Source organism: Syngnathus acus, chromosome 4, assembly GCF_901709675.1.
Source record: "Syngnathus acus chromosome 4, fSynAcu1.2, whole genome shotgun sequence".
NCBI classification, from domain to species: Eukaryota; Metazoa; Chordata; class Actinopteri; order Syngnathiformes; family Syngnathidae; genus Syngnathus; species Syngnathus acus.
Window position 1 is genome coordinate 1,199,343 of NC_051090.1, and position 275,151 is coordinate 1,474,493.

The 275,151-nt window shown below is 43.7% G+C and overlaps 23 protein-coding genes and 2 long non-coding RNA genes across 55 annotated transcripts in view; 15 read left to right on the forward strand and 10 right to left on the reverse strand.

Moving 5' to 3' along the window:
- Positions 1-9,301: 9,301 nt before the first annotated feature.
- hmcn1 (hemicentin 1) lies at positions 9,302-50,520 on the forward strand. The gene is made up of 107 exons (XM_037250373.1): positions 9,302-9,480; positions 14,739-14,809; positions 15,282-15,440; positions 15,518-15,640; positions 16,035-16,206; positions 16,340-16,446; positions 18,371-18,491; positions 18,578-18,841; positions 18,926-19,070; positions 19,146-19,267; positions 19,440-19,709; positions 20,728-20,869; positions 20,946-21,073; positions 21,181-21,294; positions 21,376-21,534; positions 22,114-22,305; positions 22,378-22,473; positions 23,478-23,605; positions 23,672-23,816; positions 24,091-24,203; positions 24,945-25,104; positions 25,434-25,599; positions 25,749-25,876; positions 25,950-26,201; positions 26,336-26,431; positions 26,492-26,686; positions 26,758-26,888; positions 27,040-27,187; positions 27,378-27,504; positions 27,577-27,731; positions 27,841-28,119; positions 28,303-28,584; positions 28,654-28,762; positions 28,821-28,990; positions 29,166-29,320; positions 29,460-29,583; positions 29,655-29,756; positions 30,209-30,385; positions 30,527-30,678; positions 30,773-30,896; positions 32,089-32,264; positions 32,387-32,483; positions 32,620-32,742; positions 32,817-32,972; positions 33,192-33,473; positions 33,547-33,714; positions 33,801-33,914; positions 33,992-34,078; positions 34,163-34,354; positions 34,415-34,588; positions 34,674-34,787; positions 34,871-35,016; positions 35,122-35,272; positions 35,445-35,633; positions 35,696-35,809; positions 35,885-36,072; positions 36,155-36,251; positions 36,332-36,493; positions 36,556-36,669; positions 36,741-36,943; positions 37,019-37,100; positions 37,188-37,319; positions 37,418-37,567; positions 37,645-37,804; positions 37,887-38,011; positions 38,086-38,269; positions 38,336-38,433; positions 38,502-38,780; positions 38,851-39,047; positions 39,166-39,247; positions 39,333-39,469; positions 39,560-39,701; positions 39,772-39,916; positions 39,995-40,122; positions 40,210-40,366; positions 40,524-40,645; positions 40,726-40,890; positions 40,989-41,096; positions 41,176-41,313; positions 41,381-41,515; positions 41,581-41,850; positions 41,921-42,111; positions 42,189-42,402; positions 42,689-42,823; positions 42,892-43,082; positions 43,187-43,268; positions 43,338-43,607; positions 43,665-43,835; positions 43,912-44,082; positions 44,144-44,314; positions 44,406-44,576; positions 44,643-44,813; positions 44,884-45,054; positions 45,117-45,263; positions 45,533-45,670; positions 45,824-45,945; positions 46,080-46,317; positions 46,437-46,499; positions 46,570-46,689; positions 46,776-46,910; positions 47,183-47,296; positions 47,389-47,514; positions 47,596-47,724; positions 48,456-48,782; positions 49,061-49,180; positions 49,279-49,405; positions 49,573-50,520. The coding sequence occupies exons 1-107, from the start codon at positions 9,366-9,368 to the stop codon at positions 49,937-49,939; spliced, it is 16,683 nt and encodes a 5,560-aa protein (XP_037106268.1). The 5' UTR covers positions 9,302-9,365; the 3' UTR covers positions 49,940-50,520.
- A 1,431-nt stretch (positions 50,521-51,951) lies between these two features.
- Positions 51,952-54,678, reverse strand: arpc5b (actin related protein 2/3 complex, subunit 5B). Its single transcript, XM_037250021.1, has 4 exons — positions 54,377-54,678; positions 53,729-53,801; positions 53,478-53,654; positions 51,952-53,132 (listed from the first exon to the last, which is right to left on the reverse strand). Exons 1-4 carry the CDS (start codon positions 54,514-54,516, stop codon positions 53,070-53,072), a joined length of 453 nt encoding a protein of 150 aa, XP_037105916.1. The 5' UTR covers positions 54,517-54,678; the 3' UTR covers positions 51,952-53,069.
- Positions 54,679-58,238: 3,560 nt separating this feature from the next.
- pla2g4ab (phospholipase A2, group IVAb (cytosolic, calcium-dependent)) lies at positions 58,239-70,599 on the reverse strand. Of its 2 annotated transcripts, XM_037249260.1 has the most exons (19): positions 70,273-70,599; positions 68,613-68,713; positions 68,334-68,415; positions 67,862-68,010; positions 67,657-67,770; positions 67,514-67,551; positions 67,235-67,379; positions 66,544-66,680; positions 66,129-66,351; positions 65,937-66,051; positions 64,880-65,017; positions 64,711-64,800; positions 62,486-62,551; positions 61,845-61,975; positions 61,648-61,759; positions 61,193-61,377; positions 60,841-61,030; positions 59,574-59,731; positions 58,239-58,662 (listed from the first exon to the last, which is right to left on the reverse strand). In XM_037249260.1, exons 2-19 carry the CDS (start codon positions 68,628-68,630, stop codon positions 58,504-58,506), a joined length of 2,250 nt encoding a protein of 749 aa, XP_037105155.1. In that variant the 5' UTR covers positions 68,631-68,713; positions 70,273-70,599; the 3' UTR covers positions 58,239-58,503. The 2 variants fall into 2 exon arrangements, with proteins under 2 accessions (XP_037105155.1, XP_037105154.1); XM_037249259.1 differs by lacking the exons at positions 68,613-68,713; positions 70,273-70,599 and having other exon boundaries at positions 68,334-68,439.
- Positions 70,600-71,057: 458 nt separating this feature from the next.
- Positions 71,058-74,698, forward strand: ptgs2b (prostaglandin-endoperoxide synthase 2b). Its single transcript, XM_037249261.1, has 10 exons — positions 71,058-71,118; positions 71,202-71,318; positions 71,398-71,541; positions 71,627-71,770; positions 72,023-72,204; positions 72,286-72,369; positions 72,446-72,692; positions 72,872-73,158; positions 73,245-73,392; positions 73,850-74,698. Exons 1-10 carry the CDS (start codon positions 71,058-71,060, stop codon positions 74,260-74,262), a joined length of 1,827 nt encoding a protein of 608 aa, XP_037105156.1. The 3' UTR covers positions 74,263-74,698.
- Positions 74,699-81,398: 6,700 nt separating this feature from the next.
- On the forward strand, positions 81,399-83,909 carry pdcb (phosducin b). The gene is made up of 4 exons (XM_037249262.1): positions 81,399-81,618; positions 82,629-82,675; positions 82,843-82,991; positions 83,069-83,909. Exons 2-4 carry the CDS (start codon positions 82,633-82,635, stop codon positions 83,582-83,584), a joined length of 708 nt encoding a protein of 235 aa, XP_037105157.1. The 5' UTR covers positions 81,399-81,618; positions 82,629-82,632; the 3' UTR covers positions 83,585-83,909.
- Positions 83,910-86,219: 2,310 nt separating this feature from the next.
- tprb (translocated promoter region b, nuclear basket protein) lies at positions 86,220-100,433 on the forward strand. 5 transcript variants are annotated; one of them, XM_037249094.1, is made up of 51 exons: positions 86,220-86,394; positions 86,697-86,801; positions 86,876-86,949; positions 87,103-87,199; positions 87,328-87,431; positions 87,575-87,739; positions 87,824-87,916; positions 88,053-88,133; positions 88,225-88,312; positions 88,399-88,539; positions 88,712-88,812; positions 88,974-89,171; positions 89,335-89,442; positions 89,535-89,761; positions 89,883-90,046; positions 90,136-90,278; positions 90,476-90,624; positions 90,775-90,937; positions 91,004-91,138; positions 91,211-91,351; positions 91,448-91,616; positions 91,717-91,874; positions 92,001-92,153; positions 92,268-92,384; positions 92,466-92,669; positions 92,759-92,946; positions 93,048-93,195; positions 93,323-93,460; positions 93,543-93,674; positions 93,875-94,005; positions 94,206-94,416; positions 94,492-94,635; positions 94,760-94,949; positions 95,127-95,341; positions 95,441-95,514; positions 95,587-95,783; positions 95,932-96,228; positions 96,333-96,502; positions 96,576-96,656; positions 96,794-96,979; positions 97,060-97,203; positions 97,801-97,894; positions 98,192-98,301; positions 98,439-98,516; positions 98,591-98,682; positions 98,953-99,050; positions 99,125-99,223; positions 99,302-99,452; positions 99,610-99,737; positions 99,821-99,907; positions 100,224-100,433. In XM_037249094.1, exons 1-51 carry the CDS (start codon positions 86,244-86,246, stop codon positions 100,271-100,273), a joined length of 7,062 nt encoding a protein of 2,353 aa, XP_037104989.1. In that variant the 5' UTR covers positions 86,220-86,243; the 3' UTR covers positions 100,274-100,433. The 5 variants fall into 5 exon arrangements, with proteins under 5 accessions (XP_037104989.1, XP_037104994.1, XP_037104990.1 ...); XM_037249099.1 differs by having other exon boundaries at positions 86,244-86,394; positions 99,326-99,452; XM_037249095.1 differs by having other exon boundaries at positions 86,244-86,394; positions 98,956-99,050.
- prg4b (proteoglycan 4b) lies at positions 100,156-105,931 on the reverse strand. 2 transcript variants are annotated; one of them, XM_037249100.1, is made up of 14 exons: positions 105,785-105,931; positions 105,542-105,658; positions 104,993-105,115; positions 104,669-104,749; positions 104,484-104,543; positions 104,024-104,083; positions 103,700-103,945; positions 102,517-103,530; positions 102,171-102,257; positions 101,808-101,944; positions 101,571-101,727; positions 101,395-101,502; positions 100,884-101,012; positions 100,156-100,575 (listed from the first exon to the last, which is right to left on the reverse strand). In XM_037249100.1, the coding sequence occupies exons 1-14, from the start codon at positions 105,849-105,851 to the stop codon at positions 100,469-100,471; spliced, it is 2,493 nt and encodes an 830-aa protein (XP_037104995.1). In that variant the 5' UTR covers positions 105,852-105,931; the 3' UTR covers positions 100,156-100,468. The 2 variants fall into 2 exon arrangements, with proteins under 2 accessions (XP_037104995.1, XP_037104996.1); XM_037249101.1 differs by lacking the exon at positions 104,669-104,749.
- A 2,792-nt stretch (positions 105,932-108,723) lies between these two features.
- On the forward strand, positions 108,724-122,542 carry fcho1 (FCH and mu domain containing endocytic adaptor 1). Its single transcript, XM_037250067.1, has 27 exons — positions 108,724-108,862; positions 111,615-111,668; positions 113,507-113,598; positions 114,726-114,800; positions 114,993-115,134; positions 115,209-115,361; positions 115,518-115,622; positions 115,920-116,018; positions 116,111-116,207; positions 116,335-116,452; positions 116,578-116,602; positions 116,826-116,886; positions 117,345-117,526; positions 117,604-117,628; positions 117,845-117,895; positions 118,011-118,062; positions 118,196-118,320; positions 118,407-119,453; positions 119,531-119,640; positions 119,773-119,974; positions 120,090-120,204; positions 120,272-120,427; positions 120,504-120,636; positions 120,823-121,019; positions 121,291-121,355; positions 121,852-122,019; positions 122,129-122,542. The coding sequence occupies exons 2-27, from the start codon at positions 111,639-111,641 to the stop codon at positions 122,155-122,157; spliced, it is 3,654 nt and encodes a 1,217-aa protein (XP_037105962.1). The 5' UTR covers positions 108,724-108,862; positions 111,615-111,638; the 3' UTR covers positions 122,158-122,542.
- A 2,823-nt stretch (positions 122,543-125,365) lies between these two features.
- On the reverse strand, positions 125,366-140,071 carry rfx2 (regulatory factor X, 2 (influences HLA class II expression)). Of its 7 annotated transcripts, none has more exons than XM_037248944.1 (18): positions 139,549-139,694; positions 133,391-133,499; positions 133,097-133,186; positions 132,252-132,334; positions 131,889-132,156; positions 130,947-131,021; positions 130,285-130,466; positions 130,055-130,174; positions 129,848-129,966; positions 129,648-129,766; positions 127,678-127,790; positions 127,284-127,435; positions 127,112-127,209; positions 126,850-126,999; positions 126,552-126,760; positions 126,266-126,419; positions 126,138-126,180; positions 125,366-126,068 (listed from the first exon to the last, which is right to left on the reverse strand). In XM_037248944.1, the coding sequence occupies exons 1-18, from the start codon at positions 139,644-139,646 to the stop codon at positions 125,953-125,955; spliced, it is 2,298 nt and encodes a 765-aa protein (XP_037104839.1). In that variant the 5' UTR covers positions 139,647-139,694; the 3' UTR covers positions 125,366-125,952. The 7 variants fall into 7 exon arrangements, with proteins under 7 accessions (XP_037104839.1, XP_037104843.1, XP_037104840.1 ...); XM_037248948.1 differs by lacking the exon at positions 139,549-139,694 and adding an exon at positions 139,857-140,071 and having other exon boundaries at positions 125,918-126,068; XM_037248945.1 differs by having other exon boundaries at positions 125,918-126,068; positions 132,252-132,301; positions 139,549-139,695.
- Positions 140,072-142,261: 2,190 nt separating this feature from the next.
- LOC119121427 lies at positions 142,262-151,326 on the reverse strand. Of its 3 annotated transcripts, none has more exons than XR_005097677.1 (3): positions 144,979-145,096; positions 143,413-143,669; positions 142,262-142,542 (listed from the first exon to the last, which is right to left on the reverse strand). It is a non-coding gene; the product is annotated as an uncharacterized LOC119121427 (long non-coding RNA). The 3 variants fall into 3 exon arrangements; XR_005097676.1 differs by having other exon boundaries at positions 142,262-142,641; XR_005097678.1 differs by lacking the exon at positions 142,262-142,542 and adding an exon at positions 151,194-151,326 and having other exon boundaries at positions 143,360-143,669; positions 144,979-145,097.
- acsbg2 (acyl-CoA synthetase bubblegum family member 2) lies at positions 142,633-152,412 on the forward strand. 5 transcript variants are annotated; one of them, XM_037248943.1, is made up of 14 exons: positions 142,633-143,048; positions 145,019-145,151; positions 145,347-145,459; positions 146,132-146,421; positions 147,230-147,318; positions 147,687-147,888; positions 147,960-148,109; positions 148,220-148,396; positions 148,496-148,677; positions 148,760-149,002; positions 149,119-149,336; positions 149,446-149,585; positions 150,026-150,269; positions 150,386-152,412. In XM_037248943.1, the coding sequence occupies exons 2-14, from the start codon at positions 145,042-145,044 to the stop codon at positions 150,502-150,504; spliced, it is 2,277 nt and encodes a 758-aa protein (XP_037104838.1). In that variant the 5' UTR covers positions 142,633-143,048; positions 145,019-145,041; the 3' UTR covers positions 150,505-152,412. The 5 variants fall into 5 exon arrangements, with proteins under 5 accessions (XP_037104838.1, XP_037104836.1, XP_037104834.1 ...); XM_037248941.1 differs by having other exon boundaries at positions 142,633-143,038; positions 145,008-145,151; XM_037248939.1 differs by lacking the exon at positions 142,633-143,048 and adding an exon at positions 143,608-143,782 and having other exon boundaries at positions 148,766-149,002.
- A 3,020-nt stretch (positions 152,413-155,432) lies between these two features.
- On the reverse strand, positions 155,433-162,724 carry mllt1a (MLLT1 super elongation complex subunit a). Of its 5 annotated transcripts, none has more exons than XM_037248957.1 (12): positions 162,594-162,724; positions 159,841-160,021; positions 159,640-159,722; positions 159,253-159,396; positions 159,042-159,167; positions 157,633-158,292; positions 157,385-157,472; positions 157,124-157,235; positions 156,915-157,014; positions 156,606-156,674; positions 156,232-156,303; positions 155,433-156,152 (listed from the first exon to the last, which is right to left on the reverse strand). In XM_037248957.1, the coding sequence occupies exons 1-12, from the start codon at positions 162,603-162,605 to the stop codon at positions 156,024-156,026; spliced, it is 1,776 nt and encodes a 591-aa protein (XP_037104852.1). In that variant the 5' UTR covers positions 162,606-162,724; the 3' UTR covers positions 155,433-156,023. The 5 variants fall into 5 exon arrangements, with proteins under 5 accessions (XP_037104852.1, XP_037104850.1, XP_037104851.1 ...); XM_037248955.1 differs by having other exon boundaries at positions 156,597-156,674; XM_037248956.1 differs by having other exon boundaries at positions 157,385-157,475.
- A 1,245-nt stretch (positions 162,725-163,969) lies between these two features.
- Positions 163,970-167,054, reverse strand: acer1 (alkaline ceramidase 1). Of its 2 annotated transcripts, none has more exons than XM_037248968.1 (7): positions 166,769-167,054; positions 166,158-166,270; positions 165,955-166,069; positions 165,597-165,735; positions 165,110-165,247; positions 164,795-164,932; positions 163,970-164,735 (listed from the first exon to the last, which is right to left on the reverse strand). In XM_037248968.1, the coding sequence occupies exons 1-7, from the start codon at positions 166,773-166,775 to the stop codon at positions 164,558-164,560; spliced, it is 828 nt and encodes a 275-aa protein (XP_037104863.1). In that variant the 5' UTR covers positions 166,776-167,054; the 3' UTR covers positions 163,970-164,557. The 2 variants fall into 2 exon arrangements, with proteins under 2 accessions (XP_037104863.1, XP_037104865.1); XM_037248970.1 differs by lacking the exon at positions 166,769-167,054 and adding an exon at positions 166,488-166,741.
- Positions 167,055-167,209: 155 nt separating this feature from the next.
- myo1f (myosin IF) lies at positions 167,210-175,515 on the reverse strand. The gene is made up of 29 exons (XM_037248937.1): positions 175,408-175,515; positions 175,187-175,294; positions 173,940-174,068; positions 173,675-173,764; positions 173,492-173,586; positions 173,341-173,428; positions 173,194-173,283; positions 172,805-172,936; positions 172,577-172,711; positions 172,110-172,242; positions 171,483-171,679; positions 171,324-171,404; positions 171,150-171,236; positions 170,756-170,842; positions 170,515-170,682; positions 170,279-170,364; positions 170,113-170,194; positions 169,922-170,028; positions 169,763-169,861; positions 169,548-169,692; positions 169,367-169,481; positions 169,117-169,286; positions 168,891-169,036; positions 168,652-168,798; positions 168,432-168,580; positions 168,311-168,373; positions 168,046-168,247; positions 167,801-167,961; positions 167,210-167,663 (listed from the first exon to the last, which is right to left on the reverse strand). Exons 2-29 carry the CDS (start codon positions 175,187-175,189, stop codon positions 167,587-167,589), a joined length of 3,264 nt encoding a protein of 1,087 aa, XP_037104832.1. The 5' UTR covers positions 175,190-175,294; positions 175,408-175,515; the 3' UTR covers positions 167,210-167,586.
- A 550-nt stretch (positions 175,516-176,065) lies between these two features.
- adamts10 (ADAM metallopeptidase with thrombospondin type 1 motif, 10) lies at positions 176,066-196,037 on the reverse strand. Its single transcript, XM_037248936.1, has 26 exons — positions 195,883-196,037; positions 191,780-192,147; positions 189,814-189,956; positions 189,538-189,750; positions 188,457-188,625; positions 188,003-188,205; positions 187,444-187,527; positions 186,073-186,218; positions 185,206-185,249; positions 184,959-185,064; positions 184,651-184,797; positions 184,251-184,392; positions 183,853-183,960; positions 183,585-183,730; positions 183,441-183,504; positions 183,268-183,370; positions 182,252-182,385; positions 181,317-181,440; positions 180,642-180,722; positions 180,334-180,497; positions 180,134-180,260; positions 179,615-179,744; positions 179,310-179,514; positions 178,840-179,016; positions 178,093-178,258; positions 176,066-177,951 (listed from the first exon to the last, which is right to left on the reverse strand). Exons 2-26 carry the CDS (start codon positions 191,880-191,882, stop codon positions 177,842-177,844), a joined length of 3,339 nt encoding a protein of 1,112 aa, XP_037104831.1. The 5' UTR covers positions 191,883-192,147; positions 195,883-196,037; the 3' UTR covers positions 176,066-177,841.
- A 563-nt stretch (positions 196,038-196,600) lies between these two features.
- LOC119121419 (tyrosine-protein kinase ZAP-70) lies at positions 196,601-202,004 on the forward strand. 2 transcript variants are annotated; one of them, XM_037248952.1, is made up of 13 exons: positions 196,601-196,719; positions 198,623-199,046; positions 199,179-199,339; positions 199,428-199,566; positions 199,640-199,718; positions 199,839-199,861; positions 199,942-199,981; positions 200,149-200,344; positions 200,416-200,622; positions 200,774-200,966; positions 201,263-201,403; positions 201,477-201,589; positions 201,657-202,004. In XM_037248952.1, exons 2-13 carry the CDS (start codon positions 198,642-198,644, stop codon positions 201,778-201,780), a joined length of 1,821 nt encoding a protein of 606 aa, XP_037104847.1. In that variant the 5' UTR covers positions 196,601-196,719; positions 198,623-198,641; the 3' UTR covers positions 201,781-202,004. The 2 variants fall into 2 exon arrangements, with proteins under 2 accessions (XP_037104847.1, XP_037104848.1); XM_037248953.1 differs by having other exon boundaries at positions 196,643-196,719; positions 198,632-199,046.
- A 419-nt stretch (positions 202,005-202,423) lies between these two features.
- On the forward strand, positions 202,424-205,386 carry mob3a (MOB kinase activator 3A). The gene is made up of 4 exons (XM_037248971.1): positions 202,424-202,650; positions 203,541-204,089; positions 204,692-204,894; positions 205,001-205,386. Exons 2-4 carry the CDS (start codon positions 203,672-203,674, stop codon positions 205,028-205,030), a joined length of 651 nt encoding a protein of 216 aa, XP_037104866.1. The 5' UTR covers positions 202,424-202,650; positions 203,541-203,671; the 3' UTR covers positions 205,031-205,386.
- Positions 205,387-210,238: 4,852 nt separating this feature from the next.
- On the forward strand, positions 210,239-219,694 carry mknk2b (MAPK interacting serine/threonine kinase 2b). The gene is made up of 14 exons (XM_037248959.1): positions 210,239-210,371; positions 210,856-211,067; positions 211,389-211,479; positions 211,611-211,712; positions 211,795-211,892; positions 213,422-213,501; positions 213,584-213,657; positions 213,768-213,872; positions 213,992-214,047; positions 214,130-214,225; positions 216,438-216,632; positions 216,759-216,923; positions 217,003-217,043; positions 217,123-219,694. Exons 2-14 carry the CDS (start codon positions 211,017-211,019, stop codon positions 217,397-217,399), a joined length of 1,431 nt encoding a protein of 476 aa, XP_037104854.1. The 5' UTR covers positions 210,239-210,371; positions 210,856-211,016; the 3' UTR covers positions 217,400-219,694.
- Positions 219,695-221,503: 1,809 nt separating this feature from the next.
- On the forward strand, positions 221,504-229,087 carry rexo1 (REX1, RNA exonuclease 1 homolog). Of its 2 annotated transcripts, none has more exons than XM_037248932.1 (16): positions 221,504-221,833; positions 222,181-223,901; positions 223,975-224,073; positions 224,305-224,515; positions 224,654-224,775; positions 224,869-225,006; positions 225,075-225,210; positions 225,279-225,404; positions 225,692-225,832; positions 225,964-226,077; positions 226,147-226,220; positions 226,299-226,409; positions 226,506-226,621; positions 226,727-226,865; positions 226,982-227,102; positions 227,292-229,087. In XM_037248932.1, exons 1-16 carry the CDS (start codon positions 221,650-221,652, stop codon positions 227,378-227,380), a joined length of 3,642 nt encoding a protein of 1,213 aa, XP_037104827.1. In that variant the 5' UTR covers positions 221,504-221,649; the 3' UTR covers positions 227,381-229,087. The 2 variants fall into 2 exon arrangements, with proteins under 2 accessions (XP_037104827.1, XP_037104828.1); XM_037248933.1 differs by having other exon boundaries at positions 224,663-224,775.
- Positions 229,088-229,197: 110 nt separating this feature from the next.
- On the forward strand, positions 229,198-233,847 carry zgc:101100 (uncharacterized protein LOC445169 homolog). The gene is made up of 4 exons (XM_037248967.1): positions 229,198-231,606; positions 232,210-232,343; positions 232,482-232,657; positions 233,098-233,847. The coding sequence occupies exons 1-4, from the start codon at positions 231,458-231,460 to the stop codon at positions 233,578-233,580; spliced, it is 942 nt and encodes a 313-aa protein (XP_037104862.1). The 5' UTR covers positions 229,198-231,457; the 3' UTR covers positions 233,581-233,847.
- A 529-nt stretch (positions 233,848-234,376) lies between these two features.
- On the forward strand, positions 234,377-252,168 carry csnk1g2b (casein kinase 1, gamma 2b). Of its 4 annotated transcripts, none has more exons than XM_037248963.1 (12): positions 234,377-234,603; positions 237,555-238,301; positions 245,000-245,069; positions 246,704-246,852; positions 247,456-247,690; positions 247,799-247,884; positions 248,545-248,629; positions 248,704-248,852; positions 249,023-249,106; positions 250,211-250,312; positions 250,981-251,087; positions 251,175-252,168. In XM_037248963.1, exons 2-12 carry the CDS (start codon positions 238,074-238,076, stop codon positions 251,227-251,229), a joined length of 1,350 nt encoding a protein of 449 aa, XP_037104858.1. In that variant the 5' UTR covers positions 234,377-234,603; positions 237,555-238,073; the 3' UTR covers positions 251,230-252,168. The 4 variants fall into 4 exon arrangements, with proteins under 4 accessions (XP_037104858.1, XP_037104859.1, XP_037104860.1 ...); XM_037248964.1 differs by having other exon boundaries at positions 248,707-248,852; XM_037248965.1 differs by lacking the exon at positions 250,211-250,312.
- Positions 252,169-252,459: 291 nt separating this feature from the next.
- Positions 252,460-262,010, forward strand: mfsd12b (major facilitator superfamily domain containing 12b). Of its 2 annotated transcripts, none has more exons than XM_037248961.1 (9): positions 252,460-254,406; positions 256,890-257,100; positions 257,749-257,869; positions 257,995-258,168; positions 258,579-258,671; positions 258,752-258,844; positions 258,940-259,113; positions 259,326-259,420; positions 261,379-262,010. In XM_037248961.1, the coding sequence occupies exons 1-9, from the start codon at positions 254,124-254,126 to the stop codon at positions 261,515-261,517; spliced, it is 1,383 nt and encodes a 460-aa protein (XP_037104856.1). In that variant the 5' UTR covers positions 252,460-254,123; the 3' UTR covers positions 261,518-262,010. The 2 variants fall into 2 exon arrangements, with proteins under 2 accessions (XP_037104856.1, XP_037104857.1); XM_037248962.1 differs by having other exon boundaries at positions 261,384-262,010.
- A 235-nt stretch (positions 262,011-262,245) lies between these two features.
- Positions 262,246-270,336, forward strand: si:ch73-61d6.3 (occludin). Of its 2 annotated transcripts, none has more exons than XM_037248646.1 (9): positions 262,246-262,502; positions 264,664-265,214; positions 265,687-265,878; positions 266,109-266,276; positions 267,640-267,803; positions 268,345-268,563; positions 268,983-269,154; positions 269,341-269,382; positions 269,484-270,336. In XM_037248646.1, exons 2-9 carry the CDS (start codon positions 264,666-264,668, stop codon positions 269,583-269,585), a joined length of 1,608 nt encoding a protein of 535 aa, XP_037104541.1. In that variant the 5' UTR covers positions 262,246-262,502; positions 264,664-264,665; the 3' UTR covers positions 269,586-270,336. The 2 variants fall into 2 exon arrangements, with proteins under 2 accessions (XP_037104541.1, XP_037104542.1); XM_037248647.1 differs by lacking the exon at positions 262,246-262,502 and adding an exon at positions 263,379-264,109.
- A 924-nt stretch (positions 270,337-271,260) lies between these two features.
- Positions 271,261-271,521, forward strand: LOC119121259. Its single transcript, XR_005097642.1, has 2 exons — positions 271,261-271,393; positions 271,491-271,521. It is a non-coding gene; the product is annotated as an uncharacterized LOC119121259 (long non-coding RNA).
- Positions 271,522-272,089: 568 nt separating this feature from the next.
- nr2f6b (nuclear receptor subfamily 2, group F, member 6b) overlaps positions 272,090-275,151 on the reverse strand; it is a 5,241-nt gene continuing 2,179 nt past the window's right edge. The window contains exons 2-5 of the mRNA XM_037248651.1: positions 275,115-275,151; positions 273,450-273,787; positions 273,137-273,383; positions 272,090-273,047 (exon numbers count right to left, since the gene is read on the reverse strand). The exon at positions 275,115-275,151 is cut by the window's right edge and continues 58 nt beyond it. Coding sequence (XP_037104546.1) covers positions 272,773-273,047; positions 273,137-273,383; positions 273,450-273,787; positions 275,115-275,151 — 897 coding nt within the window. The 3' untranslated portion in view covers positions 272,090-272,772. The remainder of the gene's footprint in view (positions 273,048-273,136; positions 273,384-273,449; positions 273,788-275,114) is intronic.

Consider the following 275,151-nt stretch of genomic DNA (forward strand, 5'->3'; position numbering starts at 1 on the left):
ATGTTTCCATGTGACCGGTTGAGTGCACGTCTGACATTGAAAATCGTAACACGTTAGAGCGCCCTCTTGTGGCGATGATAGTCTACTGCAAGAGGTGTCGCACAGTTCCAATGGAAATGTACTGCATCGATTTGCCTATAGCAAATGGAATGGAATTTTAAACGAAGGCTTCAATCAAGTGTAACGGTATCTCATTTTTCTTAAATAGCATTTTCTTTCTATAAATTGATTGCATCTACAACCGTTAATATTAATTATAGGTTATGCATTCTAGATTATTTTTATATCATTCGCCTGCAGTCAAAAAAAAAACTATATGGAAACGTTTGTCCCCTCTTTGTAATGAGTAATTAGGCAGGTTGTTAGAGAATTACTCCAATTAGGAAACTCTTTTTGGCCACCGGTTTCCGCAACGGATTATTAGCGCAGCAGGACGGATTTGGCACGAAAGGAAGTCTCCACTCTACAACCCTCGACGCATTAACCCTGAATACAATCCCATTTAGTAGGCGATCGATTGTCTTGTTGGCCCTACGGCAATATTCAGACCTAAATGATGCCGTTGCACGTTGAGATTTTTTTTTTTTTTACTATAAGGAGGCCACGCGTTTCGAAGCTTTTATGTTTTAGCCACAAATGTCCTTGTGCCTCTTCCCCCTAATCTTGATCGCGGAATGTGTAACACGCTGCTGACGCTTGGCCCTGTGCCGCGACATACATCCCGCCCGGCCCGGCCCGCCACCGGGGAGCGGTTCGGGCGCCAAATCCAGACGCAACACGACACCGTTGAAACGTGACGCGAAAATAGCGTACGATGATGGTTAGCAGTCCTTGTTAGCTTTCCGGTGGCTACAACCTGCTGAGCTGGGATGGTAACCACGAGACTCACGCGCTAGCTAACAGGGTTCGATTTAGAGGCAGACAACGGACGGCGCATGATTGCACCCTTTGTCCATGTGCGCCACCAGAAAATTCGCGATGGTGAGGAAGGACAAATGAACCTTTATTTAGTGCGCGATATTGTCGGTGATGGGGGGGCGGCCATTTCCAGCAGCAGAGAATTGAAGACAGCCATTTCCATCCGTTAAAGCGTGGCGATACATATTCAGAAATGACACGCATAAAAAAAAATCTAAATTTAACAGCAACGATGGCGTCTCAGTAGTAACATTTCTTTTGTCTTACCTGAGGTGTTTGACAGCAGACGATATTAGACATATTTAATGAGAATTAAAGAGTTGGTCGGTTGTGGTTGAAGAAAGGAGGCAAGACGGCTTCAGGAGCTGCTTGTTCGGCTGCTGGCTCGGCTCTGCTCGGCTCGGCTGGGTGTTGCTTCGTTTTGCGGTTTGCAGGGGTGACTCGTCCAGTCTTGGTCCACTCACGCTCTCTGACTGACCGACTGACTGACTGCCAGCAAGCCAGGCGCGCTCCCGACTAGTACGTAGGAGACACGCACTAAGTGACGTCACAAAGAGGCGTGTATATTCCGCACGCCCCCAGATGGTAAGTGATGCAATTTACAATGTATGACAAAGATTAGAATTACAGCCAGGTAGTCTTGCAACGCCACCAGGTGTAAACACGTCTTCTCTTGCCAAGACTGAGGTAACGTTACACGTATTGCACGTAATCAACGATATAAAATGTCAAAACAAACTTTCACTTATCAGCAGCAGAACACATTTTGCTTTAAAAGATAGTTATCATTTTTCATTACCCACTATAAATAGAAACAAATCCAATTCATGCCAGAGTGCAGTTCTATTATTTACTAATAAGCACACTTGCTTGCTTTAATCTACTGTACTGAAATGACTTTCTCTTTGTCACTTCTACTACTTGTGACTAAGCGCCACTGCAGCAACCCTGAGGCTGATGTTTGAAGGAACGCCCAAAGCTGCACACAAGTGCACAAACGTCATTGTGAAGGAACATCCTATTACCCCCACTAAACAGTCTTAGTTCATGCATCACTAATAAGATTAAAATGAATGAATCACTTTAATACAAATGAATTCTTACGCAAAGATGAGTTGGTCGAGTTGGAAACCTTCGTTTATGTGTAGTCTATGCGTGAAATAGCTACAAGAATAACTCCATGCTAGAACAAGATTGGCCAAAAGGTGCAGTGCTTCTCGATGTTGTAAATTTGAAATGGTCATAAATCCAAAGTGCGTGTCATATGCTCGCTCTTTTGTGTACATCTGAGACTGCCCTCTGCTTCGAAATGTTTTATTTTGCTATGTGGTGTTGTCGACTCTGGCAGCGCGCCTGCCTGCCTGCCCCCCTCTGCCCTCCACCGCTTCTCCAAAGATTTGTTCAGTGAGGCTGCAAAAATCTGCTCCTACAAGGAAGCTATGAATATTTCAGGTATCTGGGCCCAGCAGTAACATGTGGCTAGTACTGCTGTCCGTGTGTATACGCTTGGAAGCAAATAGAATATTGGATATGTATTAAACATTAAAGATGTTCTGAGAAGGTTCCTCTAATTAAGGTAAACAGATAGGTTGGCCTTTCAGTTGAATCTTTCTCCAATTGGAGCTTCCCCACTATTCAGCAAAGAGATGAACCACGTAAAAAAAAAAAACTGAATGTGTTCCACGTGAATGTGGTAATCAATTTTCCGATAGGCTGCGAAATTGATTAAGTTGACCTCATGATTGACTGACCTGCGCTGCCCTCCAATGTGTTTGAATAGTGAGGCCAACTCTTATTTTTGCTTGGGACAACAATACTTTTTTCCCTAGTAGTAATGAATTGTTATTTTTTTAGTTTAACATTTGAAAAAAAAGCAAATTGGACTGATATTGTTTTTCCTCTGAGGCCAGTTGTTTGCATGGCAGTCTGTAGCGCCACCATCAAATAATATTTTTTCTCATAACATATCTTATTGTAACCAGTGAATTAATCAATTCCTCTTCTCTTGCAGAGAATATTATAATGACATCATTGTCAAACATTGTGTAGGTGGTTAGCTATTTTGCAGTGTGGAAAATCATGGCGCCCACCACGACAGAACGAAAATGTGGCAATACACCCACTGCGGATGGTTTCTCCGAGGAAATGTTTATTTTCATGTCTGAGTAGTTTAACAGCAAGTAATAAGCCATTACAATCATAACCAATTTTGCTGTAGCTTCTTTTCAACTGCCTGTAAACGCCAGCATTTTCCCACCTTTTTCTCTTTCACTGTTCTATATAAATGATCATAATACAGTCTGAGTACAAATGAGTGATAAGTAAAGGCACAAAATGTATCAAATAACTATGTCCAATGTAAAAACAGAGAAGCCCCTTCATACTTGAGTACATTTGTCAGCTCTTATTTTTAAAATGGCCCTTCCTGTTTTACTGCTGCTGGAAATGAATCATTGTAGAAAAAATAAATACACAACTGCGCAGACACACTCAAACCATATTTGGTGGAAATGGAAATAAATGGTCAGCCTCGCAGAGAGCAACTAACAGTTCAAGTTTTACTTCAAGGTGCCACACTGCAAAATGTGATCAGTGCTCGCTCAAGTTAGAGAAAAGCCACATGGACATAAATGCAAACTCAAGATGTCAAATTTAGGTGCTCTGCTAATCAATTGACAGCTCGAGCCAGAAGATTTAGATCAATAGAAGTCTTTTTCAACATTCTCAATCTTTGGAAAATTTGTTTTCGACAATCAGTCTCGTCATCTCGTTCCTTGCCTTGGATGCTCTCATTTCCAAAATAGAAGTCATCCTGGCTCTCTGTAATTTTAATCAGCTATCAACTCTTATTTGTCTTTTCCTTGTTATGCAACCTGCTTGCTTGGGAATCTGTAATGTAATCCCGAGTCGTGGAAAAATGATACGATATAAATATCCATACCACAGATAAGCAAATTTCATCACTGGTGATCGTCACATGGAAATTTTGTGGGGAGGAATAACCGCAATTTGTCACTGAAGATGTTTACAGCACGCCATCTGTGGAGCTGAATTATTCATAAGAAAATCCAAATAACAATGCTGCGCTTTCTTCAATGCAGAAACAGTTGTCGATTCATCACGCATTGCTCAGGGATTTCGCTTTGAGAAAGAGAACGTACAGTTTCCGACAAAAGTATTGCAATGGCAGGGTCAATCGATTGTCCTTTGTCTTTGTCGTAGATTGACCATGCGTATAGAACAAAAGTTCAATTTAATTGTGTTTATTCTGTCATCTGTATTGGCCTGATTCTTTCATTAATCAGTTGCTATCCTTATATGCATTGTCCTTTTATGATGTCACCTTTAATATCAAAGTCAAAGTCAGCTTTATTGTCAATTTCTTCACATGCCAAGACACAAAGAAATCGAAATGACGTTCCCACCATCCCACGGTGACAAGACATAATACACAATATACATACAAGTAAACAACACAAAAAACATGTCATATAGGCCATGTTCATGCTCCACAGGCATGCACGTACGTACGTGCATGCCTGTGGGATGTAGTCGCTTGGTGCGGCAATACTCCCAAATAGAAAAAATGTTCCAGCATAAAGAGCCTCTGTTCTGCATGAGCAAGCCGACAAAACAGAAGATCAAAAATAACAAACAAAAGTGCTGTCCTGCATCATCTACCATGAACCCAAAAAGCGTGTCATTCTCATGGAGCCTGTAAATGCAGAGTTTGCAAAACGTCTAATCCTTAAACGATCAAAAGTGGGGCTCTTCTGGAGTGTGTGTGATACTTTTCCCAATATTTTTCCATGGCTGTGAAGAGTTTTGTTTTGAACAGTAATTTGTGGCCTAGTAGAATTGATTTCAATTTTGACTATATTTAAAAAAAATGATTTTGCATCCCTGCTTGAGATGCCCAAATGAAATCCTTACATTATTAAGTTAACCTTGGAATGTTATGACCTGCCAAAGAAGACAAGCTTTGTGACACTGAAAATGTGGAAGCAGTAGCCAAAGTCCACCTTCCAAGTATACGGGTCCAATCATTGTTAATAATTGTTTGACTCAAATTCCAGACGACCTTCAGAGAGCAAAAATGCTCCTGATGTTGCAACGCAGACCTCCTCAGTAGGTTATTGTATAGCAAATGTGAACAATGCAGGTCAACCCGAAGGCGCGCACACACACAAACAATTTCACTTGAAATATTTGATGTGATTAAAAGTACAACAGCCATTTATTTATTTGTGTTTCTAAGCAACAGTTCTCTGCAGTATTTAGGCTGCAGGCTGGAATGCCAATGATTGTTGGCTGGACTATGGTAGCTCAAAAACCACATGAAGTTTTTACAGCCATTTGCATTTCATTTCATGCTTACTGACAAATGATTTACTCTTCAAGACCCGTGCTACAAAGCCACACATTTAACATGACTGAAAATGAACAGGACTTTTCTGTCCTCGAGCAATGTTTGAATGCTTATCATGTGGAATATGTAAACATGATCATTTTGTTTTCATGCTATTTTTGGGACCGGGACCTTCTCTTTCCTGCAAGTAGTTTTGTTATGCCAGCAACTGCATAGATCTGGAGGCATTTACCTTCATATTTACTTTGGCGTGAGATCGTCTTCGCTCTAGTGTCGCATAAAATAGAAAAACAATCAACATAGAAAATTGTATCATTTAAAAATATAAAGTATCTCTTTTTTTTTCTCTTAAGGCCTGAATAAATGTTGTCCCATTCTACTATACTAAGTGCTATCTCTGTATAATGCCCCCCCCCCCCTCCCATTCGAACCTTTAGTGCTTTGACTAATCCTACAGTGTGCTTCATATATACTATGCTTGGTGAGGATAAGCGGTTTTGGTTAATGGATGGATGGTAACTCCGCTCTGCATTTGTCAATTCATTCCGGTTGACAGTCATGATATACTTTGCGTATGAACGATTTCCAATGTGTGGGTCGTCTTGGGATGTTCTTGCATGTTTCCAGTGCGTTGCGCATCTGCTGCTTCGTGGCTTAACATAAAAGGCTCGCTCGGAGAGACGACGAAGATTGTTGCGTAATGCATGTCCACCCACTCTCCTTCTCCCTATTCTCCATGACGTGCTAGTCTTCCACTCAAATCCCCATCATCCCAACATCTGTTCCACGAGCTTGTCATCATTTATGCCACACCACTATTGGTTGCTGTTATTACTGCTGAGTCTTTGCGTGATGCTTCACCCAATGAGCACTTCAAACTTGATTTGTACGGAAAATCTATTAAACACACACGAGATCACTTCCAGCATAGCGCCACGTGCCAGACAGAATGACATCAGATAACATCGTGTCAATTCAATTGAAGCAAAGGAGCCAACCACCGAGGATCAAATTGACAAAGAATAAACCGCAGCCGCAGATAGCATTTCATTTGCGCCGTCAACGCTCTATTCACAAAGGATATGGTGCTAATGACATAGCAGTGCAAACATGCCCACAAAGTGTGACAGATGGGGGAAGTCTGCTTTTGATTTCCCTCAGGTTGCAATAAGTCACGCTTGGCAAAATATTGAGGCTGAATTTGCTGGTAAAGAAAACAGTGGCAAAAAATGGCAGTGAGGAAGAGAATGATGAAATGATTATTATTTAATAGTAGCAATAATATATACTATTGAATAATAATAAAACTGTGAACCATGCCACCCACTTGGCAGACAGGTTGATTACTATCAACAATGACAAATGTAAATGAAGAATCAGTGGGTGGCCATTGAAAGGCTTTGTGCATGCTCTTTGTCCTCATTCCATCTGTCACCTTGACACATTTCCTGGCACACCCGCAGCACCCACCCACACCGCTTTACTGTTCTGGCAACACACCGTGTTCCGGGTTGGTACAAACAAATCGTGACCCAGCCCTTAACTTGGCGACCCCATCTTTGAGGAAGTTTTTTGTTTTCCATGGAGTTATTTCGAGTATCTTTAAGCAACACTCCCCTCACTGTGTATTTGAACAGATTGTGTCATTCTCATCTGATATTCAAAATAATCCCCCGTTAACATTGACAAGAGACTGATGGAGACATGAATAAGAGTGGCAGCCAAGGGTCAAACGGAAGAATAGCAAGGACATGCTGGTGGCGTGCATCATATGAGTTAGTTAACTGTGTTCACAACAAAAGACAAACTTTCCAGTGATGAGAGGAAATGACTCCAGGGATTAATCAAGTGGGCCAGGCTCCAAGCTCCAGGGCAGGTGTTGTGCTTGCTAACTGGTGCTGGAGGGATGGAACATGTCACACTTGTTCTCTGGCTGGCTCACAAACAGGCCGCTCTTTGTGTCACGTAGGACCAGTGAGCCTGCACGCTGTACTCATTGAGGTGAATGTTATCACCACAACCAAGAATCTTTTTTTTCATTTCGATGCATGATTGTGTCCATACTTTGACCAAACATTTTTGTAACTTTGGAAGGAACTAGGCCAGTGACCTTTGACCTCCTCAAGGTTCTTCAGGTAATATTCTCCAAAACAGTTAACCTCATCTTTTTTTTCTGAGTCAGTTTTCAGTCACGTAGATCCACACTATTTGATCAACCCACATTTCTCTGAGATTACTCATGTTTTCTTAGACGCTGGCTATCAAGCTCATCTTTCAGCATGCAAGTGAAATCTGGTGATATGTCTTGTATAAGCTCGGTGGGAACTCGATGTACCTCTGGCTCTTGTTGAGAAAGTGATGTGACTTATTTATGTTAAGAAATATCTTACGCAATCACATCCTGAAAGGCACATTTAACAAGGTGCAGTTTCACTCTGCCTTTTCCTGTCCTTCCTTATTTGTTTGCCATGCAAAATGTCTGTCTGAATGTCTGAACGTTTTGGTCAGTGAGCTTTGGATTCCCATTTGAATGTTTCCATGGACATTTCCAGCTTGCTTTCATCGAGGAAATTTATGCGACCTCTGCTGCTGTTGGCTTTCCTCCTAAAAAGCAACAAAGTAGTAAAGCAGGAGCAACACAAAAAAGACCCTAATAATACTCAGATTCATTGTAAAACTGTGTTTTGTGAATCTTTTCCCAAGGTTTTCCAGCACAAAGTTCCAAATTGGAGTTGTTTTGACTTGATGTTATTTGAGATACATACCTGTAAAATATGTTAATTGCGCCCTCCAGCGTCTATAAACAGTCATTATGGCTACAGTCATCAGTGCAGTTGTGGTGATTTTAAGACAAGGTGTGACGTCAGAATAGGCTTTAAATATTCACAAAATAAATGTTTATATCATAATTATTTGTATAATATGATTACATGCGCTAATCCTCATGCATTTCTCCACCTTTTTTGCAGGTCAAGCAAGGACAGCAATGAAGGCATATGAAGGAGTTTGGAGCTTGAGCTCATTCACTGGATTTTAAAGGATGAAGGTAAGACACCGAGGACTGATGAGTCTTTATTCTCGTGTTGGCCATATTATTTGCTGTACGAAAACAATGGTAAAAAAATGTTGGGCAAACTTTCAATATTTACATTTTTTTCACAATATTATTCCCTGTTATTTTGTTGAATCATTCTAATGATATCATTTATAAACCATATAAAAACAAACCATGAACATAAAAACGTAAGAATAAACGGTAGTGCGTATTCAAAACCGTTTTGGCTCTGGCAGTAAGCCCGCCTGTGCTTCAGTCTGCGATCACTAGATGGCGCCAGATCTGTGCTTAAAAAAAGTACCTCCTCTCTGGTATGCAGTATTTCCTTTTTTGAATGCCAAACGTTGTGACATGCAACAGCCAGTGCTCGTGTTTTATACATATGCAAAATGAATGTAGCGCAGTCGATATGAAATCGTTTTGATTGTGGTGTTGACAGTTCGCAAAGTAGACATCATGACATATCATGTGATGATCGTTCGTGTGCGTGTGCATGCGTGTTTACGAAGAGTGCATGCACGCACACAGCGATCCCCTCCACAAGCTTGATCCAAAAAAGCAGCAGCGGCGCGTCCAATCAGAGCGCTGCTGCTTGCTCTTTTCGAGCTCGTGTGCGTCTTGGAGGCTCAGCTGAGAGGTGGTCTTTAAGAGTTCAGCAAAGACCACTTTGCACGCTCACGACACAAGAGCGACTTGAAGCGAGGAAGAAGCCCGCAGGTCGCTGCGTAAAAAGAGGAGGCACGGACGCGCACCAAAGCTGCATCAATGCGCAATACTTTTATTTGGCCTATCTTTTGGGGGTCTTCTTAAACGCTCAATGTCTGCGCCCTGCTACCAAGACTGACGTTTTTTTTTTGAAGAGACGATATTTGAGCATTTGAAATGGGAACCCGATTCGGGTGGTTCTTTTTTGCGCTTTCAGTGGCGCTCTCATACGGGCAGGACACGGGCAACGAAGCCGCAGAAGAGGACATCCCGGAGGGCGCATCCACCCTCGCATTCGTGTTTGACGTGACCGGCTCCATGTACGACGACCTAGTCCAAGTAATAGAGGGGGCGTCCAAGATTCTGGAGACATCCTTGAGTAGACCAACTCGACCACTCTACAATTTTGCTTTGGTTCCCTTCCATGATCCAGGTCTGACAAATGAAGCTCATCTTCCTCTTGCATTTAAAGGCTGCTGCTTTATTCTTTGGAAAAGTGAGAAATGTAATAGTTTGCTCACGATCCGCCCAAGCCCGTCCGTGTTGCTCACACCTCCAGTCTCCAGATGAGGTTTGGTGCATGTCTACACAGATGTTCATCATTCGCACTGCGCCTGCTGTAGTGCACTGTGCTTGCTCATGAAGACAAATAATGAGAAAATGGAGCTGTCAGAAAATATAGGGCTGTATTATATATTGGATGTCTCTCAGTTAACAAATATACCCCATAAGGCTAATTATTGGACTATTAATATGTGGACATTTCAAAACATTCTGAAGGTTTTCTGCATCACAAGGGTTTATGTCTACTGTGTCGATCTGGATATTAGAAGCTGAAGTGAAAAATGTCTGACAGTGTAGTCCGCTCCATTGCTTGAAAGTGGCTTCGGATCTTCAGCCAATCGGTCACGGGCGGAGTTGTTTCTGCTCCTCAAACTGCAAATGAGTTTCAATTTGACTGCAGCAAAGTAGGTCACTCCATTTTGCCTCAGCTGCTTCAAGACAAACCAACCAAGTTCCTCTCGATTATTTTATGAAGGGAACACTGTTCTTATCAAATCTTCAATAGTCTCCTTTCAAATCCAATCGAACGGCTTCAAGACTTTAGTTGAATGCATTTAACATGAAGCCGGGAGATAGTATGTAGGATTCCTATTCCAGATGTTTGTTTTCCTCCGCTAAATTTCCGCACGGCACACATTTGATTGAAGCGCATTTTTGCAATCATTTATTTAAGCAAGCAGTTGTGTTGCCTAGAATAATAATCTTCCGGAAGAAACTATGCACAGTGTATACAAATGATGAATTCATTATTTGGTGGCCCTGGGGAAAGGCAAAAATGTCAGATCATTAGTAGATAATAAAAGGAGGGAGGCAAGTGTCGCGTATTAAGACTTAATGCTAAGCAACTGTCTGATCAGACAAAAGCTCTATTGTTGTCTGGGCGTTTGTCCGCCCGCCCGCCCGCCCGCCGCCATATGACATCTATTTCTTTCCCAAAACTTTTACGAGGATATGCGAATGTGTTCTCCAAAACCTTGAGGGAAGTGGAGGATGAGGAGCGCAGCCAAAGTAGCAGGACATTTCCCCAAATGTTCTTCCCCCAGTGTCTGTTGTTCTTCCTTGGCCGTATATTTCAATTTGACTTTCCCAAAGAATCTTTTTTATGATTAGAAAGTGTGTCTTTTGGATTGCAATGCTGACCCAGTATGATAAAAGCGGCCCTCCTGTTTGAGTTGGCTCCATTTAAATCAGAGAGAGCGTAAACATCCAACAGTGTGTTTGTTTCACTCGCCCTGTGTTGTGTGCTTTGCTGTGTGTGTGTGTGTGTGTGTGTGTGTGTCAAGCGAGTGTCAAGAGGATGCGTGGATATTTGGTTTAGCCAGGAAACCCCCCAAATCCCCTGACCTTTCCATCCTGCAGAGTGAGAAAGCAAAACGAAATCTCTTGAAAACCAACGCTAGAGTTGAGATTGGGCCATTCGGCACCTTTTCTTTGGGTGCATTCTGGAGATTGCTTCTGCTAACGTGATGACCTGCCCTGACCGGCCGGCTCTCTTTAGTTAGAGGACTGTGCAAGTTTGGAGCGATGAAATGATGGTTTAGCTGAAAGCTCAAAGGCACTCATCTCTTTGTTGCTCTTCATTGTCCACCATCCATCCATCCATCCATCCATCCATCCATCCATCCATCCATCCATCCATCCATCCATCCATCCCCTTTGTGTTGTTCATTTTAGAGCAGCCGTTTAGATTACAAGGAGCTGGACCCAGTTAATAATAATGATGCCATTAGACAGGAATGCCAAAAGATAGTCGAGGAGCTGGAGGAGAACAGAGTGTGTGTCTTTTAACCTGCTACAATAGATTTCAATTGGCTTACAGCCTTTCCCAAAGTGCCTTTTACTCCATCTAGCTTTGTAATTAGCACCAGCTCAAGGGTTATCCCCCTCTTATTTTGGAAGGGAACATACCCGAGGTTTACGGGAATGTCTATCCTACTCTGATTAAGTACGAAAAATAAGTTGTGATGAAGTCAGAGAAGTAAAGATGAAACAATTAGGCCAATTTCTTTATGTATGCTATAGACTGAAAATATTCAGGTGTACCTTTAATATATGTCAAAATGACCCGATGTCAGCAATTCTATTAGATTGCGGGCTGCAAGTTGTCACAGCTGACCGACTTGAAAAAAATGTAGAATTAAATGCCCATTGTTGTCATATTTATGAATGAAATATGTCTGTCTCTCACCAAGACTTCTTCTGCTGTGCCAGACCACTAAGCTCGGCAAAGGCAGATCTTCCAAATTGGCAAATGCGCTTGACAAAATCGACAAAAATCGAGCCCAACTTGTGTGAAACTGCAGCAAGGAAATTGAAGCGTTAACCGTAAGCGAATAGCCGAAACTGTTTTGCGACGTTTGGTTAGATGTCAGAATTCAAGTGACCTCTAACCAATGACTGCGTTAATTGATTTGTTTGAGGTATGTTGTGCCTTGGGGCCAGACGTGTTGATCTGAGCGCCGTCTAACTCTTACCATGTGTCTATTTGTCACGACTGACCACCCGAAGCGATTTTCATCACGGGGGCAACAGGAAAGGATAACACCATTTCATTCATGTCCTTTTTTTTTTTGCATCACAGTCGGGCAAAGCCAAGAGTTGCTTTAGTAAGCTCTGGTGCACAGACTGGAAATCTCTTAATAAGCATCAGTGTGTGTGGTCTACTTTGCTAATCTGCTGCATCTTGGCTTTCTTTGTCAGTTTTATAATGACGCTTTGCTTTTGAAAACAAACAAGAAACTTTGTGCCGTATAGTCAGTGCTGAATGTGCTCGTTACAAAGTGCTCAGTCAGGAGATTTGCAGACATGTTGCCACTTAGTGTAGAGCCTCACCTTAAACGAAGCAATTTGGGCAATTAAGCGAATCAAATGATTCATAAAACGCTGCTGAGGCTTAGTCACAGATGCTCATTGTGACCTTTCGGTGAGAAGCCTTAAGCCATTTGATAAGCGAGCAACACCGGCGCTTTATTCAGCTGTCACTTTTTAGCTCTTTAAACTTTGGTTGTTGTGCTGAGAAAGGAACAACACTATCACAAAGACCTGGCCGGGGTCATGAACTTTCTCAGAACCTTTTTTCTGGCTTGTTGGACATTGCTCCTCCTGGATTATGTATTTGCTGATGCGCACCTTCGATTTCCGCAAAGCTTAATACTACCAAATTCATATTCATTTTCGGAGGGAGCCAAGGGAGAAATCTAGATTTGCTTGTCTCCGAGAAGGTTCATCTGGAATTCATCAGAGCGGCATAGTTATTGCCTCATCAAACCTTTTATGGTTAGAACAGTCATTAAAGTCACGTCAGAATGATTTATCCATCCATTTTGATATTGATTAAAATTGGAAGGCTTGTTAATTGAATGCAATTTCCCCTGCGTATGCATGAGTTTGGACAAATAAAAGTTGACGGTGATAATGTGATCCAGATGTGCGGACCATAACCGGATTGTGGAGTTCAAGTGCATGCTTGAACAGCCATTAAGGTCAAGGGTCAGCTGTGGAAACACGGGTCAAAAGGGGATGAAAAATTATACTAACTTTGCTGCAGTGACGGAGCGAGGGGCGGAGCCCTAGGGGCACTGAAAAAATAATAATAATATGCCAGACCAGAAAATTTAATTTTGGGTATTTTCCAATTTTTACTGGATTTTTTTCCCCACCCATATAATAAATCTTTATCAGTATTTTCTGATTTGGTCCCCCAAGGAAAAAATCCTAGCTTGATGATTAAGGATGTGCTGTAGGTCTGGAAAATACAAGAAGGCATCAGAGCCAAGGCAAGGTGGGGTTGAAATGTTGCTTTACTCCGACATCTAGGGATTTTACTGTTTGATAGATGGCTCTGATGAATCCTAAAAGTGAAATACTAGTGGTGAACATGTGCACATTTTACACGACATGCTCGCTAATGCATGCTAAACAGTGTGCAGTTCCACATGTGTTCTCACAGTGGGACCGAGCGAGCGATGGAATGAATTACACCCTATAGCTGATGGTCACTGACAGCCACTCTTGTACGGGCACATTTTCTCCCGAGTCAGCAGAATGACAGTGCTCAGCGTGGCTTTATAGCATCTGCTCCCTTTTAAGTGCTGTAACAGCTACTTGTTGAGAACTGAACATACGAGTGTGTGGGCTCCAAAAAAAAAAAGACCCTGACTGCCGGCAATTGACAAGCAGCACTGAAAGGATTGCGTTCAATCTCAGAGGTTACTGTGTTGTTGTTTTTTTTTGTTTATTGAACTCTTTTGTGAGCATTTAGTTCCAGAAGAACAAAGACCAAATCATAATACTCCTTTCTATCTTTAAAAAAGTTTTATATTCCTGTTTTCAGTTGGCTTGGCCTGCTGTGCCATATAGCTGACTTAAAGAAGATGTCTTTTTCCCAAATGATCTTCATACTTTCTCACTTCACCAAACAATGTGCGCTGTTGATGTTGTCACACCCCACTGAATCCAATTGCCACTCCGTCTGGCTGCTTGTCGGAATGAGATCCCGAGTGGACATTCGCTCACTTTTGCCCTGCCTCATTAGATGACCATTGGAGTGTTTTTCATTTTGCACGTGATGTGCAGATGTGGGCTGCATTGGCGGCATTGCAGATGGCTGCTGTAAGAGTACCTGAAGCTTTGATGACTGACGTCAACTTGGCATGAGCAGTAAAGTGAGGCAAACGGAAGAGGTGCACATCTTTATATCTGTTTGTTGTCTGATCTATGCTGCTCAGTTTTTTCCTTTTCCGTCGCTCTTAACAATTTTACCAGCATTCTTTCACTCTGAGTTCATTCATTTCGCTTTGTTCATGCCAATTATGTGTTCTTTTTCGTTTCCTTCTGTCCTTTCCTTTTGGCTCCAGCCAGGATTGTAGTCAGGTTCCTCCTTTGCGGTATGTCGTCATGCACACATGGCTTGCGTCATGAAAATGTCATTCATTTGATTTGTTAAATATTAGCCACAAAAGTTGATGATGATGATGATGATAATCAACATCAGATCATTTAATTCTTTTTTTATCTGCAAACACAAACCACCTGTATATCGAATGAAGTCCCCGAAAGTCGTCACAAATGTTCAGATGGAGTGATTTTCATTGAGCTGTGTGATTGACTTTCCATATTTCTTTGCAGAAATCGGACCCGTAACTATCACAACAGATCCAAAGAAATTCCAGTATGAGCTGAGGGAGCTGTATGTTCAGGTGAGTTGAGCAGGCACCAACTTTAAAGACCTTTGAACTGACGTCATGCAGTTTTTGCATTTTTTAAATGTGCTCAATCGGCCGCATTGCGCAAGAAAACAAAATGTCCATGTCAAAGTCCAGAAGTAGTCTGTCTGTCTGTCCGTCTCATGCCTTGGAATCCTGCAGAGAGAGGATGTTTCTCTTTGACCTCAGCAGGCAGCCAGACACAGATATGAGCAAAGAATAACGAGCAAGAAGGGCAATCGCATGCTTTTCTAATCGACTCGCTTTGTTTCTTATCACTCGGTTACGTGACGACTGACTGCACGCTCCACAAGATTTGAGCTCTACAACAATTCTAGACCTGATTAGTCAGTTCGAATGTCTTGAGGCAGTGTTGTGCTTCACATAGGTCAAGGGTTACCCACATTTAGGTTGTTGTTTTTGCTTTATCATCCCTGCACACTTTTGCAATTGTTTTCATTGCCAGGGTGGCGGTGACTGTCCAGAGATGAGCATTGGCGCTATCAAAATTGCCCTGGAGATCTCACTGCCCGGATCCTTCATTTACGTCTTTACGGATGCCCGCTCCAAAGATTACAAGCTCACCTACGACGTCCTTCAACTCATTCAGCAGAAACAGTCCCAGGTCTGGCCGGCTGATATTCTTCACCATAAATAGTTGATGATAAGTGAGACTGATACTTTTCTGTGGTGTGGATGCAGGTGGTGTTTGTGTTGACGGGGGATTGTGATGACAGGACTCACATTGGCTACAAGGCATATGAGGAAATTGCTTCCACCAGCTCTGGACAGGTTTTTCATCTCGACAAGAAACAGGTCAATGAGGTAAGGGTGCTACTAAAAAGAAATTCAGGAGTGCATTTCTGTACTCCTCTCAACTTTGAAGTCCAAGTTTCAAATGATCTGAGTCACAAGTGAAATATTTGGATTCACAAACACCTGCCTTGGCTACAGTGATAAAAGCAGTCCGTCATGGTCGAGCTCCAGAATTTAAAAAGCAGCAGAGCTACAATGCACTTTGAGCTGTCAGGTCATAAATGATTAGAGATGTAGTTAGTGTCAATCTTTACAAATGATTTTAATGCGTTCAAAATGGCTTTTGGACTGTGATTAAAATTGGACATAATTGATGAATGGTTCTTTCGAAATTCAGCCAATGGATGATGGACAGAAAGATTGCAGATGGATATTAATCATCATTATTTTTTTTATGTGACAGGTTTTGAAATGGGTGGAAGAGGCTGTGCAGTCCTCCAAGGTCCACCTGTTGTCAACCGATCACTCCAATGGGGTCAGCAACACCTGGCGGATCCCCTTTGACCCCAGTCTCAAGGAAGTCACTGTTTCCCTCAGTGGCCCCAATCCAGACATCCAAATTATAAACCCTCAGGGTAGGATGACTGTTGTGATCTCCTCAAATAATTTACAGCAGTACTATTTAACCTGAGTACCTGAGTAAAATGAATTTGTGTGATGGCGGAAAAGCCAAATTATTGCCCCATGTTCGTCATGTTTTGCTTTCAGGAAGGATGGTGGGCAAGAGTGACGGTCTGACTGAGCTGTTGCACATTCCCAACTCTGCCAAAGTTGTCAACATCAAGGAGCCGCAGACCGGCTTGTGGGTTATCAAGGTAGAAAATCCAGTCTGGAAATGTTGAATCCCGGCGCTAAACAATTCTGCAACTTTCTGATGAGGCTACAAATCATATCTGAGAGAGGTTCTTAAATTGAATTACTGCACTAATATATCATTGTGTTCAGTGATAATGAATCCATTTGACATGCACGTTCTCTGCAAACAGTCCAGGTCGATAGAGATGGAGGCAATACGCTGAAACACGGACATTTTTTCTTTTTTTTGGTGCAGACATCGTATGGCACCACACTTGCATAATTCCCTTCCATCAAAGTAACGCCAAACGGGAGGGACGCTAAAGTGCAGTGTCAATGCCAGATGTTGGGACATGACAAGCATTTTTACCTGAATGATTTGCGGAAGAGGCCGTGTAGTCTCTGCTGTGACGCTTCATGATGTCAGTGCTCTCTTGATTTATTGGGAAACATACAAACCGAACAACTGTGGCATCACTTAAGATTCGTCCCAAATGACTCAAGTTCTCCAGTCAAACATTTTCTTCAAGTTCAATGTTTTACAAAAGGATTTGGAACACCCAGCCACGCCAATGAATTCATAAATAACGAGCTCTCGCTGTTGCTCCTAAATCTTACTGCTTTAGCGTACCGAGATTTCTTTTTTTTTTGGACAATTTATTGTGCTCAACTTTTCTGTTCCAGCACTACTGTGTCCACAGAAATGTGTAATCCACTATGAGTCCAATTTTGGAAGCACAATCACATTGATTTCTTTCATCCAAAGGCTTCTGTCATATTTGATCACTTACTGTATCTTTCTTGTATTCCCATTGATCCCCCTCCAGTAATAATAAAAAATAAGCCCACCCTGCTTTCTTGTCCAGGGTGCTGACAATGGAGCCGTTTTCCAAATTCAACTCCTCCACAGCGAGACTAAAAATAGGTCTTTCCCATATGTTTCTCAGGACATTCAAAAGAAGTGTGGAAACATACTTCATGGGGATTTCACGCTGCTGCCATGCTGCGTTTCAATCATCCTAATAGTCTGTGACAGTGGTTAAGTTGAACGTTCTGACTTGGATCCTTTTTAATCTGCTTCGAATCAAACATTTTACAGCGCAATGGAGAAAAGTGTTTCACCCAGTTGTTGCCGTGTCCTTAAGCAGCTGTCTTTCATGCGGAATGTCTCTCTGAAATCATTCATATGATGATTAGTATTATTTTGTATCTTCCAAAACTGCAGCTTGGATATTTGCCATTTTGTTCAAATGGCAGATTTCCTCATTTTTAGCAGATGTTCTCTTCGCCCAGAAGTAGAAGCATTCTTTGGAGATGGACTTTCATTATCCTGCATGTGTTGTGCTCTCTTTCATGTTGGGCAAATTCTACTGACAGATTGTGACGAACACCTCCAAGGTGTTTTCCCAAAGCTCTACTTTGGTAGTAATGACTTGGCCTCCATGTGGGCAAGACATCAAACACTGTTAGACGCTTTTGATTATAGTGCTTGCGTGTGTCTGATTAAAGTATGAATGTCAGACTGATTGGGTCATTTTCAAATTGGTGAGGTTTTATAAGATCAGATGTTTGAATGTCACACACTTCAATCATTTTGGCTTGTCTACACTTGCAGGCACCCACATAGAAGACTGCCAATCGGTTTTGTCATTATGAAGGCATCGCTAACAACTGTTAAAATGCTTAGCGTGAGGATTTGTAATGATAGGAATGTTTGGGAACTTAAGATCAGGGGATGCTTTGAGAATAATTGTCAATTTTTGTTGATTTAGGGCTATACAAATAAACTTGACTTGACTTGACTTGACTTGACTTGACTTGACTAGGTTGGAGTGCTGATGAATCTTAGTTTCGGTTATACCTTATGCACATCACGATACAGCTTTGGTTGTCAGTCAAAGGAACAACAAATAATATTTGTCCCGTCCTCTCTTTTAATTGCAGACTTCTAGTGAAGGAAGACACTCAGTTCGTATCTCCGGGCTCAGCAGCATAGACTTCCGAGCCGGGTTCTCCCGAAAGCCCACGATGGATTTCAAAAAGACGTTGAGTCGTCCAGTTCAAGGTTCATGAGAGCAAATATTTCTTTTGTCTTGCATCTATTCTTTTCAATTTTGTGCCACCATCTCACAAGTTTTGGAACTTTTGCAGGTATTCCCACCCACATCCTGCTGAACATAACTGGACTCTCTCCACCTGCTCGGCCCGATAGGCTCGAGCTCTTGGCGATAACGGGCAAAGTGATTAAAACTCTGCCTATCCGCTACTACCCTGAACGCCAGCCATACAGCCTCTGGAACATCACCGATTTTATTCCACCCGATGAAGCCTTCTTTCTGCGGGTGACAGGATATGACCGAGATGGTTTTGTTTTCCAGAGAGTCTCCAGTGTGTCCTTCTCAAGTATTATACCAGGTGGGTGATGCAGCCATGCCGGCCGGGCTGTTCATAAATTGGCATTGTCAACAACTGACTTTGCTTTCTGATGTTTCTTCTTAGATGCCCCCAAAGTGCTGATGCCAGCTATTACCCATGGTTATTATCTCCAAAAAGGGACTGTTACATGTCAAGTGGAAAGCCTAATTCCCTTCACTCTTCGCTTCAGCAGTGACGGAAGACGACTTGGGGTGGATCAGCTATTCAGGTAGTAACCGAAAAGGGCAAAAAGGAATTGGACGTTGTAGAATTGAATTGGAATTAAATTAGAATTGAATTCCAGGGAGTCCGACACAGGCTCATGGGAAATACAAGTGGTAACTTCAAAGGATGAAGGCTACTATGAGTGCATCGCTATCAACAGCGCCGGGACAGGACGAGCTCGCACCTTTCTGGATGTATCGGGTGAGCACATACTTTCATTTCTTAGTTTTATAGTCAGTCAATGAATGAATGAATGAATGAGTATATATCTGAAAGGTGCGGAGTACTACTTCAGTCCCAACATTCGTATCTATGTCGCAAGAACATCTTTTTGTTTCCTACTTGATCATATGAACTCCTGGTCCTTCTGCAGAGCCACCTCCTGCCATCACAGTTGAAGGCAATGTGACAAGTTCTCCCGGATCCCAAGCTGTCCTCACCTGCCATGTTGCCAGCACAGTCAGCTTCAACCTGACTTGGTTGAGAGAGGGTCTCCATGCCCGTCTGGACCCTCGGATACGCGTCTTGACTAACCTTTCACTTCAAGTATCTTCCGTCACGCCCCATCACTCAGGCTGGTATGAGTGCATCGCTGTAAATGAAGGAGGGATGACAGCAAAGCGGGTCAACCTCATTGTGCAAGGTAACGGGGGGGTTTTCTACATCCGTGTCTTTTTTCGGTTTTGTCAAAATGGAGACACCTGCCCTACTTCCCTCTTTGGCTCACTACAATTCACGCTGATGCTTTATTAGACACGAGAAAGATTGATGCTTCCCTTGGTGGCAGGAGTTTACATTCCTAGAGAGTTCTGCTCTTCACATTTCAAGAATCAGGAGCTGGTTGTAGCACTAATGATAGAAAAGTATCAGTGGCACCTCAGTGCTTGCCAGGAAATGTTCATGCAGCACAGCCATTAGATCCGCCAGTAGCAGATAATCCCAGACTCAGGAGGCCGAGAAAGAACAAGGAAGAGAAACAATCTGACTCTCGATCGTGTTTACTTTGTTAGACAACCGAGAAGTCAATTCCCAGGCCATATCCAATGACGGAAATTCCTCCTTCTACAGCGGATGGATGGATGGATCCATCCATCCGTCGTGACCTATTTTGTGTGTGTGCTTGATCTCCCTCCCACTCACTCTGTCAAACAGCTGTTAGCAAGCCCTGGGGGGTTGTAATTATGCCTTGGTCTTTGCTATCCTAGTCATTTGCCTGGCTTTGAAGAGGGTCACGTCTGATGACCCACAACACTAGAGTTGATGTGACAGTCGGTTCACATTAAGTTGACAAAACATACGTGAAGTGCACACAGACAGAATGTTATTGCAGTTTGTCTCGGAGAAAAAAAATGAAGTTTTTCCATCTTTGACGCACACTGCAATTGGAAGCACAGTTTCCCACGCTGACGTTTCTACAAGCAATGTTCAATGACTGAATTTGGCAGCTAGAGTGGAACACACCCTTAAAGGGATGACGCTCACGTCATGAATCAATTGGCTCATCTCTGAAGATTGCACACTTCTGACCAGGTCCGCTTGTGGGAGATTATTAGTTGACTTCCAGTTTGATTCAATTCATGAGTGCCTGAACTAGAAACAGACAAATGCTTTTTGACTAGTGTGCTTTGTTATATAAATCCAGAATGTCGTTTTTCTTTTAGAAACACCTCGTGTCTCAGTGGTGCCTCGCAACCAGACGTTTACATCAGGAGAAGAAGTGAAGATCAAATGCTCGGCCAGCGGCTACCCGCCACCTCTCCTGGCCTGGACGCACAACGGCATGTTTATCATGGCATCAAGCAGGTTTGCTTCAATCGTCTTTTGAAAAGCCCCGATATTTTATGAGCGCTCTATTAAACTATAAATATATTTGTTTCAGACACAGAATGACTGGGGATGGCACACTATCAATAAGAAACATGGAGAAGATGGATGAAGGCGTCTACGGCTGCTTGGCCAGCAACCAAGCGGGAACCGATTCCTCTGTTTCTATCCTCGCTTATATCGGTGATTAATGCACACAGAGTTTTTCTGAATAAACACATATGAGATTTTTACAATAAAAACATGAACTGTCCAGTACGTCCTTAACTGCTTTGCTTTGTCGTCCGCAGAATCTCCTGTGGTGACGGTGGCCGTGAATGAGATTCTCAGTGGTATCGGAGAAACCACCGTGATGGCATGTTCTGCATCTGGAATCCCTCGGCCGGAGATCTGGTGGTACAAAGGTAACAACAAAGAGCAAATATATTACAATCTTTTTTTTTTTTTGTAAAGTGTAAAGCTAATGAATGGCTTGCGCTGTCCAGGTGATTTCCAATTGCAGTCGACATCTTCGCTGGACATCGATGCACTGGCAGGTACAATGACCATCAAGAATACGAAGGAAGTTGATGCCGGAGACTACACTTGCGTGGCTACCAACACTGCCGGTACTTCGACGGGAAAGCTTGCTCTTGATGTGGGCGGTATGTACTGCATTGTTTCTTTTGTTCAAGTCATAAAATCACAATAATAGGAATGCAGATCTGGCAACGAGCCCACTTTATTGTTGATAAATCCAGAACGGTAAATGTCTTTCTTCAACGATCTCAGTTTTGATACCAAGCACAACTTTCAAAATAAAAGCTCCATTTATTTTGTATGATTTGGACGACTTCATGGTAACTGATGTTATCAAAGACAACATTTGGTTTGTTCTCAGACAGACAGAGGGAACGGTGTCGGGACAGCTAGCAATGTGTGACATGTCAGTGAAGCACCCAGAACTTCTGGGTGGGTGCATAAAACAAAGGTCTTTTTGTCCTGGCAGTCAACGAGACATTTGGTTAGATCAAGGACACGTAATGATTTTAATTAGCTGTGTGATTCACAGAGAAAGATAATTGACTTGGATATTTTGCACACAAATACAAAAAGAAGGGCATTATTGCATAGAAGTGACGCACGCATCAGTCGCTTTTTGATGTGTCTTCAATCTTTACTTAATGGGCGGCTGACGCGCAGATGACATTTAATGACCTCTGTCTTCTTCAACTTTATTGCAGATGCACCAAAGTTCACCCAGGAGCCATTAAACGCGGCGGCGGACATCGGTTCCGACGTGACACTGGCGTGCCAAGCCCAAGGCTATCCAGCTCCGCAAGTCACCTGGAGGAGACTGGACGCTTTGCCCCTTTTCAATAAGTACCGCGGACATAGCATCGTTACTCAAGACAAGAGAGGTCTTCATATCGCTAGTGAGTGTCATTTCCTTATTTATTGTGAACCATATTATTTTGGGTTCACATACGATTTCTTTGTCTTGTCAGACTTGTGGGTTGAGGATGAGGCCCAATATGTCTGCGAGGCATCAAACCATTTTGGCAAGATCCAAAGCCAAGCCAGCATCACTGTGACAGGACTGGGTAAGTCCGAGATTCAATATGAAACATGTTCAGACTGTAACTTTTGTTTTATGTCATTCATTGTTCCCAGAGAATGATGACTCTAACCAAAAAGAACAGCAACAAAATGAATACCACAATTGTTCATGTGTCGCTTTGACATGTGCTACTTCATTAGTGCTCCAACACATGTACCTTGTTAACAAGTGTTTCTGTTTAACTGTGTGAAAACATTCTATATGTAGGTCACAGGTCAAAAAGTACATCGTTACATTCACACGTATAAACACAAACACAGGCATAAGGAAACCTGAGCATCCCAGACATAGTCGAATCACAATCTGTGTGTGTGAGATTGTATTTACCAAGGACTCATCTTCTGTCCACACCCATTTGTATTTCTAAATTTCCCAGATGACATCATTGCTGTTAATATACAATCTCCAAATAGATCAAGCGTGTTGTAAACCATGTCATGTAAACTCTGTGTACAAAGAGTAAGCTGAAGTGAAATTGTTTTGTCAAGAGGTATGGTACAAAATTCCTCCTGACAATTGCAAATGTTTGATGTGCGACTGCAGGAACGTTTGGTTGAGGTCATTGCTCCCAAAGGAGCCTGGACTGCTCATTAAAGCCAAAAGTTCACAAACTGTGCTTTGTCCAAAAAATGCACCGTGATTTTTAAAGGTTGTGTTTGGCAAAAGTATGGAACATTTGATTAGAAAACACTTTATCTATTGCTGTGGCTAAAACGAACATCAGATTTGGTGACTAATTTATCCAGAAATCTCGGTAATTCTAGTCAGTTCACAAACTGTTTCTTGCAACGACGTATGATTACAAACAAAGGGTAGATGTGGAAAATGCACATGATGTTTATATTGCATTGTGTTTACAGCAACTAATTGATGATGGTTTTTAGAGGTGTTGGTCTCACCATGTGATGTGTGCCAAAATGCTTCACTAATGAACGGAATAAACATTTTTTATGACCAAGTGCTTGAACCTACAAATGTCATTTGCAGTACCGCCTGTCATTGCAATGAGCCCAAGTGTGATCAGTGTGATCAAGGACCAGCAGGTGACATTACCCTGCGTTCTATTGGCCGGCAATCCGCTGCCCGAGAGACAATGGCTCCATAACTACGGCTTTGTGAGTACAACATAACCTCGATAAATAGAAGTTCAACAAAAGTTGAATACAGCTGGTATTTTTCAGGTGACTTCAGATGAGTATGTGAGCGTGCGGAGGGATGGCAGTCTGCACATTGAGCGAGTTCAGCTCAACGATGCCGGCGACTACACTTGCTTGGCTGAGAGCCTCGTTGGGGCCACCAACCACACCACCACTGTCAACGTCCACGGTAGATAGACAAGATCAACGTATTTTCTATATTGCATTGTTTTGAGGCTCATTTATGTTGGCCTGTGAGTGTAGAAAAATAAAACAGGTTGCCTTTATGGCATAGCAACAAGCCGAAGAGAACAGGAAAATGCATTAGCTTGGCCAATAGTGTGTCTTGAGTGAAGGAAAGACATTCTCCAGATGCTTCTGAGATGCAAGACAACCCGGTAATGTTAAAATAGTTCATCCACCACATTTTTGCAATGACTTTCCAACTTTGTTTTGGCTTTTAGTGATTCCATCCATTCAGCATGGCCCTCAAGTTTTCAGCACTATCGAGGGGACGCCCATCGCTCTGCCCTGCCGTGCCAGTGGGATACCGACGCCTCGGATCACCTGGTCCAAGGTCTGTACAATATTTTGTTATTATGTCATATTCTGAATTTTCAAGTTAGAGTTGTGGTCTACAAAATAAGGCAAAGGAATACATCCAGTATGAATTCTAATCTGACTTTGCTGGGCTGTGTACACACTCAGTCATGATCATGGCATGACAACAGTCGCATGAAATCATTTCCAAAACATCAATCCACAAGCAGAAGCATTTTATGACACATCATTTCCCAACTGGAATCATATGTCACGCAGGCACACCTCTTAGGGAATAATACGATTTTCTTGTTATATGTGATGAGCTTTGTCTAGGTGACACTAATATGCTTTTGGATATTGTGTGTGTGTGTGTGTGTGTGTGTGTGTGTGTGTGTGTGTGTGTGTGTGTGTGTGTGTGTGTGTGTGTGTGTGTGTGTGTGTGTGTGTGTGTGTGTGTGTGTGTGTGTGTGTGTTGAATATCTCAAGCTACGGTTGAAGAATTCCAGGGGTTGTTTAGTGTCACATGCCTGGAAATCAAGTTACATTGTAAATGGACTCTGGAATTTCAATATTCCGTGCGTGTCTGTGGGAGGCCACATGTTTGTCCTCCATGTGTTTGCGCCATTAAACTACCTGTGTGAACTGGCTTGTACGCTCGGCGCCACGCTGACCTTTGCTTTTATGCGTTGGGTTAGATGCTACTGCCTAACTACTAATAACATATAATGCTTTGTGTTTTGCTGCTTCCATTCACCCTTTGCGATCTGTTTTGAAGGGTGGGGAGCCTTTTAACTTGGGTGGTCCAGCCTTCTCCTTGGACTCTGACGGCAGCTTGCTGATTGCCTCACCCTCTGGAAATGAGACGGGAGAGTTCCTCTGCACAGCTGCCAATGCTGCTGGTCACACCTCAAGAAAAGTTCAGCTTACCGTTTATGGTAATGCATATGCAAAATGAGATTTCTTACATTTTGGGAAACCCCACAATGATATGTTTTAAATAATTGTATTAAATGTCTTCTTGGAATGGCTCTTGTGAAATAAAATGTGGGATTTCTGAAGTCATTAGAACGATGCAGCTATATGTAACTATAGAATCACAGACATTTTATTTATTTATTTTCAACGCGTGTACATCTCTGGAGAGCTTTTTTACATGGACGAATGCAAAATTCCGTTTTTAAAAAAAGGGATGAAGAACCAATTGTGAGAATTAGCATTATTTGATGTCTTGACACCTTTTCCCATGTATCCTTTGCATTTCCAGTTCGCCCGAGGTCCAATGCTGCTGGTGCCAGAGGCTCCTCTGACCCAACAAGGATGTCGGTGATTGAGGGCAAGGATGCAATTTTACCCTGTGAAGTCCAGAGTGTCCCTCCACCCTCCATTAGCTGGGCCAAGGAGAGGCAGCTCATCTCTCCTTACTCCCCAAGGTCAAACACTCATTTTGGAAAATATTTCAACAGTCCCAAACCTCTGTGTCTATTGGGACAGACTAGGATAGAAAATATGAATTGTAACTGCCATTCAACCGCACTTAAGTCAACTAGCTTTTAATATTTATTCCATGTGTTTCTTCCAGGCACCATCAGCTCTCCTCAGGGTCACTGAAAATCTTCGAGACCAAATTGTCAGACAGTGGCCTCTATGTATGTCTTGCCTCCAACATTGCTGGCAACCTAACTCAAACCATAGAATTGAGTGTTCTGGGTAAGTTTGCATTCACATTCAACGACAGTACTAGCAAATAAAGCTCATTACATTGTTAACCTCTCCCCATCAGTGCCCCCGAGTATCCAGGCTGGTCCCAAGGTCATGAAAGTCCAGATGGGTCATCTTGTGGAGCTTCTGTGCATAGCCCAAGGTGTACCGAAGCCCGCCCTTTCCTGGACAAAAGATGGCCGGACTTATCCTATGTCACCTGATGGCACTCTCACTTTGGACCCAGTGGGCCTGGACGATGAAGGAACTTACACCTGTACAGCAGTCAACATGGCAGGCAGTGATGAAGCTCAAATTCAACTACTAATCCAAGGTTGCGTTCAAATATTATGAGGATATTGCTGTATTCATTATTGTTTGCTAATTCCATTTTCAAGGCCATCTCACACTCTGCTCATGTCGTACTGATTCATCTTTTTGTAAAAATGTTGCGGTGTGTATTTTCAGTTCCCCCAGTGGTTGAAATCTTGGAGCCCCCATTCAATAGTCCCTTCCAGGAGAGAGTTGCAAACCAACGAATTGCCTTCCCCTGCCCAGCCAAAGGTACATCACTCATAATTTAGTGATCATCCGCTATGCTAAATGTTTTTTTTCTTGACGCAGGCCTTCCCAAGCCAGTGATTCGATGGCTACGTAACGGCCGGGAGCTGACCGGCAATGAGCCCGGCGTGTCTATCCTGGAGGATGGCACTCTGTTGATTCTCGCATCTTTATCACCGTTGGACGACGGAGAGTATGTCTGCACCGCTGCTAATGATGTTGGCTCGACAGAGAAGAAGTACCAGCTCAAAGTCAATGGTGACAATTCATGTTCACAACACCACTCCAACTGCATCTCTCCTATTGTAATCAAATCAATTGCTTTTCAGTTCCCCCAACATTTCGAGACAGTGACGCTTCGGGAAACCTTTCTGTCGTTCAGAGCCAGCCCACCAGTTTGGTTTGTGATATAACAGGAAGCCCCACCCCAGTTATCACTTGGTACAAAGATGGAATTCTCGTAAGTAAACTCACCCTGAACAAACTCATCTGTTATATTTCAAGAGTTTGTCTTGGTTTTTACTGGAAGCAGACTTTTATGAGCATTCCATCAGTATGGTCTGAGATGATGGAAAATGTCTTTTTTTAATCATCCTAATGTTGTTCAATAGGTAGAGGCCAGTAACAGTATCCAGATTGTGGATAAGGGGAAAAGCCTAAAACTACTGAAGGCTGCCACAGCAGAAGCAGGCAGCTACACCTGCAAAGCCATCAACATTGCCGGGAGCACAGAAAAAGACTTCTTTGTCAATGTATTGGGTGAGTCCAAAGAGACAGGATAAGACATCTTGGCTTGTGCATTCCTGTGTGGAGTTTTTCTCTCTCTTCGCCTACTTCAACTTTGTGTTCTTATAAATGGTTTTCCATCCGAAGGTGTCAGTCCATTTGATTTCTTATACACGATGGGAGGAACGGCTGATTCATTAACCACATTCCCTCTGTGCCACAGTCCCGCCCAGCATTGCAGGGTCCGACTCTCCCCATGATCTGTCCGGCACTCTCAAACAAGAGATCAGATTGGAGTGCAAGGTGAAAGGCGTGCCGTTTCCCACAATCCAGTGGTACAAGGACAGAAAGTTAGTAGCCAATAATATTAGAAAGTCCTTCTTCAATCAGTCCCTTTCACTTATGCTCTGTCATGTTTCCAGGGTGGTTTTTCTTGGGGATCCAAACTTGGAGGTCCTCGACCATGGTCAAGTTTTAAGAATTCGGAGTGCCCGTCTTGGAGACCAGGCGAGGTATCAATGTAGTGTCATGAACACGGCTGGGAAACAGTCCAAGGACTTCAATCTCAAAGTGTATGGTAAAGGCAATCCCTTTTCATCAGATGGCAGGACAAAATATCGGGAATGTTACTCAACAGCAGAGGAATGAAACACTGGAAAGTCAGACGTGTGTTTGTGTGTTGCAAGTTCCCCCATCCATCCGAGGCGGTGACCAAACAACGGAAGTTAGCGCCCTGCTGGACACAGTAGTTACGCTTGAGTGCGAAGCGCGGGGAGTCCCACTCCCCGTCGTCAACTGGTACCGAAAAGGAGAGGCCGTCCTGTCGAGCCGCCAGTCGCAGTACGTGGAGCAGGGTCGTTACCTGAAGATCCCTCGGGCGCAGGCGTCAGATGCCGGCCGGTACGCCTGCAAGGTGACCAACGTGGCCGGGACTGCTGAAAAGAGCTTTGAGCTTGATGTCTACTGTAAGATATCAATATCAATTTTTATGCTGAGTTACTTCAAATGTTGACGAAGCATATTTTGAGAGTGTGTGTGAGATTTAAAGTCATTTTCTGCTTTAGTTTGGTGAGGCTGAAGTGGAAATATAATAGCAGGTCATCCGAGTTATTTTCCGTCGTGTCTCATTTTTCGTCCTCCACCCGCAGTGCCTCCTTCCATAGCAGGGGGACAGAGTGGATCTTCTGAAAGAAAGGTGGTCCTGAGTAAGCCTCTCATCTTGGAGTGTGAAGCTGGTGGCTACCCTCCCCCTTCCCTTACCTGGCTGAGAGACGGCGTTCCAGTCCAGCATGGAGACAATGTCCGAGTCCTCGACCAAGGGAGGAAAATAGAAATGCTGTCAGCTACGGTGTCGGACTCGGGACGCTACGTTTGCGTGGCAACGAGCATTGCTGGGGAGACAGAAGTCACGTACGACGTCATCGTTTTGGGTACGCGCAAATTCCAAATTCCCATTCCAAATAGCAGAGTATTTGTAACGAAATGATTCTTTGCCTTAGTGCCGCCCATAATTGATGGAGGAGATGAGATGACTGACAGCACTGTCATAATACACAACCCTCTGGAGCTGGACTGCCACGCCACCGGGACGCCGGCACCTACCATAACGTAAGATTTATTTTGACCTCAGAATAAAGAAAGTCAATTTGACCTTGGCCGTCCTCAGGTGGTATAAAGACGGGCAAGTCGTCAGACCTGGAGACGGGCTGCGACTTGCAGCCAGTGGATGGCGACTGATTATCCCCCGCGCTCAGGTCTCCGACGCGGGTCGCTTTCAATGTGTGGCCTCCAATGAAGGAGGAGACCATGAGAAGGACTTCAATGTGCTTGTGCAAGGTAAGAGTAGAAGGAACTCTTTTCAACAGTTGTGCATACGTATTGTAATGCAAAAATGTCCTCTCTAAATGCAAGCTGCGGGAAATGTTTGGGTGAATATTTCTATTTTCTGCCACTCGGCCTATTCTCCTGTTCTGCAAAATAGACAATGAGTCTACCCTCTGAACTATTCCAGTTCCGTCATCGATTCGTTCCACTGGTACCGCTGAGCGTGCGGTGGTCCTGCACAAAGCAATCAATCTGGAGTGCATCTCCAGTGGCATCCCCGCGCCCACTCTTACCTGGCTTAAAGATGGTCGACCCCTCGATGCATCACAGGAGCACTTTAAGGTTGCTTGAGTGATTATTTGAGTGCAACAAAGAGTCATTGTTTATTTCTTTATATATAGACCCACTTTAAAAATCCACTTGAGCATGAACTGAATGAGACGTGTTTGTTGTCTTTCTGTGCATGGCTTTTGCACAACAGCTGGAGTCAGCAGGCAGAGTGCTGAAGATCACAGGGGCAAGACAAGAAGATTCTGGGAAATACACCTGCCTGGCCACCAATGCTGCGGGCGAAGCTCAGAAAAGCCTACGGCTCAGTGTCCATGGTAACGAAACAAGACATCTTGTTTCATCTGATACGTTGAGCTTCTATTTAACTCTTGTGTGTGTTTGGCAGTGCCGCCCAGCATCTCAGCCTCTGGGGAAGTCATCAACCAGACCATCTTGTCAGGCTTCTCTACTGAGCTCGAGTGCAAGGCCACAGGCAGTCCGTTACCTGGTGAGACTCACAAACGTCTTCCTTCCTGTCCTCTTCTCCAGTTCAAAGGCAGACTTTCAACTGACCCGCGCTTTTCCGTGAAGGTATCAGCAGAAAATTGATCTCAGATGGCTCCCTACAGGCGACTTGATTCCCACCGCCATTCTTTCCATGCACCGTAGCGTGCAGTGTGCAGTGTGCTGATAAGCAGCCACATTCCAGCATAATTGAAGACTTTTCTTGGGATGTGTTTGTAGTTTGGATGTAATGTTGCATTCCAGATCGACCAGGGTTTGCCAAATGAGAAAGTGTAAAAATATCGGGTTTCGCGTTCGATTCGATTCGAAGTTTTGGGCTGGGACTAAACTAGAACTAAAATATTGAAATTGCAAAACAGGCATACAAGAAATTCCAAATGTCGTCAGTGCAAATGCTCACCACCTGATATTGACACAAGCTCTTTGGTGTCCTAGCGATAACATGGTACAAAGACGGCCGACCTCTGACAAGCACAGCCGGGGTGACTCTGCTGAAACGTGGCCAAGTGTTGGAGATGGAAAGAGCTCAGCTATCCGACGCAGGGCTGTACAGATGTGTAGCAGTCAACTTGGCTGGAGTTGCCGAGACATCCCACAGCTTGCAGGTGTTTGGTCAGTGTCTTTTCTTTTCTTTGCCACTTCCAACAGATGCTTTTTGGATCCTTTGTCTGTATCAGTAAGAATGTCAAGACTGCTGTTGTGGCTTTGCGCAGTAAATCCAATCAAAGCATTTTTCTCCCATTTCTTTTGTAGTGCCTCCAGTCATCTCTAGCCGAGGTGGCACAGTAACAGTCGTCGTGAACGAGGCTGGCAGACTGGAATGCGAGGCGACTGGCGTGCCCTTACCGAGTCTCACCTGGCTCAAAGATGGAAGCCCAGTGACAAGTGTATCTCATGGAATACAGGTTATTTCTGCATATCATCCTATGATAAATGTAAATGTGATCTCATTATTATCCCCGCCCCGCCTAAGACTCGCTTACTGTGGCTATCCCTCAGGTCTTGTCCAGTGGCAAGGTGCTGTCTCTGAGCAGTGCACAGGTGAGTGACATGGGCCGCTATACCTGTGTCGCTGTCAACGCTGGAGGAGAGCAACAGCGAGATTATGATCTAAGGGTTTACGGTGAGGCGATTGATTGATTCTTCAGTATGGTGCCGTTATGTTCTTTCTCCATATTCCCCTGGACCATTTGTTACTTCTGAACAGTGCCCATCAAAGTTTGGTCCATGTGGTGGCGTCTAAGAATCTTTATTCACTTTCTCATTTAGGATTTGACAATCATCTGATCTGATCTTTTTTGGTGCCATAAAATGTGCAAAGTAGTAAAAAAAAGCTTTGATGATGATAAATGTTCAAAAGCGTTGGCAAGCCGAGAGCAGCAGGCAGCGTGTTCCATTGTTCCTTTTCCAAGCTTCCATTCTTTGTTTTATTGAAAAATTCAGACTGCACTTTGTCTTCCAGCAGACGGACAGATCACACCGGTGGCGTATCACGGGGGTCTTGAAATGCACGGCCAGAACAAGCTTAGCCTTTCAATAAACATTGTCAGCTTCCTGCAGGGAGCCGAACATGATGGCTTATACAAGCCCAATCGAAACGGATGTCACTTTGGCGCCCAGTTTACAGGCAGGCAGGGAATCACAAAGTCTCTCCCATGTCTGTTTAAACAGGCACTGGATGTACGCACAATGCAAACATCCACACAGTGTGCGTTTCCTCTGAAAGATCCCGACCAAATAAAGGCAGATTTGCTGCGGTAATTGCTACCATGCTTCAGCAGCTTCCTGACTTGCTCTCTGTCTGTCATACAGAAGACAGAGGAAATTGCCTTGCAGTCATTTTATCAATCAGGACACGTTTAAACAAACAAGCAGAGGGTCTTGTGAAAAGAAGTCATGACAAGTACCAGTGCAGTTGTAGACTGACGACATATTTCAGCTGATTTAATTGAGTTTCCCCAGCACCCTAGCGAGGATATGGAGGATTATTATAGTGAAGGCGTTTAGTCAAACGGCTGCCCTGACCGAAAATACGCAAACGTTAGTTGATTGACGTTATTGCTGCTGGCTTGGCACGAGGCATAAACCAGATGCCCAAATTAGAGAATCAGGTTAGATCACGGCCTCAGATAACAAGAAATATTCGGGTAGGTCTCCACGGGCTACTTAACAGCTGTCTATACTCATCATAGAATTCAATGTGAGCTATTTTCTGTCTTCATCATCGTAGTCTTCATTTGAGCAAAATGTTGGTACTTAATCATTGAATCTCCTGTATTGGGAATTTTGTTTTTAAATATCCATATCTTCCCCAGTGGCGCCCAACATCAAGGGGGAGGAGATGAACGCCACCGTGATGCTCGGCAGTCCTTTGGAGCTGCACTGCCTGAGCGATGCCATTCCCCCACCCGCTCTGTCGTGGCGCAAAGATGGCCGCCCGCTGTTCAGGAAACCTGGTCTGGCTTTCTCAGAGGATAGGAGTTTGCTCAAGGTTCAATAAACCTCTTCATTATGAAATAAGTGACCGTTTTTAATCGACCACGACTGGATTTGTGTTCGTCATGTAATGTGCAGTGCCAGGGTTGGTATTGAGCTGATTCTTCTGATTGCTAGCTTGACAGTGCTCAAGTGCAGGACTCAGGCCGCTATACCTGTGAAGCCACCAACATTGCTGGCAAGACAGAGAAGAACTATAATGTGAATGTGTGGGGTGAGTTCTGCACTTTGTTTTGGAAATCATTTAAAAATAAAAAGTGTTTTCCACTTACTTTTTGCAGTGCAAATCATCTCCCATTCTTAGCAAAAGATTTTCCAAAGTCAATGAAATGTGTTTATCTCCACGACAGTTTCTCCAAGCATTCGAGGCTCACAAGAGGTGTCACCACTCACAGTGGTTGAAGGAAATCTCATCACACTGCTGTGCGAATCCACTGGCATACCACCTCCCAGTCTAAGCTGGAGAAAGGATGGTAAATAGAACCGCTACGTATATGCTTTTACTGTACTAAAAGTCATGTGATTCTCACCTTTTCTTGCGCACCAGGTGCGGTACTCCAGTCCGACGAGCGGCTCAGGGTTTTATCGGGAGGTCGTCAGCTGCAGATTTCCAACGCAGAAAGGGCGGACGCAGCGAACTACGTCTGTACGGCTTCCAGTGCAGCCGGCAGCGCATCCAAGGAGTACAGCCTGCAGGTTTACGGTTCGTACGCTCCGAGGCATCCATTTATCAGCTTCAGTCGAGTCCAATTCATTTGTTGTCGTCGATCTACCTCGTTCGCTGCCAGCCCGGTTAAAATCTTTGAAGTCTATGGCACTGAATGATTTGAAATAAATATTAAAAGAAAAAGTATGGAATTTTGTACTGCCGAGAAACATGTCTATTGCTCAAATCGACACCTATGTGCTCTTCTCACTTTAGTCCGCCCTTCCATCAGACACGGCGAGGGTGACACCGATGCCGTGGTTGTGACAAAAGGAGGCAACGTGACGTTACAGTGCGCGGCGGATGGCCTGCCACGGCCGACGCTCACCTGGCTGAAAGACGGACGGCCCGTCACAGGGCTGCGTAGCGCTAAGCTTCTGAATGAGGGAAGGCTGCTTCAGATTCAAGATGCTAAGATTTCAGACACGGGACGCTACACGTGCATCGCGGTTAATGCGGCAGGGCAGGCCGACAGCAAGCACGACATCAGCGTGCACGGTAGGTAGGAAGTGGTAACCCGGAGTCCAATTGCACTCTGCGTTTGAGTTGACCTTTTTCCTGCCTTTTCCAGTCCCACCAACTATCGTGGGCCAGGTTCAGTTCCCAGAAAATGTCAGCGTTGCGGTGAAGAACCCTGTGGCTCTGAGCTGCGAGGCCTCCGGCATTCCTCTTCCTGCCATCGCCTGGCTGAAGGACGGTCGACCGATCAGCGGGAGCAGTTCTGTTCGTGTGCTTTCAGGTCAGGGCAACTTCTTACATTTGATGCTGAATGTTCAAAGTAATCATTGCAAAATAATGACAAAATTAAATACGTTGATGGCCTAGGAGGGCGTAGCCTGCGTCTAATGCACGCGGCCATCGAGGATGGCGGGAGGTACACCTGCATCGCATCAAACAGCGCTGGAGAAGAAAAGAAACATTTGGACCTAAACATCCTTGGTAAATGAATAGTCCTTCTAATTGGTTACTGAAGACATTGATGACCTTTTTCTACATTTCGACCTCATCGCAAGCAGTTCCACCAAGTATCGTGGAAGAAGGAAGTGTCACGGACACCAAAGTGAAGGAAAGGCACAACGTTACGCTGACCTGTGAGGCCTCTGGTATATATATCTTTTGTCCCATCAGTCCTGGAACGTTTTTGCAACACCAAGCTTTGTAAAATACTCAAGTCTGTTTTTCTTTAGGCAACCCAATTCCAGAAATCACGTGGCTAAAGGATGGAAAACGATTACTGGCCGACACACGCCACCATGTCATGTCTCATGGGCGTTACCTCGTCATTTCCGGCGTGCAAGTGGCTGACACCGGCAGATACAGCTGCCTCGCGTCGAACAACGCAGGAGATCGCAGTCGCCATTTCAACCTCAATGTCCTGGGTACATACGCAGGACGGATTCAAAGTGTTCGTTTATTTGACTGTCTTGTATTCTCTTCAGTTTCTCCCACCATTGCCGGGTCAGGACCGGACGGTTCGGCCGAAGAGGTGACGGTAACCTTGAGTAGCCCCACCTCGCTGGTGTGCGAAGTTCAGTCGTTCCCCCCCGCACTGATCACCTGGCTCAAAGATGGCATTTCCTTTGAGTCCGGTCCTAATGCCAGAGTTCTTCCAGGTTATATTAATCTAGTCAAATATAAATTTGATGTCAGTAATGTATCATTGAAAGGGATTGATACATTTTGTTTCTCCTTCTCCAGGTGGGCGGAGCCTGCAGATTCTTAACGCAAAAGAAGAGGATGCTGGACGTTACACTTGTGTTGCCACGAATGAGGCTGGAGAGACACTCAAGCTGTTTGATGTCAAAGTATACGGTGAGTTTACGCCATGCACGTCATCCACTAAGGCTGTCCCACAACTCCTCATTCAAATACCCATAATGCTGCTTTCACCCCAGTTCCCCCGCAAATCGATAAAAACGACATCCCGGGTGATGGACTAGCGCCTAAAGAAGTCAAGATCAAGGTCAATGGAACGCTAACGTTGGAGTGCGCAGCGCAGGCCTTTCCTAGCCCAGCACTGCAGTGGTACATGGACGGAAAGGTACACACACCATCTCTTTTCCACTTTTTGGGTTTTATATCTGTCAATGAAAGGGCCTTTCCTCTCGCTGATGCTTCTTCTTCTTCTTCTTCTTCTTCTTCATAGATTCTGCGGGCAGATGAGCACGTGTCCATTGCAGCTAATGGTCGGATTGTTCAGATCCGACATGCTCAGGTGTCCCGCACTGGCCGTTACACTTGCGTAGCCACGAATGTAGCTGGAGAGGACGAGAAGGACTTTGATGTAAATATACAAGGTGAACTGGGTTGACTGATGATGATCATGTGCCTGAGACCAACAGTGAATTTGATGGGGTTGATATCATTGCTGTATTTGGTTTTTTTCATCATCATGAGCTTCTTCTTCTACGCATCTCTTTGAAAATATCTGCAGTTCATTTTTTTTTTGTTCCTCCCCTTTTTTCTCAGTTCCTCCCAGTTTCACCAGAACTGGTGATCCACTGTCCCCGTCCGATTTCGGGGTGGATGCCCGTGATGTGATTCTCAACAATCCAATCTCTCTATATTGTGAGAGCAATGCCGTACCGCCACCGACTCTCACCTGGTACAGAAATGGCCAGGCCCTGAACTCCAATGACAACATTTTGATCATGCCAGGTGAGAGAGCAGAAAGAAAGAACCAACGAGTGCATGCTCATGTGTCCGTGCTTTCCTGTCAGGAGGAAGAGTGTTACAGATCCCCAGGACTCAGGCGGAGGACTCGGGCAGGTACACATGTGTGGCTGTCAATGAAGCAGGAGAAGATTCGATTCAGTATGACCTTCGAGTATTATGTGAGTGTGATCTTGGACTCAACGTAGTATTTTGAAGCCTCCGCTTCACTGCGCTGTATTTGTGTGTTACATCAGTGCCCCCCACGCTACGAGGGGTACACAACGATTTACCTGACGAGGTGACGGTCTTAGTCAATAAAACAAGCTTGTTGGAATGCCATGTGGATGGCAACCCCGCCCCTAAGATCACCTGGTTGAAGGACAACCAGCCAATCAGCTCTGACGGACCTCGTAAGATTCTCTCCAATGGCAGAACACTTCAGGTGACTGTTACCGATCTCATTTTGAGATCACCGAGTACGATGTCATGGAATGAATGCTTACCAAGCGTGCCTTCTCTGTCAGTTGTTGGCAGCTCAAGTGTCTGACACTGGATGCTACGTGTGTGTGGCTGACAATGTGGCTGGAAGTGTTGAGAAATCCTTCAATCTTAATGTCCACGGTAAGGCATAAAAAACACCTCAAATATAGATTTGTTTCGTTTTCTTCTACAACTTTATGTCCGTATCTCTCTTCTTCTAGTTCCTCCTACTATTTTAGGCCTAAACCATGAGAATGTGACAGTGGTGGTGAACAACTTTGTGTTCCTGTCATGCGAAGCCATGGCTTTCCCCCCTCCTACCTTGACTTGGTTAAATGACAGGGGGCCACTTCAGGCCAACGCCAATGCACTCATCATGCCGGGTATGTTATAAGTCACGTGGACGGAGAACGAGTTAGGTTAGCAGCTTCATTTGTGCCCGCAGGTGGTCGTACTTTACAAATCTTGAAAGCCAAAGTATCAGACGGCGGGAAGTACACTTGTGTTGCCACGAATGCGGCAGGAGAGGCTTACAAGAACATTTACCTCACCGTGTTTGGTAAGTCCTCCCTTTATGTCAAGCGAGTGGAAGACACAAATCATCAAATTGGAGAGTTGTTTTCTCCTCAGTTCCTCCCAGTATCCGGGACAAGAACGGCGATTCTCCCGTTGTGGTGAATGTGCTTGCGGGGGAATCGGTGACTTTGGAGTGTGAATCCAATGCAGTTCCTCCTCCCATCATCACCTGGTACAAGAATGGAAGGATGGTGACAGAGTCTGTCAACTTGAGCATTCTTGCTGGAGGGCAAATGCTTCGGATCAGAGCCTCAGAAGTGAGGCATCGTTATAATAAATGAGTTTGAATCGTGATTTGTACGTTTTCCGAATTGATCTCATTTTATTTTCAGGTGTCTGATACCGGACAATATGTGTGCAAGGCAACCAACATTGCCGGTCAGATGGATAAGAACTTCCATCTGAATATTTACGGTATTCGGGTTTAGCCGATGATGCAATTCTTCCATTCATATGCCCCTAGATTTTTGAAGTCAAGATTTATTTTGCTATCAATTGCAGTTCCCCCTCACATTGACGGTCCTGCTGAGGAAAAGGTTGTCGAAACCATCAGCAATCCAGTCACCTTTTCCTGTGATGCTGCCGGGATCCCGCCTCCCAGTCTCACGTGGTTGAAGAACGGACAACCGATAGGTGAACATATGCCGGGACCTTCTTTTACCGTGGTGGATGAAATGGCATTGTTCTATTCCTTTTCGAGAATGACAATTTCATGTATGTGATTTGTTTAGAAAGCTCAGTTTCTTTGGAGATGCACATCTTCTCTGGAGGCAGCAAGCTTCAGATTGCACGGTCACAGTTGTCTGACAGTGGCACTTATACTTGCTCGGCCTCCAATGTGCAAGGCAAAGCGCAGAAAAACTACCACCTCACCATACAAGGTAACTGGAGACAAGAACATCTTCTTACCTGATTCACATTGGGTGACTGGAGCTAAAAGCAACAATACTCTCTGAAGTTCCCCCCAGTATCTCTGGATCAGAGTTACCCAGTGAGATTGGGGTCCTGCTAAATGAAAGCATACAGCTGGCATGCCATGTCCAGGGATCGCCAACTCCGACCATCCAATGGTTAAAAGATGGACAAGTTATGAACAATACAGGGAATAAGGACTTCAGGTACATGACTGCCAGCAAGAAGATGTGGATATTGCTGCTATGCTCTGCTCTGCTATACCGATGATGCTGTGGTGTTGCTTAGGATCAGTCCAGATGGCAGCATTCTCACAGTGACTGCTACCTACACCACTGACAGTGGCAAGTATACCTGCGTGGCCTCCAACAGTGCCGGAGAAGAAGACCGGATATTCAATTTGAATATATATGGTTGGTCAAATACGTACGTTTGTCATTGTATTTGTTCCCCCGGTAATAACCTGAAGTTTCTTTTACTCCCTCAGTGCCTCCTGCGATTGAGGCCAACGATGAAAAAGTCGAGGAATTGACGGCAGTCCTGGACAACTCGGTCAGCATCGAATGCGTAGCGACAGGATCTCCTCCGCCCCAGCTTAATTGGCTCAGAAACGGCCTCCCCCTTCCAGTGTCTTCACACATACGTCTTCTCTCTGCTGGCCAGCTGCTCCGGTAGGCACTCCAAAACAGTATGACAAGTCAATGATATGATTCATACATGTGGGATGTGTCAACCAGGATTACACGCACCCAAGTGTCTGATGCTGGCACCTACACCTGTGTGGCATCAAATCGAGCGGGAGTTGACAACAGACATTACAACCTACATGTGAATGGTGAGTCTGCCATGGGATGACGTTTGACAGGAATTATCATTGGGGACTTTCTTTCCCCTCTGTCTTAGTCCCCCCAGTTCTGGATGGAGCAGGGAGCACGGATGAGGTGACTGTAGTTCGAGGGAACCGGGCTTCTCTGTTGTGTTTAGCCGATGGAAGCCCAACCCCGTCTGTCAGCTGGCTCAAAGAGGGGGAACTCCTCTCGTATGACACCCAACTGAAACGAGTCAACCAAAACACAACAATTCAGTTCCTCCAGGCTCAAGTCAGTGACGCAGGACATTACACTTGTATTGTCAGCAACACCGCTGGTCAAGCAAGCCGTCATTTTCATTTGAAAGTTCTCGGTAGGTGAAATCATAGAAGGCCGTTTAACTCTTCTTGGATTTGTGGTGCTGATGTGTGGTTTGTTTTCAGAGCCTCCGCAAATCAAGGCATCTGATGGAGCAACCGAAGTTTCCGCGGTGGTTAATAATGTACTGGAGCTTCAGTGTGAGGCCTCGGGTATTCCTCCGCCCTCCTTGACGTGGCTGAAGGATGGACGTCCGATCCCACAAACAGACAGCCTGCGACTCCTTCAAGGAGGAAAAGTGCTCCGCGTCGCATCGGCACAGGTGGCAAATTCCAATAGTGATACTTTGCTTGGGTTATTCAAAACTATTCACAGCGCCGCGCAGTACATGCCACGCGTGGATTTAATAACCTAAGACGTATGTTCAAATGTGAATTCAGTTGGAGGACACTGGCAGATACAACTGCTTAGCCAACAGTCCAGCAGGAGATGATGACAAAGAATTCTTAGTGCGAGTGCATGGTGAGAGACGGAAATATATTCATTGTCATTTTATCTTCACCCTTTGAATGGGCTGTAAAATGTTTTTTTTTTTTTTTGGTTTAAGTTCCTCCTAACATTGCGGGGGAGAGCACTCCTCAGGATGTGTCCGTGCTACAGAACAGACAGGTGACTCTGGAATGCAAGTCTGATGCTGTTCCACCTCCAACTCTAAGCTGGCTTAAAGATGGTCAACCATTGCAGGTCGAGAAAATCACACAAAAGTTTTTTTCTTCCCCACGCACTGACTTCTCCTGAGGTGTGTGCCTGAATGATTTTTTTGCCATCGCGTAGGTGTCTGCACGTGTGCGCTTTCTCTCTGAGGGCCGCTACTTACAGATCAACATGGCTGAGCTGAGTGACAAGGCCCAATATACGTGTGTGGCCAGTAACATTGTTGGCAAAACCACACGCGAGTTTAACCTGACCGTCAATGGTAAATAGATGTATTCATGTCGATGCCAATTCACAATGTTAACATAACAATGTGTCTTCTTCTTCTTCAGTGGCACCGACAATCAAAGACGGCCCTCAGACCGTGTTTGTTCTTCTTGATAAGCCAGTTGTGCTTGAGTGTATTGTCAACGGTGTGCCAGCACCCCGGGTCACATGGAGAAAACATGGAGCTGTATTGGCTGGAAGTAACCCCAGGTACACACAAATGAACTCTAAAGCTGATTTTTGCATTTTCTCGCTTCCCATCAATATTTGCTCCTATTGTGTGTGCAGGCATACCTTTATGGATGATGGCTCGTTACACATCCACTCTGCGCAGGTGACCGACACCGGCCGCTATTTGTGTATGGCCACGAACCCGGCGGGGACGCAACGCAAGAGAGTAGACCTCGAAGTATATGGTGGGGGGACAGAAAGAAAACCATGCAAAGACATCAAAAAATAAAGTGTCCATCACCAAACTGTTTTGATATGCTCTCACCGTTCAGTGCCTCCCTCTATCCTTGATGGACGCACCAATGTGACGGTTACCGTCAATGTTCAAACCACCCTCGCTTGTGAGGCCAGTGGCATACCCAAGCCCTCGGTGGTCTGGATGAAAAACGGACAAGAACTCAATACTGACCAGAACCAGAATATGTACAGGTTGATTCAGGTTTTTCTACCCCTCTGTTTTATCGTCATCTTCTCGTCATTTCAAGCTGTATTTTGCTAATTCTAAGCGCTACACAAAGCCAGTAGTCAGTAATTCTCTCCAGTGTCTTTCATCTTCTGACGGAACTTTGTGATTTGTCCTTTGTAGATTGCTCAGTTCGGGTTCACTGGTAGTGATAGCACCCACAGTGGAGGACACGGCTTTGTACGAATGTTTTGTCTCCAATGAGGCGGGGGAAGATGCCAGATTCATCAATCTCACTGTCCAAGGTGACTAACATCACGACTCTCCATTTTTATTGCTCAGGGTGAATCGAAAAGTGAGCGTTTGGCTACTGTCGTCTTCCTAGTTCCTCCATCCATAGCTGATGAACCCACAGACCTCGTCGTCGCGAGACTGTCACCAGTGGTCATTGCCTGTACTGCCTCGGGCATCCCAGATCCCACAATTCATTGGAGCAAAGATGGCGTTGAGACGCTCAAGCTGGGACAAGGATACAGGATCTTGCACACGGGTCGGTGTTCTCATGCTTTTTGTTGGAACTGCCTTTATATTTCATGATGAGGTTGATCTATACATTGCAGTGATGTTGATATATTGGGCTGTGTTCAGGTCAAATTGAAATAAGCTCAGCTGAGCTCAGTCACGCAGGACGCTATTCATGCACAGCGAAGAACGCCGCAGGCTCGACTCAACGCCACGTGCTGCTCACTGTGCAGGGTAAGACTTCTTTTCAGGGAGATTTGAGCAAATCGGCCTTGCTTTGCATCCACATGTTCTTTTTTCACCATTTTCTTAGAGCTTCCCGAGATCCATTCCCACCCATCCACCCTGGAGGTGATCCTCAATAATCCCATCGTGCTGCCCTGCAGGGCCACAGGCTCACCAAGGCCGACAATCACCTGGCAGAAGGAGGGCATCAATATACACACCGCAGGTAAACACTTTGTCAGCCATTATTCTTACGTGACGGATTGTCGAAGAAAAGTCTCGTTCTCCGATAGGTGGAAGTTTCACAGTGCTACCTAACGGGAGTCTCCAGATCATCAAGGCGTCTGTGTCCAACTCTGGAACTTATATATGCGTGGCTCAAAACCCAGCGGGTACAGCCTTGGGCAAGACCAAACTCAGAGTCCAGGGTAAGTAAGACATAACTGCTTCAAAATATTGGAAATCCTATTCACTTGATCTGATCACTCCCCAGTACCTCCAGTCATCAGATCAGACAGGCAAAAGTACCTGGCTCCCGTGGACTCCTCGGTGACGCTGCATTGTCGATCGGATGGCGTCCCTCCACCTTCCGTGACGTGGCACAAAGACGGGCAGCCCGTGGGGGAATCCGTACGTCAGCGAGCGCTGGCTTCGGGCTCCTTACAAGTGGCATTCGTCCACCCGGCCGATACGGGAATTTACACTTGCACCGCCTCCAACTCGGCGGGAAGCGCAAGCCTGGAGATGAGCCTGACCGTGCAGAGTGAGTTCAACACAAACAGCACTGTTTGCTTATTGGAATCAGCTCATTCCAAAAAATGTCCCCTTTGCAGTCCCCCCCTCCATTCTTGACTTAGAAGAGGAAGTAGTTGTGGTGGAAGGTAAGCAGGCCCAGCTGGCATGTGTGGCCAAGGGCGTCCCACAACCCAGCCTGTCTTGGGAGAAGGACGGTGTTCTTTTAGGAGTGCAAACAGGAGAATACACCATTTTGCCTTCTGGGGAGCTTGTGATTGAGACCGCTCAGGTGAGGACTCCAGCTCCGTATATTGCCTGTGTACTGTCTCATGTGAAAAATGATCATCTCCCTCCGTTTGACATCAGCCTGGTGATGCAGGAAGTTACACATGTGTAGCCAGCAATGATTTGGGTCACGACAGTCGGACCGTGAGTCTGTCTGTTCATACCCAGCCGGTCTTCACCGAGTTGCTTGGTGACATCTCCCTCAACAAGGGCGAGCGCCTCCTGCTGGAATGCGGAGTCAGCGGGATCCCCCTGCCCAGGATCACATGGGCCTTCAACAACAACATCGTTCCAGGTGCAAGCAAAATGCCACCATAAAAGTATTTCTGAAAATGTCCTTATTTTATATCATTTATACAGTAGCCGTGACTATCTACTTTTTTCACCATATTTTTCTAATGTTATTGTTACTGTGATAGCCCAGTGTCCCAATACTTTTTATTTTGTTTAAGATGTAATCCACTAAAGCTAAGTTGTGTTGACTTGTGTTACGAAATAAAATAAAATAAAATACTACTGATCTTAGATGAGGTCGGGAGGATCTATTTTCTACCATTGTGTCTGATCTCTTGATGCTGTAGTTCACTATGATCACATGAGCGGCCACAGTGAGTTGGTGATCGAGAGATTGAGTAAAGAAGATGCTGGCACTTACACCTGTGTGGCAGAAAACCCAGTTGGAAGCATCAACTCTTTGGCTTTTGTAGATGTCAAAGGTAAGATGACATCCCTCATTTACTTGCAGCTTCAACCATTCATTCCCATGACATCTCTCCACATTCAGAGCCTCCCATCATTGACGGGGACCTTCACTCCAATCGTGTCGAACCTCTCGGCGCCAATGCCGTCCTGAACTGTGACGTTCGGGGAGACCCGCTTCCTACCATCCAGTGGAGCAAAAATGGAGTCAACTTACACATCGACGACCGCGTCCGTCAACTGGACAACGGTTCTCTGGCCATCTATGGCACAGTGGTAGGAAAGAACTTTAGATCGTGCGTGTCTAATACAAGGTCACATTTCCACGGATAATTGCTTCTTTTTGTCAACTTGTGGGTTTTAATGGAATTTTTCCACAGGTTGAAGATGCAGGCACCTATATTTGTGTGGCAGTAAATATTGCTGGCGTTGTGCAAAAAAGTGTCTCCCTGACCCTACAGAGTAAGTAAGCTGTGTGAAAATATCTTTCCGGGCTGAGCGTGCTGAAAAACACTTGTATTTTTTTCCCAGGTGCGCCCACCTTTACAGTAGAGCCCGTAACAACGGTGGTGGACGCCGGCACTACATTGGTGCTCAATTGCCAGGCGGAGGGTGAGCCCACCCCTGTGATAGAATGGTCTCGCCGAGGACGCCCTCTTTTAGCCAGCGACCACTTCTCCAGTCTGTCAAACGGCTCCCTCAGGGTGAACAGTGCCCAGAAGGAGGACACAGCTGAGTATGAATGCGTGGCGAGAAACTTACTTGGATCAGTACTGGTTCGGGTTGGACTGACTGTTCGAGGTAAGTCTGCGATACTCGTACACGATTACAAAAGGCTCACAATTTATTTTTCCTCAGTGCACGGAGGCTACTCGGAGTGGGCCGAATGGGGCCCTTGCAGTTCAACATGTGGAATTGGTTCCCAGAAGAGGCAGCGACAATGTAACAATCCACTTCCCGCTAACGGGGGACGCCACTGTGCAGGATCGGATACGGAGACACGCAGTTGTCACGGGAAGCCTTGTCCGGGTACGGGTACCGTTAACGGCTGGGGATGGTGGACGTGACGCGCGAGGCTTGAGGATTTGTACATTTCAATTTATAGTTGATGGTAAGTGGTCAGAGTGGTCTTCGTGGGAGGAGTGCTCTCGCACATGTGGACACGGTAACAGAACCAGGGTGCGGAGCTGCGCTAAGCCCCCGGCTCAGCATGGAGGCAGGCCGTGTGAGGGAAGGGCCCTTGAGGTCATCATGTGTAGTGTCCGACCTTGTCCAGGTAATGGCTCATGTTATTTTGCCATGATACTTCTTTTCCCATAGCATTTTGACTTGTGCAGTGGCAGGTGGCTGGGGGCCTTGGCTTCCTTGGAGCCCATGCAGTGAGACCTGTGGAAAAGGGATGCAGTCCAGAATCCGGCTGTGCAACAACCCCCCGCCCGCATTCCATGGGTCACCGTGCGATGGCACAGACACACAAACTCAAGTGTGCAAAGAGAGAGCATGTCCCGGTAAGCACGCCGTGGAATTCATTTGTACGAGTGAACTATCCTTTTTCCGGCATGTGCTGTAGCTAACTCAACAAATGATTCCGTTCACTAGTTGATGGGAAGTGGTCATCGTGGGTGAGCTGGGGAGCCTGCAGCGTCTCCTGTGGGGGTGGCACCAGACAGAGAACACGCCTCTGCGCCAGCCCTGGCCCGCAATACGGCGGCAGGCAGTGCGAAGGCAACGACGTACACCTTGACTTTTGTAATAGCGAGCCCTGTCCAAGTGAGTTCTCACCGCTTTGCTAAGTGTGACTCCCTGCGGTTAAGCGTTTTGTATTCTGTCTATTAGTCAACGGGAACTGGGCTCCGTGGAGCAGTTGGGGTCGTTGCAGCAAGACGTGCAACGGAGGGCAGATGCGGCGCCACAGGACATGTGACGACCCCAGGCCGGCCAATGGTGGCAGAGCGTGTGCAGGCGCAGACGCACAAATACAAAGATGCAACACGGGCGTATGTCCCGGTGCGTAATTTGAGTTGTGTCCTTCAAGCTGTTTGTGAGGATGTCTTGAGGGTGTTTTGCACTATTGCAGCTGATGGTAACTGGGGACTATGGCAGTCTTGGGGAGAATGCTCTGCTTCCTGCGGGGGCGGACAAAGGACACGCTTGCGTCTCTGCAACAACCCGTCACCTAGTCACGGCGGCCGCTCGTGCCCGGGAGACTCCTCCCAACTGTCCAGGTGTAACCTTGAGGCCTGTCCAGGTAAGCTATGTCCATATGCAAGTTCTTGCACCGAAAGCTGAAATCTTGTGTGTGTTTTCCAGGGGGGCCCCAGATGGCACGAGGAAGCATTATAGGGAATATCAATGATATTGACTTTGGTATCGCCATATTGAACGCCACTGCCGTCGACACCGCGTCTGGGGGCAAACTCATCAAAGCATCTATTTCCAATATACCAAGATCACTAGGTCAGTTACAAAAAAAAGAATATTTGAACGATTGGTTCTCAGTTGAGTAGCAAGTAACAAGTGAATCATCATTTTTGACACAATCTTGTCAGATCTCTGTAGAAACTTGCTATCCCTCAGTACTGTTCTAACAAAATCCAACTTTTTTTTTTCTTATTTGCCCATGACACACCTTTGGGTCCTGACCCAGAACTTGACAATCTCAACGGTTATTCCCTGGGACCTGCGCTATTAAAAACCCTCCCTGTGTCCTCTCACTTTCATTGAAGGGCCTGCAATGAGGAAGCTCATTTCCATTCTGAATCCCATCTACTGGACCACTGCTCAGGAAGTCGGCGAGGCTGTCAACGGGTACACGTTAACTGGAGCTATCTTCAGGCGAGAAACTCAGGTGGAATTTGCCACAGGTAGATGAGCTGCTGCCTACATGAACTTCACTGCTATGCAAAGAACCACAAATATTGGGTCATGTGCTTCTGTCTGGAAACTAGAATTGATCAAACAAAAATATTGCAGGGATCATAATGCTTCAACTCTCCATTGTTTCTTCTCAAACTTAGGTGAAATTCTAAGGATGACTCACATTGCCCGGGGCTTAGACGCAGATGGAGCATTGTTGCTGGACATCATCATAAATGGACAAATCCTTCAGCTGCCTTCACATGCCGAGATCAGCATCAAGGTGCACAAATGAATTTACATTCCCTTGCTTCTCATTTGTAACAATGATATTGTTTCTATCTTTCAAATGAAGTTCATAAGATGGGGTGATCACGCAAAATAAAGAGTGACTCAAGCGTGCTGTGTTCCTATCAGGACTACACCGAGGACTACATCCAAACAGGCCCGGGTCAGGTCTACGCTCTGTCCACCCGCATGTTCAGCATTGACGGGGAGAGCGTGCCCTACTCTTGGAACCACACCATCTCCTACGACGTGTCCAGGGGCAAGATGCCCTACTTGGTGCAGACGCTTCACGCCACCGCCGTCAGCGCTCAGTATCACAGCGTGGAAGAGGCGCTGGAATACACCATCCAAGCTCGTATCACCAAGGGTACAGTGCTATTTTGAGATGAAGGGACCCAGCTTTTCGTACTTTGACTTCCTACTGTAGGTTGCAGGCGCTTCTGTGTGGTTTTCTCATCTTCATGCCACTTTTCGTTTTCATTCCAGGTGATCGCAGTAACCAGTGTCCTCATGGATTTACTTTGGTTTCTGCCGGGCCCTACTGTGCAGGTTTGGTGTTCTTGCCCGTGGCTCTTTTTACGCTATAGTGATGGGCTGAAGGATGGTTTATACATTGCAGATGAGAATGAGTGTGAAGTGGGAAACCCGTGTTCTCACGCATGTCACAACGCCATGGGCACTTACTACTGCTCGTGTCCCCGAGGGCTCGCCATCTCAGCTGACGGCAAGACCTGTCAAGGTAAACACAGCTCATCCACACATACGCGGCGGCGGCGTTGAATGTCCATTGTTGTGCTAACCGAAACAAATGTTGGTCCCCGCTAGATGTTGATGAGTGTTTGCTGGGTGCGACCATGTGTCATGATGGACAGGAATGCGACAACACTATTGGATCATACCGCTGCGTTATGCGCTGCGGCCGCGGGTTCAGAAGAACGACTGCCGGCCACGGTTGCACAGGTCAAATTCAAAACATTTTGCATTTACTCCATTTTCTTGCGATAGAATAAAATAAAGTCATCTGGACCGAGATACGTTCTGAAGTAGACTATACGTTGAATTACATTTTTTGGAAGTAGACTAGACAATTACTTTAAAACATGTCTGAATCCAGAATTTGATTGTATGTAAGTAATTGACAAAGTCAAATGTATTTGTTGCCATTGTCACCTCAGCAAAATCATTCAATTGAGCTTCTTTCCAGTGACGGACGGCTGTTTTTAAATCTTCAGATATAAATGAGTGCCAGGAATCCAATCCATGCAATCAACTTTGCCTGAACACCGTCGGTAGTTATCGCTGCGCCTGCGAGCCTGGCTTCCAGCTCAGGAATCGACGCTGTGTCGGTGAGCGTGAAATGAAAACGATACTCAACATGTTTACCAATGGTTTGCACCTATTTGTATGAAAGTCATATCATTCCAAATTGTCCCTTCAGATATAAACGAGTGCAGACAGAGGGTCTGTCGATCCGACCAGCAGTGTAAAAATACCCGTGGCGGCTACAACTGCATCGACCTGTGCCCCGCCGGGATGACCAAAGGTGCCAACGGGACGTGCGTAGGTCAGTACGGTGTGCTCATTGCGCATGTCCGCCCGCCATCCATCCTAGCAGTGTTCATTGACTGGCAACACACTGTGGTAGATATCGACGAGTGCAACGATGGCACCCATCAGTGCCGATACAACCAGATCTGTGAAAACACCAGAGGGAGTTACCACTGCACGTGTCCACGCGGCTACCGATCTCAAGGAGTGGGCAGGCCTTGTCTCGGTACGTACGTACGTCATCTTTGGCTTTCAAACACTGAGCGGCTCATTTTCTCGCTCACGTTACGTTCATTTGCTAGATCTCAAAGGGATGATTATTCATCTTTTTATCGTTGCTTCTTTGTGTCTACAAGCGAACTCACCTGTTACTTGTAAACAGACACGTTTTTTGCCATCTTGTTAAAGGTGGCTGCTTGCTTACGCAACTCGAGCGCTGCCAACTGCCTCCCTTTAAAGATGCACTGCATGGTAGCGTGCCTTTTTCTTTTTGCTCCAGCATAAGAAGAAGTCAAAGAAGATAGTCAGGGGCTCCATTCTCCACGTCTCAGTGGTTAGGACTTGCACTTGAAGCGCACCAAGACCAGCACCTTTTCATTTCACATTGCTGTCACTTGTTAAATCTTTTTTCCCAGCTCTGCTTCATAACAGCACACTCCTGCCTGTAACATCATTAACACGTCTTGACTATCACAATTCAATCACACTGTGTGGCAAACTTGCTCGATCAATCTTTTTGTAAGTTGAAGGAGGAAGAAAAGGCTCGCTCAATCCATTTCATGAGGAATAGAAATGTGTTGGTGTACATAGGGGTAACTGATGTATCCCCTTCCCCCCCCCCATCCTCATCTCCCCGCACCACATTTCTTTTCTTTCTCTCCTGGTCATCTGCTTTCTTTCCTACACTTGTTCTCTCCTCTCTCTCTCTCTCTATTGTGTCCTCCCGGCGCTGGGCAGATATAAATGAATGCGAGCGGCTTCCGCAGCCCTGTGCCCACCAGTGCGTCAACACCCGGGGCAGCTTTCGCTGCACCTGCCCACCAGGGCGCTTCCTGCTGGGGGACGGCAAGTCTTGCGCCGGGCTCGAGCGCCTGCCGACTTATGAGAGTTACTCTTACGGCTTCCGAACGTCCTTTCCTGAGCGCCTCTACCACAACTTGGCTTCGCACAGCTATCACTCGTACACCGCCGCCAAAAGGGGGCGGAGCCGAAGAGGACTGCCCATAAATCAGGGCCCCAAAGCTTGTCGCGAGGGGTTTGTGTCCAAGGATGGCCGCTGCTTAGGTAACTATGGAGAGTAGGCAGGGTCACACAGAAAAAAAAACTGTTCACCTGCTTCAATGTGGACTGTAAAATGTTTGTTCTGTCGCTATTTTATGCTACTGATTATAATTCTTGATGGGAAATTCATCTACCACTCACAGTTCGACTTTAGCTTTGGTGTCAAATGCCATTGCATTATATTGAAAGGTGTTTCTAGGATTTGGCTCATGGAAGAGGCAGAATAGAGTGATGCCTTCCAATTCGCAACTTGATGATACACTGCTGGCATTGTGTGGCAGATATCAACGAGTGCGAGGTGAGGGATTCCTGCCAGCACGAGTGTATGAACACACCAGGAAGCCACAGGTGTCTTTGCCCGGCCGGTTACCACCTCATGGCCAACGGCAAGACGTGCCAAGGTGAGCGAGCGAGCAAGCGAGCGAGCGCCTGGCTTCTGGGCCACTTCAATGCAGCACATAAAAGACATTTGGATGCAAGTTGCCCGTTGTATTTCCAGATATGGACGAATGTCTTGAGCAGAACATCCAATGTGGAGCCAACCGCATGTGCTTCAACATGAGAGGAAGTTACCAATGCATTGACACACCTTGTCCACCAAACTACCAGAGAGAGCCCACCACGGGGTAAATGCAGATAAGATGAATGACATTACAGTTGTTGTGTTTCAAATTCACATTGCAAATCAGCATGCTCAATGGATTCTTAGCTCATTGTAATCATTTGATATATATTTCAAAACCAAAATTGTTCCACGCTCTTTACAGATCAATCCTCATTCTATATCTTTCAGGTTCTGTCTGAAGAACTGTCCTCCAAATGACCTGGAATGCGCTCTGAGCCCATACGCCCTGGAGTACAAGCTCCTGTCTCTTCCGTTCGGCATCGCCGCCAACCAAGACCTCATCCGATTGGTGGCCTACACGCAGGATGGAGTGATGCACCCTCGGACCAACTTCCTTGTGGTGGATGAGGACGTCACGTTACCTTTCGCTATTCGAGACGAGAACCTGAAAGGGGTGCTGTTTACTACTCGACCCTTACGAGAGCCTCGCACGTACCGCATGAAGGTGCGAGCCCTCTCTTACAGCCAAGACGGAGGCATCGAGTACCAGACCACCTTCATTGTCTACATCGCTGTCTCCGCCTTCCCTTACTGAGAGCACTTAACATGACAAAAGCTTGTATCCTCTTCATCCAACGCCACTGGGATTCATTGAGTTTACTTTTAGAGAATGAATATGAACATTATCTTGTGTGTGAGGGGCTATTGGGAACGTGGGTTTAAATAGTCCTGGACGATTGATTGCTTTTAATTTAATCATAGTTGATTCCAAAGCTGTTTAGTGGGCTTCAGGTCTGGGAGCACGTCAGGAAAGAATTAAAAATTGAGGAGCAATGACATTGAATCCCTGTTGATTCATTTATTTGGAGGTGTATCACAAGGTTTTTGTCCAAATATTCCAACTTTTAACTGACTGGGAAGTTCTTGAATCAAATGACATTGTGGAAAAGTGGCATGTATAAGATGTGACTGCATGGCACCCTCAGGTATCATCATCCATTGTAACCACGCATCATAAGAACCTCGAGTGATTCACCAATTGATGCCGAGATGTATTTTATTTTTGGGGATTTGTACAGAAGTGTTTTTGTTTTGTTACATGTATTGCTATGTACTGTCATTATTTTCTCTTTTTTTTTTTAAAATAAAAATAAAATGACATCACAGTGCAATTAAGCTTCAATGTCTTGCTGTGCTTGCATGGTCTTCCCAATCGTGTTGGCTCGTGAGTGAACGAATCGTTTAAAAGAACGAATCATTTCAGTGAACGAGAGTGAACGAATCACTTCCTAAAGTGATTCGTTCTTTTTTCAGTTCATACGACTCCAACCAGTAGGTGTCGGTAATGCGCATTGAAGCTGGTGCCATGGTGCCACCTCTTCCGGGTCATACCAAAGACTATAAATAAGGGACCCATTGCCTCCCTGCTTGGCATTTAGCATCAGGGGTTGGAATTGGGGGATTAGATCACCAAATGATCCCCGAGCGCGGCACGGCTGCTGCTCACTGCTCCCCTCTCCCCCAGGGGATGGATCAAATTCACACGGGGATGGGTTCAATGCAGAGGACAAATTTCACCACACCCAGATGTGTGTGTGATGATCAGTGGGACTTTAACTTTAACCTCGCCGTAAAACAAAACGCAGAAGAAAATGACGTCACTTCCCGTTTACGAACGAGTTGTGAATCGCATTTCCCGTTCCCCAACTGAACGCATCTGTGAGTGAACGAGTCAGGTCGAGTGAGTGATTTGCATTTCCAGTTCATCGCGTGAATGGATCAGTGAGGGAACGAATCCTGACGTTGCCGTTCGCGAACCAGGCAATTAATAATGCAATAGATGGGTGAACTGCCTTCCTTCCCTCCGTGCATCAACGGATCACTCAGTGAACGTGTTGCGTCTCCCTCCTGAGCCAGAATGTCCATTTACGATTTGCCAAGGAAAGAAAGTGGTTACTGGTGAGTGAAAGTGGTGAGTGGTTACTCACTGAAACACCACTTCTTTTATGCACGTTTTCTCCAAGCTAACGGCTAACTTTATTGCATGAAGGGATGCGCCGTTATGCAAAAAGGGGGAGATTATGCTTCTCTTTGGGTCATCTTGATTTTATAACACTTATAGTCGTTTTTAAGTGACGTGTATGCATATATACGCTTAAATATTGGTATCTAATATATGTACTGCAATTTTACAATAGATTGCTGGTGAAAATGGCGGTGCACCTAATGGAGTGTCCGAGGGACGTCACAGATCAACCAGCCAATCAGAAAGTGGGGGTGAGTGCGAGCGTGGCACTTTTCACTTTCATTTAAGCTTTGACCATGAATTGTGATTATTTGATTTATAAAAAAAGAGAACAAAAAAAAGGATCAGTGGGGGGGACCATTCGTTGAACGATTCGTTTGAACGAATCTATTGAGTGAACTGATTCTAAAGATTCAGTTCACTTAAAAGATCTGGAATGCACATCACTACTTCCCAAGCCGTGTTTTATGAATGGCAGTGTATGTATATATCTTATATTTGCCCTGCGATCAGCGTGTACCTTGCCTCTCATCCCTAGTCAGCTAGAAAATGGACTCAAAGAACACAAAAGAAAATTCAACCAGCATTCATACCATTTATTGTTTTGTTTTTTTGTCAAAAAAAGCACAAACATAAAAAAGGAATATGTCGTAAGGCAGTTTTTTTTTTTGTACATCAGTTTGGTATGTTTCCTTGACTCCTTACCCTGCAACTAGAAATACATGAAGCAGAAGACAATTGTACAGTTCTTCTGGTCATGTCAAAACAGCCTATACTGCATTAGAAAATACATCGAGCATCTGAGGATGCAGAACCAGATATCAAGATTGAACCTTTGACTCTATTTCTGAGAATGAAAATAAAGTCAAATGTTGTGAAGCTTTGGTGAAACAATGAGGAAACTTCACCCACGCGTGATCTGAAATAAGCAGGGAAATAAGAAACTGCCAAGGAAACGAGTTATGGAAAAAGGTTGCTGCTCTTACACCGTTCATTTTTTGTTCTCCATTACACAAGGGCATCCAAGTCATTCCTATAAACTCACAAGTAATCTAATTGTTTTATTTGGCAACAGATGAGCTCTACCTCGTAAGGCAGACAAAACCTTAACAGGTTTCATCTGGTTATACAAAATGTTTGGGATAATGATGAGAATGACAAATCAATGTGCATTATATTGGAACTTAGGTACAGAGCACACAAAAGATGCAAAAGGTCAGGTACAGAAAACCTGGAGGCAAGAGCAATTTTCTTTTTTTTTTTTAATTGAAGTCTGTGCATAAACACACAGACCAAATATGCATCACCTATTATTAGTCTCTCTCATTAAACAAAAATGACTGATTTTGCTCCAAAACATTTTCAATTTTTGAATGAAGTTGGGATTTGGTCATGACAAGAAAATATTCCTTATTTAAAAAAAAATAAGAATAATAATAATTCCCTAGGGTCATTAGTCCTATCTGAAGCACTTTGAGACAGAAACAGAGGATGCGTGTGTGCACTTAGTAACAAACATGACTTTGAGCACAAAGATAAATGTGCCAAATTCTTTTAGAACCCAGCAAAGATTTTGTCTAGCAATTTGATCGGACACAATCCCACCGGCGCTACTCAACTGATTTTCCTTGTATGCCATCTGTTACATTGTGTATGTGTGTGCGTGTGTGTGTGTGTCTGTCAAACACGTGCTCCACATTTAAACCGTCTTCCTGGCCGTCAGCACTCGTACAATACTGCCCACTCCTCCGGCGGCCAGCGCCTACAAATGTACACAAATGCATTTATTGACTTGGCACATTTCGACTTAGTTTTATTTTTCTTATTCTAAGGAAGTACCTGTTGTTTTGTTTGCATTACTTTGAACAAAATCAAATACTAACAATCATTTTAGAGCCTACAATACAGTATATTTATTTCATGCTGTTTCATCCCTGCAATCAATATAATGATTAGAATATAATTAGTTATAATAATAATTAAATAAATGAATATTATTCATTATAATGATTACAATAGAATTATTACAGTTCATAAAGATTGTATGAGCCTGGGACTAATAAACTACTATAATGGCCAAATTTCTGACTGGAGCAGACCAATGTACCTTTTCATGCCACTGCAAGAGGACAGCGCTGCTGTTTTCTGATGGCCTCTCAAACCCTTTGTAGATATACTTCATCAGCAGGTCCACGCCGTTCTTGTCCAGAGACTGAACTCCTTTCTCAATGTCACTGTTCTTAAAGGCGCTGAGCACCTTCAGCACCAGACCCTCCGCGCGGTCCTGGTGACAAATTGGACACGTGTGAAGATGTAAACATTGATACAGAAGCCAAAAGAGCAGAGAGCCAACCCCACCTTGACGTTCTGGTTCTTGGTGTTGATGGGGGGGTTCTTGAGGACCGCGTGTAGAGCTGCCATGTTGTCTCCTGTGCAGGGTTTGATCAAGGATGTGAAATACACTGCTTTGAGTGAAATGATCATCAACCAAAATAATGGCAAACTAAAATGCAAGATTCTTCCATCTGATTGGATGAAAGTCGGGGTAGGCGTGGCATAAAGCTTACAATAAGGAAGTTCCGCACTTTTCGACCTTATAAGGCATTCCATCCAAACATGAATGGACGTTTGCTTTGCAGCATCATCTTGCAACACGCACGGCAGTATTAGTGACACAATGAACAAATAATATTCACTCGCATGTCACGAATGACTGGCATAAACGAGAGCATTGAAGAAAAAGAAAAAAAAAAGGGAGGGTGGGGGATCTCGCTTCGAGCCATAGAGCAAGGAAAGACTTGAAAAGAGAAACCCCTGGAATGTGACTATCAGGCAAGTCTGGGCAGTGACTGGCCTCAATGCAAACGCCCGATTAGCAAGAAACAGACGCCCACGGAAACTCTAATAAGATCATTTTGGACTATTTTACGATGAGATGTTACACGAGAAATGTTCACAATATGCATGGCATGCTAGCATAGAGTGGGCTAATAAGGTAAAGGATATTGTCTGATGAGGGAGTCCACCTCCGCCTCGTCGGGACCCAGCTGGTTCTCCCCTCCGTCCTCCTCGTCCACAAATTTGTTCTCGTCGTACTCATCCACGTCCACTCGCCTGAAGCGGGCGGACATGACGTTCTTTGACATTTTGGGAATGGAAAAAAAAGTGGCAAGAAGTGGATGAAAGAGCGCAAAGGTTAAAGCTTAATTTCCGGCCTTTTCGCAGTCAAGTGACAAGCAGGAAGCCAAGCGACTGACGTCGTCTCTTTCCTTGTGTGGCTTTTGGTTCCGCGTTGTACGCTATCGCCGCCCTGAGACTAACAATGGAACTGCAAGCAGTCTGGAACGTGGCCGCTAGAGAGCAACCACACCTTACAAATGTTATAAAATTGCAATCGCAACGGTTCAAGGATTCATTCATATCTATATTTTGAAGAAGAAAAAAAAACTTGTATCATCTCATCCTTTCATTTTTATAATTGATTATTCAATTAATACTTTTTTTTTACACATTATTTAAATTCTGCTATATAATTTCTGCTGAGAATGCAATTTAATGCTGAGCTGAAATTCTTTCTCTTCATAAAATTATTTGTTTTTTGAAATATGGAATGTGAGAATTGTTTGAACTATTTTAATCGGTCAAGAAAGAAATGTGGAAAGGAAAATTAGGATAATATCTATCTATCTATCTATCTATCTATCTATCTATCTCTCTATCTCTCTATCTCTCTATCTATCTATCTATCTATCTATCTATCTATCTATCTATCTATCTATCTATCTATCTATCTATCTATCTATCAGTAGTTGAAATGGGAAAGATAGGAACCTTACTGGATGAATGTCTCATCCACTTGCATTGGAGGCTTTTGGTGGTAAAAATGTGTAAGACTGGGAAAAGCCAGAATTTGGTAAATTGTGGAAAATGACTGCTAATATGTTTGGAACGGTTTGAATTCGGGGGGGGGCTAGAAAAGCCAAAATTGCTGGAACAATAATAGTGCAAGATTTTGGGTGAGGAATAGCATACTGTATATGTGAATGTTCTTTTGTGCTCACATACATATTAAAATATATTCTGATGAAGAGTGGGAAAACCCAAACTTTGGGCTGAAAAAATGATGTCACTCACACTTTGGTTTTCGGTGTATAATGGGTACCCAAGGTGAACAGACCTAAAATTCAGTTTGCCCTTCCCCTGCGCTTGCAGCTAATCATGTACGTAACTGTGTACATACTTTCCATGGTAGGAGAAGCAATGTATATACTGTATACTTGCTGATTCATGGTGTGTAAATGTGTATTTATCTGGCTGCAGGTGGGTGGTCACTGGTGATTCCTGAAAGCTGCGCGTCACCACGGCTTTTAGGATTTTCCTGCTCTGGGTGAAAGTATTTGTCACAGGAAGTGGGGAAAACTTTCCATGTTGAACTTCAGGCCAGTGAATTTCCAAAAAAAACTCTCAAGGAGTATTTGACAGAACACAAATGAACCTTCACTCTTTTGATCACCAAGACCCTCGTCATATTAACTGGGACTCTTGTGATGTTGCTATGGCAACGGGCACTGAAGCTAAGGCTTTTTTTCCCTCACTCTTCTTGTTCAGTAAAGAATGTTTCATTTCCTTTTCTGCTCCATCTAGACTGTTGGCCTTCTGCCACGGGGCGAGTAAAATTCCATGTACAGTACTGGTACTCAAATAACTTTTAACACGCTATCTGATAGAGCAGTCACACACGCACACACACACACGCACGGTGTTGCGTGCATGGGTCATGAGTATCCTCCGTGAGGGCTTTTGGGAGTGCCCCAGCCCATCAGTGTTATGTGTGAATCAGCACATCAAAAGGTGAGGAGACGTGCGCATACATGACCTTCACGTGAAAGCCCTGAAGGAATGCAATGCACGCTACCCATCATTTCCTCTGGTGTAAAGTGCATTGCAGGGTACAAATGAGCTGACAAATGAAGAGCTAAAAAGACGCCTAGCTGTGTCCGCAAGGCATCTTTGAAAACGATCTTCCTGCAAGATGAAGGGGAGAATTCAGCTCTAAAGTATCTTAAGCACTTAATTTGTTCTCCCACATAAAGAGAATTGCAGCTTATTAAATGGAGCAATTTAATGACTTGACATGTTGGGTGGGACATTCAAGGTGTTTTCTAAATGTTTGGCGGTCACTGTTCCTGTGGTTAGTTGTTTTGTACTCCACTCTGATCCTAAAATCAGCCTCATAGTTTTGCGGATTGTTGTAGTTGTTCACCTTTCTGTACAGTATGACCTGCAGAACGTTTATCACGTGTGCTTGAAGGTAATCAAATATTTCCAATGTGATGCTTGACCACTACTGTCACGACTCGCCCCCGGTCAGTCCATTATGTGTAGGTTGTCATGGTTTCTGTCAGTGTCTGTGTGCTCGCCCCTCCCTTCCTGTGTCTACTCTCAATCGATGTACTAATCACAGTCATCTGCCGCTCATTACCTGTCTGTATTTAAGTCCTGTCTGCGTGTCGCTCCCTTTTCGGATTGTTCACGTCTCTCGTCTTGTCTGTCGTCGGCGTTCCTGTCTTTATCTTGTGGTTTTGTGCAGTTACTCTGGTCCCGAGTCGAGCTTCTTATAGTCTGTCTTTTGAGTTCTCCAAAAAAGCCTGGTCCAAGCTGCATTTGGTCGCCCAGCTCCATTCCCTCTATGACAACTACAGTGTCATCTGAAGACATGATGCTTCTTCTATTCAGCAGGTTGACTTGGAATCTCAGCAAAGATATCTCAAAGCGAAACATTATTTTTATTCGTTATATTTATTTTGTTTGATTCCTTTAAACATAGTTGTCATTCACCAACCATACCAGTAATTCTCAACACCTTACACGTTTTAAAAGAGATCTAAAAATGTGACCTATTGTTAATAAGTGATTAGCAGTCATCTCAGGTGCAGTATGTGAAAAGATCCTTTGTTTATACACTTCTGACCTTGAATTCTGAAAGGGGGGATCACCAGTCAAAATGACATTTCAGTGTAACCACTTGTCCAAAAAAAAAATAATATAAAAAATGTAACCGGAGCAAACATGAAAAGTTAAACAATTTCACAACAGCCCATTTAGTGAACCTTTAGCTAAGAACACTGAAAAATGTTTGTGGTTGTTTTGTTTTCCGGATATCTTCCAAAGCAGAGCGCTGTAACACGACCCAGGCTCAACAGCGGATCTGAACAATTTCCACTGCCCCTGCAGGTGGAGGTGGAATGTGTCAGATTCCAGGCTTCCCCCGCTGGAGGTGTAGGTGTGGCAAATTCCACTGACTATGCTTTTATGATGCCACTTGGCAACCTGGCCTCAACTCCACTTTTAGGAGTCAGGTTGAGGAAATGAGCCAAAGCTAGCCTTTATCTGACACAGTGGGCTGAAACAACACAGTCAGGCTCATAAATACACCTTCCGTTCGAATGTAGAGAAGGTGTAAAGTTTCTATGGTAACAGGCGTTGTTTAGGTACAATGGCCGCATTGATATCAGGCACTCCCCGCTCGCTCGCTCACTCGCTCCCTGTGGGTGGGTGAGTAAACAATATTGAAATGTTTGAGGGGTAGCACTCATCGTGTTTACCAATTACCATCAAACAAATGGTTACAAGCTTCACTCGGATGATTTCAGTCTTGAGGACATGTTTGGACGAGTCAAAAAAAAAAAGTGTTTTATATTGTTATGGCGTGATGAAGACGAACAAACAGGTAGAGTACACGCAAAGTTCTTACAGAGCGTTCAGAAGTCGAATTTGAGATCATGTGCCGTCGGCTCAAGTGAGCATGAATCGATGCCAGTTCAAAGGTGCAGGACGCAGAAATAAAAAGAACATAAAAACACATTGATATGTGACTTGGTTGTTTTTTAAAAAGTACAGAGACAGTAACAAGATCTTGCTGCTCATACAGTATAAAAATGGTGACATCCAGTTTCGGCGAGGGGGAAAGCAAACGTTAGCTGTTTTCCCACTACGTGCAAATGAAGCCAAGTGAAAAATGTCAGTGTGATTCCAACCAGTAAACATCACAGTTGCTTCCGAAATCCCTTTCAGCATCAATGTCATGACACGAGATACAAAGTCAAGATGATTTTCCAAAAAGAAAATGCAAGTCAATCTTGTTGGTCATTGTCCCCATTCCAGGATGTGGCATGAAGTTTCCTTTTGAGAAGCCTCTTTCTGGGGATTTCACTGAGGGAGAAGGGCAACGTGAGGTTTGAAGGATTCTCCTTCCGAGACACGATGCGATCTTTGATGGCTTCTTTAATCACCTACAGGAAGCAAGTGGAGGGATTAGTAGTACCTTCTTGATGTGCCTATCTTGGAATGTATGGAAGCTTTCTCTGACCTGATTCACAATTGAGATATAAGTAGGGCTGGCAAACTTGATTTGATTCTATTTTTGTTTGTTTTTGTTTATTTGCTTACAGTCCCGTATGTGTGCACAGTAGCCTATTTTATAACAGCTGTTTTTGTTCTTCAAGGAATCAAGTTAAATTGAGCTGAGGCACTCGAGTAGAATTCACTATTTGTTATGTGAATTGAAATATATTTGAACTGTTTGCAATGTCTTCAGACAAGCTCGAAGGTCATTTGCAGAAATTGGTCATCTTTATCGCACATCTGTCTGGTCAGCAGCCAAATAGCCATCTATGTATCTTCACTTGCTAAGCTTCTCATTTCCCAAAGCAATTTGTTTCGCTCTTTGACAAGAGGTTATCAAAATGTGTACTTTTCACAGAGGCTTCAACGTCACAATTGTGGGCGGAGCATGGGAATCGAAAACAACGAATGTTGCCTTCAATGTGGAGGGGCAGAGGGATTTGGGAGTGATCCACACGAGAGGACCATTGCGTCATCACATTTGACTCCTCACTCGGGCCGGAAGTGACTCAGTTACAGTCAGTGAAACTCAGGCTGCTCTCTCATAGTGATACAACGACTACACTTGATAAAACATGTAGTGACAGTAGAAAGTTTTAAAGTTGCACCATAATATGACCAATGTAATGATTATGGGCACAAATATTCAAAGGATTCCCAATGACCACACAGAATGAGGGCTACAATAAGAACCTGGAAGTACACAACCATTTTGTAGAAATAAATACAGAATAACGATGACGACAACAAGGAGAAGGAGGAAAAGAAGATTTGTATTTTGATTGAATGTCAAACTGACCTCCAAGTTGTTGAGGGTGTTGAACTCCATCAGATCGTGAAGTCGAGTGTAAGCCTCGTTGGAGTATTGAAAATTGAAAGTGGAGAATGGCGACTCGGGATCATCAAAGATGTCGAAGTCTGCAAACTCTTTCTCCTTCTCAGTCTCTCTTGGAACACCTGTCATCAGATGATCAAATCAGGAGTGATGAGCTCAGCAGATTTCAACGGAAGTTGTTTTTTTGTTTTGTTAAATTGAGTCGTACTGAAGCAAATAAGAAAAGAAACAAACGAAGCCTTGAAAAATCTCACGGCACACCACCAAACAAAATGGATAGCTATGTCAATTGTATATTTTCTTATATAATTGTTTTTGTTCTGTTTGTCAGTATAAGTCGCTTGCATAAAAAGATGGACATTTGTTATTGATCTATGGAGTTCAGCCTGGTCTACTCAACAATCCAGTGTTAAGAGTGCAGTGACTGGGAATTGATCCTAAACCAGCTTCCCGAAAGTCAGCAATGTAAACCTCTACTCTGACAATGCTGCTATTATAGGATGGATGCCTAGCATGCATTCATGTGTCAAATAAATTCACACATGACGCATTAGCTAGTTTTTGAGGACAAATTCTCAGACAAAACGCAATACGGAGGGAAATAAAATTGCAATTCGGAAAAGTGAAGCAACCCCTAGGAAACTCATTGAGTATTCAGTTTGGATAGCGACTGGAAGTCCTTTTATGGAATATGCCGTTGGTTAGAAAAAGAAAAAAACTTACATAACTTCCATAAACAGACAGCGGAAGTATGTGGGCCCATGGCTGACTGAACATAAAGAGCCACTGGAGACGGACGGAAATGAGGTGTTAGGATGTCTTTGTGAGAATGTATAAGGATACATGACCTGTTTACACATAGAGTAACTCTCCCACTGCTCTGACAGATTCCCTACCGGCATGCCTGCCTGCCGGTACCTGGCTCCTCATCATTCTTGCAAACAGCCGCTGTCTATGCGCACAGGCGATCCAGACGGCAAAAATGCATGTGGCTTTAAAAACACATCATTTCCATCGATAACCGACCGCAATGACCCTGAGCATACACGTTTCAATGGTGAGCAATGGGGCACAAGTGGCAAGAAACAATTAGTGGTGGTCTCGCGTAACTTCAAGGAAGCCATGCCTCATGTGCCCTTACGGTAAAATAGCATAAAGGGTGCAGTTAGAATGTTTTCCCTGTGGAAAGCTCGCTCGCCATATGTACGCTCGCTCGCTGGCTCGCTCTTACCCGGCGCTTTGAACTGCCTGAAGTTAATGTTCACCAGGACAAAGTGGATGACAGTCGGGCAGTTCTTTTCGCCTTTCTTGGGTTTGAACACGTAGCATTCCTTGAGGCCCTCGCGGTCGAAGACTTTGGGATCGATTTTCGGGAACGGAAGCTTGTTCATTCGAGCCCACTTTTCAGCCAACAGGATCTCCTGGTGTGTACATTGAATCCATTCAATCATAAATCGTGCTTATTCAAAATCAAACAACTTCTGCAACTGCTAGCATGATGTACATATTTACTGCCAAAGGCGTATCTAGCGAGCTGTATTTGTTTAATTACAAATCTGTCATGACACACAGTGGAGTCAGACCTTAAACGGGGGGCTGGAGTCACTCGGTCGTGCAGAGAAATCAAAGGAGATGATGAGGTCGACGCCACGTTGGGGCCGCAGGAGGAGAGGGTAGGGAAGGTTGTACGTCAGGCCGCTATCCACCACGTGGATCTTCTTACTTTTCACATCCAGAGGCTCGTAGATACGGTCAAACTCATCCGGGTCTGAAAAGGTACAATTAAGGCAAACAAGACTGGAATAAATGCCTCATATAGGAGTGTCACATTTGTTGGCATGGACAAACTTGAAAAACAAGCATGTCATTAAACAGCTGTTATTATGAATTTAAAAAAAGAATTGTTTTCCCTTAAATGATCGTCAATCAAATGAATAAGATAGCGAGTGGTTATTTCTAATGTGGCCTGAATGTAGAACATGCGCATTTGCGTGGTCAAAGAGAATAAAGCCAAATAAACATGGCTTGTTTGTATAACCTGTGACGGCATCCACCTCTTCCTCGGGTGTAGCTGCGGAGCGGATGAGCCCACTGACGGGAGAGAAAGGCATGCTGGTGTTCAGGTTCAGACCCAACATGAAGTTATGCACCTGTTGGAAAAAAAAAAAAGAGTGACAAGGTGAAATTTCCATTGGCATATGGGCGTAACGGTGATGATATTGTGATTTGGGTCACCTTGCCGGCGCGGCCTTCTCTGGTGTTGAACAAGGCGGAGTCGCTGAAGAGCGACGTGAACATCCGTTGAACCCAGCTGGCCTGAGCAGTGCGATGATACTCGTCATCGGCCTCCTGGTTCTCTGTGCCGCCTGACCGCCAGCGTGTTTTTCAAAGTCAAGTTAGATAGCACATCCAGAACAGAACAGAGAGCTTGAGAAGAAAACAAATCGGACTCTGGATTTTTCTGCAATCCAGAGTCATTCATGTACCAATATCTGATCAAAGTAATGTGGGAGCTTGTCAGTATTTTCAAATAAATGTGGCCATTATCAAAAAGATATGGGGAGAAATTTCATTGGCTTTTCTAAAACATTTTCATGTGCATTGATGGGGTTTGATGGAATGTACAATTTATGTAGTGAGACTATTTGGAGCAAACGCCAAATGTTCTTTCTCATTTGCTCTATTCATTCTTCACGCCACATTTGTATGGTGAGATGGCGGGGCGCACAATGTTGACCTTTGAATGTAATAATCCATGCAAATGGAAAGTTTTCCACAGATATGAAAAACACACGGTCAGGATTTCCACTTTCCTCGTAATAGATCTGAATAAGTCAACAGAGTCTGTAAAAATAGCATGGCAGATTGTAGCTCACCTTTGCGGACTTCATCCTCGTTGTCCATGCTGTCATCTCCGACGATGTGCTGTGGTTTGATCTGCTCTGTAAAAGACGACGCGAAACATTTGGAAAAGCACCACAGGCGCAGTTTGAAGGAAAGGAATTGGAGGCAAACAAACATTGTTCAAACAGAAAAGAAAGGATCATTTTAGTTTGATGAAATTGGATGTATTCTGAGTGACAAAGCTTTTCAAATTTGGCACAGAAAACCTGAATAACTACTATGGGAGAGGCCAGCTCTAATTGTCAAAGAGCGTTGATGCAAGGAAATATAGAGTTTAGTCATCGGCAATAAGGTGGGAGTCCTGCCCGTCGGTGACTGGCGCCAAGTCAGTGCTTAGATCCTTTACAAGCTGTCAAATTGTATTGTGAAAAAGAGATGTCGCAATCCTTTAGGTTCCTGGCATTTGAAAAATGTTCACAACCCTGGATTAGATCAGCCTCATATTTCTTTGGAGTGAGCATCATGTTTGCACATGCAAATCTTGACTAAATTAGGTCCTTATTGTTCCACACATCAACACTGTGCCCAAAGGATTTGGCATTTGACAATTCTTTATCACACCCAAAATAGACGAAAGCAGAAATGTAATACAAGCCATTCTTTAACAGGGCGGAGAAGTTTCCACACGTTTGGTTGGCACTATCAATGCTTTGTGCCTCTACATGCAAAGGTCATCCTAAACAAATGCATTGGACCGAAACAAATTCCCCTGGAAGTTGATACCTCGCAACTGTTGTGGGAACAACAAAGACCATCACTACACACAAACACATTCAAAGGCCCTGGAAAGGTGTGGAAATACTTACGTGAAGAAACAAGAAAATGGAAGATCAATTGAACTATGCGGTCAATCGTTCATTCGGATGATTTTGGCGAATGAAATTTTCTGGCTTTGTGGATTGAAGTGGAATGCAACATTTTTATTATTATTATTCATTGATCAAAAAGAATCACATGATGCCACGATCCACAGCAATCCAAGAAGAAATGTAAGTCTGAAAAGCTATTTCCAAGGTTTTGGGACTTGAGGAAACCATGATCAGAGCATGGGGAAAAAAACTGTCAACAGCGGTGAACCTTCCCAGAAGTGGTCAGCCATCCCAAATTAGGGAGGTGAAAAAAAGCGCCCACAACTAACCTCATTTGAGGTCTGCGGTCGGGACTCAAAGCAAAGATCAGCGAGTTCAAAGGCAAATAAAACACCACTGTGGGGAAAAAGAACTTTCCGAGAAACGATACGACGGTACCCAAAACGTTTGGAAGAAATATTCGATGGACTGCTAAGACAAAATGGGAACATTTTGCAAGCTGTGTGGCCTGGTACCTAACATAGCATTTCAAACAAAGACTTTGAAACATTGTGCCAACAGTCAAACATGGTGGCGGGCGGCAGTGTGATGTCTGCTGCTGCTGCTGACCATCTGCACACAGGCTCAACGCTCCAGCGTACATACCAGAAAGTCGACCTCTGAATGGCTGAAAAAACAACTACAGGGTCGTAGGAAGCTGGAAGCCATCCCAGATGATTTTGCGTGAAAGGCAGACTACACCCTGGATTAGTTGCCAGTCAAGACAGACAACCTTTCACACCATCACTGAGCCGGAACGGAACGCAAGATTGGATTATGGATCGATTGGATCTTCATAGATGGTCTAGAAAGCTGCAATGTTCTTTTTTTTTTTTTTATGTTCCCCTTTAATGTTATTTACTTTAATGAAAATAATTGTCACCGTTGGATTATTGTTTTACTGTACCTTTGCGCTATATTCTGACTGTCTGCTGTATGCACACTTGCTCCGTTTTGCTCCTCTTATTTATTGTGTTATTTGTTTATTTATGATTTATTCATCACTCTTATTTATGCCTTCTTGTTTTTATTTTGTGTTGTTTGCTTGTATGTATGTATGTCGTGTACTATGTCTTGTCACCGTGGGATAGTGGAAACGTAATTTCGATTTCTTTGTGTGTCTTGACATGTGGAGAGATTGACAATAAAGCTGACTTTGACTTTACTGATGAGCAGTAAACCAAATGGGTTGCTGTTTGGAAAGAAGTCAAACACCATTTTCCTGCTTTGAGACTTCTCGCATGAGCTGGAAAGTCTGGATTGCTGCTCAGCAGTTAGCCAAAGCATTCAAGTGAAACAGGAGAGGAGTAGAGAAAGACGAAAGGCCAACAGTGAGGGGAAATGCTTACCTAACTCCTCCTCCATGGTGGAGCCTCCTGGTGTGTTTTTGACCCCAAGCACTCTGTTGAAAAGAATGGAAAAGGCGCTGCCCCACACACCTGCCACAGGCCAAACATACAATTATTTGGAATTTCAGTTGTAAAGGCCATGGCATATTCTCAATCACACTTTTCTCACCCATTAGAAAGTGAAGAGGGTTTTCTTCGTATTTCTTGACAACCGTCCCCATGAAGAACTTGCTTCCGAACAAGTCAGGTGTCATGAAGGTGCCGTATTTTGCCATTCCAATTTCATAAGGGCTGAACTCCACCCAGTCTGCAAGTCAATTCCCAAGTTAACTTGGCAAAGGGGCACTTTAGACTGCGGAACTCAGCGTATGTCTGCTAGTGCTGACTCAGCTGCTACCGTGCAACGCTACTGTCTGTTCAAATGCCAAAGCACTCTCAATGACTCTTCCCCCCCAAAATAGTCTCAATGTTTGGCGGCTGTGCGTCCGCTTTGTCAACCGTGGCCGATTTGAAACGTTACAAATTGGACCCGATTGACTCGCTTTAATGTATCCAATCGTACTTTTGGTTATCATGCCTCTCGGATGATTTCGGACAAAAGCAAGCCGACACCCTTGGATTGGCTGCCAGTCCATCGCGGAGCACATACAGTACATACTTAGCCCATTAGATAGATATGTTTGTGGAATGTGGGAGGAAGCCGAAGAAGTACCGGTATCAGAAAGGTTTGGTTCTCCGGTTTCCTCTCACATTCCAAAGACACGTCATTACAATTGAAGATGTTTAACTAATGGTAAAGGATGGAGCTTGCCTCTTGCCTTCGAATTCAAATGGATGTTATAATAGTGGGTAACACTGTTTTCCAGGGAAGACTTCATGTCTGATGTTGGGCTCTTAGTTGATAGGGGCCTCGGGGCCAACAAAGAGGGTTATTCCATACGGGTTACATGAAAGTCAAGTGACATATTTGTTCAGGCTTGCATGACATACAACAAGCCTTCCAGGCATGGGATTAAAAATAGACACAGAAATGCACGCAAATGTACACTGACGCAATTGTTATAGTGATTATTGCTATGGAAAATTGCAAAGCCATCCGTTGACACCAGGGTATTTTATTGTGTCAGAAGAGTCGAGACGTAATAGACATTGCGTGCTAGTCACCTTTTAGAAAGAAAATGTCTGAAGGGTTCGATAACGGTCGATGCTCCGAAGACAATATTTACCTGCGAACATGAGCTCGGAAACATCAGGCTTAACATGCAGACAGGTGAAGAGAGGAAGAGGACTTTGGGCCTGGTTTATTTTCTCCTGAATGTCACTTAACTTGATGTCCATCCTCTAAGGAGAAGAAAAACATGGACTGATGGAGTGGAAGTTCATTGTATACTCCAGAAAAAAAATCCATCGACTCTTACCGCAGGTACGAGTGTTTCCCCGATAAGCATACCAAAGATATCGGTGAAGGTCACTGGCTGTCCAGAAGCCTTCTTGGTCCACAAGGCTTGGATGTAGTTGGTTATGTGTTGGGGCAGCAAAAGCCTCAATGGGTTACTGCTAACTCTCTTCATTAGTTCCTTGTTGATCTCTTTTGGGCCTATGTTTGGAAAGTCAGGGTGGGAGTAGAGGCTGGACATGTACCTAGAGAGAGTAGAGATGCATTTATTTGAATGCAACACATGAAAGTTGCAAAAGAGAGGGACGCTTGGACGATAAATGGCACTGAATGAGTTAACAGAATGCTCCAAGACAAGTTGATATTATTGGCAACAAATGTCAGGCTACACAAAGTGAGCTTGTTATTGAAATCTGGGCCATTTCGGGACTACCTACCAGGTGGATCCGGAAAGACCGGCAATATAAGTGGCACAATCTAGAACTCCAGACTCAAAGAGGGCCTTCGTCACACCCGAGTAGCCGACCATGGCACGAAAGCCACCTCCTGAACCCGAGACAGCAATGATGGGTACCTGTCCCGCACACAAGAGGAGCGTCATCGGTTTGCGTCAAACCATCTCATCCTTACAACTTATTTTCTCTGCCTTCATAACCTAAAGCTAATCTAAATCCCGTCAGAAATATTCCACTATTTCCTCATGATGGATTGGCCATTGCTTGGTGTGCCAGCAATGTGCTGATGTCATGAACAGATGTTTGAAAAGTCCAACATTATTCCGAGAAACCTTCTGACAAAAAAAAAGGTGTCACGTTGTGACATTGCTACAAGTGAAGACAGCAGCGGGCTATCTCATTCCTCAAGAACTTCCTGGACAGGATGAACACTTGCAGATTACAGGCGGCCGGCCTCAAGGGCATCACAGAAAATACAACTTTGTGCAAGGAACAAGAACACAATGTTTAAGACTTTTGGCATTAGCAATATTGTTAATTATTGTATATTATTCATTCATTCATTTAATTGATAGAAATTAAAAGCAAAAATACATTTTGTATATGTACGGTGTCATGTTTTTTTCCTCTTTCCAAAATTCGACATATTGATACAAATTCTCGTCTTAAACACCTCTTCCGGTGAGCTGGGAAGGAATTGAGGCTTCTCCATGTGGAGTAGCTTCTTGATGCCCAGCGTCACTCTTTCTCGTCGCCTCTGTCGGAACTGCTTCTCATTGTCACACAAGGCCAGGCTGAACCGTAGATCCAATTTGGTGCTGGAGGCACAGAGACGTGCATTTGACTCAAACTAAAGATGCTTTTGCGGTAAAAAAACATTTTGAACCTCTTTATTGATTATGAAATGGGCATGGCCTAAACCTCAAAAAAAAAAGGAAAGGAAAAACCTTACCATATCTCCAGGAACATCTCTAAGTAGACCTTGGTTGCCTATCAAAACAATAACAAGACATGTTATTCAATTCCACCAACTGCAAGTGTTGTTTAAACACGCATGTTTGAGAAGTGCAAAACCCAACATGTGTTGTGGCTCACTTTGCCAATGAGGAAGGTCTCCTTCTGTTTGTGGCCAACTTTGAGGTCGGAGATGTCAAAGGAGGCAGTCCCGAGAGTCTCGTCCACCACATAATTGGCATCCATTAATGTGACCTGAGTAAACAAGTCGAACTACATTATTATCTCGGATCACCATTAATGGCAAGAATGTTTCCAAAAAAAAAAAAAATCAAACAATTCCAACCTCAAGGACATTCTGCAGGTTGGGGTCTAGTATGAAATGAAACGTCTCGTTCCATTTTGGATTGACGTTGTTGTCTATGTGCTTGGTCTTCTTCCTGCTGTCTGGGGTTGTCGGGATGAACAACTCCACATATGGATCTGGTGTGTCCACTGCGCAAACACACACACGCACGTCAACAAATATAGATATACAGCAACCCTAAAAATGATGCTTTCGAGAATGGGGAAATAGTAAAGCAGATTGTTGTTGCATGAATGAGATGTGAAATGACAATTATTCACTCGCATTTCTGAACGGGAAAAAAAATGAATGAAAAATGGTTTGGGTTTGAAATGCTGTTCCTGCACCGAAATTGAAAAACATCATGATGCCGGGTGGTCTCTTTTTGTATTTATGACGCTTGGTCCAAAATGTATACACTGTATCTGTTGCAGAATGAGTGTTACTTAATAAAAACAGATAGCAGACTCACACAAGTCCCCAAGTTTTCCCTTCGTGACACTCTCGGCTCGAACAACTGTCACCGTGAACTTGTGGGAAAATTGTTGCTCCACCTGAAATGCAGGATTAAATGTCATATTATATAATGCCACCAGCTTAGCAAGAAGAAAATCACATAAGATGGGGAAAAGAGTTGTGAAAAAAAGCATTCAATAAAAGCTGCCAAATTCCCCAAAATGCTAAGGGAGCTTAGTCTGTCTATTTCACATATTATCACATATACAACAACAACAAAAACATGAATACCCACAATTATATTAGATGCCATGTTTTTATGTGAATGATGGAAGCCTTTATCAAGATGGAGTTCAGGAGAAGAACATCTCAGTCCTCACTTTACTCCGTTCGAGCCTGTAAATTGAAACCAATCAGTTTCATGTTTTCATGCAAACTCTTTCGACTTTTGGATCCAGTTTACAAACAACACATCAGATGTCATTTGAACATTTCAGATTTGTATGTGCGTCTGGGGAATTCAATTCAGTGTTGTCTCATCCGTTCCCATCTATTCAGCAGAGTGCCATCGGTGACGAGACTGGGAGCACGTAGGAAGATTCCGTGGTCATCCAAACCGTCACGTAGTTTGCCTCACTGATCCAAATTCTACAAGTGCCAGCTCATTCTGGCCCTTGTTCTGCAGCAGACAAAGAGCGCATGCAGGGCTCCGTGTGCGTGCGTGCGTGCGTGTGTGTCAATAAAAGCCACAGTAATCACGCAAAAGAGGCAACAAAAATGCACAGTCGGCAATTTTCAAAACCGTCGCTCCCCTGCATCACATTTATACTTGGATCTCTTCAAATATTTGCAGTAGTACTTCAAATCTTGAAAAATCAACAGCATGCGCTAGCATTTAAGATGTTTAAAGATACAATATGTAAAAATGCACTTGCCATCATAGTGGTGAACTCATGAAATCCAACAGCGCACGTGCTTTTTAAAGCACAAGCACAACTGAGAGACCACACAGCAAGTGCGAGTGCAAGCCAAATGGCTCGTTGATGTGAGGAAACACTGATACTTTTTAAATGTTCTTGTCCTGTATGTTTTCTAGTGGATGATCATCATACAGATGAGTCTATTGATTGATCATTTGGTTGATTGACAGCTACATTATTGGTTATAAGCATCATTTACAGTGTGTGTTAGTTGAAGTCGTCACAATGCCTTTCCATTTTTTTCCTCTGTAACCCAACAGTTGAGGCAGATGGCTGTCCAACACCAAATATTGCTTCACTCAAAGGTTTCTATAGGTTGGTGGAAAATGTCTTCCTTTCCCCAAAGTAGCCTACTGATACGAAATAAACAGTGGGGGTACTAAACATTATTCTAAAATAAAAATACATATAAATAAATACATAAATAAATAAAAATAAAGCAGTACAACAACCTTGTTTTTCTTTATTTGGCTCAATGCAAATAAAATTAAAGTGAAACGCAATGAATGACAGACATTTTCATACAAGTTCTGGGCATTGGCCAATTCCCTAGAGCCATCGGTACAAATTCGTGATTCATAGCTACTCCATTCACGCCTGCTACAGTCCACTCTAACAAGTTCTGTCTGATTTTTTTTTTTCCCCGGCTGGACATGTCATAAATTGTAAGATTATTTACATAATAAAACGCGGCAGTGGACATGCTTCACATGACGTTGAAGAGCTTCTTAGACCAAATAACAAGAACAACGACGTGCATACTTATCATCTTATATCATCTGATCCGGGCTAAAATAGATCACGGCAACAACAACAAAGGTTTCATATCTGGGCTGAAGTTACTAAACTTTGGTTTCCTTGTTATCCAAAATTGCGTAAACGGCAGTTACAGCCACAACATTTCTTTTTACCAGTGTGCCAGTCTCATTAATGGCAAAAAACATAAACGTATAAGAGAAAAAAAAGTATACATACCTGAAATAAGACGTTTCGAGTTCATAAATCCTGCAAAAAAGTAGTGTCATGCGCGATCACTCATTCCACGACTGTCGCGGAGGGAGGCGGCGCTTGACGCGGAGAAGCAGCGTTGACTTGAACGGGAGCGACACGTCAACTTTTCAGAAAACACAAAACATTGATCATGAAAAAGAGACGCTAGCGTCGTCGACGTGAGACAGCAAAGGTGAATTTGGGCAGAGAAAGTTAGTAGTACGTAGCTGCGCTCCAATTACGCACAATGCGTCTTGGCTTCTGCATCCACTTGGGGGCGCGATTCACGACTTCCAAAAGCAATCAATTCACTACCTCAACACGAACCGAGTGAACTTTTGACGGTTATCACCTCCAACTATGCCTTTAGGTCTTTTTCACCACATACCAAGCATTTCTTATGATTTTATTTTTTTTGTCCTGCGAAAGTTCATCATTGTACACAAATAGTGCCATCCAAAAAAGCAAAGAAAGAAACAAGAAAAACACAATATAACATCATACAACAATTGTTATTTGTCTGAATAATTCAATTACAGTGAGGGGGCGATACCATGCGTTAAGATGACTCACACCAATTGAAAATCAAACGAGTGGGTTGTAGTGACTTGGACGTCTGCGCGCGCCTGTTAGAGCGAGAGTCGCATGAGAATTTAATGACGTCACCCACGAGCGCTATAAAGGTGCTCCCGTGCGCAGGCTGGGACGGTCTAACGTTCAACTCTCAGAGAGGAACAACAGCGGGGAGGTTCTTGCAAAGTCTTTGGAGTATGAACAAATCCACTTTAACGCTTGTGTTCTTGTCTCTTGGCTGTCTTGTATGTGAAGGAGGTAAGTCACCAATCTACTTGATTGAACGCATGAGTGTGCTTCTGTTGATTTGATGGTTGACTTTCCCTCTTGGTGTTTCTCAGGTAACCTATGCTGCTCAGAGCCATGCCAGAACAGAGGTGTTTGCACAGCCCTGGGATCTGACGCTTATGAGTGCGACTGCACACGTACCGGCTATTACGGTCCAAACTGCACCACGCGTGAGTACATCAAGAGATCTAATCGACTTGGAAATAGTTTCTTTTCTGAGTGACTAATGTTTGTCTCGAATCTTTACAGCTGAATTCCTCACCCGGCTAAAGATGCTCCTGAAACCTACTCCCAACACAGTCCACTATCTTCTCACCCACTTCAAGGGCTTCTGGAACATCATCAATAACATCTCATTCCTCAGAAATGCCATCATGAAATATGTTCTGACATGTAAGTCCATTGAGGAGAGCCTTAGCCAGGAGACGGTATCGCAATAAATCCAAACTAACAGCCATTCTTTTTTTTCTTCTTCTAGCTCGCTCCCACATGATCGACAGCCCTCCAACCTACAACGCGGATTACGATTACAAAAACTGGGAAGCTTATTCCAACCTTTCCTACTATACAAGAGCCCTCCCTCCGGTTCCAAACGATTGCCCAACTCCTATGGGAGTCATTGGTGAGTGTTTTTTTTCTCTGCCTCAAAAACCAGTTTTCTTAGATTCCTGAATACTCGGCAAGGGGTGGGTGGGTGGTTGGCTGAGTCCCATTACATCAGAGGAAGTCATCTTGTAAAATGGGAATTGGGCTGTCTTCGTAGGCTTGTGGGGGATCAGGTTAAAAAAAAAAAAAAACTGGCCAAGTGAGGTTCTTTCAACAAAAAAGCATTTGAGTTGAATCTTTGAATGACCGGTTGCCATGCTTCATCCAGGTAAAAAGGCGCTCCCTGATGCGAAGCTTCTCGCCGAGACGCTACTGATGAGGAGAAACTTCATCCCTGATCCACAGGGCAGCAACCTTATGTTTGCATTCTTCGCGCAGCACTTTACACACCAGTTCTTTAAAACGGACATGAAGAGAGGCCCTGCCTTCACGCTGGCCAAAGGTCACGGGGTAAGACTACAGCTTGCTGTTATCTCATGGGATGAGTATCTTCACGTTTCAAATATTATATTTATATGAATTGTTTTCCAGGTGGACCTCAGCCACATCTATGGAGACACCCTGGACAAGCAACACAAACTGAGGCTGTTCAAGGACGGCAAACTGAAACATCAGGTACATGTGGAGCTGGTGTGTCAGGAGAATCCCTTGAGCGCACAAGTGTCTCACGTTTCATTTACTCTAACTACAGATCTTGGATGGGGAGATGTATCCTCCTACAGTAAAGGACGTGGGCGTTGAGATGCACTACCCTCCTCATGTCCCCGACTCTCACCGCTTTGCCGTGGGTCACGAGGCTTTCGGCCTGGTCCCCGGTCTCATGATGTACGCCACCATTTGGCTGCGGGAACACAACCGCGTCTGTGACGTTTTGAAGCAAGTCCACCCTTATTGGGATGACGAAAGACTCTTTCAGACCTCGCGGCTCATTCTGATAGGTAAGCTCATTCAACGGAACTTTGCAAAAGTGGAAGTTATGCAATCGGTTTTACCAATCACCCACCTCAGACTCTGTTGCATATACTGGGCTTTTTATTTGAGCCTCGACATTAGGAAACCGGATTGAGAATGTGTTCATCGTTGTCTCATTTTCCTGAATCGATTGTCCGGCCAACAGGAGAAACCATCAAGATTGTGATTGAGGACTACGTGCAGCACCTGAGCGGCTATAACTTCAAGCTCAAATTTGATCCCGAGCTGCTGTTCAGCCAGCGTTTCCAGTACCAGAACCGCATTGCGTCAGAGTTCAACACCTTGTACCACTGGCACCCGCTGATGCCCGACTCCTTCCACATCGAGGACAAAAACTATAACTACAAACAGTTTGTCTTCAACACCTCGGTAGTGACTGAGCATGGCATTGCCAACCTGGTGGAGTCCTTCACCAAGCAGATAGCTGGACGGGTAGGTTTTTTTTTGCCAACAATGACATCATTATCGACAGTGATGATACTTTATGCATAACAGCTTTTCTGTTACTATTTTTGTAGGTTGCCGGCGGTCGTAACGTCCCAGCACCGATTATGTACGTGTCCGTTAAATCCATTGAGGGCAGCAGACAAATGCGTTACCAGCCTTTGAACGCCTACAGGAAAAGATTCTCTATGGCTCCCTACAAGTCTTTTGAGGACTTGACAGGTGAGGTGTTTTTTTTTAGTACCGTTGTCTGTGACTGCTAAAGCAACAGGAAGCTTAAGCAATGTGACATTATTGCCGCATTGAAAATACTACACGCTTGCTACGTCGAAAATACGACACGCTTAGCGACAGTGTTTTATCACTTCCATGTTCATCTCAAATTGAGATAGACAGATTGAACAACAAGATGTAAACAAAAGGAAGTGGATACTTGCTCGAGCGGAACGAAAACTACGCATGAGGAAGACAGAAAGAAAACCCGCGCCTATGAGCAGATTATTTTCCTCAATTAACCTAACATGGCTATTTGACGAATGGAGGAGGAACGCTGAGTGCTAAATTTACCACTCCTTTCTATAAATACATGTATCCAGTCTAAAAATGAGACAGACAATCTTCGATGAACCAGATGGACGACTAACTAAAGACAAATATTTCCTCCTTGCGCCTCCTACAGGGGAAACAGAAATGGCAGCAGTGCTCCAAGAGATGTACGGAGATGTCGACGCCGTGGAGCTCTACCCGGGTCTACTTGTGGAAAAACCCAGAGCCAATGCCATCTTTGGGGAGACCATGGTGGAGATGGGGGCTCCTTTCTCACTCAAGGGCTTGATGGGGAACCCCATCTGCTCCCCAGAATACTGGAAGCCCAGCACCTTTGGAGGCAGTGTAGGATTTGATATTGTCAACACGGCATCTCTGCAGAGGCTCGTGTGTAATAATGTGCGGGGCCCCTGCCCAGTGGCCACATTTCACGTGCCCAACATTGAAGATACAGGCTCCATCGTCATCAACTCCAGCGCATCCCCATCACAAAGTGGTGACATGAACCCCACAGTTGTTTTGAAAGAAAGGACTAGTGAGCTCTAAATTTTTTTTTTTTTTTTTTTTTTTGTATTTGGTTGAACTAATTATTTATTTATTTATTTAAAAAAAAAAAATATTTATACTATTTATAATAGAAGAATATTTTATGTTCGCAGACTTTGTATGGAAATGTCCATACTTTTTATTTATTAAAGGAGCGTGTATAAATTTATTGTAAAATGAAAGACCTCAAGAACTGCAACCTGATACTTGAAAGCTAGTTTACAATTCCATCATAGTTTTTTTTTTTTTTTTTTTTTTTTTGACTGTGTTTTAAGACCGAGAGCTGCTTGTATGACTTTTCTTCTGTTTTACTGTTCCATAATATATGTTACGATCTGGACCACGAGGCTACTGTAGACAGTGAAATAGTGGCACTTTAATGTGGCTCACATGTGATGTAAAGTATTTCTCATCATTAAATTATATTTCTGATGTACTCATGGCTGAATGTTTGTTATTTTGAGTTACATTTCATAACAACCCAAAGTTGGGTGGGTCAATCCAATTTTTTACTTTGAGTGTGGTGTATTTAATTGAACATAAGATGCATTTGCATTTAACCCAAATTTCATCTGAATTTTTATGAGCACTTACTACGCCTTTTATTCAGGCTTTCAGGAACATTTCCGAAAAAGTCCATGTTTGGACAAACGTTTGACCGGGAAAGATGGTCCATCCTTTTTACTGGACATGATGTGAAAGGAAACGTCAGCTAAGAGGAAACGGTATGTCAGCGACAGAGGCTGGCAATATAAGGCAATTATTTTTCTTGGGTCTCACTCCAAATGAAATAAGGTTTGTTGACGTGACTGTCAGCACAGAGTCGTGAGTCAGGCCACGGCCGAGCCTCCTCCTTTCGGCACAAACAATGACAGCCGCATTTTCCCATCAATACGGACGGACAACACTTTGACTTTTTCCCGTTCACTCCGGGTTGTTACTTTGGCAAAAAAAACAAGACAATAATCAAGTCATGTGCATCAGTTGTCTTTTCAACTGCCTCGCTGGCCTCCTCCGCCTGCAGGTCTTTGTCCTCCACAGGATTCCCTTTCACAAATACTTGCTCCATCACGGCATGAAAATGACCTAATTGTGTGTGTGCACATTGTTGGCTTTCCGGACTGTCACTTTGCCCAAGAGTGTTATTATTTCATACCACGGTTGTTATGTAGCCTTCTGGTACAGGATCAGGATAAGCGGGCTGTAAATGGAAGGTTCTCAGGGAACTCGAGTGTTTTCTTTCTCTGTAACTCTGAAACCAGATTAGGCATGGCGGGAATGAGCCAAGAAAAGATGTTCGAGTACGTGAAGCCTTGCAGGTGTGGGCTTGAATGGGATTTGAGCTCATGCCAGCTGCCGTGAACACTCCAAGCTCTGGCAGTGACCCATCCACATCGCGTGACACCTCAATTCTCTCTCATTTGTAGCTCAATCATCCAGAAAGTCATTCTAAGGTTAGCGATACAATCTGGATTCTGGAAAATATCAAATGAAATTCTTGGATGATTACGACCCCACAGTAGGGAAATTCACAAAACATGACAGCATGGTGAGTAACTGGTCACTTTGATTGGACTGAGGGGACTCGAGATGACCAGTTTACCCCTTAACCAACATCTCACCACATCCTGGAACTCATTTTACTCTATAACATACACACTGGAATGACTCAATAAAACGTTGGCGTCATTTATATGTCATGTTTAAATAGTCACAGAAAGGGTTCAGAGTTCACTCTTGTTGTACCTTTTGAGCTTTTTGGGGAATATTATAGATGTACTATATAATAATATACTGTTGAAATATAGTGAAGTGTCACGTCTCGTCCCCAGCCGTTTTACAATGTGTGTGTCTGTTGTCACGGTTTCCGTCGGTGTGCTCGCCCCTCCCCTCCTGTGTGCCCATGATCATTCTCACCTGTCTCTTGTTACCTGTCGTGTATTTAAGTCCTGTCTGCCCCTCACTACCCCCGCCCGTCGGATCATTAATGTCTTTACGTCCTTTGTTTCACGTCCCTGTCGGTCAGTCCGCTTGTTCTTTTGTTAAGTCATGTCAGTTTGCCGAGTCTGTTAGTTTGTTTTCTTCAATAAACCAAGCTGGTCCAAGTTGCACTTGGTTGCCCTGCTCCATCCGTTCCATGACAAGAAGTCCCTTTTTTTTAGGTTTTGGAGGGTAGGTGCCTTTTTTATGCGGTTTGATTAAATAGTCCTTTTCCTGGAAAGCTTTGAGTTACACAGTTGTATCTATTGATCCGTCATTGTACTTACAAGTATTCACATTTTCATTTGTATTTCTGATAATCACTCAATGAGTCATTAGAAACTGTCGTATGACAGACAAGGTGACTATTTTCCCGAGAGTGCCGGTGTGTGTGGGTGTATGTTTTTCAAGTTTCTAATTGAGGTCTTTTGGCATCATTCACCCTAACTGAGCAAAGATGCCTATGATGTCATTGTTTAATCAATCACAGGAGTTTCACTTGAGTCACTTCTTGAAGTGGGCAAATGTGAGCGTGGCTGTGACTGTGGGGAGCTTTTTCACATTCAAATTATTCATTGGTGTGTCTCAGGTGTAAGGAAAACCCATATTCAGATTCTTCCATTTATTCTTACTTTACAAAGAAAAAAGTACTGAGGCATCCAACTGGAGGAAGAATTTTTTTTAAACCAAACAATTGGTCTAATTCGTTGAAAACTGCTACCAGTTGTCACATTCTCATGACATGGAGAGATACAAATTGGCAGAAAGAAAAAACAATGAAGAAACCAGTGGACGGAAGTGATGAAACAAAAACGAAACAGCTGAACAAGGAACGAGTGTTAAGATTGGTTTAGAAATGACCGAGCTGACGAGAAACAAAACCTAATGAGCAAAACATGCAGAAGACATTCAAGAAAACAAGACATGACAATAAAGTCATTGGAATCTGCCCAATTTAAGCCCGATAATTAGTCTCTCAAAGTCAGACATCCAGAGATCACCTTAACGTACAGAACGCTGACTCATCATGATAATGCTTTCAGTTGCTTTTATGGAAATACTACGGTTGGAGATGCTCCAGGTGCCTCAGTGCTACACAAATATACTACATGTGCTCGACTTAATATGTTTGACCCGATTCATAAAAATAGTTGACTGTGTTCTACTTTGTTGAAACTATGACAGGGTATCTATCACAAATGACTTGGGAATGTCAACTATTTGACTTGGTGTCTCCCTTGTTTTCCCAATGTTGGTAACGTCCGGTGACTCTCACCTTGACACACCTTGAATAGCTTTCATATCTGCTTGCTTACCTCTCCTACTATTGTTTGTCTTCATTCCATTTGTAGACAAGGCTTGGGAAAATATTTACTGCTATTGACTCATCAAAGACACAACAGACAATTGTCTGTGAAGCAACAGTTATACCTGAATCATGAAACGCAATTTCTTTTGTAACTTATGCTAAGATGACTCATCACAATATTATAAATGGGAAGAACAATAAAGACCTAAAATGACCATGGTTCACTTTTTAGGGATTGGTGCTTATATAGTTTTAGAAAATGGATGCTGCAGTCCGTACGTTTCCTTTTTTGAAAAATGTATCTCATTGAGGATCGACGGACAGACGAACGTATGAGGAAATGATGGCGACTTGGTTTCACGTGAGAACTTGAGACAGAAGAAAACTAGTCGAGTCACACAGGAACAAATTTTAGTCACTAAAAATAATGCCACTTAATTTTTCTCAGAAAATATAGGGTGTTTCATAAAGTACGCAGTTCTTAAAAATGCAATAAATCAGCCAAAATCGATGCAAAATTCAACATTTTTATTTAATTTCATTCAACATATACTTCAATTTAATAATGAAAAATGATATCGAGCATATGTCCACCTCCACTTTCTCTGCAGGCAGTCATCCGATAGTTGAAATTAACGATAACTCTTTTGCAGACGTCCCTGTCGATTTCGCCGATTACCCGTTGCATTTCCATCTTCAGTTCGGTAATCGTTTGAGGTTTGAGTCATACATATTGCAAATGGATGAAAAATTTGTCAAGGGCATTACTTCAGCAGGTATCACATCAGAAATTCCAGTGTGATGCAAAAAAAATGATGAAAGTAGTTCACAGAGTATTGATGAATACTTTTGAAAGCACATTCACAGGCCATTTTTGTTAACTCAATTCCATAAATGAGTACATTGTTAAAACAAGACAGTGGTACTGATAAGACATATTTGGCGGATGTTTTGTGCCTAATAACAACAAGGATATTGTTCATCACCGGCCGCCTTTGGCAAGTTTTACCTGGCCAAATGTTTCCATGACATGTGTGAGGTGTTGCCACAACATGTCTGGGGACAGGTTTGAAAAATATTCCGGAACAACTGTATGCTATCTGTTCTTTGATACAAACAGGATATGCGTTGGTGATGTCATCGTTACAATTTTGGAAGGCTACACTTGAGATTGTGACACTTGCCACTTCAGATCATTTTGCTTCTACGAAATTCATTCATTCACACTATAAATTTGTGTAAAACAGCTGGCCGCCAGTTGTGTTTGTCCCAAACCTTTCCAAACAAGGAGTATAAATAGTTTACTTAAGTAGAGAGCTTTATAAGCATTGGATTTTTATTAGCATATGTGGCTGTAAATCATTGTTATAATAGTAACAAACTCATTGTATCAAATCTTGTTGCCACGCTGATAAAGACAATTTGATAAATGTTTCGATGCTACTTGATGGTAATGTATTTTGATCAAATATTATTAGATACAATGTTGTCAAATTGTAGAAAGAAACGCGACATTGTTTAACTGGAAAAAATATATACAGCCTGTAAATGATTCTCCAAAGCTTATCCCTCCCTCACTTTTACAATGTCCATATATACTGTCTACTTCCTCCTTGAAAAGGGTTAAGAGGAAATGAAAGTGGCCCACCGGGAAAATGTCGATGTTGTCAAATGAACTGAGGGATTTGTTTATTTTGCGTAATTGCCTGCATTTGTTCAACTAAACCAGGGGTGTCAAACTCATTTTTTTCACGGGCCGCATTGTAGTCATAGCTTCTTTCGGAGGGCCATTATGACTGTCAACCCAAATAAATGTATGATCACCTCATATTATATACAGTAAAAGCTACAATACAAACTGACAAATAACTCGTGTTCAAATCAGAAGAGTAAAAACTGGTCAAATATTAAAAAAAAAAAGATATTAAAAGTGAAGACAATTTGCAATTCTAGTAATGACACACAAATTTGATGCACAATTTGTCTTCGCGGGCCACATAAAATGATCTGGCGGGCCGTATCTGGCCCCCGGGCCTTGAGTTTGACACCTGTGAACTAAACTGTCACTCGGTGATATCAGACATTTTCAGACATTCAATGGTGACCACAGGAAGAAGATGCACATTTCCAAAGCTGGGCTCGAACAAACTGACTGAAGGGGAAGTGAAGTATAGAGTGAACCCTTAGCAGGAAGTTCAAGGTTTGGAGTTTAGACTATTTCTACTTAAAATACTGAGCTTGATAAACACAAACAGAAAACACAAACATAGGTTTTTATGTCAGCCTGGGGCCAAACACTAAAATTGTTCTCACTCAATAAATAAATAAATATATTGAGTGCCGCAAAAAAAAAAAAAAAAAATTGATTTTCTGAGGCCCCTGAATGTGACCCCCGTCACTTTTGAACCTTCATGGCTCCTCCCAAAGACTTTAGTGCATGACTGCAGTACTCTACAATAGTTTGTTTTTGTGTTGCTGTAGCTCCTCCCAGTGGACTGTGTGGATAGAATGACAGAATTACAGAAAACAAATATAATCCAGTCCACCTATGAGGATTTAGGCCATCAACAATACTATCCAACACAAAACTACAATCATATGAAGAAAACTAAATGTTGTACTGAATTTTTATTATGGGCACTTGGAGTTTGTTGTCATTGACACTTGCGACTCATCATTGAGAATAAAAAAAAACACAATACAACCAACACTAAGACTATTAAATGGTTGAATGTCTTTCATAGAGTCCCTGAGCTCTGACGCACAAAGGTAAAGTGCTGACCTCTAGTGTCATTATATAACCGAAGAATACAGTGGAGTCATCAAGGAGGTGAGCGAGCCATTGTTTTATGAGCATTAGAGATGTTGCTAAGTGGAATTAAGAGCAAAAAAACTGTCGATGCAAATGTTTAAAAATCTATTTTTTATTGGAGCAAGGCTTATGATGTATTTTCAGGTCTTGGAACATTCCCAGCGAAATAATCTGCTGTACTCGCTTCCAATTTAAGCATCTCCAGTACTTAGTAAGAGAACGAGATGATGAAAACCCCACCTGACATGCACTGTGTGGCTGAATTGAAAAAGTCTGCTAATCCTTTAAGCCAATAACTACAGGACGCAAAAGGGCAGAAAGACGACACAGAAGTCAGACAATTGCACAAGCTCATTGAGAAAACGTTGGACGATTCATCACTCGTTTTACAAGTGGGCCAATGAAGACAAATGTCATTGTTGAACTTTTTTAATGTATATAAATCTGCTGTTTGTGGTGGACAACGACCATCCAGATCATTTTGACAATCTAATGATGTCCATCAAATGTTAAATGCTCCTCTGTCCACCTTTGCAAAGGCACAGTTTTATTCACTTTTAAATGACAGTGTCATTTAACAATATGCTTGTTGCAGTTTTGGAGCACAATATACAATGTAATCATAACAATAAGGGTTGTCTAATATGTCGTTTTCATTGCGTGAGCGAGAGCAAGGCAAAGACATTGGATACAGCTCAGAGACAACAGTGCCATTTTTGTTTTGAGAAGGCGCGTGATGAGACATCCCTAGCTGGAGGTGCTTTATGTTTTATAAGTTTGTCATCATGTGTTTATTACATGTGAATTTTGGAACGCCTCACAGACACTTCAGTGAATTACAAAGAAAACATTTGTTGAAAATTTGAAGACCTATTGTGTACGCTAGCTAGCTCTTGCATCAGTCAACTCTTGTTCATTTTGAGCGCGTGATATGTATGTCAAGAGGGGAAAACTATTAAAGAAAATATTAATGAAACTCTCTCTCTCCACCTCTCTCTCTCCCTCCCTCTCTCGCTCGCTCGCTCTCCCTGTATCTCTCTCATAGTTGGGCCTGCATCAAGTAGAGGCTTCTAATTCCTGAAGTGAAATCCTCTTAGGATCTATTTCCGTTAGGTCTATAGCGTCTTTTTTGAAATCCTCATTAGAGCTGCGCTCATTGGCTGGACAGAACTCACAACAAGCAGCGACAGACAATTCTGTGAAGTCAATCGGGCGCAGACCACTGTGAAGTTACTTCAAGATATTGTCGTGAAAGGTAAGACGCCGATTTCAAATTTGACTTGAGTGTTACTGTACGTCAATAATTATTCAACATATTGAACAATATATTTACTTTTAGACTTTTATCCTGGGGATCATGAAACTAATGTTCCTCTCTTATTCAACCACTTTAAATTGAAAATTTAGAATTGACTTATAACATTGAGAATCATACGGAGAGATTTAAATAGCCTATAAATTGTGGAAGCTTAGCTCCAAAATGTAGTCTTCAACAAACTCTGACTACAAAGAGCAAGTTATTTTGCTCCAGTGTCATGGGTTCATCTTTCCTCAAAGAACTGACTGTGTATCTGTCTCTTTGAAACACACATGCACGTCCAGAAATGAAACAACGACGCATTCATACAAGACTTGGGCACGTGTTCCAGCTAGAACTAATCAAGACAAATCTTTCCCAGTGACAAAGACCTGATATCAGCCAGCTTTAAAGATGCAGGAAGACCAAACTCATTCAAACAGTTGGCAATTTAATCCATTTGCTGTGACAGAAAAATCTAACATCCACCAATTTTATACAATGACATACTTTAAAAACGTTTGCAACATATTGTAACTAGGTTTCATATTTCACGCAGTAGCAATCTTCTTTGTAAAAACAGTATCTGTAAGAACTCACAAAGGCACCAAGAGACCCGCTACAGTCAACTAATCCTCTTAGACAGCATTAATTTAATTAAATATCCTCGGAATCACGCACAATCTAACTAACTCTAAGCAAATCTGGAGTATAGTCAAGCGCTATTCCAATTTGGTCTTGCATATAAAACATAGTGAATGAGTTCAGCATGTCAGCTTCATGTTTTTCCTTTTTTTTTTTAAATAGGTTTCTTTTTATCTCTACTAGTTATCGACAATCAATATATAAATAAATGGATAAATAAATCAATTATATTTAAAAAAAGCTATCAGTCGCTATTATTGTTTTCAGCACATGCTGTAATCTGAAAAAGTCATCATTATTAATTCCAGTTCTGCTTTACACAGAAACATGTTTGACCAGATTGACCTGGAAGAAACGGCAACCCACACGGGTGAGTAAAACAATGTTTAAAAATGATTTCTAAACATTGTGTGCTTGGTGTGGGATTCACTCAAATGTTGTGTGTGTGTCAAGTACAGTTCAAAATGAATGGGACTCATTTTCTATGGCTAGCTAATGTAAACAATAGCTGAATCCTAGTTGTGGATCTTTCAAAAGGTCCCAAGGGTGTTATCAATGACTGGAGGCGGTTCAAGTTGGAGAGCATGGAGCAGGAAAACCTGCCTCCCGCAAAACGGGAACTGCTCCGACAAATGTCATCCCCTCATCGGACAAAGGAGGACTCCAGGGCAAATCTTAACCGCAAGGTACATCCCATCTCTTTTGAAGACAAAATAGCAGAGAACATGAAATCTTGCAAAATCCCATTTGTAATTCTTTTCAGATGAGCGTGCAAGAGTACGAAATGCTCAAGGAAGAAGACGAGGGCTGTCTTAAAAAATACAGAAAGCGCTGCATGCAGGAGATGCACGACAAGCTCAGCTTTGGTCCCAAGTTTGAAGGAGTCCACGACCTGGACAGCGGGGAGGCCTTCCTGGAAGTCATCGAGAAGGAACATCACAGCACGGTGGTGGTGGTCCACATCTACAAGATCGGAATCAAAGGCTGCGAAGAGCTCAACAACTGCCTCGACTGTCTGGCCGCAGAATATCCCACCGTTAAGTTCTGCAGGATTGACGCCGTTTCCTCAGGTGCTGCTGAGAGATTCTCAGATGAGGTGTTGCCTACGCTTTTGGTCTACAAGGCAGGCGAACTGCTCGGGAACTTCTTGGCATGCATGCAGCACTTAAACGAGGAGTTCTTTGCCACAGACGTGGAGACCTTCCTCAACAGTTACGGTTTGCTGCCGGAGAAAGAGCTGCCGGTGCTGGATGATGAAGAGGAGCAGGATGTGGAGTAATTTGTAGCTGCTGAGGAACCGAAAAAAAAAGCTTGTTTGGGTGCTTGGATGTAGACTTGATAAGCACTATTTACAGATTTGGATTCAAATTAGAATAGCAGCATCACCCAAACAAAAGCCAAAAGCATTTTATGTTAACCAATAAGGTAATGTTTTGTTTTGAAATATTTGACCTTCCAAGTGCATCATGCAACATTTGAAAGTGTTTTAGCGCTTGACTGGATTGATTTATAAATTCTGAATTTATACTCAGGTCCTTCAAACTGTTTTGATAGTTAACCAAAGGGCTGTTTCTAGAAAAAAAAAAAAAAACTTACCAAAGAAATGCGGGTGTGGATCCGGGTTGTAACCACATCTGGGTGAAGAAAAAGTCACTATATTGGACAACATTTTGTGTGGACAATATTTAGTGCAAACAGAGCTGCATAATCATCATATTTTGTTAGTGATTTTAGTGCCGTATATATTGTCATTATTATCATTTCACCATCATTTGAAAGAATAAAACAACCTGAAATTTCTGTTTTGGTTTGTTTTCTCCAATCATACCCATCTCTAAATCCTAGCACATCAGGTTTTTAAGATATTTGTATCTTGTATTGTGTCATTTAATTGAAGCACTGCCATATTAGCACACCATATTCCATTTGCACATTTGCTGAAAAAGCAAATTACCAAGCCAGCTTTATCCTTTCAGCAGAAAAAAAAACCTAACCAACTGCATCAATTGATATGATTGTCTACTTTTGTGGTTTTATGCCTGAAGGTTCCGTGATATATCGCCTATTGCTTGCAAAACAGCACTCCATTGCTAATTAGTTTGCCCTCGTTTGAATTTGGCCACAGTTATAAATATTCTTCTGACGATGAACATGAGCCAGTGTTTTCACGTGACCACATCTGACACGGCTTGCATAGCCTCAAGCTGATAACACCTGATGTTTTTTACACCATTATTTATAGACCACGACTTTCTCGAGTTGTCGAAACATGTCGGCCACCAGGTCTCTGACTCCGCCCGTCTTCAAGACCGGATGTGCCTTGCAATAAAACGGATCCACCAATATCAGAAACTGAATAACTGAATAAGAATGAAATACTGTTTTGTTTGTTTGTTTGTTTTTAATTCTTGGAAACAAATATCACGGGGTGACTCATTATACCGGCCAATTAACGCCTGCCTAAATGATTGTCTCTGCGCTCACATGACTCCACCCCCAAATCTGTCTTGCTAATACGTTTCTAATTCATTATACAGATTCACTAATTATAGGATGTTTTTGCCTTTTGTGTTTGGACTTGTAAGAGCCCATCCGTCACGCTCTAGTTCAGCCACATAAACAAATTTCACCGTGATGATGTCATGTGCTATATAGCACACTCTTGGTCACTCACTCTCAGTAAATATGGACAAGGGACATCAAGGATATTACATAACTTTGATATGTGTTTACTGGCTGAATGAAAATGTAATCGCTTCATTGATGTGACTGGAACTATCCCCTGATATGTACGTTACAATAAATACGTAGCTGTTGCCTGATTTTCAAGAAAATTGCTACAGGCACATCCCTGCAAAACAACATGCAGAGCTCAAGCTGCAACACCCCCCACATTCACCTTTAGGCCGACCTCACCTGTGTTTGTCACGCCATCCAGGCTAATGTTATTCCTTCATCTTGTTCGTGCAAATTTCTGCTGTGTCTGAAATATGAAATGTGCACCTGTACGGTGCCATTAAAATCGATGGAATGCCACTGTCAGTATAAATCACTCTTTGGGTGGCAGCTTGTGTCACCACGTTTCAACGCCTTCAAATGTGTCTTCATTAAGTGTGTAGTGCTCAGCTTCAACAAAATATGTTTGGTGCATATGGTGGTAACCAGGTGTAACAGCTGAGGTGAAAATAATTCCGCTGCCTGGAGACAAACCTCTCCTTTCATTCCTCTCACGTTCACATTTTTGACTGAAAATGATGATGAAACAAATAAGTACAGTAGATGTATTTCGCTGAGAAAGCAAGCAATTTGTCTTAAATTTGAGAAATAATAATAACTGACCTGCTCACTTCACAATTTTTAGAAAATACCCCAAAGCTGGCGGCCACTCGTCACGTTGTTAAATGTAGGGATAAGTACGAATAAGAAAGTTTCTGGAATCCTTTTTTTCAATGGATGAGGTTTTACGCATTCCGTGGACACGCCCACAGAATTTGAGAGCGAAGACAAGGGCTTTACAATTTTGAAGCAGTTTTCAGTATTTGACAACTTTTATTGTTCAAATTTGGAAAGTTGTTAAAAACACTCTTCTCTGTGGGGAGTCAAATTTCTACGACATCTGTATTTTCAGTCAATTGCACCATCTTTAATGATTAAACTATGGGGCATTCAGTGATAACTTGCTAGGGAATAAAAGTACAGATTTATGCTCTGTGAGCGCCATCTGCTGGTGATACGAAATGGAATCACCAAACCCACACAGAAGGCCTTATTTAATGGCCACGTAAAAAAAAAAAATTCTGTGTGATTTAATTTCAATATTTCCACAAATGTGTCATTTACCTGTTTTGCCCTGCGTGAAATTAAAATATCTCCCACAATGCACCAGATATTTGTTGACGAGCACAAATGCCAGTTCTACGCATGCGTCACTCAGAAAAATGGCGGCACTCATGCTGCAAGACTTGGATGGTTCCGAGCTGTCGAAGTTGTCAAAAGGAACACTTAACAAACTTGAGAAGATTTTATCTGATCAGTGCTATGAAATCGACACTCTCAAAGCCCAACGGGAGCAATTCCGAGTTGACAGCGGTAAGATATGTACCGTTATTTGGCTTGCGAGTGGTGCTAAAATGTTCGGCTTCGCTCACCATGGACACCGTTCGTAAATAGTATATTACTGTAGTTTACAATTCTGCTTTAATTTCACATATAGCTCGCTCTTGCTGTTGTTTACACTGCAATTTATTTCGCCACCGTCATAGCGAATCAGTCGCTGTATTACATGCCCTTTTTAGATCAATCGGTAAGCAATGCTATGGTTAGCGTACTTATTGCGTACCTCGCAATAACGTCAACTATCACTGTGCTTGCGATTCCCTCTTCTCCCCCAGAGCAACATTCATTTGACAAGGTGAAACAGCTCGCTCAATGTCAGGAGGATTTTCTGAGACAGACACAAGAGCACAGTAACCTTAAAGAGGAGTTGGAGAAAATCGGTAACAGTGTGATCTCAATTAATCATGGCCCTTGAGCCTTCATGCTAACTATGTGATTTTGCCCTATTCTATAGAGAATGAACTCAAAAGTGCCCGTGAGAAGAACCTGCAGTATGAGAATGCTCAAGAAAAGTCATTTTCAGAACAGGTGATGTGTTTTACTTTTAAGTTGTTCATTCACTCACTGACGCTAAGCAAGTCATTCAGAGTCCCTTAATTCAGTCTCTGACATTGTAGCTATATATGTTGTGACTACACCACCAACAGTTAAATCAATCACATTTATTCTCTTACGTTATAGACGATGCTTTCAAAAGCCAAGGAAGAACTGGAGACGAAAAAGGTTGAACTTGTGGGGACACTTGTGAGAAGAGGCTTGGAGGTGGAGTATTTAAATGGTACACTTATCTTTTTTCATGGAACCTGTCCAATCTATGTCTACTACTCTTTCCTCTTGTATATTTTTGTTGCCCCCTTCCCCCAAAAAACCTAGGACAAGTGTTTATTCTGTTCATTGTCCCTCTAGGTGAGTTAAGGCGACTGAATGATAAGTTGGTGGAGGTCAATGCCACCAAGATGTCTCAGCAGCTGAGATTAGATGAACTGGACGCAGCCGAAGTCAACATTAAAGTAAGTCATAGTGTATTTGCTTCATATTTCCCCTGGTAACATGAAGCCACAAATAGATTTCACACACTTGGCAAGGGGCATCCATCACCTTCCATATATGATGTCACAAACGGTAAACTAACTACCTTTTGTTTGCCATTCAGTACAGAGAGAAGCGTCTGGAACAAGAAAAAGAGCTGCTGGCTGAACAAACATCTTGGCTGAATGCAGAGTTGAAGTCCAAGAGTGAAGAACTTTTGAGCCTATCTCGACAGAAGGGTAAAGAAATCCTGGAACTGAAATGCACTCTGGAGAATAAAATGGATGAGGCATGTTTCTTTCCTTTGTTTATATTAACTTCGAGAACGTCATAGACATGGATCTAATAACTTTATTATCTGTCTATTTTGTAGTTGAACAGAGTTCAGGAACAAGTGGCCAGTCTTAAAGCATTGAATGAAAACCACCAAAAACAGAATGAGGACTTAATCCACAAACTGAAAGAAGTATGTGCAACCCACTTGATGTTTTGAGTCCAAGCTTTTAATATGTATAAGTTGCAGGACTGGCCAAACAATGGGGCTGGAAATTGGGACTGAGAGTTAGAATAATGTGGTTGTTATTTTTTCTTTTTTATTTAAGGCCAAGGAGCAGCAGACCACTATAGAGGAAAAGTTCAGAAATGAGCTAAATGCCAACATTAAGCTCTCTAATTTATACAAGGTATGTTGTATTCCAGCAAGACATCAACTTTTAGCACTTGATTGGTACAAACGGACGCTTAGTAGATGCTAATGTGTTATTCCCGCTGCAGGGAGCAGCAGCTGATTCTGAGGCCAAAGGTGAAGAACTGGGTCGCGCTGTAAACGAGTTGCATACACTGCTACAAGAGGCAGGGGAAGGTATGAGGCTACAGCTAAAAACGGTCATATTTGCCCAAGGAGGGAGATGCTCCATTTTGCCGCTCTGTTTTCTCCTTTTGTCACAGCCAACAAAGCTCTTGAGGAGAATTTGCAAGTGGCCAACGCTGCTTCGGAAAAGACTGTTGCTGAGCTAAAGGAGAAGATCCAAGTGCTTGAAAAGGAACTGGACAACGCCAATGAGCTCCTTTCTAACTCGAAACGAAGAGGTAATTGGCTTCCGTTTTTCCCGAAGATGCAAGGTGTGTGTGTACATGTTTTTATTTTTGTCAGTAAAGCATTTTACATTTGACGACCCAATGAAAACAGACCCGTCTTTGGATTCCTTTTTCGTTTGTCATTTGTTCATTATATGTCATTTGACCTATTTTGTGTTTCTAGGTCCACTTGGCACATCTGTGCTCACTGAGGCGCAAATAACAACAGTGTCTCCGACAGCCGCTGCTGTGGCAAAGATTAAACCTGGAATGAAGCTCACAGAGGTGTGTCAAATTAAATCTCAACTCTCAAATGAGAATGATTAGCCCTCAAAGTATTCGTAAAGTATTTCGGAATTTACGTTTGAATTTGCTCTGCTCGCTGTGGGTTATTCTGACTGTTGTTACTGTTTTGTAATTGATTGGTGTTTTTTTCTTTTTTGTAGTTGTACACTGCCTATGTAGAAAGCCAGGAGCAGCTGCAGTTGGAGCGCCTGGAGAACAAGCGGGTCAACAAATATCTCGATGACATAGTGCAAGAAGTGGAAGCAAAGGCTCCCATTCTGAAACGGCAAAGGGATGAGCATGAGCGCATGCAGAAATCAGTGGCCAGTCTCTCAGCCAAGCTGGAACAGGCTGTCAAGGTAAGCAGGCAGGCAGGCAGGCAGGCAGGCGTGCGCACGTTCCAGTGCTCTAGGTGGCAATTTTTTCTGGCCGATTTTACTTGACATCCTATTGCTTCAATTGTAGAGATCATTTTGCCTTTTTCCATTTCATGTCAGTAGCTTTCAATTGTTTGCGTTTCAGGAGGTGCACCGCCTGCAAAATGAAGCTGATGAAGCCAACAAGCGTTCCTCTGTTATGGAAAGGAACAATAAAAGGTTTGAACTGCAGCTTGCAGACATGGCACAGCAGGTAAGTTCTTCTCTTTTTTAAGCTTTTTGTAGCTATATTTTAAAATGAAGAAAATTTCCATTTTTCAATATGTTTTCCAAATATCTTTTTAGGTGCGTGTCCTTCTTATTGAGCTGGAGGAGGCCAGAGGAAACCCCGTGTTAATTGAGGAGGAGTTGAGCTCTGCGGATGTCAGCAGTACCTCAGAAGTCATTAGTCAACACTTGGTGACCTTCCGCAGCGTGGAAGAGCTACAGAAGCAGAATCAGCGACTTCTGGTGGCCCTCAGGGATCTCAGTGAAGCCCAGGAGAAAGAAGAGTTCGAAGCCTCCGGCTCCAGGTTTGTTCATAGAATTTATTTTAAGACGCACCTTTGCCCGTTTCTATCCCTGAAATTACTCCTGGCTTTTTTTTTTTTACACAATGTAATATGCGTGATGTGAACAATTTGGCTATCACAGGCGCGGTGAAGTGGAGCAGAGTTTGGAGACCACTCTGACTGAGGTGGAGTCTCTGAGGGAGCAACGCAACCAGCACGTCAAGATGACAGAGTCCATCATGAGGCAAAGAGACATGTATCGAGTGCTGTTGGCTCAGGCAACGGGAGTGACCTTCCCTCAGCATGGTACTACTGACAATAGAAACATTTTTTTAGAAATTGATTCCACACAAAATAATAGTCAAATCTAATGTAAGCTGAATTTTCTCTTCAAGGTACATCACCTGAGGAACTCACCCTCACATCCACCCCACGCCGTTCACCTGCAGCCACGCCCACCACCGGGACTCCCGCTGCACTCGTCTCCATGGCAACTGATACTGCCGAAGCGCTGGAGGCCAAGGCAGCCTTGCGACAGGTATGTCAGCATTGCTTTATTCTTAATGCACACAGATAAGGGTGGCCGTTAAGAACCTTACTCTTCGGTTTGAATAAAATCCATCTAAATGTCGCACTATTTGCGTAAAAATGTGTTGATTGTTGTGCCGACCTATACCTCTGACCAAAATACTGAATTTTGGATGGATTTTAAATTGTTTATTTGTTCATATATAGTTGCAGGAGGTGTTTTCCTCCAATAAAAAGGAACAACTGGAGAGTGAGAAGGCACTGACCGGGCAGAATGACAAACTCCTGGAGCAGCTTTCAGATCTTCGCTCCCAGAATGCCAAGACGGCAACGCAGTTGGAATTTGCCTCCAAGAGGTCTGTTCGATATTCTAAAGCAGGACTATTTGTTGAATAACTACAACTAAGGATAAAATGAATGGTCTTGAATGTTTGGCATGAACCAAATGGTATCATGTTTTTCGATATTTGCATTTTTAATTCATGGCTTTCTTTCCACAATGGCAGGTATGAGATGTTGCAGGACAATGTCGAGGGCTACAGGAAAGAGATCGCTTCCCTCAGAGAGAAGGAACAGAAAATGGCCTCTGCCACACAGAAGCATGAGCAGACCATCAACACATTAAATGAGGACCTGCGAGCTGCACAGGAAAAACTTGGAATGGCAGAGGTATTTTTTGACTCAAATAAAATGCTGCTTGTGAAATCATTTAACTTTAGTCGTTGTCCTTTCTAGGGTCTCTCTGAGGGTCTGCGTAAAGAGAGAGACATGTTGAAACTAGTTGAGTCTAGGTTGAATCAAGAGAAGGATATGATCCTGAGCCAACAACAGAGTCAGAAACTTTTGTTGACCAACCTTCAGGCTATTCAGGTGAATGCCATTACCTGAAATTTCTCCCTCACTGCCATGCACGCAAAACGATCCCAGTATTGTCTTTTCTAGGCTACACTCGAGCGTTCCGATGCTGACACGCGTCAGTGGCTTAACAGCCAGCTAGAGAAGCAAGAGCGAGAGATCTCTCAGCTACAGAAGAGGTTGGAGCATGAAGTGGAACAGCGCTATTTGCTCAGCAGAAACCAAGAGGTAGCAAACCTCACATGTTGGCCACCTCACATTTTTGTTTACATCAAGTCGATGGCAGACTGCAAAATTGTGAATATTTCTCCTTCCTCTGCGAAGATCCAAGTCATGGAAGCAAAGCGGCAACTGGAAACGCAAGTGGCTTTACACCAGAAGACAAAAGAGATGCTGAATGCTGCCGAGATGGAACTCCGCTCCCTCAGGATGGAGCAAGGAGGCAGCGAACAACGTCACATCCTGGGCTCCCCCTCCACGCCGAAAACTAGAGGTTGGAATCGTGTCCGTCTGTCCCATTTTTTAGCTAAATATTCACTTGACCATCTTTGAGTACATCAAGCCATTCACTCTTATATTGGTCCTTCTCTCAGTTTCAAATCAAGAGCGGGAGGATCTTCAGGGTCGCTTGCTGCAGGCAGAAACACGGGTAGAGCAGTTGGCAGAGAGCCTTAAAGCAGCCACTTCCAGCATGGAGCAATACCGAGCCATGGCTCTGAGTCTGGAGGAATCTCTGGAAAAAGAGAAACAGGTGACGTACACTTCCGAGGAAATAAAACCATCATGTTAACCTTCTTTTATATACGTAAGGGCAGACTTTTGTCATGTATTTAAACAATTTTAAAACATGGAGATTTTCCATATTTCTACTGCGCAGGTAACGGAGCAGGCTTGTGCCTCCATTGAAACTCGTGTGAAGGAGGCTGAGGAGCAGCACCGCGTTCTTGAGGAGAAGCTTCTGGAGGCTGAGAAAGAGAAACAGAATATAGAAGAACAAAATAGGAAGGCAATGACCTCCCTGAACGAGCAGGTAGTCCATTTTCTTTTTAGACTTTTCTTAACGCTGCGTTTTTTTAATCCATCCATCCATCCATCCGGAAATGGATAAATAAAAAAATAAAAACCTTCTTCCACATCTTATTAGATGGATGGGCTTAAAAGGGATCTGATCAGCGCCCAGGCAGAACACCACATGGCACTAGAGCGTTTGTCAACTGCTGAATCCCAGCAGCTGCAGGCTTTACAAGACAGCCAAGAGCAGGTAAATAGCCACATCCCCCTCCACATAGCATAATGGGTATTTTTCTCTTATCTGAATATTGTTTTCCATCCATTTTTTTAGGCTAAACTGGCAGCCGAAGCACAAGACAAGTATGAGCAGGAGATGATGCTGCATGCTGCGGATGTGAAGGCTATGCAGGATGCCAAGGCTCAGGCCCTGCAAGCAGTTGAGCTCAGACATCAGCTCGAAGAGAGTTCTCAAAGAATCAGCGCCGAGCTCATGGAGTCCAAGATATCCTGGGCGGAGCAGGAAAAGATCCTCAAGGTTGCTTCTGAAACGGGGGGGGAAAAAATGACTGGATTATTATCTACTGTGCATGCCGGTCTGACCAGCTTTTTCTTCTGTCATCTCAGGAGGAGATGTCCAAGATAGAAAGCCGCTTTGAAGAGTTGCAGAGGCAGAACACTCTCTTGCATGAACAGATTCAGGCAATGAGTAGCAAAATGGCAGAGAATTTGCAGCGCGCTTCAAGTGAGAGTCCACTTAACATCTCTCTGACTGAGGAAGGCAAATCTCAAGAACAAGTCCTTGAGATTCTAAGGTAGCATATCAATGACGCCTATTCAAGTTTGCATCCGACTGGTCAAATTCAGATCCAAATAATAGAATTACAAAGTTGTTTTTTTTACCATTATGTGTCAGGTTTGTGCGTCGTGAAAAGGAGATTGCAGAGTCTCGTTTTGAGTTTGCTCAAGGGGAGACTTTGCGTTACCGTCTAAGGGTTGAACATCTGGAACAAGAACTAAAAGAGGTTCAGGACAGCTTGAGTGCTGCTCGTGAGAGGATGCAGGTAGGTTTGGAGGCTGGAGGAACCCACTCTCCTCTACCCTGCTCACAGACATGCACTTTGACTTAATTGGATGAAAAACATCTATACCTACGTACTACTTTTAACCAAGCCTGCTCTTCTGTATCAGGTGACAGCAAAGACCCTGGCCCAGCATGATGAGCTGATGAAAAAGACTGAAACCATGAGCATTCTGATGGAGACAAACAAGATGCTGCGAGAGGAGAAGGACAAATTGGAGAAAGAACTACAGCAGACCCAAGATAAGGTAAGTTGTGTTTTGCCTGCGAGTATGTGTATTCCCATACTTTCCAGTTTCATGAAGACGACTCATCTCTTTTGCTTTCCAGGTGCAAAAACTGGAGTCGGACGTTTTGCCACTGAAACAGGCAAACAATGAGCTGAGTGAGAAGAGCGGAATGCTACAAATGGAGCAAAAAATACTCAACGAAGAAATCAAGCGCTGGAAGGCTCGGACACAGGTTCGTTGAAAGAGCAGCCAGTGCAAGTGCAGCCTTTTCTTTTGGCAACCCATTTTGGCCTCCAGGGGGCAGCTGTGGAAGTACGGATTCCGCAGCCCTTATTTCCTGACCCAAATACTGAATTGTAATCTTTTGCTATTACACCTCAATCGTGTTACCTGTGTATTGAAAGTGCACTGCTTTATGCATTTCTTTTTTAGCATTTGGTGAGTCAACAGAAAGATTCCGATCCAGAGGAATACAAGCGTCTACATACAGAGAAGGAAGTACACCTTAAACGTATTCAGCAGCTCACTGAAGAGAACAACAGAATCAAAGCAGAGGTTATCAGGTGAGAAATTGGAATGATATTTTTTGCTTGTGAAAATAAAGTTCAGTAGTCAAGCAGTACTGTGGATGCTCCAATACTCAGTTTGGCACATGTTGATTTGCATATTCTCAGATTTTTATTTTATTTTTCCCAGGGAAAAATATTGCATATTGAATGTTAACTGCGTCCTTTCATTGTGTTCTGTGAATATTCGTCTTTAGGTCCAGCAATCTCACCACATCCCAGCAAAGCCAAATCCAAAACTTGGCTGATAATTTGAGCAAGATAACCAATGAGAGAAATTTGCTGAAAGAAGAGGTTGTTGCCAAAAGTCTTGAAATCCAGGAGAAGGTGAAGATGATTACCCAGGTCAAGAAGCTTGGACGCCGCTACAAGATTCAGTATGATGAGCTCAAGGTAGAACATGACAAGGTAAGAGCACCAAACATTGTTGATACTATCTTATAGTGTATAGCATGAATAAATATTGTACTGTACTTCTTCTAGATTACAGCTGAAGCTGCAGGCCCATCCAAAGACGAAGAGGCACGTCAAGCCTCGGTTCAGGAACTGCAGGTACTTAAAGATTCTCTTAGCCAAGATGAAACCAAGATTAAAGACTTGGAGGGACAGCTGGAGAACATGAACAAGGTGAGCCATCAAATATGTTCTTTCTTGGTCTTGAATATTGTGAAACAGTCCACGGCCATACATTTCTAGTGGCTGAAATGGTACAATTTGACGGAAAACTCTTTTTACGTTGTCCTTTGTAAAGGTGGTTGCAGAGCGTGAAATGGAGGTACACAATGCTCAGGAACAATCTTCCAGGCTTCAGACAGAGCTGGGCAGGCTAAGGCAAGAGCTGCAGGACAAAGAGGAGACACTCCAACAGCAAATAGCAGACAAAGTGGAAAAGACCAGGAAGGCGATTGTTTTTGCCAAGCAAAGAATCAACCAGCTCTTGAGTAAGAGGGCAATTCCAATTGTATATTTGTGTGCTTAAGTCAAATACTGAGAATGTTTTCAATTGGTAGGGATGAGTAATTCAAGCACAGAAAATATGTCAATCTTGTTCTTCCCATCAGTCTCAAGTTGTACTTTTGTATTTGGTTGTCTTAAATATACATTTTATTCATGTCCAGGCGCTAAAGATGAGCTGCGGAAGGAAAATGAGGAGCTAAAGCAGCGATTTGAGGAGCAGAAGCAGCAAAGTGACGAGTTAGAGGTGCGCGTAAGCGCTATCAAATCTCAGTACGAGGGACGCTTTAACCGACAAGAGAGAGAGCTGAGAGAACTGCGAGGTCAGCAAGAGAGACAAGACCAAAAAGATGAGTCTTCTGAGGCGGGTCCAAGCAAAGTGAGTCTTGGCGCCAAGTGTTTCTTTTCCAGAAAAGAAAAAAAAAAAAACGTTGTTGAGTAGAGAATGAAATCAAATTTGTTTCTGTTATGGTTCTAGCCTCAGGAGCAGCAGAGGAGCACAGAACAGCGACAGATCAGTCTTAAGTCTACGCCAGCTGCAGACAGGGGCAGGTACTTCAAAGAAACATTGATCTAGTCCAGCAGGCGGTGTGAACTAACCGTGTTGCCCGCCATTGCCCTTAGTGCCAGTGCCTCTGACCCGCCAACTGCCAACATAAAGCCAACACCTGTAGTGGCCACAGCTAGCAAGCAGGCTGTCAACCCAGGGAACAAACCCACTCCAAGGGCAAGCATCAGGCCCATGATCACCCCAGCCACGGTGCCCACTCCAACACCCACCGCTACGGTCATGCCCACAACGCAGGTCGAGACCCAGGAAGGTGAGTCTTCATCGTGCCGTGGACATGCTACATTCTAAAATATTGTTTGGAGCCACTCCAATGACATCCAGTAACCTGAAGTCTTAAAGGGATATCCATTGTGCTATTCATTTCATAAATTTGACATCATGTCTTAACTTCCTTGCAGCCATGCAGACCACAGAGGGTCCGCCGGTGGAGCATGTGACTGTGTACGGGAGCGCCAGTGGTTCTGTGCGCTCGGCGAGCCCCAACATCCAGACCACCTTGGCCAGCCCCATGCTGACTGTGCAACAAACCCAGACGCAAGCCACAGCTTTTGTCCAGCCAACGCAACAGCAAAGCGTCACCCATGCCGAGCCAGTCAATCAGGAGCCGCCGCCGCCGCCTGTGATCATTGAGGCGACGCAGAGCTCGCAGGTGGAATGGCCTTCAACATCCTCCACCTCTGCTGTCTTCGGAACTGGTGAGAAGAAATGAAATCAGTACTGTACAAATGGTTTCAAGTAAGTAGAGTAGGTTAACTCAACCAATGTTCAACCTCACTCAGATTTGTCCAAATATGTTTAGTTTCAGCCACACCAGGATCTTCTTCTTCCTCCTCTTCGTTGTCCAAAAGGCCCCGTGAAGAAGATGAAAGTAGCAGCACTGTTGTCACAGATACTGAAGCCCCTCAGGAGGACACCTCCAGGGCTCCTGTACCCAAGAAGCTGCGCATTATCCAGAGAGTGGGGCCCGAGGTGAGGAGCTTGCACAGCTTGCATAGCTTTATTTGGAAATGTATAAAAGACACTGGTGTCGTATGGGTCTCAGGAGGAAATGATGGCCGATGACAGCGCTGAAGCTGAGGGAGTGGTACCGACAGACAGTCAAGAAGGTGTAGAAGCCAGTCAGGTATGCAACACAAAAAAGTCAAGTGCACATCCATTTATTTACCAAGGCGGATGCTGTGGGTTGGTCATAACAATGCTGGCTAATGGTCACCAGTGCTTTTTATGTTGTAAACAGCGTTGGTTGTTTTGACCTTATAGACTGAAGAGCTTGCGGCTCTGGATGAAGATGATGAGAGTGCAGCCTCTCAGTCTACCACCATGCACCAAGAAGTTGCTCTTGCAACGAGTGAAACTCCTGAGCAGCAGCTCGAAGTCATCGTCATCGTAACCGATACGGAGAGTGAGGAAAACCCTGAAGAAGGGGATGAAGAGGAGGATGAGCAGGTAAAGGAAAACAAGACGACGAAATATCAGTCTGATAAAGGCGCAAGGATTTACACGAGCCTGTTGTTTATCATCTGTAGGACTACGAAGAGGGCGATGAGGAGGAAGATGACGAGGAGGTGGAGGAAGAAGAAGAGGAGGAAGAAGACGGGGGGATCGACGGAGAGGAGAGTAACGAGGAGAGCGGAGAAGGCAATGAAGCCTACGAAGGAGATGACGCAGAGGTTTGATTAGCGCAACTCTCGTGTCATGGACCCGCCGTGACATTATTGATTTGAACACGCACCCACACACTTGTCATTTCCAGTACATGTTAACCCTTCCCACGCAGGTTTCCAGCACAACAACTCAAAATTTCCACTCTAATTCCTACCGAATGTACGTTTGTGTTGACACGGGTCTTAGTTGCGCGTCCAGCGTTCACGATGAGTCAGTGTCTGCACAGCACCAATTTGTGTAATCGGCTGGAGTGAAAGTAGCCTGATCATCTGCAAACCGCTATCCATGTTGTTTTTGTGGAACTCGCTCGGTCGGGTGTTATGTAATCAAATCCTAACTGTTAACAACCTTTGCTGGAAAGAAAAAACCCTTGCCAGCTGGCTCGAAATGACTGACGTTGGCACTAAGGTACATTGGCGTCCGAACAGAAAATATTGCATGAGGTCTTCCATGCGCTCACCTTTGCACCTTTGTATTGTTTTTGCAGCCATTTTCTGTCCATCATTCTGCTTCCCTTCGTTTTGACATTGTTTGAACTTTTGTGTGCTCATGTGTTTTTCCTTTTTACAATACTTTTTTATTTTTTCTCCTCGTCTTCTCAGGGAGTTGACGTAACCGACCCAGGGACAGAGACGGAAGAGAGTTTGGGGGCGTCCGACTCCACCCAGAGGCCAGCAGATTCCCAGACGGCAAGCTGTAAGATCCAGGAAATCTTATTAATGCACACGTGTAGCTCCACCTTGGTCTCGCCCAATGTTCTCACAACCTGTCCAGTCATCGAATTAGTTATCGAATGCTTCACCATGACTTGAAGAGTTGTAATGTTGTTGTCTGTCTGAAGGAGAGGGTGGCCAAAATGGTCCTCTTGTCCCTGTTCGTAGTCCTCTCGACAGTGCTCCTACTTAAAAAGGAATATTGGTGGTCGCTCTAAACCAGAATATTGTAATATGAAAGACAATTTTGTCACTCCACTCTCATTTCCAAATGTTTTAGTTGAGGCCACCACAATGGAGGCCTTCTCTACCGAACAACCCATCACAAGCTCCGGTATACGTATGCCCCAATCGCCGAGGAGACCAACACATCCACCTCCCCCCACCCAAGTATGTAGAACGTAGATTTAATATCTTTATTAATATGGAACTCGGGTTTTTGTCTGCACAGTAGAGCAGATTTCATCCAATTTAAATAAAGACATCACATCACCTTTGATCAAAATATGCCTTTGTGATTCTATTAGATGTCCCACCAGCGCATCCCTGCTCGTCGCCAGTCGGCAGGCAGGGTCCCTCAGCTCTCTGGGGTCCCCAGCAGTGCTGTAAGTCACGTCTTATCAAAACTTGATTCATGTGCACACATAAGATGATACTCATTAGCCGCTCCTTTTTGCAGCAGCATCTCATTGACGAAGAGGACAGGATGGTACCGAGCGCGCCCACACTGGTGGTGCCGCACCGCTCGGACAGTTTTGACCAGGCTGTCCAGTAAGTCTCGCACGAGAATCATTTATTGCCGGTTAATACATCACACAATAATTCAGCAATAGCTTTGTGGTGGTGGTGTTGTTGAACAACTACATCTTGCGAGGGCACACGTGCCTTATTTGTCATGTGGGGCCGAGCAGACTGCTTTCGTTTGTCTTCTTTTGAGTTCACAATGAAGTCATCACTTTTATTATCAACAATCGTCTGCGGGTTCTATAAACTTTCGTCTTTCCGTGCTTCTGTTCCCTGAAACTCTGGTGTTTTCTTCAGCAGCTCTCCCCAAATGACTGCAAGGACCTTCCGTTTCGCCCAATCGGACGAAGTGCCGCAGACCAGCTCAGATCTCGGCCAGCTTGCAGCCCAAGGAGGTACACCCCCCTCCGCCCAGTTATGTACCCACTTTTAATCCAAAAATATTTCATGTGATTGTGACGGTCTTTAGGTCTTGGGATGTTTGACAGCCCCATGTTCCTCACATCTCACGAGGAGGAGTCTGACGGGTATAGCGTGCCCACCACACAGCTTCAAGTGACAGCCCCAGGTATCACTTAGTTCTCATTTGGACACGCGCGCAAAGAATCGGTGCATTTACACTGACTGACCTTTCTCCAACCCGTAGTCTTCTCTGACGCCGTTCCGTCAGATGCAGCAGAGCAGGCCTCTCAGTCGGTTCCCATGGTGAGCACGTCCACTCCCGGCATACTTGCACCAGGCACCGCCAGTACAAGCGAGGAACGAGACGACGTCTTCCTTGAGTCTGACCCCGATAAGTAAGTCGCTGCTGTCATCACAACTGTTATCTATCTGCGTTGGAAAGCCAGCAGCTGTGATGGTTTCAGGGGCGGCCATTGTTTTAGACGCTTGGGTCTCTGCAGGAACTTGATTGTAGTTCCAAAATGTTAAAGGTAAATATGCATTTGACACAAGTTCCAGGCCCAGTGCCGAGAGTTCGGTGGACGCTGTGGTATCTCAGGATGATTTGGTGGAACCCAGTCAGCCTTCCGACACAGCCAGCCTGCCGTCCACCAGCCAGGAGCCTTCGTCCAGCTCTGCAGGTGCATTGGGTGATCGAACATCACCGCCCGCAATTCTCAGGACATTTCACTGAAAACGCTCCTCTTTGGATGCTGCGCGACAGATACGAGCAGCGCTCCGACCAGGGCCGCGCCCAGCAGACAGCTGCAACGTTGGCCAGGGAGCCGAGGTGGGCGCGCCAAGAGAGGAGGTAACGTTTCAGCCAAATAGAATAAAATACTTCTGAGCTGGTCAAATATATTCATACTCATCAAAATGTTGAAGAATTACAATTGTGAAACGTTTCTTTCCTTGGTCTACTATATTGAGATGCCCTTGGAAATTGAGCTGCAGTGTTGCACTTGGAAGAAAAGAAGCATGCTTCCAACGTGACAAGCTTTATTTCATATGAAATATACGGTTACAGAATGATTTCTTTGCATGCGTTTGTCTGTTTTGAGTTGGAGATTTAAGGTGCAGTTTATGTCACTGTGTGTAATATTTAAAGCCGCTGTGTATTCCAACAGGTCAAGCGTTTCCTTCCCGAGGAGTCCACGGCAGACGCATTGCCAGGTGAAATCCTGACAGTCTCCTCAAGTCAGTCTTCTTGATCTCCTTCACTTGTTCTAAAGCATTCTGCTTTTGTTATCGCTTACAAACAATTCGTGTTTTGATCACCGTGTCTATGCTGAACTTTTGTGTTTTCTGAACCATATTATTAAAAGTTTTAAAGCAGTCCAACACAAAGGCTTCTTGAAGTGGTCTGTGCTCATCAGGCTGTTTTGGGACAATTGATGAAGTTGTTCCGAGCTGATGGGTTTTCTCTCGGGGAATTGACAACGGGCCGCTCACCGTCCATCCGAATATTGTACGATTTAGCTGTAAGACACAAACGCAACAGCTTGTTTTGGGTTCTTTCAAATATTTGCCAAATTCCTGTGACATAATGCAGCTGTTAAAATAAAATATAAAACTTAGAACATCACATTACTACATTCTTAGTAGTCTTTTAAGCTGTACTTGCACTGTAATGGAACTTTGACTGCGGTCACAAGTGCAATAAACTTTTTTTTTTTTTTTTTTTTAATACATCCACTGTGTCTGGCACACCCAAACATATGGTCCATTTTCTACACTCTTGATTAGTTTAAAACGTGATATTTAGGTGACGATTAGGTGTTACATACTTCTAGAGAAGACATAATATTTGTAGCCCTCTGGTTCCCTGTAACTTGGGACAGAAACAGCCGAAGTGATGGTTGTGGGGAATCCTCGCCAGGCCGTTCGGATGTTGATGGTGGGTCCCAAAAGTGAAGCTGGAAACAAATCGCCTTTGTCAAAAACAACTCGTTAACGTTTCACTCCTAAGGTTTCTCATAAATGATGCTGAGGCCCTTTCTTTCCCCTGTGTTAAATCTCAGAGGATCAGGTTGTCCTTCTCGTTCAAAGCATGACTCATTTTCCAGAGTGCTGTGTTGAAACTCAAAAGCGGTCTGCGTGAGTTCAACCAAAGTTATTGCAATAGTCACGCACCAATGTCACTATGACAATTAGCGCATAATTTCTCTCGTGTGCCAATGTCACTGTGACATTAAGCGCATAATTTCACTCAAAATTGGCTGAAATCCACTCCCTGCCCTGCCATGCCCTGCCAGCCACAACATGCCCTGTACTTTTATCAAGTAGTGTTATTCCTACCTGCTTGGCGCACCACTCGCCTACGGACTGTGTAAATAGCAAAATTTGGTTTCTTGTTACATGATGGACTGGTGCCAGATTGATATGAATATTTCTGCACTGTTCCACCTGGAGAAAATAACAGACAGTTGTCATGAGTTCATCCAGGAATAGATCTCATAATTGACTTTGGTCACCTCGTTTGAAGAAATAGACCGATTCTCCCCTTTTGCCGTACCGAGGCACAGACAGAGCAGCTGTGATGTGACCGTTAAGTCCATCAAAGCCTGTCTCAACAACCTTTGGATATCCCGGGTCCAAATTATTGTTGGCAAACCTCCAGTACTGGTTTCTCTGAAAAGCACATGAAACTTATCTAAAACATGACGATTCCCGATTTTTTCTCAAGATGTGTGAGATGAAGTCAACCAAACCTTGAAGATGTATGTTTTCCCCTGACAATTGCAACGGGTGAACACAGTGTCAATGGGGGACGGGACACCCCACGTTTCTGTGATTCCACGGGCTGGGCCCGGCACCCTGTTTTTGTCCAAAAGCCAAAAGTAGTGACCTGTGGACAGCAACAATTACACCTATTATTAGTGGCTCCAGAAGAGAATATGTACGTATTAAAAAAAAATATGTTAACTAATATGACCATCATGTGACTGTCAAATCGAATTCTACATGATGATAGATCATTCATGAATACGAGTGTCTCAATGTCAGAACCTTAACGATTTAACATCTGTACTTGATGTAATGTTTTTCTCCTTCAAATGATTTCTGGCACCGACCTCTGAAAACCGCAATTGTGCCGTTCCTTAGTGTGGTGACTGCACTGGCAGGACGCCCGCTGCACAAGTTTGTGTCATTGCTGTCATCTGGAAATAAAGAAAAACATCACAGTGGGTGGGGGAAATGAAAATAAATATAACCGCAACTTAATCTGAAGGTGGGCGGTTCTGGCAATGAACTGATTTTCTTTTTTTGAGGGGAGGCAATTGTTTGAATTGTTAACTGTCATAATGTAGGAAAACACAAACGCCTTGAACATCAATTTGAAAATCATAAATTCAATCCTCCTTTTGATTTTCTGTATTTTCTTAGAAGATTGTTCTGGTGTTCAAAGCAAGTATTTACCTGCTTGGTAGTTTCTGGAGCTATCCACAGTTAGCACTACACCCACTGGCTTAGTCCCAGGTTTGAGAGCGGGCTTATCTGCAGGGGTTGTAGTCATCAGTGGAGTGGAGGGAGTTGTCTTATCCTGACCATTTGGCTTGGATTCAGATAATTTAGTACTGCTGGGTTTCTGGGTTTCTGTTACTGGAGTGATGGAAGGTTTCGCTGGTGTAACCTCATCGGCCGAAGCACCATCTGTGGGTGAGGGATCAACAGTCGTGATGTCAAGGTCCGATCCGACCGGAGAAACACTAGCGGAGGAATTCTGAGGATCTGGTGAAGAAGAAGAGTGGCCTGTTGTGACAACTAAAGTGGTTGGGATCGATGGTAGAAGAGTCGTTGTCAAATCAGGGGCCTCGGAGTTTTCTGGGTTTGTGGAGGAATCCAGCGGCACTGAAGTTGTGGCTGACTCTTGTGACGGATCTGGTGATACTGAAGGTGTGGATGACTCTTGCGTGGGTCCTGATGTTAGTGCAGGCGTGGAAGACTCTTGTGACGGATCTGGTGATACGGAAGGTGTGGATGACTCTTGTGTTGGTCCTGATGTTAGTGCAGGCGTGGAAGACTCTTGTGACGGATCTGGTGATACTGAAGGTGTAGATGACTCTTGTGTTGGTCCTGATGTTAGTGCAGGCGTGGAAGACTCTTGTGACGGATCTGGTGATACTGAAGACGTGGATGACTCTTGTGTTGGTCCTGTTGGCAGTGCAGGCGTGGAAGACGGATCTGGTGATACTGAAGGTGTGGATGAGTCTGTGGGATCTTGTGGCGCTATTGAAGATGTGGAAGAATCTTGTAACGGTTCTTGCGGGGTTGTCGACGGCTCTTTTGAGGGTTCTGAAGTTGCAGCTCCGTTAGGTGCTGCAGTGGAAAATGAGGGTGTGCCCTCAGTTGTCGGACTGGGCTTGGAAACTTGCTCAGTTGCAGTGGTGGCTTGTGGAGTTGTTGTTCCTGGTAAAGTGGTAGCATCGCTATCTGGAAGTGCAGGAACATCAGATGAATCCAAATAGCTCATCTGTACATTGGTTCTGGAACTCAAGTACAGTCGAACTTCTGACATGTAAAGGTTTAATGGTTGACTTTGTCTACCACCGTTCAAACTCAACCTCAAGTTACAGTCCATCCTACCGGAATCTTTACTAACCTGGACTCTCAGTGGAGGTGACTCCATCAACCAGCACGGTTGGCTTGACCTCATCTTCTGAAGCTGTTGTCGCCAATTGAACTGTCTCTGTGCTCGCCTGTGGAGTGTCTTCAATCAAGGTGGCTTGAGTGGAGACCACATCCAGTGGCCCAGCAGATGAGCCATACCAGCTCTCGGGTGTCTGACTTTCGTCTGGATCTGGGGTGTAGGACTCGTCATCACTGGGAATGGTCTCGGTGTACATTCCTATCGTCGCGACGTTATAGTGTGAAAACACTTCATTGTCAAATTTGGGAAAGAATTGAAAAACGGCATTTAGCTCACCCTCACTGGACTCATCTTTTGGAAACGATATTGGACTCACCAGCGGAACGTCATTATTATCTGTCAGAGGAAAATGTGAATTATGAATGCACTGCAAAAGAAAGAGCCTCCCTCTCCAAAAACATCCCTGATTGGTCAATAGCCCGTTGTCAGATTACGAGGTGTGTTGCAATGCTTTTGTCAATATCGAATTTTTTTCTTTCTCTCTTGGGCATGAAGTGGTGCCCATTTGCCTCCCACACTATGACAGCACTGCTTTCTTCTGTTACTGTTGGCCACTCAAGCTTGCGCTTCTCGGCCCGTTCTGCAAGGTGACCAAACCGCAGCAACAGAACCACAATTGCCTTTGATAATCAAGTCTGGATCTTTTCAAAATCGGAATATTTTGGACTGGAGAATCTTGGATTTTGCTGGAATTATTTGTGCCGCAGATCATGCGATTCAAATTTCAAATAATTACCTTCATCGTTTTCCTCACCAAGTGCCGAAAGCGGCTGTTCTGCTTCATTTGAGGTTTCCTCTGTTGGAATATTAATTTAAAAAAAAAAAAAACTTTAGCCTGATCACCATATCCATATGTATTTACAAAACACATATTGTATATCTTGTTCAAATCAAGTAATCCTTCTGTCAAGCTAAATATACCTTTGGGGGTTTTATCATCTACATTATCACATGAATTACTCGTCCCTGGTGCTGATGCATTGGATTCTCCCTTGTTTTCTTCTGCGGTAATTGTTCAAACAAAAAAAATCCATCAACCAAATGTGTCGATTCCTGCATGCATTGCATGCTACATGCTCATCGTCATGCAGGACTACGACTATTGTGCCTGTTCTATTTCTTGATGGTGTTGTTCATGCAACTGAATTGTTCTCCAAGACAACTTAATTGTTCTCCAAGACATGATTGTATCTTTGTATGACAAATTCTACACTGATCATGCTGAATGTGCTGGACAAAGCTTGCCTTCTGCATCACAGTGGAGCTTGTAATCTGGACAACACTGCTTGAATTGAACGCAATCAGAGTCACAGCTACACAGTTGGCCTCTCTTGAATGATTCCCCACATCGACCTCTACAGGAGTTTTCTGCGGCAGATATAAATGCAACATGACACAACTCCAAAATGACTCAAGTACATTGACATCATTTTGTTGTTGCTATTTTAACAATGAAATCCAGTATAATGATCAGTCTTGGCGTTAGAGTAAGATATAAATAGATATAAATACCTGACGACGAGGATAACAATCAAACAAATCTGATTTTTGAATGAATATTAAAATGTATTTTTCTGATTGGAAAGTAAAGCTGTCAAAATGAAGTGATTAATTGACTACTAATCCATGATTAAATTAGTCAACAACTATTTTAATAATCGAGGAATTTTTACAGGATATACATTTTTCGACCTCCTTTATCAGACTCATAATGCAAAATGAAATGCACCTACCGATCAAGATTGAGAGTTCAACATGATGGAGTGTAAAAGGGGAAATGGAGTATTGACTCACTTGTGGTGCACTGAGATGCAAAATCACGACAGCATTCGCCGTAGGCCAAGCAGCTATAGTCACATTGGCACAGGTAACCTCGGTAGTACTCGTTACCACATCTTCCCTTGCAACTGTCTGTTTACGGGAAGAGCGCATTGAAGACTGGTAAATAATTGCCACCATCGTAAACATAAATGAGGACAACAAACACGTCGATCCACGGCGTGCAGCTAAAAGTCAGAACAAAAGTGTCATACTCACTTTGGCTGGCAATTGGAGACCAGGCACAAGCCAGCAGAAGAAGTGAACATAGAGGAGTCCAAGACATTCTTGTTTGTACCTGAAAGGAAGCACATCAACTTTTTGGTTGTCATGTAAATGACAAAAATATCCCGACCTAGTTTCAGGCTGTGTGTAAAACGTTGGACTTGTGCTGCTTTTATAGGCTGAGAGAGGCCGGCAAACTGTGTCAGAATTGGCAGATTTCGTTCTTTATTGGAAATGACCTCACAGGCAGGCCAGGCCGCTGGGAGGGTCTTCTCGTTCAGACAGCGCATTTCCTCAAAAACACCTGAAAGAACGCCGACGCACATCTGTGCCAGGCAGACTTCTGAAAACACCAACTTTGTCAAGAGCCGCCACACCTACAGTACATCACTTTTTCCACATTTTGTTATGTTACCATTTTATTTCAAAATGGAATGAATGCAGTTTTCCTCTCAAAATGTGACACACAACACTCCACAGAGACAATGCAAAGTTTTCTTTTGGAATTTGGGGGAAATAATAATTTATTAAAAATGAAAACTAGGAAATGACATTTGCCGCAAAGGTCAACTGAGCTCCCATGCATCATGTTTCCACTGATCATCTTTAAGCTTAACTGGAGTCCAACTGTGGTAAATTTAGATGATTGGACATGATTTGGAAAGGCTTACTGATATCTATGCAAGGTCCCACAGCACAGGTGACAGTGCATGTCAGAGCATGAGGGTTGAAGACCGGATTGTCTCAAGGCACAAAATCTGACCAATTGAAAAAAAGAAAGAAAAAAAAAGCTGCTGATTTGAAGGTTCCATGAGCACAGTGGCCTCCATCTGTAAATCGGAGTTTTTGAACCAGCAGGAGTCTTCCTAGAGGTGGCCACCCATCTAAACTGAGCTAACGGAGGAGAAGGACCTTAGTCAGAGAGGTGACCAAGAACCCAAATGTCAGAGCTCCAGGGGAAAAAACAAAACACTGATTTTATTCCTCAAATGAGTAGCAAGCAAGGGGGAAAATGAGACAATTACGCCCTCTTGTGGTCACTTTCTGAAGAATTATTGTTCAACAAAAAAGTACATTCAACTCAGATACTACAATGCACTCTGCTAATAATAACAATACTCGTGCTGCACCCTCGTCAACCTCCCTGTTTGTCGAATTTCAAGGCGCGCGGTGGCGGACGCGCTTTCCTTTTTATGACGTCATCTAACGCTCATGATAAATAGAGGACGTTATTATTGATTACGTTCACTTTTTATGGCTCATGCACTGCGCACATCTCCCAAACGAGATTCATCCGTTCACTTTTGAGTTGGATGCAGGACAAATGGAGCAAGTTACAAGCAACACAACCGATGAGCTTGACTTGGATGCAGGACAAACGGAGGAAATGACAAGCAACACAACCGATGAGCTTGACTTGGATGCAGGACAAACGGAGGAAATTACAAGCAACGCCACCGATGAGCTTGATTTTTATGCAGGACTTATGGAGCAAGATCTAACCAACACAACCGATGAGCTTGACTTGGATGCAGGACATACGGAGGACAACACGACTTCTGTTCCTCCAGAGGAGGATGAAACTGCAGAACCCGAGGAAGGAACCTGCAGTGATGCAACCTGGGAAGAGGGAGAGGAGGAGGAGGAGGAACCGACTGCTGAACCTCAAGAGCAGGACGAGGAGGAACCGACTGCTGAACCTCAAGAGCAGGACGAGGAGGAACCGACTGCTGAACCTCAAGAGCAGGACGAGGAGGAACCGACTGCTGAACCTCAAGAGCAGGACGAGGAGGAAACCGCAGCAGCAGCAGCACTTGGACCTCGGGAGGAGACAACGTTTGACTTTAAAGAAATCGGAGCGACTCCAATGAGCAAGACACATGGCTTGCTCACAACTGCCTACACACAGTCGTTTAAGAACTGGTCCAAAGACCACTATTTCCAACAACAGATGAAACAACGGCAAAGAGAGTTGGATTTTAAGCTTCAACAACGCAGGTCTTCCAATATCCGCCAGATGTTTAAGGAGCAGATTGCATTGACAAAGGCAAAAAAGGACTTGGAGAGACCGAAAACCTGGTCTCAATTGGGGTCCAGCTCCTTTGACTCCATCAGAACTGACGCCATGAGCATGGAGGAGATCCAAACCAGTGATGGACAATGCAACCAATCAACAGATAATGACCGCAGAAGAACAGAGGAGAAAAAAGACAGCGAGTTTGTGCGCCCCCGTGGGATGGAGGATGGAAAGGACAATGAGGGACAAGAGCGATTGTGCCAAACAAGCCGCGCGAGTCCCCTACAATTTAGGCACGAGGCCGGAGACAAAGAAAAGAGCCCAAAACAGTCGAAGGGTAGCTGGTTCACGAGTTGTTTCAAGACAAATACAAAAAACAAATCCCCATCCTCGTGAAAAGTGCACTTAATCAAGCACTCTTGGACAATGAGCTTGCCCCACTGTGTTGTGCGCAATGTACAATGCACTTTCCTTGGAGCGAATCTTTCTGTCTCTTCTTTTCTGTACTGCTTTGGTCAAATATGAAACCAGGCACTACTTTTTGTGACATTGGTGGTGTACCGCGAGATAAAATGGGCGCCTTGGCTCAATAAAGGTTGGGAAACACTAGTGAAGGGGCTCAGATGTGATGTTGATGTAGTTGCTGTCTTTAGCCAGCTAGGGGGCGCCCTATTAATATCGCCTACACGCCAAAGTTGCTGCTATAACAAGATGTAGAGTAGCATGAAACTAAAATTTATGACATCAACAGATTATGTTGTACATTGGCAACATTCTTGACAATTTACAGCAAAATAAACCGATATAAAATAGCGAAGGCTGTGAAATGAACCAATCAGATACTCGTATTCACTCTTGACCACGCCCTGTTACCCGTTGCTACGCCGACACGGGTCTCTATGAGTGACGGGGCAGTTAGCCAATCGTCGTTGTGCACGGTGTGAACACGGGTGCCCGCCGCTCATTTCTATCTACTACGGCTGATGTCACCTACCAGACTGTTGGATGGAACATTGCGGGAGCACAATGCGATATCAACGGAGTCGTCTACACAGGTAATAAATGATCGTTGATTAACACATTTGATTTGTGAAGGTGTTGCCCGGTTTGCTCACGTATGGCTGTGACAGCGCTCCTTGCAGTTGACACGGTTGTTTGCTAACGCAGCAAAGGTGCACTTCACCTGAGCACTCAAACATGATCGTGGACACAACGGATGTGCAAACACAGTTTAAACTTTAGTTTATGTGTGCCGTAGTCGAGAAACATGTTTTCTGTATTGAGGTGCACAAGTATTCAAAGTGTAGAGATAAAATTAATGCAAAGTTGAAGTCAATATTCAAATGTGAATTGTACTGACGGTTTCAGTGCTGCTATGGAAATTTCCAAATGTACACAGTTGATCCTTAATTTTCATGCACTCGTGGCAGCGTTACTAAATGAGCTCCAATTTGTCTTCGGTTATGTCTTGTGATTCTGCCATCGGACAAATAGTTTTACATTCAAGCTTTCTGTCATTCTTGAACAAATTGCTACTTGCAAATGCTACTCACATGGTTAGAGAGTCAATATTGGGTTTCTGAGCTGGCTTCATGGGCCCAAAAAGGTTTTTTGGTCCATCTGGTGATCACAATTCATTGATGCGGTTGACATCCAATTTTCACTCAGTTGCATTACATTGCATATTATTTCAGAATAGAAGACCCAGGTCTTCATTTTATTCACTTATCATTCATTTATTCTTTTAGTACAGGTAGAGGCGCACGCAGGACCTTCGAAAGGTCTTCTCAATTTAGTGGACTGGCCTATTGACGCTTGCTGAATAGTTCTTAAGAGCAAGAATGTGCACATGCTTACAGTCATGCGAAGTTGATTGACCTTACCCAATGAATTTAAGGATACTTTCTGTGATCTTTGTCTTTCTGGAAAATTTTCTGTGAAACTACTTGAATGCTTTAGTTGTGTGAACATATTCTGCAAAAATTGAACTCCAAAAAAAAAGAATAATGAGTCAAATGTTTTATTGAAAAGAAAATTGTGGTTCACAGAAATACAGTTTTCAGCCCCTGATACGCACGCTTGAGGCTGTGAATGTGTCCAGCCAAGGTGCCTCTCCGCCACAGATGGTATCCTGGGGCTCTCTGGTTCTGGCTCTCTTTCTAGGTTACTAGTTCATGAATTGCCTCACTCTGTATGATGATCAATTTGTATTTTCTGGGGGGAGAAAATGCAAAACGAATAAAGCAATTCAGAAAATAACAACACACTCACAAACCACAATACAATCTAACGTGAGTCATTCAATACTACAGTCAATGGCTACTAGTGTATACACGCTTGTGACGAGGCTTGCTTGTTGTCTGCGGCACAGTTGTGCTTTCGCTGAGCTGCTGTTGCAAGCGATGCCTGCCTGGCACATGGCGCAGTAGTGCTGTGTAGACAAAACTACATTCACGCAAGGACAATGGCCAGACTGCCTGGCCTATGTTGATCACTCACTGATTTTTTTTCCCATAATCCTCTCGTAGTCAGTAAAAGAAAAGTCTTTTATCCATTTAATGTGACTAATGTATTTTATTTCCATACCTTTGTTCCAAAATGGACATTATTTTAAAATGACAATGCACAGACAAATGAATTACTACCAAACAAATAAAAAAAAATGAGAGTTGCTTGCTCACACCCATTTGGGCTTTTGACCCCACTGGACGTCCTGGATGCACAATGCACAATTCCCGCTAAGATAAAAAGCTCCGTCTGCCAACGCAGCGGCTAGCAGCTTCTTTGAAGGTGTGAGGTTTGACACACGTGCAACACAAGCTGCCATTTGTTTTCATGTGAGGAGATTGCAGCTGACTGAGCAATGAGGCCTGACACAATATGCCATGCTTTGCCAAATTGAGGGACGCGTGACTTCATGTGGAGTGAAGGTTCCCACTTAAGTGCAATTACTACAGTGTTGTGTTACAAGCTCACAGAAACTACCAATGCGAGTTTGTCAACTGGAAAATACATAAAAGGCTTTTTCCAAAAATGCTTCCTTAGAAGTGACGTTTGTTTCATGTTTTTCTACTCTCCATCTTGAAAATGGTTGCATTCAAGGCTATGCGTTTTAGTTTTGTCTGTCCTTATCTGACTGATTTTACTTGAAGGTTGTTTTTTTTTTACTGCTAGCAATCTGTGTAGTGTTAGACAGTCCAAGTTTGGCTGCACTCTGTGAACAGATTACACTTTGGAATGTCTCCACTTGTTTTTATCATCCACTGCACCATCCCCCTGTTTTCGAACTGTGTTTTAAGATTTAGAGTTGTTCGTCTACATGGCCTATGGAAGCAGGTGGAAGGGTTTTGTTTTTCAATTCCGACCAGTTGATGACTGAAGTTTGAACCACGCAAGTACGTGAAGTAGATGGACCCACGCACAAATTCATCCTCTCCTTGGTGGGTCTTCCACTTCCACCATGCCTCCTCCTCCTCTCTCAGCCTTTTTCCTTGGCTCATCCCATCTTCTGGGATTTTCTTCTGAAGTCTTTTCTTAATTCCCTAGGATCATCCCTCCTCCACCAAATGTGTCTCCCGTGTTTTCATGAAGACATTGCTATCCTAAACCTTCACAGCCTTTACAACACAGTCAAGCTTGCAGTTCACAGTGGGGGGGGGGAACATAGCCCACTACCACAGTCTATGATTCCAAAACATTCATTGCAGAATCCTCCTAGAGCTGAAAGAAGACAATTAAGACGAGATGAACCGACAAAACATGAAGCAAAGTTCTAACGAAGGTACTTGCTTTCCTCTTGTATTACAGAGCATGGTGACTGTCTGTTGAGTGATGATGGCTTTCTTCCAGAACAACTTCTGGGTGAGTGTCTCAATAGCTGCAAAATTGATGAAATTCAACAAATAATAATGAATTGAATGTGTTTTTTGAATGACTACATTTAGCACATCTCAATGATGCCCATTTTTTTTTATATACGTAGCTCAACAATAAAACAAGTTTAAAACAGAATGGCAATACCGAACCACCAGAATGTTATATTGATCAAAATATGCATCATCAATTGATTATTTTTTTGCCCATTTCTCATGTTGTTCTATCTCAGCCTAGCCTGTCTTGAATTTGCTCAGATCCTATTTTCAGCGTTACTTAGCAGAAAAGCCTTTATGAGAAAAGTTGCCCTGTTGAGATTTTACACATTTTTCACATCCACCTCCCCCTCTGTCTCCATACTTTCTTTTCTCCCTTCAGTCTCTTCATTATGATGGTAATGGATTCCCTCGTGCGGAACCAAAATGCTCAACTTCATTCATGAATAAAAGTTGAACAACGAGTTTGTGTAATTCACACATGAAGAATTGTCATTAGACTCATTGCATTTTTTTTTGCAGATGCTCGAACATTGATCTAACTATTGTAAGGATTTTCTTTTTTTAGCTCTTTGGTCTGCCTCACAAATATTAAATATGAGGCTAAATCAACCCCCGAGGATTTACCATCTGTGTTCATTGATGTCGCCAAGCAGTCTTGAGAAAAAAAGCTCAGCGGATTAATTGCTAACTTCTGATCAACACATCAAATGTCCATTAAAAAAAATGTACACAGGACATTACAATTGGTACACATCCAAAAAAATACTCCACGTAGGTTATTTGAAAATGAAATGAAAATGGCAAAGCTGAAGTTGCCTACTCGTGAAGTGAAAGACAGACAAATTTTGAGCCTGCCGTCATTTCTGTCAATAGCAAACGCCTTGAGTTAATATTTGCGTCCATTTGCCTTTTCAAAGCGCAAGTGTTTACATTTACGATTGTTAATACTGATTGAACAGGTACGGTGGACTGAGTGCGTGCGTGCGTGCGTTGCTGGCTTTGAGTGGCAGCTCATCTGTTGCGAGGGCATCAGGTTGCAAGAGCAGAAGCCTGCCAGCTGCTTACACAGGACAAATTCTTCAGGGAGTAATCAGCAGTCACTCCAACCCCTTTCAGACAGTCAATATTAGATTGGATCTTAGCCATTAAAACAACAACAAGAGGAACCGTTTTGTGCTTTGTAGTTTGGAGAATTGGGAAAATTCCCTCTAACTTAACTGTGAAAGCACCCAAAACAAACCAGTTGTGGAAGTCACAATTTTAATAACATTCAAGTCAAGTCAAGTTTATTTGTATAGCCCTAAGTCACAAGCAGTCTCAAAGGGCTTTACATAGACAGAAATTGACAATTATTCTCAAAGCATCCCCTGATCTTAAGCTCCCAAAAGCATAATTGATTGGTTAGAAGGACTTTTTTTTTTTTCTTTCTTTCATGCATGAGCTGACAAGTAGTCATCAAAAGTGACAAAGCTGCTTCTTACTGGCGGCTTCCACACAGAAGTGCTCACTGCCAAATACGCCAGTCTGCATGTCTCTGTGTAGCGTGTGTGCGTGTGGTCGGTCAATCCTTCCTTGCCATTCCAGGCATTCCCCCGCTACCTGAGAATTGCTCTGTTCTTCTCCGATCAAACTTGAGAACCTGTGTGTCCTATGTGCACAATTAGCTCTTTGAAAAGGCAGCTTGCGATACAAGGCAGATTGTTTTGTAAAATCAAATGAACAGTGTGTCTTAAGCAATTTCAAATTTTGACCACAGTATAAAACATGTGATTTGTTGATGCGCCGTTTGCTCGCGGGCTTTTTTTTGTGTTGTTTGTGCCTGGGCAGGGGGAGAAGAACGGCGGCTTTGACGTGCTTTACCACAACATGAAGCACGGCCAGCTGGCAACCAAGGAACTCGCCGAGTTTGTTCGCGAGAGGTAAAGTTTGGGCCTATTTGTGAAAATCTGTGAGGGAGAAATGTCCACCCCAAAATGGTCTCGGCAACTGCGATGTCATATTCGAGGAAACATTCATCGGAACGCTGTGTTTCAACTAGTTGGACTGCACAGAAGCTATTTCAGTGAACATTTCATTCCAATGTATGTTTGATTATATTGGATCTACTCCAATTAGCTGTGATTGAATTGAGACCTGTAATGACCGGGAGTGATAAAAGATTGTGATTCCTTATCTGCTGAGACGGACAACAAATCAGCTGCCAACGAAAAGTGCAGTATCGCGTCCGTAGTGCTGATAAAGTACATCCGTCTTCATCTGCCTCTGCATTCCCCAAAGTCGTTTCTAATAAGACAACATAGTTCCGAAAAAAAGAAAACCTACTGGACCAATTTTATATTGTTGTTACAGTCCGTCAATAAGAAAGCCGTTCAAGTCTGATGTGGACCATTAATAATCTGTGGTTAGAAGCAGTGTCATCCATGAAGCATGTTCCTCTGTTTTGTGCTAGCTACATAATAAACATGCCTTTTTAAATTCATGTTATTGATTACAATCGCATTGTGAATTCAGAGAGACGGCACAAGACTGAACCATATGTTTAAAAAAAAGGGCATCTTTGATGAACGCTGCCATATGTGTGTTTGTCTTCAACTCAGAAGCAAGTTGTTGTGTTTTCCCCCCTTTTAGATATTTGGATCAATATTGCTGCATTCTTTGCCCTTAGGCTCTACAGATTTCTTTTGAAAGTTTAATGTGCAGCCTTTCTCAATTCATCCATGAATCATTTCAGCATGCCATATAATACATTGACCTAGCATTGACTTTCTGTTCTGTCAAATCTGCATTCAAAATATGTGGCCTTGATAACGGTATTGCGTGCAACTGCTTTTGGACATTATCATGAAGTGACAGGAATCGAAACTAAAGATTATGCACCAAGTCTCTTCCCGCTGCAGTTTTGCGCTGCAGCGTACACACACACACGCACGCACACGGGTATAGGGCTGAAAGGTACTGCAGGGTTGAGGTTTCCATGACTACCTTTAAATAAGAGCCAGTCACCGTGTGATATTCTGCTGATGTTTGTTTTGTTCCCCCCCCCCAGAGCTGCCATCGAGGAGACTTACTCCAAATCCATGGGCAAACTGGCTAAGATGGCCAGCAACGGAAGCCCGCAAGGGTGAGTGAAAATAAAATCAATTGTGTACCATTGGAAGGGCGCTTTAGAATATCCTTGATAATAAATAGCGCCATGGCTGCGTATAAGATATGGATGAGAACCAAATGTTCACATTTGTCCCTTCTGTACTGATTAAATAATCCAAGTACTTACACCATATTGTCATTTGTGCTGTTTATTTTTTTTGCCCAGGACGTTTGCACCAATGTGGGATGTGTTCAGGGTGTCTTCTGACAAACTGGCTCTCTGCCATCTTGAGCTCATGAGAAAGATGAACGATCTCATTCGGGACATCAATAAGTACGGTGATGAGCAGGTCAAAATTCACCGCAAGGTATATATATATATCAATGGGAAGACCCAACTTCCAAGTCTTGTCACGTAATGATATTGTGCATGTTTTTTCAGACAAAGGAAGACATGGTGGGGACTGTCGAGGCGGTGCAGGCACTGCAAGTTCAGAGTGGCCACCTTCAGAAGTCCAAAGAGGGTTACCATGCCAAATGTTTGGAGCTGGAGAGGCTCAGGAAGGAGGGAGCACCACAGAAGGAACAGGAAAAAGTTAGTTCCTACTTCTTTTTAAAGGACTTTAAGCTATGTTAAAATCAATTCTTTTCTTTTTTTCAATTGATATTGGGCTTTTTGAGAAAACAATGTTGAAATAAAGTTTTATTGTCCTCTCTCTCTCTCGCTCTCTCTCGCTCTCTCTCTCAAAAGGCGGATCTGAAGTCTAAGAAAGCAGCAGAATCATTTGCACTGTGTATTGAAAAGCACAATCGAGTGGGAGGAGAGTTTGAACAAAAGATGAACGAGTCTGCTCAGGTCAGCTCTAATTCCGAGACCCCTTTGCCCGTTTTTTGGGGGAGGTGTGTGGAAAAAAAAAAAAAAAAATTATTTGTGCTCTCAGTCTCAACACTATTCTTAAACTCCCGGTTCATATATTCTGTAACTTCAGAACATTAATCAACACTATGTCCCCCCCCCCCCCCTAAAGAAAAAAAAAAATCTCTTCCATTGGTAACACAATGGTGAAAATGAGAAGATTTTTCAAAATAAGATCTCAGTGCACCCTGAATAATAATGAAAAAAAAAGTCTGAGTGTCTATTGTGTTTCTGTAGAGGTTTCAGGAAATTGAGGAAGCCCATTTGCAACAGATGAAACATTTGATTAAAGCTTATTCCCACTCCATAGAAGACACTCATGTACAAGTTGGCCAGGTATGTTGGACGCTTTGCAACATCTCAGACCTCATGTCACACACGATTTGTTAAATGTCTGGAGATAATCATCATCGTCTGCTTTGCTGCAGGTCCATGAGGAATTCAAGCAAAATGTAGAAAATATTGGCATCAATACCCTCATCCAGAAATTTGCAGAGCTGAAGGGCACTGGCAAGGAAAGGCCCGGTAATTAAGTCACAAAATATTTCTCGCAAAGTAAAATTAACATGCAAGAAGTATTTAAGCACTATGTATTGACTGAGTATGGGAATACAAAAAAAAAAAAAAAAGTGTTTATATGTGTGTGCTGCAGCTGTAGTCAGTTTTGAGGAGTACATGACAGCCATAGCACCCGAGGGCGGAAAGAAGAGTCGGGCCAAAGCCTTCCGGATCCCCGGACTGGGCAAGCGGGACAAGGAGCCGGACTCCACGTAAGCATAATCGTCCTTGTCCTGTTTTTTTTTTTTTTCTTCTCCTTATCTGATTGGCTCTAGTCTTTGCTGCTGGCTTTAATTTGTGTTATTGAACAATGAAAGCAAATGGATTTGTTTTGCAGGGATTCTGCTGTGACTGAGATACCGGTCAGTATTCCATTTTATTCACAGTCACCACAGCAGCTATACTACAGTTGCATGGAATGTTTACTAAATTAGGGTGTTGTAAAAGTCAAATAAAAATGCAATATGATGAAACTGTCGATTAAAATCATCACCAATATTTATGAAGAATTAATTGCTGCATTATATTTTTGTCAGGCTGCTGTGCTTGGGTTTCTTGGATTGTTTATTTTTTGTCTTCTTCCAGAATTCACCCTTTGATGTAGACGATGAAGGATTCGTCATCCGAGCTGACAGCACTCAGAATGATATCCTTTTTCTGCTCCAATCATTTGGACACGCTGGGATGTTGAACTTTTACGAGTGTACAAAAACGGAGTCATGGCACGGGCGTCTCTTTCCGTTTATGGTCGCTAACGCTCGCTCCCTGGTCCTGACAGCCTCAAGATAACAACTGCTTTTCTCATTCGACAGCCTGGGGTGAAAATAGAGACAGGAAGCGGTTGGTATTTTGCAAAAATAATCTCCTACCCATGCTCAGATGTGCAATTGCCTCAGTTACGCTTTTGCACCTCTTTCTGTATTTCTGCATCTGCTCTGATTTCATTCAACTCGCAGAGAATCCAATTTATTTTTTCTCTTCTCACCAAGGCCTCGGTTCCAGTCCAGGAACTTGGGCAATATAAACCCATCCTCCTAGTTCTTTTTCTTGCTCATTCTGTGGATGCTATTCTTTCTTTTCATTTTCCTTGACTCTTCTTGTCACGCTGCTCTAAAGAGAAGGACAACAACTTCTATTCCAGCGACTCCGACTTTGATGATGACGAGCCCAAGAAGTTCCAGATCCAGATCAGACCGGTGGCCAACAGCTCCCGCAGCAGTGCAGCCGCCCGTGAGAAGGAGCTGAAAGCTACTGTGGGAACTCTTACCTTGCCACCCAACAGAGGGGTATATATATATTTTTTTTTCATTAAAAAAAAATAAATGATGCAAAATACTAAAATAGCTTTCTCTTTTTCTTTCAGGTAAAAGTCAAAAGGCATCTTTCCAGTAAGTTTTTTTTTTTTTTTTTGTGTTTTTTTTTTATAAATGCTTTTGGACTGTCTCATAAATAAACCCTGAGGAAAAAGTGAATATTTATATAGGGTATTTCTAACCTTCAGAAAACAAATTAAATGAATTAAAAAAAAACATTTCAATGAAGTGTCAGCAGTTAGATCACACAATGCTGCAAACTTGAATTATTCTGACTGTTTGTCTTGACAGGAAACTCGAGCACAGGCGGACGTACCGATGACGAGGGCACCTCTTCTCGAGGTTTTTTTCTTTTATTTGCTTATCTGTGATGTAGTTTGTTGCTAGCCTTTGCTTTATTTGTTTGTGTGGAACGCTGCTTATTGTCGATTTCTCACATTGTGTTTTGTCATCATAGATGGTGAGCAGGAGGGCCTGCGCAGGTCAACTTCCAGTCCAGATCACAGCAGGTGAGATGAGCTCTGCTCTTCTTATCTGTTGCAAATGTGACTCACATGAAATCACCTGTGTTATTGTAAAGATGGGGGGGGGGGGGGCACTTCAAAATGCTAACCTTTTTTTTTTCCCCTCCCTCTTTAACAGATTGAGTTCTACAGCATCCGGTACCGACAGTCTGTTTGGGCCGCCTCTCGAAACAGCCTTGAAATTCAAAAGCTTTAGTGGTCGGGGACAGCTCCAACAACAAAGTTCCTTTGGTGCCTCTGAATGTGAGATAAAGACATTTGGTCGTTGACTTTGGAGACTCTGCCCATCGTGCGTGCGGCACATTAACTGCTGGCTTTTTTTGCACCAGATGCTGCCTTTTCATCAGACTCTTCCTCACCAGAGAACATTGAGGACTCGGGTTTGGACTCACCCTCCCTTCAGCCGCTCGACCCCTCCCCTGAGCCGGCGGGCTGGGCGGCGTGGCCTCCCGTTTCACAAAGCAAAGAACAGACACAAATACGAGGGCGACCTGCTGCTGACCCTTTCCTCTCAGCCTTCTGTGAGCCCTCCCCTGCTCAAAGTCCTCATGGGCAGGATGACCCCGTGACCGCTGTCGGTTCTTCCCGTTCCTCGAGACGCCCCTCAGACGTGGACTCCTCCTCAGCCGGGCGCTTCTTCCCTGCTTTCCAGCAGTCCTTCCCCTCAATGGAGATGGAGTCAGCGGCGTGGAACTGCAGACATCACCCCGAAGATCCCTTCTTTGCCGCTTTTGACAGGAACGTCACACAGGAGACCTTCAACCTGGCCGACGCCTGGCTGCGCCATCCTCCGCGCCCGACCCAGGACGGACGAGGAACGGAGGCGCGAGGGGACCCCTTCTCCATCGCTAGCGCTGACACCAAGCCGCTCCCGCCCCCTTCTTCCTCCACCTCATCTAATCGTAAAAACAGAGAGCGAAAACGAGACCGAAGCCTACCGCCGCCGGTTTCTTCCGATGACCCGTTTGCCATCACCATGATCGGAAGCCCCACCCACCAGTCGTCACTGGCTGCAGCAGGAGGAATAATCCCACGTAGCACCAGCAATAAGCTGACATTTGATAACAACCCGGAATCTTTTGCTCCATCGCAGCAGCCAAAGAAGGAACTTGCCCATTGGAATTCTCTCCATAACCCGTTTAGCGAGGGACAGCCGAGCAATTCCAGAGCAAACGACGCGGCGGGACTAGGGAAAGGAGATTGTGTCGGCGGCGAGAGGAGAAAACATCGCTCGTCAGAGAGCGAACCTCGCCGGAACGCTCCTCCGCTCACGAGACATTCTGGCCCGCAGGAGGATCTTTGTTTCTCCACGGACAAAGACCAAGACTGTCTGGACATCAACACGCCCCAGCCTTGCAGTGTCATCTCTCACAAGGGTATATGGATTTCCTCAACCTAGTCTATCAGGTCGGATGTAAACATCAATTGAAATTTGATTGTGCGTCTTTCCAAGGTACCAAACACCACTTTAGACATCAATCGTTTGACGTGGTCACGGCTGCTCTTTCCAGGGCCAACAAGCCCAGCAAGAAGAGCGCCAATCTACTCAGCGGCAATGACAGAGTAAGTAAGATACAGTCAAATACATTTAGTATTTTGCCACTTGTGTGTTTGGAGCGTTTTTTTTCTGAAAAATGATCATCCTTTCCTTTTAATGATTGGCACCCACTAACGCCTTGCCTTCCTTGTCCTCAGTCTCAGTCCCGGTCGTTGTGCTCCTCGCCTTTGCCGGAGCCCAGCGCCTCCCTCACCTCCTCGTCTTCCTCCAGTCCCAGCGAGTGGGGACCTCAATGTAGGGACGTTGAATGGGGAGGACAGAACCGAGCCCCCAGCCCTGCCCGGGTGCGGCAAGCCTCACCTTTGCCTTACCCGCTCCAGGACCAGCCGTCCAGAAAATGTAAGCCAGATTCAGAGCAGAGAAATGTATTCCGTGACGTAGTCTTCACCTTATGAGAGGATTGGAATGAGTAAAAGGCCCAAACTTTTTTGCAACTTGATGTGGTCGTTTCCAGTGCACCTGTCCCGAGGCCCCAGTCCCCTTTCCCTCAGCACCCAGGAGGCTTGGCCCGTGGCCGCCGCCATCACCGAGTACATCAACGCTTACTTCAAGGGCGGACAACACAATCAGTGAGCTCGATGTTGAACGGCGCCGGTTCTCCGCTGTCAAATGACAACCATCTTGTCGTTCCTCTAGGTGTCTGGTGAAGATCACAGGCGATTTGACCATGTCCTTCCCAGCAGGCATCAGCCGCATTTTCACAGCAAAGCCCAACGTCCCTGTGCTCAGCTTCCGACTGGTCAACATTTCCAAAATAGACCACTTCTTACCTAATCAGAAGCTTCTCTTCAGGTTTTTACTTATTTCTTTCTTTTTCCTTGCTGTAATTTCCGGAATGAGCCGCTAGCAGCGCAGAATGTGCCCACAGTGATCCGTCTCAGAGTGACCCGGAGGCCCGAGACTTCTGGTTCAACATGCAGGCCCTGCAGGTGTACTTGCAGCGGGAGGCTGAACTCAACCCCCAGGCCTCTTACTACAATGTCGGACTGCTCAAGTATCAGGTAAGATCAATATTTATTAGTAAGATCAATATTTATGTCATTGTTTTTTGGGGAAAGTTTCATGTGTCGGATGTGTGGTATGGGCACGCGGTATCGCTGACTACTCAAGGATTGACTTTGTGTTGCTATTATTTTGTCCCGCTCATGTTTCATAGCCAGGCTAGCAAGTTGTTGATGTACGTGCAGGTGTCATCTCAGGATCCAGCCCGGGCTCCTCTCCTGCTGTCGGGGGAGTGCCAGCGCAGCGGCACAGTGACCCGGGTGTCGCTGGACTACCATTGCTGTCCCGTCACAGCGCCGTCCACTCAGCTCACCGCCGTCCAGGTGCTGCTGCAGTTGGACCACACGGCGGCCGACCTGCAGTGTCAGCCGCCTGCCTCCTGGTGAGCCAATGAGAATTGGAAAATGACCTGTCCATTTAATAATGAAAATATTAGAAATGAATCCTTGGCAGCAGCGATGAGGAAGTGGCAGAGTCCCAGTTGGCACTAAAAGCTGTCGACATGCTGACCCTCAGCTGGACAGGCCACTCAGTATGTTTGTTTTGAGGGCTGCTCTAGATGCTAAAAATAGTAACAGCAGATGACAACATGGCGTTTGGACTACGAGAGAGAGAAGGTCAAAGAGTCAGCGAGTGTTTTTGTGCCTCTGCAGGAACGCCGAGGAAAGACGTCTGCTGTGGAAGCTTGCCAACCTCTCGCCCACCAACCACAGCAAAGGTCAGAGCTAAGAGGGAGGAAATTAAACAGCTTAACATTATATCCAATCTGCATGGCATCATTGGCATGATTGCCTCTTCAACTGTGTGTCGTTGTGGTGCCCTCGTGCAAAGCAGATCTTAAGTCGCTCCTGAAAAGCACGAGTCGCTCTGGAAACTGCTTTATTCCTTGTATTTTTTGAAGTTGCAGAGGCCTGTTAAAATGGGAGGGTTAGGGTTAGCAAGGGAATAGGAAGTTATAGTCTCACCTAGCAGTGTTTTATCGTTGCATACTGTAGAAATAGTAGCAAGAATCTCGGAGTAAGTGACAGCCGTGCAAAGAGGTTTGTACTTGCCTATAGATTCCATATGATGTAAAAGCATTTTCTTTCTATGAGACTAAATGAAACTCTTTCCCTCGCTTTCAATTCTAGCAGTATTTTTATACGGCCCGCGGCCATCAAAAGCCATTTTCTTCAGACGCACGCAGCCGATCTGACTGGATTGTGTGCCAACAGGCTCGGGGACTCTGTGTGCCAGCTGGCAGTGTTTGGAGGTCCCTCGCGGCCCCCCGCCCAACCTGGCCGTTCAGTTTGTGGGCTCCGGGGCCTCTCTGTCAGGCATGGACGTGGAGCTGGTCGGCAGCCGCTATCGCATGTCGCTCATCAAGAAGAGATTCGCCACAGGTGATGCTTTGGGAAAAAAAATAAAATAAAAAAAAGTCTTTTTTTAATTGACGGTATATAATGAATCAAATGAATTTGACACTTTTCTTCTCCACTGTGTGCCCAATAGGAAAGTATATGGCAGGCTGCACCTTGTGAACATAATGACATCGTTGGAGCTTCTGAGACGTTTGCTACTAGGTCAATGTTGAAGGACCACAAGCACTTAATTGTGACACTGTTTCTGCTGCTATGGTCTCTTTATTGTCTCTTGTGTGTTCATTTTTCCTGGAGAAAATGTACTTCCTTGTTTCATCCCTTTATACTACTGGACTGCAAACTAAGCTAAATGTTAAAAGTCGACACTTGGTGTACAGGGAAGCATGTATTGAGTAATAACTTAAGCATAGTCTGAGTGGCAATTGAACACTTAAGAGTAGGAAGTGACTGGCATATCCTAAATGATTGAACAGGGTCATTGTTATATCTTCTTCTCTACCTTAAAAAAAAAAAAAAAAAAAAAGAAGCAATGTTTGCATATCTGCTGTTTGCTCCAAAAGGAGGCTTTGTGATATTTAATAACAACAACAAAAACAATCCATGTAGTCATCTTTGGTTTACGCCAGTTTATTATTCTTACACATTGTGACCAGGTACAAAATACAACTGAATTAAGCAGTTTACCAACCACCATGTGTCCTTGGGCTAGATAAAGTGGTGGTTTCAAAATACACAAAATAAGGGTTCAGTATACTTGTAAGAGGACCCAAATCTAGTTCCATAAAAAAAGAATCATCGGCCAAAGATCTAAAACAGTCTTACAAAACATTAAAAAGAACAGCCAGAAATGAGCTTTTCAAAGGCAAAGGACAGACAGGAATACATCTCAAAAAGCCTTAAATAAGTCCGTACAAAAATGGAGGGGAGAATAGGAGTAAACACAAAGAATAGTTCATCTAACTAGGAACTATTCTTCATACTTAAATCAATCACACGCAAAGTCTTATTGGTTACCAAACCATTTTGTTTTCTTCAGATACAATGAGGAGAGAAATGAGGCCACTGAGCATACGTTCTACATAGAAAGATATACTGAATATATAATTTTGTAAAATGGTAATCGTCTGCTAAGGCGCTCTGAAACGGGCCTCCTGAAGATTCTGGCTTGCTACGACAGGTCTGTAATGGGTGGGGCCGAGATGACAACTATTTACACTCAATGCCACATTGACTCAGCCTCCCACACCTCCATTACATGAACCGAGAAATCTATTGAGGTAAAACACAGTAACTTGCCCTTTGGTTACCAAAAATGAAAGCAAATGCAACTAGATCTGCTGCAAAGCCATTTGTGTTTATTTGCTCTCTAATTTAAGGTCCATACACTAGTGCACTCTATCCATCCGTCCATCCATCAAAGGTAACGCTTGTCCCCACGGGGGTTATGGGGCGTGCTGAAGCCTAACTAACCCAGCTTGTTCGGGCAGCAGGCGGGTTGCCAGCCATGCAAACATGCAAACTCCACACAATCAAGCCCGCACCCTCTTAACTGTGAGGCGGACGTGCTAACCAGTGCTCCACTGAGCTTCACGTTTAAGACCATTCAGGACGCTTGGAAAACATGTTGGAACGCGGCCCCGAGGACTAGAGCTTGACACCTGTGACCTTTGACCATGATATTTCCCTAATAAAGTGGCCTGTTATTAGGTACACTTGAAAATGGCGCTGTACCTAATGGAGTGTCCGAGTGACGTCACAGATCAAACAGCCAATCAGAAAGTGGGGGTGAGGGCGGGTGTGGCACTTTTCACTTAAACCAGGGGTGTCGACCTCCAGTCCTCGAGGGGCCGCGTTCCAATATGTTTTCCAAGTGACCCTCGTTAAGCGCACCTGCGTGAAAAGTTTTAGCTCCTTTCACGTTCCGCAGGAGCTAAAACATTTCACGCAGGTGCGCTTAACGAGGGAATCACACCGCCATTTTCAAGCGTACCTAATAACAGGCCACTTTATTAGGGAAATATCATGGTCAAAGGTCACAGGTGGCAAGCTCTAGTCCTCGGGGCCGCGTTCCAACATGTTTTCCAAGATTCCCCTCGTTAAGTGCACCTGCGTGAAAAGTTTTAGCTCCTTTCACGTTCCGCAGGAGCTAAAACATTTCGCGCAGGTGCGCTTAACGAGGGAATGACACGGACACTCCATTAGGTACACCGCCATTTTCAAGTGTACCTAATAACAGGCCACTTTATTAGGGAAATATCATGGTCAAAGGTTACAGGTGGCAAGCTCTAGTCCTCGGGCCGCGTTCCAACATGTTTTCCAAGATTCCCCTCGTTAAGCGCACCTGCGTGAAAGGTTTTAGCTCCTTTCACGTCCCGCAGGAGCTAAAACTTTTCACGCAGGTGCGCTTAACGAGGGAATCTCACCGCCATTTTCAAGTGTACCTAATAACAGGCCACTTTATTAGGGAAATATCATGGTCAAAGGTCACAGGTGTCAAGCTCTAGTCCTCGGGCCGCGTTCCAACATGTTTTCCAAGATTCCCCTCGTTAAGTGCACCTGCGTGAAAAGTTTTAGCTACTTTCACGTTCCGCAGGAGCTAAAACATTTCGCGCAGGTGCGCTTAACGAGGGAATGACACGGACACTCCATTAGGTACACCGCCATTTTCAAGTGTACCTAATAACAGGCCACTTTATTAGGGAAATATCATGGTCAAAGGTCACAGGTGTCAAGCTCTAGTCCTCGGGCCGCGTTCCAACATGTTTTCCAAGATTCCCCTCGTTAAGTGCACCTGCGTGAAAAGTTTTAGCTCCTTTCACGTCCCGCAGGAGCTAAAACTTTTCACGCAGGTGCGCTTAACGAGGGAATGACACGGACACTCCATTAGGTACACCGTCATTTTCAAGTGTACCTAATAACAGGCCACTTTATTAGGGAAATATCATGGTCAAAGGTCACAGGAGTCAAGCTCTAGTCCTTGGGGCCGCGTTCCAACATGTTTTCCAAGATTCCCCTCGTTAAGCGCACCTGCGTGAAAAGATTTTGGTCACTTTCACGTTCCGCAGGAGCTAAAACTTTTCACGCAGGTGCGCTTAACGAGGGAATGACACGGACACTCCATTAGGTACAGCGCCACTTTCAAGTGTATCTAATAACAGGCCACTTTATTAGGGAAATATCATGGTCAAAGGTCACAGGAGTCAAGCTCTAGTCCTGGGGGCCGCATTCCAACATGTTTTCCAAGATCCCCCCACCCCCCCTTCCACACTTGTGCAGTATTGCTTGATTGCAGATCTAGTTTCATGTTGGCAGTTTGGATAACCACAGACACACACACACACACAGACAATGGCCAAGGTGCTGAGGCTTAAGGTCCTTTGGGTCCATCAGTTGCATGTTTATTTGATTTTCCCATTTTGTGAGCTGCAAAGTGCAGCAGAGGCCACAAGTAAACACACATGCACACACACGCTCACACCTCCACTTTTGCTTGGTGAAAGGTGCTTGCTTGGATGAGGTTTGCCGACGATACATTCATAGTGCGGTCGAGGCACAGCTGAGGGGACAGCCTGACATCTAGAGTCCAAGTTAGCAATCTAAGGCACTCAAATGACACCATGGCACAGCTAATTGAATTCAAACAAGCTGAATCATAAAAAAAACAACAACACTTGACCACCGCACACATCGCGTTACACCCCACCCACCCACCCATAAAATAATGGACTGCACAAACTCATTCACAGTTGCACAAAACAAAAAGAGAATATTAGTTGTGTGTTGAGATTGCTTCCTTGGAAAAGAAAAGGCAGCACTGTTAGCGTTGCTAGGACTGACATCACAACCACTTGATCAAGCGGCGAAAAAATGTACACGGGCGAAGGACGCCATGTGGGCCGGGCCGGGCCGAACGGCCTCACATCTCCTGCACGGAGGGAGCGGAGCGGAGCGGCCTCACATCTCCTGCAGAGGGTGGCTCATTTCGATGCGCTCCCGCTTCACGGCCGGCTCGCTCCGGGACACGTCGGCGTCGCTACCCAGGTCACTCAGCTCGTCCGAGAAGGACACATCTGACAAAGTGGAAAAGCTTCAATGAAATCTCATTTGCACACTACTGTATACTTGAGTTGTTGTTTTACCTTTTTCCATGAGTGATGGCATCATGGAGGTCAGGTCACTGAACTGAAGTGTCAAAAAAAAAAGAGATAAAAAGTGAGTTTGAAAGCAATACAGTTGACATTGTGAGCAGGGCAGAGTTTCCCCTCACCTCCCCCATGACAGCGATGGGCGTCTCTCCAGTGGCCTGAGCTACACGGTGCTCCACCAGGTAGAACATGTACTCATCGTACAGCAGGCGGATCAGGTGGAAGGAACCGAAACTGGCGGCACTGCGCAGAGTCAGGTCTCGAATGACCATGGAGCTGGGTGAGGAGGCGGGGCCAAAGGTTAGTACTACAGGTGTGTATCTCTCAATGTTTTGATGTTGCTTCACTTGTCACCCTGATTGAATCTTTCCAATATGTCTTGATTTCATCCCAAGCAATGTTGTGTACCTGTAGAAGGACCATTTCAGCAGAAACTGCCGCGCTGCCTTGGGGAAGCTGGGGCTGCCCTGGTGGGGCTTGAGAACCTGAGTGACCACGTTGTCCAGCCAAGTGGCCCACTGGTCCAGAGAACTCTGCTGCTGCAGGGTGACTTTGAAGTCCTGCTCCAGACGCTGCACCACGCTCTCGTCGCACTGGCACACCCACGACGCCTGCTCCTGTAACACGCCACACGCACACAAGGCGTCAACAAAGAGTCCACCCGGTGTTGCCGACTGGACTAAATAATGAAGAAGCTGTCCACAACCTGGACGTTAGCAAAGTCAACCCGGTTGAGGTCGGAGAGCATCTGGTTGATCTGTGAGGTGTTCTGGAGGACGGCACGCGCCGCCTGGGCCAGGTGGTTGAGGCTGGTGTAACGTCTCAGCGTCTGCGCAAAGGCACTGACCACTGCCACCTACGTCAAGAGATGTACCACGTTAAGGTTGAATCCATCATGCTAACATTCTTATGGTATTTTCATTCTGCTGAGTCAGTCGCAAAAAGGCATGCATGTTTGTTTTGCTCACCTTAGTGCGGATGATTTCTTGAGGGAAGCTGGTCATGGCGTTAGTCAGCCATCCCTCCAGACTCTTGGCAAAGTTCCTGATGGCCTGAGTGAGAGTGCCTGCAGGAAGATAAATTGGGTTACAAATCTGCATCTTCACATGACATCTTCATTCCAAATATTTGAGGACTGACTGGGGACAGGGCGCAGCACATCTGGGATGAGGATCTCGACCAAGGCCTGGTAGAGGATGTGATCGCAGCTCCTCATCCATAGTCGTACTGGTTCATATTTACAAAGATTCACCAGTTTCTCTCTGGGCAGCACACCTTCCAGTTCATCGTCACTGCACAAAAGTTGGACGATGATACTGTTTTAAAAATCCGATACTGAACATTTGTAATGCCTGGAAAAGCCTGCAGTTGGTCTTCTGCATAAAGGGCACAAACGAGAAATTGACGTCTATGTGTATGAATTATTATTTTTATTCTAATCTGGGTGAGGTTTATACTAAATAATAAGTTAAACTTTATTCTTCTGGCCCAAAGGTCTGCTATTTCAAGCCTTGTTTCCTGCGTGTGCTCTGACCTGCTGGCGATGGTGGTGCTCCCGTCACTAGATGTCGCTGTTGAGTACCAAAAGGTCTGCCAGAGTTTCTCAATGTAGTGGAACTGGAGGTTCATCACCACATCCAGTGTGGCCTGCAGGGAGGGGAGGAAGAGGGAGGAGGGAGGGAGGGAGGAAGAGGGAGGGTGGGTGGGGAAACATTGAGAAGTGAACCATGGCAACCAGACACACAACACAGATCCTGCAGGCAGGCAGGCAAGCAGGCAAGCAGGCAGCGCCCGCTCACTGTGGGCCCCGGCTGCTTCACTTGCGAGCCAGCAGGAACGCAGCACATCAATCATGGGCACCATTCCCAAAGGTCACATTTAGGTTTCATCTCCACTTCAATTTTGAGCTGAACTGCCACACATTCCTGCGCCACTGGCAATGTGCTCGCCCGTGTGCAACAGAATGTAGAGGCTAGTTACCTTAACTTAAATGTGACACATGAGGAATTCATACAAGAGGACCACCACAATTCTACTGCAACAGATAACGTCAACAGGAATAGATAAAACTCATCTTTTTGCTGAGCTGTTATTTACCGCAGCAGATCTTCTAAGACATTGGCAATGACTGTGTGTGTGTGTGTGTGTGTGTGTGTGTGTGTGTGTGTGTGTGTGTGTGTGTGTGTGTGTGTGTGTGTGTGTGTGTGTGTGTGTGCGTGCGCTAGCCGCTGGATCTTTTTACACAGCAGTGTAGGCTTCGATCACAAGCTATGTTTTTGAGTCTCCTTAACTGTCGCCATGGCAACCTTGTTTACGGTTGCCCCCAGCAACAGGTCAAACACAGAACTCCAAAACAAAAAGGAGAATTCCCCATCCCCCTTTGTACAAGCGCACAGTTTTTGGCCTCACAGGAAAAAGAACATAAAATGAAAAAAAAAAAAAAATCATACTGAGAAGAAAGCACACATAATAATAATAATAATAAGTTATGGCCATGCATTGGATATGTTCTGGGGCGTAAATCTAAATGTTGTCACTCAAACTATACACACTTTATTGCATTTTACTGTCTTTCCCATGTGCAGGGAAAGAAAAAAATCAAAATATGATTTCAATTGAGCATTTGTCGTGCAAGTAACTTTGGAGGCAGATAAGGAGAGGCCTCCGCTAATGAGATAACAGGTCACGCTTGGTTCCAAATGAAGGGGAACCGAGTCAGTAGCGTGAACATTCAACACGTGGAGTCCAGGAGCGGCGTGAGAGTGGCAGACAAAGGCGGAAGGCCGCGGAGCCCGTCCGCAGACAAGGCAACACAAAGACTCGCGGGGAGGCCACCACAAAGACACCGAGATGTCCAGCCAGCGCGCAGAAAGGTTAATTGGCATGTCTTAAAAGGCAGCCGCCCGCTGGTGGATGAAAAGAAGGCTGGAACAAAAGGAGCATGAGGAGGATGGACAAGGGAGCCCGGCGATAATGCGATAAAGCTGCTTTCATCACACAAGCAAATGGCAGGCTGGCTGGCTGTTTGTTAAGCCCCTGATTGTAATGTTTCTGATTATTATTTCCCTTTTCAATGTAAATCAATTGTCCCATAAATGATGTTATATCTTTGCGATTCATTTTTTCCAAGTGTTTTAAAATCTCTAAATAGTCCCCATTTTATCAAATTTTTGTGTGGGGAAAAGAAATTAAGCACAGTGTTCATGTTATAGTAGTACACAATAATAAATGGAGCTTTTAGTAATACACCCACTGCCCTCTTTTTGATAATCACTTGTGTACTTTACTTGAATGTTGGTCATGATGGTGGAGGAAAGTCAAGTACCTCCTCAGTCTAGTTGAGATTTTAAACGTTCAGCTGTACATCTTAATGCTATCTATTCTTAGCCACCATCAGCAATCCCCAATTCAAAGAAGCACTGGCAGGATGACCCAAGAAGAAAAGACAAGCTAACGTGTGATTTTGACGCCGTCGAGGGCTGGCTGCGTACGGCAGTCGCCTACCTCGCAGTGGTCTCTGTAGAGGCTCTGCAGCTTCTTAATGTCATTCAAAGTGATGCGCTCTGGCAGAGGCTGAGTGCCCACGTCAGGAGCGGGGAACTCGGGCAAACTGTGGGCTGTGTCTGCAACGAGCACATCATCAATCACACAAGCTAGCGAAATGACGGCAACGATCATTTTGCTGCCGCTGCTGCTGTACTGACCGATGTACTGCTGATGGTGTTGGCTCTGAGCTGCCACCGACTGTTCCGGAGTGTTGTTACAATGAGAGTTGACGCACAGGTTGTCGGGCATTCCGTCCACCTTCTGCAGAGGTTTGAACCTGCGTGGGCACCGTAGAAGAAAAAGGGACATGACAGTTGATGACTTCTGCCTTAGAAGAAGCATTGAGGAGAGCTAAGAATGGTGACCTTTGTTTCTGGTGGACGGGCTGCTGCCTCATGGCCATGTACTGGGTGTCCTCTTGCAGCCGGTTGAGCGGTGAGTCTGGCTTCACCCGAATGCCATAATAATGATACTTTGAGTTGCCTCTGGAAGATGGAAAGTGCCGAAAGGATGTCATCAGAGAAGCGTAGAAGCGTCATCAAACGGGATACGTGGCTACTTGATGACGGCGGTGGCCGCCGGGGCGCTTCCGTACCTGGTTCCGAGGCGTCGGGTCCTGAGGCCCATGAAGACGGAGCGGATCAGCTTGCCAAAAGAGGCAGCATTGACCGGATCTAGTTTCTGCTCCTGGCAATGGCGCAAGTAATGGTTATAGAGGGAGCAGCGGGGCAGGCTCACGCCCTCCGCCGTCTCGTAGTTGTCCAGCAGCCACTGGAGCTAAAAAAAAAATACAAATCAAATGGGAATCAGACAATGGAGTGGGTGTGCAATTTCACAACAAAGGTGAGGCAACACACAAACAGCAAAGGAAACATTGATTTTTAACACCGCCACAAACACCTGCCCTGTCCGTTTTCTTTCAATACGACGCCACCGTCTGCACTCGTCGTGTTAAGGCTGCTTCAGGACAGGATGTTTGTTCGGAGCGGATCATTGTTTCGTACAAAACACAATGACTGAGGGAATAGGGACATTCATGCAGAGTCAAGGAGTGACAGCAAATGAAAGCAGAGCAGGGATGAAGAAGATCCAAACAATAAGGCACGTCGGTGGGAAAGTGCTGTTGTCAGTCAAGCCGCAGCGGTCGCTGCTGCCTTCCACTTTGCAAACACCGGCAAAAACACGCCGCCTACAAAATCAGCCGCGGATTTCACAAGTTCTCATGTCCTTTTCAAAGAAACTTCCAGATGGACTTACATGGCTGTTGAGCAGGCTGCTTTTGTGACTTGCAATTCCTTCAGACTTTTGGAGGTTTTCAATCGCCATTTCAAGCTAAAGAAAGAAGGAGCATGCAATAAAAAAGGAGGGGGAGGAGGCAAACGAGAAAGATACAAAAAAAAGAGAGAGTCAGAAATAAGCAGAAGTACATTAAAACACAAAAATAAAGACCAAAGGAAATAAGACTGTTAGCAAGCAGCCAGATCGGTCGGTGCATTTCCATTCAAATCAGTCAGTGTTGCCGCCAAAACCATTATTGCCACACAAAAGCATGCAAATCGAGGGGCCGAGAGTTTAGTTGGGTCTGGCCGGCGCTCAGAAACTCCAATGTATGCAAATAGGACCCACAAATAGGGCCACAGGTCACGTCAAGCTCAGAGACAATAGGGCAGCAGTGTCGCAACTTAGCAAACAAAGCAAAACAAAGCCCCAAATACAGTGATGGACCTATTAAGTGATTTTTTTTTTTCTTTTTTATCTTTGATTGGTAAAAGGGACGACGACGACGACGGGGACATTGATTTGAGCCGGAGGAGGAATTCAAGTCCCAGAGAAAAGACGAGCTAGCGCAGCCAACTGGAGACATAGAAGAAAAGGGGGGGAAAAAAAAGAGGAGGCTCCGCTCCAAGCCCTAAGAATGCTCCCGAGGGCTCCTGGCCAAATGGTAATGAGCCCCAGGGGTTGTTTTGTTTCGCAGGGCGCACAAGTGCCTGTGAAAAGTGCTGAAACAAGGCACGGCTGAATTATTCAAGGCAGTGTCCCCGTTTTACAGGCTGTCTGCGGATGGCCCATACTACGCAGCTGATGTCACCGTTTTGCTCCCCGCCCGTAGCATTAGGAACAGGATATATTGTGGGATGCTCACATCATAACGACGTGGATGCTACAAGACAGCTGAACGAACGCATGTCGCTCGCTCACCATGGCCGAAGAGGAGCGAGAAGAGTGAGATATGTGGTTGCGGCTTCCTTCCATGTTTCCTCCGTGGATCAAATAGGTGCTGCCGCTGGAGATGATATGGCTGCTGCTTACGTCCATGGCGATGCCCACCATGCTATGAGGCGGCACCCCACCGCTGGCAGAAGAGACCACGGTGGCCACGTGCGCTCCGCCGGCCTGCGAGTCAAAGTAGGACCCCCCGCTGCTCTGGCCGTACAACTGAGCCTCTGGGTTGTAGTAGGCCGTGCGACTGTGAGGAAGCACTGCGCTGGTTAGCGAGGACATCCGCTCGAATAAAACAAAAATATTAAGTTGGATGTGTAACGCTGTTGTAAGAATGCTTACATTGTTCCGTTGGTGTAAACAGCCTCTCCGCCTTCCCCGACGTAGTGCACCTGGGACGGATAGACATGCTGTGATTGCTGCACCTACAAAGAATGACCATAAATACAAAACAGGCCCATTTTAAACCCTAATTTAGTTTTTTTTTTAAAAAAACAGACACTATGGAAAGTGTCAAGCACCCAGTATGTGCGGGTTTTTTTCAGCCAAGTGAGAACATTGAACGTATGTAGAGTTAAACAGAGTGGTTAATATTTGAATAAAAAAGAAATAAAAAAAGAATGCTGCTAGTTGTCCCATTGCAACTGCAAAACCAAAGCAGCTGCCCAATTGATGTCCTACCGGTGAGGCTGTTTGTCTCCTCAAAGAAAGAAGAAGCGACAGCAAAGCCGGTAAGACAACATTCATGCGAGGACATCGGTTGGGGAATGTTTAGGCAGCGAGCGTTGCAGAAAACAAACTCCGTGTTCATTTCCACAAATGTGTGCAGCAAAGACTGATGCCATCTCTCAGTGCGGTGCGGACAAAAAAGGCGAGAGCGATAGAACCGCGCAGGCAGCATGCCGAGATCCTCGTCCGATTCCCCCGAGAACGGCTGAGAGTATTTGATAAGAAGAGAGGTGCAAAGGCAGCGGGCCAGGCTCAGCCACAGAAAGACACTTGTGAGCAGAGAAAGCTAGCGTAAACATTCAGCTTTCAATCAGCAGCTTTCAGTTCATGCGCGACAGCTTGGCCGTCCGTCCGTTATGGGCTCAGGATGTCAATTGTGGTCCCAATTTGACAAAGAATGCTCAAACTTTGTCCATGTTCACAGCACTGTATATGTACGCATGTACAGTACTGTGTACCTGAGGTGGAACCTGTTGAGCCCTGGATACTGAAAGCTGCTGTACTTGTCCTCCTTTCTGAACTGAGCCTGTGGCTTGTACCAGCGCTCTCTGTGTAAATAAATACAAGACAGATCTGTTACAAAAGTAGCCACGGATTGTTGTACTGTATTATTTAGGATGAGGACTTATTCAATGAAAAACTTTGGAAGAAAACATTCCTATTTCCCCGACTGGTCTGGCTTCCAAAGTCATTTGCAAGAGTCCCAGTTGGCCGGCCGGCCGGCCGGCTAGCTTGCGTCGTTAGCATCGTACCTGTTGGGAGGCCGGGACGGGTTGCACGACAGGGGCCTGGGCCGACGATGACGTCCGCAGCGTCGCCACGCTGGGCGGAGTGTCGGAGCCGCCCTCGGAGCTCTGCATGCTAGTTTGGAGGAGAAATCAAGGGAATGTTAATTGTTGTTCATTTTGCAGACAGTACACATTTTACAGTCCAAATACATAGACTTGGCCACTTCCTAACCACCCCAAAAATAGGAAGCACTCAACTTTCCTTTGGCTAAAATAATGTGCACAAAGGCTTGCCCCCAAAAAGTGGAGAAAACTGAGCAATGGTGGCCATGAAACGATCCAAATGAAGAAAAAACAAAAGTTCCCCTCGGGAAAAGTAGAATGAAAATGACAAGAGGTCCTGATGATAGCCAGCGCTTATTTGGAACCAGAGCCAGGGGGCAAATAATCCAGCTGATGTGAGGAAATTCCTCAATGCTTTGCAAACGTATTTTGGTTGCCATGGGGAAAAATCCATAGCAACCACCCCCAACTCAAATCTCCCCTCCTTCCCTCCCTCCCTCCCTATTCACCCCCGCCAAGCAACCAAGCAACCTCCGCCTTTCTTGCACAAGAACTTTGGAGTGTGACTGCAAAGAGCTGAGTGGGGGAGGAGTGCAATGAAGATGCTCCGGGGTGGGCTGAGATACTTTCATTTAATGAGCAGCATTAAAGACAGTGACTTGGACATTGAGTAGGTACGATGGAAGAACATCCGTAACTCAAACGGCCAAATTGATATCATGGCCATGGAGACGTCCCCGAAAAAAGTTTCGATTCGTCACTGAACTTCCTATTCATGGTCTGCTGTTTGTAATGAGTTTTGGCCCAGCTCCAGCGAGTGGAGGAAGTATGTCTTCTTCAAGATAGAAAACAATACACGATGTGGGTGTGCCACCGCTGGCTTTTCCGCGAGACCAAGCCATGACTAATACACTGAAAGAGTATGTTGAAATGTCACTGTGCGTGCGTGCGCGTATGTGTTTCCGTGTGTGTCAATTTTCAAACAACACTTGGTCTGACACACGGCTATTAGCAATTGCACATTAAAATCTTTGCGATGTGTAACTATCATCCAAATGCGGTGTAAATCAAGTTGAAATACACTTTAAATTTGTAACATCAGAATAGCCTGAAAGTTTGTTTCATGCATTTAGTCCATTGAAGGGCTGGATTTATGTGTGCCAAATTGCAATGTTCCAAAAAAGCAAAAGGGAATCAGGGGAGGCTGTCGCAGAAGGTGAAAAGTTATGCAAACTCCCCCCGCCCTCCGTTCACTCTGAAACACACAAAAGTACAACACTGCAGGAAATGAGGAACACCAGTGCAAAATGCTACTCGGGACGCCCTGCCGTTTAGGGCCGGGCCGGGCCGGGCCGGGCCGCAACGCATTCGACTTGTTCATGCCGCTACTGGCTGACAACTGGAAACAAATCAACAACAGCCTTTCAGTAGTTGCTGAGTTTTAGAAACTGCTCCCCCCCCCCCAAAAAAAATAAAGACTTTTGAAAGGCTTGTAAAAAAAGCTCACTAATTCTATAATGCCGACAAGATTTAAAAATGACAGTTGAAAGTTTTTAACAGGACTCAATCAGAGCAAAACACATACAGATGTTGAATGAAATGAAGGCGCTCGCTCGCTCGCTCGCTCGCTCACTCACAGTCTTGGCTCGTGTTTGCACTGGCTCACATTGTTTGCAGAGCAACAACCGTTGCCGCTGGCAACACCGTCCACTCCCGTTTCCAGGAGCCTGTTGCTATGCGACCGACAGAATACTTCCCAAATCAAACAATGCCATCCCCCCACCTGATCCGTCTATCTCGCACTAAGTAGAAACTTACAACAATAAATACGATGTAAGCTATTAATGTCAGACACTGGGAGACGCACGCGGTGCTCTTCCTGCGGTGCTATTATTAAAAAAATGTGTCCACTTTGTGCTGCTTTGGACTTGATTGAAGAGGACAGGATGAGGAGCTGGCTCACTCGCTGGCTGGCTGGCTCGCTGTGGTGGTCAAAGGCAGGAAGGAGGAATGTTTAAGTCATCAAGTGTAAAACAAGTCTATTCTTCAAGGTTGCTTTGCGTCGGTGCCAACTCAAAACTAATGGGAGCCAAGTCAGAGCGTTCCAAAGTTACTTTGACCAGTGTGTTGTTCTTGTTTAAACAGGAACAGACACGTGTTGAATTTAAATACAGACGTCAATGAGGGGGGCATGAGGAGGCAACAGACACGGCAATCACAATGGGCAACAGGTTGCAATTGAAAATATTTATTTGCTTGCGCGCTTTCATTCGACAACTTTCCGATGACAGCCGGCTGGGCCGGGCCCTGCGAGCGAGCGAGCGAGCGAGCGCTTTTGATTTCATGAGACACGCGCACGCGCTCCAACAAAAGGCTGTATTAAGATGATGGAGATTTCCACAACAGAGGCCGTCTCATTAATTCACGGCTAATCCAATGGCAGTGGCTTGTCGGGGTGCAGATGGCAGGAGAGAGTCAATGTGAGCCAATCGCCACCTCAGGTCGTCAGCAAAGCAACCTGTCCACTCTGTCACCATCGCCCGACAGTGTCACAGCCAGATCAAAATGTTGCTATGGCGACGGTGCGTTTGGCCAAGCGCTACGCTAGCAACTTGCTCCCTCCCCCAACGCTGTACCTCTTCTAACCCTTTCCAGATTTCTATAACTACCCTGTCAAGCCACTGGACCCCGCCCGCCCACCTCCTTCTCACAGCTCAGCGTATTGAGATCAGGACTGGACACCTGAGACTGGCCAAATAAAAGTCTGTTCAAACTTGCACAAATGGTTAATAACTGTCCAAATGTCCATTCTTATCACCGAACCCATCGATTGTAAAATAAAATGAACGTTTCTTTTGTCTTATTTGAAAGAAGATGAAGAAGCAGGAATACAAGAAGAAGAAGAATGAAGCGCAGCAACAGTAGTCATGGCAACTAACTTTGCAAAACAAAAAGAATTTACAAGGAGCATTAATTGGCAAAAAATTGCGCCTTCGGCTCCAGCGTGACACGGGATGATTTATGAATGCAGCTCGGGATTTCGTTTTTCATTCAAGTTGAGCGTAAGAAGCATTTAGAAGGGCGGGAAACGTGTCTTGTCAAACAAACGCTCTCATGGAAGCAAAGTTTTGAGGCTGACTAAACATCTTCTACCAAAGTAGAAAGTCCATTGAAGAAAGGGGGGGGCTCCCTCCAGTTATCCCCGGCAGAGAGGGGGAGGCAATGTTCATTGTAATGCAAATGTCACTGCCTTGTCTACTGTTTGTGGCAGGAAATTTAATTAGCAGTTGTGTAGCCACCATACATACAAACAGGTGGAATGTAAAGAATGCCCGCAGATAGAGAGAGAGAGAAAGGAGAGGCACACTCAAAAACATTTCATTTGGCAACCCGTTTCAACATGTTGCAGCCTATGCACCAATCAGTGTCAACGTTTCTTTGGCATATGACAAGATGTGTTGCTTTGTATCCTAGCAACCAAAGCCCACAACCATTTGCAAGAATCACTCCGATCCCGTGGTTCCAGCCAATCTTAAGGGACATTCATGAAATGTCTTTCCCGCGGTCAAATTGCCATAAGAACAGGACAATTAATTTCCACTTAATAAGCCCCGCAAGGACATGCTTTTCACTTCATTTGTGGGGAAAAGCCATTAGGCAAAAGTTGATTCCAGACAGCAAAGCGTGCAAAATTAGACAGTTTGGACGTCAAATCACAAGGCAGCCTTTTATGATTACAATTGACACTGATGACACCGACCGACTCTATATCTGTGAGCTGGAGCGAGCACTTCTCCCTGGGGCTGCGGCGGGCCTCATCAAGATCGGCTAAATACAGCATCAGCAAACACACGCACACACAGATCATGTGACCAAAGGCTGTGACAGGTCACCTACTGTCCAAGCGACCACTGCAGCTGTCCTCCTGAGAGCTCCACTTGACAACACACACAAGCTTTCACAAAAACGGGGAGGCCCAAAGGATAATAGGCATTAGGCACATTGTAAACTGTAAACAGGAGTAGTAATGGAAAAAAAAAAAATCCATGTTCATCATAAGCGTCAAGGCGGCATCCCATTTAACTGAATGATCCCATTGAAGTGCCTTTTCTTTGCCTCTGCAAGCACAAAGTATGCACTTTAACCGCACAGCCAGATGAAAATAACCTGATTAAAGCACGGCCATTGAAAAGAATAACATTTTGCGTTCTGCTTTCTTTCCATGACTTGGGTGTATTTGTGTGTCAAGTTGCCATGTAAACATAACACTGTCACTCTCATTGCTGGCTTTCTTGGCAGACAGCTTTTTGGAAGGATTATTTCACATGTTTTCGGACATCTTCTCATATAGTGCATGGACATTTTTACATAGACTACACAGTGGAACCTCAAAAGTCAAACAATGTGGAGTTCAAGCAAAACTTTCGAGGGAAAAACACGTCGCAATAGTCAAGCTAACCATGTCGGTTGTTATGCAAGATGCCAGCAAACCTTGTGAGACTTGATAAAGTGTAAGGATAACTGGAAGTGGTACGAGTACGGCTACTAAGTAAAATGGGTGATGCAATTACACCAATTAAACTAATCAGAAGCTTTATAATTTTTTCTAAACAGTCAATTCATATAATTGTTGCAAGTGACAAAAAAATGATATATTCAGTATTTTTTTATTTTTTTTTAGAATTAATGGGCCAAAATACAGCATAACAAAGCATATTGCATAAATAAGCCTTTGAGTACAAGAGCACTGTTGTCATTTGAATTTGTGCTGAAAGTTTGACTCAAGTGATTATGCAGAGCAGGGCTTAATTAGATACACTTTCATGCTGCAAAGATTCTTCTTGATGCTTCAGTGGTAAGCAGCATTACAAATGACCGAGCACCTGACAGCTGTCTCTGAAAAGATCCTTCATTAGAATCACTGTCCCCCTGGAGACAAACAGAACAGACTCCCGTGGGGGGGGGTTCAGGTACGGAAAATGTGGCTGCCAGCTTTCTTATTCCTACACACCTCAAAAGAATATTCTGAAGATAAAAAAAAAAACATTCTATCATATTGTAAATGAAAAAACAAAAAAATGACCCTATAATTTAAGGGCCACAAAGGTATACACACAATGTGCGTTGATTCTATGGTTTCGCTTCAAAGCTGCAACATGCTTTATGTGATGTGTACGTGCATAAAATGGCTTTTGTGAAAGCTCAGTGAGTTCATTCGCCGTGTGTCTGTATGCATCACATATGGTTCATCTCTGCCCAAATAGATCGCCGCAATTGTTTTATTTATAGATTTTAATTTGGAGGTGTACTCCGATGTGGCATGCTCCATTTGCATGTGTTGCTGCGCCATGTGCCTTACAGTAGCGGCTGATTGAAGGTTTACAATAACCGTCATGTTTGAATATACATTTATTTTGTGATCTTCTGTATTTTGTATGTCAATTTTACATTCAACTAAAAACGGTGTGAATGAAAATTAGTTTGAAGCAAGCTCGCATTGACTATTTAGAGAACAATGTGTGCAAGCGTGGAAAAAAAGGCACAATAGTGTTTCATTCATAGGTTTGGGTGTGTTTTGATCTGTTTACGTGTGCTTGAAGCATAGTAGAGGGGGAAAACCTATATTCACCTTTGGGGTGGGGTCTGGATCGGATGCCCCGCGATAAACGGGGGTTCACCTTATACGCTTTAAGTATAAAAGAACCAGCAGCGGAAAGGAACACCATAGCGCCACCTAGCTGAAACATACCAACTCCTTGGACTTGTTTCTTGTGGATAGCGAATGGGGTGAACGAAATTGATCTTCATTCAGCGTTCAAGGTGGAGATCACTCGCGGAGCAGGAGTTGATCAAAGCTGTCGTCGAACGAAGCAATTGGAGTGCTTGCTAAGGACATGAGCTGACAACAACAACAAAGTTTGGGACTACTTGAGCCCGAGCCCCGGGGAGACTCTGCTAAGGATAGCCCGGCTCCGCTGCCACCTGCTTGAGTGCTCGACCGGATAACGGCACTTCACAGTTCAAAGTTATTCGAGCAAGACATGGCTGCCACTGACAAAAGACGTGTACACTTCAAACGGCGATGCTATTAGCATCAAGCTAAAGGCGAAGAGAGTTACCTTAGCCCGACCCTTCCTTCGTGCTGCCTGCCGCGCACAAAAGCGAGCGAGCGAGCGAGCGAGAGCGCCACAACATAGCAACAAGTGGGAAAAGTCATGTTGAAAGCAGCCCAAGTTGGAAACAACAACGACGCGTCATCAGATGTGAACTAGACATTTTACGAAGTGACAGTCAATGACTGGAAGCGTCGGCTAACTGCAACACGGAAACAGCGTTTCAACTTCGGTTGTGGGGGGATCATTAACGCACGGTCGCCATGTCATCACGCCATTCTTGAATAAAAGTCACTTTTGAAGAATATAGTCACCTTAGTTTTGCGAAAAGTTGTGCCTGTGTCTTTCTTGTCACTCTCTCCCACTCGTTCGGTGACCTCCAGATGCTGCTGCTGCTGCGGCGGCGGCGGTGGCTGCTGTTGCTGAGTGTTGCGCCCGTTGGCAAGAAACTGTCTCCACGGCTACAGTCACTATGGCGCGACGGGGTCTCGAGGCAACAGTTGCTACCCTGGAGTGTCGACGTCACGGTCCACTCTGTGCTGGGGGCGGGCCAAGTGACAAATCCCACCCACGGACCATTAAAGTGTCAACTTGACCCCCACCACCGGGGGGCAGTCTTGACAAGCCAAGTGACGGCTCCTCATTGGCTCCACTTGCTAGTTAAGGACAGTTCCCTAATGTTTCAGGTTATAACTTTATTTCTGAAATGCAAATCTAGTCTTGATACTTCGAATCATGATTATTACTGCTCAATGTGCGCTCTATCCTGATATTGTATGTTACGATTGTATGTGTTACTAGTTACTATAATGTTATATCAATTACATCAATGATGTAACTAAGAATGCATGTATTTTTGATATGTTTGTCTTTCGACAGTACAGCGCCATCTTGTTTGTAAGGGCGAATTGTCTTCTCGCACTTCCGATTTTCGGCACACGGTGGCAGCAGATATCAAGCTATTTTGATAGCAAGTGACATTCAAATAAAATGACTGTTCTTTTTATTAATAAAGAGGGAAATAAAAGCTATAAAAGTGAAAATCGTTTCACTCAAACCCATCACTATTATTTTTTTCAAGATCTTCATTTCTCATCTGTTTAAACACACAAAAACAACACAAGTGTAGAAAACAATACTGCAACATCCCTTGGAAGGAATCTGATAATACGTAAAAAGAACAGTTCATTGCTATGTTTTCAAGTATTCTTATTTCTTTTCCATCCATCCATCCATTATCCAACCTGCATTTCCCCCCAGATTATTTTAATGTCGTCTTGAACATGTGACCGTGTGATAAAAGCCAATGACGTCGGAAAATCATCGCGATCGAGAGACGTTTAGATAAAGTAGACACACACACACCCCTGTGAATGCATTCATTCATCGTCAAGTCCATGGTCAAATCGTCAAATACCTCTTAAGTGACGAACAAAAAAAACTCTTCACCTTTCAGGTAAACTGCTTTCTTTTTGTCCACTGCACGGAATTGTATGTTGATCATTTCATTGCTCTTATACTTTGGAAGGCTTGTCAAGTTAGGCATGCAAAAACAACTACACTTGTCTAATAGACTTGAATAGGACTTTAATGTTGCCAATTGATAATATTTTATATTATTGTTATGTTGAGCACTTTGGTTCAAAGGTGGAGGCCACAGTTTGGGATAGCCGCATGAGTTACCTCTTTCAAGTGTGATGCAACATGCAGCCCTCCGTTCCTTGATACAGTAAGTTCAAGAAAAAAAAGATGGCTAAATCCTGATTGACACTTTTAGTGTGACAAATTGAACATCTTATTATTTTTCATGCGTCCCTTTAAATTGCCATTGCGTAAGCGTACAGTTAATATAATGACAAATGTCAAAACATCAACGACACTCCTCTTTATAGTGGATTGTCAACGATGAAAGATTTGGAGCTACAAGTATCTTTACAATCTACAGTATAGCTTGGCACTTTTTAAGCAAACTTGTAAATGTAATGTTGGCTTTTAACTAAAAGCTAGTAAACAGGCTTACTCTGTATTTTCCACTTTGAAAGAAATGGCAAACAATCTGGAGAGGTCAGTCAGTATATGATCCATCCACAATTCCATTCTCACCAAAACAATGATTTTTTGGGGGGGGTCAAAGCAAGAAAATGTCATGTAACAAAAATATAAGGACAAATATTTTTTGAAACACTAGAATTATGTAAGTTCCGTTTGGACCAAGCAATGAATTATTTTATAATGAGAAAAAAAGTACAAATGTATGAATTGAAGCATGGTGTCTTAGCATTTTCACACTCACACCTATGGGTACTTTGGAGTGCCCAGTCGGCCTAATGAATGAACATTTGATGAGCTAATCTTGAGTAATACAGTCTATATCAGGGGTCACCAACCTTTTTGAAGTTGGGAGCTACTTCAAGGGCACCGAATAATGCAAAGGGCGACCACTTTGATAATACACTTCTGAAATAACAAAGTTACACAGTGTACCTTTAATTTGATATTTTTATTAATGATATTCTATGTGAAGACACTGAACATTAATGTTAGTGGGAAGCCTGGCATTGCATGCTCTTCACCAGTGTACTGTAAACTATTTTTAGAACTGGCCTATGGCCGACTGATGTGGTCGCTGCGGGCGACTGATGTGGTCGCCGCGGGCGACCTGGTGCCCGCGGGCACCGGGTTGGTGACCCCTGGTCTATATGATGTCATTTGATTACCCTTGTTCAGTTTAATATTTGATTCAAGACATCTGAAATTAGCAGACAATAATGCATTGTGATCGGTGCAGCATAGAGACTGTCCCCAGCGGAGCATCTAGTGACTTCATGTCAATGACTGAGAGTAACCTCAGCCAATGGCACGTCAGCGGTCGCTGCAGCCTACAGCAGCCCAGCACGTGCACATGCGCAGATTCCATCCGGCCGTCACGTCACGTGATGCTGTGGTGTGCTGTGGTGGCTGGATGTCTTCTCTCAAAGCAATTGGCTGAGAGTGATCTTGCTATGGAAAGACGTCATCAGATGAGATCAGTAAAACATTGCTTTCTTCTAATCTGCTTGGTGTGCAGCTACAGTGCATCAACAGTTGGATGGCAGCTACCTGAAAGCAAGGAAATAATGAGATCACCCAAGGCTCATTCAGATCAGCATGTTCACAATGGTTATGAGTGTCACCCATGATCATCAGTCCAAGTACATGATTTTTGGTGCAATATGTGAATATGAAATCTGTCATGATTCAATTTGAAGATCAGAAGTGAGCCAAATATTGCCGGTTATCTGATTTTCGACTTCCAATTTGCCCGACCAATCGCTTCACCTGTTTGTTCTCAGGAAAACAACAACAACCCGTTGAAGGATTGGCATGGTAATTAGACCGGTATTGCGGTTGGAAAAGCTCTTGTGTCGTGTCGGTCGGGTCCACTGCACTTTTGAAGAACTCGGTTACCTATTTTCCGTAGACATTTTCCCGAAATTTGGGATATTGTCTTCAAACAACAACAACAGGTAAACTGGCATTCATATACCTGATCTTGTTCCTATGATTGCTCATAATTTGAACGCCAAAACTGTATTAGTGTATGTAGTCTTTGTTTTGCTTTTCACTCGTTTCCGTCTCTGCCAATCAAAAGCATTGTTTCAGCCAAAAAGGAAAAAAAATGTTTTTCATTCGACCGAGAGGCATCTTATGTTAGTGACCGATTATTTACCGTATGCTACTATTTCATTGAACAGAAATGCATAGAATGTAATGCAAAATCAGTAGCAGATTAATCTCATTCATATATTATAACACAAATGAAGATGTTTTTTTATGGTTGTAGAACATGAGAATTCAGAGCTGTGTAAAATAAAAATGACCCACAGTAACCTTAGCCAGCATGACTGCAGCTTGTTGTTAGGGGGATGGATTTCATAGTATCGTTGACGCGTCCCTCCGTGCCTGATTTATTTGGCTCGCATGACCTTTTTTGGAAGCCGAGGCTTGTGGCGTGAGCATTTTCCTCCTATCAGATTGCGGGGGGAGTGCGTAGAAGGAAGCCTGGCTGGCAGGGTGGGGTTTTTTTTCTGGGGGGAGGGACCAACCAAGCCGGGCTGCTGTTTGAAAATGAATGATCGGCTGCTTGTCTTGTAGTCTAGAAACCCAAGGAGATTTTAGAATAGAATATTTTACAGTTGAAGGAGCTTTATTGTACAGCAAAATTTCAACCAGGCCGAAAATTGATTTCCAGAAATGCAATGTGAGTATTTGTATTCATTGTGCAGTGTTAATTGAATGGATTTCTCATCTCTTTAAGCTTTCATTTGCATGCCTTTTTTTCCTCATTTTGTTTTCGATAGCACAATCATCTTATTTCCTCTGATGAGAATGTGCGCAGGCAGCCTTGTTGCTGAATACTCACCATCAATGTTTGACTCCATCTTAATATGTGAATAAGGTGATGACTTTGTTGTCTAGTGCAGCAACCAGGCACTTGTTGTCATTAGGAGGGTATCAAGGGGATGGTGTGTTTCGAGTCGCCATCATCTCTTATGAATGTAGAATAGATGGGAAAAGGCCGTAGTGTGGTCGCTCATGCACCAAGCGAGGATGCTGAGGGTGTTGTCTCGTCATAAACTGCTGATCTGGGCGCTTGCCGAGAGCCAACAGCTGGTAAACGCTGTAAATAAGGTTCATCAATGGAATCGCATTTCTTCTCTCGGTGTTCATTTCTAGGACAACAAAAACAGCCTAGAAGATCTGGTCGAAAATTTGGACAGAGAGAGACGTCTCTTGGAAGAGCTGTGGTTTGATCTCGAATCTTTCATATTTGATAGGACGGAATTTTACGGTAATATCAGTGTTGGATCTGAGCGGAAAACAGCTGGGGTTGGGACCGGCCGGCTCAAGGAGCATTTCGGGTTTAGTACATGTCACTCCACCAACCATTAGGAGGATCGAACAGCTGTGTCGAACCATGACTGCTCTAATTTTAAAATCTGCTCTTGATTGCTCCATTGCAGTTGGAATGGTCTCCGTTGAAGAATTTGGGTTTTTTGAAAAGTTCTGCTTTGCGTAGCATGGGAACAGTATCATAACTCTTGACTCATATCTCATCTAAAATGTCCACAAGGTCATCTGACGGATTGGCTGTGATGTGACTGATGCAGAATTACCGTGTGATGCTATTGTTGGGTAAGGGGAAAAAAAATATGAGGTAAAGCCACCGCAGCTTTATCCAGAATCAGTGGACCATTATGCAAGGTTTGACACTGGTGTCAGAGATGTCAGAATAACCTCGGCTGCTTCTGAAACACCCAGGTGCCCGTCTTGCGTGTACTAAAGTCACACGTCGTGCAATTAGAGCAGGGAAGCAAGGTTGCAACACCGTGTGGCCACAGACCACGTCTACTCTACACCCGCCACATGCATTGAATCATTTGATTGTGAGCAGACAGTCATGTCAACTGAGCTTGAGTTGGTTTACCTCTTGCAGTGACCGTGTGTGAGCCCGGTGCCATGTCGGAGGTCGGAGTGCTTCAGCAGTCGGACTCTGTTGCCTTGAGCGAGTCTAGCTGTGATTCAGGGAAAAACGGAGCAGCCCTTGATCATGTTTTGGATACAGCCAAGTACGTACACCACACAACGTAATACAATGAGAAGTTGTTGTCGTTTAATGCTGGATGACTGCCAGGAAACAGCATATATGTATGGAGTCTGTTTTTATGCGAGGATCCGGTTTCTGCCTCTGGTCTTGGTGAAGAATGTGGCAGCCCAGCTCGGGATTTCACCCTTTTGTTTGACGTGTTTTTCCTGTTCCTCAGTGAGTCCTTAGAGGAAGAACCCACGGTGGAGAAAGAAGAAGAGACAGCGGCCCCCGATGCTGTCACCGGTAAGCCGGAGGTCTCCAATGAACACGCCTCGAACACACAAACAGGTGATACAGGACACACACACAGTGCTAGTGCTGATAAGAACACTGTTTACATTTGCTTCCCCCTTATCATTGGAATGTTTGCATGAGCAATATGGCTGCTTCACCATCACAGTAAGAGATGTGTGTGACGGACGGCTTCATGTTTGGTGATCTCACCTTGCAATTGCTCTCATTTCCCGGAGGAAGTGACCTCTGCTTCCTGTCCTTAGTCATCCTTTCCAGCATTTGTACTGAAGGGGAAAGTGAAACGAATTGATTGTTCTCTCTTTTGGATTTGTAGTTATTTTACAAATAATCAAGGATCCAATTGAGCCTGGGACAAAATGGATGGGCATTTGTTGAGTGGAGCAGGGTTAAACATTAATTTGCTTGTTCCTGCTGTTGCAGCCAACAATGAGCAGCCGTTGGAGGCCATAAATGTGCTAGCAGCAAAATGACAGCAATATAGTGAGCGAGCATTGCCAGCTTATTCCGTGTTCTTAAGAAGCACGAGATCATGGATTGAGATGTTCCTTTTGCAATGAAGGATATATTTATTGATTGATTGATTAAGGAGCTGTTGCCAAGCAATTGCGACCTGTCCTGGTGGTTTTTTCCTTTTAGCAATTCTCACTTCAATGCACCAGAATATTTCGTTCTTAATAGTTCTCATATATTCTCTATGTCCTCCAGTAAATGGCCAGCGCCCAGGCTCTCTGTCAGTGTCAGCAGCACCGGCACCAGCACCAGCACCGGGGTCCAACCTGTGGACATGTCAAGCTGATGGCGAAGTGAAGCTCCGCATGGAAGATTCTGGCCTAGCAGCGGAGACCCCTTTGACGGTCCATCAGCTCTTCACAACAGCTGTGAAGAATTTTGGCAACTATACCGCTGTGAGCTGGAAAGAAGGCGAGCAGAAGAAGAGCTTGAACTACAAGCAATACTACGAGACCTGTCGCACAGCAGCCAAGAGCTTCCTTAAGGTACGTAATTCGAGACACTGACCAATATTGCTGAGTCATTGAGTCGGGCCCTTCTGGGGATGCATGAACAAATCCGTTTTTTTTTTATGAGGTCTTTCGCTTTCGTCACTGGATTTTGACGCTCAAACTATGAAGGTTTCCTTGGTTATGCTGTGGATGATTCGATGATCTTTTCAGTCTCCGCCTGATTTGTTTCTTAAAAATAATTCCTTGCTGAATCCAGGCTAGCATTTAGACACATTAGTCTCAAGCACACCGCACATTTATTCAGTCTGGCATCTTCATGTCATGTGGTGGTGGTGGTGGACTTGAAAAGGCAAGTCGATGTGGGAACTTAACCCAGCAGTTCAGCCCAAAGGCATCTGACTGAACCGCAAGCCACACGGTGTGGAAGCGTTACACTTGAATTAGCGTCGCATAAACACGTGATTCGACAGAAATATACGTTTGCTGCTCAAGTGGCATTGGAATCTTCGGCGTCGAGTTGCACACTTTACACACTGTGACATCAAGCCTCGTTTGCTTCATTGTAGTATTTATGTTGACATCTAAAACATGATGGAAAAAGACAGTTTGTCTTCCTGCGCTTCGAACAAATCACGCTACACCATCTGCGCCACAACTTTGACCTACTTTTAGCTGGTCTTATGACTAGTTTACGTTCAAGAAATTGTCAAGTGCGCCCGCCATATAAGAGAATGGCCAAAGTCCCAATGGCACTTAAGATCACCTGGTTTATGAAAGCAGAGGCCAAAATGTCAATCCAGATTGCAATATTGACTCGATATATTTGTCTCTCTCCATACAGCTTGGGTTGCAGCGTTACCATGGCGTATGTATCCTAGGCTTCAACTCTGTCGAGTGGTTCATCGCTGACATCGGAGCCATTTTGGCAGGGTGAGTTGTTTATGCAGATCACAAAAGGGACAACCACCCTTAGTTACTCAATGACATTGGCATCAAGACGCAAAAGAAGCTTAAGGCTGAAGCCCCGCTTCCTCCAGCTGTGTTATGGTGAAACACGAGGAGTTCCACTCTGTTACCCAAACCCCCGCAGCAAAAGAAGAGCATGGCATTGATTGAGAAAGGCCAAATGTGCTGATTACTAACCACCATATGAATTGAAATATCACAGAAGGCTAAACTATTTTATTCAAGCAAACCGTGCTAACGTCACACAGGAGGACGTGAGCCAGTGAATTGTCCCACTATGACGCAGATGTGCACGTATTCAAATTCCAAATGTAAATGTGTGTGTGTTGCAGTGGCTTTGCTGTGGGCATCTACGCAACCAACTCGCCAGAAGCATGCCAGTATGTGGCCGAGAACTGCAAGGCTAATATCCTTGTGGTGGAGAACCACAAGCAGCTGCAGAAGATCCTTCAAGTGCAAGACAGTTTGCCACATCTGAAAGCCATTGTCCAGTACAAGGGGAAACTGAAAGAGAAGAAAGCAAACCTGTACAGCGTAAGTGAACAAAGAGCAACGGCGTGTGTAGAAGCAGCAGTGCATCGAGCGGCATGGTCTTCTTCCCGCAGTGGTCCGAGTTCATGAAACTGGGATGTGACGTTTCTGACGTTTCGCTCGATGACATCATCGCCAAGCAGAAGCCTAATAAGTGCTGCACGCTCATTTACACCTCAGGAACCACCGGCCAGCCCAAAGGAGTCATGCTCAGCCATGATAATGTAAGCGCCTGATTCACATGTGCCCGAATTTTAAAAAGCGGAGCGCCCCAGGCTCTTCACATAGGACATCGTTTGTACGCATTGATTTTGAATGTCTCCTTAACCCTCAGCTGACATGGACGGCGCTCTCCACCGCTCGGCACGTGGGCCTGACGGATGCCACAGATTCCCAGGAGGTGGTGGTCAGTTACCTTCCCCTCAGCCACATCGCCGCCCAGATGGTGGACATCTGGCTCACCATGAGGGTGGGCGGGGTCACACATTTTGCTGACCCCGATGCACTTAAGGTCAGTCGTGTGGTTTATGATGATGACGCCACGATGATCTCTGGGTCTTGAAAAATCTGTCAAAACACATGCTTGAGTTGTGGTGCTGTCCGTTTGCAGGGCTCGTTGGTGAACACCATGAAGGAGGTGCGTCCCACGGCCTTCATGGGGGTGCCACGTGTCTGGGAGAAGATGCAAGAGAAGATGAAGGCCACTGGAGCAAAGTCGTCGGCTGTTCGCCGCAAAGTTGCTGCCTGGGCCAAAGACGTGGGTCTGCAGACCAATCTGTCCAAGATGAACGTGTAAGTAAATGCAGCGTTGCAGTTTTGGACTTTTTACTAATCCCTTTGGAAGAGCTGTTTGAAGATGCCTTTTCTCTTGAAGAACCAGAGCAGCGGAACACACACCGTTGAGTTACCAAATAGCCAAGAAGCTGGTGTTCAAGAAGGTGCGCAAGGCTCTGGGTCTGGACCGCTGCCACAGGTGCTACACGGGTGCCGCCCCTATTACCCGGGACACGCTGGAGTTCTTCCTCAGCCTGGACATTCCATTGTACGAGCTGTACGGCATGAGCGAGTCCACCGGACCGCACACCATCTCCCTCCCAGATGCCTTTAGGATCACCAGGTATTTGCCGTATGCTTTCACGCAAGGGTGTCCAACTCTGGATCCGTGGGCCGGTTCTGACCCTCGGGCCTTAAGGCAAGTGTCCCAATTTTTTTCTCGTTTTTGTTGCCCTCTAGCTGTGGCAAGGAGATCCCTGGGTGCAAGACAAAGTTGCACAACCCAGACCAAGATGGGAGCGGCGAAGTCTGCTTCTGGGGTCGCCACGTCTTCATGGGTTACCTCAACATGGACAACAAGACTGAGGAAGCTCTGGATTCGGAGGGCTGGCTGCATTCCGGCGACTTGGGCAAACGCGACAGCAATGGATTCCTCTTCATCACCGGTCGAATTAAAGGTGCGCTTGTTTGCTTGTGGAGCACACGGATATGGGAGAAAGCTTTTTACTTCTTTGAACGGGAGCGCCGTGGCTTCTTTAAATAGTTTTCTCAACAATGTCATTTCAGAGTTAATCATCACAGCAGGGGGAGAGAACATCCCTCCTGTGCCAAGCGAGGACGCAGTCAAGGAAACCCTGCCGCTGATTAGCAATGCCATGCTGATAGGAGACAAGAGAAAGTTTCTGTCCATGCTCCTCACCATTAAGGTATGACAAAACAATGTATTGCGTAAGCTTCACAGTCAACACGCGGTTCTCTTTTGGTCTGGCAGATAACACTTTGATTTTGATCTCAAATCTCATTTTCGATCTGTCAAAGGCTGTATGACGACACTGCCATCTTGTGGCTGATTGCAACACCACATGACGTGACCAAGGAAACAAATGTTAGACGAGGATCCAGTTTGGATTCTTGTTTTTGTTTAGATTCCTATCAGAGCAAGATGAGCAGGAAGTACTTGGAGAATATATTTGAAGTTTAAAAGTGCAATCTTTAAAACCACTTCTAGTAAAGATGACTTTTTACCTACTGACAAACGTTAAGGTACAGACAACACAGAGACGCTCAACAGTTTCACGCTAGAGACTTTTAAAATAGGACCACTTTTTTGGGTTCTTCATTAAAATAACCGTGATTTCCCCTTCAGTGCCAGCTTAACGCTGACGGCGCCCCATTGGACGAGCTCGCTCCAGAGGCCGTGGAGATCTGCAGGAAACTGGGAAGTCAAGCAACGTGCGTCTCCGAACTGGCGGGCGGCCGCGATCGCGCCGTAAACGCTGCCATCCAGGACGGCATCAACCGGGTGAATGAGAAAGCCATCTCCAACGCTCAGCGGATCCAAAAGTGGCACATTCTCCCGCAAGACTTCTCCATCACTGGAGGAGAGCTGGGTAAGTAGTGGCCATCTCAATAACACGCTGTTCTCCGGAACATGCCTACTGGCTCGGTTAATGACTCGCCACCCAAAATGAATTGACGGACATGATGGTCTATTCCTTTTCTGCAGGTCCCACCATGAAGCTGAAGCGGCCGGTGGTGTCCAAAATGTACCAAGAGCAGATTGACAACTTTTACAAGGAAGTGACATCTCCGACAACCCCCGACAACCCGCTGCCTACCAAATAAGAGAAACGAGTTGCTCGACACGAGACTCGCTCTTTGTTCGAATATATCCATCTGCTTGTTTATCGTTTTTTCAAGTTCTGTTTTTATTGCCTTATTTTGGTTTACATTTGTGGACAAGAGAAAGCCATTGTAAATTCAATTAGCTTTGTTGTTGGTTTTTTTCAACTATTTATTTGTGTTGCATACGGATGTGAAGTAGCAGCAAAGAAAAGCTCGTTTGTGATGATGACCATTGATTGCACTGTCATACTTGAAAATCACAAAATTCCCCAAATAGCTTTGAGAAAAGTTTGATTCAACAGCGAATTTTCAGTTTGCTTGGGCCAAAGACTTGTCCATACAGCCATACATAACACGTAACAAAGTCAATACCCTCACAATATTTAGGAACACGTCTTGTAAACAAGCATTGCAGTCAAGTTAAGCGGTAAGCTAATGCTAGCGTTAGCGAGAAGCTAACGAATGCATTTAAGGCATTATTGTGTTCCCCAAGAATTACCTTCGATGCAATTCATCTGATAAAAGTGCTCAAAATACATCCGCAAGTGAAACCATAGAGCGCGAAGCGCTAAAATCAGCAAAAAGACTAATGCTAAGTATGCTAATGCTAGGAAAACGAGGGTATCATGGACACACAATAATGTGAACGTGAAATACAGGTTACTATTTTTGTGTCGTCTCAAGCTTACCGCTTTACTCTGTCCGTCGTTTCCACAGATTGAAGGAACTGAAGCCTCAATGAGACCAAGTCTTTCGGCAAATCCTTTTTTTGTGTAGATTAATGCATCCAACAAGGGAGAATTTCGATCTTGGGCATCCTTGAGTTGTTTGCACGACAAAAGTCTCTCCGGGCAATAAAGATGGCGGAATGGTGAAACCGTTTGGCCGCCCCCATTACTTTGTTTGGTAGACTGCCGTAATAGATGAAAAATACAAAATGGAGAGTAAGAAATATCCTCCAAACATATAAAAGTCCTGGAGACACGAAGTGCACAATAAAATGTATTTAAAAGCTAAAAAAAAAAAAGGATTTTCCATGATATGTATGTAATGAAATCCTTCATTTGTGGATCGGTTGAAAAGGAAGTAGTATCACATTTAAATTATGACGTTAAATCCAGATCGTATACTTTATATATTAAACCAAATCATCCAAATAGGTGAAGCTTTTTGGGCTGAGGTGACAGCTGGAGGCTCGCTCGTTCATTTGCACTGGTTGCGGCCTCCTTAACGTGTGTTCACTTGCTGTGCTCTTAAATGGTATTGGATTGTAAATATGCTTTTGCTTTCAACCTTCATGTGTTTGTTTAAGTGCAAGGAAAATGAAACAATGTTGGATTATATTCAACTGGTATAACTGAGTTCTTTATATCTAAACAGTTGGCACACTTTATGCAACTTGTGTCAAATACTATTATGATCCTCAAGCATTTAGTTTCCCAGAAAACAGTCTCTACTTGAAAACCGAAGTTGATGAAATCCAAAGAGCTGTAACATGGTTTGAAATGAAGAGAATATTCTCAGGCTTTGTAAGCACTCTTTTGATTGTTGTAACATGATGGCTTAGGGAACTGGCTCATGCAAACTAGCTGAAGTTCTGGGTTTACATGGTGTCATTTATTATTTCTACCATGTATTGTTTTGATGAAGGGATGTGAGTGAGTTTACCTTCTGTTAAATTACACTGGTTATATGCTGCCAGAATTTGTTCCTCAATTTAATGAAGGAGGCGTCCGTGTGTTCAACTGTAATTCAAAATAAGCACCAAGCTGTGACATTTCCTGGAAATTTGACTCAACTAACGATGCTCTTATTAGTAGGTATGTGGTTGGTGAGTCAGTTAGGCAGAAGGAAGCTCGTAAATGTCAATGACCAAACGGGAAATAATAAAGGTTGTCCATTCCAGTATCTTGTGTTTGTCTTATTTACAGATCCACACAGGAGGGAATACATTTTGTCCTAAATGTTTGTATGAACGTTGAAGGTGAATTCATCATTTGTATGACATTTAAACTCATTGCAATTTGAAGTGATCAAGCAGTGCAAAAATAACCCAACTTTTTTCTCTTTCCATTTCTGGCTGACAGGCATAACATTTGAATGCTTTGACAAGTATTGGTAAGCTAAGTACTACTAACTACTACACAAAATGATAGTTTTGTTGTACATGAACAGGAAGTCTCACATAAGAGGTTGTGTTCCAACTCGATGTAACAAAGGTCATTTTACGGTCAACGAGGCCATGTGAAATGTTTTAACGGGGATTCATTGATGGTGGTGCCTCCATCACAGCGCCGTGACATCATTCTATTGATCAGCCCTGAAACAATAAGGATCCTTCCCACCAGAAAATAATTTGCCCGATGGATGATCAGCACGTGATGGGCCCGACCTATTTCTGCGTGTCCTTTTCACCCCACACGCAGCTACATGAACTCCATATGAACCCCGTGACCGGGTCGGCCAATGACGAGACACCGTGACAGTACTTCATGACTTTATTATGATTTTCAAAATAAAAATAACATTAAAATAACATGTTTTGACGATGACAACAACTTGCATCATATGGCCACATGGTGGCATTTCAATGCCAAGTTTGTCTTTTACCAAATTGAGTTGCTCATGTGCCCTTCAGCTGGTTTGTTCTGTGTTGACCACATCTTGATGTTGCCACCAATTTTCTCACAACCCCCCAGTCAAAGAATTGAACCCTTATAAATACACATGCACCCTGTCCACAGCATTTTTTCTGCTCTTCCTTTAAAGATGCACACAGCAGATTATTGACCTCAGCTGTATCGTCCAAGTGTAAATGGCCAGCTCCCGCAGTCCCCTCCTTTCCTATGACGTGTTTGTGCCGAGCGAGCGCATCGGCTATGAAACCATACATCAAAGCACAGGAAAACCAAAATAAAAAAATTAAAAAAAGACATTTTTTGTTTTTAGCTTAACAGCTCCCTGAACAAAAGTGTGGCGTTCTCTCTGTGGTCCAGTTATTGTGACTGGAAGCAGACAGTGATTAAGTTGAGGTCATCCAGCAAACATCTGCAACACCTGCTTCTTGGTGCTCAGCTGTCATGAGATACACAAAAACATTACAGGGAACGTGCCAGGAAAAACAGTTCAGGCCAAAAAAAAGAAAAAGAGCTTCGAGAGGGCATGTTGGTTGGTGACGGCTAGTGACAAAATGTGCCCAAATTCAAGACAATTAAATTAACAAAAACAATTTGGCAAAAAACAATCAAATAATATCATATTGCATGTAAATATTGTATAAAATCCTTAAAAATACAATTTAGGTAACTATTTAAGTACTGAAGTCATCACAGCCAAAAGTGCAGAGGTCCATAAATAAAACGTAGACTGTGGGTAGACTGCGGGGCATTTCTTGGGTCAACATCCACTCCAATGACCCAGTTGGGTAAAAAGAGTAGCAGGTCAAACAGTCAAGAGTTCATGAACTCGGACGTCCACTCAGAAGAGGACGCCTGGCTGTCACACAAAGCAACTGGGAGTCGGTCGGTCGGTCGGTCGGGGTTTTGTTGACAGAGGCACAGGCGGGATGGGCCGGGGGGGGCGTTGAAGGGCTGTTTCAAAACAACAGCACTGCGCAGAGTGACGGCCCCTGCAACACGCCAGTATTAAAGCTACACAATAAATACACAAAAGGCAGAGCGGCAAAGGACGCATTCAGTTCAAGTGTGGACCTCGACCCCAGGCTGTTGCATGGCATTTCTCTCCATCTTGTGGAACTGTGTTGAAGCCTAGGCGGGAGCTTCATCAAGAAAGGCCATTGCCCTGTCGAATGTGAATGTAGTGCTTTGCTGCCATCTTGTGGCAACCACGTGCAACTACAAACCTGTTGTAAACATTGCTATTACTGTCATGGACTATGAAGTGAACTGGGTTAGGTTCCCTGTGACCCTGAGCACACTTTTTCAGCTTTCATTCACTTAACAATATCCATACTTGTACACGTGATTGGTGAAGAACTCTGCCAGTTGCGTGAAATTGGTTTTGGGTTGAGATAACTGGGCTCTTCAAAGACTGATTCTATTGCGAGTGGTCATCATGATTTGATATTTCACCTCAATTTTCCCCAGGAAGGGAGGTCACATACACAGCAGCCCAAATCAACAGTTTCTACAGCTAGTTCATATTACGTACCCCCCACATTCAACACAGAGCTAGTGGCAGAAAAGCAAAAACATAAACACCAGTTATAACATTGTACAGTTTCTACAGAGATGACGAGAGGAATGACTACAACTGCCTACAAGGACACCGAGGAAGAAAAAGAAGCCTTTAAGACAATACTGACGAATCAGGCAGCCTGATTAACACTTGGTTTCCCCCTTTTTCAAAGCGGTGGGGGCGGTGGTGGTGGGGGGGGATGGGGTGGGGGGATGCTGGGGAACACCCACTTCATGCTGCAGAAAGGCACTAGAGTGGGCTTGTTGCTGTTGGGCGTAGAAAAATAAAATTGATATACATTCATAGCTCACAGGTCATTTAACCGCAAATCTGGGAGTAGAAACACAAATGCATTTGTAGAAAAATAAAATATTAATAAAAAAAAAAACTAAAACAAAAAAAGGGGGCGGGGGCACATGGCCCCTACTTTTTCTTATTTTTGGATTCTGGGAGACGAGTATGGCTACTTTTATTAGTTTTACAAATCCACCAGTCGGCAATCCAAGAACGCACCGGCGACCAGCAGTGGAGCCCTTTGGTGCACGCTGGCATGAGAGGGAAGGAAGGAAGGAAGGAAGGAAGGAAGGAAGGAAGGAAGGAAGGAAGGAAGGAAGGAAGGAAGGAAGGAAGGAAGGAAGGAAGGAAGGAAGGAAGGAAGGAAGGAAGGAAGGAAGGAAGGAAGGAAGGAAGGAAGGATGCACTTGCAGCTTTGGGGGTGCTGGGAGGTGAAATTTGGAGAGGCATTGGCGTGAGGTCAGGGCTCAGCTTTCAGTGCAAGAGCAAAGTCAACACCATGCATGTTGGGATGTTGGGAGAGCAGCGATGCCATCCAAACACGCAGGCACGCACGCACGCCCGCACGCTTGCTTCCACATGTACACATGCGTGTGCGTTCCAAAATAAGAAAAGTCAGTAACTGCCAAGGCCCAATGCGGCTGATTGCAGGGGGATGGGATGTGGAGTGATCTGGCCGGGAAGGAGTGTGAATGGAAAGAAGGAGGAGGAGGACGAGTGTGACGCGCTGAAGGGTGTGCGAGGGGGGGCGGCTGAATTCCACGGGTCCGGCATGCCGTTAACTTCCTGCGGCGCTCCTCTCCTGCTGCCATCTCGGACTCTCCCGCTCACGCCGTCCTCCCCTTCCTCCACGGGTTCCCCTGCTGCCCCTCGCCAGCGTGTCATCAAGGTGCGGTGGCGGCGGCGGCGGCAGCGTCTTCGTGTGTGCTTCTTTGTTCTTACGCGTGTGTGTGGTTACGTTGCTTGCTGTTGAGCGATGAAGGAGCTGCTCCTCGAGGAGATACGGCCATCTCCGGCTCCGCTTCCTGTCACGTGGCCGTCGCCTCCAGGTAGCTCTGTAGTTTGCGGACGGTGGACTCGTCCAACGAAAAGAGGTCAAAGTCAAAAGTGGTGTTGGTCACGTTGAAGTGGCCCGTCTCCTCAATCAGGTTGACGATCTGAGACACAAAATCCAGACAAGTTGCTGGAAACAATTTGGACTCCGTCAACAATGGAAAGCAAGACATGAACACAAACCTGTTGCAAGACATTGCGCTCCCTTAAAGCCATCAGTCTGCGATGTAGGTCCACTAACTCTTCTGTGTAGGCCTGAATCATTTGGGAGAGAAGAGTGTCGTTGAAAAGCGCCACACACACTGATTGCAAAATACATTGTGTATAATAAAAAAATAAAAATATCCAGCAAAGCATGGATGTTTTGTTATGAGTTGAACGAGAGCCATCTGAAGGATGTTTGATGTGGTGCTCAGAAAAATACTTGACAAGAGTTCAGTGGCAGTTTGTCCAAACATCTGGATCCGTTTGCCAAAGCAACAGCAATCTATTTGGCTTCATAGGATACATGTGTAAGTTGAAGCATCAAAAAAAGTTGCGGTATTTACCCTTCCTACCTTGTCGTATCCCTTCTTCAACACCTTCTCCGAACGGAACGAGGAGTCCGGGCTCTTTCGGCCCGACACCTGTGTGCACAAGCAGAGATTTGACAAAGTGATCACGGACGAGAGAGAGAGAGAGAGAGAGAGAGAGAGAGAGAGATGGCGCTTGTTGCAAAACGGCTGGAATCAATTCCTACAAGCCAGAAAGTGTCAATATGAGTCAGCACTGTGAAAACAAATCCCAACTGGAGGTTTATAATAAAAACACATTTCCAAAGTGTTGTCATCATGATTTTCATTTGGTCAATATGTGTCAGGCCTCACTTTATTATTGGAGGAGCTGTGTTTCTGCGGGGGTGGGGCCGGGTCTCGACTGGGGCGGTGCGACCCGTCACTGCTGTCACTCTCGCTGTCCAGGCTCAGTCTGACGGGGGAGGGACAATGTCATTAGGTCACTCACACACTTTCTGCACGTGTCAATGTTATCTATGGTTCGATTTCAGAGGGGGGGGGGGGGGCTTCGTCTGACTGACCGAGAGTCGCGATTGGGAGGATTGGTCTTGACGGGGGTCCCCTCCTCCGAGCTGCTGTCGTCATCGTCCGACTCCTCTGACTGGATCTCCTCCACCATGGATCGCAAGGGACCTGAGAGAAACAAAGAGCCTTCCTTGTTCGGACTACGATTGATATCTGGCAGATTTCATTCTTTCAAATTCATATAGTTTGACTTTTTGAGGACACATGGTATTTGTATGCATGGATATTTTGCGGGAATCAAGTTGAAAATACCGTACCTTGTCCTGGTTTCTGTCCCGGCTCAAAGTCCGAGTCTGAGCTGGAGTCGGAGCTGGAACTCGAGTTTGAAGGACTGGAAGGAGCCGACTGCTGTCGGATGACATCAATCGGTTAAATCCGCTCGAGAATGCTTTGATGCAATTTTGAATTCGAAAATAAATGAATGCAAATATTAATAATAAAAACAACAAAGACCTCTTTGTACTCTAGTTGGTCGAAAAAGGAAATGAATGCAAAGTGTCCCAACCTCAGACTTTGAAGATGCTTCATCCTCTGAATTGGAATCTTCTGACTCGGGAAGTTTCTTGGGTTCTTTCAAATCCTGTGTGTCGTTTTTGCTTTTGGCCCAGCGACCTTTTTCCTTGGAGTGTTTCTTGTCGGCGTAGGGTTGAGTGGCAGCGGATGATGATGACACGCGAGGGGAACCTGTGAAAGCGGCGCCAGACGGGCCTTTGGGACCCTCGGAGCTGCCCTTTTTCTGCTTCTTGGCACTGGGTTTGGGAGACTCCACAGTCGAGGGTCTTTTGCTGGGGGCTTTGGATTCTGCAGATCCCCCTCCTCCTCCTCCTCCACCGCCACCCCCTCCACTCCCAGCCCCCCCTCCTTTTGGAGACATGCCCTCCATCTTTGACTCCTTCAGGGTGAGCTTGGGCTCCTTGAAAGCTGCCTTGGGCAAGACTTTGACTTCATCTTTAACTTTGATGTCTGAGGGCTTTTTCGAAGACGAGGTTGAGGAAGAGTCACGTCCGCTTTTGCCGCTTCCATCTCTGTCGTTGTCGCCTTTGGACGAGGCTTTACTCTCAGAGTCTTTTCGGGGTCTTTCGCGGTGCTCCTTGGTCATCTTGTGCGGTTTGGGTCCTTTGCTGCTCCCGCCGCCGCCGCCGCCGCCTCCTTCTTTACTGGGTTCCTGAAGGTAGAAAAACAAACAAGCAATGTCATTATAACAAAATGGCAGCTTTTTGTGATGTAAATAAGAGCACGATAAAGCATTTGAAAACTTGAATGTGACATAAGCCGTTCTTCTAAGACAATGCTGCTTTTAGCCATTTGACCGGCTACCTGATCACTTTTCTTCTCATTTCATCAGTTTTGCTCGGGACGTCCAGTTCTTGGTACTGACTCTTTACGGTACAGTATATGAAATGCCTTGAAATTTTGACTTTGAACAATGAGAACCCTATTCTTGACTCGGGAAAGATAAAAACTTAGCAAAGGTCCGAGTAAGACCAATGTTGAGAATAGTAAAGCCTATTTTTTGTTGTCGTCTGGCTGCGGCCAGATCAAGAGAAAAGGCCGATTCAAAGATATTTATTATTTGTGATGGATTTAACTGAGGCAAGACAGCGCGACACAGGGGGTGCTCACATTTTCTCCTTGAAGATAAGCAGGCCGACTAATTCAGTACGCATGCTAATGCTAAACGGCAGTTGGTAACAATTATAGTCAGCCAGCAGCTTTAAAGGCAAACGCTACAATCAAAGCAAAGCAAAGCTTTATCCTCACAAAGAGATCATATGTGATGAATGACATCCGAAGATGCGGAGGAGAAATTAAGTACTATTTTTTTTTTTCTCTCTCCACATGGAAAGCGACAAAGGTTTGATCTGAGCCAAGTGGTTGTCAAATGACAAGCAATGTCTTGGCAGCTTAACCAACCTTTGACACATGAGAGGTCTTGGTTTTCTTGGGATCTGAGAATGCTGAGAGGGGGATGGTGGGGAGGATTGGATAGTCTGGACTGGGCCTGGACACTGCTTCGGCCACCTCCGGAACAACCAATACCTAACAAGGAAGATAGTTGCACATTACATGTGTTGTATGTAGTGTTCAGCGCTTTACTGCACTAAATATGGACTCAAGATCTCACCCCTCCAGCTTTGATCAGCTTTTTCCTGAAATCTTTGGTGGGGTTGTTGAAGGTGAGCTTCTCACAGCGGAGGTGATTAACAGGTGGATTGCCCTCCAAGTTCAGGAATAGGTCATAGTTGAAACACACCTTTTTTGGCTCTTCCTAAAAAGAAAATTAATTCATCATGTCAATATTAAAGAGGAACATCACAAAGGGGGGGGGGGGGGAGTGTTTCTGTTAACAAAATTAAAGACTTCTGTTAAAACGCTATAAAAAAAAATTAAATTACAGCCACTATAGATTACCATTTAAAAAAATTTAGACACTCTTGATCATTTTACAATTGAACATTTTCATCTTTTAGATGAATAAAAGCAATTGAACTTTTTTTTCCCCCCCTCTCACCTTGTTCTTGAAGTAGACCTCAATGAGCATGAGGAAGCCTGCGTAGCCCGACTCCTCCACTTTGTATGGGGGCTCCTTGCATACTGCACACACAAACATGCAATTCAAATTCTTCCAGTTTGAATGATTTTCCTTTTGGTTCATTCAGATTCTCGCTAAAGTCCATCATGGCAGTCGTGTGAAACGTTGCGGCTGTCATACCTCTTTTAGGTTTGGGGAAGCTCTCGTGCAGGCGGAAGACAACCTTATCTACAAAGTGCTGAATGTCGCCGTTCTCTGGCCCTCGGACAAAAACCATCCAGTCGTGGGTGAAGCCCTCTGATGTGACTTTCTTCCTCAGCTGAGCTCTGTGGCCCAATTCCAGTTTCACCTGCACTGTGCACTGGACATTGCAGAACAAAAAATAGCTGTCAGTGCTTGGCCTTTTCCATCTGGTAGAAAATGTCCATGCAGGAAGTGCAAAGTCAGGAAAAGAAGGATATGTCCAATCAAAACATGCCACTCATTCTTGATAGGTCATGAATACTTTAATGGCCGTGGCAAGGTCAAATAAATATCAAGTTTACTCAGCTGGATCCTATGGACAGAACAATCAGAAATTCTGGCCCCTGACTGGGTAATTCCACGAGATGATGCCATTTTCTTTCTGTTCTCTGAATAATATTGCTCTGCCCTCTGGGTCATTATTGTCATCCACTTTTGAGCTCTAACTGGCAGACAGTCTTGAGCTTTACCGCACAATATCTTATCTCCCTTATTCGGGGAAGTGATTTTCGCATCAATGAGAGCAGTCAGGCCCTGAGGCCCCTTTCCACTAGACTTGATCTAAGATGAGCTTTCGTGAGTGGCGTGCTGTGTCGCGTAGTACTCGACTTAACCGCAGTTTTCAAGCTTCTTGCAAGATTTAAAAGTGGTGGCGCTAGACCAGCATTCATATATTATTTATTTCTAGAGCTGTTTTTTCTTTTTGGATAAACAGTATTATAAGCGTGGGCAGGAAAAACATTATTCCCCCCCCCCCCGATCAAATAAGTCATTATCAACATGAGCAATCATCCTGTCACCCCAAGCAACCGCAGAGCTTGCATAGAGAAGTCTCATGACAAGAAAACCAGCTGATCTCTCATCAGCATTCCCAAACAAAGTGGGACTCCCATTCCAGCCTCGGCCAGTGATCGCTCTAAGATGCTTCATTGGGCAACCCACAGTGTAAGTACACAAGCCCATCAGCCCTTCAATGTTGCAAATTGGAAGAGTAAACTCTCAAAGTGAGTACACTAAATAGTCAATTGGTATATTCTATGGTTATCATCACATTTTTCTCTTTCTGTGGTGGAATTAGCCGCCCCCCCGTGCTCAACTGTTCAATCACGGTAATAACAGCACCCTAAATGGAACATCAACATCTTTATTGCAGTATCTTTGACCTCACAGTGGCGTCCATGTTCTTTGCCAGCTTTCCGTAGATCAAGCTGCTGACTCCAATAGGCTTTACCCGCTTGTCCCAGGATTTTGTTTTCCACTGTACACATACACACACATTGCCTCGCAGCATAGCTGGTTGTCATAGAAATGTCAAAGGAAGGAAACTGCTGTGCCGTTCATCCTCAAGATGATATAAAAAAAATGTTTAAAAATCTGGCATTTTGGAAACTCTCAAGTGAGGTGTGAGCCTATCTCGATAGCTTTGGAGCATTTTGTCAAAGCAGGACCAATATGAGACGCAATCAAAAATATCTATCTTTCTTGACTTTAAAAAAAGAAAACTGACAATATCGCTGTGCATATCGCTGAATTTTCTTCATGAAAGGAAAACACCGAGAATATTTGTAAAGTTCCAGGCATCTGACCATGTCCTCTTTTGTGATCACTCACCAGTCTACTCAAAAGCAACTTTAGAGAAGCAGTGCCAAGAGAGTGGCTGATATTTCTGTGGTTTTACACAGGAAAAAAACTTTTAAAACTCGTGACATAGTGTGCAAATACGTTCATTTGTTCATATAAATCTGTCGGGGTGCGGTGGGTCAATGTGTAAGGTTTCCAGTTTGATAAGGTCAAAAGCAAGCACTATGGAACTAATGACAATTGCTTTTTTTTACGGGGTTTAATGACTTGAGTGAACAACCTCAAGAGTATGACATGATTTAACACAACCATCCAGTTACAATAATGCAAAAGCAGTTTGATAGCAAGCCTCCTTCACTGATAGTGTGTGTTTTGGACACTTGAGCTCAATGAAAGATGCCAATCAAAGCATGAGTGCGGTTCAAATTCTCCACATTGGGCCAAAATGCCCCCCCACCCCCGCATATTCATTGGCGTTATACTGGGGGAAAAAGTGCACACGAGTTAACCATTAATCAAATGTTAGCCAATACTACAAAATAGTTGTGTCCTCGTTGGGTCTTTGGCAAGTATGACAGGTATCAGGCCCCCGCCCTGGATGAGCAGCGCGACCAGGGGAGGACGAGCGAGCCTTTTCCCGGCGCCTTGTCGCGGCTCCTTAGCCTTTAGCCAAGGGCCGATCATATTCCATTGGTTGTGTGAACTAGCTTAGCTTAGCTGGACACAACCGCCACTACTAACTAAATAAAAATAACTAGTAACTAATACTTGTAATCTAAAGAGAGCGTGTGTATAGCTTTGTGTGCTGGATTTGTGGCTGCGCCAATGCAGCGGCGCTGAATGGAGCTACGGAGCGGAGCTAGTTAGCGGTAAATGCCGATGTATGAGTGGCCAGCTAGCATAGCTCCAGAACCAAACAACTACGACTTGTACAGCAGCAGGAGCAGCGTTTTTTTTTTTTCCCTCTCTCTCGCTCTCTCTCTCCCTTGCTCACTCTCTTCAAGCGACTACAAACAGAGGATTCATTGCTGCCCGAGCAGCGAGAAAGCAGCCAGTCTTTTCATCGGGAAAAGTTCAGTGTCCGAAAGCAGAGAGGCGAGCAAACCTACCTGATTCTCCATGTTTCACTGGCCTCAGTGATTTGTTGTTTTTATTTACAGCGGCGTTTGATGAGCGTCTTTCCAGCCTTGGGTCCTCATTGTGTGTCAATCCAGCCGAGAAGCGGAAGGCAGACGACTCCCCTCCCCTCCCCTCCCCGTCCAGACGGTCCGCTGGAAGGCAACCCAAACAGAAAGCTCGCCCAGCCAATGGGAGAGCGCGGATTTTGTGCTCTCTTGAAAACAGCCTATCATAGCCCATTAGGAGGCGGGCTTGGCCTCTACTTGCAAATACAAATAAAGCTTTTTGTGATGGTATTCTCGAGTGACAGGAGCTCTGTCCCAATGGCTGCAGAGCTCTTTTAATTGTAAAATGCACATGGTGTTAATTGATCATTAAGAATAAATAATAGTTTAATCGACGCAGAAGGTCAATATGTGAATATGTATTGTGTTTGCTCTTCATTTTCCCAACCCTAGTAAATTAACACAAAGCACTCAGATAGACTCAGTAAATGGTTCCGAATAAATCATACATACATTCATTTAATTTTTTCAATGAGGATTTTTCTTCAGAGTGCAATCCCGAATGTTAGTAATCACTGACTTGTAATTGAGTGCTAAACAGTTGCACTGGTTGAGGCAACAAGGATGCTTGTAATAAGTAAAAGAACTTTGAGCAGCTAGTCTTTTTATTAATGCCCCCCCTCAACAGTCAGAGGGTGTCACGTCTCCCTTGTGGAGCACTTTGAAGTGAGATTATTGGGTCTCCGTTTTGGCCTACAAGGTCAGCACTCTCTCACCAAGGCTGTGCTTTCTCTTGTATGTAATCCAGTTTGCCTTTGAGTCAAAGAATAGAAGGAATCCCCACCTTGAGTGTGTCTTACTCACATTCAGATATCAAGTCCTTCATTCACCTTTTCATTTGGGAAGAATGGAACAGCACAAAAGCATGATGTGAAATAGATTTTGCATACTATAGTCTGAGTTTGTGCGGTTGTATTTATACTGACTATCTTAAATAACAATTGTATTTTCATATTTTTATCATTTTTACATCTATATCTGAGCACTTGGAACATAAGATTTGCTTTTATTGTTGAAAAAACCCGGTGATTTTGATCAATTGAGTTGTGCTTGATTATAAACCAAATTAGAGTTTATATCACTCTTTTAACTCTCATATTTCACCCATTTAGGAAGCAATCATTCTGCAATCACGATTCAGTAATTGATTCAAGATGACTTGTTTTTTCTTAAACAATGCAAGCGTGACTCCATAGGAGGTCACTGTTGAGGCTGGAACAAAATCTTGATTTTTCCCATTTCCATTATTTGTTTTGCATCCGCGTTGGGGACCATCTACAGAAATTATCAACATTTTATAGAGTTGTCAAACATTTTATTTTGTAACTAAAGCACAACATTACATAATGAGGTGAAGTACATTGCACTGCAAAATGCACTGCTTAAATGTTAGGATGAAAAACGACAGGAGCAATAACTCTACCAAAAACAGTCAACACTTAATCAAATGCATATATGAATGTATGGACCACAAATAAATAAATAATTTAAAGAAAATGGTGTGAAACTCATTTGCATACTGCTTCTGTAGGCGTAAAAGACAAACATTCAAATACATATGTTCACTTGTACAATTATTTGCTGCAGTCAAACAGAGTATCTGTTTTTTTAACAGAACCTTTTGTGGAAATTGCGTTTGTGACCTTCGGTATAGCAATATTTTGATATTAAAAGAGGACGAGTATCGGGAAAACATATATCTTTTAGAATCATGACGATTCATTTGCATACACAGACAGGATAAAAATCTGTTGTAAAAAAGATGATAATAATAATAATAGTAATAATAATAATAATAGAAAGCATCATGTTTTTTTTTTTTCATTGTTATGTTTCAGCCTGTAATATAATGTCTGGCCAGATCATGTATGCATGTGTTGTGTGTGTGGTTAGCAGCGTTTGAGTGTCTTGGTGGTGCCTTTTAGGACAATGTGAGGTAATCCAAGTGCTAATTTATCACAGGGCCAGTACTGCAATCCAGGCAATGAATAGGGAATCTCGTAGTTGGCATCCAGGTAAGCTATCAACGTACTCCCGTACGCCGTAGCCATCACAATCAAAATGTGCCTGAGGGATAGTCCAAATGATCAAAAGCTCAGGGTTCACATGACATGACACAAACTTACCAGATACCGTGCAAGTAGCAGAAGTTTAGCCTCTGCCAAAATCCGCAGCCAAAGCGATCACTAATCCAGCAGGATATAGCCAGTATCCACAAAGCCACTGACCATTTGGCCAGTCTCAAAGCCTTCTGGTCACTACAGCTAAATAAATCACATCAATTGAAAATCATCAATGTTCACAAATAGTGCAGTCACTGTTAGGATTATTGCTTTTCTTCAGCCCCTGGCATAACATTAACAATACCTTCCTACTGGAAAACCCCAAATTCATACTTGTTGTCAGAAAAGCTTCCATATTTCATTTGTAAACTCTCATACCATCTCATCTCAACCGCCACAATGTAGAGCATGTGCAGGCCAAAGCAATTGAGCGCATAGGCATTGACAGTAGGTTTGACAAAAGACGACACTGAAGTCACCACAGTCACCACCAGGATCAGCTTTGAGAAGGTGGACCTGCATGACACACAGAAAGAAAGAAAGAAAGAAAAATAGATTGTTTCAGGTGTTCTTTAAGAATTCATTCACCCTTTCAGGCCATCGCAGGGTTAATTATGAACAAAGTTGGCGGTGAAGCCCTTTTTTGTCAGTTTGCGTTTTAGATGCTGTATTGTGTATTGTTGACAATGACTCCTGTTGGAGCTGTCAAACTGGATCCTCAGCCAGCACGGATTAGGTTTCACACTTGTGTGTGTCTTTAATAAATGAATAGCTTGTCTTTTTATCAGAAGGCAGCAGAGCAAGCAAGCATAACTGTCTCATCTGGTGAATGATGACACAGATTGTAATACACTTGATGCTTTACCTGTCCTTTATAAAAGATGGGAACAGCCTGCGTGGGAACCATATGGCATAGCCCACTGCCAACACCCACAAGATTGACAACTCATCCAGCATCTGGCCAACAAAACTTAGAGTCATGTGGAAGTAGGCAGAAAAGATACCTGCGTGTGACAAGAAAGAATTATTCATATCTAAAAAGCCAAATTGAATCAAGATATTGCAACACATAGAAACAAGAGTAAAGATGGAAATAATCAAAATAGAAAATCCTGAAGAGCATTTATTTATCGATGTATATACGTACAATATTATATGTATATATATTTATTTTATTTCTATTTTTTTTCCATCAAAGGATGAATACAGGGAAATTGACCTACCTACAAATAACATCATGACCCATACCAAGTGGATTGCCATGTTCCTTTCTTTGGCGTAAGGGTGAAGAAGGTAGAGCATGATGGGAGATATAATGAAGAAAATGAAGCTGCTCGTCTGCGAGGAAAAACAAACACGCGTTTCACTTTGAATACAAGCAAGCCCTTTTTTTTTTCAATTAAAAATGTGTCATAAAGAACCTCACCGTGTTAAAAAACTCCACCACATGTTCAGAGTGTTTGTAGTTGTCTTCACACCAGTCGACCTCTGAACTCTCATAGGAGAAAACTCCAGCCATCCTTTCATTTGAGTAGACGCCTGAGAGACGGACAGAAACTCCAGGTAAACAAAAACCTGAGCAATCAATGATCAACTGCTCATAAAAAAAGACAGAGCAGGACTAGTTATTGTCGGTGGCCCATGCAAATTGACTTTCCCTTCGTGTCCTTGTATTCAAATCAGTTTGCTCACGTTCAAAAAGCCTTTGTTTTTTTAAATGCACTGCGATGAATGAAAAAGCTGTTAACAATCCAACCTGAGAAGCCGCGTTGTCAAGGACGCAACCATACCGAGAGGATTGAAGGAGTTTTGATCGCTGACATAATGCAAATTGAGATTATAGACAAAATTATTTTTGTTGAAGTCTTGGGATGGAAAAAGGATTACTTAGTAAAAGTTGTGTCATTGGATCAGATTAGAATTGATATTTTTCTATTTACTTACCTAGTATCAAGATGGATGAACACAAGTTTACAGTTGCAGTGCTAATTTTAATCTTTAAGACAGACGGAATAGCGTTGTGAATATTGAACGTACCTCCCATGATGCCGTACGTCTCGCCTCCAGTCAGAAAGTGCTACGAGGAGACTCAACAGGTGAATTTGGGCAGGGTGGAGCATCGAAACGTTTCCCATCCTGTCGCACCAGACGGTGACGTCACGGCATGCACAGATGACAATCCATGTGGAAAGGACCAAACCACTTCCCCACCCTTCGTTTGTCTTTTTTCTTTGTCGGCTAGACAAGCATTATGAGGAAACTCAACGGATGAGACGAATAACAGGTGCTGTTGCACATCTCCGCACAGGCAAAGGAGGATTAACCGGTCCATCTGCTTGTGTTGTGTGTGCATATGTGTGTGTGTGTGTGTGTCTCAAGTATTGCTCATCTAATGGGACGTCTGTTATAAAAAGCAGTTTGTCTCATCCTTTCATGTAGTAAAAAAAAAAACACACACACCAAAATGTAATATCTTGATCATTTGTATGTCCCATAATAAAAGGGAATGAACTAGACTTATTTTATTGACAAGGTCAAACACATGATTGAACTCAAAGCTGATTTTGTGTCTATTGTTCAACTGTTACATGTTGCTCTTTTCCTCCTAAAAACAACAGAGTGGGAATGTAAACCGTGTTGACTCCAAAATACAATGCAGCAATGTTTTGTTTGACTGTAAGTGAAGCTTGTTGCTTGGTTATTTAGAACAAAAAGTTCCACACAGATGAAACCTTACACGTGTGGCGGTCACATGCTCTTTGCTTTAAGTGGAGGGAACTTGATGGCACTGCCTTCCTTCCTTCAGTCTTCTGAGCAGCCATCCATCCATGGCTCAACCAGGTTCAATGAACTAGTTAAATCTTTTCCACATAGTTACCAGGGAAGAGTCCTTCTTTTCCTCGAATTCGGCCAGTCCACCATCCAGATGGATCTAGAGAATGAAATGAAAGAGTCAATACTTTTTGAATACACACAACCTTTCAATAATGATGTCAATCTGCATTTTAGGTTGTAGGCCTGATTATTCGTCGCTAACATTTAGCCGCTTCTCCATCCTGCAACACACACCTTCTTTGACAAGGTCAAAGACATCATTGAACTCAAAGCTGATTTCGTCCGTGTCCTGGCCGATGTACTGATACAAGGCTCGACAGCGAGGCCCCTGAGGACGAAGCTGAGGTTTGGGAGCAGGAGGGGGCCGCTGACCGATGCTTTGCTTCCTTAGTTTCCTGTCGCAAGGAGAAGGAGCGAGTCGTTTCATATTGACAATCGCAAACATTGCCGCGCGAAAAAAGATGGAGGCCATTTCTCACCCCGACATGCCCTGGTCGGGCACGTTAAGGAAGTCCATGTTGCCCTGGTTACTGTGGTTTTGGGTGGGTATCCTGGGAGCTCTCTGGGAGCCCAGTTTGGGCAGGGCCGTTTGAGGAGGTCTGTGCTGATTCTGCGGTGAGGAATACATACTAGCCGATTGTTTGGGTCCTCTGGCGAACTGGGTCGCTCCATTCTGGTGTGCTGTGGAAGAACACAATCATTGTATTCCCCTTGATTGTAAATAAGGTCATATTTGAATTTTACCTCTGCTGGCTCTCTGATTTGCCCCTCCACCACGTGACTGCTGACCACCTTTCCTCGTTGGTTCTGATTCAACAAATGTTTTGAATGAAGGGATTTGCGTTGGCATTATTGATGTACTTACTGGAAGACTTGGAGAGTCCATTCCCGATTGAGATGGTGAGGGTCTTTCCTGAAGGTTTGAGCTGGGCCTGGTCTCCTATTCCGTTCTGGAATGTCACCACCCTGGAGCTGCCTCCTCCCCAGCCTTCTCTCTTCACTCTGAACTCTAGTCTGGGCAGGAAGCAAGCCGAGTTTGTCATTTTTGCATGTCAACCAAGTCCAAGTGTGAGTTTTCTCTCCACCTGTCTGTGAAGGATATGGCAAGCTTCCTCCTGGTCACGTCTTCGTAACGTTTGGACAACAAGCTGAGGAACTCCGTCTTGAAGTTGGACTCCAGCAGACTGTCGTACTCTGCCTCGTGCAGAATAAAAAAGTCATCCTGTCTCGTACTGAAAACAAAGCAGGATTTCAGTGTTTCTATGGCAGTGCTATTTTGGAAGCACTCAGTCGTCAGCATTGCTTAACGTGTTAACATGTCTACCTGAGTGAGACGCCATTTATGCTCCCAAACTCCAGCTTTCGTTTCAGCACTTCCTTTATTTGCCCTTTCTCGGGACCTTTCTTCACTTTCTCTCGACCAATCAGATAGATGCTTTTAGGCGTCAAGATCAAATCTCTCTTGATGGACTGGATTGAGGGGGGGGGGGGGAAAAAGCAAAGTCAGGTCATGCTGGTATTTGCAAATATTCGAATGGACTTCTGTTCACCTTGAACCTTCGATCAAATTTGTTGACAGAGTCTGCAAAGTCCACCCGCTCCCTCTTGGCTAGGAACTGTCTGAGCTCAGGCCTCTGCTCCAGACCCAGGTAGTCGCCCACAAAGTTTCTGTTGATACTGTTTTTCCTCCGCTCCTTTGCGTTGTAGAGGATGTCTGAAGCTATTGTACCAAAAAAGACTTCCATCAGCAACTTTTTGTTTCAAATGATGCATGCATTGCTGGAATGCTTAGAAGCTTACCTTCTTCTCTCATCTGCTCATACTTCTTCCTAGCGATATATCTTCGATAGGCCTTCTGAATGATCCTGGCAAAGGTGTCAAATTTTCTTTCCCTCATCTCCTCCAGAAGAAACAGCTAAGCAGAACACATGTTCATCAAATAGACTTCTTCGTCCACGGATGGAGACGCATTTCTTCTTACCGATTCTGGGTTTTTAACAAAGACTTTGCTTCGGCCCATCTGGTACTGGTCGTTATCCATGTTAACGGAGCGGAGGAGGTGAAGGACTCCCTGCTGCTCTGGACCTCTCCAGCATGGCCATGTCTCAGCAGTCAGGATGGCGTACCTGGATCAAGCACATGAGGATGCTAATATGAAGTTCAGCAAGCATAATGCAGCAATTGTTTTGTCCAAACCTTTGCAGAAATTTAGCGAAGACCCTGCGGTATGCATAACCAGCCCTCCGTACGCGGATGTTTTCTCGTAATCCGAGATATTCCACTTGATGCTTAGCCCTGGAAAACAAAATCAGGTTAATTTTGTGATTGTGTGCCCGTCCAGTAGATGGCGCTAACCTGCTCTCTTCCCAGTCTTTAGGCCGTTTTGTCTCGTTGGGTTTTATACAGCGGATGTAATGAGGAGTACATTTCATAAGCGTGTTGACCAGGTCATTCGCTTGTCTCTGTGTGAAGAGTAAAAGACAAAGAAGAAACATTTCTAAAAATGTCAATTCTTGTCATAGGTAGGAAGATGGCTGCACTCCCACCTTGATTTTGGATCCTGCTGTCGTTGGCCTACTTTTCTTGTCTGTGTTGAGGTTTTCAGGGAACAAATAGCGGATGAAATCACTGTCAACAATATTCACAACATTTTTAGACCCAAGTGGATGTTGAAGCTGTGTCGTATGTCGTATGTTGGTGGAAGACACTCACTGATGACTGCTTTGCATCAGCTCAATAAGGTCTGGGAAAAGCACGTCCCGGTTTCTCTCGCAAAAGCCGTTGATATCGTAAGACACCTCAGGGAAAAAGAAAAAGACAACATTCGCAAATTAGCACAAACATTTAAAAACATTTTTCGCAAGTGAAAGTATATTCTTAGACAGAAATAAAGGATTGGTGGTAGCGGAGAGTCCGTCTGTCTAATGGCTTCCTGTCACAGCAAGTACCTTTCCAGCGTAGTGATGAATAACAAAGCCCGAGTTCCAGCTGTTGAAGTGCTCGTGGGTTCCCACGGCAGCCTGCAGCTTTTGCAGCAGAGTACCATCTGCGCCCTCGCCTTTGGCATGCATGGTGGCGCACACATCATCCAACACGCTCATCACGCCTGGAGGGTTCTGAAAGGACCAATGCATTACTTTCAAGTCTTCAACTCTTGCTAATACTGAATTCGATTCATCCGAGGCTCACCAGTTTATTTTCAATAAGGTCGCAAACAATCTTGTTGTTAAAGTATTGGATCGCAGTCCACTTGATGCCCTCTTGAACGTACTCCTCCTGTAAAGGGAGGAGAAGATTTGGGGGAGAATGTTTTGCAATTGGGGAAAGAAAAAAAAAAAGGTTTCTAAAAGCGAGAGGGCTCCCAAAGTGCAATTTGTTTATAAAATAAAGAACATTTTACATTTTATAATTAACACGAGGATAAACACAAACCAACCAAATGAAAAACAACCTCGTCTTACTGGAATGCCTGCCTAATCAAATTTGTTTAAATTGATTTAAAAAGAAAAGAAAAGAAAAAAGGCCACTGAAGAAGCAGCTCGCTCCACACTTGATCTTCGAGTGACACCTTGAAGCTACCCACCTGCTCTGCCTTCAGAGTCAATTCAATGAAGATTTGTTGGAGCTTCTCATTGACAAAGTTGATGCAGAATTGTTCAAATCCATTTCTCTGAAGAGAAAAACAATCTGATCAATCATTATTGAAGTGATTTTAAAATTGGGTTCCTTTGATTATCAATCGCAAGGTAACATTTACCTGGAAAATCTCAAATCCATAAATGTCTAGGACGCCAACGCTAAATTCTTCATGCGGTTTTTGGATGGCTTTATTGATGGCCTGTAGAGGGCAGACAGAAAGCGGGAGATCACCAAAAAATCCGAAGAATCATCATTAAAACTGGAATTGTCCGATGACCTCCACCAGGTAGTCAAAGACGCGCGCATAGAGCGCTTTGGCCAGGGCATCTCGTGTATAGTTGGCTTGCTCCTGGTTGAGGGTCACGTTGATGGACTCTGACTTCCCTCCCCACTTTGAGTCCATTTTACGGCTGGTGAGCTTCTCCTGCAGACGGTTGGGGTCCACAGCGAGCAGGTAGGCGGGGAAGGCCAGCACTGCAAACAAATTGCTCTGACATGACATTTCTAGAGTATTCATGAAGGTTGCAGATGAGGCGGAGCCTAACCCAATTCACTTTTTGGACTATCCTGGAACAAACTCACATTTGTACTCATGGACAATTCAATTAACCGATGAGCATACGACTTAGTATTTCAGAAGTGTGCATCAAATTGGTGCCCAGGAATTAGCTCTCATCTTGTCAAATGTTTTTTTCTGCTATTTATTATTGTTCTGGCACAGTGACATATTTTGCTGAGATCATCGTCAATATCTTACTTAGTCCTTTCTGACTTGTAATGTTGTGTAAGTCAAGCCCAGTCACGGCCACACACCAACCACAGATAAAAAGCTGCTGTGTTCTAATCAACTCAGCTCCCTCTGTGGGATGAGCAAGCCAATTATGTATTCCCAGTATATACTCACAGTCCATGCTCTCCACCTGGCCGTAATTGCCAGCCTCGATGAAAGTGATGTTCCCTAGGTGGAGGATGCCGGCAACTATCTGCAGCACCTGGGCTTGGATGTCACTTGGGATCCCAATCACTTGCATGGCTTCCTGGAGACCACGCACACAAATATTGAGGGGTTAACTATTAGCTTCAGCACATTCTAATAAGCTCCAACAAAATAGACAAGTGTAGCAATCATTAGCTCTAAGTAGTATTTATTTAACAATATTATGGGATCAGTTAATTACGCAACCAAGAGTAGACCCTAAAAAAATCTTACATTGTCTTTTTTTTTTTTTGCAGTATACTAATATAGCCAATATTCCCTCAAATTATCTCCAATTTTTGCAAGATGTGTAAAAATCAGGGACATGAGGTCACTTTCATGCGACAACAATAACGATGATATAAAATGCTATTCCATTTTATGTACTACATTACCATCGTCTCATGGAAGTCCTTGCTGTCATTGGTTCCATCCACTTTGTAGGTTCCAGACTGGTTGAGGTAGAAGTAGTAGTCCGGTGTCATGATGCCCAGGGCCTCCTTTTGCTGAGCACTAGCGCCCTCTATTAGCTGCAATCCGGCAGTGCAAGAGACAACAAACGTCAGATTAGATTTGCAGAAGAGGAACTTCGATGCATGGGGACATCACGCCTTTCATCCAACCTGATAATAGACGTGGAAGTTTCTTTCGCTATCATTCTGGCTCACCACCCTGGACTTCTCCAGCAGAAAGTTGGAGATTTTGCCGCCGTCGGGCTCTCCACCTCTGCTGAACTGAATCTCAAAGTATTTCCCCTGCACAAATGTACAGTCAGATATTTTGCAATGAAGCAGGCAAGAACATGGATAGCTCAAAGATTTTGTTGGAGCTCTTGTATGAATGGGAGATTTTTTTTAATCAGTGAAGGTTGCATTAAGCATGCAAATAAGTGTGCACTAAACACTTCCTGCATCTACCTAATAAAAAGAACCAACCTTGCAACAGGAAGCAATGTGATGTCAGTTTAGATACATGCAGTGAACAAAACAAATACGGTGACAATTTTACTCACGAAGCGGCTGGAATTGTTGTTGCGGACAGTTTTGGCGTTACCGAAGGCTTCTAGTAGAGGATTGGACTGCAGGATGATGTCTTTGACATGCTGTGACAATCACAAGTGTTACATGCATGCATGTCAAATTGAAGTCAGTGTGCCTACCTGAACTTTTCCGCCTCCGCCTGATACTTTGGATATGTAGCCCATGATGTATTTGGCAGCCACAGTCTTTCCCGCCCCGCTTTCACCACTAACAAGAAGAAATAACGAAATAAAACACTCAAAAACATACCAAAATTGACGGAAACACAACCTGATAATAACACATTGATTTTCTCCTTCGATCATCATGTTTCTGTACATGTTGTCAGTCAAGGCGTAGATGTGGGGGGGATTCTCATACTGGGCCTAAAAACACACATGGCGAGTTCACGTAAAAAAAAAAAAAAAAATACAGTATTACTTGTGAGGAAATATATAAAAGAGGACAACTTACTGCTCCTTGGTAGAGTTCAATTTCTTTGTCAGAGAAATAGGGCATCTGTTTGAATGGGTTGACTGATATCAATACAGGGCCAATGTAAGTCTGGGCAGCATTGTTAAGAAGCAACATTGAGAGAAGTTATCATGCATTTTCTTGGCAGGTCAAATTAGAAAAGATTCAATTATTATTTTTCTATTTAATTCATAATTCCGTGTATGCTGACATATGCCATTTCCATACAAATGTGATAATGATAATAATAATAAAGTAAGGATACAAAAATGTAGTCATCCATGTATCTTTTCTTGAGGTTCTCCACAATGGCGTCCTCTGTGATCTTGGACAACAGGACCATGTCGTCCACTCCACTTTGCTTCACATTTTGACTCTGCCAGTGGTATTTTGCCTGAACCATGCAACACGCACAAACATAAATGCTCTTCATTATTAGACCAAAGAAAGGAAAAGGCACAAACCTCTCTGCCCAACAGACAAAATTGTGGATTTGCACAATTTACACGTGTCATTTATTTTTACTACGTTTATTTGCTTCAAAGAAATTTGCAATTTGAATGTCAGTGTACATTTTTGGGTGAAAGGTCATGCATAACAGTGACGTTAAAAAAACAAACAAAAAAAAAACCCAGCACATCACATTCATATGACACTACCATAATCATCATATCATTTAACCTCTGCTTTGCCTTCAACACTGAAGCTCTTACGCAAACTAGTAGAGATCCTTTTACCCATTCAAGTCCCATTAATCTGTATATTTTGTCAACCCTTGTCTTTGCATAGAAAGACTTAAGATGATGTGAAGACATGAGTATGAGGAAGTGTCATAGCAGAAACTAGGCTTCTCAGGTCTTCCACTTCCCCCTCTGCCACCTCATTGCAGCTTCCTGTGAAACACCGTTGAAAAACTGCCTTCCTGCATCTCAGTGAGCAGCTTGCATACAAAACTCAAATCACTAGACAAATTCAGAATTCTACTGCACATTCAGGCAGGCAAAATTCATAATTTCATCAAATGTGCTTGGACCCCCACAGGTGTCAAACAACTTTTAGTTTTTTTTACATTTCCCTCATTCTCCGTAGAGACCATATCATGAATGTTAATCAGCATTTTCTGGAAATTTGCTTGGGTTTGTCATTTTTGTTGTTGTTTTCAGATAGCCCACTAAAGGTAGTGAAACATTGATCAAGATCATAATCAGGCCACATCCCATGCTGGGAAAGAGCTCTATGAAAAAAAAAAGAAAGCTTCCTCATTCCACTCCAGCCCAGTTGTAAATCAACTTTAAATCTGATTTTAATGACATGCAACCAGTATGCTCCACAAACCATTTGAAGACTTGCTAAATTGTGCAAACGAGGAAACTCACTTGACTGCTTGACTCCACCTACCAATCAGCCAAGACTGTTCAAAACTTCACATTGCAAGATTATCCCGGAATCACTGAGCTCATGAAGTATTTAAAAAAAAGGAAGCACTCAGAAAAACAAAGTGGGGTACACTACCATTTTCCCAGTTGGCTTTTCCTGCCCTGCTTGAGCCAGGTGCCAGTGAGCGCAGTCAGGTTGACAAATATCAGACGGCCATCACGCAGCAACGTAGGTCAGCGGCGCCTACAAGACATCAAGTGGAGCTTTGCAAGCTTGTTCCTCAAACAGCCACAGACGCTCTGTGTGAAACAAGAACTGCTCGAGGGTGACACACATCTGACATTGCACACACTTACCACACGAGCGAAAGTTTGGACTTCTCCATTTGGGCCTCCTGCAAAAAACACCAATCCAGGAGGTGTACTTATCTCTTGAGAAGCGATGGAGCTTGAGTTGTGTGTAGTCAGCTCCGCCCAGGCTGAGATGACTTCCTTTTGTTTGTGTCGTCCAATGGCCGCATGAACTGCTGCAGGTGCTCAGAAAATGATTGAGTGGAGGTGACACTATATTAAAATTTGCTTAGGGGATTCTCTCAAATCTTTCACTGGAGCTCATGAGATTGTGTTTTAAGGGCAAATTATAAATCATCCTCAACTTACAAACACAATGGGTTCCAAGAAGCTGTTTGTAAGTTAAATTATTTGTAAGTATAGACATTCAATTTTGTTTGACGATTAAACATTTAAATGTTATAAAAATATTCATTCATTAACAAAATAAAATGATATGTATACAGAATATACTGATGACCAATATGTATGGTCTTAAAATTCAATTTAAAAGTGATTGATTTTGTATTTATTTATTTATTTGACAGTACAGTTTATGCATATGGAGGTATGATTCCCCGCAAAAAAAGGGAAGATGCATGAAAACTAGTGACGTAAATGATATTCTATTCTTACCATGTGTGAAGATTCTCCTAAACCAAATCAGTTCAAGTGAAAACACACATCATTCATAAATAATGACATTTAATAACGTACCGATAGCTCATTGTCGTTCAACAATGTACCATGTTTAATCAGTTGAATATTTCCTTTTTAAAACAATGCACAGGGCAGAATGGGGCTTTTAAGAAGCTACTCATCAGAAACAGACATTCTTCAACTTCAAACTGGCTCTTCATGTATATTTCCTGGGAATGATTTGTGAATATAGGATTAAAGTGGAGAAAATAATAACTTGGGCACGAATAATAGAACGAATAGCACCCTTCCAAAAGAAAGCACCACTATGCAAAAAAAAAGAGGAAGCTGCAATCTGCGCAGGCTACAACAGAAGCAAAGCGATGCTGCTTGTCAATTTCTTTCCACAAATAAAATATAGATTACAAGAAACTAAATTGTAGCAAGAATAACAGATTGGAAAGCAACATCACAATATATATTGGGATACATAGCCACTCTGGGAGAATGTTGCATACTTGATATAAAACTAAGGTGTGGTTCCATGACACAGGTCAACAGCTAATTGTAATCAGAGATGTGTCCCAATGTGTATTTTTGATTTCCATTTTCTTTTCTTAGTACATCAGGTTTTTGACATCTTTTTCTTTTGGGACATACGGATTTGACTATCCGCTGTGATTTATAGCTGTTACATTTCAGAGACAATTCCATCTATGATTCACCAAAATGACAATATTAAATATCATTATTATTATTAAAACCTGATATTCTACAGAAAAAAAGGTCATTGTGAGAATTAGTGCAAAAACATCATCTAGAAAGGTTGACTTGCATCTTCAATCAAAGAATTTTGAAACTTTGCTGTCCTATTTTTGTCCGTCTGTGTCATTTGCAATCTAAGTACATTTCCATCATATATGGAAGAACTCTTCTCACCGGTTTGAATGATGATCATTAATCATGTGGCCAACCCACAAAGGCGACAGTGTATAATTAGACAATGAGTCACAATGCTTCCTTTACTCAGACACTGAATTTCCGTTTATATTTTAAGTTAACTGTCAAGCAAGGGGTTTATTTAAGGTGACAAAAATAGCCAGAGCACCAGATTGGGGCTTCTCGACTTTCTTTTGGAGATTTCATTCAAAGCTGCCAGACCCTACAGTTTTGCATCCCATAAAATGTTAGCTGCTGATGCTACACATGCGGCTTTCTGTCCTGTGCAGCATGAAGCTATTTGCGAGAGCTGATAGAACAAACGAATACAAAAAGATGCCGAGCTCAAGATGAATAATGCGGTCAAATGTCAAAACAAACATAATTATACTGTATACAAGTCCTGTGACTGATGGCACTTTGTGCAAATCCAACTCTGCTCAATTGACTTGAAGACTTGAAAGAAGAAAGAAAAAAAAAACGTGGTCAAGTAACAACTATCAGGTAACTTGGACAAAAACTTCCATAACATAGTATACGATATTCCTTTTCATGAAGGTTCCTTTTCAATACAAAATGAGTTTTTAAACACATACGTAGCTGAACAAAAATATGACCTCTTTACATTGAAGCCAAAGCGAACCCAAAGTGGGCCTGAACACCAAAACCCGTCCTTTAGCCAAAGTGAGGCTGCGGAAGTAGCACCAAAAATATTACAACGGACGACGGGTTTCAGCAGCCTGTGAGATATGTCATCTGGGTGCTAAGAGGTCCCTCTGCACCACCGGGGGGTGTCGGGCAGCATCCCAACTTTGCCCTCCTTCAGGTTGCTGCCTGACTGTGTGTGTGTGTGAGTGTGTATTGTGAGGTTCACCGGTTCAGATCAGTGTCCTTGGCATGTCTTGCAGCACATCTGTCTAAAATAAGGCCGGCTGCAGAACTTGAACCTGAGCACTAGGGGGCAGTAGGCCACAGTGTTCACATCTTTGCACTCTGCAAGGGAGACAGACGCATGAAATAGTATTAGAACGATGACATCTTATTTATCATACTTGCAAACCAGAATATTGCTAAGTATTGGGTAGCTTATTTGTTAGCTCACTGGACTGGCTTGGCTCCACTTTGACCACTAACCTTCAGGATTGTCTGTACTGATGGGCACAATGAGGTCACATTTGCTCTTGCACTGCTGCATGGAGGCTGGCTTCAGATGTTCCAGACACTCGTTGGATGGCATGCCCGTGTGGGTCAGACATTGCACGGATCGCATCTCCTGACCCCGTCCACACTTGGCGGAACACTGCGAGACAAAAACATACACGGATGCCAGTGAGTGCTCACAGTGACACGGCTTTGTAAAATATGGAGTAGAAATAAGTTGCAGATGTTTATGAGATCACCAAAAATAACATTTACCTCTTACATATACACAAAAAACTCAGACCTATAAAAAAAAAAAAAAGCTCACAATCAATTATAACATGGGCATGAAAAAATATTGGGGGCGTGGGATCGACAAGTACGCAAATCTGCAAGTGCGGAACCGTGAATATCGACTGTAGTTTTATGTTATAATAGCACCAATCACCACTAGGTGGCGAACATGTCTTAGTTGTGCACTGGGTCTTATTCTGCCTTATGGTACGTGAATGTTTTTTGGGGGGATTTGGAATGATATTAAATTTTGAGTGAAAATGTACAAAATGAGTTGTCGAATAGTCATTTCTATGCACTGGTAAAGAAAAATCCAGAATGTGTTTCTTTTGTTTGCTTTGTAATTGAATTGTAGAACTTGAATAGATATGCATTATAAAAATGGACATTTATTTCCAAGATGTATTTTATTCATATTTAAAATAGCTCATGGGTGTCCTGGCTTACCTCTCCCCAAGGGCCCATCACCCACTGAGGCGGAGGGCACCGCTTCAGGTTACAGCGCACTCTAGAGGTGGGTCTGCCGTACTTGGGGCATTTGGCGTCTGGCAGCGCGTCTCCGCTCTCTCCACTCTTGCACAAAACCACTCTGTGTCTGTAGCCAGGACCGCAGCTGGGTGTACACTGCAGGCGGAGCACATGACGATAAACGGAGAGCGAAAGGGGGCGGAACAGCGCGGGGTTCACTGCGGTCACAAGCAACACAAAGCTTTGTCCACTCAAAAGATGCTTGCTTGCAGCTGTACAAAAAAAATACTAACTGGAGCCTGCTCACTTTCAGTAAATCAGCTGGATTGAGTTATTTCACTAGCATGCGCCTTAGCAAAAGACGTCAGAGAAAAGCTCGTGCACGTCAAAAAATTGTGCAACTATGACGCTTGGTTTGATGAGAGCATTGTTTGGGATCGTCTCCCTACCTCCGACCAATTGAGGGCCATCCATTCGGGAGGGCAGCTGTGGTTGTTGCAGGGTTCAGTGAATGAGGGGCGTGAAGGGGGGCAGGCGGAGTCATCCAGGACCTTCTCCTCTGATGCAGAGATTCTCCTTTTGCATAAAACCTCACGTGTCCTCAGACCGCCGTTACAGCTGTGACTGCAGTCTGACCACACTCCCGTCCACCAGCTGGCCATGAAAGTGATGCTTATTTCAATCAACTGTACAACAATGGCACGTGCAACATACAGGGGGTGGGGTGGGGGGAGGATAAAATCCCAACACTCACGTTGGGGAACATGGCTCAGTATTGCAGAATCTGCGCCTCTCTTTGGGTTTGTGCTTCTTATCACAGAAATGGTTGTAAACAATAGCATGATCCGATAGCTTCTGACACACCGCCTTCTGGATCTGCTCACCTGAAAGCGTGTAGAAACATTCCATTTCAAAATGGGAGTGAGTTGGACATATTATTGAAGGGCCAAAATGAGTTTATAGGCCTGCGCTCACGCTTGTCCCACAAGACAAGTTATTGTGCATACTTTTGGCAACTATTCTATGTAAACTGTTTTTCTTCTGTTGTTTTTCCCTGCAATGGATGCGTTTTTGCCAAACAATTGTAGCTACAACATCATATTAGCTTTGCCAAGTCATACGTTTTGTTTTATTTGGTAAATCATTTGGTGTCCCACAGGGCTCACTTCTTGGACTTTTTTTTTTTAAATGTTCATTTACTTAAAACAGTTGTTTCATTCTTCAAAATGTTTCATTATTGGAATGATTTTCAACAACTTTAGCTCTTGTCTACCTCCAGCACAGAGAGCAGAGCAGTGCGACCAGGATGTGTGGTACCAGGCAAAACCAATCAGCGGTTCCCGATTAACAGGCGGATTAAAACGATAGTGGATTCCAGGGTTCTCCTCCTGGACCATTACCTGCACACACATTTAAAAGACTATTGTCTTCTGAAATGCATACAGGACACAAAACCAAATGTGTTCTTATTACCATGACAACAAGGGTGATATTTGTCGGTCCCAAAGCCTCAAGTGTTTCTGGGCCATCAGTGGGTCGCCTGTAGTGGAACGTTGTTCCGGCGACATCAAACCTGTGCGGCGTGTCAGAGGCCAACTTCTCGTTGAGGAAGAACTGATTGCTTTTACTCTTTAACACTGCGAGACACAAGAGAGCAGTTTTTAAAATATGTTCGACTTGGCCATGTCGTGGCCAGTGTCGCAATAGCTTTGAACAAATAGCGCAAATGTAATCCCTGGTTTTGTTTGGAAAACATGATTTTGAATGAAGAAGCGTCTTACCAATGTTATTAAGAGAAATGTTGAGCTCTTGTATGTGGATGAACACTGAGCCTTTTGGGATTCGGATGACCTCTTCATAACCTGAGAGATAAACACACGGGACAAATTACAGAAAGATCCGAACATTGGCCTGCAATAGCGGTCGGTATTACGAGCGCTAATAAGCTGAGAAAGAGACTTCAGGAGACAAAGTTTCACCCACAAACACATCCTGTCCAAGCTGGTTTGAAAAGAAAGAAAGAAAGAAAGAAAGAAAGAAAGAAAGAAAGAAAGAAAGAAAGAAAGAAAACAAAAAAAGCAGCACTGCTCTGTGGGCAACAGGAGATGCGATGCATGAGTAGTGTTTCACTGTGTGGGATGTGGATGGAGCGAGCAGAAGCTTCAGATTCCCGGGCAGGCAGCCTGCCTCGGCCGCCCTTTGGACACGAAATGCCAATAACCTGCCTCTTCACTCAATTCCCTCAATCTGTTTTCCTGTCCCTTTCATTTTTGGAGTTTTTTCTTTTACAGGCCTCTCCTTTGCTTTCTTTGTCATCTGTACTCTGCAAATAACTTCAGGATGAAGGAATGAAAATGGGGGAAGCAAACAACGATGGACGGATGGATGCGATCCATTTTGGTTTGCTGCATTTCTAGTTAAAACACATGCTGGATGTGCAAGGAGATGACAATCACCTCCTTCAGCCAGAGAGTCATTAAAGAGTCCCTCCACAGACTCGCAGCTGCTGGCGTCACCCCCGCAGATCCGACAGCGGTCCTCACGAACTTCGGAGTTGAGAATGCGATCGCAGCCGACGTGCTGCGAGGAGAGAGGCCAGAATGAGCCCTGGGGGTCGCTCGGGGTCATGGGTGAAGGGGCGCAGTCGGTTTCAGAGACCAGACCGAGGGATTAGCACTAATGTCTTCCAGACCCTTTTTCCACAACACAAAGAGATCGGATGACACGTCCAGATGTGTTTTGTGATCCCGGGCATACATTATGCTAACGTCAAGGGTGTCAACACTGATATTCTTCATGATGAGCAAAACAGGTGGTCTTTCTCAAACCTCTAGATAGTAACAACTGCTCTTTTCCTTATTCGTTTCTCATTCATTTCAATTGATTAGACCAGCGGTTCCAGAATGAAACACTCGGAATGATCCCAAACGTACATGCCGGATGCGTTATCAATTTAGTCATTGTGGTGAATTCATGAAGGGAGAATGGTTGATTTAAAAAAGTATTTTCTTACACAAACATGTCAATTATTATTATGATAGGATTCTATTCCTGCCTTGTCAGACTCCCCAAAAGTAATAAAAAAGTCTTTCTGGTTCTAGTTTCTGGTTCTGTGCGAGAGAGGGGAAAACAGAGAACAATTGAGGAGGAGAAAGAGGCTGAGGAAAACAATGAAAGTGAATGAAAAGCCGGCGTGCAGTATGAAGTGACTCATAGCTGAACTGCAGGGTCACAGAGTACAGGGGAAAACAGAGAAGGAGGGGGGAAGGAGGAGGAGGAGGTTAGAGAGAACACCAAGATGCACATGAACCAAATCTTCTCGTTGATCTTCTAACACGCAAAGACGAGAAGATGCAAAGTGCATGCTGTCAATTTACCAAGTGTAGCTCACCTTACACTCGCCATTGACGCACACATCCAGAGAGTCGTCTCTGCACAGTGTGCCGTCCACCACTGCCGGTGCACGCTCCGTGTAGAAATTGTATCCTTCCGCCAGGCAGTTCAGAGAGCATGTTTTCACCCCACCTACACACAAGTACATAGGTGTGCCCCAAAGTTAAGTGGAAATATTGTGGAGTTTCTGAGGTTCTGGGTTCGAATCTGGGCTCTGGCCTCACTACTTTATTATTTTTTCGATGACCAATTTTGTGCACGCCGTTTAATTTCCAGCTGAATGGTGTCGTATTTATTTTTTTCACTCCGAGAGGCTGTTGACACGCTGACTATGCTGGCTGTGTTTGTGCTGGCAGTGTTGACGGAGGTACAGTGTGTGCTGGCGGCTTTGAAAAATGATAAAGCCGTCAGACGGTGGAAAACTGCAATTCCCAGAGTGCCTAGCATTGGCAGGGCAATGACTGCTTGCAGCTGCATTACAACTCGCAGCCTGTCCCCACGGCGTATGCGGCGGGTTAAGTGTGAAGGATAATTGTTCCGAAATGTAGCTTTCTCCGCTACGGCTTTATTTAACGAGCTGTCCTGAGAGGCGACGGCTGTTTCTGAGCGCTCACGATTGCATAATGGAGAACCAAACGGCAAAAAGAGAGGTTCAGCGAGGGAGAAAAGGAGCGAGAGGAGAAATGCGATCCCAAGGACCGAGCCAGGCTTGACAATGCGGTGACAGTGCGGTGTGACCCGACCTGAACACGCCGGTCCTGTTTAAACAGCTGCGAGAGATTTGCATTGTAGAATCAGCTGTCTGAAGTTGCAATTGGCTCGCCACTTATCTCGGTGAGTCATTACACGAGCGGAGGCCAAGATTAAAGACGCTTTTGTCGTTGAAAGCATTTAACTGTCACATCCAGTGCGGAATAGCAAGGGTCCCTGCAGAATGGCTCGCAAATGAGATGTTTCATTTGAATGTGTCGGCAGATTCATCTCCATGCCAGTGAAGCAAAGACACTCACTCACCTCCTCTGTACGGCTTCCAATTGTAGAATTTCCCTCGGAAAGGAACGCTGTCAAAGTTGGAACACTGCGCCTCCCGAAAATCCCGTGAGCCTACGGGGCAATCCTGTCAGACACATGGACAAAGTTCACCTTCAGGATGTTGACCAAATGAGTGATGGTGACACGGGACTCACGTCAATATTACAGGACCTGTAGCGCTTTCTTTCCCCCAAACAATATTTTCCACCAATGGTCGGCCTTCAAACAAGCACAGACAATTTTACCACTATTTTTAATCTCCATCTCAACTGCGAGTAAATAACAAGGCTGATGTGTACCTGGGGCTGTCGCAATAACGCATGGAGGATGAGACTCCGCCTCCACAGGTCCTGCTGCATTCTTCCCATGGCGACCAGAGGCTCCAGCCTCCATCCACACCCTCTGGACGTGTCCCATATGCCACACAGATCCTCTTGTAGCACCACTGCGAGTCACAACATGCATATTGTGCAAAACGCTGATATTCACAAGGAGCAGCCGTCTCAAATGGGTTGAAAATATCAAGGAAGGTCATTTTAGTTCTTCCTACAATGAAATCTTCTTTACCCCTTTGTCAATGGTGTTGGTCTGACAGATGGTTCCCTCTGCGGCGGGAATGCTACTGGTGATGCATCGGTTGCTCTTGCTCATGCACCACAGTTCGCTGCAGACCTCCTGTGTGCGTGCCAGTGTGAGCAAGAGAAAACAATCAATCAGAGAAAAATCAAAGCATTGTAACGCTACTACAAAGAAACATTTATTTATAGGAGATGTATATATTTATGATATTATTCATATTATTATTATTGTATTTATTAGCCATTTTCAGTAAAAAGTTCGTATTTTGTCTATAATGGATTAATACGCATTTTGCCACTTATTTTGCAGATTTTGCATTACCAGCATGAATCTTGAAATGTGAGGCTGCAACCAAAACAGGAAAAAGTGCTGACAAAAATACTCACTGCATATTTACATTGTCGGGATCTGACTCCATACTGGAATCGGCACTGTTCGTCGGCGTCGTAGGCCTGACCCGGGGCGGTGGTGGGGTACACAAATTCCTGTTTTGGGGGCACGTTGTTCAAACAGGATCCCATACCTGAGCTGCAATACACCAAAAACACAAAAGTGTGTGAATTTCTCTTGCAGTAAAATGAAATATAAAATCTTGCAACATTCTTTGACTAAGCCAAAGGAATAAATAAAAAAAAATGCTGATGTAAGCACACTCTCGCTGCATTCTGTTTAGTATATACGATAGATAATGTGCGTCGTTTTCTGAACATAAATTCTTAATAACCATGGAGTGATTTGATCCAGCACATTTTTGTGGCGTTGCTAATATCTAAGAGGCTGACTCACTCCAGAAAGCTGGTGATGTAATCCCTGCTGCAGGCCGACCAGATGAACGGGTTGGTCTTCATGGTAATGTGGTCGGCCATCAGCTTGGCCGTCTCCTGGGTACGGGGCCCACACGAATTACCAATACCGTCATGGTTCATTCCAAACCTTAAGTTTTTGAAAAAAGCAATCATGGGTAACGATAGTTCCCGCTTTTAGACGGACAGTAGTGGCCTTTATAAATCATCACTCTTGAGCCCTTTTGCATGCATACAAACGTGGTTCATTCACCTAATAATTTCTTTTTTGCTTGCATAGGTTTTACTCACGTATGTCCAATTTCATGGGCGATGGTGAAAGCCGTTCCGAGGCCGATGTCCTCGTTGATGCTGCAGCTCCTCTCCGGCTCGCACATTCCTCCAACGGGAGCAAGTCCTGCACAACAGACAAGTATTCAAATACACACTCCTTGGAGAGTCAGAGGTAAGAAAATGGGAGATTCAGCCAACAAATGGCCAAGTTACGCAAGACATGGAAATATGTTTGACTTTCATTGAAAACATATCTTGTGGTTACCTAAAGTTTCACAGGGCTTGTTTTTTTGGATGCAGATGTCATACCTGGGGACAGTAAAGAGACAAAATGGTTGACATGGAGTCAACAACAATGCCCTGCAAAATGAGATGTTGTGCATTGTATTCAAAAGAATTGGAAAATATTTGCGCCTGCAGTGGTTGTATTGTTTTGTGCAGCACATTCAGGAATGCAACAGCATCAGGTTTTTATCACTTGAACATGCCATTGTCTCCTCTGTTTTACTCCAGCAGTAGCATTGACCCAAAAAAAAAAACTGTAGAAGAAATAAACAAGAACTTCACATTGCTGCAACTTTGCTTTACTTTTCATTTTTACTTTTTCTGTCCCTTTTTTTCTGGTTTTCTAAAAAAATAATAATAATAATAAAATAACCTACTTTCCTTGGGGGGGGAAAAGCAATTCTTAGATTTAAATTTCACACTTATTTAAAAATCACACTTATTTCAAACAAAAAAAATGACCAGAAAAAAGGCATTTACTTTGACATCTGATAAAAAATGTCAGATGATTTTTTCATTTAAAATATACATATATGGCATGCACCTTTCACATCACTATGCTTATCCTCACTATCGTTAAAAGGCATTTATTATGACGTTTCACGATGCCTATTTTTCAGCAAATAAAAACTTTTTACAGGCCGAATAAATGAAAGGAATACATCTGTTTTTTATTCCTTCCAAGCGCATATGAGTGATTGCCAGATATGCTGAGGCGAGCGGACCGACCCAGCTGTTGTCACTCCACAAAGGACGAGACGGACTCTGTCAGGAAGTTCCTCTTTTACCAAACACATCATCATTTGCGTACAGCCATCAAGATGTTTCATAAGTTTGTATTCCCGACCTGGTGATGAGTACGGCCGTGTCGTGGTGAGCGATGCCGTTGTCGGGGATGGCGTTCCCGTAACTGCTGCGGTGTTGGATCGACTTCTGCCATTTGCAGAAGCTGTCTAAAGACTTGCTTGCGTGATGATTAATCTCTAGTGTGGGCTGATGATGGAGAGGGACAAAAAAAAAAAAAAAATCAATATGTACTGTACTTTGCTCACACAACCTGTTTAACAGACATCTGAAAAGAGATACATGTCAACAGAAATACTTAATGAAAGTCCGACTGAAACAATAATGGAAAGACGATTATATGGTTCCTTTTCTGATGGTGACAGACTGAACACAGGCTTCAAATGTTCATTTTATTGTATTATGCTTGCCCGGCCGGGCCTGCCTGACGCTCTCGCCCCATTTCCGCAAGCTAGTTTGGAACTAAACCTTCATCGAGTTCAAGTTCAGAAAATTGATTAAAAATCAATAAATAATAATAATTAAAAAAAAAAAAATCTTTAAAAATTGTGGGCAATTGCTGTTGAGGCGGACTTACTCAATGTCAGATTGTTTTCTTGCCTTTAAGTATCGGTAGCCGGTTTCGGCTGCCCCCTATGAGTATCCGATACCTTGAAATAAAGCCAGTATCGTATTCGTGGTGTCGTTCTCGCCCATCCCTACTTCAAATATGCGAGGCCCCTCTTTGCCCAAAATGGAAATTGCTTAATGTCAAACTTGTCTCCACTTGTCATTTTGTTGTCAATTGGTGAGGTTTTGGAATGATCGCGTTGTCCAAAACACGCATCATTTGCAGTCGAGCGGCATCCCGATGTCATCATATCTGGCACTGCTGCTAGACCTCAACTTTCCATTTTATTGCTTTAAATCACTTTCTGCATTCAATCACACGCACGGATGCACGATAAGTGAGAAGGTCCGTTCGGGTTTAATGCAATTACATAGAGCAGAAGGAAAGGAGGACGTATCCTGGTGGCCAGGAATGCGAGTGATGACATCAAAATGGAATGGTCTCATGCCACAATCCCGCTTTTCTGGGCACACACTAGTCAAAGAAGCAAAAAATGCTTCCAACCTCCATCCAAGTATAACGACACTAATGAGACTAACATTTATTTCTTCAAGCCAAGTGGTGAGTTATGGAGATAATTTTTCGGTAAAGTATAAATCATGACTCTTTCCCTTTTGGGACAGCTCGAGGAAACCTCAAAGCCACACAGTAAAGACACTTTAATACATCCTCATCCATAAAACCACAAGCGGGTCAACATTAGACTGCGGCCACACACCGCTAACGGAAAGCTAATCCATTTATTCATCGCTGGAAATGGGCCAGTAAGGCACAAGTTGGACATGATGGGGAAAGATTCTGTACCTGGTCCTCCATGAGCAGGATGAGTCGCGTCACCACTATGTTGACTGCGTTCCCCAGGCTAGAATCCTGGAACAGTTTGGCAACCTGACCTCCAGGGAAACAAGAAAAGACCAGTCTTAAAAAGCTGACGGATGCAATTGCGTCATATAAAATGGCCACGCTCGAAACATTCAAATTAAAACGGATTGGTGTTTGTGACGGATTGCTAACTATTTAGTCCATTTGATGAAGACATTTCTGCATTCCAAGCTTAAGTGGCAACAAAGAAGTCATAAGCTGTACTCTTGTCAAGTGTCATTTGGCAACGTTTGCTCCATAGTGTATAGAAGCTTCCTTTTTCAACAATAGCCACTAAACAAGCAATCATTAGGCACATTCCAAAGATGTGTGTGTGTGTATTGCTCCATGGTGCGGAGTGATTCTCTGCAGTGGTACAAAACGCTGCAGCTGACAACTTCACCGTGTCCAGCCCAGGCTGAGCTTACAAAAACAATGGGACGGAAACACCTTCCATTCTTCTTCATCCTCAAGTGTGTATTTTGTGTGTAGTGAAACTTACAATATTCATGAGGGCCAGGATGTACTGCTCGATGTCCTTGCGACCATGGTAGCCCACCATCATCTTGTCGGCCACCACCAGCGTCTCCACGTAGCGCTCCCAGCTCACCGAGCGCTTCAGCGGCAACTGACCTCGACCCACGTGATGAGGAGGCGTCTTGAGCGTCCTTTGCCACCACGAAGAACTTTTCATTGACTTCTCATCTGAGGGACACGTATGAATATTCTCTCAGCAAAGCCACAAGTGATTTAAAAAAAAAAAAAAAACATTCCAAGAATCGCGGTTGGATAAAGACTAAATTTGCTGCTATTTTAACTTTTAGTTGTCATAAAATGAATCATATATTTACTCAGCAACGCCCTGTAACACAGACAAGTGGAAAGGCAGACACCGCAAGGCAGCTGGCCGTGTGGTTCGAATGTGGACATCCGGCCAGAATCTTTGCCGTTCTTACCGGTGACGCCGCAAGACTGGCCCTTGTACTGATGGCGGAGCGACGAGCGCTTATAAACCACATGGGGGTGCCCCTCGGCCCGGTCCCCTCTCTCCGGTTTGCTCCGGTTAGTTGGCGAAATCAGGGGTTCAATCAGATACTCGTCTCCCCCGGCAACAATCACCCCCTGCTGCGGAGATAAAAAAAAAGAACACAATCACACGTTGACATCAAAAGGAACCCGTGTGAACGCACGCATGAGAAGAGCCAGCTCGCATACAACGCTTTTGATTCTGTTTAGATGCGCCCGACTCAACTCGGAACCGGCCGGCCCGGCGGCAACTTTGTTCCATCCGCTGCGGCAGCTATCAAAGAGCATCTAATCCCATAATAAAGTTAGTGACGCTCCCGTGGACATACCACCCGCTCGCTCTGGCTGGATGAATGTGTTCATGCAGTAATTAAGTGTGCGCTTTAGTAACGCTTTGTGAGCATATCTAATCCTCACTTGTGTTATTGCAGGGCCTGCTGTGTGTGGTGAGAGGATACATTTAGGATGTGAGTGTAGGGGAAAAAAAATCAAATGATCAGAGTCCAATTTCAAAAGGTCCACACATCACTGCTCTCTCAGCAAGTGCATGCCAGCCATCTGTTGTGGAGTCCAAAGCTGACTTGATGACACTTTGAGACAGCTCAGATGGAAATAATAGTACATATTTTGGTGAACTAACTTGTCGACTACTACAGCTTGACTTGATGTTCTCCTCCATTTCCCCAAACTGTCTTTGAACAAGCGAGAGACGCCTGTCTCCTGTGTTGGAACAGAGTATGAGGAGGTTCTGCTCATCCAACTGCCTGCCTCTCTGATCTTCTGGTTCTCCTCTTTATGAAAGTAGTGATCAAATGTGCCTGTAGATGGGCTTTTGTTTTTCATTATTGTCTATGATGAAAATCAAAAGTCACATTATTTGAATTATTTGAATTATTTTGATTTATTTTCATTTGAATTATTGTCTATACTGAAAATCAAAAGTCTATTTATTTCGATCAGTTTACGGACAAACAATTTGGCACTTTCAAGCTCAACTTCAAAACTTCTTACCAGGCCGTTACAGTTGCTGAGGGCCACTTTGCTGGAGTGCGGCTGGCCTTGGAGGTGTCCTACATAATGGCAGTGTAAGGAAGAGTAAGGATGACTCCAGGCTAATCTGCCTCTTTTCCAATACTCCACCCTAAACTGGCGGGATAACAGTCCACCCTGCAGCGTCAGGTTCAGCAGGAAGTTGTTGCGTGATGTAGATAGCTGGTAGTAGAGCTGAAAATAGACAAAAGGTTAGGGTGGAAGGTAACGCTAGAGCTGCTGTAAGAAGAATCATACAGAGGTGTCAATTGATGTGGTTTCTTCTGTACTGCGTCTTCTTCGGTGGTACTGAGAGGCTTTTGTGTGCAGCGTCTCTCCATCGGGTCCGACACGAACCGGAATTGCAATCTCATACTGGCCAAGACTGGACAGGAAGGCAGCTGAGCAAGGAGACAAAATGAAGATATCAAACAATGTACAGGACGCTGAAGACAACTGCTGACTCTGTCCCAACGTGCACCAGCATCTGGTGAAAGAAATTTACAGTCCAAAAACACTCAATCACAAAAGGTTACATCAAATGTCTGGCTTCCAGGCAGAGAGCAACACACATAGTTAAAGAATAGCTCATTAAAAAAAGTATTTCCTCTTCGCACAAACAATCAAACAGGTGCTATTAACATAACACTTAGGGCAATAAATGGGGAGGCGTTTATTAGTAGTCGCTATCATTACTGTTCATGGATGACAAGTTAATGAGACCTCACAAGAGGAAAGGCCACAAAGTACAAAACATGTTCGTCACAAACAAGCCAACCATGAAATGCAGCCACATGACAGCTAACGCACATTCATCACATTTAATTCAATAAGCTCCCCTGCTGGAAGTACAAAAATAAAATGATTAAATCGCTATAAATGTGTTTGTGTTGCAGTTAGAGTGGCTTCAAGTTACATAGCAATAAATATGCAACAGATGTGCGGTGCTGTTTGGCTATTTTAACAAAACAACATGGAGGTGTTTTAACCACCTTCAAGCAATTAGCAGGAGACATTTACATGCATGGTTAGACAGTGAAGACAGTGCTCATGTTGATATATTGATTGATTGCACATGATTCCACAGGCATGCAGAGACACACCCCTTGACTTCATATCGAAAATAAAAAAGTACGACAGTAACATCTGTTTTAAACACTTTCTATCAGCCGGTGTTGTTTTTGTGCTAGCTTTTTATTAAGGAGAACTTTTGTTTGTTTTTCTTTCCAGTATCCACCACCAAAAAACCTCCGTCCAGCCATTCTCATAATTAGATATGGTTTTTATTGTTTTTTTTTTATATATATATTAACAGGGAATTTTTGGGCCTTATGATTAGGAGGTGAACCTCTATTTTGCTTTTTAACTGCAGGTTTCATCTTTTTTATCCATAAAGACTCATGAGAATAAAAATGTGTATTAAAGTGCTAAATTTAGGTCCTCTCATAAATGCTCCCAAAACATCTATGAGCAGGGCATCACCCTGGTTCCTCTTATCAGCAGTGGAAGGAAATACTCTGGATGGAAAATGGTCCTCCCTCCATGCGGGGCACGAGGTCAACAGCCTCTCAGAACAACAGCCCATTTTTTAAAACAATGCTCACTCACAATGGAGTTTGATTTAAAAGTTCTAGTCACATGTTCCTTAAAGGTATCAAAATATACTATTTTTTTTAAAAATGCTTAAAAGTGGGGTTCCTAGAAAAGCAGCATGGTTGCAGACAATTGGCTGTGATGGGGTCAGAGGTCATGTTTAGGAAGTATACAATTACATTCTTGTTCAGGACAACGAGACGTGTACACTCCCTTTCCTTGGGGGGTTTGGGTCATTCTAGAGACGTATATGTGGGGGAGGACTGAGGATCTGAAATATGGGTTTGGGGGGCCAAGCGTCAGAGTTGTGAGAGAGGTGAGATGGAGTCAGGAAATGCACACGAGGGGTGGGCTTCAAACTTCAAAGTCCTTGGTCTCCATTTGATGAAGCCCATGGGATCTGAACTTTCGGGGTGGTCAGAATGTCAAGTATTTTGGCAAGATCATGCCAAACCACAAAATAAATGAAACTAAATTTAGCTACACTGTCCATTGAATGTTTTTGCATGGAGTTTTTGTTCTCATACGAATGGACGGACGCAGGTAGGTGAACCTGGTGGAGGAACCTCGCTGGCAGAGTTCCCGATTGGGGTTTACAGATAGCTGCTAAGTCGTAAACGTCTCCTCTCACCTTGCGACTGTGCAAACTCATCTCTGCGACCTCCCGCGACCTCTGCGGCACCCATGACGACAGCGACAGTGCAGATCACAGCAGTCCTCCATAGCGTTTCCATGGTTACCACAGTAACAGAATTCAGTGCAGTGGTCCCCGAGCTTCGGTCCCAACATGTCTCCTGCCCTCTCTGGTGCCCCCTCGCCTAGCAGCGGGACAGCTCAACATTCTGCTCGACCGCGGCTTCAGGAAGTCTGGAGTCGGACATGGCGGTCTTTCTCGAGCTTTTCTCTCAGGTGGATCCAGGAGGAGGCCTCCAGATGTAAACAGACTCGCGGGAAAACCAGTTCAGAGGCAAATGTAGGAGCCGACTCCTCGTCGCAGCCCTGTAAAGGGGAGTGTGGAAAATTGGAGAAAGGAAGGAACCAAACAACAAATGTAGACCTTGTGGGAAATAATAAAGTTGTTCAGCAGCAAGTATTGCATGTTTCAAAGCTAATCAATCCTGGCTTTGGCAAAAGCCAAAGACCCCGATCTTTCACTCGGATGGTCAAAGACAACAGCAAGTTCAAACCTGAGGCTCCCTGGGCCTCACTCCTTAAGCTAAGCTGCCTGCCCACTGGAAAGAGTTCAAACACAAAGGACGCATTGATGCTGTAAAAAGCCCAAAACGGGGACTTAAGTGGGTATTATGGCAGAGAATGAGCCAATTTCAGAGGAGCAGCAGGTTGCCATCACCGCTATGCTAGCTAGCTGGCTAGCTAGCTGTGATGTTGCTAGCATGGCTGATAATAATGCTCATAATTGGCTGACTTTTTTTTTCTTTTTTTAAATGGTCTCCATGTGAGACCCACTATGTGAGTGATATGTTACCACATTGATTATGGAATCCACAGTGACTTTAAATATATAGCAAGGAGTTGAAGATGGAAAGCAGTGGTGGAAATGTCATGGAGGTAATTATAAAGATATATAGAGTGGAATCTTTCAATTGCAGTTTGTGAGTCGCCGCAGAGCTGCACATTTAAACATCATGCCGAGACATAACATCAAGCAGCTTTTCAATGTAAACCATTGTCAGCTTTGTCATCTGCGTACTATTACCCAATTAATCGCCACAAAATTACATCGAAAGAGCCGTCCAAATAACAAGTCACGCTGCATTTTAAACTAAAGTAGATAAATAGCAAGAAGGCCACAAATATGCAAAAATCCATGAGAAAATTGTACTTGGATGCAATTGGGTTTACCTTGGATTGGCCGTGACTCTAAAACAAAAAAGGAGGTCGAGAAGACTGAAAAAGAAGACACGCGACACTGCTCTCGTTTTCCTTATACCGTAAAAGTCGTTCATAATAAATAAAGAATTCCGTTATTGCTCTTATCTTCCGCCAGTTACAAGAAGAAAGGAAAGCAGGTCAGATAAGAACTTGGATAGGGAATCTCGTTTTCATAGGGACCTCTTTCTTTGACTGGACTCTCATTTTTCCTACTCGACATTGCAGTGTCAGCTAAACTCCTCCACTTCTCACTCCTCGAAAAGCCTGGGCTGGCCTGGCCTGGCCTGGCCTGGCCTGGCCTGGGCTGGCCTGGCCTGGCCTGGCCTGGCTGCCCTGGCCTGGGCTGGCCTGGCCTGGCCTGGCTGCCCCTCCTTCTCTTCCTCCTTTCCTCAAAGCCGTCTGGGGAAGAGAAGAGCAAACGGAGACACCGCACGGGCCCAGATGGCTGGCAGCTCACCAACTGCAGCCAAAGGTAATCGGAAGCAGATGGGAAACCTTTAGGTGACGAGAGCAGGGGAGCAAGTTTCCTCGTGAAAAGAAAAAAAAAAAGGGGGGAGAGACGGAAGAGTGCGAGCTACTCGCGGCATTCTTCTGACTCAATTGGCCGAATGCAGCACGAAGGAATGGCCGCAGCGTGCGGTGTACATGATGGTCATTTTAAGCAGCTTGGGTGAAACACTGAGCTCCCCTTCTCCACTTGGTGGAACAAGTGAAAGTCTCTCCCTTCCCCTCCCCGGGGCTTTCTCCCAGTCATTTCCTGCACAAGCCCTAGTCCACTACGTTTCATTACCGCTGCTCCCACTCTCGATTTATGGAGGGGCTTATTAAACTTGCAGCTTGATATCAAGTGCTTTTCATTACCTCAACTCTCATCTCGGTTTTTTGTTAGACCTTGAGGGGGGAACTAGACCTCCCCAAAGCAGTCGCCTTTCAAGTCCAGATTCTTAAAACAATTTGTGGACATAACGTTCATGCGCTGTTTCTCTAAACCTCCCTCAGTGAGCGATAAAGTCATAAAAAAGTTGTTTCGCATATGAGACCATGTCTTACAGATTGCTCGGAGGCAAAATAAACACGTTCATCAGCGCACGGGCCTCGGCTCGGATGAAGACATCTGACGAAGCTCGGAATAGACGGCAGCAAGACAAGAGAGAAATTGGAACGAGCTGCAGACAGGCCACACGGTTTTTGGCGCAATCACAATTTGCAAAAAAAGGGGAAAGACGAAGGAGAGAAGAAAGAGGCCGTTGTTGTAACGGGAGGGAGAAAAGTTGGACCACTCGGGATAATTGGGTGGGAATTTAAGGCCGGGCCAAATTTGCAACGTAATGATGCTGGCCGGCCGGCCGGCCGGCGGGCGCGCGCAGGAGCCATTTGCGGAATCTTTTTTTCTAGGAAGCCCATCTAGCGCTAAAGTGGGAGATACAGTGAGTTTATAGTTTATGAAAAAAAGAAAAGCTCTGCTTGTTTTTAACCGCTGCCAGATAGTGTGCAGCTATCCGAAAACTAGCTGGCTAATCCAAACCATATGAGCGACTTGGAGTAAAGTTTGTGTGGCGCAAACAGATGCTAAGTGTCCGAGTCTCACCTCAAGTCTGGCACCCACTCACCACGCTCTTTCTCAAGAGTCTGCACTTTGATCAAAGAGTAGCCCATGAATAGGCTTTAACTTGACTTTATTATTGCATTAATAAAGCAGCGGTGCAGCTTCCCTTCTTCTAAAAGGACCTTGAGGCTGTGGGATCAAATGGCCCGTAAGAATGTCGCAAGGTTTCAGACTGATTCAGCGGCAATTATGACCTCCCTAGCTGTCCTGAAAAAAACAAACAGACGGACATTCTAAGAGATGAAACCCCTGAACAGGTGATGACGGTAATGCAAAGCGGGGGGGGGGGGGGGGGGGGGCGATCACAGACGAAACTCCCACTCTGTCTCGCTCGTAGAATGGACAGAGGAAAAGAGGGGCAGGCATTCCTCTCTCCATTTCCCCAAATAAACAGAGTGCAGATGAAACGTAGGAATATAAACAAGCCTGAGAACATCCAACGTGAACCCCTCACTCTGAAAATCTGCCTTGTAAATCTGAAACAATATTTAGGGAGCGAGAGAGAGTGCTGACTCGACATGGACTCAGTCAGGCCACGGATTTGCACACACAGCAGAAGCTCACGTTCTCCAGCAGATGTTAAGAAAATCATCCAAATGAATCTTCTCTAATGCTGCCATCTAAAAAGTATCCACAAAGAACTAAGTGTGTTGGAATATAGGATAGTTGGCAATGCACGGCCTGGAAAGTGCTTATCAGTGTCCTCTGGTGGAGAGCACGAGCATGTCTGTGATGAAAATGTGTGCATGCAACATTTAACAAAAACATTCCATCTATTTTCCATATGAATTATCATCATTAGGGTTGCAGGTGTGCTGGAGTTGACTGTATATACATATATATGCATATATACATAGACGTAGTTAAGATTCCTTCATGTAAATATGACTGTACATAATTTAAGCTGCAAGTTGCTGCCTCAGCCGGTTGCCCCTTCCCATGTGTACCTGACCTGTCAGCTGTTGGTCACCTCTGTCCGTCCGTCTGCTCTCTCTCTCACACGCGCGCGCGCGCATGCACACGGACTGTCATTAGGCAACTAATTGACTTTTCAGACAGCGAATTGAAGAAATAATAGCCATTGTGCTAGCTCACCGAAATGACATTTGAATGTTTCACAACTAAAGACATATAATATTGCAAAGGCTACCCAAGAAATGAGGCGAAAGCGTCTTAATCATGTGTGCCATTTGAGCGGCTTTTGCAGGTAGAGCACCTGGGCTTGGTGACCTTACCTCTCTCTCAATCCGTGTCCTCTGCACAAGTTTCCGCTGCGTCTGCTATCTGCACGGTCACAAAGCTGAGGAGACGCCGGTGGCTGACCGAGCTGAGCTGAGCTGGGCTGAGCTGAGCTGAGCTGAGGGGACTTGATTCCTTCTCTGTCAGCCCAGCACCTTAAAAGTCTTCAAGTTAGCTGTAATGATACACCTCATTTTCCGGTTGACATTAGAAAATAAAACTCTTTCAGGAAGTAGTACTCTTTACCCTCCGTTTTTCAATCTGAAGTATGTTCAGTATGTTCTCTAAAAGTTCCCTTGTCATCTTTTCCTCCTTATTTTTGTCCAGAAAAAACAAAATACATTAAAAAGCCACGATCCATTCTTTTTCCAGTCCAACCTATTCTTACCATTAAGCTGCAGTGAGCTACTGCCACTAAGTGGCACAATATTGTAATTTCAACTTTTATCAGCAATCGCTATACTATTTCTGATAAGGAGAGAGTTTGAACATTGTCCTCCAATGACATATTTGGGCTATTTTGAAATTTGCATCGATTGGACCATTTGATCATAGATCATTTGCAAAAGATGACTTTTTTAAAATCAGGCCGTTATAGGTCATAAGGTCACAAGTCACAAGAATGGCACAAATCACAATAAGCTGGCATTTGATTAGGGGTGTGTAGACTTTTTATTCAATAGACGTCCTCATAGCATTAGTGTGTCTGCCAGTAGCACCGACTTTTGCTCATGGACTCACGTGATGTGATGTGACAGCACCTGACACTGCACACATCAGCAGATGCATCCGAACTCTGCAGCAACAACCTCGGTCTACTTTTAAAGGAGGAGGTAAGTAACTTTTGTCACTTTTTTACCTTTACCGTTCAAGCTAAAGCAAACTAAGAGCAGCATCATGCCAAAAATTGCAAATTAACGAACGATATCGTGATCAATATCATATTAATCCATAGGTGACGCAACGCAATGTACTTTAGATTCATAAAGTGTGCATTCCGTGTCATTTAAAACATTTAAATTTATATTACATACTGATTGCACACATTTTATTGCTATTAGCCGGCTGTATTAGTTAGATTCGTGCATTGATGTAAAATGATGCACAACGACATGCTTTGGTTCGTGTACTAGATTTAATAAGCAAAACAACCACAAAAAAGATCCTTAAAATGTTGAGACCATCATAAAAATGTAGAGCACGTTCATGCTTTCAGGTTAACAGGCGGAAACGTCGACATTTCAAATGAGTATTATTGGAAACATTATTGTCACTATACAAAATAATTTGGGAGTGTTTCGGATTTGGTCAAGGTGAAATGAACTTTTGTGATTCAGAGCATAAAAAGTCACTGTAAAAACAAAAAAAGGATCCTTTGTAAATTAAATCGTAAAGAATATTTAAAGTGTTTTCTGGTCTGATGAAATTAATTCCACCGTGATTACAGTTTCCGTATTGGTAAATGTGTTTTAGAAATACGTATGTTAAATTTGGCTTGGATCGCTACATTCATTTTACGTCAGTTACGTTTTGTCTTCATGATGAACTACAGGAAAATTATATATTTTAATACATACGTACGTATATAACTGTAAGAATTATTGGTAGGATTTTAAATTCATTTTTTGCTAAATCACATAAAGTCCTCCAAGGTCAATATTCTTCCCAGAAATAAAAACCCAGTTAGCAATTTTGGCCCATATATGACTGATTTTATCCAATTTCTGTAGCGCTGGTCCCTACAGGCGTCGCGGTTACTGATTTTAATCTTGTTCGATTAAAAAGAAATGCAAATGTTCTTATTTTAATATACGTCATAGTTTTGTTTGTTTGTTTTCCACAAAGCCCGTTAATATTGAACTACTGCTTGTATTCAGAAAAATCGACAGTCATAATTCGAGTTTTCTTTGCAGTTATTTTTTTTCCCCAACTAAAATCAGATTTCAACTTCAGGACATATAAATGGAGTTGAGCTTTTTTTTTTTAATGCATTCCTGTCATTTGTTGGTCCACATTGTGGCTTCTGAAGACTTTTGTTGTGGTGAGGGGAGAAAAAGTTCAGGTCACAGTAGATTCTTTCCTGTGGCCACTTTGTAGTTGTCCATTGCGGGTGTTGGTAAAGTTTGGCATGTGTTGCTCGGAAGCTGAGGTTTTGGCTTTTTGAGGACATCATCAAAATCACACTGCTTTGCCATCAATTTAAAAATATCGTTTCTACATTTACTTTAAAAATGGAAGACGGATAAGCGTGATGTTTGACTACAAATTGTGTCTGTGGTATTTTTCTTTAGTCAAATCTAAGAATGTTAGTTGGGTTTTACGTTTCGTGTGTTAATGTGCACAAACGCACACTGATAATAAGAGAATTATATAATCTAATTTTGTATCGTGTATAATTTTGGTTGAATTTTGGTGTGTGTGTTTTTTTTCTTACCAAAAAGCACCTGCTCAACTGAAGAATTAAATGTTAGAGAAAAGAGGCTGTGTGAGTGGACCACAACTTCCTGTTGTGTGGGTGTTTTCTTGTCAACTATCACATCAAGTCACGAGAGGCCTCCCACATTGCTTTTGTGACAGTCCCAGGAAAAAAAAAAAAAAGGCTCTGCTAATTTGTTAACCTACTGTTGGAGGAGGATCTCGTTTTAGGCGTCTACATTGCTTGTATTTTCATTAACTATAACAAACTATTTCAAGATTTATGTCAAATCTTCCCATTTCTATCTTTTTGTCCTCCAGACAACTCAGCTTCTTCATCATGTCCACTGACCCCGCAACAGAACTGCCGTTCTTCTACGGCAGCATCAGTCGCTCGGAAGCCGAGCAGTATTTAAAACTAGCCGGGATGGCCGACGGCCTCTTCTTGCTACGGCAGTGTCTGCGTAGTCTGGGTGGCTATGTCCTCTCTGTGGTGTGGAACTTGAAGTTCCACCATTACCCAATAGAGAAGCAGCTTAATGACACGTATTGTGTCGCAGGAGGCATACCCCACCGTGGGCCTGCTGAGCTGTGTGAATTTTACAGCAAGGACCCGAGCGGGCTGGTGTGTGCTCTGAAGAAACCTTGCTTGCGTTCCTCGGACACACCCGTCAGGCCCAGTTTGTTTGACAGCCTGAAAGAAAACATGCTGAGGGAGTATGTGAAGCAGACCTGGAACCTTGAGGTTGGTCGGCATTGAGTCGGGCCGTAGCATCGACCAAATCTGCTGCCATCTAGTGGTGTCTTTAAGCAATTACAAATAAGTGTAAACCAGTCAAGTTGTTTTGTCAGTTATTGATTCTTCCGACCAACTCAGGGTGAAGCCATGGAGCAGGCTATCATCAGTCAAGCGCCCCAACTAGAAAAGCTGATTGCCACCATGGCCCACGAGAAGATGTCGTGGTATCACGGCAAAATCCCCCGACAGGAATGTGAGAGATTGCTTTACTGTGGAACACAACCAGATGGCAAGTTCCTGTAAGTAGATCAGGTTTATGCACTTTTTTTTATCCTGTCAAAGCACTTTATGGCTTTTCCGAGACAACTTTCCTTTATTGTTCTTCAGAATCCGTGAAAGAGAGGACTCTGGTTCCTTTGCACTGTCTGTGATGTATGGAAGATCTGTTTATCACTACCAGATCCTCCAAGACAAGTCAGGGAAATATTACATGCCAGACGGAATGAAGTTTGACACTATTTGGCAGGTACGTATAGGCCTGTAAATATTTTGTCATACTTATTCAATTTCAGTTCGAAACATTTGATTTACTTGACCAGCTGGTAGAGTACCTGAAGCTGAAACCTGATGGAATGGTGACAACTCTGGGGGATGCATGCGTCAGCAAAGCTGCTGGAAGTACTGAACATCTTTCTAGAATATCTCTGAATTATCCAACTGCAAGTTTCTACGCTTAATCCGCTAATTGCAATTTTTTCTCTGTTTTACATCTCAAATATCTTTCCAAACCAAAATCAGAGATACCGAGCCTCCCCGCAACCGTGAGTATGAATGCTGATCACGAGTTGAATTCCTCCTGTTACATTTGAATGAAACGATTGACTGTCATCCATTCTTGCAGAGGCGAACAGGCCTAAATAGCTACACACCGCCACCTCGAGGTCAGTTGCCTACATTGCACAATCATGCACAATCTCTGTTATTAATTGATGAAAAAGTCAGTTGAGGTGTTAAGAACTGAAACAGGGAGTTAAAATATTTGATTATATATTTTTTTTATTTGATAAATATTGCTGTTGCATTCAAATGTGTGTTTCCTGCTTGATAGCTGCGACTGTGAAGGCAGTCCCATCTGCGCCTCCAGAAAATGTTCTTCCCATGGACTGCGTTGGCTTTAACCCTCATCACAACCCCAACGACGTTAAGATGTTTAACATTCAGAGGAGTCGGCTTTTCATGGATGAGGTGGAGCTCGGCTCGGGCAACTTTGGCTGCGTCAAGAAAGGTGTCCTCCAAACTGACGAGTGAGAAAACGTTTGATAAACCAAGATTTTTGTTGGAAAACTCTCCATGCCAAATGATTCTTTTCCATCAGGGGCCAGTTAGATGTAGCCATCAAAGTGCTGAAGAGTGACAACGAGATGCTAATGAAGGAGGAGATGATGAGGGAGGCAGAGATCATGCACCAGTTGAGTAATCCCTTCATTGTTCGGATGCTGGGCTTATGCAGCGCTGAGAGTCTCATGCTGGTCATGGAGATGGCTCCAAATGGACCGCTCAACAAGTTTCTCTCCTCCAATAAGTACGTTTGACTTCATATCACAGCTGGAGTTCTGGTGCAATTTCTTTCGACTAACATTACACACATTCAAACTACGGTGGTAGATCACTAAAAATCACCCTTTGAGTCATTTAAGAGTCTTCAATTGATGGACTTGCATGTTTTCATCCAGGGATAGCGTATCAGTGGAGGACATTGTCAACCTGATGCACCAGGTGTCCATGGGAATGAAATATCTGGAAGAGAAAAGCTTTGTGCACAGGGACTTGGCAGCTCGAAATGTCCTGCTCGTCAACCGACAGTTTGCCAAAATCAGTGACTTTGGGCTCTCCAAGGCCCTGGGAACAGACAGCGAGTACTACAAGGTACAGAGGTCCAATTGTTGGTGGTTGTTAGGTTATCACCATCAACTGTTATCTTTGTAAGGTAAATATTAAGCTTTGGTCCCTTTGGCCTGATTCACTGACCCAGATCTGAAAGGAATGTGGGAATCACATAACTGAATGACTGGATGTTGGTAATATTCAACACAACCTTACAAGCACACTAACATCTCACCAGCAACTAGTTATTGTGTTGTCCATGACCATGACTCTCTGATTCCAAAGCCCAGGTTGTTACCAATGAGCCGAGTCTTTTTGTCGTACGAATCTTTGAACAGGCCCGTTCTGCAGGACTATGGCCGCTGAAGTGGTATGCTCCTGAATGTATTAACTACCGCAAGTTCTCCAGTAAAAGTGACGTGTGGAGTTTTGGCATCACCATGTGGGAAGCCTTCTCGTATGGCGGAAAACCTTACAAGGTACTGGAACATATGGAGCAGTGGCTTACCTTAGAATCACACTCTGAATTGTGATCTGTTCAAATCTGTCCAGAAAATGAAACAAGTGGAGGTGAACAGTTTCATTGCAAGTGAGAAACGCTTGGCTTGTCCGCCCAAGTGTCCTGATCGAATGTATGAGCTGATGCAAGAATGCTGGCAATACAAGTAAGTCAATCCATATTGTTTTCATCATCATTTTAATTTGGGTGCTAATTCTATCCTTTCTCACCAGACATGAAGATCGTCCTGACTTCAAAAATGTGGAAGAGACCATGAGAGCTTACCATTATTCCATATCAAAAAAGGTTAAGCCGTTGGGTGCTGCCACTGCCACAGAGCCAAACATGTCGACATAAAAACAAAGCACATTCTGTTTCATGGCTACACAATGTGTCCATTCAGCTGATCATTAAACAAGCAAAACAAAGAGCTATTTATCAGCCGTGCACACTGGCCAGTGATACAGCTAAAAAAGGCTTGCTGGCCATAATTAAGCATCTGGAACAAAAGTGTTAGCTGCATTTTTGTTTTTGTCTGTTTGAATATCTGTATCTTCACATTGATGAGCAAACTGCTCCCCCCCCCAACAAACAAATATGATTAATCTCCATAAAATAAAGGTTTTATACTGAGTGATTATGCATGTGGGAACAAAAAAAGCAAAGCCAGTTGAATATTTACCCACATGTAAAACATTAGGGAAAACATGGGTTACACTTCTGCAAATATAATACCGACATTAGCACTTCTTCTGCTCCAGCTTGACTATTTGTCTTCATGTAACCTTTGTGGAATTTTACGTAAATATTAAAAATGTCTCCTCGATAAACAAACATCGATAGGCTTGTGATATTGTGACACGGTAAAACGCAAACGTATTAAGCGATTCGTCACGCTCACGGCCGTGTTTGGTGTCCACGTAGCATTACTTTTTTGACAAGTTAAAAGTCTTTGAGCCATTACTTTGAATGTCGACACCGGAAGTTGAAAGAACGCTAACTGTAACTTACTGACGTGACTTTTTCATTTGAAGGGAGGAGTCTGATGTTAGCTGCTTTCATTTACTTAGGTGTCATGTTTGTGGAATTTACAGTAAATTTGCAGTATGAATGGCATTACGTTTGCGCATTTTAATCTTTGTACGCTATCGATAGAACAGTGTCGATAGATTGCTGGATACTTTGGACAAAAGATCGAATTGGCGGAGCGGAAAGGCGGCGGAACAAGTAAGTTCGGAAAAGTAGCTTTCCACTGCGATTTCGTCATCGCTGATCTCTTTGATATACCGACTGTTTTCTTTTGAATATATGCACGATATTATATGGACTCGGTTGCAAAGTTAGGTATTTTGTCCAACTATTTGGATGTGCTAAGTGTTTTCGAAGCAACAAGTCCAACCGCGCGTTAGCTAGCCTCGTTACAAAGTTCCAGTCGTCATCAGTCGCACTGTTTAATCTCCCGCTTTCCTGTCGGAAACAATGAATCAAATGGGACACTGTGTTCAACTAAACTTCATTTGACCAAATGTCAAGTTTAGATCTGTATTAGGTTCTTCTTAAACCGTTAAGAGGCGGTTGAGCGTGGTTTTATTGTCATTCCGAGCATTCTCTAGTTTCACGATGAGGATCAGCTCTTGAAATAGGAAGTGAGTCATTGTATTGAACGTAAATGCAAGCCTTCCCTTATACTATTGAACTTTGAGGGAACGGCGATAACGTTGATCCAAATGTTGTATGCATTTTTTAAATATTCGCAGATTAAAACAATTTACACCCATTAGACATGCATGTGAGATTAGGCCTGTCAGTGTCAAAAGTGGGACACAGATGCTGCAGATGTTGTGTAATCTACTCGACCGACACTCACTCGTGTTTCCCAACCTTTGAGACAAAGCGCTCATTTTGCCCAAGAACAACCTCATCATCAAACCCAAATGTCACAAAGGAACAGGTTACGTGCAAATGGATTGCAATTGAACTGTACCTAGGCACAATCACTTGTTTAAACCTTCAATTATTTTTAGTCTTTATTTTATTTAATTGTTCATCATATGTGTTACTTGCGCTGATGTGCAATAGCGTTGCTAACCAACCACCCATTTTCCCTTTCCTTACAGAACGTAAACAAACACTCCCCAAAAAAACAGCCTTTAAAGAACTGCACGGCTTTGCCAGCTTTCTAGTAAATCAGTTACTAATTCACCCCACGTGCTGAAAGCTAATCTCCCCGGGATCTCGGCGTGCAACTATGTCCATGGCCCTGAAACAGGTTTTCAACAAAGACAGGACATTCCGGCCCAAGCGCAAGTTTGAACCCGGCACGCAGCGTTTTGAGCTTCACAAGAAGGCCCAGGCCTCTCTGAATGCCGGCTTGGACCTGAAGCAGGCCGTGCAGCTCCCGCACGGGGAGGACCTCAATGACTGGGTCGCGGTCCACGTCGTCGACTTCTTCAACCGCATCAACCTCATCTACGGCACCATCAGCGACTCGTGCACCGATCAGACCTGTCCCGTCATGTCGGGCGGGCCCAAGTACGAATATCGCTGGCAGGACGAGCACAAGTACAAGAGGCCCACCGCGCTTTCGGCCCCCAAATACATGAGCCTGCTCATGGACTGGATCGAGGTACAGATAAACAATGAAAACATCTTCCCCACCAATGTCGGTAAGTGTTGAAACAAGTTGCTACTGGTCTTTTTCAGCAAGCGCTGTGTTGAAAATATTTTGACGATTTACCAAAAATATGACACCTTTTATAAACCAGCTCTGTGTGAGACTTAGTGTTTTGTGTGATAACCTTGTCAAAAAATTCAAATCTTTATCTTAATTATTCGGTAAATGCGCAATGCCAAAACTGCAAAATACTAAAAAATAAAAATACTAGTAGATAAGATCAGAGGGAGATGCACTTCTGCACTCAAGATGAGTCAAATGTTGGAGTAAATCTACAAGGCTACGGTCCTGTTGCCATGGCATCTGTGAAAAGGGAAGGTTGTTGTGGCTTTGTATTTCAATCACCACAGAAACATGCCAGCAAAGGATTTATAAAGTGGGTCACGCAACGGACAGCAGGCATTTGTGGTGGGGGTAAACACTGACACTCATGATGCCTTCTGGAAAATCATCCCAGGGATGTGATTGGATGGCTGAGAGAAAAGGATGTCCTCAATGAGTCACAATTTGGCCCAATTGTTGTGCTTTTACATGTGGCAGGAGTGCGAGCTCAACCAAGCAAAATAAACTTGTCTCCATGTGTGTGATCCCAAGGTACTCCATTCCCGAAGACCTTCATGCAAGTGGCTAAGAAGATTTTATCCCGCCTCTTCCGGGTGTTTGTCCACGTCTACATTCACCACTTTGACCGTGTGAGCCAGATGGGGGCCGAGGCTCACGTCAATACCTGCTACAAGCATTTCTATTACTTTGTCACAGAGTTCAACCTCACGGACCACAAAGAGCTGGAGCCTCTGGTAACTCCCAAAAAAATTTGAACATAGCATTACTAAATTCAAGTTAGCTTTGCCATGTGTATCGTTTTGGGTGTGCCACAGTTATGGTTTTTTTTCCTCTCCACAGAAAGAGATGACCTCTCGGATGTGCCACTGAGGAGGCCGAGCTAATTTGCGGATGCTCACAAGCCGGACAATCACATTCGTCCGTCCGTCTATTGGAGAGAAAAAAAAACTGCAGTTGAGATTCTAAATGACAAATACGTTCATAAAGAGTTTATTTTTATATTTAAGTACTGTAATCTATTTTAGCTACGGACTGTAGATTTTAACCAAGAAGCTCAAGTTGTAAGTGAAAACATTTTATCAAAACAGTTTATGTTGTTGTTCTTGTTTGAATTTCAAATCATTCCTGCATGTATTTGCTCGTCCAAAATGAAATTAGTCGGAGTTGTTACTGTACAGTTGTGCTCACCTTGTTGCATTAAAAGTTTCTACTCGATTAGAACTTGAGTGAAGCTACTTGTCTTATTTTCTTCATGCATTTTTGAAATCTGGTTCTTTTAGTTAGGGTCCTGCTACAATGCATTTTATCCAATAGTATTTAACCTAATTCCTGGTTTGCTTCCATCCATTCCTTTTCATTTCTGGGAACAATGTTGCAATCCTGTCGGATTTATACACTGAAATGAGAACTAAAAATACAACATGGCTGGCAGGTGACTAGAACCTTATCGGGTACACGTTCGGTCTCCTCCAGCCAGTCGGCAGGCAGTTTCTCAGGTGTCAGATCTGCTGGCGCATGTCGCACATACCGAACAACTCCTACACGAGACCCGAGCCGAGCCGAGCCTCACGTGACACAAGCTGCTGCCAAACACGAGATGAGAGCGTTTTTTCGACAGGCCACTAGATGGCGTCAGACGCAGAAAAGCACTGAGTCGTCAATCATTCCGCCTGGCTGTAAAACAGTGCAGTAGCAAGGGGGCTTGTGCTTGGGGGTTGCGCTCACTGCACTGTCTCGGGTTAATGAGTCTACTCAATGACTTACGTAATAAACCAGGGCAGTGCTTCCACGGGAGGGTGAATGGAGCCTGTTTTGTAGGACTGTGTCAACAACTACTCAGGAACACGCTGGAGGACAACTTCGCTGGATTTAGACGCGGCTGACGTCAATAATTACATGGATTCTTGGACACAAGGACAAGTGAGGAAATGCTGACAGTACACATAGAACTTGGATAAATAAATTGGCACATTTCTTTGAAAGAATGTTTAGTACAAAAAAATTTGAGTTTTTTTGTACATTTGCAACAATGTCATCTTGTTTATTAAAATGTCAATATATACATCTTACACCTAAATGTTGAATCTAAAGCTAAATATTTAGCTAACGTGTAAATGCAAATGAAAACTGTCGTTTATTGAGGTCTGTGTTTGTCACATAACGAATAAAGAGAAAAATATCTTAAACGAGGAAAATCTGAATCTTTTCACATTGATCTGATTTAATAAACACCTTGGGAGAAACATTATTTGACCAGTATTTTGAATTTCTGTGACCCTGCACATGCAGTCCATCGGCTCCTCACAATGGAAAAACTGCGACCCCTAGTGCTTGAATCGGGAAGTAACATTTTGATGCTCCACATCAATTTATTTATTGAACGACCAACATGAAGCCATCGTCAAGGGCAAATCGGACTGACAGCGATGGCAAATTTACGTGAGACGTAATCAGGAGGATTACTTGCAGTCCACCTTATTCGTAGGCTCATGAGCCTTTGTGTGAATTATGGACGCGATTGATGTTAGCACATTTTTCTATTCGACAGAGCTATGGCCTCACTGATGAAGCTCCTCCCCTGAGTTCAACATGGGAACTTGGCATCAGTACACCACTAGATGGCGCCAAGCCGATATTATATTATCCTCAATTATGTATGCAGTTTTTAAAATGATCATTATTTTGTGGACCCCCAAGCTACGGCTCACGGAACCTTTAGGAGTCCCCAGATCCCAGTTTCCCGACCCCTAGTTTAAATAAATATAAATCCATAACTCCGCCCTTCAATAACAAGCATTCCAGGGAGCTCAAGGCCTCCAGCAACCCGATCCTTCCTCTCTTTGCTCTCTCTTTTGAATGGACGCACTCCTGCAAGCATATGCATGCTACGTGCAAGATGAGCCGTGCAGTGCATGTGGTGCACACTGTCCCCTCCCCCTGCCTGACGTGAGTCTGTGTTGTGTTCGTTCTGCTCCTGATTGGACTGAGCATTTCGCAAGACATGAGGGCAAGGGCGAGCCAGAGGCCGTGGACTAGTGGGAAGAACTTAAAGCCACCAATCAGACTTAAGAGAGTCCATCTCCTCTCCTAGATGTTGTTTTGATGGCACAGTGTCAGTATTTGCACTGTTGGTTTCGTGACTCAGCACACAAGTGTGGAAAGTGAACACACCCTAACGGTTTGAGAGTTTTGTTTTTGCCCTTCGGAATGTATTTTCTAGGAATTTAAGGACAGGACTTGTTTGAAAAAAACGGTGTTGTACATTTAAATGGTTAGATAACAAGACTCAAGCTCACCCAAAACGAGCAATATAGAATTTGGATGCTTCTAGTTTTGATTTACAAACGGAACCACATCAAATTGCAAGAGTTTTGGCGAGACCTTCCTGGATGACAACTTATTTTCTGAGAAGTGTCTTGGAGGGATTGCTTCTTAGAAAAAGCATACTTGAGAGCACTGTGACCTTACTACTACTTGAGGAATGTATGCGGCTTAATTTGATCTTCTCAATCTGTGGCAGTTTTATTAGCCTTACTTTCTATGTGCTGCATGTGAATGCATTTGCACATGCACAAGTCCATGATTTTATATTTAGTCTATTCATCTATCCACTTGTCTTCTTCATTCAGGTCACAGTTGAGCTGGAGTCTCTTTGACCTGATTTTGGGCCATCTGTGAGTCGAACATGTTTTCTTTTGGAAGATGTCGGAGTACCTGCAGAAAAACAACACAGGCAAACTTCGGCTTTATTTGTTTACCAAATATGATTCCTTGTCCCAAATGCCTAAACCTTGAAATAAAAAAATGTAGTCAGTACATCTCTCTGGACAGGTCCAATGCTCTTTGAAAACCTGGAACGTACATTCAGTGAACCTATCAATCAAAACAAAACAAAACATTCTGGTTATCTCGGAATGATTGACAGAAAACACACAACCGTGCCACACTTCCAAATTGTGGACTCAAATAGTTTGTGTGAGGCACACAGTGAGTTGCTAGCTATAGGGGCCACCACGTGCGTGCATTCATATTTTGGCGCTAATTGCAGACAGTCTTTCAAATACAGTAAACTGACACCATGTACATGGTAAACAACAACTGGGACATACCAAATTACAAGCATTCCCCGTCAGAAACCGATATCCTCTGAGAGCCATCAAAGATGACATTGTTGTTAACTGAAGCTATTTATGATGGCCCGTCCTGCTTGGGTTTGACCTGTAGTAACATTGTGCCCCCCCCCCCTCCCCACTCCTCCTGGCCCAAGCTTCGCTCTTCGAAAACGTTCAACACACTACAACGTGTGCTGCCAGATAGAAAGGGAGGGACGGTCGGCCTTATGCTTGCGTAATGTTTGCTACCAAACGAGTGGATGTTGGAGGGGTGGAAGCTGAAACAGGGAGGAGAGCAGGAAGCCTCCAGTCACAAGACAGAAAAAGTACTGAAAACAAGCCTTACATGGATTCAGCTGAGACTCCCTTGATAAACAATCAAATGTATTGTGCACAGCAGGACAGAACAAAAGTTCATAATAAGGGCATGCCACATGTAGAGCAAATATATAATATGCATTTGGGTCAAAAAACAACAACAACTTAACTTTGTCTTCACTGGGACACTTCAGTGGTGGTCTGCTGAGATATTTTTTGTTGTACCATTCCACTGTATCCATGCATTCTAACTACTAATATGCTATCCCGGAACATGCGCCTTAGTAAAATTAATTTTGCTTTTAATAACAGAATATAGCACGAGTATGCTAGATCTCCGGAATGTCACAATCAGCAGAGTATGTTTGAAGATCATCAGGTATCTTGGATTTCTTTCATTATCACAAGCATGAGATAAAGTTTCCACACAGATCTCAGGCAGCCTCATCATCAGGCTTCAAAATGTGCCACGTGCGCTTGGCAAAAGGTTGTAAGCACTGTCCAGAACCCTCACCTAGTTGTTTAGCGCTCAAGGCGAGATTGATTCGTAGAAATCATAATTAGGAATCTCTGAGAGAGCATTTCTTGTTGATTCAAGTTCAGAAAAGTGCTCAAGAATAGAAAGCGTCCTCACTTGACTATTATGACGATGCGAACTCAACAGTATTGGCAAAGCCGTTAAATTATTACGACAAATATTTGGAGGTAAAACACTTCTAGGCCATGTATATCCAACAGCCAAATGATAAACAGCCTATGTACGTGTACTAATATGGCACATCTTGTTGTATTGTCAAAAAGTCCAATGTTCATTTCTGTGCATCAAAAATTATTCATTACACTACTATTCAATATTCTTTTCCATCTTGTTGTCAGCTAAATCCCCAAATTGAATTATTAAGGCCAGATACAACATTGTTAACTTGCTATCTAGCTAGCATTGGCTCTTATATCTTGGGTTGCTTCTAATAATACTAAATTAAAATAGACCAAACAATAATTATTCTATGTGAGGCAATTCAATAAGATGTGAGAGTCTACGTGTGTATTGTAGAAGAAACAAAAGGTCAAGGTAGCAGGGGTCATGTGCTTAGATACACTAAACCAAGATGGGTCAATGTCCATCTGACCAAGTTGAATCCCGGATGACAGCCACATTGAAAAAGATTCCTGTGATATTATGGCTCGCTTTGTTTAAACTCGTGGATCTTGTCTGTCGACATGTTGCACCAGCCTCCTGTCGTGACGAGATCATAAACAATGACAATGCTGGGGTGTGCTCTACACGTACTGTGGAAACGAACCATTGCTATGTGGTCTGGTACCATTTCGTTTGTACAAACATTATCTTTGATTCTAATTCCAGTGTAGCTGAGTAGACTTCAGCAGTGGCCACGTGAATGGCCTTCCAAATAGATATATCACCATCAATTAATCATCTATTGGTTGAATAATGTATCTTTAGACTTTTCGTCTCATAAAATAATTAAAGGCGTCCCGGAAATACGAAATGGAACACAGCCACTGAGGTCCGCTTCGAGAAAGCACATGATTGTTCTAGCTTGCTGACGCAATGTGAAGAAGTTAGGGGCGTGGCCGAAGAGGAGGGGCGTGACCAAGGAGGAGTCAACCATGAGGTTATAAAAAGGCTGCAGCTGCTCGCTTTCCACCACCTTCCACATCCTTGCAATCGGCCTTTCCCCCACGACCGTCCTCTGCGGCTGCCTAAGCAGTGGGTCCAATCACGACGCTAACACTGGAGCTGTAAAAATAACAATCGGGTAAGTGCAAGTCTCTGTTTTTACCTGTCTTGGTGTTTTTTTTGCTGTGAATGTTAATTGTATGCGCCACTAATCGTGCAAACGATGATAATTGGTTGTTTGGCTTTAAATCTTACGCAAGGGTAAAAAAATGACCTGATCATTTTTTCTTGATGTTTCACATTGGTTACTAAAGATGAACACACAACATTAAAAGGCAACTTTACGTCAGCCACTTCGCTGCTAGCTTGTAGTTTAGCACGCGTTGTTTAGCTTGTGGTCAAGTTAGCGCTACGTCGCAATTTTTGTAAACCTATTTTGAGCATAAAATGTGATGTTTCCTCTGTAAATTCAGTGCCATGCGTAATATAGGTCAGATTTGGGTACTTCGAATTTGTTTTTTTATTCCTTCACATGGGTAATTCCCTTTTTCTTTTTTTAAATCTACTTTGCGTTACTTGGCAGCGTTCGAAATAATGGCATTGCATGTTTGCGTTGTCCACAGGGCTCCGGTTTAAAGCACCGCAGAAAGCTGACCAGCCCTCCCCAGTGTGATCTGTTGCAACTCTTTCTGAAACATCTCAGTTTCGGAGAAAGTGCAATCGGATAGTCCAGACACCACTGCCGCAGCCGCCATCCAAAACGAATCTCCCAAATCGAAGCAAAATGGTGCAAAATAAAATCACCGAAGTCACTGGATTCCATCGCTCTTTTAAGGTTCGTCACATCTGTGCGCATGTGTGGGTGTATTTGTTTGCTTTATTGCACACGTGAGAGAACTGCTAATCATCAAACTATTTTGAATCACTGAATTTATGACCCTTAATGCATGGGTGGATATGCAGCTAGCTAAAGTAGGGCAGCAGTTTTGCTCCAGCACGTTTATAACCCAATTGCAGTTTGATGTAGGCCTTGAGTTTTATTGTTATGTTTTAGACAGGATAAGCCAGTTTCCTCTTGTTGGATTCAAACTTGGCACAGCTGAGCCAAGAGAGTATTGGGGAAGTTATCGCTTATTTTCAATATCTTCTTCCCCAGGGCCAAAATCCTTTTGCGACCGATGGCTTCACCCAAAATGGATCTCATCTTATTGATTCATCATTTGATTTTGATTCCTCCTCAAGGCATGGTGGGTATTATTTATTTATTTTTTTTTAAAGTGGCCATCTCCTAATTCTGATGCTTTAGTTTTGGAGTGACGCATTTTGTTGTGGCTGCATATTTGTCACCTTTGTACTAATGTCCTGCCTATTGTGACAGACATACCTTCCAGCCAGCCCATAGACATCCCAGATGCCAAGAAGAGGAACAAGAAGAAGAAGCGTTGCAGGGCAACAGACAGTTTCTCTGGACGATTTGAAGGTAAAAATCACTTTTCTGCCGACAGTGGCTTGACGTAAAATTTCCTCGCATGAAGATTCAACTCTCGTTCAACCTCTTGCAGATGTGTACAGACTGCAGGATGAAGTACTGGGAGAGGGTGCCTATGCCAGGGTGCAAACGTGCATCAACCTTATCACCAACAAAGAGTATGCTGTCAAGGTAAGACATCACAATCGTGTTTTGATTGGAAAGCAGGACTCTTTGCATTGGCTGCCACATGATTCTCTTTGTGTGCCACTGCTGCTCTGGAATTAGCTGCAGTCAGCAGACACTCCCCTTGCTGTTTTTACATGCAGCCAGCCACTCACAGAGTAGGGAGGGATATATATCCCTCCCATTCATTCCACTCCTACTGCGTGCAGAGTTGATGCTCAGAGCGAGCGAGAGAGAACATTGTGTGCTGCCAAAACAAAACCGTCATATAGGGGAAGAAGAGGGGTGGGGGGGGGGTTGTGGGCGGCGCTGGCATTGTCACCCAGGATTTTTACATGGTTTTTATTCCTCTCTGCAATTTTTTTTTAACTTTTAAGACACGCCTTTATCTTGTTTTGAAAACGGCATATCCTCACATGAGGAAGTGAAACATTGCAAAATGTTTTTTTCTGCACCAGTGTGAAGAGTGCAATGTTTTGCGTTCGATGAATTCATGCAAGCAAGATGTTTAAGTTGGTCACATAGTGTCCGTATCATGGAAATGAATAATTAAAACGACTTGAGGCAAGCGTTTGATGGCGTGACCAGGGTCTGTTGCTATTGTTTATACTGTGACGCCATTATGGATGATCCCTGGGGACTTTGCCATTCTGCGTGTGCAGTAGGTCGCTTGCTTGTTGAAAGGGGAGGGTGATGGTGGTGGGGGGCTCAGACAGCTTCTGCCAGATGTCCCGTCTCGCATCCCTCCCCCCTAGACTGGAGAGTTGCAATTGTAACAAAGCTTCAGGCTGTGCATTTTTAACACCTACCTGTCAGATGGTTCCTTGACCTTCTTGTTTTTCCCCATAATTGTCAACACACTCTTATATATTTGGTGTGATATTGACTCCACTCCACCATGGTGCTAGTTTGAGCTGCCAAGTCTGATTTTATGAGCGCGGCGCTCTTGTCCGTGCATTAATCCTAGACGCATGGCTTTGAAAAGCAAATGTAATCCAGCTACCAGGAAGAGAAACGCGCACAACATCCACGCAAACAATAACTGGCCACGACTGGAACATTCAGGCCTTTGGTTTTAGTGTCAGCAGTCTACGGTTCTCTTGGCACGGCACCGGTGGCCCCCTCGGTGGTTTAAGCCCCGCATGGCAGAGCGCGGTTATATTTAGACGCTTTTATTTTTACCGTAAACAGTTTGGGATTAGCTCACGGAATGTTTCAAAAGAGGAAGACTTAAGCGCACTTGAGATTTAAATCAGGCTGACACACGGTGCTAAATTTAAAGATGCTTGGTGACTGTTGGTTATCTTTGTTTGTCGGGTAGCAGGCAAAGTAGGTTGAAGTCACTTTGCAAGTGCGTCACGCACAGGGTGGGTGCGGTGCCTTTTGGGGAAATCAAGGCCTGCTATTAACTTTCCATGGCATATGAAATGTGGGTGGGTGGAGGCATACCATTCTATATCCGCCCTTTATTTTTAACTACAGTTGATGACTTGCTCCCCCATACTAAGCGGTGAACTGAAATGTTTTTCTTCCAGATAATTGAAAAAATCCCAGGCCACAGCCGCAGCCGAGTCTTTCGCGAGGTCGAAATGCTCTACCAGTGCCAGGGCCACAGGTAGCGATCACAAACTCGACCAAAATAAAATTGGATCACTTTGCTGAGACGACATTTTGCCTGACTTGCTGTTTTGTCTTAGTAACATCCTGGAATTGGTGGAGTTCTTTGAAGAGGAAGACAAGTTCTATCTTGTGTTTGAAAAGCTCCGAGGAGGTTAGCGAGTTGCAGCGCTTCTCGCACAAGGCTTCATTTTGCCTTATAAAACTCATGGCGGCTTTTTCTTTTTGTAAGTAGCTTATGTGTTTGTTTCCTTCTCCTATTAGGGTCCATTTTGGCACACATTCACAAAAGGCAGCACTTCAGTGAGCAGGAAGCAAGAGTTGTTGTGCAGGACATTGCTAGTGCGTTGGACTTCCTGCATAACAAAGGTGAGAAATTCTCTTTTTTTTTTTTTTTTGCATTTAATGTTTTCATTTTGAACATTTGCTCACCATTTTGGCTTCAATACACTTTTCCGAAACATGACATTTGGCTTGTTCATTTCCAGGAATGGCACACAGAGACCTCAAACCCGAAAACATCCTCTGTGAAAGTGCAGACAAGGTAAGTCTGCGCAAATGTTTTTTATTTTTGTAGCTCGACAATAGTCTCAATATTTCTTCTAATCTTGTTATTCCTCTGTCAGATTTCCCCAGTCAAGATTTGTGACTTCGACCTGGGCAGCGGAATCAAACTGAACAGTGACAGCTCACCCATCTCCACTCCTGAGCTCCTCACGCCTGTAAGTTCATCATGTCACGTTCAATAAATGATTGTGCTAATAATATGCGACATGTGGCGCAATGATGGTGTTAAGCACGGCCCGCTGATGACTTTTTCATTCCCCGGCCTGGCAACGCTCTGTTATCGTAGTTATGGTATCAGCCTGCTCGATATCCTTGGGTGTAAGGTACACGTCCTACTTATCAGTTGTAAATACCCGAGAGTTGAAGGTTATGATTGTTCACCATTCGTCTCAATGCCGAAGCAGAGTGGCGTGATATGTGGGAAGCTCCGCCATCTTATGGTTCTGGCATTTGCTATGTGTTGACGCAGACCGTCTGTGTGTACGTGATGGATGGATGAGAGCAGGTGAAGGGAAGGGAGAGGGGGCAGCGCTTTTAGCCCAAAGGAATGCTGTGTGTTGTGGGGGCTGTGATTACACTCGTGGTAACTTCATCTTCCTGTTGAAATCGATAATGAAGAGCCATATAGATAAGATAATGTGCAGATATAGTTAGCAAAAACAAGCCAGCCACAGCAAGGGTTTTCGGAAGTATTGGAACAGTCGTGGAAGGATGGAGAGGAACTGCCAAGGCCGTGTTTTTGTTTAAAGAGACTCACACAAATGTGTGAGGCAATATGGAGACAGCCACGCTGTCTCTGCTTATTTAATGCACCATGACCACAAGACTACATTTTTCCTGATGTTTTTTATACAAAAGATATCAAGGTTTTTATCCTCCCCTCCCATACCTAGCAACTGAGATGTGATTGGTTGAGATGAGTGCGTGGAGGAGGGTCACCCTGTTCCTGTGCCCGAGCTTGCTTTTTTTTTTTTTTTTTCCTCCTCTCGCTGCATAGGTCTCGGCAACAATGTTATCTGATTTTCATTTCTCTGCCCCCAGTCATGCTTCATTTGTGCAGTTGAAAACGATTTACATACATAGTTTTGCATCTATTGCATTTATCCGCCATGCTATTTAGGATATATTTATCTCGTGTGCAGTATTTGGGAGATGGTTAGAAGCGGAAATGAGGCGTTGCACAGGGACAGTCCCATTGAGCTAAAATTAAAGCAGTTGTGGCTGCTATCCTATTGGCAAGTCTCTCTGAAAGCTCACCAGGTAATCTTGTTTACCGACCTCAGAGCTGTGGCGCAGGAGTGGCGTCATTATGGGCTGACTAGTCACATGGTCACGGGAAAGTCCCAGCTTGTGTTGCGTAGAAGAAACTGTGGGTACGTGACATACTGCTTGTGTGAGTTTCGTGTTAGCCCCTCGTTTCTGCTGTTGTCCACTGGAGTTGCACGTGGACCAAGCTAACTGAAGTTTTATTGAGTTGTATTTTTGGCCTGCCTCTTTTGATTTTTTTCAAGTATTGTCTGCAGAGGCAGGCTTTCCAGACATGTCAATGGTAGACATGTGGGGGTTGGGATTTTTTTTTTCTCTCCCTGCGACAGAAGCAGCTTTGTTTGAGCTCAGATTCCTGCGCAACACATTTCATGTTGAAATTATGGTGGAGGAGGAGCTGCCGGGATGTTTTGCAATAGTCTTGCTCAATGTAAACACAAGACAAGGAGGGATCAGTTGGCCTAGGTCTCCAAGCCAAACTGCATAAAAAAAAAAAAGCTTACAGTTTAAGTAAACGGGCAGATGACCTCTGGCACCATTGAATTTTCAATGAAGCGTCTTGTAAACTAGTGACCTGCTCCCCCCCATTAAGGCATTGGTGCTTTTGTGTGTGTGTTATGTAAGTGGCTGAGCCCAGTCTGTGGTTCTGCAGGATGTCCAATCCTCTTTGCTGAGCTCAGTGTTTGGCCTAATTTCTGTCTTGGATACATAACAAGGCAACGTCAGAGCAGAGCCTGCTCGCCTGCCTTTGACCTGAGTCCACTGTTTACTGTGTGCAGCTGGATGGTCCAAGTTGTGACTCAATGTTCCTGCAAACCTGCCCCATTTGATGCTGTGCAGGGATTGTTGCACAACATGTTTTTACTTGCCACACAAAGAAAAGCTGCTCAGTGCCCTTTTTTTTTTTTTTTTTTTTTTGTAACTGGCCCATCCTTGTAGAGATAAGCATGTGACTTTTATAGCTCGCCCCAGTTTACGCCTCTAGCTTCAACACGAGGTGTCAGCTAAACTGAGGAATGTGAGGAAAGAAAAGATTTGACTCTTGATGTGCGCTGCTGTTTGCCAAGCCTGTGGCTAAGTGTGGTGTTCCCCCCCCAACAGTGCGGCTCGGCAGAGTACATGGCGCCCGAGGTGGTGGAGGCCTTCAGCGAGGAGGCGACTATTTATGACAAACGTTGCGACCTCTGGAGCCTGGGAGTTATCTTGTACATCATGCTGAGTGGTTATCCACCCTTTGTGGGCCACTGTGGGGGTGACTGTGGTTGGGAATTGGGTGAACCCTGCCACAGATGCCAGGTGAGCTTGCGGAATAATCATGCAGACTTTAAAAAAATATATATATATAATAATAATTGCTCTGGATTTTGTTAAAAAATATTATTTGTTGAAAATTATGATTTCATTTTATTTCTCTGTCCGTAGAACACACTGTTTGAAAGTATTCAGGAAGGAAAGTATGAGTTTCCTGACAAAGAATGGGCTCATATCACCTCAAGTGCCAAAGACCTTATATCCAGACTACTGGTTCGGGATGCCAAAAATCGCCTTAGCGCTAGCCAGGTGCTGCAGCACCCCTGGGTGCAGGGGGTGAGTATCCACCATCCAGCCATTGTGCTACTTCTGTGAATCAGGATGTGTTTTTAAATGTTCTCGTCTTCTTTCTTAGGGTGCGTCTGACAATTTGCCTACTCCAGTTTTTCATCAGAGGTGAGGCAGATCGTCGGCCATGCACGATTTTGATCCTAAACACTTCTTAGTTGCGCTAACTTTTTCTCCTTTTCCTCAGAAACAGCAATGCGAGGGATCTGACCTTCTTTGCGGACAAGGCCATGGCTGTGAATCGGCAGCTGGCCGAACGGGACGGCATGGAGGAGCAGAATCAGCTGGAGACCCCCTTTGTGGTCACCGCTGCCGGTGGCTCTTCCGTGCGCCTCTCTCCTCCTTCCAACTCGCAGCTGGCCAGGCGAAGGCAGCGCGGCAGCCAGCCCAAGAGCGGCCCCGTTTCTGCCGCCGAGCTGCGTCAGCTCTTGGCCCCTCTTGTTATTGTGGGGGACTGTGCCTAAACTTTCCTCCACGTTGACCTCAGACCTCCCGCGAAGACCTGCTCCTCCTCCTCCTCTCCCTGCCTGTCTTTGACTCTAGCTGGCCTCGGTCCCCTCGCCATTCAGGCTCTTTCTGCCTCGCTGTAAGGGGGAGACCGCAGCCCTTCTTGTAAAATGCCTTTTGACCTTCGGCAGCACTTCTGAAGCACATCAGCCTGGAGATGTCTCTGTTTTTGGGGAGGGAGGTTAACTGTTTTCTAATTTAATAAACCCCCTCCTTTCAACACTTAAGTTTTAAACTAAGCTCCGACACCAAAGGACAATCTTTCATGCTGCTCCCCCCCCCCCCCACGTTACAACTGGATCCACTGTGAATTAAGTTGTTTGGAATGTTCTCTTTGACTGTATGTATCCGCCGCACCAATGGTCAGTCTGCACATACATACATACAAGCTTATGCAATATGCCAAGATGAAGGTGTACAGAGGGGTGCTGGAAGAGCTGCAAGCTAATGCTGTCTGTGCCTGGTGGTTATTGTGTGGCCAGGGAGTCGCTCGCAAAAGCTACAGTATTTATTTTCCTTTTGTTCGCCACTCAAAAGCAAAATGAGAGTTTTGCAAATAAATTTGGTTTGGCGGCTACGCAATTAAAGCTCCAAGAGCAGAGAATGTTCGTACACTGCCAGCCATGATGTATAAGTTGCCGTATTGTCGGTAACGCAGATCTAAAGTACGTATTACTATTTGGTCGACTAGAGCAGTGTCTGGTATGTTGCTTTGCTCGGAATGATCACAGTAAGATTATTATTTTTTTTCCTTCATCAAGGATTTGGGTCCCATGGCCACACCCGGCGTATATGGTGTTTCATTTTTGTATTTTTTTTTTTGTATTTTTTTTTTTTTTTTTTTTTATATGCCATCAATGTGTGCATCAGTGCTGACTTTCATCGTTTTGGCACTGAAGGTTAGAATTCTCTCTTTCAGGGTTTGAAAAGCACATTTTGGCCAATGTGACCTCATTTAATTGAATACACTTATTTGAACCTTCAGCATTTTTAATGCTTTGTCTTTTATTGAGATGTTGATTTCCAATTAACATAATTGAAAACAGTTCCCCCTCCCAAAAAAACATCTAAAAACAAAAAAAAAAAAAAAACATTCCGGAAAAAATAACAAAAAAAAGTCTTCCAGAAATGTGTAGCGGTATTATGTTTACCTTATTTTTTTTTCCCATGTTAAAAACTCCATGTGAATGTGCCGCTTTTTTTTGTCTTTAATTTTTGTATGGCTTTTTTTTATTATAATTTTGTACTTGGTGATTGTCATGGAGGTGCGGTTGAGTCCAGGTGAATCACCGGCTGGTTTCCTAAGTTTGTTTAATGTACGTTAAGTTGCGAGTGTGCAAGTCGGCAGAAGTTTGAGTTGAGCTGGAGCGTTCTTGCCCAGACAGTATTTGTTTCACGAGTTGGCAATAATTGTTTTAATTCTCGAAAGAAGTCAAAAGTTAATTGTGAGTGTGATAGACAGTGATAAAAGCGACGAAGTCCGTTTCACTAAAGAGGATTCAAGTCATGACCTGGCACATTGGAAGGTGTCCCAACCGAACAGACGGCCATCCACTGGCAATGGTACTCGAAAAGTGGTTACCTTCTTGCTAAAGGATCCACTCTGCTGATAACAGGATGCTGAAATAGCTTTCCAAATCACCTCCAGATTCATCATGGGATTTTATGTCTTATAATAAGACTTGAATTTGTATATTCACTTCTCTATTTGGGAACCTACTTTGCTAAATTGAACTGCATTAAGCTGATGATTAAGGCAATCTTTTGGGGGTTTTAAAACGCCAGATACAGTTCAGTATTTTTTTTTTCTCTTGTCCCCTTCAAACATCACAAGGTTTTGGACTGGATTTGATATTTACAATCAAAATACGCACACAATACTCAATCATGACTGGTGTAAGAGTTCTTGGTCATGATCGTTTCTACTTTTTGGTGAAATGGCAGTTTTAAAACTGTCTCGGGGGGAGAAAGTTTGATTGTTAGCCTCTCACTTTTTATGTTTGTCATTTTGACGTACAGGAGTGTTTTAAGTCATTCATTAGAACAGTATCAACCCTTCCTGTAATTTGCAGTTCACAGGCAAAAAAAGCCAGCAATACTTATAGCAGCCTTCCTAATTGAACTCAAGTGTGAGGTCAACAATTCTGCTGTAGCAGAAGGACAGTCCTTAAAATGAGGCTTGAGAGCCAATGCTTGATTTTTAGCACCATCTCTACGCGCGTTGGGGAAGAAGTTTGGACTAAATTCATCCTTAAAAATATAACCCTATTTTGATTTAAGATAAGCACTTTACTGTACCATGTGAATGATTGCAGTTCACTCAAGGCAACACTTGTTCCAACAAAAGTTGTTTCAGAATTTTGTACTGTTTTTCTAAAAAAAAAAAAAAAAAAGGCAATAAAATGCTTTTAATAACTCACGTGTCTGTGTGATTTCTATTAATCGTGCTCATTAATTTCCTGTAAAGTAAAAATTGGTTGGAAATTGGATACATTTGATTTAAGATGAGCACTTTGTGAATGATTGCAGTTCCAGAATTTTGCATTGTTAAAAAAAAAGCAATAAAATTATTTTAATAACTCACGTGATGTCAATTAATCATTGTGCTCAATGATTTCCTGTAAAGTAGGAATTGGAAACCAGATACTTGTCATGCGCTGTCTTCTTTCGCGCCGGTTTCACATTAACTAGCATTATCTTTTGGCCAAGGCTGAGTGAGGCTTGTTTGCCGTAAATCATCTTATCAGTCACACTCACTGATATTTGAGCTGTGTCACATGTCCTTGGGTATAAGTAAAACTACCACCTCACTTTTCCCAACACTCCCTGAACCTGTGGTGACGTGTATGTGGTTCCACTTCTCATCAGCCACCAGAATGCCACTGTGGGGTTTTCCACAGGCCTCACCATACATGACTGATGCAACCTGTTGCAAGAGCTAGTATCACCTTGCTCCACCATGCTACTTTATGTGAAACAAAATATGAAATGCTGATAGAAATGGACATACTCTTAAAACTTAAAATTGAACTGGTCAAAAAGAACTCATCTTCTAAAAAATGTGACAATACAAAGAAGTGGATGCCCTTCCAAAAGTGGTCAGGGAGGCTGCCAAGAGACCACAGCACATTGAATGAGCTGCAGGAATGTCTGGCAAGTACTGGCTGTTGAGTTCATGTGACAACAATCTCCTGTCTTCTCCGTACAGTATGTAGGCAATAGGGAGGCCAATGACCAAGACATAAACTTGTGTACTGTATCTGTCCAAAGGTAAGGTTGAGAACACCTTTCCAAACTTGACCACTTATTAATTCTGTCGGTTATATTGACTCTTCACAGTAAGAGGCAAACTTTCCAACAAAAGGGTTGTACAGTGCATAATGAAATATTATATAACAGAAAAACATGCCTGTATTTACCGTACACTGTGTAAGTTAGTAACTCAGAAAGTCACTTGATTGCATAACATGTTTTTGGGCATTGCATACGTAAAAGGGCAAGACGGAAGTAACTGATGCAACCGCCGAGTGACTTTTGTGCAGACTTCGATGGGCGCGACTGAGCTCCAACGTTGGTTCTGGACTGCATTGATTGTCGCCCTCTTGTGGACATTCTTAGTTCACGCAATGATTCATGTGTACATGTGAGTGTATGTGTGCAACTTCAGTACTGTACAATGTCTTACAGAATTGACGACCAAAGGACCTCCTGTGAAATAAAAGTTATTAAAATAAGTGTTGGCTTTTTAAATCCCTGCACCCCTATGCGTCCACACACGCAAAATTCTGTCATAATATAAACATGACACGTTTGATTGGATAAATGCTTTAACATTTTATAACATACACGATTAACATGATAGAAAGTTTCTTTTATAATTACAAAGTTACAAATGAAACATTTTAAAATTAAACGATCAAAGAAGGAAAGTCGTAAGAACACGGATAATCTTGCAACACTAAACTACGCAACACTTGGTTAAACTTCCGCAAGATTTTGGTATTTCCCGTCAGCCCGCGAGAGCGTGACGATTTATGACGTCACGCGAGAGATCACGCGAGACTTCATTTCTGCCACCAATCCAACATGGCGTCGTAGGGACGTTGTTATTGTCCGAGCATTCAGTCGAGCTTTGTTATATCGCCCACGAATGAACGGAAAAGGCCCCAGAACATTGGCGGGGGCATGAGAGGAAGATTTGGGGATAATGCTGAGATCAACCGGCTTCTTCCGTGGGCTTGACTGTCCGTTTTACGCCGAATACGTTGAAGGCAAAGGCAGCGGCAATGGGTGCAACAGACCCTACTGTCACTTCAGGCACAGCCAGCAAAGACGGCAGACCTACGAGTGCGCTGCTGTCGAAACTAATAAGACCCACGCCGCCCAAAAAGGTGACTTAAATCGTACGACTTAGTCGAAATTGGGGATAAAGATACTACTGGTCAACCGTTCGCTTTCGAGGACACGTTTGGAAGAGGGCTAACGAACTGTAGCACTACAAGCAGTTTCCCCAAACTCTTTTACAACGTACAAAGACGCCCTGACATGTTCACCGACACACATATGTCATGTGTAAAGATTTGGAGAAAGAAAATACTTTGGCAGGAGACCTATGATGTTTTGTACAAGTTGCTATGAGAAATGTTTTGCAAATTTCAGTTTTGATGTGGGACATGTATCAATTAAAAAAAAACATTGTGTGTTGGGTTCTAAGAGTGCCTTTATTGTCTTCTTGCAGAACAAGGTTATGACCCCTTCAAACCTGAAGTTGTGCGACCTCAAGAGCATCGGAATGGAACTTTGCCTCAGTCGGGCGACCTCACCGGTGCTCTGGAGATGGTCAACAAGGCCATCGAGGAGGTCCGCAATGAAGTGGAGAGGGAGAAGAAGAAACTGTGTCAGATTGGGGACGAACCATATAATCCCAGTGGAAGGACGAGCGCATCTTCCTCTGAAGGCGTTAAAGGTCAGACAGCGGCTACACACTTGGCCTACGATCCCGACAATCATCTCATGACGTCAGGAGGGTACAACCCCAGCCCTGGTAGCAGCAAGTACACTCTGGATTCGGGCAGTCGAGGAAGCAATAGCAACTCCATGGAGTATGTTCCCGCTTTGGTCAAAAAGGCTCCATCTCGGACACACACCCAGAGAGTCCCCTCTCCGCCCCCAAGTCCACGATACTCCAGCAAGACATCTTCCTCAACTTGTAAATACACCCTGGATACTTCGAAGCCATCGACAGACATGGAATACGACCCGCTCTCCAACTACTCGGCAGGGATTGCAGCAAAGCGTAAGAGTGACGGCGCCGTGTGCAATATTATCACCAAGGGCAAAAAGACACAAAGGCTCCGCGCGTCCGATGACGCCATTTTCCCGTCTGTGAGCAAAGCGCCGCGACAGAGCGTCGACACAAACAAGTACACCATCTCCGACTCTGACGCCGAAAGCTCTGGAACCGAGTACCGACCGACTTCGCTGAGTAGTCTTCAGCAGAAAAAAGTCAACAGCGTGACAAAAGTTGGAGACAATTTGGGCAAGGAGAGGAAAGAGGTGGCTAAAGGTGCCCTAGAAGCACCGGCACAGAGGAATAAGGAGCACTTGGAGACGGGGGAAAAGTTAGGCCCAGAGAAGAAAAAGATAAGAATCGAGAAATCCGAGACAGCAAAAATGAACCAAACATTGCTTGTCAAAAAAAGTAGCAAGGATAAGGGCAAAGAGTCTCTGAAGAAATCGGAGAAAAAAGAGCAGACAAAAAAGGAAAACAAGAGTCACGGTGAGAAAAAGGACACTGTGAAAGTTAAGACTCCTGATAAAGAGCACAAAAGAAGCGATGAGAAGATTCATTCAAAAACAAACTCCAGCAAACGAGATAAGGAGATGGAAAACCGCGCAAAGGAAAGCGGCAAGAGCAAAGAGCAAAGCAAGCAGAAGGAAAGGAAACATAAAAACGGCCAACTCCAGGCCACGAAAAGAGACAAGGATGGAAGGAATCTGAGCAAAAGCAGCTCCTCTACCACCAGTGCAAAGAGCAAAGCCACTTCGGCCATCGGCAAAGAGAAAATGAAACACAGCGCCACTAAAAACACAAAAAGCCCCAAACAAAGAACTCTGAGTCACGCGGATCTTTTTGGCGACGAGAGCGCAGAGGAGGCGGAACCGATGGGACCGGACGGCGACGAGTCGGAAGAAGCGCCGCCCGTGAGGAAATCTGCCGACGCTTTGAAGAGGGGACAACTCACTATGAGGAAAGCCTTCGAGCTGACTCTGTCTTTCTCCGAGGACGAGGACGACGGAGCCCCGGAAGGGAGCGCCGCCGACCCGGACGCGACCATCGACTTGACGCTTTTCCAAGATGACTTTGACTTTGACTCGGATCCTATGGAAGAGTGTTTGCGCATCTTCAACGAATCCAAGGATGTCAAGAAGGAAGACAAGGGAAGGCAAGCCAAGCAGGTCAGCGCTCTTACCCCAGCGACATTTGCTGTTTTGATCAAACGCGAGGTTGTCACGTGTTTATGTCTGTCAGCCATCCAGAGATTTCGAGGAGGACCCCACTGAGAGCACTTTAACCACTCTCTTCCCTGGTCAGAAGAAGAGAGTCTCACACTTTGCTGCCAAACCAAATGTAAGTTGACCTACAGCTCTTTTTTACATGTTCGTGCTGTGAGGAAAATAAATCGCGATAAATTAGGATGGGTTGATAGGTTGAGGATGAGCTAACCAATAAAACAAATAAAATATAATAATAATGATAATAATAAGAATGACTTAAGAGGATGTTGAAGGTAATGTTTTTTTCTTTTGAGAGTTTCTATTGAATCAACTTGTTTTCCTTTTATTTTTTTTTGTTTGTCAGACGGACGGACCTTCAAAGAACGTGGTCCGGCCACACAGGAGACCCACGGCTCAGGAGGTTTGCTATCAGCGCTTGCAGTTGGCGCAGCAGCAAGCTGCTCAGCTTGCCGCTTCGGTCAAACCACAAAGCACACCCAGCAGCGGCTCTTCAGGAGAGAAGAAGAGGATCGCACATCGTCCCAACCCCTTGACAATACCCTCCAAGGCCACAAGTATGTCATTCGTCTTTATTTTGGGTGTGAAAAAGGACCCATGATTTGAGTCTTACTAATATTAACCATGTATTTGCCTATAACACGAGGAGGTTGAATGATGTCTCTTTGTAAAATGTCCCAATTTGTTTCGTGCAGGTTCTCAAGATGCCAAAGCAGCTGGTAGCCTGCCCGTGAAGAGCCAAACCACAGCCGGTATCTTGTCAAAGACCACGTCCACCGTTGCACAAAAACGAGTGGCTCACACACCCACCCTCAAGGTATAGTTCATCTCGAGAATGTAAAATCAGGTGGTGAAAATCAGGATTATTTGATACCAGATGGATTGTGTGTGTGTGTGTGTGTTCCCTCAGAGTTCTTCTATGAAGCGTCCCATCATCCCCGTTGATTTTGGGGCCAAAGTCCCCAACATTATTCGCCAGCGCTACCTCAACAATTTCATCGACGAGTGTATCAAATTTTGCCCGTCGGAGGATGTTGCTTTCCAGATGGTAGGAATGTCGAAGGGTCTATCTCAATTGCTTTTCCTTGACGACAAATGTTTTTTTTGTCCTGTCAGGGCCTTGACGAGGAAAAGCTAGTCTATGACCGCAGCAACACCAAGAAAATCTATGTCAATCTAGCGGTCAACACGCTGAAGAAGCTCCGTAACAGCAGCAGCAGCAGCAGCAGCTCTCGCTCCTCGCCTGCCATCAGTATGTCACCACCGATGTCATACACTCATGTAACGTGGACTGACTTATTTGTCTATGTTGCTTTACAGAGGAGGTGGCTTTACCTCCTTCGAGGAAAGCCCAGTCTCATCAGGAAGTTCTGGGAGGTCGTCTCGCAGCTACCACCAGTTTCACTGTCAATAGGATGGGTAGACAGCTCGAGGAGAAGCTCCATGGTGAGGCCATTTGCTTTGTTTCTCATGAACCCTTTCCTCAATCAGTGATCTCATAGTACCTTTAAGAGCAATAGACCTTTGAGTTCAACCAGATTTTTGGGAAGTGTCATCTTTTGAAATAAATTTCATAGCATATTATTATGCAAATGACAAGTGCAGTTAAGCTATGGCTGAAACTGAGAAGGGACAATCGAAACGAAGCACCAAGATTGCACACAAAAGCTGATATTTGTGGTTGCACTTATTTGACCGGCTCAGAATCAACGTTTTGCTCTGCCGCACTTTAGGAGCATCGTTTTACAGGAAGCTGAAGGCATATTTGATGACAGAGGAACAGCTGCAGGAGCACGGATACCCTCGATTGAACCCCAACGCAACAGGGAAGGCCGTTATATACAACCTCCCAGAGAAGAAGGCCGTCACGGACCGTAAGTATTAAGTAGACAGACACAGACTAGCCATTGGATCTCATTTGATGCAGGTGTTCATTTGGGGAGTAGAAATGTACATTCCGGAAATGTTTCCTCAAAACCCTTTTTCTCCTTTGGCCCGTTTGTAGCGTTCACCAAGATATGCTGCAGATGCGGTGCAGAGTACCAAGTCAACGTCAAGGGTAACTGTATTCGTAGGGAAGAGTGCGCTTTTCACTGGGGACGTTTGCGCAGGCAGAAAGGTAAGGTGCTTGTCGTTGGGCTGTGCAAAATGGCGCAAATTCTTCTTGACGTCAGTCCTGTCGTGGCAGTGGCTGGAGGCTGGGAGACCATGTACAGCTGCTGCTCCGGGGCCGTGGGCTCGCCAGGCTGCCAAATGGCCCAGGTATCGTCAACTCTCAGAAGCATTTCAAAGCCAATGAATGGAGCCTTGAATATCCACGCTGCACATTTATTTCCTTAGCAACACGTTCAGGATGGGCGCAAGGAGTCATTAGATGGCTTTGTGACCACGTTCAGCAAAGCTCTCCCAGGAGATGGCAATGGAGGAGTGTTTGCCTTGGATTGTGAAATGGTAGGCCACCCCTCATAAATGTAAATGATTATTTCATTTGTTTTTTCTCATTGCTTAGTGCTGACTGAAAGCTTTTCACTTGTTTTGTGTCCTCAGTGTTACACAAAGCAAGGCCTGGAGCTGACGAGAGTCACGGTCATAAACTCCGACTTAAAAGTCCTCTACGACACATTTGTCAAACCTGAGAGCAAAGTGGTTGACTTTAACACACGGTTTGTCGACGCTCCAAATCCTGAATTTAGCCGCTTCTGAAATGAAGATCTGCCAACAAAAAAAAAAAACCAACTATATTCTGAAGTGTTTTTGTTTGTTTGCAGATTTTCCGGCGTGACGGCCGAGGACTTGGATGGTGCCACCATCACCTTGAGAGATGTTCAGGCTGTGCTGCTCAGTATGTTCAGTGCCGAGTCCATCTTGTTGGGACACAGCCTGGAGAGCGACCTCCTGGCTCTCAAGGTAGATTTAATCAAATTGCATTGTATAAATGCATTGTGATGAAAAAAAAAGAAATAACGTCAATTCAAGTATGAACATATTGACGGATGACACGTCTGTGGGCAAAACTATTTCAGCTGATTCACAGTTCAGTGGTAGACACAGCCATCGTGTTTCCTCACCGACTTGGTTTACCCTACAAACGTGCCTTGAGGAACCTGATGGCCGACTACCTCAAACGCATCATCCAGGACAGCGGTGAGAGACATTGCACACACTTAGCGGCGTTTTGGTTTGAGAATGATTATGTTTTACATGGAAAACATTTTGACATTTGAGAAATGACATTTCAAATTCGATTTTTATTTCTTTAGTGCAAATTTGTTCTGTCCCATGCCCCTTAAAAGCAGCAGCAGCAGCAGCAGCTTTCATTTCCCTGTTTTACAGTCGAAGGCCACGACTCGAGCGAAGATGCCGCCGCCTGCATGGAACTGATGATGTGGAGGCTGAAGGAGGACGCAAAAGTCAAGAGATGACCTCACGCCACCCTTTCAGACCTAAGAAGGACATTTGGAGATGTTGGGATGGGTAAGCCCAGTTTTGAGCACAAACAGGCCAGAAGCACCTCGTGTGGCTTCTCGCCAATGACGGAGATAAGCAATAGAAGCGAGCCCTCGTTATCAGTGTTACCTCCATTGATAATTCAGTCCTGACTTGTGAGTCAAAGTGCAGCGTTTGAGTCGTTTTTAACGTCCAAAGCCAAACAATTTAGAGAAAAGACTCGTGTTGTCCACAGAAGGAGGAGGATTGTTGTCATTTCTTTGGCAGGCCACATTGCACTAGAGAAAAGCGCTTGACGTGTCTCAAGTGCAAGTTCTTCATCGGTGTTAACACGCGTTAACTTCACTTATTCCCTGTTGTACATGAAGTGCGTCGCTCTCGTGCTCCCATGAAAACGCACTCGCTCTTTTTCTACATTGCGCCAACGTCCCAACGTTGGTAAGGCTAATTTTTGTCACAAAAGCGTGACTTACCTTATCATTATTTGTTCATAACTATTTAATATATTGACAGTATATCACTGTAGTTTTCAGTAGGGATCTCTGTCATGTGCTCTGCATGTACATCAGGACATTTCTAAGTTTTGTATCATCGGCCCGCACAGTTAAATCCAATCTATATGAAGTACATACCCTGTTGTTAGGTGGGTAAAGACACACCCAATGCTGTAAATAAGCTCAATGCCATTTTCTTTTGTATTTCTGTATTTTTGCTCATTTTTCTTTTATATTAAAAGGGTATTAGTAGAAAAAGTTTTTGGTTCTTGTGTGGAGGGGTTAGTGACAGTTGTGTCCGACCGAGTACAGTGCAGGACCTCTGGACAGCAGAGCAGGTGCAGCTGCTGTAAACCAACACGTGACAAATGGGAGTGAAAGGCTAAAGTGAGAGGCCCATCCTTTGCCTATTAAGCTCCTCACATCGCATGTCAGGATGTATTTCCCCACGGCAAGGCCAGAGAGCCCAGGTATGAAAAGAGCCAGATAGCTGGGATCAATAGCCACACAATGTTGCGGTGACAGCGAGGGGGGGGGCTTCCTCGTGCGTATTGACTGTTGCAGAGGATTTCTGGAACAAAGCAGCTTAGAGAGATCGTCTTCATTATCAAATTCGATTAATGCACGCTTTTCTCTCACCTTTGAATGGTGTGGGGGTCACGCTGATCTGAAATGGACCCCATGCTGAGGGATGGGGAGCTCAATTATCTCTGTGTGAGTCTGAGCAAAGAATCGTTTGACTCAACTTTTTCCATGATGTAATGTCGCAATTGAATGACTGGCTATTCTGGTTATTTATCTAACCAGTGTGCGTGAACTTGGTCAATGTCAATCAAAGTCTGGACTGTGTCATAGCCAGTGTCAGAGCTCACAGCGTGATCCTAGCCGCTGACCCGCCGCCTGCTCTCCCACTCCCGTCTAAGGTCAAAGGCCGGCCGGCCTTATCGATTCCCCCCACGAAGGGGCGCGCTTTAGCTCGCTCTCCGGGCCCAACTGCTCCTGTACCACCTCGATTGTGTCCCACACGCCGATTGATCCGGTCGCTATCCGAGGGGACCCTCCATTCAGATCACTGACAACTACAAAGGTCCCCTCTTGACAGATCGTGTCAATATAAATTTCCACTATTGATAAGTCATTAAAGAAAGGCAGGACATAAGGGGCCTTGCTTTTGAAAACATCTGTTAAACAGGCGACATCAACCCCCCAAAAAAAAGAAAACAAAGGAGTATGCTCTCTCCTCATTCCCATCTGCGCACTATTAGACAAGCGTATTCAATTGAAGGACTCAGAATTGTACAATTAATATAAAAATTATTACCTACATCATAATAAAATTTTTGAAATAATATATTGTGATTGACAAAAGTTTTTCTCTTCATGAAGAATGAAATATGCGTTCACAAGTAGGCATCTGTGATGTCTTCACCTGTCCAGTGATGTGACTGGCCTTTTGTCTTTCATGCACTGTAATCCATGCATGTGTTAAGCGGATCTCCTAAGAGGAGGATCGCTGCTTTTGACTGCTTTACATCCTACGGGGGGGGCGGGGTAGCATGGGGGATCACTGAAATCCACTAACTACTCATTTTCTCACCCTTTGGTCTTCAATGCAAGCTACTTATGCTCTGGTGATTATATGTGTTGCACCAAATTACTAAAGGATGCTACATAGACGTAAAATAGTGATTCAAGCCATCTTGACATGACATAAATCGTACTTTGCATTCAAGTGGCGTCATGTTCCTAAAGCTCGTCAAACTGCAGTTGGGGACAGAAAAACTTCTTACCTGAAACGAACTGGAGAAAAAGAAGTGTCGTGACTTTTGGGACACCCCGAACGTGCCTCGGCTCATTAAAGCTTGGGAAAGCAAGTTTTATGAACTTGGCAAGAAAAGAGCTCCAAAACTAAAAGACTAATTAGCTCTTATTGTGGCTCCCACTTGCTCATGTGGGAACTTGCAGCATCTAGCCCATTAGGGAATTGAGAAGACACTCGATGGCGACGAGGTGAACTCGGCCAAGACCTCTGTGGCCTTCCCAGAGGGAAACGATGGCGGCGGGTTAGGGGGGGTGGCGGTGGCAACGACTCCAGTCAGTGCTGGTGGCTCTGGGATGGGGAGGGTCACACACAAGCTCGCTCTTTGTGTGCTTTTAATCCCCCCAGCCAACACAGCTTTGGCCAGGTTTCATCATGAAAGTGCCATGAAATAACTACTTTTTTTTTTTTCCTCTTGCACTAAATCTCCCTTAATCCTACGGGCTGCCGAGACAAAGGCCTCTGGGACCTAATCCCGGAGCTTTTAGTGGGCCTGAAGGGCTGGCCGACAGAGCCTCTTCTAAATGACTTATTTCTATCGGACACTAATATAGCTTGACAGCCAGGAACAGCGAAAGGAGGAAGACAAAAAGGCCAAGTTGGGGGGCTAAGAAAAAAGTCCACAAACATCTTCACATATTTTCAAAGTCTGAGCTGTTGCTGATGAGAGTGGGTGGGTGAAGTCCAAGAATTTGTCTTCATGCTCTAGTCATTTTTTTTTTTTTTACTTTTAAAAATCTACTAAGCTTTGCTAGGTATTTTCTAAACAATAAAATAAACTTTATTTACTATACATGCTATGAATTCAAGAAATAAAAACAGTTGAATATTTATACAAAACAAATCTAGTCTTGATATATAAACACACATATTAGGCTATGTTATTTTACATTCCTATATATGTCTACAGTACAATATAACATTTTTCTACTACTTCTTACGACTATTTACACTCCACAATTTTGTTTTAGTCGTTAGTATTATTTATACTTGCATTGTTTTTTCCCCTAATAACACAAACCTGAAATACACAGCAAAATCTTTTTTTGCATATTGATACAGAGGTGGTTCGGTTGTCTGTGATAACTTATTAGCTGCTTGCATGTACTTGAAGAAGTTAACAGAAATATTTGAATACCTAAGAAAGTGGCCTGTGGGTGCCTGACAGACTCACACTGCAAACATGCAAGCCTTTAACTTTTCAAAGTTTTCCAACACTTGAAAATAGCAAAATAGCCATATTAACCTAACCGATAACCACGACATTCATTCTGAATATAAAGTGAAACGCCAATGTTTATAATGCAACTCTGAGCTCTCTGGGAACCTTCCTAATTGAGTTTGCTTTGAAGAAGTTCTCAACAGGTTTGAGTTGGGATTACCTTCACACAGTGACAGTTTACCCGAGGAAATATGTGTGTGTTAGCAAAACAAACCCCCCTGGGAAGAGAAGAGAAGAGGGGATTTTGGCAGGGGCCGTCCGTCAAAGGCAGCACCATGATGGGAGAAGGAAAAAAAGGGCTGACTGAGGAGGAGGAGAAGGCTGCTATTTTAATCTGGGCTGCCTCAGAGATTAGCCCACCACATTGTTTTAATTGTTTTAACGCCCGCTTGTAGGGGGATCCTTGGCATAAATCTCCCAAGTTCAATGGTTTGAAAAACTTGAGCCCGCTGCCACCCCACGCACCCTCCTCCTCATCCCACCTAATCCCAGCTAATACCTTTCTTTCTATTGGCTAATGGTCGAAGGGAGCCTGGCTAAATGCTTGTTAAATAGCGCAGGCCGACAATGCTCGCAAGCAGCTGAGACCAACCGGGAGCTCCTGCACTGGGGATATACGCTTGGACCGCACCGAGAACTCCTAGAAAGACAGGATTACCATCGCAGGTAAACCACCTGTACAAACGCACAATTTCCAAATTCAATCATTAAAAAAGAACTTGATTGGCATATTTGCTCAACATTTATGTCATTGCATTTGGTCAAAAGTTAAGTTGCGATACTCACTGCCATGAGTTCTTGGAGCGGGCCTGCCCAAAGTTAGGCCTGTGTGTCAATTGTGGCTTTTTTTTTGCCTGCTTTTTATTTCGAATGGCAGACTTAAAATTGTAATGCAATGATTTCTTTAATGTTTAATGAAAGTGTGCCACACTATTTTGTAATTCTAATTCTAATTGTCATTTATTTTATCAAGTTAAATACGACATCATTTTTTTACATTTTTTGTTTGTTTTTCAGATATCACACTATATACTAATAGCTTTTTGCTGTATCAAAAACGATTTAGGCATGTTTTTCTATACATAGCATATTAAATTGGTTATAGCATGTTCCATAAACAGAATGTGGGCCTCTTCCTGACGGTTTTTTCTTTCTATACCTTGCCTAATATTGAACTTAATCTTAAGGTTTTTTTTTTCCCAATTCTTATCAAACTGATTTGATTTCTTAAAAAAAAAAAAAAAAATCCTCTCTGGGATTTGTGTGCAGCATGTTCCCCCTGCATGGCGTCAACGCAGCGATGCTGCTGGAGCTTCACCAGCAGATGGCGCCACAGTACAGCAGCGTCTACCCCGTGGCCAGCCCCGCGGCGCGCACCCTGTCGGTGGCCGAGAGACTTGCAGGTACGTCACCCGACAACAACTGTCCAGACAGACTTAGTGGGTTTCATTGGTTTGTTTTTATACTAACGTGATGAACCTAGAAAATGCACACTCCAGCTGCATTGATGTTTATGAAGTTATTTCTGTATCTGGCACCAGAACTTATACTGGAGGCACGCTATGGGAACCAGCAGAAGCAGCGCCGCAGCCGCACGGCCTTCACGGTGTCCCAGCTGCGGGCTCTGGAGAACGCTTTTGAGCAAAGCCAGTACCCTGATGTCGGCATGAGAGAGAGGCTGGCGGTTTGCATCAACTTGCCCGAGGCTCGCATTCAGGTCAGCTTCCAGACAACACTGCATGTATTTGTTTACTTGTGCTATGATTGGTTTCTCTTCAGACAGCACCACATTTGGAGTTCTCCTGGCTTTTTCCACAATACATAATATTGAACATTTATTTTTGTATTTACAATTGGCACCATCCACTTGAAACTTGGTAAAGCTGTTCTTTGTAAACAACACCAACTTAGAATGGGAGGAATTTCCCACCCTCTTAAGTAATGCCAGAGACGTAATAGGTGTGTGTGTGTGTGTGTGTGTGGTTACACACACATGCGACACTCACCACTTCTCCTATGTTGAAAGTGATGCTGCTCTATTTTATGTCACGCCTGCTGACATAATGAATTGATAGCGTAAAGCACCTAAATGTCTTACCCCCAACGGTATAATACGTGTTGAATTTAAGCGTTTGTATTTTTGTCTCATCCATTCAGGTGTGGTTTAAAAACAGGAGAGCAAAATATCGCAAAGGCCAAAGGTGCGTCGACAAAAGTACAGAGGCGGCATTACATGACAGCAAGCTGGGAGAGGAGGGGGACAGGCAAGACACGGACACATTACCTTCTGAAAGAAACAACGCAATGGGGCGATGTCTGCCTCCCACTCCCGTGTTGGATAAAAAAAGTCATGTTTGCTCCAGGACAGACTGTCATCTCATCTCCAGGTACCCCATGCGACTTCCCTCCCCTCCACTTTTGTCTTTCACCCCAGCCCAGAGTTACGGCCATCAAGCTTGCCGGCCACTTTTTGGGATGCTTTCCACAGAGCTTGTTGCCCCTCCGGAGTTCTGGCCGTTTATACAACAGCAGAGCTCGGGCCTGGGGGCTCCTCCATCAACCATGACTAAAAACTGCAGCCTCTCCTTTCAGACTGCTTGTTCCAATAAAGCTGTGCTATATTCGAACATTGACTTGTAACTGTCCATTTGGGTCCAACTACCAGTGTGCACTCTGGAGGCTGTGTGCGTGCGTGCGTGCGTGTGTGTGTGTGCATGCTATTGCGTATTTTCTCTTGACATTTTTACCATACGGTTCGATGCTTGCGTAGGAGAAATATATATTGACAATGTTTCTAATTGCACTGCTCTTTAGCTGCAATAACAATGGTAACTTAAGACTGCTTACTTTAATGGATCACTGCAATATAAACTAAATCATGTGAAATAAAAGTATTTGTATGTAAAATCTCAGTGTCTATTGTTTTTTTCAACGAACTCTTGAACATTTATTTTTCCACATTCAAAGTCAACACTTTCCATATCTTCAATGTATGCTTATGTTAGTGAAAATGTGTTTTGTTTTTCTGGTTGTTTTGTTTTGCATGTCACACATTTGTTATGGTCATACCATCAAGCCTATTAGTGACTTTTGTGCAATTCTTAACATAATGGCAAATATAGTATAGTATATTAGTTTTAGGATCACGTCTAACATTTTCTTTACATCATTGAACATTGTACAGTGGATAGAAAAAGTCTACACACCCTTTTTCATTTGCCAGTTTTTGTGATCTAATTCTGTCATATCAAAACATTGTGACCTGTACAACTCAAATTGAAAATAAATTATTCGATAAAAATAATAATTTTAGGGCTAGTTTTCTTCGGATGGAACTTCAGATAGAGTTCGCACAGTATTTTTATTTGTAATTCAACGAGTTAAAGTATTGTACTTGTACTTTTACGCCAATGGAAGAGCAAAAAGTGCGGAAGTTGCGCTCTTCCTTTTCCGTATTCCCGAAAAGGTTGCGGTCCTTTTTTTTTATTTTTACGTAGTAGTGGCGTGAGGCAGTGTGACGCTGTGTCAGGCAGGGTATCGGCAGTCGAGGGAGGCTTAAAGAGACATCATAGCAACTGGAGGACAAGAGGGGCGAAAAAAGAAACGATTCATACGAACGAAGAGCCATGACTTCGACTGCCCGTCGATAGCTTAAGTCTAAAGGTAATTCCACACGTTTTGCCGTGGGCGTAAAAGCTCCGTCCCAATTGTTGTTCCTCGAAGAAGAAAGCGCCTCGCTCGCTGTACATGAACGTTCTCGCTGTGCTTCGTGTGCTAGTTTGGCCAACCGCTAACGTTAGCATGGGAGCTAAAGAGGGACTGACTGCTGCTGTACACTCGCTTGTTAGGATTAAGGAGTTGCCCGGCAGTGGTCGGCGCAATGCCAATGACTGCAATATGGATATGTGTCAGATTAAATGGTGATTGCTCTGACTTGCAGTATACGGCAGTCGATACAATCTAAAACAACATCAGAAGTGAGAGTGTTATTCATTTGTTATTAGTCGTATACGAAGCCGATTATCGTATCTTCGGAGCTGTCAGTCAATGATAATAATTTGTGCGTTGTCCTCTTCTTACTTTTTACGCTCTGGTTCACATACCGTTCTTTTTCTTTTTAAAGTATATATACAAGTTGCTATTTTAGCGCCAGCTAACGTTAGCTGTTTTTTTTATTAGGCGTAGGGCCAAGAGGAGCGGTGTTTTTTTTTAGATGTGCTAACTAGGTTAGCATTTCTCAAATGTGTAATATAGTAACAACCAGTTTACATCAGCTTTCAATTGAATAGTGGTTCTACGCGCTACTTGTATTGGTAAAAATATAAGACAACGTATGAATAGACATCCAGTTTTTGAACGAATGAACGCTATTATGCTAAGTGGCTAAATAACGCCAGGATGTCTTGAGAGTATCTGGCCTTGGCTTCCCCAACTAGCATGTGTTAGACCACGGTTATTTTGGAAGAAATGTATGCCTTCTTTTTATATTCTATGTCGACATTAACTCCGCCAAAAACAATATAATTGTGGGATCCATTTGATGAAATAGTCATCCGAGGGACTACATAAAAGTAACGTTGAATGACAGCTACTCGTAGCTAGTTAGCAAGCATTAACCAACTAGCAAAATGCACACATTTTACATCGCCATCAGAAGGAAATCTACCGATCGATGTGTGATTAATATTTTTATCGGCTTTCGCTTTGTTTAGCGGATAAAATTCACATCGAATGATTGTTTTTTCTTTTTTCGTGTCGATGCAACTTAGCTACATTGAGAGAAGTGACGGTAAAGCCACTAGCCATGATTTACACCTGGTTGATTGGTGCCACCTCAAAACTTAGGCCGTATTGCTAAGGTAAGAAATGAATAGGTTGTGATAGCAAACAGTCGATTGAAAATAATCCACATATTCTGAAAAAGAAACAGTGATTAAGATTATGCAAAGAGGTATGAGTGGATATCTGTGCGTTTTACCTCAATAACATCTCAAATGTCAACCTTGTCATACAAGCAATTCAGTATGAAACAACATTTCACAATTGTGATGATTTCGCGTGGATGCTCTAATGGCACCCTGTTTGTTGTACTTTTTCCTCTGGTGACCAGGTGTCTACTCTCTTTTCATTTCCTACAGAATGAATCACCAAACCTCATACTGCAGACACTATTGCTGATCGGAAAGCCACTTGTTTTCATAGACTATAGTTGAAAGCATTTACTGCTCTACTTTGTAACAAGGCGTCCCAAAAACAACAGTCAAAATGTAAGCCTGGTTGAAATGGCCTTTTCAACCTGTTTACAACAGAAATCATTTTTAAATTTGGATGATGGGTTCTGAAGAAATCAATATTTTGTGAGGGGAAGAACCAGCCTTTTGGCGGAATGTTTTTGCACCCCTCGAAAATCTGCTCAATGTGAAGAAGGTATAACTTGATTGTTTTTCAACGTGTCTGATTCTTTTACATGTCTGCTAGTCAGGGAACCCCTTCTCAGATTGGCTGACAAGCTTCAGATAAAAATATCCACCAATCTGCTCATACAGGCCAAAATTCCAAAGAGTTCTCCAAGTCCGCATGTCGAAATTACTGAGACGTTTCAAAGTGCGCCACTTGTGTGAAGGGCAGTGTGGGCAGCAGAATAGGTCTTGTGGAATCAATTGATGTTTCCTGAATTTATTTGCTATGTGGGCTTTTAAAGGCCTTTGAATTTGTACTAATCTTTCACTTTTGGTCAATTTAGCATACTTGAGTCAATTTGTTCCAGGAACATGACTAAAGGACCTAACAATTTGGTGTGGACAATCTCAATATGTCAATTTTGACTCATTTCTACACGTTTCTGTTTTGATTTGTGTTCTTGGCCATTTAGGAATGGACACTGTATCCAATATATATATTTCCTATTGATCAATGTAAGTGCCTTTCCATTGATAAGCGTTGACCATTACTTGCTCCCAGCCTCTTAACTCGTGCATACATAGTGTTCAGTCGAGCAGATTTGGATGCAGGATTTAGGTTACACTGTCAGTTAAAATTGAAATGGTTCTGGTTATTGACAGCTGTGCCAGGAATTGACTGAATTTTACACCACAAGCATGGTGCTTACCTGAAGAAATAGACATGGTCAATTTTGACCATTTGAATTCATTTATCATCATTGTGAATATGTGCTCATATGAATTATTTCGGTAAAGTATTAACCTTGTGCCATCTGCAGCGAGGTCCTGTAAAACAAGCAGTCCAAGTCCATTCTCCAAATGCCTTTGACACATTTGAAGAATAAATCACTGGTTTGTATTATTGGCTCTTGGACGGATTCACGTTTTAAAAGCTAAAGTAACAATTGGGTTTGGACTAAAGTTTGCATAGGATGCCATTGTGATAAATGAAATGAAAATGTCAAAGAAAAACCTTTAGCAGCACAAAATGAATCTTGGCCATAATTAAACATGCCAGCTCGTGATCAACTAAGTCTACAGTATTTTATTGACAAGTCAGTGACGATCAAATCTGCCTGGCAGCCAGTTTGGATTTAATCCTGAATTAGAACTGTGGAACGATGACGTCCTAAATTCTGAAATTCTCATTGTTTTCTTTTGATTCTTTTGCAGGGCACCAAGGTGACATAAAAGCAGTCCGTTACCTATTCATCTCGTGGCTGTTTGCTCTCGGGGTCGCTCTGTGCCGTGACCCAACAACATGGATAGCATCTGCTGTAACACTGAGGGCTGACCACAAGGAATGAGGAACCCCAAGGGATGTTCCCAAGCGGCCTCGTGGATGCACTAGCTGGCTTTTGGAGTGCTTTTTTATGATTTTGTACTGTATGTGTCTGTCTGTGGACACATTTTAGCGGCCGGCGCCTGCCTCTTCTCCTGTCGGGACCGTATTTGTGTTCGACTGGAGCTGGAGTGACTCGAGGAGACAAAACGGGAGCCCGCAACGTTAGCTATAGATTGGTTTATTCGTCGCCGCAGTTGTAACAGCGACACCTTTCCTCTGTCCTGTGAGAGTTGCCTCCCTCCCTCCCTCCCCCCTCTTCCTAAAGCTTCCTCTGCCATTGTTACTGGATCTCCTATGGTTTGCATGGCTGGAGAATAATCGTGGAGAGGCCAGGGTATCACAAGCTTATGGATTTTGACAAGAGAGGGGGCAAGGGAGAGACAGAGGAAGGGAAAAAAATGTCTAAGACGGCAGGAAGTAGGACTGGACATGGGGGCCGAAGTTCTGGGACCAATTCTGGAGTTCTTATGGTTGGCCCGAACTTCCGTGTTGGTAAAAAGATTGGCTGCGGGAACTTTGGAGAGCTGCGCCTGGGAAAAAATCTCTATACCAACGAATATGTGGCCATCAAATTGGTAAGCGCACACTCTCATTTAACATGTGGCGGGTTGTCCTCTGTTAATATTTAGCAAACCTTATCGACAATGCCGTTTTGTGATGAAACTACCAGACCTCGTCAGGAAGCAGAGTCAAGTCAACCGTCACGCTACAAACAACTTCTTTAAAAAAAATTACCAAGGCGTTGATGGCCATGTATTTGAGAAGATTTTATCCTTGCATTATTATTGCTACTCGTAGCTTGACTGCACACCAAATAATCAGGCATTCCAAGCAGATAAAAATCCTCAAGGTTTATTTATTTTTTTTAAAAACATTATATTATTTTTTGTGGACATGTTTCATTTTTATATGCATGATAAAAGTTCTATAGAATCTTCCCAAACAGGTACAGTACTATGCAGAAGTTGTCTGTAGTACTTTATAATCAGGTCTGAGCAGTTGCCAATACCAAAATGAAAGTTTATTTTTGTTCATAAATCTCAGTCAATGCAAATGATCACTTCTGCGATGTTGCTAGAAAATCCCATTATTGATGAGATATCTTTAGAGCTTCCCCGCGGGATACTAATTGGAGAACCACGCAGGTACCACGTTGGCAGCCGCTTTATCGTATCGATAATCGGCTCACATTAGTGAGCTGATATTTTCAATGATGATACATTAATGAAGGCAACGGCAGAGTTGAACCAAAGTTAAGTAGTCGTTACAGAAGATGTTGAGTCTCGGCGTCATTTCCACCACAGTTCCAGCGGTCTGTATATGATTATTCTTACATTTGTATATCCCAGGGAGGTCATTATCTCTGAATGGGCATCCATTGAAGGCTTTGTCAACCACATAGAAGGCCGAGGTTAGAAAACGTCTGTAATTGCAGTTCTGTGAAATCTTACGTTGTGCTCACTGCCTCTACCCTTGCCTGTGAACCTTCCCATCTGTTGGGGTATTTTTATCCCAATGGTATCCAGTTATATCTGGCTATGGTATTAAGGCAATACTTTTGCTCCATGATTCTTGTGCCTGCTCTAACTTCTGTTCATAAACATTAAGGGGAAGTGGACAGTGAAACGCACACATACATTTTCGGCATTCAACTAAGTGGAAAAACAACGAGTTGGGAAAGTTGAGATGAGTTGGTGCTGGGCTTCACATAAATGGGCCTCCCGCTCCTCAACAGTTGTCTTCACACATGTTGATGTCCATCCATGCTGCTGTAGGGGCTTTAAAGGTATTGCCCAACCATTGGGGCTTGGCAAATAACTATATTTTTAGATAATCGACAGTTTCTTTACAGTACACATAGAGTTGCTCCCTGTCAATGGCCGTGAATGAATTAAGAAACGTGTGCGTCCGTTGAGCTTTGCAATTAAATAAATGGTTCCTCGAGACAGGGTAAATTCCTCCAGCATTTTTCAAAATGAATTACTCGAGGACTGGTTTCAGCCTTAGTTAATGTGCAATGTTCTCTTGAAGTTTGTGCCAACAACTTGTCAGAATTCCTTCTATCAATCGCAGACCAAGACATGCAGGCGTGATATGGGTGATGTCTAAATTAGATGCCACATGTGTTGTTTAACTGGAAACAAGGAGCTTATAAATTCTATGAAAGAAGTTTACCATTACTTTTGACAGGTGACACTCAACTGTCTTTGCCTTTTACACATAACTCAGCCAAGGTAGGATATTTCCACAAATGTGGACTCAGTGATATGTCGTCCGACAATCTGATCATTTGTCCCTGCACCTTGAGCAGCAAAACAGGAAAAAGAGGAACCAGCCCGCCGTCTTAACCAGACAGTGTAAAAAGGCCTAGTGTTGAGCCGAGGACTGGCTTCCATTGTAACACACAGTTGAGTTGCCAGTGTAAACCTTGACCGGGCTTCCATTTCCGCCATTAACTGCGTAGGCAGGATAGCGATAGCTAGGCCAATGTATGGCAGGACATATCAACGCAACAAGGCGTGCTAACATACAACACTGCAGTACTGAATACTTCTTTTCTGCTACAGAAACAGTTCTTATTCTATAGCCCTTGTGAGCCCAACTATTTTGGAAAGTTACGTACTTCTTCTACACTGTATGTACGTACCTGAGACCAACAAGAATGACCTCTTTTAGCACATTATAGTGAGAAATGGAGCAAGCTCTTCGGAGCCCGTGTTAATGTTGAAATGAAAAGCAAGAGACAAGTGGAAACTGCTGTGTTCTGAAAGGTTGTCTTTGTTAGCAGGCCCGGTCGACACACAGAGAGGGTCAGTTTGTGGTTTGGCTGCTTGCTTTCTTACACTGACTGAGTGCCTGTGAGATGGTGACAGGACTGTGTCGCCATTTACGGATGAACATTGCAGGCTGTGCTCACAGGGAGATCCCAGTCTCTTAAAGAAAATGCCAATATATAATGTTCGCTGCTATACTGTCCTGTAAAAGCCACTGCTAAACTATCTATACATAAATGAGCTTTGCTGTTGATGTAAAAACAAGGAGAGAATAACGACCACCTAATTGCCATTTTATTTTAATGTTTAAAGGGGAAGTCAACCCCCAAAATGTTTTTTTTACAAAAAATACATATGTGCATTTTGATTAATATTGTATTTGTGGAATGAACGAGTTAAGCAGCAAAATTCACCCGTTTTTATCCTTCATTTTGCCACTTGCTGTCAACTTAAAATGACATCACAGGGTCACAACCAATCACAGCCCAGCTTCGGAAATTTGGTGAGCCGTGATTGGTCGTCTGCGACCTGGCAACTGTGATGTCATTTTCAGTCGACAGCAAGTGTTAAAATGGCCGCCTCCTGAGATGGATGGATGGATGGCTGGATTAAAAACAGGTGGATTTTGTCAGTTGAATTAATATTCCACAAACAAAACATTCAAAAGTTTCCCTTTACATGTGATGTTTTCACCAAATCAGGCATATGTCACACTAGCTCAAAGGCTGTAAAGCAGTGCTTTTTCAGAAGTGACTCTTGTTAATTATTTCCTGATTCTGAGGTAGATTGAGGCGTTTTATCCGACTCTTCTGTCTCCCTCCCACTGCAGCATGATAAACAGCTCTCGTTTCAGTCGAGCTCAGCAGCTTACATCAGCCTGCCAGGAGGCAGTTGTCTCACAACAGTATCGGCATAAAAGCTCTATCAGCATGTTTCAAGTGACATTTTGACAATTTAAGGTCTTCCCTACTTTGCTTTACCTCTTGAGAGCACGCCGGCAAGGTTGAATGAATAAATACTGTCCTGTCAAAGGCCACCTTCAGTCAACTAGCTAATATGCGAATGAATCAGTAGCTAGCATTATCACATAGACATGTTGCTTTGATTGTGATTTACATCTGGATAGAAATCTTAGTGACGCTCCCAACTTTAGCGGCCCGTTCTCTTGTCAGGAAAAACGTGCCCTCCAGATCATGCATTACTTGGACGTCTTCATTTGTTTGACCCTTTCAGTCACCCGATCATTCAAGCTTCTGATTGAAGCTTCACTTTGTTGACATTTGAGATCGTTCTCTACAGTTGAGTCACATTGCGAAATGCATATTGTGAAATGCTTTATTGGGAGTCACGGAAAGGTCGTCCTATTCTGGGGCTCATGCATAATGTTGGCTCCGTTGCGTACGTGTCACACCTTGGCATACGTTGACACTCTTTGAAAGTCACACTGGCTTCTTTTGATGATAAATTGCTAAGATCTAATGCTGCAGTATTAACTAGACCTGGGATATAGTCTGGGCGTGAGATGGGACGGTGGCCATGTGTCCTGTGACCACACTCTGAGTGGCCCTTTTGATTTAAAAAGAAAAAAAAGTTTGTCTGAATTTTTGGTGGTTTCCAATAAACAAAATAAAACCCAATACATCAATTCGAGTTAGAAAGGTCAGTTCTGGTCTTTCTCTGCTATCTGATATCAGATTTAGCCCGGCTGACATGGTATGAAGAGTTGGTTAATCCTCTGAAGATGAAGTTGATTTTCTGTCCACGCAAGTTTACGTGAAACTACCGTGGTGACTAGCCTGAAAGCGCTGCATAATCTCTGATGACATAATCATGTATTTGTACGAGCTCCAAGCGTTCACTTGAAATGGTGTTATCAAACACATCATCCCAGAGCTGTCACCCGTTTTCATCCTTCTAGAGCAATATTTGTTGCCATGACTATTAACAACATTTAATGCCATTTTTAAGATAGTGTTCAATCATTTTATATTCTGCCCTTTCTGGTCTTTTATATTCAGCAGTAGAAAAAGAAGTTTCTCCCAGTGGACTCACAAAAACTGCTGATCTCATCTCTAAAATGGGCATCGATGTCATCTATTGGTGGTTGTATTTCAGAGTTTTTGGAATTTACAGTGGAGCAGGATCAGACGCTCCCCCACCCATGCCAATTGAAAAACAGAACGGAATGAATGGCAGAGATGAAATATGAACAGCAGCCACTGTTGGACTGCTGTTGCTATTTTCTGTAGTTCTGTTGCTGCACTTTTTGATCTGACTTGGCTCCTAATCAAAGACAGTTGCAGGAGGGAGGAGTGGCATGCACAATTTAGACGTCTGTGTTTTGCTTCCTAGCTACTTCCTTGAATGCTCCTATGATCCACAACCCATCAGGTGTATCAATGCCAAAAGATGTTGGTGCTTCACTGGAAGTCTCCACACGGCCAAATGTATTTTAAAGGGACGGTGAGGAACAGCTGAGGTGGAGAGGTTCCTGCAGCAGTAGCAGCAGGTCAGACAGGGAAGGGCCCTTCTGGCCTGTTGGGCAGCTGCCCTCGACACAAGCCAGTATTGTATAATGTATAGGCTTTGTTCAAGGAGGGATTCCATCAAATCACTCATTTAGAAAGCAACTAAATGATGACGGTGACTTGATTCATACATCAATGTACATTTTGTATGTCATAGCAGTCCCTAGACTGTGATTAGAAAAAATAAAAAGGGTCCAGTTGGGCTCTGTGAAAGATTAGGATGACATCATGAACAGAGCAATCTGGACGCTTTGTTTCTGACATCATTACCACATAATTTCAGTGTTTGGACTGAATCAAGTCATAAATCACAGATCCCTAGTGAGCAACACATTTTTGAGGTCATAGTGTTGTGGCATCCAGTCACATTGATTTTGTCTTATTCTGCTCATTAATCCCTGGGGGGGGGGGGCATATGCTATGATGTAGGGCTGCGTAATTATGGAGAAATAAATTTGATTGATATTAAAGTCATGATTAATAAAAATTATGATTCATTGATGTCTAAACTTAGGATTTGTTCAACTATCAGCTATTTGCGGGCGATATTGACCCGGCCGGCTTGTTCATATAAAATATATGCACATAATTGATGCCCATTGAAATGCATTGGGAGGTTTTTTTTTTTAATATGTAAATGTTGGGTTTTTTACCTTTTTTTACCTTTTTTTTTTTTTTATGCTTGAAGGGATTGATTTGACATAAAACCAATATTGCATACCTCTACATTTAAGTTGATATCTTGTCACAAACGTTTTTGAGAAGCTAACCAAGTTCCAGTTGGCTTCAAATCACTTCACTAAAATCAAACTGTTTCCGAGCACGGCCCGCATTTCATTTCCTCTCATCCTGTGAGCAGATCACAGAAATGATATTTACAAGCGAAAAAGAAATCCTTGTCAAATGCGACGTTGTTACATCAGACATTCGCAGTTTAGCTGTGGTCATTTACACAGCCGTAGCTTAGTCCATCTGCTGGAAATAGAGATGACTCTTAAGTAGGCTCCATAAAGCTGCCATAAGCCTCTGTTTCCCATTGTAAGCTGTTTTAAATGCTTCTACAGTGTAGTGCCATCTGCTTTCACCCATCATTTATATATTTGTTGTGCATGTTCATGGCTGCTGGTGCCCATGGAGGTGATGGTGGGGCGGGCGGGCGGGGTGTGTGTGTGTGTGTGTGAGTGTGTTTTCGCACTAGCCAAGCAGTTACTTGTGTTGCCTCTCAGGCTGCTCACATGTCTTCATCCCACAGGCTTGCACTCTTCTCTATTACCCGCCCTGTCTGTTGTCCCTTTTGGGACTCTTATGTGTGGCCTCTGGATATTTCTCTTGTTACCATGATGTGGGAGCAATTGTGTCTTTGACATCAAGCACTCATTTCAATTCTGTTTTTTCATATTTCACATTGAAATGCGTATTTCTGTGACGGAATATAAATTGGGAATGCATTTTGTATTGGCGGGAAGAAACACTGCCTTGAGCAGAACTCACTTGGTATGCAGATCAGTGTTTACAAGGCAGTAAAAGAGATTTTAGTCCTAATTTGATTAGGGCATCAATGACTTAAGACGGCTTAAAAACTTTCAGTTTTACTTCAATTTCTTTGAAATCAGAAATGCACCTTTTGGCTCACGTTTGGTGTACATGCCTTTGTCATCTCGCCTGGTGCGGTTAATCAGATTACATTTTGTAAATCTGGAGTGAACTCAAAGCAATGGGTTGGTTTTTGATGAAGCCTCGACAAAAGCCCGCACTTGAGCCTCTCGCAATGAACAATGACAACTTTAAACTCAAGTTATTTTTAGCGATTAGAACTTGTAAAACGCTTTTGGTTAAGTTGTGCTTGTCAATCACACGGCTTGCACGGTGGTGCCAATTTTCCCCTCTCACAATTGCTTGAATTCAAGATGATAGCCTATGCCATGTTTTACTCACAGTATTTCTCCCCCCCCCCCCCCCCCCCTCTTACAGGAGCCTATAAAATCCAGGGCGCCACAGCTCCATTTGGAATATAGATTTTACAAACAGTTGGGAAATTCAGGTAAGAAAACCAAATAGTGTTTGTCTACTCTACTCAGTGGATGTTTTTGTTTTGTTTTTACAAGCTGGCCACAACACAGCGTCCGTGGCTTTTTGGGCTGGTATTTATTGCCGTGTCAATTCCTTGATCCTGACGCTGGAGCTCAAGTCCTGAAAGGGGTTGGTGCACAAGGGCAGTCCTTGACTATTTATAGATGGCCCTCCCTCTACGAGCCATTATGGTTTGTTTACTCAGATAATTTCCTCAGTCGGGATGTTCCTGATTGCGTCGCCGCCGTAGATTGCAAAGGGAACTCTCAATTATGCCATGCTAATAATTCCCATCCCTTTCCTTGGCTCTATATTGATTTACTCGTATTGTCATTGGTTATGTTAAGCTTACATGACCATATCGCACAGACACATTTTTTTCCTGCGTCAATTGCTAGTTGTAGTATTTTGTGCAAGAAATTGACAATATGCCATATATATGAAGATAAAACAGAACGGTTGCCTTTAAGCTTCTCCCCAATTAGCAGTATCAGGTTAAAAGCAGCAAATAGCATTCTTGTGTAACTTTCATTTGGTCAGTCTTGTCAAGCCATTGATCTTATTTCAGCTGAGGGAGGGAGGACATCTCCTGAGCATTTGGCCTAATGGAAGTCACTTATCTTTATCCTCCGTACTCTAAATGTTTAATATGCATTCCCTCCCTGCAACTCTTGGCTCTGGCCATCTCATCTCATCTTTTCCCAATCCCTCTCTGCCCTCCAACTCTGACATTTGACTGTAGAGCAACATTGTTTTCAGTTGCCATGATGCAACTTATAAGACCCGCAATATATACACAATAGGTTGAATTGTCTCCAATGATGGCAGTAGGGGCAGAGCACCACTGACCATTGCTTTGGCACCAAACAACTCAAATTTGTATCATCGCAATCGTTTGGGGAGTGAGCTTTTTTTTATTTTATTTTTTTTAAAATACAAAGTGCGTATCACATGGAAAAATCGTACTCTTGTTTGTTTTACCCTTCATGAAATCTTGATAATGCAGTGGGACTTTTTCCTTATTACTTTTATGATGCATGCATTTTGAAAAGACTGCTTGTGTACAACGTACTTATTTTCTTTCCACTTACAACTTTTGACAGTATTTACGTACTGCACTGAACAACATTCAGCCGAACCTCAGTGTTGGTTGGAAATGATCGTTAGTTGTATTTCACAACACATCCGTGCCGGTGAATCGTTTACGCAATATCTCATGGTTTCTGGCTTTTGATGCCATGGTGACCCACATTACTGTGGGCTTTGTTTTGACTCGTTTTAATAAGCCATCTTCTGTAGTAATATTAGTATTTTCTACAAAATGGGGTGTGGTGGTTTCCAAGTAGCAAATGTATCAGTGCCCCAGATCGCGATACGCTTACACTTTGCCTTTATTTACACTTGAGAGAAGTCAAACACTGACGCACCTGTAGAAGGAAACAAACAAGTTTTGTTTATTATTGAAGCTTTCATTTGCTTGTCTGCAAAGGTATTTTCTTTGCATGTTTACCAAACTGAAATTCACGAGGTGAATTGTTTTGTTTTAATATGACAGCGATTTTGGAAAAAGTCATTCATTTAAATGATTTGTGCCTCTTCCCACAGAGGGAATTCCACAGGTGTACTACTTTGGTCCTTGCGGGAAATACAACGCCATGGTGTTGGAGCTGCTCGGGCCCAGTCTAGAGGACCTGTTCGATCTTTGTGACCGCACTTTCTCCCTCAAGACCGTCCTGATGATAGCCATACAGCTGGTAAGGTTGACATTTAGGTAACATGAACATATTGGAGCACGCATCGGTTAATTGTATTCATTTATTGGCTATTCGGTTTTATCCCAGTAGACTTTCGCAGTGATTCTCAACCTGTGAGTTCTTAAGGTGTGCAGTGGGAAAAGTATTACATTTCCCTTAATTGTCTGAATTTATTTCAAACAATGAATGTAAATTTGTTCCACTGTCTATGCCAGCGACTTATAGTGACAGACAAAATAAACAAATGCATCTTCATTAGATAGCAAAATGCGTATGATTGACGTGTACCCAATGTTTCTGTCACATCTTTATTTAGTGGTGTGCCGTGAGATTTCTCGAGCTTCAAATATGTGTCTTGGCTCCATAAAGGTTGAGAATCACTGGACTAATGTATGCATGATACTGTCACTTATATTTGACTGTTCAGGCATACACACATCCTGTTCATGAAAGACAATGAGACAAATTAGATTTGAAAGGGGAAGTCAACTAAAAAATGACAACTAAGTATAAGTCAACTAAAAAATGACATCACTGTGCCTAAGACTGAATTTGTCAAACACATTTATCGCACCTCTATAAACACTTGCGCATCTCATCTAGATAACGCGGATGGAGTATGTCCACACAAAAAGTCTGATATACCGAGATGTGAAGCCAGAAAACTTCTTAGTTGGGCGACCAGGAAGCAAAAGACAGCACACCATTCACATCATCGATTTTGGTCTGGCCAAAGAGTACATAGACCCCGAGACCAAAAAACACATCCCGTACCGGGAGCACAAGAGTCTGACTGGAACGGCGCGCTATATGAGCATCAACACACATCTGGGAAAAGGTGAGTGAAAAAAAAAAACATCTTGATTCTCCTCTTGTTCATGAAACCATCAGCGATGAAACTACCGTGGCTGAATGAAAACATCTCGCACCTTCTTGTCGTTTTCAGAGCAAAGTAGGCGGGATGATTTGGAGGCCTTGGGTCACATGTTTATGTACTTCCTTCGAGGCAGCCTCCCTTGGCAAGGCTTAAAGGTATAGTATTGCATTGTTTGCTATACAGCGAGTGTTGTCAAGCTGTCTTCCGCTTTGATTTGACCATTTCCTGCTCCAGTCGGAGAAGACTTGAATTTTCAATCTCTAGACCACCTTGGGAAAACAATTCCATTCTCTCTCACAGGAGACATTTCAAGGTCCATCCTGTTGTTGTATTTTTAGAGTCTGAAACCTAAGCCAGGACATCAAAGTCTCAATTTCAGCCTAAAGTCTCACTTGCATGGATTATTTTCTATTTATTGTTTTGCCTTGAATTGCAAAAATTACTTTGGAGGAAATGGATGTGTTGTCGGCCAGTTCCTTTTTGAGCAGATGACAAAAATAATCTACTCAGATACTGTTGTTGTCCAATGATGGATTTGTCACTAGGTACGATCCAGGCTGCCTCTCTTGCAAATAATAAGAGCAGAGTGAGACATCTGAGCATTTGTTATGTGGGAGGAAGCCTGTTGTTGATGAATATGAGGGATGGACCACTGTGGGGGAGGTTGCATGGCTCAGCCCGGGCCAACTTTTCTTCGATATGTAACATGGCAGAAAGCATCAAATGCGGTCACCAGGCTATCATGACCACTTCTGGAAGTGACCACATCCACAAACCGGTGTTGCTATGATGCATCTTTTCTCTTTCCTTTTTAGGCGGAAACTTTGAAGGAGAGGTATCAAAAAATTGGGGACACCAAACGAGCAACCCCGATAGAAGTACTTTGTGAAACCTTCCCCGGTCGGTGCAACTAGAGTAGATTGGCATCATTGAAGCGTTCCTTTCTTTGGATCCTAACGCATCTTTTGATACAGAAGAGATGGCCACCTACCTGCGATATGTGAGGAGGCTGGACTTCTTTGAGAAGCCCGACTACGACTACTTGCGGAAGCTCTTCACTGATCTGTTTGACAGAAACGGCTACGTCTTTGACTATGAATATGACTGGGTTGGCAAATCCCTGGTGAGTGCCCTCTAGTGTACAAATTGTGCATTACACTGGGCTGCATTTTGTTAGAATAGTCCAACTAACTACAGTTCATTCAGAAATGATATGTTATATATTTGTCTTACTTGCGCCATCTCTCAAGCTCCGTCAGGTTGTATTTTTAATTCTTTTTGTGTTTGTTGCAGCCCACACCGATCGGCCCCATCCCTAGTGATGCTCCCCTGCAGCCCAGCAGCAGGGACAAAGCACAACAGCAGACCAAAAACCAGGTGAGCTCACGAGGAACGCTGCATAAACAACACACACGCACACGCACGCTTGCCAATCCGCCGACTGACCGACCAACCAACCCAGTCATTCAAGTTCCTCTGCCTGATTGTTCTTGCTGTATCCAACTGTAAGCAACTTCCTTGAGAAAATGGCTGCCATTCATTTCCTCCTGTTCACCACACATTAATGCATAAGTGACTCATTTGTTCCAAGTCTCCCGCCAGACAATATACATTTACAGTCACGAGTTGAATTTTGCTGCATTCGCTGTCAACCAAATCACTGTTTTGGTGTCGACTTTATTTTTGATACCATGCCACTCTAAGCTTTGGTCATTGCATGCATGAGTTGAAAATGCAGACTGCATTGTTCATACCAGTGATGACAATAGGGTGTGAGCAACTCTTTCCTTTCATTTTACCAGCCTTATCCCAGCCTTGCCTTTTATTTTTAGCCTGGGTAAAAGATGAATCATTTGGAATGAACACATTTCTGATCGACACAAATATGTAATTATCCGTCATGAGAGCGTTTCATTGTTTCCATAAGGGGCAGAAAGGGCGTGACACTTAAGATCTTACGCTTGACTCGGTAGCGTCAATTGCATCTTTTTCATTTTGACCTCACGCCCCTTCTCGTTGCCCGTAGCTGTAAACCGCAACATCCATACTAGGCGATGGGGAAGTACTAAAAAATGTCAATTCTCTGCAAATTGACAGCACAATCTCATCGTACATAAGTTTGATCAAGGCTGTTTTTCTTTGACTCCCGCATGACTTTGTAAGTGTGTCGATCTGTGCTTCATATGAATTTTGCTTCCCTCTTCTCCTCTATTTAACATAGTAAGTCTTAACAAGCCTGCTTCTGCTTGGGAGATGTCTTCTGTAATTGTTTTGTTTCTTTTTGTTTTTCTTTCTTTCTTTTGTTTTTACTCACCTACCCCACCTCTTCCTTGTCCCCCCCCCTCTCTCCCTCACAACTCACCCCCAAATCCCACAACATGGGATCCCCTCACCTCCTTGCCCTCCCCCTCCCCTTTCACCACCACCACCACCACCACCACCACCACCTGCGTCTTCAACCTTTTTTGCTATTGCATCAAGTCGCCTGAGCCAAAAGGAAGTGAGTCTCAGCCCACCCCTGTGACCAATAAGGAGACTTTGGGGTCACACCTCACAGCTGAGCGGCTGGGGGGCTCTGTCCAGGTACTGCTGCTGCTTGGATGGCAAGTGCATGAAGCTGTATGGTTATGCGTGTGCTCTCTCTCTCTCTCGCTCTCTCTCTCTCTATCTCTCTCATCCCTCACACACTTCACGCTACCTGTGCCTGTGCTTTGGCCAACCCTCTGCCGTGTGCGTACATTGAACTGTCTGATTCCCCCGTGTGTTTGTTGTTTTGCTCTCCCAGCAGCAATTGCTTCATCTGCTAATTGCCTGTGACGTGAGAGGGAGGAGGGGGGGTGGCTGACTGTACAGCGATGACATCTAGCAGCAACTCTCATGACATGATGATTCCGTTAGCTAAATGCCGGTGCTTTACAATGAATCGATTATTTTCCACTCATAACAATTCAAATTTCCATCGCCATCTGCTCCCAAGTAGGTATTTGGCAGCGCTCCTGAAATCAGAAGCCTTCATTGTTAATGCTGCAAATCAATGACGCCACCCAGTGTTGAGCCAATAGTACTGCAGCATGTAAGCTATTGTGAAGTTGCTTTAGTTGGAGCACTCCCAAGTTACTGCGCAAAACGATCCGCTCAAAGATGGCTGGCAATCACTTATAGTACGAGTTGTGGTTCTTTGCATTGTCACCCGCCAACCCATGGGTGTGAGTGGGTTTTTAGTTCTCTGCTCTCTTTGTTTGGTCATGCAGGTGATGAGCTCAACAAATGGCGAGCTGAACACGGATGATCCCACAGCTGGACACTCAAACGCTCCCATCACTGCTCCCACCGAGGTTGAAGTGGCCGACGAAACCAAGTACGAGACTTGAGAGGAAATGTCTCGCTATTGTACTATTGTAAGAATGTTGTTTTGAACACCAAGGCCTTGTCTGTTCATGCTCAGGTGCTGTTGTTTCTTCAAAAGGAGAAAGAGGAAAGCTCTCCAGAGGCACAAGTGAACCAAGCGATTGGAGAGAACTTGAAACCTTGTTGTCACTGTCAAGTTTTAAATGGAAGCAACTACACAGACCCTCGCCCCCCTCCCTGTCCTTTTCTCTACCCAGCTTCCCCCCGCCTCTTTACCCCCCCCTCCCTCACTTGACTTCCCACCCCCACTTCCCTTCCGCCATCCCTGCTTCTATCTTTCTCGTTCTCAGTGCTCCCTGGCTGCTGATGTGTTAAAGGAACGTTGCGGTCAGACTGACTCCCAACAGACTCTGATTCCTTAATCGGCAGAAAAAGACTCGGAGGGAGGGAGGGGGGAAGAGAGGCTTGAGAAAAAAACGTTTTAAAAAGCTGTAACAATGAAACTGTGGCGTGAATATGAAAAAAGATACTGTTTGAAACAGTTGTTGTATTCTAGATTCCATAAAGAAGGTTTGTTGTTCCAACAGTGAGCTGTTGATCAGGGGGAACCATCAGAATTCTGCTCCTCAACAAATTGTTTATTGCTTTCCTTTTCTTCCTTTGGTGTGTGTTTTGGGATCAAAGTTGAGAGGAAAGGTGAAAATACGATCATATTAAATCCAAGCGACACGGCAAGCTTTTCATCTATAACAGAATTTGGAGCATTTTTATGTTTTTTTTTTTCTTTTTTGTAATTGAATCCTCAGTTTTTGAAGTCAAATCCCTGCTTTGAAGACTTATTTTTATGTTGTAGTGTTCTGGAGTTCCATTTTCCCCTTCCTCTGGCTTTCTTTTTGTCTGTCAACGTGGACTTTGTAGCACAGTCACTGGCCTCAGGTACTGTGGAAGATTGAGAGAAACCGATATTAAGCTCTCTTACTATTATTGCACTTTTGGGGAAAAAAACAGAAAACAATTACAGTGGAAACTTTAGGTTTGGAATTAACAATTACGAAAAACAAAACTTAATAAAGACTGATCTAGGAAGAGTCCTTCACGACGCTTATATCTGAGTTATGGCAAAAGATGTTGATTTACATGGGGAAAGATGTCTTTCAACTTTTATTTCTTACATCAGAATAATTTACCAGGAAATCATAGTTTGTGCCTTTCTAAGTAAAATGTTTAAAGCTCAACGAGTGTCCCGCCATGACGTTTTATCTAATCTCTCCCAAATGTTTACAGGATTCCTGTGTGAATGTGCAAATTACGAGTGCGATCAATGGACGTGCACGACACTTTTGCTACACACTATACAGTTTCCCTCTGTTAATGCATCTGTGAGGTGGTGTGGTGTGTTCGTTTTTTTAGGCTGCAAATGAAGAAAGTGTGACCAAATCATTTGGAGGGTTAGAATAACGCAATTGCAGTATGGGGACTTATTGGCTCCTGCTTTCAAAATGCACTTTCACTTTGTTTTAATTAAATGTACACACAGTTAATGGACATATATGCATGGATGAGATGTGAAAAAAGTGGCCAGACCGGATGGTTGGAGTTGTAAAATGTCATGTTACTCTGTGTGTACTTGTCACCTGATCGCAACCCATTTATCGCCTTTTTGAAAAGACTTTGGACCTACAAAACAGCCAGCATATTTCCACCACATACTCGTCTCAACAGCAGAGAAGAAAACACAGTATCTCTGTATAGCATTCCCTGCCTTTCCAAAGGTTGAACTTGCTTTTGTTTGAGATACAGCAGTTTATTAGTGTAGTTTAACACGACACTGCATCATAATTAACATTTTGATCATACAAACTATTTTATACACAGTATAAAGCTACCTAAAAGATGGCACGCTACAAAGCATTTTTACACTATAGAAAATTAGAATCACTACAGCACAATAGGTCTTCTGTCTAATGTGACTTTTTTCCCCTTACTGAGTCACTCAGCAACAGTATTATCTTATATGATTATTTACACCATTTATTTCGAATGTGTGCGTGTGTGTGTTTGGAGAGAGGGCGGAGGAGTACTGGACAGATTCAAATTTATTGTTTGGTTTGATTGATGTAAGGTTGTCAGTTCCACTTGTTTGCACGGATTACGATGTATTGGGGATGTTCTACAGTATTGTTTGCCATCAGTTTCTCATGTTTTTTAAAGTTCTACAAGTATTTGGAGGGTTTGGGGTACACGATACCTTCGGAAGCCTATGTTGGACTTCATTTCCCACAATGCATCTGGCCGTCATCTTTCGAAACAGCTTTCTAGGCATTTTTTCTTTTTTAAGACAAGCGTGGACATGGGTTGTGTCTCAAGTGTTAAGCCTTTATATGTATTTTTTTTTACTTGCCTCTGGCTTGAGAGTAATGGAACGTATCTCGCTATGACGCTGTGATCCGAATGGAGAAGTGGAACCACGACACGCGTGTCAAGAAAAAGACACGAAAACGGAAGTTTGAAGCCATCGGTAAATATTTGAGCAAAAATATTTTCAGACTTGTTTTGAGACTTGAGTGACAAGTTTCACCAGGTGGATTCCCCCCCCCCCCCCTTTTCTGTCAGCCGTAGCAGTTTTTGTTTGTGCATTGTCAGGAACAGAAAGAAAGGAAGTACTTTTGGTCACGAGTGAAAGGCACTCATAGCTTGATTATTCATCTTTACATTGTCTGGAAGCGTTAAAAGCCAAGTCACCCGTTCTATTAATCATATCAAGGAGGAGGAGAATGGATACGTAACCCTGACTAGAAAGCTCCTCCTATGATGTAGGCGCTCAAGAATGCCATTTCATGTTCAGTATTCCATCAAGTTCGGATTAGTTTCAACGGGGCTGTGTGATCATCTTTCACGCGATTTCATTTGATGCTTCATGCAGCAGATTTTCGTAAAAGCTGACTTAGATGTTCCTGTTTTAGTGACACTATTGTATATTTGTAAATCCAACAAGGACAGACCTCTAAATTGTAAATAAAGACACTTGAATCCGCAGCAAGTCATCATGGAGCCATGTGCCCCGGTCGAGAGGGAGATAAGGACCTTGTCACTTTGCCGGCGTTTGTGTTATGCCGTCGGGCATTTTCTCAATGACTTGTGCGCCTCGATGTGGTTCACCTATCTGCTGGTCTACCTGCACTCGGTCCTGGGTCTTCGGAGCACCTTTGCTGGAGTGCTGCTGCTCGTCGGACAGGTGGCAGATGGAGTGTGCACTCCAATCATTGGATACGAATCTGACAGAAGTCCCTCCATGAGACACGGCAAGAGAAAAAGCTGGCATTTGTTGGGTGAGTTCAGAAGCATTTATTCCTGTAGTACTGTGCTGAAGGGGCAAAAAAAAAAAAAAACTATAACAGGAAGCAAGAGTATGCAGCATTTAAGTAGTTTTAATCCATCTGCTTCACCTAAAAGTTAAACTCAAATGTACAGATTGAAATACTATTTAACCTTTCATGCATGAATTAGACAAATTTTTGTTCTCTAAGCATAGACAAAATCTTTTTTAAGCTATGGATTTTCAAAAAAATCTCCAATCAATCAAATATTTCAATTAAAAATATAAAGCTGTTCAGTAAATAGTAGATGGATGGATGGAAATGTATACAATTGTTTTCCAATGCCAGGCAACAACATGCTGGCGGCCCCAGGCTCATGCGGCCTCGGCCTCGGCCTGGATCCACACTTAAGAGTTGCCTCAATTGAGAATTTCCCCAAAAAGTTTGCGTGATCAATTTTAAGTGGTAATAACACAGTACACCAGTAGATGGCACTACTATGTGCCATGGTGGCAAGGTACCTATTATTTAAAAATGTTCTTTTTGAGAGTGCCGTCACCGTGATGGCAAACAAACGCGAGAGGTTCTAGTTTTCTTCGGAAGGAAAAGCCATGTAAATGTCATATTAGTCACCCCTTCATGTTATTATGTCCTTTATGTTGTTAACAAAAAGTAGAATTTAAAATGTGGAGTTTTTCACAATTGTGGCCTGCAAAACAAAAACTACAATAAAATCAAATTGAGCATGTTCTAATTCTACCCACTGATGTCAATTTGTTTGAGCCTAAATTCATTTAATTGTATCATACGTAGTGCTCCAATAAATATCAAAGGGAAATTAGTTTTGAATAAACTTGATTTTGAAAATCCTAACATCTCCAAATATTTTAAAATGTGCAACCCAATTTTCAAAGTCTTGACAAATGTTCAAGTGCCGCAATGCTCGTGACATGGCACGTTTTCCTTTTTTTTTGCCTTCTCAGAATTTGTTTTCCAACTGGTTTGTTTGTGTTGTTTGTTGAAAAAGCTCATTGCACATCAAAGTCAACGTCTGCTTTCTTGTCAATTTCTTCACATGCCAAGCCACACAAAGAAATCGAAATTACGTTCCCACTATCCCACGGTGACAAGACATAGTACACAATATGCATACAAGTAAACAACACAAAAAATAAAAACAAGAAGGCACAAACAATGACTAAATAAGAGTGATGAATAAATAATAAATAAAGAAATAACAATAAATAAGAGGAGCAAGTGTGCATACAGCAGACAGTCAGAATAGAGCGCAAAAGTCGCAGCCGAGGGGGGAGAGAGTTCAGGATCCTAACAGCCTGGAGTATGAAGCTGTTGGTGAGTCTGGTGGTGCGGGAGCGCAGGCTCCTGTACCGCTCTCTTCCCAGAGGGCAGAAGATCGAACAAAGAGTGAGCGGGGTGACTCACATCACACACAATCGCGGTCGCCTTGCGGGTGAGATGGGAGGTGTAAATATCCTTCAGGGAGGGGAGTGAAGCACCAATCATCTCAGCAGCCGTGTTCACTATGCGCTGCAGGGCCTTCATGTTGTATTCAGTGCAGCTACCACCCCAAACAGCGATCCAACTGGAGAGGACGCTCTCAATGGTGCCACGGTAAAATGTAGTCATGACGGCCGGAGGAGCACTTGCTCGCCTGAGTTTCCGCAGGAAGTACAGGTGGCGCTGAGCTTTCTTCGCCAGTGATGCAGAGTTGGTGGACCAGGAGAGATCCTCACTGATGTGCACCCCCAGGAATCTGGTGCTGCTCACTCTCTCCACCACAGCACCGTCGCTGGTCAGCGGCAGGTGTTGGGTGTGACCCTTCCGGAAGTCAGCAACAATCTCCTTGGTCTTGTTGACGTTCAGCAGGAGGTTGTTGTCCCTGCACCATGTGGTCAGAAGGTCAACCTCCAACCTGTATTGAGTCTCGTCGCCCTTGGTGATGAGACCCACCAGAGTCGTGTCGTCAGCAAATTTCACTATGCGGTTGTCGCTGTAGGTTGCAGTGCAGTCATGCGTCAGCAGGGTGAAGAGCAGCGGACTGAGCATGCAGCCTTGGGGGGCCTCCGTGCTCAGCGTGATGCTGCTTGCGGAGTTTCATTTCCCCCCCACAAATTTCATAGAGTACAGTTGAATGAATTGTTGCTGACCATAAATGCTCAAACTGCTTCGGGCTGCTTGTCAAACTTGGCCATACAGTACAATAACTTAAAAAGGAATTCTTTTCAAAGTCAGATGACTGCGCTTTGATACTCTGCCCCCGTGATATCCTAACTTTGGTTTAAAACATTGAGCATTGTTTGTGTTTTTTGAAATCAGATTTTTGGCTTCTCATAATTACTTTTCTCCTGAATACCACTTAACACGCAAGTCAAACATTGGTGTACACCAGATGGATTTTTTTCTTTTTTTCAAACAATGACTAAAATTCTAATTGTGAAAGTACCTTTGGCTGACAATTCTATTTCTCCTGGCAGGAACCATCTGTGTTATCCTGTCTTTCCCTTTCATTTTCAATCCCTGCCTGGCGTGCTCAGCAAACACTCCCCAATGGGCCAAGGTGGTCTACTTTGCCCCCTTCATCATCATCTTCCAGTTTGGCTGGGCGGCCACTCAGATCTCTCACCTCTCCCTCATCCCAGAGCTGGTGTCCAGTGAGAGCGCCAAGGTGGAGCTCACCGCGTACAGGTGACGGACGGACAATGACATTTCCCTAAATATTATTTGTAAATAATTATTGCATGTGTGAGTAAAAAAAAAATATATATATATATATATTTAATTATTATTAGATTTAATTTAATAAATCAGTCTATCTTATAGGGAAATAATGCAAAAATAATTTACCAGAGACATTTTCCACATTTGATCCATTGCGGATGATGTTTTTACTACTTGGAAGTTTTTGTTCCCCCAACTAAAAAAAACATTTTAATGCTGGTTGTGCTATATTTAAGATGCACAAAAGCGAACCTGCCAGCACAATCTTACATTATTTGGGGTGACTCATTCACTTTCATTCGGTCAGTATCTGCTGCTTGTGCATGTAATTGGTGACTACCATTCAATCACAGCCTATATATAAATCCAACATTTCATTTGTCAGCATTTTGCAGACCAGAAAAGCACAATGGCGTTTTTATTTGATTAATATATTATAAATGTAATCTTTTCACCTACATTGTCACCATAATATGCATTTTTTTAGCCGTCTAATCCTTCGATTGGAAACAGTGTACGTGCCCAGTAGTCCAAAATAGACATCCCACATTAGCGCAGATGTCAAAGCATCTGTTTTGACACTAAAGTGCATCTTTTGTTTTGTCTCTTGGGCAGGTACGCCTTCACTGTGGTGTCTAACATCACGGTGTACACTGTGGCCTTTCTGCTCTTTCACTTTCTGGCTCAAGAGGACATAACGGACAACTTGAGCTCGGCGGACATTCCTCTCTTTCGGGTAAGATTGGAGAGGCACATTTTTGACTTCATCTGGAATGTGATGTGCTTCATGAATTCTGCTTCGTCACAAGTAATACAAATGCCACAATGACTATATTGACTTGTTCTCTCCCCGCACAACAGATGCTGTCTCTCATCGTATTGGGTGTTGGAGCAGTGTTCTCGTTCATATTTCACATTGGCACAAAGGAGAAGTCAGGAGAGGATCTCCTGCTCACACCTTCCCCTGATGAGGACGCAGCGCCTGTTCGAGTGTTGCAGTGGAAACATTGGCTTAAAGAGCCTTCTTTCTACCAGGTGACACACCTTGCACTCCTATTTACAAATAGCACAATTGCATGATAACACGGCGCTGTACCTACCACACAGAAATGTTTCCACACAATACATACTTCATTGCGTAAAGAGCTTTCACTAAAAGGATGAGATTAATGCCTAGATATAATTTCAGTCATGCAGCTGTATTTAAGTTTTTTTTTAGGTCAGTATGAAGCATTGACACGGAGGGTCCAAAGTGATTTTTTTTGGCTTTCATGTGGCCCTAAATCCCTGGCAGCACTCCGTCACAAGGTCAAGTGATCCTATTAAATGATTTTTGTCAGCACAGTGGTGCCAGTCAGTCATCCGGATTGGACACAATACGTTTTCAAAACTACAATTGAAAAAGCAACATGGCAGATTTTCATTGGCATGCCTTTTCCTCCAAGATGGCCTTTCTCTACATGTGCACGCGACTTATAGTCAACCTGTCCCAGACGTACATCTCCGTTTACCTCACCAACTCACTGATGCTACCAAAGGCAAGTAAGAGACGGACGGCGCCGCCACGCCACGCCACGCCATGCGATTTCTGTCTAACGTGTGCCTTGATGTCCAACAGAAGTACATTGCCATCATACCGCTGGTGATGTATGTCAGCGGCTTCGTTAGCTCGCTGACAATGAAGCCAATCAGCAAGCTCGTAGGCATCAGTGTGAGTAAAACATCCATTATGTGAACTTGCTTTATCCTCACAATACCTTAAGTAGGCTGATAGTCATGAGATGAATGCATGACTGTACTTTTCAGATGATGTATTTTGTGGGCTTGCTGCTGGTGATGGGCTTTGCCCTTTGGGTGTTTTTTGACAAAACAATGGGAGCTGAAAGCATCTACGGCGCGGCGGTGTTGCTAGGAGCTGGCTCGGCCGTCATCCTCGTCATGTCTCTCTCTATGACCGCCAAACTCATCGGAGAGCAAACGGTAAGCTCGAAAACAGCTTGTTGAGAAAGATAAGTAAAATTTGTCCTGCTGAGTCATGCCCGGACTGCGTCCACATTATTTTTTTGCTCCGTCTAAACAGGCTTACCCAAACAAACAAAATTAGGAATTGGATCTGTAGTTTTTCACAAGACTCAATTATCATTGCAACTCTCAAGTCTCTGAACCTTCACATGATGTCTTTCATTTGGCAGCAAAGTGGAGCCTTTGTTTATGGATCGATGAGCCTCACAGACAAGGTGGCCAACGGTGTGGGTGTCATCATCATTCAGAGTATCAGACCGTGCAGGTAAACATCACTGAAATGCTCATGTTAGGTATCGTAGAAACTTTGTTCATTCCATTTCATATGCAAATGCTTTACATTAAAAAAAAAAAAAAAGGTATAGGATAAACTTAATCATGCCCTCTGATTTTTGCATTCACTCAAATGTATTATTGAGTCAATGAATCCACTCATTTATAATGTTTATCCTCAATGGGTCAAGTAAGAACTAACTACAATAACTCCACTGTAATATTGTTAGAGGGTTTTTGGCAGTGACTCAAAGTTTGTGTTTTATTAAGTTTGCTTTTGATAATGAACAGGGTAATTGTTCAAAATTTGGCACAACACATTACCGTATTTTCCGCCCTAAAAGGCGCACCTAAAAACCTAAAATTTTCTCAAAAGCCGACAGTGCGCCTTATAGGCCAGTGCGCCTTATATATGGACCAACTGATGAATTTGTTGATCCATACTGGTTGTACACAGTGCTCTGCCAAACTGTTTCAGTACGTTTTAGTACGACTAGTAAATTACAAGGTCGCATCGCTTCCCAGCATTACGGCAACTGTAGTCAGGGGGCGTCACCGAATAGCTGTTGTACCCGCGAGGCTATTTCATGTCAAAATAGGCTGCTCTGTTAATGTTTCGAGTAAATCTACTGATCGATATGGAAGGGAAACATAGGTAAGTAATACCAATGCGTTAGATCGAACTTTAGTCAGTTCCGATCATTTTATAGGAGATCGTTTGAGAAACGCGATTGTTTACACTTTGCTGAGGCTCATGGGAGATTGCGAGCTGAGGCTCGTGAGACTTTGCGGATGGCTAATGCTATTGCGATAGCTGCTATACGTACCAGGCTATTTCCTGTCAAAATAGGCTGCTCTGTTAATGTTTCGAGTAAATCTACGGATCGATATGGAAGGGAAACATAGGTAAGTAGTACCAATGCGTTAGATCGAACTTTAGTCAGTTCCGATCATTTTATAGGAGATCGTTTGAGAAACGCGATTGTTTACACTTTGCTGAGGCTCATGGGAGATTGCGAACTGAGGCTCGTGAGACTTTGCGGATGGCTAATGCTATTGCGATAGCTGCTATACGTACCAGGCTATTTCATGTGAAAATAGGCTGCTCTGTTAATGTTTCGAGTAAATCTACGGATCGATATGGAAGGGAAACATAGGTAAGTAGTACCAATGCGTTAGATCGAACTTTAGTCAGTTCTGATCATTTTATAGGAGATCGTTTGAGAAACGCGATTGTTTACAGAGGGCTCGTTGGTTATTGGCTAGTGGATGCATACCGCAACCCTAGTCAACCTCAGTTTGATGCAGTATAGCTTCTATTTTATGCGCCTTATAATCCGGTGCGCCTTATATATGGACAAAGTTTTAAAATGGGCCGTTCATTGAAGGTGCGCCTTATAACCCGGTGCGCCTTTTAGGGCGGAAAATACGGTACATATTCTCAAAGAAAGAAGACCATTATTGTCAAATTTGGACCTTCAACCACAATTTCCCCCCCCCACCTTTAACCCCTTTGGCTTAAATAATAACTATCCAAACTTGCTTACTTGGCATCATTTTGGGGTCAGTATTTTACAATGGACACGGTAGTAGCAGATTCAAACAGCCTAAGTTACACTATGGTTTATGTTTATTCATATTCTGACTGCCATATGGAAACGTTGAAAGCTGATGAAGCTCCTGCAGTTCCGTTCGAATTTGCAGAATTGAGCGATCACGTCTACCTGTGGCACTCTACTGCCATCGTCAGGCCAACATGTGCAAAACACTTAAATGTGGGCAGATCGTTTGGATTGTTTGAATATTTAATTGTAAGGGAATAAATGACTGGATTACTTCCTGATTATTTTGAAATCTTACTTTAGGGGGTTTCACTTTTCCTAAGGATTTTGATGTCCTCTTACATAGATGCCCAACTCACCTGTTTTCTCTTTTTTTCCTCATTTATAGCACAGAGGCATGCTGCTCGGAGTGTATTTGGTTTTATCGTGACGTCATGGCAACGGTAACGGGAGGTGTGGCGGTGGCTGCTGCAGTTGGCCTCTTAACAATTCTCATTTGGCCTCTGAAGACGAGGAAATATGAATGATGGATTATTAGCATCATTCCTAAACTATGCTTTGAGATTGTGAAACTAAAAAAGTGTTAAATGCATGGCATGCTATTCTATTCATACTAAATGACATTTGCACACAATTTACTTGTTGTTTTGTTGAAATATTTTGTGTTCTAAAGTCAAAGCCATGCATAATGAATATAGATAGCTAACCTTATTTGTTATTCACTCAAACTCACTAACAGCTAACACTATGCAACGTAATCCTGAGGACACTAAACAAAATTGCTGTGTAGTACAGGCGATTTTTGTTTGAGTAAGTTTTAAGTAAGCTTGAAGTAAGTTTTTATGTTGTACAGTACATATTTCATGATATTTTCTGTCGTTGACTGGGAGAAATGACATAATTCTACTGCCTTATGTGAAGTGTGTGGCATCCATTTTAAATGAGGTCAAATGATGGTCCTTGCCGTATACAGAAAACAATTGAGTGATCAATCAATAAAAAAACTCAATCTCAACAATACTCAGTGTGTGATTGAATATCTATTTTTTCTGGTACAAAATATTACAATATATAAATATTTGTATAAATATCCCCCAAAAATACTATTCTTATTCATAATAATGTGTACTTGTCATCCCCCACTTTTATCTTGAGTAACTTGAGCGACTGTGGTATACTCGCATACCAAGACTGACCCCTGGCGCTAGAACACATGCAATGTTGCGGGTGTTATGCGGCCTGCCGACCTCATCACCGCGGACCGAGTAGACATCGAAACTCATTTAGTCCCAAGCTGCTGTGCAAAACGCAAGCAGGCGCTGCAAGTGGAGAAACACGCAACTATATATTTTTTTCCCCCACTTCAAATGACCTTAATGCCAAAACTACGCGGTGACGATATCTCGACAAAAGTGAATTATTTTTACTTTTAAGCAACTGCTTAAACTTGGAATACTTTTTTTTTCCTGCAAACAAGGACGGCCAGGATTTTTGCCTCCCAGCGGTCCTCAGGTAGGCGATTACACTAAAAAGGTGACAATTGAAAGCTAATGATGTGATACTTGATATATACACCTATATGTTTCCTAGATGCAGTGAAAGCCTCATAAAATAAATAATACAAGTGATATGACGTGAATGCCATTCGTAACCTTTCTCAAATAAGTAGAGCAATTCATTTACTATCAACGAGAACAAGACAATTCAACTTTTTTGAATTGTTTTCTGTGACAATGAAAACAGAAATGCTTAAGTTACCAGATATTATTATATACATTTCTTTAGTAAGTCTCAAGATTTGACATGCCTTCTGGCATACTAAATCTAGTCAGACTGAGACAAAATAACCTTGGGCTCAGAAGACTGTTGATAGTTGAACACCTGCAAATAAGCACAACATATATATATATATATATATATATATATATATATATATATATATATATATATATATATATATATAGTGTCACAGTTGTAGCTCACAAGAGGAAGGGGCTTAACTTTCTGTTTTTGACAGATGGGAGACATGTGATCATATGAGTGGAATTCCATTAGTGGCAACAAATGTCAGTTTCTGTTGTAGTGGCTAAACCTGGTCGGCGTCCGACCTGACCTCATCACGTAACATACTATATATGTCACTCAACAACCGCTGGGGTCAGTGTTATCATTGTGATGACTCTCATTCCGTACAAATACTTAATGATTTACAGTCGTTGTGGAATTTGGTGCAACAAGTCAAATAGGCGTTGGGAAAATAAGATCAATGTGCTTTGGTTAAGTAGCATAACAAGGGATGCATGTAGCATCCCATCACTGGTTCTTATTTCAATCTTATATTTGCCCAAAAAGAATGAGTGATGACAAGAAACTACTTTGCACAACCTGCTTGCACCTGCATTTCTTTCTTTTTGTCTCTTTGGTGTGGAGACATGACACACAGAGGAGCTGTTGTTCGGTACTCCCAAGACGGTTCCCAATTTTCTTTTTTTCCCTTTTTTGAACTCTGACTCCATGACAACAGTGTTCCTGTGAGAAGCCCTGACTTTTGCCCCTCCTGCTCCCCAAACAATGGCAAGCAGTAAGCACAGGAGGGGAATGTTGGACGTACACAGAGGAATGATAGCAGGGTGTCTGGGATGGAGGGAGGCTCTGAGGCGAGACCTCCTCTGTCCCATAGAGAAGGAAGAATTACGGCCGTGTAGACCCTGAACATGTCCAGCCTGAATTCAAGCGCTTGTGTTTACAGTGGCAGACATTACTTTGTTTTTTACACTAACCCGAATACTGCAAGTGTTTCCCTTGCAGCCTATTTTGGCTGAGATTCCATTGAGCAAATTGGAGAGTTACATTTCAGAAGTTTCTCCCCGCCCGGCGTCAAAGAATGGCTATTGTTCACTGGGGGCCTTGCCCCCTTGTAAGAGTTTTAGCAGAAGAAAAACTAAATGAGTTGAGGGCGGAACGTGAAGTCTTCAAGGCCCGCTCGTTGCGGGGGCAGCAGAAAGACTCCAACTGCCCGCGATGACTCAAAAAATGGAAGTATTGTTTGGCTGAGCTCCCCGTTTGCCCTGGTACAGACATCTCCACGCTGGTTCTGATTTGACTCCTTCAAAGCTGAGGTCATTTCTTTCCCTGATAATGCGAAAAAGCAGGTCTGAACTAGTTTGTGATAAGATTGTAAAAACCTTTTTCTGCCCCCAATAAAACAACATTTACAACAGCAATAAGATGAGATAGAGAAGGTACCATATGTCCTCAATTTGTGTGCATTTATTTTGGAGGATTTACTTTGGCCCAAAAAAAAAAAGAAGACTGAGAAATGTGCTGACCTTCATGCTGTTGTCAATAATATTGCAGAAGTTGAAGCGGGAGCTTGAGATTTCTTTCTTGTTCAATGTATCAGTAATTCATGATTTATTTATTTTTTAATTTTTTTATTTATATAGTTTTTTTAAATAGTTTTTTTAAAATATTTTTTTAAATAGTTTTTTATATTTTAATCAAGGTGAGCCATTTGATTTCAGTTGGGGTTCCAACAATTATTGACTCATTTGTGTTACTGCCTCATTACGAAGGCCAGTCACGCCCATCTGGTCCATATCAACCATATCAGACTTTGACACTCGCATTTGAATTTGCTCTCAGTGCTTGTTTCATCTCTTTTCCTTTGTAGAGATGTTTGACAAACAGCCCTATGAGAGTCCACCTGTGTACACCCCACCATCCAATAATGGCTTTGGAGCAGCGGGCAGCTTCCACGCTCCTCTGAGTGATTACAACGCTTACCCTCCGGCGCCGGGATCGTACTACGTCGAGGACAAGCCGCAGCACTTCTACAAATGGGTGTCTCCTCCGGGGATCGTGAAGGCCATGATGGCTGTGGTCATCGTGCTGTGTTTGGCCATCTTCGCCTGCGTGGCCTCCACTCTCATGTGGGACATGCAGTACGGGAACGGGATGGGAATGGGTTACGGCTACGGATCCGGTTACGGCGCCGGATACGGCGGCGGCAGCTACGGCTCAGGATACGGCAGTTACGGCAACTACCAGGGCTCCTACATTTCCCCTTACTCGGCCAAAACGGCAATGATCGCTATGGCGGCTATCAACTTCATAGGGGCGCTGGGTTTCTTCATCGCCAGCTTCTCGAAAGCCAGCGCCATGCGCAGCAGAAAGTACTTTCTGATCCTTCTGATTGCCAGTATCATCATGGCTGTGCTGCAGGTAAGAGCGAGTCACACAAAAAGAAAAGAACAAAGCAAAATAACATCCCAACAAGGACTGGACACGCAGTGGCCACAATATGGCCTTGAGTGTTGCAATTAAGCTGTTAATGATTCACTTGACCTCACGTTAGTATTGAGTTGGTTGAACAACAGCAGCAATACGGAAATATTCTCCAAAACACCGCACCTTCTTTTTAAATACAAGCCAGCAAAACATGATCGAAGTACTTTTATTGTCATTGTAACATTTTCAAGGAAGGTTGTATCTTTGATTTAGGAATGATTCGGACTTACACAGCAAAAGAAAGAAACTCACACGTCCTGTTTCTGTTTGAGGTTTCTTTAGCCAAAGTTCCATTGCTTTTGTTTACATTTTATATCCCAATAAGAGTTTCGTATCGACAACACCTTGATAAAAGTGACTTCAGTCTCAACAACATCAAATGACGGTCACGTTTTCTATGTTCCAGGGCATCATAAACATTGTTTATATAGTTGGCGTGAACCCCATGGCCCAGGGCACATCCAATGTGATTTACAACCCCATGCTCATGATGTGCCAGAGCCTCTACCAGACGGGCTATTCGCAAATGGGGGGAGTGGGAGGCTTCCCCATATACAACCAGTACCTCTACCATTACTGCTTTGTGGACCCTCAAGAGGTTTGTAGGATTATTTTCTTTATTGAAGACTGGATTTATCTTTTCTGCTTATCCGTTGGACAAAGACACGCACAGAATGTATTTGTTGCACTTATTCCAGGTCAAACAGTATTTGTGGGACAGCTTATCTTTAAAAAAAAAAAAAAATTATGATTTGACTCCTATGTCCCTGATATTTTTTTGTTTTTAATTTCTGATTTCCTGATTTTTTTTTTTTTTCTTTTTTTCAGGGAGTCGCAATGGTGTGCGGATTCCTGATGGTGATCGCCCTGGCTGTCGCCGCGTTCTTTGCACACAAAACCAGAGGCAAGATCTGGCGCTACGGCAAAAACAACATCTTCTGGATTGAGCCTCTGGTTGGCGGCAAGGCATCGGAAGGCAGAGATGTCGAGGACTGGGTGAGCCATGAGAGCTCCGTGCTCACCCTTGTGTCACATTGCTCTGACGAATGGAAATCATATTTGACCTTATGTATGTGACCCAGAGTTCTTAACTTTTCAATCTGTATTCAAGGCGACGGGGTCGGGGATTTTAATCCAGCCAGGCTGAAATAATCCATGACTTGTTTTGTTCTGACGAGGAGATGAAGTGAAAAAAAAAGAATGACATATGCTCCCCAATATGAACCCAGACTGTTTAGCTTTGTGCCATGTGGCGCATTATTCTCCTCTTAGTTTTACAATGCAAATTGAGTAAGTAGGTATCTCATGATTTATGTCGTTATTTATTTGCAATAAATGGAGATGCATGAAGCTCGGGTTTGCAACATAAATTGTTGTTAATCACACTCCCAGTGCTTCCTCTGATGAGTGACTTTGTTCACTCTTTTGGCTGTGAATGTTTGTTCATGGTCTACTACCTGGTTTCACTCAGATTAATCATTAGCTACCTGAGAAGATACAAGGCAAGCAGGTGGTTTCTACAGAGCTTTAAAAACAACACTCCTACGAGAGAGAGACTCATAGCTGAAACAGGGATTGATGATTAACTTGATATGGCGTGATTCAAATTTCAATTTGTCACTCCCCACGACTCAAATTCTCGCCACAGCACATTTGAAATGATCTTCTAGTGCGCTGTGTCATTTGTCGATATGTCACTGTATCTTCTTTAGTGGTCATTATTGCGCCACGTGTCACCACGCTGTGAGTCATCGGGCTGGTTTTGACACTGGAGCAGCTCGCCGAGGATGACCTCACACACACTGGCCTCATTCTGCTCAGCTCGGGCTCCATTGTCTTTAATTGATGAGCTCATTAGTGGTGTCAGCATGCAGCTAATAACAACAACGGCGGCTTACTATATTGCTTACTTGGCCATATCCAGATGCCACAGCTTCTACTATTCATGCACTTGTTTACTTCTGCTCAGTCAGAGGGCATTTTTGGGATTTTTGCCTGAGCTGTGCCCTTCAAATAGAAATCCCACGCAGCTGCAAGGCAGAAAGCTGTACTCTGATTATTATTTTGGGGGGGCTGGGCCGATGGCTGTCTTGGGGGAATGTACAATATTTGAAATAACATGTTTTCATAAAAGTTGGACTGTAGGGGGAAAAAAAAAAAAGAAAACTCCCACATGCTCTCTTTAATATGACGCACTAATGATCTTACTGCTACAACATAAAATCGACGTTATTATCCTGTACATGTTATTATAATTGTGACTAGATGTTCCAAGCAGGATGTGAGTCCAGAAAGGAACCTAGCTTTACAGTCTTTGTGATGTTTATGTTGTTGCGTCTGTTTTTTCCTTCCTGCGCAGGTGAACAATGTGGAGGAAAACCGCAGCGTTCAAGACGCCCCGACCCTTCTGGTGTCCGAGAAAGCAGGTGGTCCGCTCAACGCTTCGGCAAACAGTGTCATCTCCTACACCCCGGCCAAACTGGACGGCAGCTCTTTCAATGGGGACGCCTACGACAACAATGAGTGGGTCCATTGCGCAACCTCAAACATGTGACTAGTTATGAATAAAAACGTATCGCCCTACCCAAGAATGAGCTGTGCAGAGCTCTGACCTTTGAGCCAGTGTGAGATTATCTTTCCCCTCGTTTTCCGCCCATTTTCTTTTTTTTCAAGTACAGCGGCCATACGTCAAATACATATTGCGTACTCTTTATGATCATAATGCTGACAAACAAGCCACAATCGTTGTAACAGTTGTGTCTTTGTGTTGTTGATGTTGCTCCTCTGCTGGTTTGGATTCTTTTTCAAATTGCAGCCCCACAAAATTAGCCATGCTTGGTTTAAAAATCGATTTTTAGTTGATTTTCCCTCAAATGGCCCGATATCGATTCAGAGAACCCTTAAATTGAGCCTTTTAACACTAAAATATTTCATATTCAAGCAACGTGTATTTTAATTGACTTGATCCGACACTTAAATTTTGTAGATGTCCAGCGCAATCTGACCTGCTTTGAGTCCCTTTGTTACAATTGATTCCGTTTTCCTTTTCTGTCTTTGTGGTCAGATACTCTGAACGGACAATCTTACGGCCGTCAGAGGCTTTTTCCCACGGTGGGAGAACCAGCTCCAGTCCTTCAGAGGAGACCGGCAGAGGCCGCAAACCCTCGGCTAACCGGGCCAAGCGACGCAGACGTATCCCCGACATGGACGAGTCTCAGTACGAGACGGAGTACACCACGGGAGCCGAGACGGGCAACGAGCTGGATATGGAAGAGTGGGAGAGGTGAGACGTAAATCACACGCTTGGGATTAAAGAGCTGCAAACATCATGTAGATGACACATTTTACTGTTCTCTCCAGACTAGTCCTTAATTCTACGGGTTGAATAAATGACTGTTGGATTAGAAAAGAAAAGTCTGTTTACGACACACTTAAGCCAAAGTATTTGTTTGGAGAGGAACAGATGGATATAGATGACTATTTTTTATTTTCACTGGCACAAGTAAAAAAAAAAAAGCTGCACTGTATATTTGTTTGAGGATTAGTTAATCTTGTGTGGCATGCCGTTATATTCACGCATGAGGGAACTCGGCCAAAGGTACAAAGCAGTTCACTTTATTGTTTGCATAGACCTCAAATAGATATTCCAGAAACTTTTTTTCAAAGCCACCACAACTTGTTCCTTTCGGTCTTCCCTCCCAGCATGTACCCCGAGATCACATCTGATGAACAACGTCACAGCTATAAATCCGAGTTTGACGCTGACCTAAGAGTGTACAAGCGCATGTGTGCCGACATGGACGACATCAACGATCAGTTTAACAAACTTAGCAGGGAGTTGGACACACTCGATGACACCTCTGTTAAATATCAGGTAAGAGAGAAAATCTGATAATAATAGATCATATCTTATATTGGTTGGATGAAATGTCACACAGAGCAGACTAAACAAAATGCACTAAACCGATATAGTCATTGTAACAGTTTGATGTCAAAATTAATTCCTAATGGTAACAAATGACACACCACGAATGTAACACAATTATTTTTACTTCCTCAGGGTGTAGCAGAGGAATATAATCATCTGAAAGATTATAAGAGGGTAAGTATGTGCTTTTAATTTAACAGTGTGGAGAGAGATTTTGCCTATCGTTGTCGTCGGGCAGAATCCTCCAAAATCATCACCTTGTTGTTACTTTTCAGACACCAGAGTACCAGTCTAAGAAGAAAGAATGTCGCAGTCTGAGACACAAATTGTTCCACATCAAGCGCATGGTGAAGAAATACGACAAGAGCCACTCATAGACTTGGGCCATCTTGACAACGCTCCGCAAACACTCCAAAATGCTTCACTCACTCTCGGCTACGCTTGGACCACAGTTACTGGCTTACTGGGAAAGACACTGACACTGTTCTCTGAAGAACACAGAAGAAGAACACACTTGCACACAGGGAACATTTTGGATGTTGTAATGATGTCATTGTAATCTACAATATGATTTAGATATGGTTTTATCTTCATTTCATTTATGTGAGGCAACATACCCAAGTAGACAAATGACTCTTTGGTTGCCCATGGGTAATTAGAAAATACACAACATTATTGAGTAGAATATGTCACCTTTTAACCTTCATTAGGGTAATAATATTTGTAATTTTTTTCTAATTAAACTCCATGCTGAATACCAGCGTCAGTGAGACCAAAAAAAGTGCACCACTTTGACCACTTGTACTGTAAATAATTTCAACATCTGTTTATTCTCCATGAATAGTTTAGTGGTGATTTGTGTTTTTATTCTCTGTGGGAGTCAAAGGAACAATTCTACACTAATTAAGTATTTGGTTCTTGATTTCATCTTTGTATTGGAGTCACTTGTTCTTAAATAAGTAGTCATTTGAAATCTTCTCCTGCCAATTTGTGAAAAGAACAATGTCTGACTGATACCTATGCAAATATTTGTATGAAGTTACTTCAATGGCAATGAAAATGATTACGTTTGGTATTGTATGGATCAACTTAATGCATAATGTTACAATCAATTGTATATTTTTTAAATTGTATTTTTTTTTTTTTTAAATTGTGATCTGCCGTATACATGTACGTATGTTTTACAAGAACATTGTTATCTGATAAACATTTTGTGAACCATTTATTTTTGTATGCATTTTTTAAAAGCTATTACAAACCTTTGTAACTGACAGGCTAAAAAGTATTGAATTCATAAAACAATAAATGTTTCTAATTCTCTAAAAATTAATCATTTTTGTTTTTCAATCAAGGTAATGGGTGTGGCCAAACGGTTTCTCAAATCCGCCATCTTTATTACTAGGAGAGACTTTTATAGACCAAACAACTCAAGGATGGCGAAGTGGAGACATCGAAATGCTCCGTTGCTTCGTTTCATTGAGGCTTCAGTTCCTTCAATCTATGGAAACGACGGACACAGTAAAGCGGTAAGCTTGAGATGACAAAAAATCATTAACTCTAATTGACTTTTATATTATTGCGCGTCTACGATACCCTCGTTTTCATATCATTAGCATCATTAGCATCAGTCTTTCTGCTGATTTTAGCTTTGTGCGCTCTCTGGTTTCACTTGCGGATGTATTTTGAGTAGTTGTATCAGATGAATTGCATCGAAGATGCTCTTTTATTCTTGGGGAACACAATAATGTGTTAAACGCATTCGTTAGCTTCTCGCTAGCGCTAGCATTAGCTTACCGCTTAATAACTTGACTACAACGCTTGTTTACAAGACGTGCTCATAAAGATTGTGAGAGGATTTATTTTGTTACGTGGTATGTATGGTTGTATGGGCAATTCTTATGCTGTTGACATCTTTTAATCAATCAAAAATTTTGCGGCGCAAGTAAACACTTCCTCGGCTAAAAAACTACTGAGACCTGGTCTGGATCGCCACTGCCCTCTAGTGGCAAGTATGGAGTAAAGTTATCTGCTTTTTGAAAGTTAGCATTACTTTGATTAAAAAATCAAACAATTTCCTAAATGGTTGGCATGTGCATACATTTATTTCTAGTCCTGCAAGCATAGCCTGTCAAACATTTAATTTGATCTGCATTTAGTAACATTCGGCAAGGTCATTGAAATCCAAGTCATGGAACTGTAATGAAGGAGCGCAGTTACTATAGTGTGTGTGTGTGTGTGTGTGTGTGTGTGTGTGCGTAGAACGTTTTGAGCTTTTGAGGAAGTTGTCTTTTTTTACAATTTGCTAGATAACACCAAAAAAAAATCATCAGGTTTTGAGTCATTGTTTGTGGCATTAACAAATGTGAGCATTTTAGTACCATAAGTGCCTTGTGTAATAATTTTCTACCACTTTCTGTAAGGCCATGTTTGCTTTCCGACATTGGATTTACATACAGTATGTTAACCAAAATCTAAACAAACTACCTGTACCCTTAAACAAAAGAAACAAAAGGGTTGTACCTTTCATGGGCGCCTTGTTAAAATACATCTCAAACAACATTGTGTCCAGAAATCAATGCACAAGCCTGCCTTTGTGAGAAAACAATTGAAAATGGACATTGATCCCTTTGAATTGACTATTTGCGCATTAATGGTTCACTATACAATCTTTGATCTTAGAAAATAACATGAGGTAATAATGTCAGACTTAGACGTAAGATAAACTTTGTAAAACCTAAGACATCTGTGTGTCATTTGCTACATATTAAAGCCACTCTCTGCAAAATATATATATTATGCGATTTGACCACTTGGGGGCAGCAAATCACAACTTCCTCAGAGAGTAACTGAGCATATTCATGTAGCAACTATTGTGACACACTTTAGAAAGCTGTTTGAGCATTTATTCGAAATTCTTCTCCAGTAGGGCAACTTTGGCAGAATATTAAAAAATGTACATGTTAAAAGTGAGACAAACTTGTGCACTAGTTGACAGCTGAATGACACTATAGTACAACAGTAGATGTTAACTAGTATAATTTGATGTCTTTAGTCGTACCAGTAGCACACAATTGCCAACTAATGCACAATTTTGCCTTGTTCGAGTTGTCATACTAGTTGATGGACGTTTGGATGGATTTCGAATAAATGATCGAGCGGCTCGCCATAGACCGACGCACTGCAACAACATGACTTGGGCGATACAATACATTTGGTAACAACTCCGATGAATTCGGCACAACATGAAGAAAGACCCACACGGGCTAATGTGGGTAGATGTGCTGTTGCTGTGGCTTCATATGGGCTTAAAGCAGACAACACACACACAAACTCACACACACACACGGATCAAAGTCAGTCACATTAAGGATGATATGGGAGGTAGTATGTGCTCATGGCCTAAATCTCCATTTTAATTTCTGTAGTCCAGAATGAGACTAAGAGAGCGCAGATGAAGGCCAGAGCCTAAACACGCAAGTGCTGCAAATAAAACGACCTGGCCTTCTCCAGCCTTTTCAAGTTCTCTGCATCCTCCCGTCGACTGTCAGCGTGTCGGCAGGTTGGCTACGGTCCCGGGGCGTAGGGCCAGCTGATGGAGCTCCCCGACAACTGCATGTCTCGGATCAGCGTCTCGATGGGGGTCTTGCCCACCAGGCGCATGAAGAAGAGCTGCGAGATGAGGTTGGCTGGCACGGCACGAAGAGCCGGCAGGCGCAGGAGCAAGCGGCCGAAGCGCTGGGGATGGTTGGGGTACTGCAACCTCTCGTACTCGGTCAACGCCACCTGGGCCTTCTCCTGCAGGGACTCTACGTGGGCTGGATCATTCAGACCGCATGCATCTGACAGAGGAGGAAGGACCTTGCATTATTGGGTATAAAGACTTTTTTGGGGATTGTGAAAACACTTCAGATGCAGTGACATGACTTACCTGGTGAAAAGAGAGCGATGGCTTTCAGGCAGCTGTATTCAGCTGTGTCCACTTGCAGTCTGTTGAGCTTGTCCACTTGGTCCTGGAAGATCCTGACCTGGTCCATGAAGGACACCACCCTCTCGGCAGACATTGGGGACGAGTGGAAGCCGGCCGCTGCCAGCAGGGGGGCCATGTGGAGTGGCAAAGCAGACTGGGCTGCGTTGAGAATGAAAAGTTCGCTCCAGCTCAGCCTCAGCAGCGCCACCTGAAGGAATCAAGTCAGGTGTTTGAGCCAGCGCAACGTCAATAGCTTTCACCATCCTTGACTGACCTGCTCCGAAACTGGCAGCTCTGGGAAGTACGGGATGTTTCTGGCCCACTCGATGGTGCTGAAGAGGAGGCGGGCAGCTAGCTCGCAGATGCTGTCAATGCCCATGACGGAGGCTCCGCTCGCAGAAGCTCCCATCTGCGCCTGGCCGTACGGGGTCCCGTAGCGGCTGTGAGGGTACGGCTCGGCCCGAAGCAGCTGGGAGATGAGCTCCGACACCGGCTGCCCGTTGAAGTAGTCTGCTCCCAGGTGATTGGGCAACACGCCTCCCGCTCCGCCGGCCCGTTGGGAGTTGGGACTGATACCTGAGTGGGAAGGTGGGATGCGACCCCTCTGGACAGCTGCGGGGACACGGGCGAATTTGCTAAACATGGTGGCTGTACTTTTCCGATTAAAACAATATCCTGTACATTCTGATAAAGATGTGAAAAATGTATTCATTAACATATATTGAACAGTCCACTTTCCAAAATCCACTTTTGATAATCCTCCAGATGGACAAACGGTCCATGAGGTTGTTTTTTTTTGTCCACAGCACTTGAGAGTTCAGCCTCGGCAGGAGTTTACACTCTCCTGAATGACCTTCCAGTCATACTGTATATATGCCATGGCCATAATAAAACCGCTAAAAGAACACATCTAGCAGCGCCCAAGACTTGCTGGCTATGCTTGAGATAATCTCTCCATATAGCAGTGGGATATAATCACCTCAAAAGTTAATGCTACTTTGACTGAGCCAAAGTTGAGCTCCACAATTCCAGGTAGTGTGGAAACAGCTACGGCGTGCGTCACCGCCTCACTCAGTCATTACCAAGCGGGCCTAATATAACCTCTGTTACATGTGAGCATTAGAAGCCATAGATCAGAACTGGAAACTCCAGTCACACGTCAATAGACTTGAACATGACAATTGGTAAAGTTCAAAAAATGAAAGTAGTCACGTATGAATATTTAAGTTTCTTTGGGTGTTCCCGAACCCCCCCCCCCCCCCCCGTGTGCCTGTTCAAATATTTTATTTTTTTCCGATCAGCCGCTCTTTCCGTGTTGTTCAAATGGGCTGGTGACCCGCTTATCGCAGATCATCAGCAGCTGCCAGAGTTCAACACCGCGGTAAAAACATGCCTTCAGTTGACAGTATAAATATTCCGCTCGGGTCACTGGCAAATGTCACTGCTTGCTCTCATTGTTAGCAGGTAAAGAAAAAGAAACCTATCTACTGGATCTGTAGCCAGCGGCGTGGTGGCCATCTGGAAGTTCGGCAGACCTTCCGTGCGGCCAATCCACTCCAGGCAGAAATTGTCGCGCATCAGGGACAGTCCCCCGTTCATGCAACCCCATTTGATAAATTAGTTTTGGTGTTGTTGTTTGTTGTCTGCAGGCCTCCAAGTGGGATTTTGCTGAGGCACAAATATGGGGAAGAGCACAGAAGCATTTCTGGGGCTTTGAAGGTTCTAAGATTGAAGTTAGTCACATTTTCCTCTTCCGTCGGCACATCATTTTGCTTACGTAAGAAATACCACATTTCATGACTATTTTAAAGCCCAGTTTTATAGTCTTCTATTAATCATGATTTAGTTTGGTTTCAGCCTAACTAATAAAGCATTGTAATTAGCCATTTAGTGTGACGTGCAGAATGACCCGCTAACCTGCATTGCGTATTGATCTCACCTTCTTTGCGCATGCCAACATGGAAACATTTCTTGAG

Coding starts and splice junctions, on each gene's coding strand:
- hmcn1 (XM_037250373.1), top strand. CDS start 9,366: ATGTACGACGACCTAGTCCAAGTAATAGAGGGGGCGTCCAAGATTCTG. Junction 20,870..20,945: donor TTTATCATGGCATCAAGCAG/GTTTGCTTCAAT, acceptor TATTTGTTTCAG/ACACAGAATGACTGGGGATG. Junction 28,120..28,302: donor CTTTGAGCTTGATGTCTACT/GTAAGATATCAA, acceptor CTCCACCCGCAG/TGCCTCCTTCCATAGCAGGG.
- arpc5b (XM_037250021.1), bottom strand. CDS start 54,516: ATGTCAAAGAACGTCATGTCCGCCCGCTTCAGGCGAGTGGACGTGGAT. Junction 53,802..54,376: donor GTGGACTCCCTCATCAGACA/ATATCCTTTACC, acceptor CAAACCCTGCAC/AGGAGACAACATGGCAGCTC. Junction 53,133..53,477: donor TCTTGCAGTGGCATGAAAAG/GTACATTGGTCT, acceptor GTACATTTGTAG/GCGCTGGCCGCCGGAGGAGT.
- pla2g4ab (XM_037249259.1), bottom strand. CDS start 68,439: ATGACATTTAATCCTGCATTTCAGGTGGAGCAACAATTTTCCCACAAG. Junction 67,552..67,656: donor AGACCTTCCTCATTGGCAAA/GTGAGCCACAAC, acceptor TTGTTTTGATAG/GCAACCAAGGTCTACTTAGA. Junction 62,552..64,710: donor CACCATGGAGGAGGAGTTAG/GTAAGCATTTCC, acceptor CGTCTTTTACAG/AGCAGATCAAACCACAGCAC.
- ptgs2b (XM_037249261.1), top strand. CDS start 71,058: ATGAACAAATCCACTTTAACGCTTGTGTTCTTGTCTCTTGGCTGTCTT. Junction 72,693..72,871: donor CTCGCGGCTCATTCTGATAG/GTAAGCTCATTC, acceptor TCCGGCCAACAG/GAGAAACCATCAAGATTGTG. Junction 73,159..73,244: donor CCAAGCAGATAGCTGGACGG/GTAGGTTTTTTT, acceptor CTATTTTTGTAG/GTTGCCGGCGGTCGTAACGT.
- pdcb (XM_037249262.1), top strand. CDS start 82,633: ATGTTTGACCAGATTGACCTGGAAGAAACGGCAACCCACACGG. Junction 82,676..82,842: donor AGAAACGGCAACCCACACGG/GTGAGTAAAACA, acceptor ATCTTTCAAAAG/GTCCCAAGGGTGTTATCAAT. Junction 82,992..83,068: donor GGGCAAATCTTAACCGCAAG/GTACATCCCATC, acceptor AATTCTTTTCAG/ATGAGCGTGCAAGAGTACGA.
- tprb (XM_037249094.1), top strand. CDS start 86,244: ATGGCGGCACTCATGCTGCAAGACTTGGATGGTTCCGAGCTGTCGAAG. Junction 88,134..88,224: donor AGCTCTCTAATTTATACAAG/GTATGTTGTATT, acceptor TTCCCGCTGCAG/GGAGCAGCAGCTGATTCTGA. Junction 99,908..100,223: donor TGGGCGCGCCAAGAGAGGAG/GTAACGTTTCAG, acceptor GTATTCCAACAG/GTCAAGCGTTTCCTTCCCGA.
- prg4b (XM_037249100.1), bottom strand. CDS start 105,851: ATGTCTTGGACTCCTCTATGTTCACTTCTTCTGCTGGCTTGTGCCTGG. Junction 104,544..104,668: donor AGATGATAAAACCCCCAAAG/GTATATTTAGCT, acceptor ATATTCCAACAG/AGGAAACCTCAAATGAAGCA. Junction 101,945..102,170: donor CACAATTGCGGTTTTCAGAG/GTCGGTGCCAGA, acceptor TGCTGTCCACAG/GTCACTACTTTTGGCTTTTG.
- fcho1 (XM_037250067.1), top strand. CDS start 111,639: ATGATGGCTTTCTTCCAGAACAACTTCTGG. Junction 116,887..117,344: donor AGCTGACAGCACTCAGAATG/ATATCCTTTTTC, acceptor TCTTCTTGTCAC/GCTGCTCTAAAGAGAAGGAC. Junction 121,356..121,851: donor GCCCACCAACCACAGCAAAG/GTCAGAGCTAAG, acceptor GTGTGCCAACAG/GCTCGGGGACTCTGTGTGCC.
- rfx2 (XM_037248944.1), bottom strand. CDS start 139,646: ATGACTTTTCCCACTTGTTGCTATGTTGTGGCGCTCTCGCTCGCTCGC. Junction 132,157..132,251: donor GTTTACACCAACGGAACAAT/GTAAGCATTCTT, acceptor GCTTCCTCACAG/TCGCACGGCCTACTACAACC. Junction 127,210..127,283: donor TGTGCTGCGCCCTGTCCCCA/GTCAGTCCTCAA, acceptor ATCTTCCTGCAG/GCACTCTCACTCAGGCCATC.
- acsbg2 (XM_037248938.1), top strand. Junction 145,460..146,131: donor CGCCTCGAACACACAAACAG/GTGATACAGGAC, acceptor TATGTCCTCCAG/TAAATGGCCAGCGCCCAGGC. Junction 148,110..148,219: donor TCATGCTCAGCCATGATAAT/GTAAGCGCCTGA, acceptor CTTAACCCTCAG/CTGACATGGACGGCGCTCTC.
- mllt1a (XM_037248954.1), bottom strand. Junction 157,476..157,632: donor AAGCATCTTCAAAGTCTGAG/GTTGGGACACTT, acceptor GTCATCCGACAG/CAGTCGGCTCCTTCCAGTCC. Junction 157,015..157,123: donor CCTCCCAATCGCGACTCTCG/GTCAGTCAGACG, acceptor CTCCCCCGTCAG/ACTGAGCCTGGACAGCGAGA.
- acer1 (XM_037248968.1), bottom strand. Junction 166,070..166,157: donor TGGTGGAGTTTTTTAACACG/GTGAGGTTCTTT, acceptor TTTTCCTCGCAG/ACGAGCAGCTTCATTTTCTT. Junction 165,248..165,596: donor CCATCTTTTATAAAGGACAG/GTAAAGCATCAA, acceptor TGTGTCATGCAG/GTCCACCTTCTCAAAGCTGA.
- myo1f (XM_037248937.1), bottom strand. Junction 168,581..168,651: donor GCCATATCCTTCACAGACAG/GTGGAGAGAAAA, acceptor CTTCCTGCCCAG/ACTAGAGTTCAGAGTGAAGA. Junction 167,962..168,045: donor CCCGACCAGGGCATGTCGGG/GTGAGAAATGGC, acceptor TCCTTGCGACAG/GAAACTAAGGAAGCAAAGCA.
- adamts10 (XM_037248936.1), bottom strand. CDS start 191,882: ATGGAAACGCTATGGAGGACTGCTGTGATCTGCACTGTCGCTGTCGTC. Junction 184,798..184,958: donor GCCCATGAAATTGGACATAC/GTGAGTAAAACC, acceptor CAAAAACTTAAG/GTTTGGAATGAACCATGACG. Junction 180,723..181,316: donor TGACTCTCTGGCTGAAGGAG/GTGATTGTCATC, acceptor TTTATCTCTCAG/GTTATGAAGAGGTCATCCGA.
- LOC119121419 (XM_037248952.1), top strand. CDS start 198,642: ATGTCCACTGACCCCGCAACAGAACTGCCGTTCTTCTACGGCAGCATC. Junction 200,623..200,773: donor AAGTTTCTCTCCTCCAATAA/GTACGTTTGACT, acceptor GTTTTCATCCAG/GGATAGCGTATCAGTGGAGG. Junction 200,967..201,262: donor CAGACAGCGAGTACTACAAG/GTACAGAGGTCC, acceptor ATCTTTGAACAG/GCCCGTTCTGCAGGACTATG.
- mob3a (XM_037248971.1), top strand. CDS start 203,672: ATGTCCATGGCCCTGAAACAGGTTTTCAACAAAGACAGGACATTCCGG. Junction 204,090..204,691: donor CATCTTCCCCACCAATGTCG/GTAAGTGTTGAA, acceptor TGTGATCCCAAG/GTACTCCATTCCCGAAGACC. Junction 204,895..205,000: donor ACAAAGAGCTGGAGCCTCTG/GTAACTCCCAAA, acceptor TCCTCTCCACAG/AAAGAGATGACCTCTCGGAT.
- mknk2b (XM_037248959.1), top strand. CDS start 211,017: ATGGTGCAAAATAAAATCACCGAAGTCACTGGATTCCATCGCTCTTTT. Junction 213,873..213,991: donor GGACTTCCTGCATAACAAAG/GTGAGAAATTCT, acceptor GTTCATTTCCAG/GAATGGCACACAGAGACCTC. Junction 214,048..214,129: donor TCTGTGAAAGTGCAGACAAG/GTAAGTCTGCGC, acceptor TTCCTCTGTCAG/ATTTCCCCAGTCAAGATTTG.
- rexo1 (XM_037248932.1), top strand. CDS start 221,650: ATGCTGAGATCAACCGGCTTCTTCCGTGGGCTTGACTGTCCGTTTTAC. Junction 226,622..226,726: donor GTGGTTGACTTTAACACACG/GTTTGTCGACGC, acceptor GTTTGTTTGCAG/ATTTTCCGGCGTGACGGCCG. Junction 226,866..226,981: donor GCGACCTCCTGGCTCTCAAG/GTAGATTTAATC, acceptor AAACTATTTCAG/CTGATTCACAGTTCAGTGGT.
- zgc:101100 (XM_037248967.1), top strand. CDS start 231,458: ATGGTCGAAGGGAGCCTGGCTAAATGCTTGTTAAATAGCGCAGGCCGA. Junction 231,607..232,209: donor AGACAGGATTACCATCGCAG/GTAAACCACCTG, acceptor ATTTGTGTGCAG/CATGTTCCCCCTGCATGGCG. Junction 232,658..233,097: donor TGCCCGAGGCTCGCATTCAG/GTCAGCTTCCAG, acceptor TCATCCATTCAG/GTGTGGTTTAAAAACAGGAG.
- csnk1g2b (XM_037248963.1), top strand. CDS start 238,074: ATGGATTTTGACAAGAGAGGGGGCAAGGGAGAGACAGAGGAAGGGAAA. Junction 249,107..250,210: donor AACAGCAGACCAAAAACCAG/GTGAGCTCACGA, acceptor TATTGCATCAAG/TCGCCTGAGCCAAAAGGAAG. Junction 250,313..250,980: donor GGCTGGGGGGCTCTGTCCAG/GTACTGCTGCTG, acceptor TTGGTCATGCAG/GTGATGAGCTCAACAAATGG.
- mfsd12b (XM_037248961.1), top strand. CDS start 254,124: ATGGAGCCATGTGCCCCGGTCGAGAGGGAGATAAGGACCTTGTCACTT. Junction 254,407..256,889: donor AAAAAGCTGGCATTTGTTGG/GTGAGTTCAGAA, acceptor TTCTCCTGGCAG/GAACCATCTGTGTTATCCTG. Junction 258,672..258,751: donor ACTCACTGATGCTACCAAAG/GCAAGTAAGAGA, acceptor GATGTCCAACAG/AAGTACATTGCCATCATACC.
- si:ch73-61d6.3 (XM_037248646.1), top strand. CDS start 264,666: ATGTTTGACAAACAGCCCTATGAGAGTCCACCTGTGTACACCCCACCA. Junction 266,277..267,639: donor GCAGAGATGTCGAGGACTGG/GTGAGCCATGAG, acceptor CTTCCTGCGCAG/GTGAACAATGTGGAGGAAAA. Junction 269,155..269,340: donor ACACCTCTGTTAAATATCAG/GTAAGAGAGAAA, acceptor TTACTTCCTCAG/GGTGTAGCAGAGGAATATAA.